At 55.0% G+C, this 254,690-nt stretch overlaps 15 protein-coding genes and 1 non-coding gene across 29 annotated transcripts; 4 read left to right on the forward strand and 12 right to left on the reverse strand.

The window, feature by feature from the left end:
- Nucleotides 1-13,434: 13,434 nt before the first annotated feature.
- Nucleotides 13,435-19,070, forward strand: FCER2 (Fc epsilon receptor II). Its single transcript, XM_058538039.1, has 10 exons — nucleotides 13,435-13,487; nucleotides 14,502-14,621; nucleotides 14,901-14,954; nucleotides 15,506-15,568; nucleotides 15,778-15,840; nucleotides 15,972-16,034; nucleotides 16,120-16,209; nucleotides 18,207-18,358; nucleotides 18,489-18,595; nucleotides 18,792-19,070. The coding sequence occupies exons 1-10, from the start codon at nucleotides 13,466-13,468 to the stop codon at nucleotides 18,928-18,930; spliced, it is 873 nt and encodes a 290-aa protein (XP_058394022.1). The 5' UTR covers nucleotides 13,435-13,465; the 3' UTR covers nucleotides 18,931-19,070.
- Nucleotides 19,071-22,893: 3,823 nt separating this feature from the next.
- TRAPPC5 (trafficking protein particle complex subunit 5) lies at nucleotides 22,894-25,004 on the reverse strand. Of its 2 annotated transcripts, none has more exons than XM_058537997.1 (2): nucleotides 24,989-25,004; nucleotides 22,894-23,584 (listed from the first exon to the last, which is right to left on the reverse strand). In XM_058537997.1, exon 2 carries the CDS (start codon nucleotides 23,573-23,575, stop codon nucleotides 23,009-23,011), a length of 567 nt encoding a protein of 188 aa, XP_058393980.1. In that variant the 5' UTR covers nucleotides 23,576-23,584; nucleotides 24,989-25,004; the 3' UTR covers nucleotides 22,894-23,008. The 2 variants fall into 2 exon arrangements, with proteins under 2 accessions (XP_058393980.1, XP_058393979.1); XM_058537996.1 differs by lacking the exon at nucleotides 24,989-25,004 and adding an exon at nucleotides 23,861-23,980.
- Nucleotides 25,005-26,500: 1,496 nt separating this feature from the next.
- Nucleotides 26,501-28,673, reverse strand: MCEMP1 (mast cell expressed membrane protein 1). 2 transcript variants are annotated; one of them, XM_058538014.1, is made up of 7 exons: nucleotides 28,568-28,673; nucleotides 28,215-28,304; nucleotides 27,524-27,652; nucleotides 27,280-27,330; nucleotides 27,043-27,189; nucleotides 26,694-26,756; nucleotides 26,501-26,588 (listed from the first exon to the last, which is right to left on the reverse strand). In XM_058538014.1, exons 1-7 carry the CDS (start codon nucleotides 28,635-28,637, stop codon nucleotides 26,569-26,571), a joined length of 570 nt encoding a protein of 189 aa, XP_058393997.1. In that variant the 5' UTR covers nucleotides 28,638-28,673; the 3' UTR covers nucleotides 26,501-26,568. The 2 variants fall into 2 exon arrangements, with proteins under 2 accessions (XP_058393997.1, XP_058393998.1); XM_058538015.1 differs by lacking the exon at nucleotides 27,524-27,652.
- Nucleotides 28,674-33,592: 4,919 nt separating this feature from the next.
- RETN (resistin) lies at nucleotides 33,593-34,928 on the reverse strand. The gene is made up of 4 exons (XM_058537947.1): nucleotides 34,872-34,928; nucleotides 34,615-34,742; nucleotides 34,070-34,147; nucleotides 33,593-33,742 (listed from the first exon to the last, which is right to left on the reverse strand). The coding sequence occupies exons 2-4, from the start codon at nucleotides 34,730-34,732 to the stop codon at nucleotides 33,606-33,608; spliced, it is 333 nt and encodes a 110-aa protein (XP_058393930.1). The 5' UTR covers nucleotides 34,733-34,742; nucleotides 34,872-34,928; the 3' UTR covers nucleotides 33,593-33,605.
- Nucleotides 34,929-45,048: 10,120 nt separating this feature from the next.
- STXBP2 (syntaxin binding protein 2) lies at nucleotides 45,049-55,077 on the reverse strand. Its single transcript, XM_058537990.1, has 19 exons — nucleotides 53,193-55,077; nucleotides 51,902-51,951; nucleotides 51,559-51,640; nucleotides 50,972-51,048; nucleotides 50,747-50,825; nucleotides 50,565-50,668; nucleotides 50,085-50,233; nucleotides 49,801-49,885; nucleotides 49,577-49,707; nucleotides 49,371-49,478; nucleotides 49,041-49,098; nucleotides 48,830-48,895; nucleotides 48,645-48,725; nucleotides 47,986-48,124; nucleotides 47,385-47,494; nucleotides 46,578-46,673; nucleotides 45,778-45,863; nucleotides 45,508-45,665; nucleotides 45,049-45,203 (listed from the first exon to the last, which is right to left on the reverse strand). The coding sequence occupies exons 1-19, from the start codon at nucleotides 53,227-53,229 to the stop codon at nucleotides 45,118-45,120; spliced, it is 1,782 nt and encodes a 593-aa protein (XP_058393973.1). The 5' UTR covers nucleotides 53,230-55,077; the 3' UTR covers nucleotides 45,049-45,117.
- Nucleotides 55,078-56,506: 1,429 nt separating this feature from the next.
- Nucleotides 56,507-58,452, forward strand: PCP2 (Purkinje cell protein 2). Its single transcript, XM_058537992.1, has 4 exons — nucleotides 56,507-56,557; nucleotides 57,128-57,242; nucleotides 57,548-57,672; nucleotides 58,274-58,452. The coding sequence occupies exons 1-4, from the start codon at nucleotides 56,507-56,509 to the stop codon at nucleotides 58,391-58,393; spliced, it is 411 nt and encodes a 136-aa protein (XP_058393975.1). The 3' UTR covers nucleotides 58,394-58,452.
- A 5-nt stretch (nucleotides 58,453-58,457) lies between these two features.
- On the reverse strand, nucleotides 58,458-59,999 carry LOC131403576 (protein PET100 homolog, mitochondrial). The gene is made up of 4 exons (XM_058537991.1): nucleotides 59,932-59,999; nucleotides 59,127-59,213; nucleotides 58,932-58,964; nucleotides 58,458-58,604 (listed from the first exon to the last, which is right to left on the reverse strand). The coding sequence occupies exons 1-4, from the start codon at nucleotides 59,956-59,958 to the stop codon at nucleotides 58,521-58,523; spliced, it is 231 nt and encodes a 76-aa protein (XP_058393974.1). The 5' UTR covers nucleotides 59,959-59,999; the 3' UTR covers nucleotides 58,458-58,520.
- Nucleotides 60,000-60,218: 219 nt separating this feature from the next.
- XAB2 (XPA binding protein 2) lies at nucleotides 60,219-69,380 on the forward strand. Of its 2 annotated transcripts, none has more exons than XM_058537953.1 (19): nucleotides 60,219-60,315; nucleotides 61,398-61,546; nucleotides 61,838-61,961; nucleotides 62,219-62,416; nucleotides 63,236-63,370; nucleotides 63,462-63,626; nucleotides 64,857-65,001; nucleotides 65,477-65,628; nucleotides 65,702-65,821; nucleotides 65,982-66,113; nucleotides 66,215-66,346; nucleotides 66,432-66,545; nucleotides 67,495-67,657; nucleotides 67,750-67,940; nucleotides 68,157-68,279; nucleotides 68,359-68,530; nucleotides 68,819-68,948; nucleotides 69,063-69,172; nucleotides 69,266-69,380. In XM_058537953.1, the coding sequence occupies exons 1-19, from the start codon at nucleotides 60,265-60,267 to the stop codon at nucleotides 69,325-69,327; spliced, it is 2,568 nt and encodes an 855-aa protein (XP_058393936.1). In that variant the 5' UTR covers nucleotides 60,219-60,264; the 3' UTR covers nucleotides 69,328-69,380. The 2 variants fall into 2 exon arrangements, with proteins under 2 accessions (XP_058393936.1, XP_058393937.1); XM_058537954.1 differs by having other exon boundaries at nucleotides 65,982-66,011.
- A 1,480-nt stretch (nucleotides 69,381-70,860) lies between these two features.
- On the reverse strand, nucleotides 70,861-85,833 carry CAMSAP3 (calmodulin regulated spectrin associated protein family member 3). Of its 3 annotated transcripts, none has more exons than XM_058537957.1 (18): nucleotides 85,653-85,833; nucleotides 80,436-80,689; nucleotides 79,072-79,194; nucleotides 78,897-78,992; nucleotides 77,782-77,829; nucleotides 77,387-77,525; nucleotides 76,637-76,776; nucleotides 76,456-76,549; nucleotides 76,330-76,384; nucleotides 76,115-76,188; nucleotides 75,733-75,802; nucleotides 74,188-75,586; nucleotides 72,890-73,029; nucleotides 72,497-72,804; nucleotides 71,937-72,036; nucleotides 71,481-71,593; nucleotides 71,282-71,400; nucleotides 70,861-71,201 (listed from the first exon to the last, which is right to left on the reverse strand). In XM_058537957.1, the coding sequence occupies exons 1-18, from the start codon at nucleotides 85,798-85,800 to the stop codon at nucleotides 70,896-70,898; spliced, it is 3,726 nt and encodes a 1,241-aa protein (XP_058393940.1). In that variant the 5' UTR covers nucleotides 85,801-85,833; the 3' UTR covers nucleotides 70,861-70,895. The 3 variants fall into 3 exon arrangements, with proteins under 3 accessions (XP_058393940.1, XP_058393938.1, XP_058393939.1); XM_058537955.1 differs by having other exon boundaries at nucleotides 74,188-75,637; XM_058537956.1 differs by lacking the exon at nucleotides 77,782-77,829 and having other exon boundaries at nucleotides 74,188-75,637.
- A 26,690-nt stretch (nucleotides 85,834-112,523) lies between these two features.
- PNPLA6 (patatin like phospholipase domain containing 6) lies at nucleotides 112,524-132,991 on the reverse strand. 2 transcript variants are annotated; one of them, XM_058537891.1, is made up of 34 exons: nucleotides 132,662-132,991; nucleotides 132,165-132,233; nucleotides 131,743-131,830; nucleotides 131,489-131,571; nucleotides 131,218-131,315; nucleotides 129,694-129,834; nucleotides 129,432-129,591; nucleotides 129,029-129,109; nucleotides 128,797-128,925; nucleotides 128,295-128,375; nucleotides 128,047-128,209; nucleotides 127,625-127,708; nucleotides 127,223-127,332; nucleotides 126,917-127,084; nucleotides 126,754-126,831; nucleotides 122,649-122,854; nucleotides 122,407-122,538; nucleotides 122,208-122,331; nucleotides 121,693-121,806; nucleotides 121,420-121,495; nucleotides 119,501-119,641; nucleotides 119,218-119,281; nucleotides 118,761-118,929; nucleotides 118,393-118,575; nucleotides 118,112-118,230; nucleotides 117,735-117,891; nucleotides 117,248-117,364; nucleotides 117,094-117,163; nucleotides 116,527-116,643; nucleotides 114,390-114,691; nucleotides 113,443-113,559; nucleotides 113,125-113,221; nucleotides 112,910-113,019; nucleotides 112,524-112,808 (listed from the first exon to the last, which is right to left on the reverse strand). In XM_058537891.1, exons 2-34 carry the CDS (start codon nucleotides 132,189-132,191, stop codon nucleotides 112,734-112,736), a joined length of 3,981 nt encoding a protein of 1,326 aa, XP_058393874.1. In that variant the 5' UTR covers nucleotides 132,192-132,233; nucleotides 132,662-132,991; the 3' UTR covers nucleotides 112,524-112,733. The 2 variants fall into 2 exon arrangements, with proteins under 2 accessions (XP_058393874.1, XP_058393873.1); XM_058537890.1 differs by lacking the exons at nucleotides 132,165-132,233; nucleotides 132,662-132,991 and having other exon boundaries at nucleotides 131,743-132,148.
- A 666-nt stretch (nucleotides 132,992-133,657) lies between these two features.
- On the reverse strand, nucleotides 133,658-142,207 carry MCOLN1 (mucolipin TRP cation channel 1). Of its 5 annotated transcripts, none has more exons than XM_058537895.1 (14): nucleotides 142,127-142,207; nucleotides 139,808-140,013; nucleotides 138,924-139,091; nucleotides 138,677-138,842; nucleotides 138,174-138,288; nucleotides 137,843-137,939; nucleotides 137,531-137,630; nucleotides 137,134-137,240; nucleotides 136,883-137,032; nucleotides 136,621-136,722; nucleotides 136,126-136,248; nucleotides 135,673-135,888; nucleotides 133,982-134,112; nucleotides 133,658-133,880 (listed from the first exon to the last, which is right to left on the reverse strand). In XM_058537895.1, exons 1-14 carry the CDS (start codon nucleotides 142,155-142,157, stop codon nucleotides 133,844-133,846), a joined length of 1,749 nt encoding a protein of 582 aa, XP_058393878.1. In that variant the 5' UTR covers nucleotides 142,158-142,207; the 3' UTR covers nucleotides 133,658-133,843. The 5 variants fall into 5 exon arrangements, with proteins under 5 accessions (XP_058393878.1, XP_058393877.1, XP_058393880.1 ...); XM_058537894.1 differs by lacking the exon at nucleotides 142,127-142,207 and adding an exon at nucleotides 140,881-142,041; XM_058537897.1 differs by lacking the exon at nucleotides 142,127-142,207 and having other exon boundaries at nucleotides 138,174-138,218; nucleotides 138,811-138,842; nucleotides 139,808-140,420.
- Nucleotides 142,208-143,936: 1,729 nt separating this feature from the next.
- ZNF358 (zinc finger protein 358) lies at nucleotides 143,937-147,743 on the reverse strand. Of its 2 annotated transcripts, none has more exons than XM_058538008.1 (3): nucleotides 147,687-147,743; nucleotides 145,958-146,060; nucleotides 143,937-145,719 (listed from the first exon to the last, which is right to left on the reverse strand). In XM_058538008.1, exons 2-3 carry the CDS (start codon nucleotides 146,028-146,030, stop codon nucleotides 144,008-144,010), a joined length of 1,785 nt encoding a protein of 594 aa, XP_058393991.1. In that variant the 5' UTR covers nucleotides 146,031-146,060; nucleotides 147,687-147,743; the 3' UTR covers nucleotides 143,937-144,007. The 2 variants fall into 2 exon arrangements, with proteins under 2 accessions (XP_058393991.1, XP_058393992.1); XM_058538009.1 differs by lacking the exon at nucleotides 147,687-147,743 and adding an exon at nucleotides 147,338-147,390.
- A 5,800-nt stretch (nucleotides 147,744-153,543) lies between these two features.
- On the reverse strand, nucleotides 153,544-161,628 carry SAXO5 (stabilizer of axonemal microtubules 5). Its single transcript, XM_058537973.1, has 9 exons — nucleotides 161,566-161,628; nucleotides 157,365-157,950; nucleotides 156,257-156,363; nucleotides 156,071-156,171; nucleotides 155,741-155,853; nucleotides 155,551-155,660; nucleotides 155,008-155,209; nucleotides 154,385-154,470; nucleotides 153,544-153,888 (listed from the first exon to the last, which is right to left on the reverse strand). Exons 1-9 carry the CDS (start codon nucleotides 161,626-161,628, stop codon nucleotides 153,661-153,663), a joined length of 1,596 nt encoding a protein of 531 aa, XP_058393956.1. The 3' UTR covers nucleotides 153,544-153,660.
- LOC131403626 (U6 spliceosomal RNA) lies at nucleotides 160,506-160,610 on the reverse strand. Its single transcript, XR_009219421.1, has one exon. It is a non-coding gene; the product is annotated as a U6 spliceosomal RNA (small nuclear RNA).
- A 3,271-nt stretch (nucleotides 161,629-164,899) lies between the features above and the next one.
- Nucleotides 164,900-173,131, forward strand: PEX11G (peroxisomal biogenesis factor 11 gamma). Its single transcript, XM_058538058.1, has 5 exons — nucleotides 164,900-164,959; nucleotides 165,981-166,169; nucleotides 168,581-168,759; nucleotides 171,542-171,604; nucleotides 172,176-173,131. Exons 1-5 carry the CDS (start codon nucleotides 164,900-164,902, stop codon nucleotides 172,405-172,407), a joined length of 723 nt encoding a protein of 240 aa, XP_058394041.1. The 3' UTR covers nucleotides 172,408-173,131.
- Nucleotides 173,132-175,053: 1,922 nt separating this feature from the next.
- On the reverse strand, nucleotides 175,054-239,216 carry ARHGEF18 (Rho/Rac guanine nucleotide exchange factor 18). 3 transcript variants are annotated; one of them, XM_058538055.1, is made up of 25 exons: nucleotides 239,150-239,216; nucleotides 238,332-238,446; nucleotides 237,573-237,630; nucleotides 237,236-237,280; nucleotides 236,260-236,337; nucleotides 235,207-235,309; nucleotides 234,944-235,085; nucleotides 196,882-197,020; nucleotides 195,682-195,794; nucleotides 195,382-195,522; nucleotides 193,666-193,916; nucleotides 192,834-192,959; nucleotides 191,165-191,282; nucleotides 190,007-190,255; nucleotides 187,987-188,063; nucleotides 186,616-186,794; nucleotides 185,687-185,778; nucleotides 181,455-181,592; nucleotides 180,966-181,078; nucleotides 180,357-180,413; nucleotides 180,218-180,265; nucleotides 179,634-180,104; nucleotides 178,386-178,704; nucleotides 177,346-177,471; nucleotides 175,054-177,267 (listed from the first exon to the last, which is right to left on the reverse strand). In XM_058538055.1, the coding sequence occupies exons 2-25, from the start codon at nucleotides 238,399-238,401 to the stop codon at nucleotides 177,119-177,121; spliced, it is 3,402 nt and encodes a 1,133-aa protein (XP_058394038.1). In that variant the 5' UTR covers nucleotides 238,402-238,446; nucleotides 239,150-239,216; the 3' UTR covers nucleotides 175,054-177,118. The 3 variants fall into 3 exon arrangements, with proteins under 3 accessions (XP_058394038.1, XP_058394040.1, XP_058394039.1); XM_058538057.1 differs by lacking the exons at nucleotides 234,944-235,085; nucleotides 235,207-235,309; nucleotides 236,260-236,337; ... (2 more) ...; nucleotides 238,332-238,446; nucleotides 239,150-239,216 and adding exons at nucleotides 182,911-183,093; nucleotides 228,291-228,354; XM_058538056.1 differs by lacking the exons at nucleotides 234,944-235,085; nucleotides 235,207-235,309; nucleotides 236,260-236,337; ... (2 more) ...; nucleotides 238,332-238,446; nucleotides 239,150-239,216 and adding an exon at nucleotides 182,911-183,093 and having other exon boundaries at nucleotides 196,882-197,279.
- Between the last annotated feature and the right edge of the window lie 15,474 nt (nucleotides 239,217-254,690).

Consider the following 254,690-nt stretch of genomic DNA (forward strand, 5'->3'; position numbering starts at 1 on the left):
CCTATAACACTGCAGCCATCTGTGATGATCCCGCGACACACCTTAACACGTCTGTGAGTAAATGTACTCCCCATAGAAGTGACTCAACTCAACAAAAAAACACTGGAAACACACGGGATAAACTTTTAACACCCCTAACATGGCAGCCACCTGCCTGTCACTTCCCTCTCACCTGACAATACACACATGCGACTTACCTTAACTGGGGTGGCCATTTGTCTCAAACAGTCCTGGTTTGCACTTGTCCCAGGTATAATTCTTGTTTTCAAATGGTTTTTAAAATCAACTTTAATGAGGTTTAATTTATATACAATAAAGTGCACCAATTTATCACACCCATTAGGATGGTGTCTATGAAAAGAAAAATAGAAAATAACAACGGTTGACAAGGATGTGGAGAAATTGGAACCGGCAGTGCACAATTCCTGGTAGGAATGTAAAATGGTGAATCTGCTATGGAAAACAGTATGGCGGTTCCTCAAAAAATTTGAAAATAGTATTACCATGTGATCCAGCAATTTCCTTTCTGGATATATACCTGAAAGAATTGAAAGCAGGGTCTTGAAAAGATATTTTTACATCCATGTTCATAGAAGTATTGTTCAGAATAGCCAACAGGTGGAAGCAACCCAAGTGTCCATCGATGGATGAATGGATAAACATAAGGCGGTCCATCCATGCAGTGGAATATTATTCAGCCTTAAAAAGGAACGAAAGTCTGACACACATTACAACATGGATGAGCCTTGAGGATATTATGTTGTGTCAAATAAACCAGCCACAGAAGGACAAATACCGTGTCCCATCACTTACATAAGGTATCTAGAGTAGTTTTACTATAGAAACAAAGTAGAATCTTGATTGCCAAGACCTGGGGGAGGGAGAAATGCAGAGTTGGTGTTTAATGAGTATAGAGATTCAGTTTTGTAATATGAAACAATTGTAGAGATTGGTTGCACAACCTGGTGAATCCACTTAACACCACTGGACTGTACACTTCAAAATGGTTAAGGTAGGGACCGGCCCAGTGGCATAGCAGTGAAGTTCGCGTGCTCCACTTCACTGGCCCGGGGTTCTCAGGTTTGGATCCCGGGCACGGACTGACACACCGCTTGTCAAGCCATGCTGTGGTGGCATCCCATAAAAAGTGGAGGAAGATGGCCACAGATGTTAGCCCAGGGCCAGTCTTCCTCAGCAAAAAGAGGAGGATTGGCAACGATGTTAGCTCAGGGCTAATCTTCCTCACACAAAAAAATGGTTAAGATGTAAATATTCTGTTACGTGTGTTATATACCACAATTAAAAATAATTTTTTAAAAGCACTCATTTCAAGCTTACAATTCAATGAGTTTTGAGAAATGTATACTGCAGTGTAGCCACCACCACACTGCAGCTATAGAACATTTCCATCCTCCCCTGAAACTCCTTCCTGCCCCTTCTCAGTCAGTCCTCACCCCACCCCTGCCCCAGGCCACCACTCATCTCTCCATCACTAGTGACTGCACTTGTCTGTTCTCCAATGTCGTATAGATGGAATCACACAGTGTGTACTCTTTTGTGCCTGGATTCTTCCTCTAGGCGTGATGTTTCTGAGATTCCCCCATGCTTTTGTGTGTATCCGTAGTCTGTTCCTCTTCATTGTTGAATCTTCTTCCATTGTGTGGCTGGACCACAATCCGTGTCTCCATTCCTCTGCTGATGGATGTTGGCATTGTCTCCAATATGAGTTCCTATGAATAAAGCTGCTGTGAACACTCTTGCACAGATCTTTTTACGGATTTCAGTTTTCTCATCTCTTGGGTAAATACCTAGGAGCGGGTCAGATAGTAGGTGAGTGTTTAACTTTATAAGAATCTGCCAAATCGTTTTCCAAAGTGGTTGCACCATTTTGCACCCCTATCAACAGTGTCTGGGGGCCCTCGTGGCTGGGAAGGGTATTTTTGACCCAAGAGAGATGTCAGCAGATCTAGAGCAGGTGGAGGGCTTTCTCTAGACAAGAGCAGGAGGGGAGGAAATGCAGCTGGAAGTTGAAGCAGATAATGAGAGGAGGCAGGAAGCCGGAGGGAATATGTGCTGATAACACGTGTTTTCATGGGAAGATAAGACTGGGGGTTGGGAAGCAGGAGGTGGGGGGACTCTGCTATCGGGAATTACAGCCTCTGAACCAGATTAAGGAGGAGGTTGGGGAGAGAAGCTGGAGAGAAGAAGTGAGATCAAGTCTCCCGTGAACAAGGAGCAATTTCATTCATTCCTTCATTCAATTCAATCATGTTCTCACCCACAAATGCTTATTATACGCTGGGCACTGGCATTCCAGTGGAGAACAAGAGGTCAGGGTCTCTGGACACGGAGAATCCTGAAAACCCTTAGGCTTAGCAGAAGCAGCCATCCACAAAATAATATAGACTCTATGAGCCCATTTTTATGAAGTTCAGAACAGGCGAAATTACTCTTGGTGGAAAAAACATGGGGACAATGGTTGCCTGGGAGCTGAGGCAGGGATTGCTCGAGAAGGGCCATGAAACAACTTTCTGTAGTGATGGAAATGTTCTATATCTTGATCGGGATTTGGATTACACAGGTGAGTGCATTTGTCAAAACTCAAAGAAAACACTCTTGGGATCTGTGCATTTCGTCCTCTGTCATTTTCCTCAAAAGGAAAAAAGGTGAGAAGAGTGGTCAAAAAATATTGGAATCCAGTTCACGTTCTGTAGGCAGGAGTTTTTAGGGGGAAGTGGAGCACTGTTGGCATTTTACTTGGAAATGCATAATATATAAGATTGATTGAGGGGTGGATGAGTAAACAAGCTTGTAATAAAGAAAGTACAGAAAATATTGATTGTAGAATCTAGGAATGTGTTTTTCATCCTAAAACAACTTTTCTGGTTGCTTGAAAATAGTCATAATGAAATGTTGGGGTTAAGGTCGTGATTGCTGCCTTCTGGGGCTCACAGCTGGCATGGAGAGGAGGAGGTGATGAGGAGGAATAGAAGGTGGTGTGCTCACGTGGTGAGGTTGGAGGTGGAACATTCTGGAAAAGCAATCCTCGCTTCCCCACACTTCTAGCCTGAGGGATGAGGTGTGGGAGGGAAGGAGGATCTGCCTTGGAGAGGCCAAGGGGGGTTGTGCTAGGAAGCACTGGGTGGGGGCAGGAGAGACCCCTTCAGTCCTCTCTCTGACCCTTTCCCACTGGCCGTCCCTACCAAGAGCCTCCTGAGTGACCACAGGACCATACTCTCTGGAGCTGAGTCAGCAAGTAAATTGTGACCCTGAAGCCCAGCCAGGGTTTCCTGGACGGACCGGCCCCCCTGTCACCCCACTTTCCAAGGAATTGGCCTTGAGACAGAGTAGCCTGTCCTTTCCAATCTCTTACCTCCCTCCTTCAATCCCAGGAAACCCCCTGGGATCCCAAGGCTTCTTCCCAGGTTGGCTGAGGTGTCTGGAAGCCCCCAGGGTGAACAGGACACACTCTCCTCCAGCCGTTGGCAGCCCCTTTGCCATCCGCCTCGACCCCGCTGGACTGTCACCTCTCCAGTCACAGATGTCCCCAGATCCAGTCACAGATGGGTCGAATGGGTGAATTTGGCAGATGCCGATAGAAAGCACAGAGTCTGAAACTCGGGCGTGCCCCTTACTCGTTGGGCGAGCCTGGGCACGTGACTTTGGCTCCCTGTGCCTCAGTGTTTGCATCTGTCAAGTGGGAATAAGAACAGCAACAGCATCTACCTCCTGGGATGCTGTGATCAGCTGAATAACGGTCCCAAAAGAGGTCCCTGTCCTAATCCCCAGAACGTGCGAGCATGTGACCTTCCGTGGTAAGAGGGATTTTGCATTTGGGAGTAAGTTACGGATCTGGAGATGCGGAGGTGATCCTGGATTACCTGGGGGGCCCAAGATCATCACCAGGGTCCTTATAAGAGGGAGGGAGGAGGGTCAGAGTCAGAGAGAAGAAGAGGTGACAACAGAAGCAGAGTCAGAGAGAGACTGGAAGATGCTACACTGCTAACTTTGAAGGTGGCGGAAGGATCCACAGGCTAAGGAACGTGGGCACCTCTGGAAGCTGGAAAAAAGCAAGGAAACAGATCCTCTCTAGAACTTCCAGAAGGAGACAGCCCTGTCGACACCTTAACTTGCGCCCAGTGACTTCTGACGTCCAGACTGAAGACAATAAATTGATGTTAGTTAAAGCCACCAAGTCTGGGTCATGCCTTACAGCAGTCATGGGAAACAAACAGATATGATGCTTGTAAAGCACCTACTGTGTGCCAGCCTGCACTGGGGACTGGGCGGTGACAACGGGCACTGCCCCTGCCCACCTGGAGCTCATGTTCCGGTGGGGTCCGGGCAATGAATGAGCAAACCAGACAGGTTCACACATAAAGGGGGGCCATAGAGACCACTATAGGGGTGACTGAGGGGCTAGGGGCCACTTTAGCTGGTCCTGTCCCTCAGAGAGCACAGACTCGGAGGATGAGGAAGGACCCACGAGAGGGATCAGAAACCAGAAAAGCAAGCGGATGTGGCTGATGGGAGCGAAGGAGGAACAATGCAGGCGGGGAAGGGGGCAGCCACACGGGCCGCAGCCCGATGGGTTTGGGGAAGTAGGGCTAAGATGCTCCCATTTACTGAGTGCTTCTCTGCATCCAGCTTTGTGCAGAGGGCTTTACACATACGACAACCCATGTAGGAGAACTGTGCACATCCCCACTTTACAGATGAGGAAACTGAGGTCCGGAGAGGATGAAGTCATCAGGCAGGGAATAGGGTGGTGCTGGGACTCGGAGGCCTTCTCCTTACCACCCAGTTGGGGGGTCACCCGTGGTGGGGAGGCAGTGACCAGGTGTGTCCTGCAGGGGCCAGCACTCCTACTGTCCTGGCTGCTCTAGGGAACCAGCATGCAGAACAGCTGGATGGAGGAGAAGAAATGTATGATCCTAGACCAAAGTCCCTAAGGGGCTGAGGGCCTGGGTCCTTGAGGGCAGGGCCTGGGGACCTGGATTCCTAGGTCCCTGAGGGTCAAGACTGCGGTCCTGGCTTCCTGGGTCCCTAAGGGGCTGGGAGCCCGGGTTTCTGAGGGGCTGAGGTCCTGGAGTTTTGGGTCCCTGAGGTTCAGGATGAGGGTCTTGGAACCCTGGATCCCCAAGGGGTAGGGGCCTGGTCCCTAAAGGTGGGGCGTGGAGTCCTGGCTTCCTGGGTCCCTAGTGGGCTGGGCCTGGGTCTCTGAGGGCTGGGGGTTTAGGGGGCTGGATTCCTGGGTCTCCAGGAAGGTGAGAGCATGGGTCCCTGAAGGTAGAGCCTGGGGTCTGGGATTTCTGGATCTCTTGAGGGATGGGACCCATCCTCCAACCTGGTCTCCACGCAATATCCCGTCCTCTCATTGAACTGCGAGCATTCTCAGAGAGAAATCCCCGAACCTCCCAGTGCAGGCCTGGAATCTTCTCAGGATTCCCGGGATGGACTGGCCCAGCCCCCTGGTCCCTGGGGGTGTGCTGGGGTCTGAGGGCTGGAGTGGGCAGTGGGCCTGGGAGGCCCTCCAGAAGGAAGGCTGTGGACAAGCCCACCTCTGTGTCCCCCTCATCACGAGCCGCCCTCCAACCTCTCCCCGCCCACAAAAACACACAAAAACAAAACCAGCCAAGTTCAGACCTCGAGGCTCCAGGAAGGTGAAAATACAGAGCCAGCCTCTTCTCATTCCACACGCAAATTCCCTCTTCCTGTTGACCTGCTCTCTGCACGGGGGAGGGTCCAGAAGGGGAGTGAGAAGGGGTACATGTGGCTCTAAACTCAGGGCCCTCCCAGGAAGGGGGCCCAGTCCTGCCCTCGGGGAGTCCCCAGGCCCAGGAGAGTGCAGGAGCTCAGGGTTGGGGTAACGGGTGTACAGAGGACTGTGGGGGCTCAGAGGAGCCCCCCGGCCCAGCCTCTGCAGTCAGAGAGGCCTCCATGCAAACTGGTGCTGCAGGCCAACTCGGCACTCCAGGCGTGGGGACCCGCCAGTGCAAAGGCCCAGAGGTGGAGAGAGCATGGGTTTGTGGAGTGCTGCGATGAGCGTGGTTTTGCAGAGTTCTGTGAGCTTGGCTGCTTGGGGAATCTTGTAGGAAGTCAGGGGAGGTGTGGCTGGATAGGCCGGCAGCCAGGACCTTGAACTGCAGGCAAAGGAAGCAGGAATTTGGGCCCACAGCAGAAAGGAGCCACAGAAGGTTGTAAACAGGGTGAAGACATGGTCAGGTGGCTGCTGTGCAGGGAAGGGACTGAGGAGGGAGTGGCAGGGAGACCAGACAGGGGGCTGCTGCCATTATCCACAAGAGAGGAGGGTGACTGGGGTTGGGGTCATGGAAGAAGAGAGACAGGACCGATCAAAAGATGAGGAATGTGGAAAGTGGGGGCCAAGGAGGAGGCAGGGGGATGCCCGGGGCTCTAGCCTGTGGCCAAGTGGTGGTGGCCAATGCTGTGCCCAGTTTGGGGCAGGGGCACCACCTGGGCTCACTCTGCTGCAGTCACACTGGCCTCTTCGATGTTCCTCCAACACACCGCGCGTGGTCCAGCCCCAGGAATCCCCAGCATGCCACTATGGAGGGGGGAGGGGGCAGCTGCTGGGAGCCCTGGGGGCTGTTGCCCTTTGCACTTTGCGCCTGCTGTTCCCTCTGATGGGACACCCTTCCCCTGATCTCTGAGGCTGGCTCTTCCTATCCCTTCAGGGGCCCCAGTTCAAGCATCACCCACTCAGAGAGCCTTCCCTGACCCTCTATTGAAACAGCCCATGCGTCACTGTCCTCCCACCTGCTTTATGTGTCCTCAAGGCACTTGTCACCATCTGATGTTTGTCTGTCTCCCCAGATAGAACGTCAGATCCAAAGGCAGAGACTTGCGTCCTGTCCGGCTCATTCACTTCTGCAGCCCCAAATGCCCATTACAGTGTCCAGTGTCTCACTGAATGAATGAATGAATGAATGAATGAGTGAGTGAGTGAATGAATGCATGAACAAATGAAGTTCAGGAGGTGGGCTGGGCTGAAGACAGAGATGTGGGAGTCAGCAAGGATTGGGGGTGATTGAAGGTGAAGGCTGGTGGAGAGGCAGCGAGAGAGGTCCTGAGGGGAAACTGAGGCCTGCAGAGGGGGGAGGAGTGCAGAGTGCAGCAGGAGGAGGGCTGCTGGAGGAGCCCTGCTCTGTCCATCAACCCCTGCTGTGAGACAGCTCTGCAGAGACCAGCAGGGGGCACATGCTGGTCTGTGTGTGTGTGTGACCGTGTACGTCTCTGTGTGTGTGTGTGTGTGTGTCTGTGCATGTGCTGCAAATCTGTGTTGTCTCTCTCTGTATGTCTGTGCATTTTGTTTGTGTGTGTTTCTGTGCCTTTATTTGTGTGTTATTTATGTGTTTGTGTATGTGATTCTGTTGTGTGTGTAGCTCTGTGAGCACGTTGGGTGTGTCTATCTTCTATCTGCAGTTAGATTGTGTGGTGTCTAATCTGTGTGTTTATGTTGTGTGTGTGTATTGTCTGTGTGTCTTGTGTGTACTTGTGTGTGTTTCTATGTATTTGTTAGTGTCTTTGTGTGTGTGTGTTGTGTGTGTCTGTGGTTTTTTTGTGTCGTCTGTGTGTGTGTGAATGTTTATCTGTGGTTTGGTTGTGTCGTGTGGTCTTTATCTTTGTGTGTACGTTGTGTAGATGTCCATGGGTTGTATCTGTGGTTTTCTTGTATTGTGCGTTGGTGTGTGTTTGTTGTCGGTTGTGTTGTGTCTATGTTTCTGTGTATTTGTCTATCTCTGTGTGTATGAATTGTGTATGTCTATTGTGTGTGTGTGTGGTTTTATTGTGTTGTGGTGTCTGTGGTTTGGTTGTGTCCTGCGGTCTGTATCATTCTGTATGTGTTGTATAGATGTCTCTGAGTTGTGTTTGTCTGTGCTTTTATTGTGTTGTGTGTGCGTGTGTGTTGGGTGTGTGTCTGTGGTTTGGTAGTGGGGTGTCAGTCTGTGTGTGTGTGTGTCTCTGTGTATTTGTGTGACTCTATGAGTGATGGTATTGCATCGCTTCATGTGTGTGTGTGTGTGTCTCTGTGTGTATGCATGTTGGGGGCCCCCACACCCCACATCCCTCACCCCACTGAGTCACAGCAGCTGCCAATTGGGCTCAACTCCAGTTCTTTAGAATTCTCACTTCCCCACGGTGGTGGGGTGCAACGAGAGTTGTGAGACTTCCGGGCCTGCCAGGGAGTTGCTGACCCGGACCCCCGGGCTTCCAAGGCCGGGAGTCTATGCCCTCCTCTGTGGGGGAAACTGAGGCCTGAGAAGGGCGGACACTGCTTAAGCCACACGGCCACGGTTGGGGGAGGCCACAGAGCCACTGGTCCCTCTCCGGGACCTGGGGCCTCTGGGAGAGGAAGATGTGGATTTCCCCTGGTCGGGAAGGGGCAGGGCACCAGCTGAAGACTTTGAGGTTACAAAATCCCCAGGGGGGACCTATGGCAGCCTGAATATTTAGGACAAAGATCCAGCAGCCGTCTCTGCTTCTCCCAGAGCAGTCTGCTCAGGTGTCACCTCACATCCCCCAAGTTCTGAATCATCCAGGCTAAAGTGGCTCTTCCCGTGCGTACCCCTAACCCTGCTTCCTGCCACCGACAATCGCCCTGCAGATTTGTGGGTTTGAAACTTTTTTATGCTGCCACATGGCGAACCTTGAAGACATCATGCTGAGTGAAATAAGCCAGGCACAGAAGGACAAATACTGTCTGATTCCTCTCACAGGAGGTCCCTAGAGACAGAGAGAGACACATCCACAGAGACAGAAAGTAGATGGTGGGGGCCAGGGGTGGGGGAGGGGAGGGGGAGTCAGTGTTTAGTGGGGACAGAGTTTCAGTTTGGGAAGATGAGAAAGTTCTGGAGATGGATGGTGGGGACAGTTGCACAACAAAATGTGAGTGTACTTAATGCCACTGAAAATGATTAATATGGTAAATTCGATGGTATGTGTATTTTGCCACTATTAGAAACAAAAACCATTGTCTTCCTCCCTCATGAGAGCTGGGACTGTCTTGTTCCCAGAGGCCGGCACACAGCAGACGCTCAATAAATGGTTGTTGAATGAGCGATGGAGGAAGGAGGTGATTTGTTCACAGCAGATGGAGACACAGATGGGGACAGAGAGAAACAGCGAAAGTGTGTTGAAGCCTAAGCCAGCACCTTCTCCTGGTCTTTAAATCATGCTTTGAAGCCCTGGTTCTCACCTGGGGATGACTCTGCCCCCAGGCAACATTTGGTGATGTCTGGAGGCATTTTTGGTTATCACAATTAGGTGGAAATGGGAGGGGGTGCTACTGGCATCTAGTGGGTAGAGACCAAGGATGCTGCCAAGGCACAGGAAGGCCCCCACAACAGGAATCATCTGTCCTTAATGTCAACAGTGTGGAGAAAGAGAAACACAGCTTTAGGGGCACCTCCTCTTGGAAGCCCTCCTGGATTTGACACACCTACTGCCTTCCACACACACACACACCCTTCCCTTCTCCCCCTTGCCACACCAGGAGTGGTTGAACAGGCGAGGTGAGCTCGGAGCTGTGCTGGGATCGGGTTGGGGCCAGGATCGCGACGTTCCTTCATCAGTTTGCTGCGGGCGCCGGGCCCTGTCCCAGGTGCTGAGGTTCTGCGTTTAGCGGGGCGGATGCTGCTCCGCGCCGCACGGGGCGCAGGTTAGGGTTTCGAATCGGAACATCGTTAGGGGACGAGCTGGGGTCTAGTAGGGTCAGGGCTGGGGCTGCGGTGGGATCCTGCCTGGGGATCGTTTATGGTCGTTGCGAGACCCCTGACTGTCTCCTATTGAGTCAGGCTTCAGGACTGGCGTTGAGCAAGGTGCAGCCTCAGGCTCAAGGATCCCAAACCTGAAAGGAGAACCGACACCCTCAGATCGAGGCCCACATCCGCACCCTCAGATCGGGGCCCACATCAGCACGGTTTCCTGTTTTTCCCCTAAACTGAGCAAGAGAAACGTAGGTTGACACCGCAGGGGGGAAGAGGGAGGAGGCCATCGCGTGACAGGGTCTCCACAGCCCCCACAGTCAGGGGTTGAGATTTGACCCCCAAAGCATCCTCTTGTCTAAACCGAATCTTGGCAGGGCCCCAGCACCGCTGGAGCTGTGGAGCCTGGAAGGACACGGTAGGGCTAGTTGGCCAGAGTGTGGACAGGGGCTGGGCCACTTTGGTCTCAGAACTCTCAGAAACTCAGAACACTAAAAGTCATCCAGCCCCATCCTCTTTCCCGACCCCTGTCCTGTGTCCTCATTGCTAGGACAGCCCCACTGTCCACCTAGAGCTCTGGCTGACACCCGGCCATTTTGCACAGCATCTCCTGAGTATCCCACCCCCCGCAACACACACACATCCCACCCATCACCAAAGCCTGCCTCTTCTCAAACCAACCTGCTTCTCTCCATCTCCATAGCTGCTGCCCCAGGCCACCTCTTCTGGCCCCTGGACCATGTGACAGCACCCCCCCAGTGTCCCCATCCCCACTTGGCCCCCACGATAGCCCACCAGGGTCCCCACTCCACCCCAGGCCTCCTGCTGTCTTTTGTCCACTCAGCAGCCTCCAATGACCTTTCTCTGATCCCCACCTGACAACTCTCTTTCCTACTTAAAATGGTCATCCTCTGTCACTTCGCAAACCACGCAGTGGTTTCAAGCCCCCACAACCAGCCCAGATCAAGGCTGAGAGAAAAATATGGGGGCCCAGAACGAGCAGCCTTAGCCCACCAGAGTCATTCATTCAATAGACATGACTGATGGCTGCCTGTCCCCATGCTGGGGATACAGTGCGATAGACAAGGCAGTACGGTCCTTGCCGTTCTGGAGTTCAGGGTCCAGGGGACATTCCATCCAGACCCCTCCCCATCTGGTGGCTTGCCCGGCTCAGTCCTGTTTGGGAGGTGGGACACAGGGGCACAGGAGAGCATCTTCCAGAGTGAGAGGCGGGGCACCGAGCCTGAGGTGGGGAGGCGGCCCATACAGAAATGGGGATTCGGCATGGCCGTCCCCCAGCTGAGGGTGGGGAGGGCTTAAGGACCAGGGGACATATTTTAGGGAGGAGAAGCACTGTACCTGAAGTGTCAAGGGGTCCAAGTTTAGGTGGCATAGTGGTTAGGGCTGCAGACTCAGGACACACACTGCCTGGGTTCAAATCCCTGCTCTGCCATTTATGAGCTGTGTGACCGTGAGCAAGTACTTAACATCCTCTGTACTTCAAATCCTTCATCCATAGGCAGCATGGATCCCAAAAGCACCCACCTCATAGGATGATGGTGAATATTAAGTGTGTTAATGCATCTAAGACACAAGGACTGTGCCCAGCACATATTGCTACTTAATTAAACTATATAACAAATTGTTGATATCTAACCCACGTTATCTCGTGATCTTGCTGTTTCTTCCCTCTCTTCCTCCCTCCTTCCTTCTTTTTTCTCTCTCTCCTTCTTCCCTCCCTCCCTCCCTCCCTTTCTTTTCTTCCCTCTTCCCTGACCTGGTGGAATAACGATTTAGCACAAAGTCACTTTGGTTCAAATCCTGACTCTGCCACTTACATCCTAAAGCACTTTGGGAACATGGCTTAGCGTCACTGGACCTCGATTTGCTCACCTGAAAACTGGAGATAATAATAGTAGGGACTTTACCAAGTTGTGGGGGGCATCAGAGGAAACCATGCGTGTCTAGGCAAGCCCATAATTAGGTCTGTGAAAATAGAAGCTGTGGGTGTTTCAGAAGAAACTGTCTCTCCAGATTAAACTCCCCATCACAGCCTGTGGCCCCTGTCAGCGTCTCCCATCGGCCCCAACAGACCAGGAGGACGGCAACACACTCAAAACTCACGTGAGTGTATGTGAGTGTGCAGTGCGTGTGACTGTAGGAGTGTGCAACTGTGTGTCTGTGTGGGTGTGCCTCTGAGTGTGTGGCTGTGAGTATGAGCGAATGTGTGTGCACATATGTGACTCGTGTGTGTGTGTGTGTGTGTGTGTGTGTGTGTGTGTGTGTGTCGGAGCTGGCAGTGGGAACTGGACATCGACTTCCTGGAAGGAATGACCTCTGTGCTGAGGCTCGAGGGATGCCGGGAAGAGGTCTGAATGACAGAAGGGCAGGGGCAGGGGGCAGGGGGCAGTGGGCAGGCACCGACAGACTCACCAGGCGGGCAGTGACCCAGTTTGGGGAAGTGAAAGCCAGTCGACTGGCTTGACTGAACAGAAAGTTGAGCTCACTTGGCAGGTGAGCTGGGGGCTGATCACGATCATGTCCACCCCTGTGTGACGTGGACAAATTGCTTACCCTCTCGGTCCCTCGGTTCCCCCAGCACTCTGCCTTGAGGTTGACAGAGCGTCCAATGGAGCCAGTGCTGTCCCTCATCCCCAGTTTACAGATGAGCAAACTGAGTCACTCATCCAGGGAGACGCCAGGTCTCAGCCCCTTGGGCTCAGGCATGTCCAGCTGTCTCTGCTGCCGCAGCATGGTGACACCTCTGGCTCCCTCCAGGATGGCGAAAGACTCTGTTTGAGGTGCTGTTAATCAGAGCCTGGCAGCCCACATCTCCGCTTCCCTGAGGCTCAGAGAGGGGAACTTGCCCATAGTCACACAACAAGCAGGCCAGCTGATGACCCCCAGACTCGCCTGACCCCAAAGCCTACGCTCTTTGGCATGTCATCAGTGCTTTCAAGTCAAAAGACTGGAAAGACGCCTTGGGCACATTGGTGGAGGAGGACGCTGCGGCCTGGGTGACAGTCTCCTGCATTTTCCAGCAGCACCTGACACAGAGTAGATGCTTGACAAATGTTGAGGACCTGGAGACCCACTGTGTGCGGCAGCGTGCCCAAAGCCTCATATACATTATTATCTCAGTTGATCCTACCCCGGCCTCACGAATTGGGTACCGCCATCACTCCCATTTTACAGAGGGGAAAACTGAGGCTCAGTCCTGGGCTGAGGTTGCACAGGCAGCAACAGTAACAAGAACCGACGATATTTTTGGTGCTTGCCACATGCCAGGCCTTGTTCAAAGCACTCTACATGTTCACGTAGACTGGACCACCACCCTACAGTGTAGGTAGTGTTAATACTGTCATTTTATGGATGAGGAAATCGGTTTCGAGGTTCAGTTCACTTGCTAAGATCACACAGGTGCAGGTTTATGGACCACCTGCTGTATACCTTGCCTGTGATGGGCTCTGGGGCGCCCCACCTCTGGTCTCAGGCCTGTGACCCTCCACACCAGCAGCAGGAGAAACACTGACTCCCGGTCGTGGGCTAAACAAAACCAGCCAGTGGTCACTGGGCTCCTCAAGTCCAGCTGCTGTCCTGTGCCAGGAACCACAGCCTGACATCTCCCCCTACCCCTCGTCAGAGCCCAGATCCCGGCCAGAGCTGCGACCGTGCCCCAGCTGGACTGCCTTGGTAGGTGGTGAGTGCCCCGTCCCTGGGAGAACCCAAGCAGGGCTGCCATGGAGGAAAGTTCATACTCAGGTGAGAGGGCTCTCTGGGGCTGATACTGGCAAAAGCGAGCGCGCTGACCTCCTGCCTTCCACCCGGGAGAGGAGAGGGGCTCCTGGGTCCCTCTCAGGGAAGAAAAGTGAATTTCTAGGAAAGGACCAGCATGGGGGGAGGTGAGCCCTGACTGGCCTCCCTGGCGCAGAGCCAGGCAGGAGAGGGAAGCCAGGGCCACCTCCCTTCTGTGACTCAACACCCTCCCAACAAAACTACAGCGCCAGCTGGGGCGCTGGGAGCCCGATAGAGTTGGAAGCCAGCGGAAATCAGCATGATGGATCCTCAAGGCCAGGGTGAGGGGAGGGGCTCAGGGCCCACTGTGGGCCTCAAAGCAGGGTTTCAGTGGCCCAGGAGTTGGGTTGAGGCCTGGGGGTGTCTGACATCTGGGGAAAGGGCTGGGGAAGAGCTTGGATATGGGGGAAGAACTGAGATCTGGTGTCCTGTGTTTAGGGGAGGGGCTCAGAGTGGGGGACAGGCATGAGGGCGAGGGCTGGGGGTCGGCAGGGAAAGGGGACCCAGCATTAGTGTGGGGGGGTAACTGAACCCATAAGAGGGAGGAGGGTCTCAGGTGAGAGCTGGGTGGGGGTTGGCCATCTGACGAGGGGGCCCATGGAGGAGGCGGTCTCAGCTCCTGGCCCTGGGTCTGTCTCTCTGGACAGTGACCTGGCCCGCAGTTAGGCTCCCTGACCGCTGGAGTGTGGACAGAAGGAGCAGCAGACATTGGGCTGGACAGGTGGAGGGACAGACTCAGAGATGCACAGATGCACAGATGGACAGACAAAGGTCGGGGGGTGGGCTGATGGATGTGAAAGATGTGAAAGATGTGTGTGGGGAAGGTGTGCAGAGGAGGCTGGGGGTCCACTGAGACCCTTTGCTTCAGTGCGGGCTCTGGACAGGCTCCCGGGACTTTGGGGCTCTGGGTGATGCAGAGACAGGCAGAGCTGGAGCCCAGCCTCACCCTGAGCCCCTCGGTGTTCCCGCTCCTCCCAACAGAGTTCTCAAAGCTTTCCAGGAGGCGGCGGCAGTGCTGTGGGCGGGGGACGCTGCTCGGGCTGTTGGGGCTGGTGACCACCGCGCTGTGGGCCGGGCTGCTGACTCTGCTTCTCTTGTGGCGTGAGGACACCCCCAGCCCCATGTGGCCTCCCTCTCGTGTTCCCTCCCAGACCCCCAGTCTCAGATCCCGGGGAGCCCAACACGCTCCTTGGAACCCAATGCTCCCATCGTGTCCCCCACCCTGACTCTGCTGGCCCCTTCCATGCCCCTCCCACCCACCCCGGGGAGCCCCCAGCCCACACCTCCCCAAGGCCTCCATCTCCAGCTGGCAGGTGGGGTGTGGGCGGGTGGAGGCACCTGAAAAACCCTTCCTCACTCCTCTCCTCTTCTCCTCCCCAGACTGGGAAACTGTGCAGAAACTGAAACAGCTGGAAGAGGCCGCTGCCCGGAACGGTATGGAGGAGGAGCCGGGGGGGGGGGGCGGAGGCTGGGACCCCAGGCTCTTGTCCTGCTTCCGCCACCGATCGCTGTGGGACGTGGGAGACACGAGGCCTGGGCTCGTGTCCCCCCTAGGAACTGAGGGTCAGCCTGTGTTCCCCCCCCTCCCCCGGGGGGAACGCCCAGCGACTCTTGGAGGGGAGGGCTCTGACAAGTGCCTGACGGAACATTACACAAAGGCTCCCTGTCCCAGCTTCCTCACCTGTAAAATGGGCGTAATCTTAGCGCTTTGAGGCAGAAACAAGCTAAGACCCTCAGAGCACTTAGAACCGTGTCCATTGAGCTTTTACTAAACGCCTGCTGCTTTTATATTTAATCCTGGGTGGGGGAAGTTCATTCGATTCTTGCCTGAATTCTCCTGAGTACATTTTCCCCCCAAATTCAAAACAAAAGCCGTGGCCATTGTGACTATGTGAGGGGGACCCCTGCACTTGCGGCTGGTGGGGGGGATTCAAGGACCTGCCTTCCTGGCTCCTGAGGACACGTCTTCCCTCCTGCCATCCCAGTCTCTCAGGTCTCCAAGGACTTGGAAAGGCACAAGGGTGACGAGATGACCCAGAAAGCCCAGGGTGAGCGACCTGGGCTCTGGGGGTCCAGGGGGAGGGGAGCAGGGGGAACCTGGATTAACATGTGGATAGAGTGCTCAGGACCACCTGTGGATTGCAAAATGAGCAGGTGACCCTAAAGGCCCAGGCTAAGTGGCTGAGGGGGCCGGTGGGGGAAAGGGGGGCATGCGCCGACGATGCACGTGCCCACTGAGCCCCTCCCCCACAAACAGCTGCCAAGATGTCGCAGAACATGGAGAAGATCCAAGCTGAGCAGAAGACAATGAAATCTCAGGGTGAGAGATGGGGATTGAGGGCAGGGTCTGGGGGCCACGGGGACAGTGGGGCTGGGGACCAGGCTCGGGGACCCTCACCCTGCAGGCAACATCCCTGACACCAGTCCTGCCCCCATCGCCACCCCCATCAGACTCTGAGCTCTCCCAGAACCTGAAGGGACTTCGCGAGGACCTGAGCAACCTCCACTCCCAGGGTGAGCCTTGGGAGGGATGGGGGAGGGACAAGGAAGGGGGCTTCCAAGTGCATCTCTGACCCCCAACCCCATCCAACCGCCCCAGGCTTCAACGAGAGACACACAGCCTTGCGTGCACTGGGAAGGCTCCAGGAGGAGGTGGCGAAGCTGTGGATAGAGCTACGCACGTCCAACGGTGAGTGTGTGTGTCTGCACCCACGGGTGCGTTGGTATACGCGTGTGACAGCACAGAGGTGTGGCGGTGTGTGTTCAAATGCACGGTGGAGGTGTGTGTGACAACGTGGGTGGTATGTGGTTATGTGTGTGGCAGGGCCGATGGGGGCACACAAGAAGGCCGAGTCCAGCTGCTCCCTCCACTGATTTCAGGGTGTCCCACACTTTCTCCTCCTCCAGGTAAAGGGTGTCCCGCATTTACCATTGCTGGGTTCTCTTTCCTGACCGGCTCGGCTTAGCGGAGGGTCACCATTAGGATGCCCTTGGCCACAGCCCTCCTGGAAGATTGTCAGACCCAGCCGGGTGGCCAGAGGGGGGGTCACCTCTGCAGCGATGGGGACAACAGGGACGGTGGCATCTTCCCCAGGGGTGGCAGTGATGGAGGCGATGCTGGCAGTTTTGGGGGTCATCGGGGTAGCCCCAGAAGGCTGCAGAAGGGGCAGACATTCAATCCCTGTGCCTTTATCCTGGGGAGGAAACCGGGTGTTACGGCCCTGAAGTCCCCCCACCCCACCCCACCCTGCCCTGGATATCTGATCTTCCACCTCTGGGAAGCCCCAGCTGCCCCAACTTGGCAGAAGAAGAGGAAGGATCTGTGCTTGGTGTGGAGGAGAGCTGTCCCCTGGGACATGGCGTGGCTATGGGAATTCCAGCAAGAAATCCCGCTGTAGTCCCTCTGGGGAGGGGGAGGAAGAATCTGGATCTGGCTCACGGGGACAGACCACCTCGCAATTCTTAGCCGGTCCCTGAGGTCCCCCCCTAAGTCTAGCCCTGTGTCTTGGGGTCTGAGCCCAGCTCTGGGCTGTCTCTTGATGACCGTGTGACACACGGCCAGGGCACCTTCCCCAGAGTTTTCTTGAAGGACCCGGAGATAGTCTCTTCCTGTTTTCACGTGGCACCCTCCGAGGGCCGCGTGCTGGTTCCCCATTCACGTGTGGGCAGCACCTCCAGCTCTGTTCTCCCGGGGGTTCCTCAAGCTCTGTGGACCCCAGGCCCCTTAGAACAATTCCACCAAAGCTGCAGAGCCCTCCCTCCTCTTAGCCACTCTAAGAAAATCTATTGTCAATCATGAGTGAGTTGACCCAGCAACAGTGCATTTAAACTCCCACCTGCGAACGCAGTGGTGGTGACAGTGCCTGAGGGTCTCCTGGGGGTGGGGGCAAGGGTAGACAGACCAAGCTGGCCCCGGGTCGAGGCCACGGGGACCCAGCCCTCCAGTCCCCCCCCAGCTCTCCTGACCAATCCCTCCAACTAGAAGAAAATCATCTCAGTTTCCAAGAGAGTGGCCACGAGAGTGGTTTTGGGGGTGTTGGCAGGGGTGGCGGCCAGGGCTGTGATTGGGGCAGTTGGTGAGGACAGGACACAGGGCAGGTAATGCTGGCGATCGTGGCTCAGCATCGCCGTCGGCCCTGGTGATTCAGTCGTGGCTGGTGTGGTGCTGGTAAAGACAGTGTCGGCCACGGTGTTGGTGGAGAGGCGTGGCTGGCGATTGCGGGTCCCTGCGGGGAGGATGTTGGTGATAAAGGTGTTCCTGACGGGGTGGTGTTCGTGGTCGTGGTGTTGCGGTTGAGGTGCTGCTGACTACGGAGGCGTCTGTGGTCACGGTGTTGGTGGCTAGGGGCCCCTGCGGTCAGCTGGTCTTGCATGTCAGCATCAGAGCTCCAGGGAAGAAGGCAAACGGCGAGACTCTGCTAGGCTCTGGGGTGGGTCTGCTTTCAGCCCGGACCCCGGGAGTGACTCCAGGAGAGAAGCTGCCACCCACTCTGCCTATTGTGCCCACCACGGTTCCCACCACAGTACCCGCCACGGTTCCCGCCGCAGGGCCCGCCACGGTTCCCACCACGGTACCCGCCACGGTTCCCACCACGGTACCCGCCACGGTTCCCGCCGCAGGGCCCGCCACGGGGCCCACCACGGGGCCCACCACCGCTGCCCCCCTGAGCCTCTCCTCCACCCCAGGCTCCACGTGTAACACGTGCCCCGAGCAGTGGGTCAGTTTCCAAAAGAAGTGCTACTACTTCGGCGAGGGCCCCAAGAAGTGGATCGAGGCGCGCTTTGCTTGCAGCAAGCTGCAAGGGCGACTCGTCAGCATCCACAGCCAGGAGGAGCAGGTGGGCCCGGGCTCCGCAGAAGGGCGGCCAGCGCGGGCGTGGGGGAGGCGGATGCCCAGCCCGACCTCTCGTGTGGCGGGGGGGACCCCGGCACGGCCCCCTGGCCCTCCAGCCCTGTCCTGCTCCCCAGGACTTCCTGACCAAACGCGCCAACAAGAAGGGCTCCTGGATCGGCCTCCGGGACCTGAACATAGAAGGCGAGTTTGTCTGGATGGATGAGAACCCCCTGGACTACAGGTGAGGAGGGGGCAGAGGACAGAAGGGGGCCTCAGGCTCACACTTGGGGGAGCTTCTGGACTGCCACCGAGGGAGACGGTCAGGGCCGGGTGCAGGCCCAGACTGGGCGGCAGGGAGCTGGGGCGGAACCCAGGGGTGTCCGGGCTGAGGGCAGGGGCTCCTCCCCCCATCCTCTGACCCGAAGCCGTCTCGGCAGCAACTGGCAGCCGGGGGAGCCCAACAACGAGGGCGAGGGCGAGGACTGCGTGATGATGCAGGGCTCCGGCCGGTGGAACGACGCCTTCTGCCTCAGCCGCCTGGACGGCTGGGTGTGTGACCGGCTGGCCACGTGCTGACTGCCCACCAGGCACCTCGGCCTCCCCAGAGCCACGGGGCTGTGCCCAGAGTCGTGGACCCCGACAGCCCAGCCCACCCACCAGGTGCACCCCTCTGTGTCACTCCCCCACCTCAAACATGGGGACAGCCAGGCCCACGGCGGGACCCTGAGGACCCCCACCCGAGGCCTGGAAGCCTCCTTCATGGCTGAAGGGTCCTGAGGATATTTTCTCCCCGCAAAATGAAGCAGCTGACCCATCCCCAGCTCCTGCCAACGCCCCAGTGGGCTCGCCCCTTGTTCCTCAGCCCAGCTGGCCGTCACCACCTCCCTGCCTTTAAGTGCTCGGGGTTCCCACTCGAGGACCCCTGCCCATAAGCCTGAACGCCAGAAGCCCCCTCCCCACTGGCGCACGGCGCCTGGCAGCCCAGCCTTCCAGGGAGCAGCACAGGACACCTCAGGCCGCCCCCACCACGTGTGCTTCCTCCGTCACTGCCACCTGGCCGTCTGCTGGAGTCAGGAGCGGACACCCCCTGCCCTCCCCAGAGGCTGCCCCTGTGTCCCAGCCTCACAGGACAGAGACCCCCAGCTCAGGCAGCCAGCCCTCCCCGGGGCCTGCATCAAGACAGCGGGCGACGGGGCCCCTCACCCTGGCCCCCTCCTCAGGGGCCTCCCGGTGTGGAACGTGGGAGCCGGGAGCTCCAGGGCCTGGTGCCTGAGGCCACCTCAGTATTGGGGACTCAAGTGGCATTTGTACTTCACCAACGTTTCTTTTTTCCTACTGGGCCTGGAGATGAAGACCCCGGGGTCCAACGCAGCAGAGAACCCCCGAGAGCCCCAGGAATGCTACAGGGCAGGGCAGTGGGCCAGCCCACAAAAGGTGCTAAGCACCAGCTGGCTGGAGAGGCCCATGGGGAGGTGGCCTGGTCACCCGGCGGCCAGTTCATGGAGGTGCCGGCCCCACTCCCATTCAGGGTCTGGGGGGCCGAGGTCAACCGTGCCCCTGAGTCTGCGGGAGGGAGGGCAGCCCAGGATCACAGGACACCCCTTGTTAGACTCCTGTGCACCCCACCTCCAATTCCTGGCCTAGAAAAGCTCACATGACTCTGGGGCCACTCGAGGAGCAGGAACCCGCGAGGAGAGGCCCACGCTGGACCGCTTGGAGTCCCGGGGCCGAGGGCTGGGCAGGGACAGAGCTGGGAGGGAGGGAGGGAGACGGGGGCTGGAACTCCAGGGCACCTGTTCTCTCTACCCGCTGCCCACCCCCAGATGTCCGACTCCCCCAGACCCCTCCTCGGAACCCCGGGCCAGTTCCTAACTCCCTACCAGATCTCTCCACACAGGGATTCACGGCTCCACTCTACCAGTCACTCAGGCCAACACTGGGGTCATCCTGGCCACCTCTTTCCCTTACCGCCCCCTCCAAATTCATAAGGAAAGGCCATGGGCTCTGCCTTCCAGACACATTCAGAATCTGCCCACTTCTCACCCCCTCCAGCCACTGCCTTGGTGTAGCCCCCATCCTCGATCGCCCAGGTCTCCCTCTTCACTGCCCCCAAACCTTCCAGAAGTTTCCTTCCCATTCAGAGGAAAAGTCAAAGTCTTAGAGGGTCCTTTGCCATTGCAGAACCCCTCCCACGCACTTTACCTCCCCGACTTCACTTCCTTTGTCCACCCCTCAACCCGGCACCCACACCAGCCTCCTCCCGTACCTGAAACATTTAGGCTCGCTCCTACCCCAGGGCATTTGCACATGCTGCCTCCCCTGCTAGCTCCTCGGTGAGGCCTGTCCTGAGCTCCCCCGCCCCCGATTTAAAATGACACGCCCGACTCTCGATCCCATTACCCCTCTGTACTTTCCCACCACGGTACTCTTTTCCTTTCAACAAGATACATAATTTACTGATCTGTTCGCTGCCCGTCTCTACTGGTTAGAACGTGAGCTTCAGGAGGGAAGGCGCCTTTGTTTTGTTCTCAGCTGTCCCCAGCCCCTGGCACACAGTAGGCGCACAATAAATATTTGTCGAATTAACGTGTGACCATGGGAAAATGACCTCTTCTCCTGGAACCTGCTCTGTGGCCTGTGAAGAGAGGGATACTGCCTGCCTTGGTCACTAAGGGCTGATCCTGGGTTCCTCCTCCTGCCCCCGCACCCCAGCCCACCCGCCCTCCCATCTGGGAGCTTCAGTGGAGACCTTGCAGCCCAAAGCATCCTAGGTCAGAGCTGCTATGCTGGGACCCTGCAGGACCACAGTGGCCAGTTCCTTCTCCCCATCCTCCCCCACCCCAAACCAGGGCCTGGCCCCACAATCCCGCAGCTTTCCCAAACCCTCTCCCTTCTCCGCAAGTCCCTACTCGGCCTCGGCAGGCAGAAACAGATCCTGTGCCCTCCTCTCCCAGCTCATAAGCCCTCCCTTGGGGACCAGCCTCGCCTCCTCTGCTCTGGCCCGCTGCTGGGCCTCCGGACAGAGCCGGCCTGTCTTCTGCCTGTCACTCCTACAACCTGCCCCCGCTCTCCAGCAGGCCCTGGAAGCCACTCTCACCACGGTCTCTGAGGACCTTGAGCTGCTAAGATGACTCCTGCAGCCTCCTCTGAAACCCAGCTTCTCCGGCTCTCCCTCCTCCAGGCCTGTGGCTTCTGTCTCTGCACTGACCCCCAGACCTCCCTCCTAGATGCTGCCCCCTCACCCCAATTCAGGCTGCCAGCCTGATCACCGGCCTCCCAGCTCCCGTGGACCCCCTCCCTCCCCCAGCCAAGAGCTATTTCCTGACCATCCCATGCCACACGTGGCGGGCGCACAGTGGTTTTATTCACTCTGTTGGCGCTCTCTACCTTCTTCGCAATGTGCTGAAGGCCACCCAGCACGCCACGTCTTGCTGGGATCACTGAACCTGCCCCCCGTCTCCCCACCTGTGCCACCCTCCATGACAAGGCTAGATGGAGCACCTCAAACAGCAAATCAAAAAGCTATCCCCACTTCCCCCTTAAACTCTTCTCATAAGCAGTGAGGGGGACCCAGCCGAAAGCACCTGAGGGGTCTTCTCAAAAGAGACTTGTTCAGGTCCTCGGGGGGTGGGGGTGGGGCTGGCGAAAATTTGAACAATTCCCCCCCAAAAAGCCTGGCAGGATTGAAGCGGAGTGATCAGGGACCAGGGTGGTAGGCACAAGGAACAGGAAGTGTCGCCTGAAGCGTCATATTTTCCTTTTTTAACAGGGAAGGTGTTCATGTGCTGACCGTGGCTTTAGAGACTCACTTCAGCATATTTTAAGCATCCAGATGATTCTAAAGTGAGCCCACCCATTTCCCCTCTGAGAACCAGGTCTCTAGGGTCATAGCTCTCAAAGTGGGGCCCCTGCAGCACCCACAGTTCTTAGGAACTTGTCAGAGTGCAAATCCTCGGGGCCCACCCCAGATCTGCAGAAATCGGAAACTCGGGGGGTGGGGTCCAGCCACTGGGAGTTTTAACTCTGTGCTGAGAGCCCTGCTTCTCACCAAGGTCACAGGAAGTCCTGGGGATCTTGCTACAAGGCAGACCCTGCTGGCAGATCCGGGGGAGGCCTGAGGGGCTGCATCTCTAACAAGCACCGGGTCGGAGCACAGTTTGAACAACAAAGGTCTAAAGCAGAAGGCGGCGGCAAGCGGCCACCCTCCACCTGTGTTCTGGGGACACAGCCACACCCACTGCTTGACTTACCGCTGTCAACAGACTGCTGGGCATAAACTATCGACTAGCTGGTCCTTTACAAAGTGTGCCACCCCCTGGTCTAAAGGAGGTCCTCTTAGCCTGATCCCTCCACCCCTCTCCAGCTTGGTCTCCAACTGTGATTCCAGAAAGTGCCAGCATTTTCCCCACTCCAGCGGCACCGGCAGCTCCTTCTGCCTGGTTTAGTCTCACACAGTCCCTGGCCTCCCCCCACCCCTCTCTGAAAGCCCAGCTGGGTCAGACCTGGCCCTCCCCCCCCCCCCACTGTATTATAAACGTGCCTGAGCCTCCCCACCAGCCTGGGTCATGGTGTGGACTGGATCTCTGAGGCCCCTACACAAGACACAAGACACACTTGGGAAGGGGGCTCTCTGCATCCTTTATCTCCGGCGGGGTCAGCGGCCCTCCAGGGCCCGGTCTCGAGCGATGACCGCCTCCTCGAACTTGATCATGAGCGTGGTGCCCTTGTGCCAGTGCGCCGTGACCTTGGCGGGGAAGCCGCTGTGTGTGAGCACGGCCTCCACGATGCCCGCCGTGAAGCTGGCGCAGTTCAGCGTGCTGTTCTCCTTGGGCACGGAGATGTAGGTGTTGATGAGCGGCTCGCGCTCGATGATGTAGAAGGTGCGAGCGTCGTCGTTGGCCTGTTCCAGCTTGTCGGCCTCCTTGCCAAAGAGCGCCTTCCACACGGCGCCCTTCACGAAGAGCAGCGCGCCCAGCACCTTGGTCTCGCGCCGGGCGCCCTTTTCGCGAGCCACCAGCGCATCCAGGACGCGCGCGCCCACCTGGCGGCCCAGAGCGGCCAGGCGCGCCTGCAGCTCGGCCACGGAGAAGACGCGGCTCTGGCAGTGCTGCACCAGCTCGGAGAACAGCAGCGCGAAGGCGCTCAGGCTCACCTCGGTGCGCGGCCGCGCCAGCGCGCGCTCCAGCAGCGCCGACTTTCCGCGCGTGAAGCGCGCCTCCATGCCGCCGCCCTGCGGGGAGACGAGGAAACGCGGAGGTCAGGGGCGGGAAGGAGAACCCTGGGGCCTCCCGCCCACCTCCCTCGTGTGCTCCATCGCACGTGGGGAGAGGTTAGTGGAAGGAAAGGGGCATCCACCTGCGCGTAAAGCCCGCCCCCATTACACCTGGTCAGGGAAGGACAGTAGGGGGAAGGGGTGGGCTTATACCCTTGCCCAGAGGGCTTATGGGGGGAAGGTGGGAGGAGAGACAAGAGGAGGACCAGAAGGGGCGCTGGAAACCACCCCAACCTTCGACTTCCAGGTGATTCCTCGCATGTGTAAAGCACCTAGGTGCCCCCTCCGCCACCTGTGGGAGTAACTAGAAAACTAGCGCATGGGGGAGGGGGGCGTCAGACCTAGGGCAGGAAGGGGACACGGGCAACTGTCCCACCCCCGCCGTGCGCTCTGACTTCCCCGGGTGAAGAGAACCTCCCCGCCTCTCCCCTGCAGAAAGCCAGAGAAACGGGAGGGGGGAGTAGGGGTGTGGCAAGACCTACGGCCAGGAGGGTTGGGGGCACAAACGAGGCACAAGGGGCCAACCAGAGGGGATGCTGGGAACCCTTCCAACCCCGCGCCTCACGCAGGAAGCGCGCCCCCTTGAGCCGCGGACGGGCTGCATTCGGAAGCAAGACTGGAAGCGGGGCAGAGAGGGCGCTGGGAGCCGCCCGCCCCCGTGCTCTCCAGAAAGGTAGCTGGACCGTGGGAAACAAGAGGGAGGGGGCGGAGTGTCAGACCCGGGGTTTGGGGGAGCCAGAAGGGGGGGTGGTGGTTGCCCCATCCCAGCGAGTGAAGCCACCGCGGTCGGTGGGGGAAGGGACCGGAAGGGGGCTGTTGGAGGAAACCCCGAGGGGGCGCCGAGACCTCCACATGTGGCTCTGTGGTGGGAGTGGCAGCGGAGGGGGGATCCCAGGGGCGCTGAGACTCCCTCGCCCCCCCACCTCGCCCACTCAGGTGTGAAGCAGCCGCCAAGGGTGGGGTCGGGAGGGGGAGCTGAGAAGCCCGCCCCCACCGTGCAGGGCCGGGGCCGGAGGGGTCCCAGAGACGGCCCCAACGAGGTCCGCGTGGGGGATGGCAACAGCGGACCCGCAGGGGCGCGGTCCCAGGGGCTCCCGGCCCCCCCGCCTCCATGGGAGGGCCCAGCGCGCGGGACGGGAGGGGGCTGCGAGGGGGGTTGGCGAGCCGAGCGGCGGAAAGGCCGGGACCCCGAGCCCCCCGCCCCGGCGTGCACCCGCCACAGGGACCCAGGAGGAGCCCACCCTCCTCGCAGTCCCCCTGCGTGGACCGAAGCGGGCGGACCGGGGCTCACGGACGCCGAGACCCCGACACAGGACGCACAGGCCCGCGGGGAGGGGACCGGGAAGGGGGTCGGGGTCTCACCGGGAACTGCGGCCGTCGGTTCGGCCGAGCTGCTTTACGGCGCCGTAAAAGGCCCCGCGTGCGCAGGCGCGGCGGCGGGGCGGGCGTGTGGGCGGGGCTTGCACGCTCGGTGATTCCCGAGAGCGGCCTCGTGGGGGCGCGCGCGTCCGTGGTCTTGGTTCACCACCTCAGGAGGACAGGAGGACCGGTGGTCCCTTGCTCGGGGGCACACGCCTGACGATGGGTACACATCTCTGTCTCAGGGGCACACATTCTGATGTCTTGGGGACACACGTATGTCCTTAGGCACACGTTCTCTTTTTTTTTTTTTAATTTTTGTTTATTTATTTATTTCCCCCAAAGCCCCAGTAGATAGTTGTATGTCGTAGTTGCACATCTTTCTAGTTGCTGTATGTGGGACGCGGCCTCAGCAGGGCCGGAGAAGCGGTGCCTCAGTGCATGCCCGGCATCTGAACCCAGGCCGCCAGCAGCGGAGTGCGCACACTTAACTGCTAAACCACGGGGCCAGCTCGGCACACGTTCTCTTAGGGGGACTTTCATCCATGAGCCATGGGTGTAGTACATTTAGGGGCATGTGAACCACTCACTCTCAGCGGGCACATACATGAGCACAGTTCCACCGTGGATACTTGCCTGGGGCTCATATACATCCATGGACTCATTCATGCACACTTAGGGAGACATTGCACATCTCAGGCCGCAAACCCGTGTGGGCACACCCTCCAGGGCACAGGGACCCACAGCGGCATTCATTCTCACCCTCATGCGCCCAGGATTCCTGGCATCACGTGCACACATTCACTGTGTTACTTTCCACTTTCCCCAAGTTCCAACACTTGCAGACCCTCCCCCACCAGGTCCCAAAGCCCCTGCAGTCGCCCCAATAACAGATCCGAAAGCCAAATTGTCTTCCCTTGGCCTTTATCTTCTTGAATCGCAAAATGTGAGTGCAGAAACATAGACACACGCGTGTACATGCTCTGAACACCCTCAGTGACATAATCAGGCACACTCACATTGACATGCACCCATTCGTGCCGGCACAAGTAGTGACAACACCACAACACTCACAATTGCAGTGATACATTCTCACGGTGTGCCCCCCACACACCTCCGCCATGACACGTTTATACACACAACATACGACAAGACACTGGTGTATTTACACCGACAGTGCAACACGTGTTGCCAGCACCCACACTCACAGTGACTCATCTTTGTGGTCCCTGTGGAGACAGCCACCCACCATGACATGCATGACACTCACAACACGCCACGATACACACGTGTGTCACATATCCAGTGACACAGGCGTGCACACCACACTCGTTGTGACACCTAAATTTAACATTCACCCATATAGCCTTCCTGTGGGACACACTGAAATGGCCATCCTCCATGAAATGCTTAACCCCCCGACACACACACGCACGCAACTCCACGACACTCATTCACCATGACACATGGTTTTTTTATATATGGGGATGAAGGACCGGTTCAGACCAGGCAGGGCCCCCATTTTCCATCTTCACTGGGAGGTGCCACCCCGTCCTCCGTGCTGCAGCCAGGGTTTTGATGTCTTATTCACTAGGTGTGGGCTCTGGGGGGAAGCGGGTAGAGACCGAGGTCAGACAGACCCCACCCCTGGGAGAGAAGCTGGAGCCAGATCTGGGGCTGCCATCCACCTCCCTCAGCCCCAACTTACGTTGCTTTGGCGGCTTCAGCTCATTAGAGATTTTCTGTACTGCATGCTGGATGTTTTTCATGTCTGGGGGTGGGGGAGGGAAAGCTAAAGTGCGGCCTCAGACAAGACCCCCATCTTTATCGGAAGCCCCCTCTGTGTGACCCCCAGCCTGGGGTGCTGCAGAGCCTGTGTACTTGGGGTTGCCAGCAGCATTTAAATACCTGAGTGACAGGGAGGATGACATCCATCACCCCTCCCAACCCTGCACTCTGGGAGGGCGGGGCCCCTGCTGTCCCCTCCCCAGTCCCCAGCACCCAGCCTGATGTTGGGCACGGAGACAGATTCGCCCGGCGAAGGTCTGTAAGGGCACCTGCTGACAGCTTCTGCAGTATCTCATTCCACTTCTGGACGCTGCTCTTCATCTGGTCAACGTGCCCCTTGGTCTCCTTGACGTGCTTCAGGACTTCTGTGCAGCCCAGCTTCTGCTCCTCTTGGCACTGTTGCACCAAGATGGAGACTGAGGGCGTGGAGCAGAGATGTCTGTGTCACCGCTGCTCCCCCTATCCCCACCCCGTCCCCTCGGGCCTCGCCCAAGGCCTCCCCTCACCGTTCTGGAGCTCTGTTTTCAAGTCCAGCAGCTTCTGGGACATCTCGGAATCTGTTCAGGACGGGGGGGCGGAGAGGGGCAGGAAAGACCTTGAAGGGCCCCAGCTCTGCAGTCCTGGGAGCAGGAGCGGGGGAAGGGAGAGTGGAAGCCCCCGGGCCTCCCCAGCTCCTGAGGGCCCCTCTGCACCACCCCAACCCCTGCCCCTGCCAGCAAAGCAACAAAAACAAAAAATCAACCCACTCACTCTTCACCAGGGTCAAGGCCAAGAGAGTGATGCAGACCAGGGCGAGGAGAATGTACAGGCTCATCATGGCTCTGTGTAACCAATGGGGGACCTGGGCAGACTCCGAGGGTGGCCTGGACCAGGCTGGGACTGGGGCAGAGGCAGGACAGGTGACCTCCAGGGCCCAACACTGCCACTCGGACCATCAGCACTGACTCAAACACCATCAACAGCTCTGTCACCTACGCCCTCTCTTCCCAGTACCATAAGCAGCTGTGACCATCAACAACACGGCACTAACATGTACCCTGACCAATGCCACCAGCAGTTGTCACCATCAAGCCCCCCTGACCATCCCCATCACCAACACCCAGCAACCTCAGTGCCCATCGTTGCCAGCATTGTCCCCATCGACAGGGTTCATCAGCACCCTCATCCGCTCTAAGTGACTCCTCCCTGATCCACTTCATGGACACTTACTGCCCATCCCCATCACCCAAACCTTCACCAACACTTCCCTCAGCACAATCACCACCCCCATCGCCATCAGCATCTGCACAGCTACCCTCCACCACTGTCACACACGAGCCTTGCCGCCACCACACCCCACACCATTGACCCCGACCTCCACACGCTGCCCGTTGTCCCTACAGTGCCCTCCCATGGGCCCTTCCCAAGGCTGTGGGATGTGGGCTGGCGGGTGGCTGCTTACCCTGAGTCTTGGGTGGTGAACGACTACCCTTTGGCTGGTCCCGGTTTCTGAAGGTCAAGGTGATATTTTCATAGTTGGGGTCACTTGCACCTGTGGATGGGTCCGTGGGAGGGGTTGTGGAAAGCTGCGTGGAGCTCTGGGGTGAGGGTGAGGGCCTCAGAGATCTCGGTTCACCAAACCCCCGCACGTAACCAGTTTCTGGGGGTGAAAGATAAGAAGTGGGGAGCTAAGGTCTACACACACACATTTTGGCTAGGGGAGGGAGCTCTCTGGTCACGACATTCAGCATCTTACCTCTCCCATCTCAACTTCTTCGTCTTGATCTCTCCCCTCCCCACCCCCAAGTGCCTAACCTTCTTTACTGGCCGAGGACCCCCGTTTCTCTTTGAAGGCTGCCACCTGCATCTTGACCTCCTGGTTCATGCAGATTTCCTCAGCCTCCACGGCGCTCAGTCTGCCAGTTTGTCCACACACATCCCCACCCACCGGAAGGTGTCGCGACAGATGAGGAAATCTCTGGGTTGGGGTGTGGGTGGGGAGGAGGGGGAGGCCAGCCTCCTCTTTTCAGGGATCCAGGACCTTTCCACTCTGGAGCATCCTCACCCCCGCCAGATCGAGAAGGTTCTTGGGAGACCAGAGGTCTTGGGAAAGACCAAGAAGAGAAGCCCATAGACCCGGAGATAGACTAGAATAGTCAGGAACTTGTGACAGAGGTGTTAGCTAACACGACGGTCGGTAGTCATCATATTGCAATATATAAATGTATCATCACATCAACATGTTTTACACCTTAAACTTACACAATGTTATATGTCAATTATATTCAATAAAAATATTTTTTTTTTTAAAAAAAAGGATGATCAGGAACTTTACTGGAAGCTCTGTGTGTGTGTGTGTGTGTCTGTCTACCTGGATGAATTTCATCCTCCCATGTCCTCTCTCAAGAGACGAGGTGTGGCACTTCAGGGTCCCACCTTCTGGGTAGAGGCAGCCAGCCTCGGAGATAAGATGCCTGGGTCCCCCACACCTTCCTCCCTCCCGCCCCAGTCCTACCCCTCAGCTCCACCCCAAGAATTTCTACTTCTTCAAGATCCCCTGGAGGAAAGGAACGGATGTGAGGCAACAGGGCTAACCACTGGAACTCCACACCCACATCTGGGACTAAGGCCAGACCCACGCCCCCCATCCCCGGCTTTGACCCAACCCTGGAAGTATGGTTTCCCCTCAACCAGGAGACCCCAGATGGAGAAATGCTCAGAAACACACCCATGCTCATCCACACATCTGCTCACTTACCCAAACTCACACATACACACACACACACGCTTGCACACACTCACCCCCGAATACCCCCAGTCACACATCTGCTCGTGTACACACATCACATGCTCGTTTGCATACATCTGCATGGCTTACCTAGAGAAATATACATATTCATGAGTTCACACTGTCTAGAGGGTGGTATAAAGCTTTCTTTGTGTCTCTCTAACCTTGAAACCTAGGGATAAAAATAACACAAGGTGTGTAGGGAATTTTCTCTAAGTCTAGAGCAGTGCCTTCTAAAAGAAATATAATGTGAACCACATGTTTAAAATTTTTCCAGAGGCCACATTAAAAAAGTAAGAGACACAGGAGCCAGCCTGGTGGCACAAGTGGTTAAGTGCGTGCGCTCCACTGCAGCCGCCTGGGGTTTGCCGGTTCGGATCCTGGGCGCGCACCGATGCACCGCTTGTCAGGCCACGTCGAGACTATTACTTCAGGAGCCCTCTCAGGCCACAGCAACATGGCTGCCTGTGTGCCTCCAGTTTCATGGCTGCCTTTTTCTCGAAGTCAAGGGGGCTGGAACCTGGTCTGAGCCTCATCTGAGCCAGAGAAATGTGCAATGCTGAGGCCCCGCCCCCTGAGCCTGTCCATCAGAGCAGAGCCAGCTCCCCATTGGTCCGTTTCCTCTGTGGCTGTTACATCAGAACCGGGTCAAATCTCATTGAGGAGGTAGCATCGAATTACTATTACATCGATCTTTCTTGAACAGAGTAGGTTGGCAATAATTTAGGAAACAAACTACTGTTTTCACCAGATCTTAGGGCTCATTTCCAAAGTTATCTCGAATTTAATCACATCTTTGTGTGTGTGTGTGTGTGTGTGTGTGTGAGGAAGATCAGCCCTGAGCTAACATCCTTGCTAATCCTCCTCTTTTGCTGAGGAAAACCGGCTCTGAGCTAACATCTATTGCCAATCTTCCTCCTTTTTTTTTTTTTTTCCCCAAAGCCCCAGTAGATAGTTGTATGTCATAGCTGCACATCCTTCTAGTTGCTGTATGTGGGACGCGGCCTCAGCATGGCCGGAGAAGCAGTGCGTCGGTGCCTGCCGGATGGAACCCTGGGCTGCCAGTAGTGGAGCGCGTGCACTTAACCGCTAGGCCCCGGGGCTGGCCCTAATCACATATCTTGAACCTAAAATATACTCAGTTCCCGCACATAGGAGGTCTTTTACTTATTTTTTCCAAAGCGAGAAAACGATAATTCTCTCAACAAGCGCTGTCCAACGCGGCAGCCACCAAGCACTTGAAATGGGGCCAAATTGAAATGCACCTTAACGGTAAACACACATTTGATTTCGAAGACCTAATATAAAACAATGGTTAACTATCTCAATAATTTTTAAGTCTCGTCTACGTCCTAAAATGATAATATTTAGGGTATATTTTGTTAAATAAAATACATTATTAAAGTGAATTTAGCCTGTCTCTTATTTTTTTTTTTTTGTGAGGAAGATCGGCCCTGAGCTAACATCTGCCAATCCTCCTCTTTTTGCTTAAGAAGATTGGCCCTGGGGCCGGCCCCGTGGCTTAGTGGTTAAGTGCTCGCGCTCCGCTGCTGGCAGCCCGGGTTCGGATCCCAGGCGCGCACCTACGCACCGCTTGTCAGGACATGCTGAGGCCGAGTCCCACATACAGCAACTAGAAGAATGTGCAACTATGACATACAACTATCTACTGGGGCTTTGGGGGGAAAAATAAATAAATAAAGTTTTAAAAAAAAGAAGACTGGCCCTGGGCTAACTCTAAACCAGGAGAGTGGGCATGTGATCCAGGCCCAGCCAATCAGAGTCTAAGATTTGGCACTGGGGTGGGCAAATGGGCCAGACTCAGCCAATGAAACTCAGGCCTGGCACTTTTATTGGGTTAACCAAGAAAAAAAGGCATTCTTCCTTTTTTCTCCTCCACTGAGGCTGTCACACTGGAAGGATGTAAGCCTTGAGCTGTGATAGGGGAGAACGCGCTTGAGAGTGAAGCAGACCCAAGGAGTCGTCATTTGAGACCCTGGATCCAGCCATACCTGAATCTGTTATTCTAACCCTGGGTCTCTCGGTTACATAATCCAGAAGCTTCCTTTTACTTTTGCTCAAGCTAGCTTGAAGTGGAGTCTGTGGTACTTGCAACTAGAAGAATCTTGGCTACCACAGGGGGCTGGGCAGTTGGCAAATGAGGAAACGGAGGCTTGAGAAGGGGGCTTGCCTGTCCAAGGTCACATAGGCAGTAAGATGTGATCTCCAAGTCTGCACCCTGGAACAGGAGAATGACTTTGTTGGAATTGAGGGCTCTGAGAAGACCCTTCTTGGGGACCAGATACAGGGGACAATTGAGTGCAACTTGGAGGTAAAGGCATTCACATCAGCATCTGGGGACAAGGGAGGACTCCCTGCTGCACATCAGTGAGAGAGACAGGTCCTGGACACACTTCTGACTCAGTGGCCCCCCCCGAACCCCATGGCCGCAGTGGGGTTAGGACGGAGGATCTGGGAGAGAAATCCCTGGGTTGGGATCTGAGTGGGCCCCACAGGCACCAGGAATGTTCATGATCTCAGCTCATGGCCACCAGGATCAGGCAAGGGGCTGTGCCACCATAGGGAGTAAGTGGCAGTGGGGGGAGAGTGCAAAACATCCCCAAAACCAGGACCCCACCCTATCACCCGTTCATCAGCCCCTGGAGTCTGCTGCTGGGGACTGTGACATTTAAGTCTGGGCTCCCTTTTAAGACTGGGCACCACGTGTTCTGAAGTCTGTGTCTGTGTCTCACAGGGGCTGGCTTTTAAGACTCCTGGGTTAGGATTCCCAGGGAACTGAACCTTAAATCACCTGGAATTGTGCCCCCAGGGAGCTGGGGCAGGGGATACTGGAGGTTTGCCTTCTAGGGTGTGCGTCCAGATTGGGACCAGTGTCATCCGGGGGGGGGGGAGGTGACTTGATGTGGGGAGCATGAGAGGCTGTCTGAAGCATATATGTGTCTATGTATCCCTGTGTCCCCCCACACAAAGGGCACGTCTGTGTGCTTCAAGCGTGCCTTCCTGCGTCCACGTGTGTGTCTGTGGGCGGAATGTCTTTGTGTGACCATGGTAACTGGATTGTGTATTGTGTGTTCACGTGGCCATGTGTAACTGTATGTGTACATGTAGTGTGTGCACCTGGGTGGTGTATCCACGTGTGTATTGGGTATTTATTCAACAGGCATTTCCTGACCGCCTACTGTGTGCCATGTTCTCTTCTAAGCGACGAGGACACACCAACGAGCAAACAAGTCCCCTGCCCTCAGCTTCCGTATTCGAGTGTTCCTTAGGGCGTCTGTGCCCCTGGGTCCCACGGGTTGTAACTGCTCGAAACTGGGCCTGCGCGAGTGAAACCGTCAACTTGCGTGCGTGGCCACAGGTAGGAATTCTCAGCAGGCCCCTGTGAAGATTCCTTCCTGTCGTCGACCTGGCTTTGCTTGCACCTTGGGGGTCCGTCGATGCAGGTTGGGAGGGAGGGCTGGGGGCTCAGGGTTCTGGGCTGAGAGATGATTCGGGGGTGCACCCTGACTCTGGGGCTGCTGGGGGCTTGGGGTCCTGGGGTGTATGTGGAGTGTGGCAGGCGGTGGTCCCTGTTCCGTGGGGACCCAGATCCTGGATGAAGCCTCATTCGGGAAGTGGGAAGTGGGGGAGCATGACCCAGCAACTTCCCGGGAGGCCTGCGACCCGAGAGGGGCCGTCAAGGTGACCTCAAAGGTAACACCCACTTCCCCTCCTGAAGGATGCCAGGAGCCTTGGGTGTGGGTAGCATTAGAGGAAGTTGAGGCCCCATTCTCGGAGGCAGAGGTAAGGGACATGGGAGGAGGGGGGAATGGGGCAGAAGAAAATCGCAGGCGACCCTCTCCCCGCCTCCCTCCGGCGTCCAGGCGCCGCGTTCTTTTTGGAGACGCCAGCTCGGCCCCCTACACCCCACAAAAGACATAGCACACCGCCCGGATCTCTTCTATCATCTTCTCAGTTTATTTCCAGCCCTGCCCCTCTGAGGCCTGCCCCCGCCCCCCGCCTCACTCCACCCCCAGGCTTAGGCCGCGCTGCGCACGCGCGACCTCAGGCGGCGAGCTGCATGCGACAGCAGCGCGCGGCGGTCCAGTCCATGCCCTTGCACTGGCAGTGGCATGTAGTGTCGGCGCGCACGTCCCATGAGCCACAGGCGGAGCCACACGCGCAGCCAGTGACAGCGAAGCCTGCGGGGGGCGGGAGTGGGGGAGCTTGAACCCCGAGCAGGAGGCTGGGGGGCTAGGGGTCCAGGGGGCTGCAGGCTCCCACACCAGAGAAAGGGAGCCGGATGCGTGGGCGGCGGAGGGACTGGGGGCCTGAACACGAGTGTCCTGAGGAAACGGGGTCCCAGAACTGCGGGGGAGGGAGAAGGCTGGGGGTGCGGAGCAGGACTCTTGGGAAGTAGAGGCTGGGACTCCAGGGTCCTAGAGAAATAGAGGCTGGACATGAGGGGAGGGGGTTCGGGGGTACTGGGAACAGAGGTAAGAGCCTGGAAATTACACTTCTCTACTCACCTCTGGGGCAAGTGGCCAGGTCCCCGCTGTTGCTGATGGTTCGGCAGTCCAGACCAATGTTCCTTATTACCTGAAGAACTGTGGGAGGGAGGGGCGGGCTGTGAGACCAAGCTGCCCCTCTCCCATTCTCAGGGCGCCCAAGCCCGGGTAGTTTGGAGATAGGCAGGGGGTCAAGAAAACCCTGGGGGAGGCACAGGTGGTCCTGGCCCTGGTGGAAAGCCCAGGTGGTGGGCAGGTCACTACCTCCCAAGATTCGGTCTTGATTTGAGTGTTTTGGAGGAAGGAGGGTTTGGAGCTGTGGTTTAAGGTGGAGCTGGATTGGGGCTGGGAGTGGGTTGGGTTTGACATAGAGGTTTGCTTAGGGTTGGGTTGGAACTTGAGGTTTAGTTGGGGTTGGGCTCAAGGTTGAGGTTTGGTTGGGGTTGGGGTTGGGGTTGAGATTGGGTTCGGGCTGGGCTTGGGGCTGGCTTGATGTTCTTTGCTTCATGTCAGGACTCACAGGGGCCTCTGAGGCCCCTGCTCAGGTTGAATGTGAGGGTCCTCACTTAGGGCTCTGGTAGCATCCTGGATCTTCTCATTGATGGCTTCATCCACGGGACACAGCATCCTGCCACACACCAGCAGTCCCAGGGCGGGAAGGAGGAGGAGGGAGAGAGCCTTCATCCTGCAGGAGCTGCGAGAGGGAACCCACAGCGGGGTTGGCCCCTTCCCATCCCGGGGAGGGTCAGGTCCGCAGAGCACATGGGATGTGGAACCCTGGGTCCCTGTGGAGGACGGGGCTGGAGGCCCAGCTGTCACTTACCCTCTCGGTGAACTCGGCAGGGCAAATCTTGGACTCGAACTCCACACCCTTGCCACATCTCACTCTTTAAGTCCTCAGGGTGTGGGGCTTCCTGTCTTGGCTAATAAGTCCACTGCCCCCTGGTTCTTCCTTCCGACATCAGACATCCGGGGCCAAGAGGACGCTCTTGGGACAGACTCCAGGGGCCCAGGGGTAGGGGCTCTGCCCCCCTACCCCCACATCTGTTGCAGCCACTTCTTTCAAGAGCTCTCCTTTCCCGCATCCAGGCTGGGGCAGGTCCAGGAGGTAGTGCCTGGGGGATGATTCCAGAAGCCATAGTCTGAGGGACAAGTAGAGAAACAGGAATTTGTGTGCAGGGGTGGAGAATGCAAACATGACCAAAATGTCCCCGTGTGAGAATTGCGCACCATGTTCATACCCAGATGCCTATCAGCAACAGAATGGATAAATAAAATCGTGGTTTATTCCTTCAAGGAACAATCTACAACAGAAGGTGGCAAACTACAGCCCGTGAGCCAGATCCAGTCCACCATCTGTTTTTGTATAACCCACAAGCTAAGAATGGCTTTTACATTTTGGTTTCCAATACAAATGGATTTTTGAAATTGTAGTAAAGTACATATAACATAAAACTTACCATTTTTGGGGCCGGCCCCATGGCTTAGCGGTTAAGTGCACACGCTCCGCTACTGGCAGCCCGGGTTCGGATCCCGGGCGTGCACTGACGCACTGCTTGGCAAGCCATGCTCAGGTGGCGTCCCACATATGGCAACTAGAAGGATGTGCAGCTGTGACATACAACTATCTACTGAGGCTTTAGGGAGAAAAAGGGGGAAAAAAAGGAGGAGGATTGGCAATAGATGTTAGCTCAGGGCCAGTCTCCCTCAGCAAAAAGAGGAGGATTAGCATGGATGTTAGCTCAGGGCTAATCTTCCTCAAAAAAAAAAAAAATACCATTTTTAAGCATCCTGTCAGTGGCATTAAGTACACTCACATTGTTGTGCAACCGTTCCCACCACACATCTCCAGAACTTGCTTATCAGCTTAAATGGAAACTCTGTCCCCATTAAATACTAACTCCCCATTCCCCCTCCCCCAGCCCCTGGCACCCACCGCTCGACTTTCTGTTTCTATGAATTTGGCTATTCATACCTCAAATAAGTGAAATCATACAATATTTACCCTTTTGTGTCTGGCTTCTTTCACTGAGCACACTGTCCTCAAGGTTCACCCATGTTGTAGCAGGTATCAGAATTTCCTACCTTTTTAAGGCTGAATAACGTTCCATTGTATGGATAGACCACACTGTGTTTATCCATTCATCTGTTGATGGACAGTTGGATTGTTTCCACCTCACGGCTGTTGTGAATGATGCTGTTATGAACATGGGTATACAAATATCTCTTTGAGACCCTGCTTTCAATTCTCTTGGGTATATACCCACGAGTGGAATTGCTGGATCATATGGCAATTCTATGTTTAGCTCTTGAGGAACTGCCAAAAAGTTTTTACATTTTTCAATCACTGAAAAACATTTTAATATTTAGCGACATATAAACAGCATATGAGGGGCCGGCCCAGTGGTGTAGTGGTTAAGTTCGGTGTGCTCTGCTTTGATGGTGTGGGGTTCGTGGGTTCAGATCCCGGGCGTGGACCTACACACTGCTCATCAAGCCACGCTGTGGTGGTGTCTTACATACAAAATAGAGGAAGATTGGCACGGATGTCAGGTCAGGGCCAATCTTCTTCACCGAAAAACAGTTTTCTTGGAACACAACCACACCCACTTTGTAATACTTCAGCTGTGGCTGCCTTTGCACGTTCTTGGCAGATGTGAGTGGTTGTGGCAGAGGCCATATGGCCCATAAAGCTGAACATGTTGGGGCCAGCCCGGTGGCGCAAGTGGTTGGGTGTGCGCGCTCCGCTGCGGCGGCCCGGGGTTCGCCGGTTCGGAACCCGGGCGCGCACCAACGCACTGCTTGTCAAGCCGTGCTGTGGCGGTGTCCCATATAAAGTGGAGGAAGATGGGCACGGATGTTAGCCCAGGGCCAGTCTTCCTCAGCAAAAAAGAGGAGGATTGGCATTGGACGTTAGCTCAGGGCTGGTCCTCCTCACAAAAAAAAAAAAAAAAAAAGCTGAACATGTTTACCATCTGGCCTTTTACAGAAAAAATTTTTACCCACCATTGATCAATAGCAACGAGTTAATCAATGTATCCGTTACAGTTCCCTGCAACAATCTGGATGATTCTCACCAACATGATGGCAAGCAGAAGAGAACATACCACACAAATCTGTTTATTAAACAGGACAGGTAAAAAAAAAGCCAGCACAGCTAATTTATGCTGTTGGAAATGAGGACGGAATTTTCCTGGAGAGTGGAGGATACTGATGGGAAAAAGGGCAGAAGGAGGGCTTCTGGGGGGCTAGTGAAAATTTTGAACTGTACACTTAGCTTTGCACACTTTATGTATATTTCAACAAAAGTGATGTGTGTGTGTGAAATCCCCGTGTCAATACAACAGTGTGCACAGGCCCAAAGTGTAGACAAGAGTTCTCGAGCATGTATGTGCCAGTTGCTGTGCTAAGCAGTACGCGTCCAGTGGAGAGCAAGGGGACACTCCTCCTGCCCTCGCGTAGCTTGCCCCATCTGTCGGGGGAAGACAGACACCGAGAGAAGCCTCAAATTCCACCTACCATTTGTGCCCTGAAGGGGAGAAACCCAGTTCTGGGAGAAATTCCGACGTAAGAATCTGGCCCCCACCGGAGGAATCCAGGAAGGATTTTGTGGAGGAAGGGAAGGCTGAGTGGAAGTTAAAGGATGAACAAGAGTTAACCATGAGGACAAGCCAGAGAAGGCATTCTGGACGGAGGGACGCTGCATGTCCCAAGGCCCTGGGGTAGGACAGAGTGCATCAGTTTTGAGGAACTGAAAGAAAACTTGTGGGGCAGAAAGGCAGAGAGCCTGGTTGGAATAAACAGATTCCACAGGTTCCTTTCCTTGAAGACCCCCAGACACAGCTTGGGCACAAGGTAGCTTGGGAGACGGCAAAAAAACTTTTTTGAGAGCTCATATTTTTCACTTTAATCTCAGAACTTTTCAGATAAGAGCTTTTGAGGGGTGCAGAGGAAGTGGGCAGCTCTGACTACAGGTTGGGTGAAATACAGAGGGCGTGTGTGGAACCCCTAGGGTTCCCCAGGGACTGAGTTTGAAAACCCTTAGTTCAGTAGCAGGAAAGGGCCATAGCCCCTTAATTCTCCTTAAAAAAAAAAAAATCCTTTCATTCCTCCTATTTCTACTAGTAAAACTGAGCTCCAGTGGCCTCACTTTTGCATCTAATGCTAGCTAATAAAATTTCAGTAGTACGATAGGACAATCACATACTTAAAATTTTTTAAACCAACTTTATTGAGGTATAATTTCCATACAAGAAAATGCATCCATCTTAAGTGTTCCGTTGGGTGCATTTAGACAAATGGATATACCTGCATGCTGCATGAATGTTAGGTGTTTCCCAAGTATTTTTTTTTTAAGTGGAATTTACATACAGTAAAATTCACCCTTTTGGGTGAGTTCTGTGAGTTTCAACAAATGCATCCAGTTGTGTAACCACCACCAAATGCTTATAATTTAAATTACAATTGGAAAAAAAGGGGTTTCCCAAAGATCCGAAGGAAGTTGGTCTCTTGAAGCCACAGAGGGAATTTTTCTGCCCCGTACAACGGGCTTTCCTATGCTCTGCAGACCTTGTGAATATTCATAACTGTTACCAGCTTGTTCTCGTCCCTGTTAATATACATCTGCCCTTGAAGGGTTATTTTGAACAAAGGGGGCTTGTATCATTTGGAAGACTAGAAAGTGTGGCCACTTCCTGTGAAACTGACCTCCGGAGGCAACGTGCGCTTCTGATTGGTTGCCTGGCTAGATGATAATTTGTTGCCCTGGCGACAATGTTACAACGACAGGTGGCTCTGCCAAATCAGAGAAGAATCATTGACACTTGCTTCCCTCGGTTGGAACACTGCTGGATTTCTTTACCAAGGAGCTGGAAAGCCCAGTCTCCTTTATGCGAACATTTCCGACCTGGGGTGGGGTGGGGGGAATCTACCTCTGCAGAACTGGAGTCTGAGCAGCTGCCCCAGCACCGGTTGGGCGAGGACAGGCGGTGGCTCTGGCAGGACCCCCCGGGGCCACGCTGTGTCTTGGGGCAAGGAGCATCTAGGGTCTTGCGCTTGGCTGGTAAAAATCATGGCGATTTCCAGCGTTAACTCCCGGAGATTCTCCTTTGCAGAGACCCACTCCTGCCTTCCGTGTTCCCCTGGCTCCTTGAGCCTCTCGCCTCCTCACAGAATAGGATCAATCTTCCCCTTCAGGGCTCCCTGGCGAGTTCTGAGATGATCATATCTGCTCTTTGTTGAACGCTTAACCCTGTGTTGAGCGATTTACACATATGACCACATTTAATCACCACCACCCAGTCAGGTGGATATGATTATTGTCTCCACTTTACAAAAGAAGAGACTGAGGCCCAGAGAGGCTAAGTGACTTGCCTGGGGTCACACAGCCGGTTGGTAGAGGACCTGGGATTTAAACCTGGGCGGTCTGGCTCCAGGACCTGCACATTTCAGCCCCAAGAAGTGTGTGTGTGTGTGTGTGTGTGTGTGTGTGTGTGTGTGGTGGGAGGGCTCTGTAGATGGCCATAGCTGCTGTCTCAACTTTTCTTTAAAAAAAAAAAAAAAAAGCAACGTTCTTTTGAGAATATTTGTACAGCTTTCTTTTTCTTTTAAAGAAATGACAGAAATAAAATGTCCTCATTTAGACAGGAATTCAGGGGCCAGGCCAGTGGCTCAAGCAATTAAGTGTGTGCGCTCCACTTCGGCAGCCTGGGGTTCGCCTGTTCAGATCCCGGGCGCACACCGACACACTGATTGTCAAGCCATGCTGTGGTGGCGGCGTCCCATATAAAGTGGAGGAAGATGGGCACGGATGTTAGCCCAGGGCTGATCTTCCTCACCAAAAAAAATAATAATAATCAATTTAAAAAATAAAATAAAAAGGAATTCAAAGAATATGGAAGTTTATGAAAGAAAAGTTCCCCTGTATTGGCACACACCTGGAGGAATCAAGAAATGAGGGGGGGTTATGATGTAACCCTCACCTCCCCCCACTTGAGGAACTGTGAATAGAACGGGCTGGAGAAGGGGGAGCATCTGGCCACAGCTTCCTGGCAGCGTCCCCCACCCTCCCAGCACTCCCCAATCACCACCTCCCAGAATTCTTGAAACAGCCGTGTGCAGTTGTACAGATGGGAAGACGGATGCTGGGTGAGGGTGACACTGTCAAAAGGGAGACTTCAGATCCCAAGTCCCTACTTCTAACCAAGGTTTGCCCCCATCTATACCACGGGGTGAGGGGGTACATGGACCAGGGGGGACATATGAAAGACATAATAAGGGGAGGCAGGAACAGTTTTGCGGACCCCTCTCTGCCTAGCGCGACTCTGGGGCCCTGCCCACCTAGGATGAGCTGTCTCCCCTGCCCCTTCCTGCCGCACCTGCCCTCTCTCCTGCCCAGCACACCCAAGCAACAAAAGCAGATGCTCAAAGAAGTTCAAGGATGCTGCGGTGGTTATGCTTGAAGAGGCTGCAGCCCGCTTCCCGGGATTGAGTCCCAGCTTAGCCACTTACTAGCTGTGCGGCCTTGAGCAAGTGGCTAAGCTCCTCTGGGCCTCAGTTTCCCCATCTGTAAAATGGGAGCCTTCTTAGTGACTACCTCACAGGGCCATGGTGAGGATTAAGTGAGGACTTTTTTTTTTTCCAGCTTTCTTGAGATGTAATTGACATATAACATTGTGTTCATTTAAAGTGTACAATGCTTTTTTAGATTTCACGTATAAATCTTTAAAAAACCAAACTCATAGAAACAGAGAACAGATTGGTAGTTGCCAGGAGCTCGGGGGTGGGGGGAAATGGGGAGATGCTGGTCAAAAGGTACAAACTTCCAGTTATAAGATGAATAAATTCTGGGGATCTCACGTACGGCATGCAGATGATAGTTAAGAATACTGTATTGTATATTTGTAACTTGCTAAGAGAATAGATTTTAAAAGTTCTCAGCACACAACACAAAAAAAGTAACTATGTGAAGGGATGGAGGTGTTAACTAACTTTATGAGAATCGTTTTGCAATATATACATATATCAAATCATTACGTTGTACACCTTAAACTTAGTGTTTTATGTCATTTATATCTCAATAAAGCTGGGGGGAAAACAGATTCCACATATAAGTGAGATCATATGGTATTGTCTTTCTCTGTCTCCTTATTTCATTAAGCGAGTCCTTCACGGGAATCTGCGTAGACTATACAGAATGGGGCATTGCATACAGAAAGTACTTCATCAATGTCGCCTTTGTTTACCATTTTCTCAGAATTTCCCCAGCTGACGACAGGGATTGAGACTCTGAGTGGTCTCAAAAGGAACTGTGGTCACTCAAGGTGGGGGGGCCTGGCGAGGACTTCCTCTTTCTGTCCCATCCCCCCAATGCCCCAGCCCTGGGGACCCCATCTCCCGCCCCACCGGAGCGGAACCTTCCCACTCGTGGGTAATTTCTTCACTCCAGGCGCCTTTTCACAATGTTTTTGGCAGCAGCTGTTGGTTAATTTGTGTTTTAAGATTTTGAGCAACTTTACAAAAAAAAAAAAGGAAGCTTGCCTTGCTTCCTGGATGTCTGGGTTCCTGGGACGCTGACCTCTCTCCTTCCACGAGCTTTCCTTGGCTTCCCTGAGTCACAGTCACCTCCCTTTCCTGCCCAGGGGCCACTAAGCCCCATCCCCCAGAGGCCCCCTTCTTCCTCTGCCCCTTCCTCCACCAGAGTGCCGGGGTTCTCCATCCCGCCACCCCTCCTGGCCCGGCTGGCAGCTCCAGCATGCCCTGGACCCTCACATTTTTTTTTAAGTCGAGCAAGTTCAAGACCGCAAGCCTTTCCCTCCCATTAGTTGGATGAGATATTCTTCTCAGAGAGGCCCCTTGCACAGCACTGGTGGAGAGTCCCACCCTGTAATGCGTTCCCGACCTCGAGGACATCAGTGCTCACTTCTCCCAGGGGTGGCCTCAGACCTTCCAAAGCACTGATGTTAGTCTGAGGAACCCTTTTTTCTCACTTTGTGGGGCCATTCTTCTTAAGTACACACTGGAGACCATCCCCCAGCCCAGGGCCGGACCACGTTACAGTGTTAAATAATAATAATATTATATTAATAATACACGATTATAATATATATTAATATATTATTATCATTGTGGCAGCCAGTGGTTCCTGGGTGTTTCCTATATGCTTATAATGTGACCACTGGTCACCCTGAGGTCTGTCCCCACCCCAGGCCTCCCTGATGAGCTCATGTGTCCAGCTCCTAGGGATCCTGCAAATAATACATAAGAAAATGTATCCGGTTGTTACATTCCCTACAAACCGACTGGTTGCTGAGGGCCAGTTCTTCCGAGAAGGACCCTAGCTAATTTCAGCAGAAGGAATGATAAGGGTGGAAATAATTCTCAAGACATAATGAGTCCAGGTGGCCGGAATCGATGACTGCTAACCTGTCGGTGGAGGGTTGGTGGAGACCAGAGGGGGACACCCCTCCCTGCTCCGCCAACCCGCTGATCAATCATAGCCACGTGACATTATGAGCCCCTAAGGCAGTCCCACAGGGGCCCGTGGGGAATGGAGCTGGGGAGGCGACCTCCAGGACGCAGAGGAAGGGAGGGGGGTTAGATCTTCTTCTCATGGGAGGACTTTGAGGATTCTGTGTCATGCGTGCGGAGGGCTTGGCAGGAAGCCTGGGACACTGTGAAGGCCCGATACCGCCGGCTGCTGTGGGCCACAGGGGCCCACGAATATTTGTAGAGTCAAATGTCCTTAAGTCGGAGACATTACAGCATCGTCTAGGTATCAATAAGAGGCAGAGGCCGCGGCGGTTTAAGCAAGTGTTGTTGCCGCTGAGATCCACTGAGCAACCCCTGACCCATTTCCCCGCCGTCTCTAATTAGGGCACGGGCGCTCAGGTTACAGACGCGCAAGATCAAAGGAACCGGAAAATCGAGCCACAGCGCCCCCTGGCGCTCACAGCGCTCACCCACCCAAGCGGTCCCGGAGGAAAACGGCCGCCTTCCAGGCAGGCGAGTTTAAATGTGAACTTGAAAACCCTCTCTCTCCCACTCCGTCTCCCGCCAGATAAAGGCCTTCCCAGCGGAAGCCGGGCGGGGAGCCCTGCGTGCAGGGCTGGCGTCTCAGGGGTCTGCGCCGACCCACCTTCTCCCTCGCACCCCATCCACTAGACAACTTTGCACACCCATCTTTCTGCCCTGGTAAAAGTCACACGTTAATCCTAGAATTGCTGAATCACAGGGTCTAGTGCCTCCCTCACCTGCAAAACTGTGTAGAATCACAGGGTCTAGTGCCTCCCTCACCTGCAAAACTGTGTACGCGATTTTTCTGGGAAGAGTGCCCTTAAGATTTTCCTGAATTCTCAGAAGGATAGGTGACCTCAAAATTAGGGCCAAGTCCTCAGTGGGAGGGAAAAAAGGGTCCCCGGTGTCCTGGGTCGGCCGACGCCCTCCTGGTCCCAGCCTTGGATGGGCCACATCCCCAGAGGTGGCAGAATGGAAATAAATAGTGCTCCACTGGGGGGGGGGGACGACACACGACTATGCCCAGCTTGCCTGCCCACACACCCAGGGCAGCCTCCCCAGGTACCCCTCCCAGCAGAGCCTCATCTCCATTAGAGTTGGGCCCCGGCCTGCCCCTGCTCAGATCCCTTCTGCAGTTTCCCACGACCCCAGGAGGGGCCAAATCCTCACCAAGGCTTTCGAGGCCCTATGTGGCTCTCAGATCTTGTTGCCCCTCAATACCCTTTCCCTCCTGCTACAGTCCACTCTCGTCTATGCCTCCACTGCACCCTCCCCTCTCTTCCCTGACTCTTCGTTTTCATATTCAGCTCGGACTTCACCTCCTCCAGGAAGCCCTTCCTGCCTGCCCCCAGACTAGGTGGATCAGGGTGTCCTCTGGGCTCCCAGAGCCCCCTCTGCGGAGGACTGTCTGCCTGGCTGTGCATCTGTGTCCCAGAGAGCAGGGTCCTCATCTGTCTTCTTCATGCTGTGAGAGTCACCTCTCATTTTAGCTGAGTGTTACGGGTGAACTGTGTCCCCCCAAATTCATGCTGATGCCCTAACCCCCAGTTCCTCAGAATGTGACCGCATTCAGAGACAGTCTTTTAAAAGATAAGTTAAAATGAGGTCATTAGGGTGGGCCCTGATCCAATATGACTGATGTCCTTATAAGAAGAGTCAGGACACAGACACGGACAGAAGGAAGACCACGTGAGGACATGGGGAGAAGACGGCGGTCTATAAGCCAAGGAGAGAGGGCTCAGAAGGAACCAACCCTGCCAACACCTCGATCTTGAACTTTCAGCCTCCAGAACTGTGAGGAAATAAATTTCTGTTGTTTAAGTTACCCAGAATGTGGTACTTTGCTATGAGAGCCCTAGCAGACTAATACACCCAGTAAAGGCTCTGATAAGTCCTGCAGTTAGGAGCCCCTGTCAACACCCTGGGGAGAGGAGGATGAACAGGGAGAGTTTTAACTCTCGGGTGGCAACCGGACATGGTTTGCTGTGTGCCCGTCCTCACACAAATGCAGACTCAGATCCCAGGAGCTGGAGAAGACCCCTGGCCTTGTGTGGCTCCGGCCCCAAAGGGACAGATCCTTGGGCACTAGGGAGGGCCAGAATACAGGGCTCACTCTGCTTGTTAATAGTAACACTAACTAACAGTCCCATCGGAGCAGCCAAGATAACTCTAGTGACAATGAAGGAGCAGCAACTGTCACGCTCCCATGCCATCAGCTTTCCAGCACCTTCTCTCATCTCTTCTGCAAAGCGGCTGCCATTACTGGCCCCCATTTTTTGGATGGGGAACCCAGCAAGTTGGCCAAGGCCTCACAGCTCATCCATCTTAGAGCCAATATTCAAATTCTTAATCTCCACGCAGGCTTCAGATGCCCTCTGGCAGGACAACAGGGTGTGGTGGGGCCTGAGGCCCAGACCAGGGAATGGGACCCACGGGAGGCTGGCCCACTACAGCTCTCTGGGAAAGAAAGTGAGGTGGCCGCTGGCTGGCAGAGAGAAGGGGGCAGTTTATTTCTCTGGAAAGGGAGAGGGCAGGTCACGGCGGGGGCGCGAGGGTCAGGGCAGGGCAATATCCTCCAGTTTCTGGTCCAGTGTCTTGAGGTCGTCCAGGAAGCGGGTCGGGGTGAGGATGTGTGAGGATCCTGGGCAGGAGGACAGGGTGAGGGAGGTGGGGTCGCTGCCCTGGGACCTCCCCCCGCCAGGGTCCTCAGGAAACTGGGCCCTGACTCTGCAGACACAGGAGTCTAGACCCTTAGAAATACAAGGGTCCAGCCCCCAGGTGAGAAGAGGTGTCCAGCCACGTCCTCTCCCCCAGGGCGGCCTGACATGAGCCCTGCAGAGGCTCCAGGCTTTGGGGACCACGAATCCAGCTGTCAGCCCCCACCCTTCTGAAGCACCTAGGAGTCCAGCCCCAGCCCCCCAGGAACCCCAGTCCTGGCCGCTCACCAATGAGCACCTCCCACTTGCCGTCGGTGGCCCTGGTCACCTCGTAGGCAGCCCTCATCTCTGACATCGTCACGCCGCCCACGATGTAGATGATGAGCCGGGGCCCCGCCCGTGCCTCCACACCTGCCTTGTTCTTGTGCCAGTGGCCAAAACGGGCACTGTGCGGGTGAGGCGGGCAGAGGTCAGTGCGGGAAGGAGACCCCCACCCCGCCACCTGACACGGGCCTGGGTGCACAGGGTGGGGGGCAGGGCGCGTCCCCCCACCCTCACCTGACAGCAGCCTGGGAGGTGGCCGTGGGGGCAGGGTCGGACACGAATGGCCACAGCTTGCGGTCCAGCCGGTCCTCCACGGCATCCTGGGGGCCAGAGAGGGAGGCTTAGGAGAGGAGCCCTGGGCGATGGGGCCCAGCTCTGGAACCCCCTCCACTGGCTGGGTTCAGGGGCCAAAATCTTGGCAGATAGGAGCCACCACGTGCATCTCTAGCCCCTTGGGGACTCAGGAATCTGGGCCTCCAGCCCCTTGGAGACCCAAGAGTTGGACCCCTAGCCCCTTGGGGACCCAGGAGCCCGAGCCTCCAGCCCCTCGGGGACCCAGGAGTCTGGGCATTCAGGGTCCATGGGGATGGGGTGCCAAGGTCGCTGGGCCTCCAGCAGGTGGAGGTGCCAGGACCCCAGAGGGACTGTAGGTGGGAAGCCAGGCCCCCAGCCTGATCCTTTTTGCTGTGCTGCTGCTTTGGGCTCCCAGGAAGGGCACTGGAGGGCGAAGGAGGAACAAGGGGGCTCTCTGGTGGGCAGAACAGGAGAAGAGAGGGGGACAGAGGAGGGGCCCAGTGGGTGGAGAGGAAAGGAGGCTCTCCCTTATATGTGGACCTGGGGCACCTCCCTGGCAGAGCAGATCGGATACCAGGGGATGCCCATAATGAGGGATTTTCCGTTAAGCCCCACGGCTTAGCACTAGGAGCATGACGGGGCTGAGCCGCTGCCTGGATCAGGGCAGGACGTGGCGGGGGCAGGCAGAGGTCAGGCCCCAGCCCCCCACCCTCCCCGTGCCCACCCCCCACCAGCAGTACCTCCATCACATCCTTGACGACCGGGGTCCAGCGGGACAGCTGGTAGGTGGGCTCCAAGCGCTCCCTCCGGCCCAGCCGGCTTGAGGTCCCAGAGCCCTGCAGGCCGGGTACAGCGGGGCCGGTGGGAGAATTAGGGGAAGGCGGCGGGTCACAGGTGGGGCTGGGGGCTCCTCTGGCTTGGAGGGGGCGGGGTTCAGACAAAGATGGAGAAATGGAACAGAATCAGAGAGAGAGAGAGAGAGAAACGAAAGACAGGCAGGGAAGGGAGAAAGAAATACAGAAGCAGCGAGACAAAGAGATGAAAGGACAGAGATACAGGGAAGCGAGAAGTGGGGGACACGCAAGGGGCACCTGAGAGGGGCGCCCCCAGTGGTGGAAGCAGAATCAGGGGAGGTGGCACTAGAGAGGCTAAACGGAGCCCAAGAAGCTGCTGTGTGTGTGGGGGGTGGGTGGGGGGTCCTCAGAGACCCCCAGGAGCCCAGTGGCTGTGTGCCCCAATGCTGGTGACCCTGCGATCCGCCCTCGAGACTCGGATCACACGACCCACACCGCACCACCACCGGGACCCGGGATCTGACTACGGCTCACTCCCCTGCTCGGCGTGTGACCCACCGTCCCCAGACCAGACCCCACTCAATGCTCTCTGTCCCCCAAGAACCATCCCACACCGTGCACCCCAGCCCTGTGACATGCCTTCTGCCCCCAGGACCAGGCTCTGACTCAACGCCCTCTCCACCCCAGCAATTCCCCCACACCCACACTCGCCTTCCACCCAGTCTCCGCCCCTCTAGCCCGCTCCCAGCGTACCCCGGTATGGGTGATGGTGCCCCCCAGCTGCTCCAGGTTCCGGATGAGGCTGCTGTGCGCCTGCACGTTGGCGTGCTGGATCAGCTTGACCAGGTTCTCCTCGCTCACACCTGCAGGGTGTGTGGAGGGCAGGCCTGGTGGGTTGAGGGGTGGGAGGTGGCCATGTGGGTTCCTAGGTTCAGGGGATTGGGGGTGGCGTGAGGAGGTCCTAGGACCGCGATGGGGTATCCTGCAGTTGGGGGGTCCTCAGGACCAAGGGAGCCACCGGGGCTAGTGTGGGGGGAGTCCTGGAGTTGCGATTCTGGATTGGGAGACCAAAGGGAGTAGATTTGAGGATCCTCTGGAGTTAGTTGAAGAGGCCAAGTTTGAAACAATCATAGATAAGGCGGTCTCTTTGTCAGTGGAGCCCTCATATCAATGAGAAGTCCCCCAGGTCAATGGAGAGGGGGTCCCAGGGTCCAGAGCAGCATCTGTGGGGCTTGGTGTGCCGAGGGAGTGGGGGCATCCCAAGGACAGGGGAACTGTGGGGCTGAGATTCCCAGGATCACTGGAGACCCTGGTGAATGGGGGTACCCCGAGGCCCCCCCATGCCCCCACCCACCATTCCGTAGAAGGATGTAGAGCAACAGGACCCGGATCTTGTCATAAGCTGGCACCGCCGTGTCCAGCAGCACGGGCACGATCAGCTTCATGGCGTCCTTGATCTTCTCGCCCTCTGCGTCCGAACCCATGGCCAAGTCCTGTGGGGCATGGGGGTCAGCCACTACATGGGAGGAGGGGGAAGGGAGGAACACCCCCAGGGTCCTTGGCAAGACCTTTGAGTCCTGCTTCATCCTAGTACCAGGTCTCTGAAGGTTCCAGCCCTGCCCACCAACAGGCCCCACCCCTCACAAGGCCCCGCCCCTCACAACGCCACACCTCTCCACAGGCCCCGCCCCTCACGAGGCTCCACCTCTCCACAGGCCCTGTCCCTCACAAGGCTCCACCTCTCCACAGGACCCGCCTCTCCACAGGCCCCACCCCTCACAAGGCCACACCTCTCCACAGGCCCCGCCCCTCACAAGGCTCCACCTCTCCACAGGCCCTGCCCCTCACAAGGCTCCACCTCTCCACAGGCCCCGCCCCTCACAAGGCCACACCTCTCCACAGGCCCTGCCCCTCACAAGGCTCCACCTCTCTACAGGCCCCGCCCCCACAGGCCCCTCCTCTCCACAGGCCCCACCCCTCACAAGGCCTAACCTGCGTCCAGGCAGCCCTCACCTGCTCCACGCTGCACAGCCTCTCCACGGAACCCTTGAAGTGCTTCATGCAGTCATCGGCTAAATGCAGGTGTGTAGAATACTGCAGGGTGGGGGGTGGGATTTGAAGGTGACAGAAACTGAGGCAAGGGCAAGAGCAGGGTGGCAGCTGGAGTCGGGGGGCCCAGGTTCCCGGCCTGCGCTCACCTTGTTCAGCTCCTTCTGGTACTGCGGCATCTTTTTCAGGATGTGGGATAGGTCTTTGATGTTGGCCTGGGGATAGGGTGGGCGTGAGGCCAGGCCCTGCCCACCCGAGGTCCCACTCCAGGCTGGAGACGCAGGCTGAGGCCCGGCCCCGCTCTGGGGGGACGGGGGCTTTCCTCCAGGCTGCCCATCCTGATGCAGGCCCGCCCCCTACCTTGTCGGTGGTCAGCCTCTTGCTCTCACAGAACGTCTTCAGAAGCTCCGTGACCTTCCTGGGTGGGGAGGATGGGCAGGCATGAGGTTGGGGGGCTGGTGTCAAAACTGTAGTTTGAGGGCAGTGTGGGGGGTCGCACGGCTGGAGGATGGGAGCCGGGGGGACACACGTCCCTGTACTAGGACATGTGCAAGCCCACACTGGGGACACACCCGGGAGTCCAGCTGAAGGGCGTGGCTTGTAGAGGGGTGGCTCCCCAGAACCAAAGGCCACAATGGGGGAGGGGATGGAGGTGGGGACCGGTGCACCCAGCTCCCCATGTGCACACACTTGGACACGTCTGCGATGTGCATGTGCCGCAGCTCTATCCACAGGTCATCGTCCTCATCCAGCAGCACGGCCTTCTCTCGGGCCTCACTCAGCCCCGTGGTCTCGTACCTGTGGGAGGGGTAGACATGAGGGTCGGGAGCACTAGCTGAGGACCAGGGACCCAGGTCCGTGGTGATGGTGGGGGGCGGGTTCCGGAGTGCGCCCACCTGTACGTGTCCTGCTCGATGTCCAGCAGGTCATAGGCCATGGCCTGGAACGTGAGCTCATGCAGCAGCGGGGACACGGGGTCAGCCGCCCGGTCCATGATTAGTAGCTGTGAGCGGGTTTTTTCAGGGCCCTGGGAGGTGGGATGGGGGGTGGGCAGGGATGAGGACATTGACCCTGACTCTGGCTGGGGCCTCAGCCCTACCCCGCCAGCGCGCCCCCTCACCTCGCCCAGACTGGGAGTGTCTGCCTTGAAGGCGTTCAGCTTGGCCAGGACAGCGTGGGCCAGCTGGGCCGTGTCCTCTGGGCCCCTGGGGGTGGGATGGGCAGACAGAAGGGCCTCAGGGCGTGGGGCTGGGGAGGCCAGGCACAGACGGGGGGTCGGGGATGGGGTTAGAGATGGGAGTCAGGGTCCAGGGTGAGGACTGGGGCTGGGATCAGAAGAGAGCTTAAAGGTTGCATGCAGGAGGGGGTCAAAGCCAGAGGACGGCATGGGGGTGGGGTCCCCACTTGCGGTAGCGGATGGACGGGTACTCCTGCAGCGTGGCGCACAGAGTGGCGATCTGCTGGGCCAGCGCCTCGAGCTGCCGTGCCCGCTCCCCCGCCCGGAAGGGGCAGTAGAGGTTGTAGGTGCTGTGGGGGGCATCCAGCGAGAAAACCTGGGAGGACACAAGTGCCAGAGCCACCGCTGGAGGTACACACCTCCGCTGATCTCTGGAGCCTGCTTCACCCACTGGGCAGCCCCCAACCAATGCCTGGAGAGGAGGTGGAGAAAACCCCAGCCCCGCCCCCTTGGGCGGGACAGTGCTAGGGGGCTCTACGCTGCCCCCTGCAGGTGCCCAGGGAGAGAACTCCGGGTGCCCACAGTGCTCCCTGCTGACTCCTTTCTTTTCTGACTCAGTTCTCCTTTACTTGTCTCAGTGTCTGTTTCTGATCCGGGATGCTTGGCTATGGACTCCCACCCCTTGCCCAGGACTAGGCTGGCTGTACCTGGGCCTCATACGGGAGGAAGGCAAGGTGGATCTCTTTCAGTGTCTTCACCACCTTCGCCAAGCGGGAGCGGCCCAGCTCATTGAACAGGGGCTCCGGGCAGGCTGGGGTAGGCAAAAGGGGACATCAGGCCAGAGCAGCCCCCACGCCCCGACCCCCTGCCCTCGGCTCTCCTCACTCACTGTCGGTGAAGAAGACATGTGCTGCTTTGTAGGTGAAGGTCGGGGTCCCCCGGAAGTCTGCGATCAGGGCCTGCACGGACTGGGGAATGCGGGTCACTCTCCAGGTCTGGTCCTGCACCCCCACACCTGTCCATCCTCTGCCCTCGCCTCCCAGTCACTGCCTGTCCCCCCATACACGTGCAGACAGGCACCCACGCATGCACACACACTCGCTCCCAGAGGCACCTTCTCCGTGGGACTCAGCAAATAAATGGCCTCCAGGCTGGGGATGGGTTCTCGCCGTTTGTTGATGTCTTCAACAACTAGTAGGGACAGAAGAAGGGACCCACGTGGGTGGCACTGGGGCCAGGGCACATGGGGAGTCTCAGATCTGGGAAGTCAACACTTGGGGAGGAGGGTTGGATGCTGGGGGGCTGCACTCCATGGGCCACACAGCTAAGAGCTACGTGGGCAGGGTTCTGCACATTCAGGGTCACAGTCATACCTCCAGGGCCTCCCATAGAAAGCTCTGCATTCTGGGGCCCCACACTGAGTTCATTCTGGGGGTCCTACACGGGGTTCCACACACAGAGGTTGCACAGTCGGGGAGGCTGACCCCTTAGGGATCAGGGCCAAGGAGTCCTGCATGGGAGGTCTGCCCATTGCAGGCTCCCACGCTCAGGTTGTCCGTTTGGGGGACATATGTGGGAGGGGGACAGTCACACACTCGGGGCTGTCTATGCAGGGAGCTGAGACTTGGAAGTTCTGGACAATATGAGGGGACCCTGCATTCAGGTCCCATCTGGGGAGCACGGGGTGGGGCGTCCACTCACTGGTGATGCCCTCAGCCAGGATGTCTGACATCTTGCAGCAGGAAGACAAGATGCGCATGCTCGGATGGTCCATGATGAGCACCTGTCCAGATGGATAGACAGATGGACCAATGGACCGACAAGTGGGCAGGAGAGGCCGCAGCTGCCCCGGAGGAGGGCCTGGGGCACTGGGAAGGACTGACAGCTTCAAGAGCTAGCTGGACCAGAGGAACCAGGACCCCACCATCGCAGACCCGCCTACCCATCCACCCCATGGGCCTGCAACTTCCTCAGGGAGTTTGAGGGGGTCCCACCTTCAGGGCCCCCACGTGGGTTTGGACAGGGCGTTCTGCTTCACCCCTACCTTCCACTCCCCATCCCTTTTGACGCTCCGAATGACTCCGCTCAGAATTTCTGCAGGGAAGGGAGAGGTGGGCTCAGTATGTGGGGTCCTCTGACCCCATCACCTCAAACCATCTGGGTCTTCAACTGGACCTCTATCTTAACCCCTGTTTACTCCGCCCCCTAGTCCTGCGAGGTGGCTCCTCGTGTCACCTCCAACTTACGTACAGGGAAACTGAGGTTCAGAGAGGACAGGTGACTAGCCTAAGCACCCTCGGCCCCTAAGTGGCCGAGTGCCTGGGGCATAAGTAGCCACTGGATCAATACGTTTTAGATGAATAACTGGAAAGCCAGGACTTGCATACAGGTCCATCTGCCTCCAGAGCTGGGCTCCCTGCTTCCCCATCGGCTACCTCGAGTTCTCCTAGCGTGGAGGTTTCAGCCAGACCCCCCAATCCACCTCCATCAGTTTCCCCTAGACTGGAATGCAGGACCCCTGGTTCCCTGCTCAGACGTGTGCCTGGCTGTGGTCCTCCCATCAACCAACCTCCAGCCTCAGTTTCCTCATCTGTAAAATGGAATCAGTGGCTTTCCCGTCTCCCCCGTTACCCGCTGCGTAGGAGGCTCCTTCTTTAGTTGGGGTGCTGGGGTTTTGAGCCACACTGCTTTGAGCCCTGCCCAGTGGAGGGAAGGGGTGGAGAAGGGTCGGGTGGCCCCGCCTAGCCAGTGTCCTGTCCACTGTAATCAAGACGGGCAGGGCGGAAGGAGCAGCTGAAGGCGGAACTACCCGAGGCGGGGGAGGGGGCGACCTCCAACCTTTCCCCAAGAACCCGAGCCCTCACGTTGCATGGGGCTCTTGGGGGCCCGGCAAGGGTCGCACCCCTGGACCTGGAAGGGGGCCCTGGACACGCCCTCTGGGCACTCACACCACCTGGGGGCGTTGAGCAGCGCCCCCAACCCGACCCCAGTCCGCAGCATGGCGCCCCAATAGTCCAGCCCCCGGACTTTGCTGGGGTGAGACCCGGGAGTTTGGGCGTCCACCCTACGGGGCCCCGAAGTCCGAGCCCCCGCGCTCGCCACCCCGAACGTGATGCCCTTGGGTCCCCGGAGTCCAGTCTCTCCACTTTGTTCCGCTCCGGCCGGTGCCGGGACGTCCAACTGGGACCAAGTCCCCGCCCGCCCCCTCGAGCGTCAGGTGCTCGACGGAAGCCCCGCCTAGCCCCCAGCTGGCCGCCGCCGGGGCCCCAGAGTCCCTGCGCCCCCGGCCCTCGCCCCCCAGGGGACGCCAGAGCCCGGCGCGCGGCGGCACTCACTTTCCCCTACCACCGCCTTCAGCCCCGAGGGCGCCATCTTCCCCCAGGGGTGCCGCCGCCGCCGCTTCCGGGTCTGTCCCAAGGTATGGGCGTGGCCCCGCACGTCATCCGCGCGGGCCCCGCCCCCTGTGCACCTGGCCCCGCCCCGCCGTCGGTTCTCGGGGAAGAAGACCGGTCCCTCGCAGAGCGGACGGGCGGACGTGTCCCCGCAGACGGGCACGGAGTCGCTGGAGGGGCGCACCCCGACGACACGCGCACAGACGTGAGCTCAGACACACTTCCCCTGCTTGTGTGCAGCGAGAAACTGGGATCGCAGGGCAATGGTGACCGCTTCATCTTCCCCAGGCACAGCCACCACCCTGCCAGAATTCTCTCTGTGGCTGAGGGATGCTGTGTGCCCACCTGGAGCACCGTGGCCACAAACCTGTGACCCACTTACCTTCTGTCTCCCAGACTTGAGCAGCAGCAGCAGGCTTGGGCAACATTTGATAAAGTCAAGAGCGGCCTGGAGGCCGGGTTGGAGCTAAGCCAGCACCTAGTGTGTGCGGGGGACCTGTGCCAGATTCTCACTCCTTCCTCCCAGAGACCCTAACACGGAGTGCGGTATAGGAGTGAGGAGTCGCGCCTCAGCGGGACTCTCGTCCAAGGCCACAGGATGAGTAGGCCTATTGGGATTTGAACCAGGAGTCATCCCAGGAGTGCTTGTCACAGCCTTGTGCTCACCCGGTGCACCCCGCCCCCCAACACCCGCAACAATCACATTCATAGGGTGATTCACACTGGGTTTAGTGGCAGGCTCAACCGCTTGCACATTCACACACACACTTTGATTCACACTCGACTGGAAATTTCAGGGCCTGCTCCCGTTGTGCACCAGCAAAGGGCTGACACTTTGTCACACACAGGGCACACTCCAGCACCACCCATACAAGTGAGGGCCCGGATTTAAAGTGTGATGCATGTGTGTGAATGCACAGCCCTGACCTGGTTCAGTCCTGAGCTGGGTCCTCATTTGGTCATGTTTATTACAAGGTGGCCAGGTGCCAGGCCCTCTGCCACTTACATGGGACAGACAGCACTGAATAAGACCAGAAGGCCTGCATGTGGTAGCGTTGAAGGTGGAAGGAGGGGAGAGAAAATGATCAGTTCTGCCCTAAAGGAAATAAACGGTGATGTGATAGCAAGCATCACGTGGTGTGGGGGGGGGCGAGGGGGGGCTGCCCTATTGGGGGTGGTCCCAGAGGGCCTCCCTGAGGGAGTGGCCTTTAGACTTAACCCTGAATGACGTCAAGGAGCAGCCAGGCAGTGATCCAGGCTGAGAAGACCAGGGACAAGCCTGAATGAGTGGCAGGAGTGAGATGAGGCCCGGGAAGGGGGGTTGGGCAGGAGGTGAGGTTGGAGGGGCTGCAGAGGCCAGACTTCTTCAGAGAGACAAGGTAGGACTATCCCAATCTGGTATGCCTGGGATTGAGAGGTTCCCAGGACGCAGGACGCGCAGGGCTAAAACGTCCCCAGGAAAATCTCTTTCTTTCACAGCTTTACTGAGATATAATTCACATCCCATACAACTCACTCACTGAGAGTGTCCAATTCAATGGCTTCTTGCATATTCCGAGTTGTGCATCCACCATCAGTCAATTTTAGAACATTCCTATTACCCCACGATGTTTGGGTTTTCTTCTGAGAACAATGGGGGCCAAGGGAGAGTTCTGAGCAGAGGAAGGAGGGGACCCCTGCAGCCCCTGGGGGGAAGAATGGATTGCAGGGGCAGAGGGAGGAGCTGGGAGACACCATGAGGAAGCCAGGACCACATCTAGCTTCTCACCCTGGGGGTGAGAGTCTGTAGGGCCTGCCACCCCCTACTACACTCAGTGAGGGTGACCAGGGGCTTCCGCTGTTAAAGGCTGAATGGTGTCCTGCCCACCCCCCCACACACAAAAAAGTACGTTGCAGTCCTAACCCCCAGTACCTCAGAATGTGACCTTATTTGGAAATAGGGACGTTGCAAATGTAATTTGTTAAGATGAGGTCATACTGCAGTACGGTGGGTCCCTAATGCAATAGGACTGGTGTCCACATCCTATGATAGCCATGTGAAGACAAGGACACAGGGGGAACGTCTTGTGATGACAGAGGCAGAGACTGAAGTATTGTAGCTACAAGCCAGGGAACACCCAGGACTGCTGGCAACCATGGAAAGCCAAGGAGAGGCAAGGAAGGAACCTCTCCTACAGGTTTCAGAAGCGTGGCCCTGCCGACACCGGGATTTCAGACTTCTGGCCTCCAGAACTGTGTGACAAATGTCTGTTGCTCTAAGCTACTCAGTTTGCGATGCTTTGTTAAGGCAGCCCCGGGAAACTAATACATCTGTGGAGGAGCAGGACATCCCGTCAGCATCGAGGACTTGGGGCTGTGGAGAGGGAGTGAACGTGGGCCCTGAAGTGGGGAAGGGCTGCCTGGAGAGGGGGGCTGAACTTTGTGCATGGGCAGGGGTGGTGACAGCACAGCCGGTTTATTCTGAGAAGAAACTTCAATTGGTTTCCAAAAAGGCATCTTGGGGAGGGGACGGGGTGCAGCCGGGGTCCTGCTAGCGGCATCCTCTCCCAGGGCACCGAGGGGAAGCCACAGCTGTTCAGAGGAGGGAGCGGGGCTCTCCTCCTGGGTGACGGATCAAGGCACAATTTAGCATTGGTGTCAGGGAGACAGGAGCCCCCAGACCTTCTTGCCTTGGGGCCCGTGGGGAGCGACCAGAGCCAGGGACAGTGAGTAGAGGGAGGAGTGTGGCCAGGAGACAGAGATGGAGCTAGGTTGGCTGGTGGTGCCTTGGGGGTCCTCGGGTCCAGCTTCCTCTTCCCCCCACCCCACGTGCAGATAGCAACTGCCTTTCCAACAGGGTGAGGCCACAGGTACTGGTGGGCCAGCGGGGCGGCTGCACCACTTTCCACGGGTGGGCTGAAGACCCCAGCCCAGCTGCCCTGTTTGCCTGTCGACTCCCAGTGAGGCCCAGCCAGCCCCTGCACTCCACCCTAGTTCTTGGAGCCCAGTGAGCCCTGCTGGGCCAGCAAGGTCCAAACCCAAGTCACCTTGCCTCCCACCCCCACGGCAGCCCCGGTGTCGTGATGCAAAAACAATTATCTGGATCATCTTTATGGGGCTTAAGCTTGGGTGGGAACAGATGGGGCGTGAGCTGGGGATTTGGGGCCGGGTATCCACTCCCCCCACAGCCCAGTCTTTTAAAAAGCCTTCTCTGGCACGGGGCCGGGGCAGAGGCCAGCGGAGAAGTGGACGAGGCCCAGGGGAGGGGAGCGGGGACAATGATGGACCAGGAAGAGAAAGAGGATGGGGGCTCGGCCACCTGCGTCAAGGTAAGCCAGCCCCGCTCCCACACACCCCCAATTCAAGGGCCCGTGAATGACAAGACTAATTAGTTTGTAGAGCACCTAATTAGCGAGGGAGTCTCCTGGGACCCCTGACCCAGTTGCTGCCCAGGGAGGTGCTGGTGGGCAGGAGGGTCTGAGGGCCTGGGCCAACCCCAGGACAGAGATCAGGGCTCTCAGTGCTGACCCCCATGAGGTGGGGGACGCTGGGATTTGGGGGCGGCCCCTGGGCCATTTCCCTGGCTTGTGTCCCAGCCCCCAGGCCACCCTCCAGTCAGGCCCCAATCTAGGACGGCGGGATGCTGGCACCGGCAGCCTCTCCCTTGAGGCAGCACCACGTGAAATGGCTGGCCGGGCCCCTGGGGTGGGGGCCGGGATTGAGGAGACTCAGGTCTCATTCGGAGCAGCTCTGCAGAGCAGCACTGCCGCGCGGACTATGGTGAGAGCCGAGGAGGGGCGGCCAGGCTCCAGGGTCGGAGCAGGTGCTGGCCGGCCAGGAGGGGAGATGCTGGGTTCCTGAACTGAGGGGCCGGCTAGACCGAGTGTGTCTGTCCCCAGGCGGGCTCCCCAGACCAGGAGGGCTTCTTCAATCTTCTGAGCCACGTGCAGGGAGACCGGATGGAGCAGCAACGCTGCTCGCTGCAGGCAGGGCCGGACCAGCCCGCCGAGAGCCGTGAGAGTGGGCAGCGGGGGTGCCTGGGAGTGGGTGTGCTGTCTGTCTGGGGGACGTGAACGGGGCAGGGTGCACGGCGAGTGCCCATCTGGGGGGACTGTGGGCAAGAGGCTGTGTGAGAAAGTGAGCAGACAACTGGGGACACAGATGCCTGTGGGTCTCGGGGCACAGGGGGTCAGGGGAGAGACAGGCGTGCATCCTGGGGGATGTGAGTGGGGGTGAAGAGGTGGGTTGGGGGCTCTAGCTGGGCTGTATCCCCTGGAGTCTGTTATGTGTCTATCCCCACGTGCCTCTGCTCCACGCAGAGTGCGGCCCCGCACCCGAGATGGACAGTCTCATGGACATGCTGGCAAGTACCCAGGGCCGCCGCATGGATGACCAGCGCGTGACAGTCAGCACCCTGCCTGGCTTCCAGCCTGTGGGCCCCAAGGTAGGTGATATTCTGCTGGGGCTGAGGAGAGACCAGCCAGGCCGAGCCTGCCTCCCACCCCAAGCCAGGAGCGAATGGGGCCCCACCCCCCTCCCCGTCCATTATCTGCCCTAAGGATGAGTGCCTGGTAGGAGTGTCCCCTGTGTCCCTGCCTGTCACAGGGCCGTCGCCAGTCCCATATCCGACTTTAGACGGGAGGACAGAGGCCCAAACAGGGCCGAGAGGGGCGCAAGGTCGTGCAGGAGGCATGTTAATGTTAGAGCCGTCACTGGAAGTCATGGCTCCTGCTCCCAAGTCTGAGGGTTTAGAGGAGGCCAGAGAAAACAGACTTCCTGTCTGGGAAGGGGGGCACATGAGCTCATACAAAGGACACACACATCCACACACTCACGTGTGTCCACATCACACGTACTCACTCCTAACTTGGGTTCTGATCAAGACCCCAGTGAAATCCCCAAATACCACCCTAAATGTTGAATAACCAAGGTACACAGAAGTTTGGGGATGGTGAGGAAGACGGCAGGAGGGAGGACACAGGTTGCCACCTATACCCTGCCTCCAGTGTCTGTGTCACCTCTGGCTGACCCCTCTTCATCCACAGGACGGAGTGCAGAAACGAGCCGGGACCCTCAGCCCCCAACCCCTCCTCACCCCCCAGGACCCGTCTGCTCTCAGCTTCCGTCGGAACAGCAGCCCCCAGCCCCAGACACAAGCCCCCTGAGGGCCTGAACCGTCCTGGGCCCCCCTTGGCCCCCAAAAACAGACAATAAAACATTTCCACGGGCAACAAAGAACCATATGTGTGTTATTTTCTGGGTGGAGGGCCTACGACTCAGGCACTTGGAGGCTCAGGAGCTCTGCCGGGCAGCTCGAAGGAGCTTCTCCTCCCGCTGCTTCCGTATCCTCTCTTTGAATTCTTCTAGCTCTTGGCGCTGGGGGTGGGGAAGGGGGTGGGACGGGAAGGAAGGAGGGGGGCACACACCTCAGGGCCTGAACCCCTCTCCCACCACCTTGCCCTGTACCCCCGAGGCCATGGCTTGAGAGTTCAGTGTCTACACTGGAAGCCCTGTGCCAATTATAACCGAAGTCCAATTGGGATCAGTTTCATCTTTCAGGGAGAGGGCAAAAGAACACCACATGCCCCTCTGCTCTCAGTTCTCTGACCATGACTGAGGGTAACATTTTCATTCAAATCCACCATGGCCACAGGGGTCCAGGCTCCTCTGTCCCTCTGGTTGGAGGAAGAGTATGTCACTTACCTGGTCCTCCTTCTCAGGTGGCCACAGCTCTCTCTGTGGGGACAAAATCAGAGATGGAGGCACAAGCCAGGAGCCTCCAGAGCCCCACAACCAGAGCAAGGTTGGCTCACGGGAGGCAGACATTGGTTCCCAGCAGGTTGGCGCCTCATATCCTCCCCCTGGACTGAACCCATGAAACACTCTCCCTGTGCCCACCTTGCGCTGTACAACATAGTCCTCAAACCACTCGGCCTGATTGGCAATCCAGAACATAGCCACAGGGAAGGTGAGGTAGAGCGTCATCTGGAAGGGAAGGGCAAGGGAAATGAGCAGAAGCAGGGATTACCTCATCTCCTTCAGTGTGCAGAGGCTACTCAAAGCCTAGAGGACCATCCTTCAGCAGAACCTAAGAGCGCCTCCTCAGGGCGCCCCCTCCAAGAACCCCAGAACTCCCACCAAGGGTGCAGAAGCCACACACCTTAAAGTCTAGCCCCCATAAGCCAAAACATCTTATTCCTGAAAGACCCCTCCGAGTCTGGGAGACTCCTTCTCAAAGACAGACAGACTCACACTCACACACACATACACCGGCCCCAGGAGCACACGAGCTCTTACTACAACCAAAGCCGTCTCCTTGAGACCTCATTATCCCCCCCAGTCAGACCCTAAGAGCACCCCCAAATCCAGGAGGCCTCATTCTTCAGAATCTACTCCTCTAAGTCTAGGAGTCTCCCTATCAGAGACAGACACCCACCGACCATGAGCCCGAGAGCTCCCCCAGGGTCTGAAGCCTTCCTTCTCGGAGACCCCACCCCAGATCACTCCTCTCAGAGGCCCTTCCTCACCCCAGCCCTTCCAGATTCCCCCCTAACCCAGAGCCCCCTTCTCTGGGTTTCCAACCGTAAAGATCCCTCTCAACTCTCAGGAGCCTTTTTTTGGAGGTCCCCCTTTTCAGAGGCTGCTCCTCAGATCCAGAAAGACCCCTCTGCCCAGGTGCCCACGCACTCCAGGCCTCACTGACCCGAAACACCTCCAGCTTCACCCCCATCTCGCTGCTCCGAGGCTACAAAGTCGCTTCCGCCCAAAGCCAACTCTCCACCAAGACAGCAGTTCATTGGGAGTTCGCGGGCTCCACCGCTGAAGCTGATTGGTCGAGGAACTCCGGGGAAACGTCATCTTCGAGCGCCTCCTCTCTGCTTCCGGTCGCTGGCGTTGTGTAAGCGAAAGTCAACAACGCGCCCGCGCGTAGAGAAGGGTTCAGCCAATAGAAAATGGGTTTGGCTCGGGAGGGCGGGCCTTCAGCGGGAGACATCATTATAACGCGACGCCTGCCCGTACCTGGAGAGCCAGGAAGATGGTGGTGATGGCGAGGCCTTCGCGGTCCGAGCGGCCGGACCTTGTTTTCGTGAGTCCTTGGCGGGCTCAGGGGTGGCCGGCGTGGAGGCATCGGGGCCTGAGTGCCGCAGGGGATCGGGGCCTGGCCGCAGGGGGGATCTAGGCCAAAGCTATGTTGGCCCGAGGGGTGGGGGATCCTAACGGGCCAGAGGCCGTATGGTGATGTCCGGACCAAGCTGACCAGGAGTAAGAGTCTGGTGCCGGGGCCTTCGTGGCTTGAGGAAAGAGCTGCTGTCGAGGTTAGGGGCCTGTCGTCCCGGACCTGGAGCGGAAATGGGAGCGCGCGGGGAGTGAGAGGGGAGGGAGATTCACATAGTTAAATCTTGAGAGGACTGATGTCTGAAGTAAAGGCATGGGTGACCCGGCCAGGCGTCCGGTTTCTGTGGTAAAGGCTTAGTGTTCTGGGTAACGGCCTAGGTCTGGTCCTGAGCGTTATTGTTTCTGGGATAAAGGCTTGGTGTCTGGCCTAGGAGAACCCTGGAGTCGGAAGTAAAGGCCTGGTGTGGAGCTGGTCGGGTGATTGCCAGTGGGATCCTGAAGAGTCAAAGACTTGGTGTTTGGAGTATAGGCCTGACATCTTCGCTAAATGCTTGGTGTTTAGAGTTAAAAGCTTGGCGTATGGTGCATATCTCTCTTGAGATAAGGGTTTAGCTTCCAAGTTTTGGGGCAGAGTTGAGCTAGGCTCTGGCTAGTGGGAGCCTGAGGTCCCTGGTGTCTGGGAAGAGGCGTGTTGTGAGGAGGTAAGGCTTGGTGTCCAGGGCAGAGGCCTGGCATCAGGGCAGGGCCCTACTGTCTAAGGAGTTGGGGCCAGAAAGTGGGTAGCTTGATTAGGAAGGCCAAAAGAATGATGTCAGGGTGGTAGTCTCATATCTGGCCTAGCACCTATGACTGAGGAGTCTGATGATCCGGAACAGAACGTGGGTAGTAGAATTCTGGGGTGTGAAAGTCTGAGTCCTGGTATCTGGGCATCTGGTGACCTGGCTCTGATGGTGGGCAGTGGGGTCTGGGTAAAGCTCTGGAGTTTGGAGTGGAGTGGTGCTGTGCTCAGGCTCTGAGGGCAGGTCTCTCTGTTCCCCATTCCCTGGCCGGCAGGAGGAAGAAGACCTCCCCTATGAGGAGGAAATCATGCGGAACCAGTTCTCTGTCAAATGCTGGCTCCGCTACATCGAGTTCAAACAGGGTGCCCCGAAACCCAGGCTCAATCAGCTGTATGAGCGGGCGCTGAAGCTGCTGCCCTGCAGGTGGGAATGGCTATCCCTGCCCTGCCCGTCCCAGCCCCCACCCCACCTTGTTCAGTCATAACAAAACTGGGCAGTAGGTCCCAGGTGGTGGCTATTGTGTTCCATCACTAGTGTACATCCCCCGATTGGTCAGCACAGCTTCCCTAGTGTCCCAGTCCATCCCCCCATTGCTGAGACTAGTCACCCCTCCCTGGGCCCCTTTTCCCAGCAGTTGCCTCCTGGGGCAGAGTGGAGGGTTCTGGGGGTTCATAAAGCTGACCGATACTGTCTGCCCCTTCCCCCCTTCCCCAGCTACAAACTCTGGTACCGATATCTCAAGGCTCGCCGGGCACAAGTGAAGCATCGCTGTGTGACCGATCCTGCCTATGAAGATGTCAACAACTGCCATGAGAGGGCTTTCGTGTTCATGCACAAGGTGGGGGTTAGGCCAGGGGATGGGTGGGAGACGGGCTCAGAGTCCATGGAGGTGGGCTCAGAGTCCATGGAGGTGGACAAGGCAGAGGGGATTGGAGTCTGTTGCCTCTGTGCACTTGAAGTTGAGCTGGACTTAGTCCCACAGGGATGGGGGTTCTGGGTCCTGCTGCGTTCTTGGCTGTAGGACATCCATGTGTCTGTGTGGCCAGGCCGTGATGCTGGTGGCTCAGACCTGCCTGCCTCTCCCCACGCCTCCAGATGCCCCGTCTGTGGCTAGATTATTGCCAGTTCCTGATGGACCAGGGCCGCGTCACACACACCCGCCGCACTTTCGATCGTGCCCTCCGGGCGCTGCCCATCACCCAGCACTCTCGGGTTTGGCCCCTGTACCTGCGCTTCCTGCGCTCACACCCGCTGCCGGAGACGGCCGTGCGGGGCTACCGGCGCTTCCTCAAGGTGAGCCCATCGGGTGGGTGGGCCAGTTCCCCCGGTCAAGAATTCCCGAAACTCTCACTGGGACACTTGCCCCATGTGGCATGTCACCTAACAGGCAGGATGTGGGAAAAAGGTTCCTTGAGACAGACAGTCTTTTGTTTGTGATTCATTTGTTTATTCTCCAAATCGTTTGTTAGCACCTGCTTACCATCAGGCAGAGACAGGTGTTGGGGACAGTGTGACTGAGACAGCCCCTGCCTGCAGGGAGCTTTCAGTCTAACTGGATAGACAGATGTGCATCAGCTGATCACGTAAGCCTGAGTAAAACCACAGCCGTGGGAGGGCAAGGGATGGGAGATAAATGGCTATGAGAATGTATAGCAGGCGGGTGGAGAGTCGAGGTGGAAACTGGGTGGGAGTGTGCAGTTTTCTCAAACTTATGACATCTGTTATATATCAGGAAGCCCTTAGCACAGTGCTGTTTGGGTAAGGGCTGGTGGTGAATGCAAGGCCTTGGCCTGTGCAGGCTGGACCATTGGTCTCTAAGGCAGACCAGTCAGGGCTGGGGTTGGACCAGTGGGGCCCAGGCTGGACCACTATAGTCAAGGCTGGACCAATCAGGATTTAGGCCGGACCAGTGGGGCCCAGGCTGGACCACTAGTCAAGGCTGGACCAGTGAGGTCCAGGCTGGACAGGTGTGGCCAAGGCTGGGTCAGCAGGGATGGCTCTTGGCCGGGACAAGGTGGGTGACTGACAGGAGGCCTGGAGCCCCTAAGTGGGTGGGGGATATGGTGGGGTGGCCCTGCAGCCCCGCTGACTGCCGGGGCGGGTCGGTGCCAGCTGAGCCCCGAGAGCGCAGAGGAGTACATCGAGTACCTCAAGTCGAGCGACCGGCTGGACGAGGCCGCACAGCGCCTGGCCACGGTGGTGAACGACGAGCGCTTCGTGTCCAAGGCCGGCAAGTCCAACTACCAGGTGGGCTGGTGGGGAGCCGGGAATCGGGCCGGGAGAGAGAGGGCTCGCCCCCTCGGGGGCCGCGGCTGAGACTCTCTCCCGGGCCCCGCAGCTGTGGCACGAGCTGTGCGACCTCATCTCTCAGAACCCGGACAAGGTGCAGTCGCTCAACGTGGACGCCATCATCCGCGGGGGCCTCACCCGCTTCACCGACCAGCTGGGCAAGCTCTGGTGCTCGCTGGCCGACTACTACATCCGCAGCGGCCACTTCGAGAAGGTGCGTGGGCACACGAGCCCCGAGGTGTGGGCCGGGTCTCCCTCCAATGCACATGGACCCATGTCTGAGCAGTAAATGTGCAGACATGCCTCTGTGCACACATGTGCGTGCCCCCACGCCTCTGCCTTCCTGAAGGTGAGGAGAGGCAGTTCAGCCCTGCGGACCAGTGCACTCACCCTGGGGTCAGCCACACCTGGTTCTCCCTGGCTGTGTGGCCTGGGGCCCGGTAAGCCTGGGTGTCCTCATTTGCAGAGTGGGAGTGACAGTCACTCTCGAGGTGTTGGTGTTGCTGTCTGCCACCATGTTTGCTTGCTCTTCTTATTGGGCAATGGAGTGGCAGGCTCAGGGGATAGGGGAGCATGTGGGGCTCTGAGAGGTCCCCAGCGGGGCTGGCTGGGGCTGTTGGGGCCTCGGGGAAGGTGGGAGCAGAGAGGAGGGGGACTGGAGTGGAGAGGGGGTGGTGAAGGATTAGGGAAGTGGGGAGCTGCAGACCGAGGAGGGGTTGGCTGTGTCCTGCTTTGGGGAGCCACCAGCCCGGCATGGGCAGGCCAGAGGCATGACCAGGTATGCGTATTACAAAGACTCTTCAGGTTGCCACTTTGGGCAGAATGCATGGGCCAAGGCCAGTGGCGGGAGACCAGCCAGGAGGCTGCAGGAGGCAGCAGCCAGCTGGAGGCAGTGGGGCAGGACCAGCCAGGGACGGGGCAGAGAAATGGGGCCTGAGCTTGGGGGCGGGGATGACGGGGAGAGCGTGAGCTGGAGAAGCGGGGTCGGGCAGGCTGAGGGGGGCTTCATAACAGCAATTTAGCCCTCCATGGCGGAGCTGAGGTTAGGGTTCCTACAGGGCGGACCTATGGGGATAGGGGCTTGGTTACCTATTGAGTCTTACTGGGTGCCAGGCGTCTTACACGTGTCCGCCTCGAGCCTTGTGGTGACTTTGTATGCGAGGTTGTCACTCAGTTTACTAAGCAGGAGCTGAAGCCCCCAGATCACTCCAGCAGGGCAGGGGAGGGCTCCAGCCGTGGCTCTGTGCTGAGCACTACTGCTCACAGCCTGCCGTAGCTGGGCAGGCCTGGGAGAGGACAGGGCCCAAGGGAAGGCCCCATGGGGGTTCCGACTTGGGCCTGGCGCCAAAGTCGGTACTGCCGATTGTCCGTCTCCATGCATGGGCACCCGCGCCTCTCCCCTGCCGGGACTCTCCTTCACCCCTCCCCGTCCCCATCCCGGCAGGCTCGGGACGTGTACGAGGAGGCCATCCGGACCGTGATGACCGTGCGGGACTTCACCCAGGTGTTCGACAGCTACGCCCAGTTCGAGGAGAGCATGATTGCAGCCAAGATGGAGACGGCCTCGGAGCTGGGGCGGGAGGAGGAGGGTGAGCAGAAGAGGGTGGGCAGAGAGGCCGGGGGTGGGCTGCCAGGGGTGGAGGGAGTCCCAAGCAGCTGGGGCAAGGGAGGGGGCGTCTCAGGGTCAGTGCGGGGCCAGCAGGGAGGGAGGCTGAGTGGACAGTGTAGGTGGGATCTTGGTGGGTAGCCAGGCCTGGGGATACATCTCATCCTTGGGCTGGACACTGGTGGAAGGCAAGGACTGCATGGGCAGTGAGGTGGCTCAGGAGGGCCTGGGCCAGAGCTTGGCAGGGAAGGAGGGCTGTGGGGAATGGTGGCAGTCAGGGTGGTCCTGGGGCAGCTCAGGCCGGGGCCAGTGGGGAGAGAGTGCCAGGGGGGACAGTGGGGTGAGTCGGTAAGGCCCAGAGCACTTGGCTGGGGCTGGAAGGAGAGAGGGCTGGGGCTGGAGGTGGCTGTGTGCTGAGGCCCTCACCCCTGCTCCCCGGCCCCTGTCTCCGGTCCCAGACGACGTGGATCTGGAGCTGCGCCTGGCTCGCTTCGAGCAGCTCATCGCCCGGCGGCCCCTGCTCCTCAACAGCGTCTTGCTGCGCCAGAACCCACACCACGTGCACGAGTGGCACAAGCGCGTGGCCCTGCACCAGGGCCGCCCTCGGGAGGTATGTGATGGCCCCGCCCTCACCTGCCTGGCCCCACCCACACCTGGTACCTGACCCAGCTCCTCCCACCCAGATCATCAACACGTACACGGAGGCCGTGCAGACCGTGGACCCCTTCAAGGCTACAGGCAAGCCCCACACCCTGTGGGTCGCATTTGCCAAATTTTACGAGGACAACGGACAGCTGGATGATGTGAGTGCCATACCTCTTGTGCATGCTGTGTGCGTGAGTACAGACGCGTCCTCGGCCAGAGGACCCAGGGACACGGATGTGTTCGGGTGAGCACGCAGGCTCAGGGAGAGGGCGGCGGCTGGGTGGTCAGGGTCTCAGCCTGGCTTCTGCCCGCCCACAGGCCCGTGTCATTCTGGAGAAGGCCACCAAGGTGAGCTTCAAGCAGGTGGACGACCTGGCAAGCGTGTGGTGTGAGTGTGGCGAGCTGGAACTCCGCCACGAGAACTACGACCAGGCCTTGCGGCTGCTTCGGGTCAGCACCAGCCCGGGGCTTGGGGAGGGGGCTGCGGGGTGTGCAGCCAGGGCCCGGGACACCACCTGAGCTCCGTACTCGGTGCCACCGGCTCCCTATAGAAGGCGACCGCGCTGCCCGCCCGCCGGGCCGAATACTTCGATGCCTCGGAGCCTGTGCAGAACCGCGTGTACAAGTCGCTGAAGGTGTGGTCGATGCTCGCTGACCTAGAGGAGAGCCTTGGCACCTTCCAGGTGAGCTGCCGGGATGGGACGGGCCGCAGGCCTGGCGCGGAGGAGGGGCAGGGTCACTTCACTCAGCCCCCACCCGCCCCCGCAGTCCACCAAGGCCGTGTATGACCGCATCCTGGACCTGCGCATCGCCACACCCCAGATTGTCATCAACTACGCCATGTTCCTGGAGGAGCACAAGTACTTCGAGGAGAGCTTCAAGGTGGGGGCCCCAGGTGGCAGTGTCCCCTACCCAGGTGTCCTGGGCACTGTGTCAGTGCGCTTGGTTCTCCCTAACCCAGTACCACAGACTGGGTGGCTTAAACAACAGAGATGTATTTCCTCCCAGTGCTGGAGGCTGGAAGTCTGAGATCGAGGGGTCGGCAGGGCTGGTTTCTCCTGAGGCCTCTCTCCTTGGCTTGTAGACAGCCGTCTTCTCCCTGTGTCCCCACACGAGCATCTCTGTCTGTGCATGTTTCTGGTGTCTCTCCATGTATCCCACATTTCTTCTTATAAGGACACTAGTTGCATTGGAGTAGAGTCCACTCTAGTGACCTCATTTTAACTGAGTGACCTGTGTAAAGACCTTATTTCAAAATACAGTCACATACTGAGGTCCTGGGTGTTAGGGCTTCAGTGTGAATTTCGGGGGACATAGTTCAGCCCGTGACAGGCACCGAGTCCTGCCTCTGTGTGTGTATGGGGTGAAGGGAGGGTGTTGGTGTGAGTGTGTGGGGTGTCTTACGTGTGCATGTATGCACGTGGTGAGGCCCTGCCCCGCCCCTTGAGGGTTTTGGTCGTGTATGTGTGGAGATGATGCACATACACAAACAGGGAGGTCGTACACATGCACATGTGCCACCCCTGCCTGAGTGACAGGCCCTGCCCCTCGGCCTGGGCTCCGTATCTGCGGAGCTGAGGTCCACCCCCCTCTTCACCCATAATGTTACCTACCAGTGACTTAGTGAGTCCTGGTCCAGCCCTGACCCTTGGGTCTTGCAGTCTGTTGAGGCCGACAGGCAGCACAGACCCTCCTGACAGCGCCAGGATCACAGGGAGGGGTGGACGGGAAGGGGCCCACTTGCTGAGCCCGAAGGAGACCCGGGTAGGTTGGGTGCCCGGGGGTCTCACCCTGAGCCTCATACACTGAGACTCTCCCCGTCTCGGGGCAGGCCTATGAGCGCGGCATCTCGCTGTTCAAGTGGCCCAACGTGTCGGACATTTGGAGCACCTACCTGACCAAGTTCATCGCCCGCTACGGGGGCCGCAAGCTGGAGCGGGCGCGGGACCTCTTTGAACAGGCGCTGGATGGCTGCCCTCCCAAATACGCCAAGAGTGAGGAGGGCCAGGGGCCTCAGCAGAGGGCGCGGGCAGGGGCGTCATGGGCCGGGCCTCTGTCCTCTGACCACCCCCCCGTCCTGCCGCAGCGCTGTACCTGCTGTACGCGCAGCTGGAGGAGGAGTGGGGCCTGGCCCGGCACGCCATGGCTGTGTACGAGCGTGCCACCCGGGCCGTGGAGCCCGCCCAGCAGTATGACATGTTCAACATCTACATCAAGCGGGCGGCCGAGATCTACGGTGTCACCCACACTCGCGGCATCTACCAGAAGGCCATCGAGGTGCCCGCCGCAGGGGCCGGGGCGGGGCTGGCTGTCCTGCCAGGGATGGGCGGGTCCTGCAGGCTGGAGGATCTGAGCCTGCCTGCGTGTGGGGGCTGGGGGGCCTTCTAGAAGGGCCCGGCCTGGTGTGTTGGGAACCACCTGAGCTCCCCTAAGAGGGGTGCCCCTCCCGCCCCCTGCCCTGCCCTCCCTGACTGCGCCCCCCCGCCCTATCAGGTGCTCTCGGACGAGCATGCGCGGGAGATGTGCCTGCGCTTTGCGGACATGGAGTGCAAGCTTGGAGAGATCGACCGCGCCCGGGCCATCTACAGCTTCTGCTCCCAGATCTGCGACCCCCGGGTAGGGCTGGACCCGCAGGCGGGCGGGCTCTGGGAGGCTGCGGCCAGCCAGTGGCTTATGCGCAGACCCCTCTCCACAGACGACTGGGGCCTTCTGGCAAACGTGGAAGGACTTTGAGGTCCGACACGGCAATGAGGATACCATCCGGGAGATGCTGCGGATCCGCCGCAGCGTGCAGGCCACCTACAACACGCAGGTCAATTTCATGGCCTCACAGATGCTCAAGGTGTCGGGCAGCGCCACGGGCACCGGTGAGCTGCTGAGGGCCAGCCCTCGCCCCGGCCGGGCTCGCCCTGGGGCGACACAGTCCCCGGTCTCAGGCCTGTCGGCCAGGCTTGACTTGCTGGGTCTGGGAGCATCTGGGTCCAACTCTGCCTCCCCCGCCTCAGACTAGGAACTCCCAGAGGGCTGGGGACTCAGGGACAGGTGGGGGCGCCCAGCAGCACCCAGAGTGAGGCGGGCACATGGGGAGCAGCGGGGTCTGGTGTGGCTGTGGGGAGGGCCCGCCCGTGGCGTCTGACCCTGCCCTGCCCCGCCAGTGTCCGACCTCGCCCCCGGCCAGAGTGGCCTGGACGACATGAAGCTGCTGGAGCAGCGGGCAGAGCAGCTGGCAGCCGAGGCAGAGCGGGACCAGCCCCCGAGGGCTCAGAGCAAGATCCTGTTCGTGAGGTGAGAGCGAGGGGCTGGGGGCTGGGGCTGGGAGCCAGCCAGCTCTTCTTCAGGCTGGGAGGGGGAGCTGGGCCCAGCTGAGCGGTGTGCCCCCGCATCCCCGCCCACCCACAGGAGTGATGCCTCCCGGGAGGAGCTGGCCGAGCTGGCACAGCAAGCCAACCCGGAGGAGATTGAGCTGGGCGAGGACGAGGACGAAGACGAGATGGACCTGGAGCCCAACGGTGAGGGGCCAGCCTGCCAGGCAGGGCGGTGGGGCAGAAGCCAGGGAGGAGCCCTCCTGGAACGTGACCGTGTCCTCCCTGCCTCCCCCGCAGAGGTTCGGCTGGAGCAGCAGAGTGTGCCGGCCGCCGTGTTCGGGAGCCTGAAGGAAGACTGACCCGCCCCCCATCACCCCCACCGCCCCCTCCCACAATGAAGCCTTCATTTGTACGTCATGGTCTGAGCCTCCTTCCTGCCCTCCCCTCCTGCTGCCCAGGTGCCTGTAGGGACTGCCAGCTCAGTGGCGCCCTGGCCCCGGGCCCGGCTCCCCCCACCCCCAGATTGGCTGGTGCGGGAGGTGGGGCAGCTGGGCTCGAGGCCAGGGCACACGCCCCACCCTCACCCTGCAGAGCCAGTTCTGGACTCCAAGAGGCCAGTCTCTCTGTCGCCTGTGGCTGCCTTGAGCCCCAAGCCTGGGGCCTTGCCCTTAATTGCCCGGCTCTCGCCAGCCTGTGCCTCCTAGAGCTTCTCCGCCCTCTCCCCGCCCCCACAATCAGCAGGTCACGATTCCCAGCCTCCCCTCTGCAAGCCCTTTGTCGCTGGGGGAGGGCTCCCACGTCCCCTTGGGTCAGCGAGCTCTGGAGGCAGGCAGCTCCTGGTCCAGCTGTGAGCTTAGCAAGGTCCTTCTCTTCTGGACAGCAGCCAGGAGCCAGACCTCGGCCATGAGCCCCGGCCAGGGTGTGGTCCTTACTCTGAAGCTCTGGGAAGCCATTAGCAGGCTCTAAGCTATTAAGGGATTTTAAGCATTCAGGGACATAATCAGATTTGTGCCCCAAACAGGCCACGCAGGCTGCGGTATGGGATCGGCTTGTGGCAGGAGGCGGCTGGGGACGTGGGAGGCCCAGGCTGTGGGCTTGGACTGGGGGCGGTCATGGGGACGGAGAGAGTGGCGTGAAACACAAGAGGCCTTGGGGAGGTGAACCTGGTCCCACACCTGAGCTGCAGGGACACCGGGAGCTCAACCTGGCCCGAGTTTGGGGCTTAGCTCCTACACCTGAGATGCCCAGTGGCCGAGCCAAGGAGGCAACTGGACCCTCAGACGTGGAGCCTGGAGGAGAGAAACACAGGAATCCCCAGCTCGGAGGTGGCAACCGAACCTAGGAACATAGGCCGGCGGCTGGAGGAGAGAAGAGCGAGTTTAGCAGTTGGCCAAATGCCAGGCGAGGCCGATAACAACAGGCCGATGGAGGAGGAAGATGAAGCAAGGTGGGGCGGGGAGGCCACGGGCGAGGAGGGCCAGTCAGAGCCTCATGTGCCAGGAGGTCATTGAAGGGGCGTTGGCAGGGAAGGATGACAGACCTTGGCAGGAGCTGCGTCAGGGCCGTCGAGGGGGCGGAGGAGAGGCCGGAGTAGGTTCCAGAGCAAACAGGAGACAGGAAACGGCCAGCGAGCATGGAAAACCCGCCGGCAGAGATGTCACCGAGCGCCCCAGCCAGCCTCGGGGCGGTGCCAACCAGCATTCAAGCTCTCTTTAAATTATTTTATTCAAGGTGGGGAGGACGGACAGGGGACCGAGCTGAGCCCTGAGTCCCTGAACCTCCCAGCTCAGCCCCCACAGCAGGACGGGACGGAAGTTAGAGGGTGGAGACGCCAGCCCCACCCAGACAAGGTCGGGGACAGACAGGCCCCAGGAATGCCTACTGGCTGTCCTCCGGGAGGGTGGCGGCCAGCCCGCCCGGGACAGGGCTATTTGGGGGTGCTGCCGCCCTTCTTGGGAGTAGTGGGCTTCTTGCTCTGCCAGAGGTGTCCCTGGATGGTGAAGGCATCCACGCTCATGGACATGGTCTTGGCGGGGATCTGGGTGAAGCGCTTGCGGTCCGAGTTGTACTTGTAGATGCCCTCGACCATGGCGGGCGTGACTGTCCGGGGACCGTAGCCCGCCAGCCGCGACAGCTCCTCCGTCTCCCCTGACAGTGTGTAGAGGGCCCGGAACTGGCAGCTTGAGTCGCGGAAGAGGATCAGGAAGTGGTTGGCCTTGCTCTTCTCGATTTCCTGGTGGGCGGCAGGAGTTAGCCGGCCCCGCAGGGGCCCCCGCCCCGCCCGCCGGCCCGCACACCCCGGCGCGGGCTCACCTCGAGAATGCGGTTCTTCTGTGGCTCGTTCACCTTGCCCGCCAAGCAGCAGTGCGACAGCGCGTTGTGGATGATGAACTTGTTGGACTTGGCGCTGGGCTCCTTGTACAGCCGCGGACCTGGGGGGCGGGGCGGTCAGCGGGGATGACCAGGGGACAGGGAGGGGGCGGTGCTCGCCACCCCTTGCTCACCCACCTACCTGTGTACTCGGGCACCGACGCCGGGGAGGAGGCGTTGCTGCCGTTCTCCCAGTCGCGATCTCGGCTCCCAGGCAGGCGGCTCGGGGACATGAGGCCCGATGGGGACGGAGCCCTGCAGCGGGGAGGGGAGGGGATGGGGAGGCGGTCAGTGGCGGGTGAAGCCTCCCAGCATGCAGCGGGACCAGGGAAGGGGCAAGCCCAGAACATTCTGCAGATGGGGAGATGTACACATGTGTCGCATATCCTCACAAGTGCCCCCTCGCGCTCTCCCAGCCTCGGGCACGCTCCACACTCCCCCAGGTGCACAGAGGCTTGTTCCTCGGCCCTGTGTCAGGTGCAGATGATCCCACTTGCACACGAATGTGGTCTTTCATCCCTCCGGTGACACAGACACACACTCGTGCCACACCACACTCGTCACACACACACACACCAGCTGCCCAGGCTGAACTCACCGAGACGTGGGCCTCCTCACGCCTAGGTTACTGGGGGCCTCGTTGGCCACGGTTGACAGTGACAGGGTGGACTGGGAGTAGACCTTGCTGAGCCGAGAGCCTGGGAGTAGAGGACACTGGCTCAGGCCCCACCCGCGGCCCCCCTACCTCCACAAATGCCCCGGGGGCCTTACCTGGCAGGCTGGGCGGGGAACATGGGGTCAGCCCTGCCCAAGACCCTCACCCCGTGCACCCCACTTGAGACTCACTCCCTTCCTCCCACGCCTATGGGGGAAGGGGCTTTGCCCAGCAGGCTGTGGGGAAGCAGCACAGGGTCAGTTCCCACGGGAAATCCCTCGCCCCCAAACATCCTCGGGGGGTCTCATCATTAAGCCGAGGAGAGAACTCTGGGCCAGCTCTGCCCAACACCTCTGCCCCCACACTGCGGCCCTCCACATCCCTCTCACCAGCCCCCCCGCCCCCCTGCGGATGTCTCCTCCCCCTCCCCACATACCCACGGGGGCCTCACTCAGCAAGCCCTGGAAGGGGTGCTGGGCAGGCCCCGGCCCCAGGGTCCTCACCCAGCAGGCCGCGGGCTGGGCTTCTCGCCAGGGCCGAGTCATCACAGCAACCAGAGCGTGGCCGGGGGGCCCTCCGCCCGCCCCGGCCTGGCCCCCCTGTCCCCGCTGCCCGGGGCCGCAGCACCTTATCCAGGTCATCCATCAGCTTCAGCTGGGCCCGGCGTTCATACTCGAGCCGCGTGAACTCCCCCCGCCGGGGGCCCACCTCCTCTTCGGCCGGGGCCCGGGCAGCAGGGGCCGGAGTGGCTGCAGGGGCCACGGGAGCTGTGGGGGCCGGGGGACTGGGGGCCGCCTCCTCCTGGGCCAGCCTGCAGATGGAGGGAAGGAAGCAGAGAGGTCACAGGGTGGCAGGGTGGCTGGTGGCAGGGGTCCCCGCGCCGGGCCCAGCCTCACCGCGCAGCCTCCTCCCTCCGCTGCTCCTTCTCGGCCTCCTGCCACTGCTTCCGCCGCCGCGCCTCCTCTGCCCGCCGCTGCTGCCGCTCCAGCAGACTGGCCCGCTTCTGGGCCATCTCGTCCTCGGGCTTGTCTTCATCCTGGGGGCGGGCACGAGTCCAGCTGGCCGTCCCTCCCAGCACAGCTGGAGTCTGATCTTTGTCCACCCAGCCTGCCAGCCACTCACATGTCCTTTGGATTTTGTAATTGTTCTGAAGGCATTTAGTCGGCGCCTACTTGATGCACAGCCCCATGCTGGGTACTGGGGTACAACAGGGACCAGGGCAGACCTAGTGCTGCTCACATGAAGCACTTAACCAGTGGGGAAGATGATCTAGGGTCACACCAACAGTGGTGAACACTCGCAGAAACAGCTACCCATCTGCACTGCAGGGAGGAACCTATCCTGGCCTGGGGGCACCAAGCGAGACTTCCTGGAGGAAGCAACCCCAGAGAATGACAGGAGGACTTAACTGGGTGGGGGTGAGGGGTGAGGAGAGCTGTCCAGGCACAGGGAACAGCAAGTGCAAAGGCCCTGGGGCCAGAACAAGCCTGGCTGGGGGGTGGAACAGCACAGAGGTCACTGTGGCTGGAACACAGAGCTGAGGAGAATGGCACAGGCCAGCCCAGAGGTGAACAGAGCCTAAGGCCATGGGAAGGATTTTTATTCTAACAGCAAGGGGGCTACAGAAGCGTTTCAAATAGAGACGAGACAATTTGCGTCAAAAAAAAATCCCTCTGGTTCTCAGTTGAAAAAGGCTAGGGATTGGCGTCTGGTGAGGGGGTGGGCAGTAGAGACCCGTCAGGACGTGACTGCAGGTGTCCAGGTGAGAGACGGCGGCCCAGGCTGGGGGTGCCATGAGGATGGAGAAGAGTGACCCGTCATGGAAGAGGGTCTGGAGGGGGAACTGGAGGGGCCATGCCGGGAGTCGGGGGCAGGGGTGTGAAGTCAGGGAGAGAGCAAGAGGGAGATGCCATGGGAGACCCTAGTCCTGTTTGTCCATCACCCACTCCATCTATCTGTCCATCTGGCCACCCACACCTTGTCTGTCTGTCTGCCGACTCCCACCTGGCTACCCACCCATCCATCCACACACCTTCTGTCCATCCACTTGTCCATCCATCGGGAAGGCCCTATCCATCCGACCACCTGTCCACCCACCTGCCTATCCACCCCCCGACCCATCTCCCCACTCCCTGGCTGTCCGTCTCCCCCCCCATGCCCCCAGCCTCTCCCCCCATCTGCTCAGGTGACTCACCTTATAGAAGAAGCCCAGCCCAGCCCGGGGCTCTCCCTCTGAAGAGGCCTCCTCCTCTAAGGAGTCCTCAGCACCAGGGGGGCTCCCGTCTCCCTCGTCCTCAGCCGGGGGCTCTTCTAGGCTGCCCAGGGGGATCTCGATGAGGCCGGGCCGGGCCACAGGCTCCTCGGGAGGTGGCCCCTCCGCCAGGAGGATGGAGGAACGCGTCTGCACGGGCACCTGGCTCGGCGAGAACTTGCGCAGGTGGGGGAGGCTGTCGACGTCGTGGGGAGGCGTGAGCACCCTGGTCAGGGGCGCCAGCCGCAGCTCCGCTGGCCGCGCGTGCTTCGGGCTGCGGGGCGTCGGGCTGGGGCCGGGCCCGGGGCTGCGCCGGGCGGCCGGGGCGCGCCGGGCAGGGCTGGGGGATGCGGCTTTGGGACCCGTTGTGGGGCCAGGGATGACCCACGCGGCAGGTGGCGGGGCAGGCGCGGGGGCCTCGGGCGGGGCCAGGAGCCGCTGCTGCTGGTCCGTGAGCCTCTGCATGTCCCGCTGTAGCGAGCTCAGGGCGGCGCTCAGCTTGCTGACGGCCCGATTGTAGTCCCCCAGCCCCTCGGGGGGCACCGGGCCCAGTTCTGGGGAGAAGGTCACTGCCTTGGGCCGTGGAGACGGCTCGCCCTGGCCCTCGCCTGCCGGCCGCTCCCCACCGGAGGCCGGGCCCTCCTCCGCCTCCCCTCCGGCCTCCCGGGGCTGCACCTGCAGGAAGGCGCTCTTGCCCAGCCGCTGGCGGTGCTTGGCAAAGATGGCCTCGATCCGCCGCTTCTGCGCTTCTATGGCTCGGCGTTTCTCCTCCAGCCGGGCTCCAAGCTCACTCATCTCTGAGCTCAGGGCCTCCGGGGCCACTGAGGGGGCCACTGGGGACCCGGCCTCGGTCTCTGCCTTCACCAGCTGCTTCTTGCGCTCAGCAAAGCTGGTCATCTTCACTTCTGAGTTGCTGGCTGCTGGGGACGAAGCTGCCGCCTTCGGGGAGCCCTCAGACAGGGCCGGCAGTTTCGATACCTCCCCGGCTGGGCAGGGGGACGGTTTCAAGGGGCCCTCCGGGTGGGGCAAGTAGGCAGGTGCTTTGGTGGGCCCGTCGGGCAGTGGTTTGGAGGCCCCCTCAGGTGGGTAGGGGGAGGCCAGTGGCGGTTTGGAGGGCCCCTCGGGGGAGTGGAGGTAGAAGCTGCCGTCGGCAGCCCCATCCGGGAGCAGCCGGGGCTCTGCACTGTGGATGATCTGCAGAGCCTCCTCGATGGTTGGCAGGTCACCAGGCTCCGGGGCTGGCTGGGCGGGGGTCCGGGCCGGCACAGAGCGCGGAGGGCCCAGGCTGTCCGAGCTGGCAGAGCGGAGCAGGACCGGGTCTCCCATGACGACGTCCACGTCGCTGTCCAGGCCAAAGGGGGTGCTGAACGACACAGCCTGGGAAAGGGGACGGCTGGGCGGCCGGAGGGAGGGGTCAGCCCCTGGGACGAGCCCGGCCCCACCCTGGCCCAGCCCACTCCACCACTGGGGCCCCTGAGATGCGCTCACCTGAGCTGACGGTTCCAGGCCTTGCCGAGGGCCTCCATGTGGGACATGGACGGGGAGGACTTCAGCGAGCCTGCGGAGGGGCAGTGAGTGTCACTCAGCGGTCACTATGGACTCACTGGGGACCCTGGGTGAGGTCAGCCAGAGGTGTCACTGGGTGAGTCACTGATGGGTCATTATGTGGGTGGATAGCTGGGGGCCATTTGGTGTCACCAGGGGTTCCTGCCAAGTCACTGGGGAGGTCACTGTGGGGGTCAATGAATGTCACCACGGGGTCATTCAGGTGCCAGAGGGACCCAATGGATGTGTCAGAGAGACAACATGAGGCCAGCTGGGGCAGTCTTTGGGTGAGGATCTCCACTGACGAGCCACCCCCCGCCCTCACCTGTGGATCCGCGGAGTGGGGACTGTGGGCCGCCAGGTGACAGGAGTGGGTGGCGGAAGTTGAAGACAGGAGACCTGCCAAGAGATGCACGTCAGCCTCGGGACTCCCTCCCTCGCCTCTCCCAGGGTGGAAACCAGAGCAGCCCAGCCACGTCCCAGCGCCCAGCCCGGTGGAGGAGCCCGTCATGGTGGTTCCACCCACCGGGGGAACAGTACCTGCTGCCACTGCTGTTCTGAGGGGTGGAGGCCTCCGCAGCCTGGGGGGAGGCGGCTGCAGCACAGAGAGAGGGTCAGGCAGGGCTTGGCCTCCCCACCCCCGCCCGGACCCAGGGCCGGGCTCACCGTGACCGTCAGGCAGGTCTTTGGCCTGGACGAAGTCGGGTTTCAGCACCTCAAAGCACATGAACATCTCGGCTAGCAGCACCACCAGGTTGATCTGGGCAGGGAAGGCAGGGTCAGCAACCTGTGGGTCCAGGGACCCACAGCCCTGGACACCCGCCTTGAGGCCCCGAGACGGCCTTACCTTAAGGGGCGGTGGGACATACAGCAGGTCTTCGAGGGACAGCGGGCAGCCGCGAGGAAGACGGGAGGCGCAGAAATCCTGCACCAGCTGGAGGTTGTACAGGCTGTCCGCCACAGACATGGGGTCTTTGAGGCACACCTCTGTAGGGACAGGACGCTTGGGTCCCCGACTATTCTAGGGGAAGGAGAACAGGGCCCCGGGGAAGCGAGGGCACGGCAGCCAGAATACATGGAGGACCTCCTGTGGGCCGGGCCCCCTACCAGGTGCCCTTCACAAGGTGTTAGGTGATAGGCTGTTCCTCGGGCCTTTGCTTCTGCTATTCCCACTGCCCAGAGCATTAGTACCCCAAGAACTCAACTCAAAAAGCTCTTCCTGATCACCCAGCGCCTTCAGGGCAAGTAACATCCAGAATGTTCTTCTGGATGAACTTATTGCCTTTCTCTCCCAACTAGGAGTTGAACCCCCTTAGGTCAGGAACGGGTCTGTACAGTTCTCGCTAGATCCCCAGAGCCTAAAATGGGGTCTGGCACACAGTTCACACTCTATAAATATTTGCTGCAGGAATGAATTATATGAAGTGCAGAGAGGTTTAGACACTTGTGTAAGGTCACACAGCTAATTAGAGGGAGAGGTTCAAACCCAGATCTGCCGATTCTGGAGGCTGTGCTCGTAATCACTGTGACGCTCTGGGGACAGAGGCCTGGGTGCTGGGTCTTAGGACGCCAGGCTCCCAAGGGCCCATTCACTCACCCTCAAGTCGCAACAGCTGGGGACAATAGCAATGGATTGTGGCGGCCAGTGCGGCCCCACTCGCCAGGTCCTGGAGGCCAGTCACCGTTGGAAAGCAGGGGGAGCGTCGAGCCACAGCACGGTCCTTGCGATATCGGATCTGTGGATGGGAGCAGGGTCAGGTCAGAGGTCTGGCCGGCCCCCAGGTCAGCGGTCATGCAGGCTGGGTGGGGAGGCCTGGGGTTTCCGCCACGAGGGGGCGTGAAGCCGGGGGCCCCAGAGCCAGAGTGGGGGGCCAGCCTGGAGCAGGGGAAGGGCAGCAGCGAGAGGCAGAGGAGGTGTCTGCGAGCAGCCAGGCCAGCAGCGGGGGGCTGGGGGCAGGGACTCCTGGGACCCCGGGGTGGGGGATACGTTACCATGGGGGGTTTGCTCCCCGACTCCTTCAAACAGAAGGCAATTGCGTGCTGGGGGGAGAGGAGCAGCCGTCAGCGGGGCGGGAGGGGTGCTGACTTGCTGGCCCCCAAGCACACCTCCGGGGGGAGAGGGGAGCCCTGACCCTTGTCGTGAGCCCTGGCCGTCCAGCTCCCTGACTGCACTCTGGCCGGCTTTGGGACCCCAGCTCCTCCCAGCCCGGAGGGACCCCACAGAGCAGCCTCCCATGCAGGAAATCTGGCCCCCCAAAGACCCAGGCCCCAGCTCAGGGATGGGATGCAGAAGCAGGTAGGCAGGAGAGGAACCCCCAACCCAGGCCCCAGGGTGGGGGGAAGGAGGCCCTGGAGTGAGCAAAGGCAGGAACCCCATCCAGCCCCAACCCTCTCCCCCATCGCAGCGGTCACTTTTCCCTTGTGCTTAATGGATGGACACATCCCCACCGCAAAGCTGGGATCTGTCCTTGGGAAGCTGGAATATTCTGCCCTCTTGTGGGTTTGAAGGTCTTCCTCTTGGCTAGAGGGATCTCCATGTGCCCTGCCCATTGAGGGCCTGGATCCACATGTCTGATGGGCTAGGGTCCTCCCTTCAGTAGCGCCGGAGGTCTCCCGACCTCGGCTAAGGGGGACAAGCGGCAGGAGCTCCGCCCTGCTGACTAACGGCAAGGGAGACCTATCCCCGCTGTCAGGAAACTAGAGAAGGGTCTGCCCTCTCAGTTAACAGCGGGGACACTCCCTGCTCTTGGTTCACAGGGGGCTGGGGTCCCACCTCCTTTGCTCACAGCTGGGGGATGTAGGAGAGGGAGCAGACAGGCAGGCAGAAACAGACACACAGACAAAGCGACAAGCGGGGCAGGCAGACGGGGCGAAGAGACAGCCCCACTTACAGGAACCAGCTTCCAGTACCAGCGTGTGGGGCACTGATGCCAGAGAGGCAGAGAAGAGAACAGCAGGAGCGGGCACAGAGGAGAGGGGAGAGGGCAGAGAGAGAGAGAGTCACCTCCAGCCCCCCCAATGCAGGATGGCCTCGAGGCGCAGCCCCGCCCTGCCCACTCAGCCCTCTGATCATCTGGTCTTCCCTCCATCCATCGCCCTAGCCTCACCGAGGGCTGTGCCGGGGCCACCCCATCTGCAGGGGCCGAGGGAGATGCCCTCTGGGCGGCTTCCTGTTCCGTCTTCTCCTGCAGCCGCCGGATGGTCTGGGGACCAGGGAGAGGTCAGTGTTCCGGTCACTGGGCGATCCTGGCCCCGGGCCCATCCCAGCCCAACCCCACCTACCGTGTCCACCCAGAAAAGGAGCTTGTGCTCCAAGCTGGCCAGGGCCAAGGGACCAGGCACCGTCTTTGTCCACTCCAAGGCGAAGGCAACCATGAGAGCGTCAATGACAGCTAGGTGGGCTCCCTGTGGGGGCAAAGGCTGAAGGGTGACACCAGGGCGAGGGATGGAGGCTCTCCTCCGCCTCCCATGCAGAAGTAAGAGGAAGAACCTGGAGGTGAGAGGGGCTCCAAATGGGAGGGGCTTGAGGGGCGTGGCCAAGGTTAGTGGGTGGGGCCTCAAGGAAGACACCAGGATGGATGTCCAGGAAGAGCACTCCAGGTGGGCCGGCCTTTGAGGTCACAAACTAGGCCTTAGGATCAGGTGGGCCATGTAGGCAGGTCTTCAAGGGCTAGGGGAGTGCCTATCGGGAGGAGCCAAGCCTGGTAGGAGGAGCCTTGAGGGGAGGAGCCATGCCTGGTGGGTGGAGCACTAGGGGAGGAGCCATGCCTGGTGGGAGGAGCCCCGAGGGGAGAAGCCATGCCTGGTGGGTGGAGCAGTGGGGGAGGATCCATGCCTGGTGGGAGGAGCCCTGAGGGGAGGCTCCATGCCTGGTGGGAGGAGCCCTGAGGGGAGGATCCATGCCTGGTGGCAGAGCCTTGAGGGGAGGAGCCATGCCTGGTGGGAGGAGCCCTGAGGGGAGGATCCATGCCTGGTGGCAGAGCCTTGAGGGGAGGAGCCATGCCTGGTGGGTGGAGCACTAGGGGAGGAGCCATGCCTGGTGGGAGGAGCCCCGAGGGGAGAAGCCATGCCTGGTGGGTGGAGCAGTGGGGGAGGATCCATGCCTGGTGGGAGGAGCCCTGAGGGGAGGATCCATGCCTGGTGGCAGAGCCTTGAGGGGAGGAGCCATGCCTGGTGGGTGGAGCACTAGGGGAGGAGCCATGCCTGGTGGGAGGAGCCCCGAGGGGAGAAGCCATGCCTGGTGGGTGGAGCAGTGGGGGAGGATCCATGCCTGGTGGGAGGAGCCCTGAGGGGAGGATCCATGCCTGGTGGGAGGAGCCCCGAGGGGAGAAGCCATGCCTGGTGGGTGGAGCAGTGGGGGAGGATCCATGCCTGGTGGGAGGAGCCCTGAGGGGAGGATCCATGCCTGGTGGCAGAGCCTTGAGGGGAGGAGCCATGCCTGGTGGGAGGAGCCCTGAGGGGAGGATCCATGCCTGGTGGGAGGAGCCCTGAGGGGAGGAGCCATGCCTGGTGGGAGGAGCCCTGAGGGGAGGATCCATGCCTGGTAGGAGGAGCCTTGAGGGGAGGAGCCATGCCTGGCGGGAGGAGCAGTGAGGGGAGGAGCCAGGCCTGCTGGGCGGGGCCTGATGGGCAGGGACGGGGCCTACCATGAGCATGGGCTGGTGCCTCAGGTCGGCCTCCTGCACTGGGCGCTCGGGCAGTGCGGGCACTGTGCCCCTCCGCGCCAGCAGGGCCAGTAACGCAGAGGGGCTGGGGGGTGTTTCGAGCTGCGGCAGCGCCTGGCGCCAGGCCCGGCAGTAGAGCTCTGCAGACAGCAGCAGGCGCGTCACGGGGGGCTTCACGTGCTCCTGCGCATACTGGTCCGTGTAGAAGGGCTCCCACAGCTCCGAGGGCACATGCTCTGGGGGGGCGAGGGGGGTGGGGGGTGGTGAGGCAGGTCAAGTCCACTGGGCACCCCCCCTACAATCATATGGCTCCAATTAAGGGGCAGGGGTCTGAACTAGGGAGGATGGCACCAGCAAGGGAGAGTGGGGCCCAGGCTGAGACGTAACTCCCAGGTGTGTAGGAATTTGCCAGAGGAGGGCTGATGGTGTTCCAGGCAGAGGGGCCTGCACATTCAAAGGCCAGGAGGTGGGAGACTGCACAGGACCTCAGGGAGCTGGCAGGCTCTTGGACCCGGAGGGTACGTTGTGCAGACCGGCTAGGCAGGGTCTGGGGGAAAATGGTCTAGTAGGCTCCCCACCTCCCAAGAATAATAATGACAATATCCTTCAATCCATCTCCTTGGGTGCCCCCATGACCTGTGTGGACTCCTTTACACCTTACAGCCACCTTAGGAAGAAGTGGCTAGGGCACAGTTAGTAACTCGGCTGGGAATCAAACCCAGGCCTGAAGCAGACCCTACACCCTCTCAGCTTAGAGATCGGGGTGGGATGAGCTGTGGAGTGGGGGGCCGGCTGGAAGGGCACAGAATGGGGGAAGTGGATGCACTGCAGACACCTTGAGAGGCGTGAGTGGTCTGAACCTGGTGACTGAAGGGATGAGGTGGGGGAGGGAGAGGGAGATGCCCAGGGCCGCATGGGGTGTGAGGGGAAGGTGGGGGGAAGAAGGTGGTGGCTGACATGGGGGTACAGGCAGGGCAGCAGGGAGGGTAACTGGGTGGGAGGGCCTGCAGCTTAGGAGAGCGGTGAGATCATATCCCGAGAACACTGAATGAGACAGGCAGGGTGGGAAGAGGCCTGAGGAAGCCCCACGTGGAGGGGGAGGTGGGTGGCACAGCCCCAAGTAGGACCCAAGGGTGCGGAGAAGAAAGATCAGAATAAGCCACCAAGAAAATCCGAGGAGGTCGAGAAGGAGGTGACTGAGGCCAACACGGGGGGACCTGCCCTCATGGGGGTCTTCCGGGGAGGCCTCGACTCTTATTCTAATCAGAGCAGCTATTTTGTATATTGGGGTTCTGTGTGTTTGAAAGAATGGGGCCAGGATTCTAGTGCTTAGAAGCATTTGAACGTGACATACCAGACCTTCCTCAGCAATGCTCCCAGAGACCCGCCTGCCCTCACCCACAAGGACTCAGGCAGCCTCGCCTTCAGTCCCTCTCTGCCCCAGCTCCTTCCCCACTTAACGCCCCACTTCTGTGGAGAGTGGTGCCCGCTCTGCCACTCCAGTTCAGCTCCTTGAAAGAGTCCTCTAGCTTCCTTCTGCCCTGCCCCCGCCCCAACCTCCCGGATCCGGCTCCTGCTCGCCTCGCTCCCAGCCTCCCCAAGGCCACCCGTGGCCATCCAACGCACAGCCGTGGGCCCACATCTCGCCTGGGCTCTCTGCCCGACACCTCCTTCTTCCGAAAACCTTTCCCCCCTGGCATCTCCCAGCTTCCCATCTTTTTCTCTCTCCCACCCTTCAAGCCTGGCCTCCTCCCCCATGCCACTTCAGTGTGGGGCTCCTGACTCTGAGCAGCTTAGTACATGGACATGCTCCCCCGCCCCCCGCCACTATGATGGCTTCCACGGCCATCTGAGTACTGCCACCTGCAGCAGCCCAGGCGTGCGTCCCACTGCCCTCTGGGCATCTCTCATAATCCTCAGCAACTTACTTGGAACCGTTCCTTCTCTGTCCTTGTCGCAGTGAGTAATCACCATCCCTCCTCCTTCATTCTCCCCTCCAACATCCAATTGTCGTCTGGTTTCAACCTCCCAGTGTCTCGCGAAGCCAAACCCTCCTCCCTATCTCCCCAGCAGCTGGTCATTTCCTGCTCCCATCAGCAAAATTAAACAAGTTTCTTTCCTGCAGGACTTGTCAGAGCCTTCAAGAAGAGGAAAAACGTGAGTAAGAGCCTACTGATAGCCGATGCTTATCAAGCACTAACTCCATGCCAGTGTTTCTTCACCTTGGCACTATTTGCATTTGAGGCAGGCTGATTCTTTGTGTTGGGTGGTGGGTGGGGTGGGCTGTCTGGTGCGTTATATAGACATTTAGCTGAATCTCTAGTCTCTACTCACTAGATGCCAGTAGCACGCTCCTCCCTAGTAGTGACAACCAAAAATGTCTCCAGACACCGCCAAACGACTCCTAAGAGGCAAAATCGTCCCCAGTTGACAACTGCCACTCTATACTACAAAATCTTTATTGAGCATTTACCATAGAGCCGGGCTGTCCAACAGAAATATAATGTAATCCACATATGTAGGTTTCAACTTTCTAGTCGCCTCATTAAAAAAGAAACAAGTAACATTCATTTAGCAATATATTTAACCCAATATACATCCAAAATGTTATCATTGCAATATGTCATCAATATAAAAACATATTTCCCATTCTCTTTTTTGTAGCAAGTCTTCAGAAGCCACCGCATACTTTACATTGACAGCACGTCACGATTTGGACCAGCCACATGTCGCTCGTGGCTACGCTATGGGACAGCACAGCTCTACAGCCCAGCGGCATTTACTCACACCACGATCACCTTAAACGCATTTCTCCTTGAATGCTTACGATGTTTATTCTTATCCCCACTGTACAGGTGAGAAAATTAAGGACCAGAGAGCTCACATGACTTGCCCAGGATCACGCAGCTAGTAAAAGGCTGAGCCGACGTGTACCCACTTTCTCACACATCACACTGATGTTCTCAAGGCATAAAGGACTGCACGCGGTGTTTCCCAAACGTGCTTAAAGATGGCACCCTTCCTTATCTCTAAGCTTGAATTCTGCTGAGCCCACCTGCCTGCATTCCTATCTAGCCTCCTCATACCTGTGCCTTGGGGCCACCAGAACTACCCCTTCCCCCAGCCACTATTCCCCCTGGGCAACTGCATATCTCATCTTGTCAAGTCCCCTAACACCTTCCATGGCTCCCTAGGGCCTTCAGATCCCCACCTACAGCTTGAGAGGCCTCCCTTATCTCCCACCTCCCCTGGCCACCACTGGGATGCACATTCTTCTCAGAGAACTAACTCCCTGTTGGTCCACACCTTAGGCCTTTGCAGAGGTGGTCTTCTCCCCCTGGCAAACTCCTACACATCCCTCAAGATTCAAACCCTCCCTCCTCTGGGGAGCCTTCCCTTCTCCTCCCCACCCCAGATTTCAGGGACTTCCTCCTCCAGGCCCCGCTGCACACCTCTATATCACAGACCTCATCACTTTAAGCATGGGTGATCTGGTTTCATGTCCCATCCCCCTCTCTCCCGCGTCCATCCCTGCCCTCTCTCTCCATCCTGAGTGCCCAGCACAGGCCTGGCACCCAACAGTCCCAGAGTTCCTGAATCGAGCAGAGCTCTGCTCCTCTCTCAGGGCTGGCGTCCCACCTTCCTCAGCCCCGGCTCTGTTTAGAGAAGGCGGGTGGGGGACAGGTTGAACTTGACCCTCAGGGAGGGTGTCACACAGCACAGGGAGCTGGGTCAGCTGGGGGCATCTCTGCAGGGGACCTCACTTTCCTTTCTGCAAAATGGGACAGTAATTTCTGCTCTGTCCCCTGGCCAGGGGACGATGAATAATATTTATATTATTAATAAAAACACTACCACCGATCACGGCGACAGCGAGCATCCGTGTAGCGTATACATGTGCCAGACACAGCACGAAGAATCCTGTGGTCAGTTTCTCCCTTCCGCCTCCTGGCAGCCTTGTACCATAGCCCAAGCTCTGCCCCAGCACTTAGTGGGTGCCCCGCTGACATTTGCAAAATGGATAAATACATGAGTGGACGCCTTCCTTTACAGAGCGGGAAGCAGACGCTTAAGAGAATTGCGATAATCCCTCCACATTCTGGTGGAGCTGGACGCAAATCCAACTCTGATTCCCAAAGTCAGTGGAGCCCTCTGTGGCCTCATAAGCTGGGATGTGGGGGGCTGGGGCCCACCTGGGTCCCTCCTCCCACCCTCTTTCTTCCTCAAGCAGATCCTGGGGGGTAGGCAGGCCCCAGAGTGGGCCCTGCATGAGAGAGAGAGCCAGGCAGAAGCGGAACCAGGAGATGGACAGCTGTCACCGAGACCCACACCCAGAACAGGTTGATCTGGGAAGGCCACTGAGGGGGGATGGGCTGTGCCCAGCTGGTGCCAAGACCAGTGGGGCAGGACCAGGCGGAGAGCAGGGCATCCCCCTAGGAGGGCCCAGACCTTAATTAACCCGGTCTTCTCCACCGCCAGGCCCTGGCTCCCAGCTCTGGCCTGGGGCCCTGACTGAGCCTGCCCAGGGCCTCAGATCCTGGGGACCCACCCGACTCCTCCCTCTTGGGGTGGCCTGAGTTTTTCACACATGTGGGCCTGGGGGAGGGACTGGAGGGTCTGCCCCAGTGAGAGAAGGCCCTGCACCTGGGCCCCCACCCCGGGCGATCTTGGATAAGCCATTTCCCTTCTCCCGGGCTCGCCCGCCTGCTAGGCAAAATGAGGCAATAAGTCACAGCTGCCAGCCGCTGGCCGGAGCCATGGAGGCGCAAGAGGGGGTGCCCGGAGCTCCCCTGGCCGCCGGCAGCGCAGGCAGGCCCGACGCGGGGTGTGTGTCCGGGCTGTGGGGTGGTGTGTGTGGGGGGGTCCTGGCGGGCGCGTGATGTGAGTGTGCAAAGGGGGGCGGGCGTGCCAGGCTAGGCCCGCACTGGGAGAGCCCAGCCGGCCCGCAGACGGCGCCGCGCTCACCTGGAGGCCCGGACGCCGGGGTCCCCACGCGGAGCTGGGCCGCCGGCCCCACCCCCACTGCGCTCCCGCAGCCCGGCGGGCAAAGTCCACCGGCCGGGCCGAGCAGGAAGCTCGGAGGCCCGGCGGGGCGGGCCCGGCCCAGGGACCCCCGGCGATCGGCGCTATTGTTCCCACGGCCCCGGCCTCCCCGGCTCGGCGCTCCGCCCCCCGCACCTGCCGCCCCCGACCCGGTACCTGCGCCCCCGAAGGCGGCCCGCAGCACCCACGCCAGGCTGGCCGCCGCCTTGGCCCGCGAGAAATCGTACTGGTCCAGCGACTTGATCTCGGGCACCAGAAAGGTCCTCCGCAGCGGCCCGGGCCCGGGGGGCGCCGCCTCCACCATGGCGGCGCCGGGGCTGCGGGCGCCCGCTCCGCGCTCGCTCGGGCTGGGCTGCGCCGCGCTCGCACCCGGGCCGCCGCCGCCGCCGCCGCCGCCGCCGCCGCGCCGAGCCAGGTGCGGCCGCTCGCGCTCGCGACGCTGCGTCGCCCCGCCCCGGGGCGGAGCCCAGGTGCGCCCCGCCCCCGGCCCCGGCCCCCGATCGAGTCCCCCCGCCTCGCCGCGCCCCCCGCCGCAGAGCGGGGCGGGCCGGACTGCGGTGGTGGCCGGGGGGCTGCGGAGGAGTGTGTGTGTGTCTGTGTGTGCGCGCGCGCGAGCGCGTGCACTGGAGAGGATGAGGGACCCTCTGTCTGCGGATGTGTGCGCTGGCCCAAGTGTGTCTCCCGAGATGCGAGTGTGAGCATCTGTGCGGGCTTGTCCTTCTGGCCAGTAGACAGCGTGTGCGTGGGTGCACCTGCTTCTGATTGTGTATTGTGAGCATCAAGAATGTGTATCTGTGTGTGCGTCCCTGAATGTATTGGGGTGGTGAATGAGTGTATTCGAGGGTGTCTGCTTGTGCATATCTGGGTGTGTGTGACAGCGCGTGTACGTGTGTGTGTCCGTGTTTTGCATGTATGTTGTGTGTACAAGGATTTGTATTATGTAGGTGTCTGTATCCTGAGGATGTAGGAGTGGTGAGCGCGCGTGTATCTGTGTTTTGTCAGTGGGTTTGTGAGTGTGTGTATTTGTGAGCATCTAAATGGACTTGTGTTTTGTATAAGGGTGTGATTAATGTCAACGAGGGAGTATGTGAGAGAAACTGAGAATGTGTGCAACTACACAGGAGGGTGACTGCTTGTATCTATGAGTGTGGTCGTATGGCCGTTACTGGGGGTATTTGCAAACGTCTGCGGGTGTGTTCCTGGTATCTGCAGTATTTGTCGGGGGGGGAGGGGGGTTCCAATTGTGTGTAGATGGGGATATGTTTGTGTGCAAGTGCACTGGTATACGAGTATATGAGTGAGGTTGTGTGCACATGGGTGTGTGTATGTGAGGAACAGTTTTGGAATGTATTTTTGTGCATATATGTGTATAAACATATGAGTGTATTTGTGGGTGACTACGTTTGAGGATATAGTGTCAGCATAGTGTAACATGGTGTGTAAACCATGGCAGTAGGTATATGTGTGTAAAAATGTCCATTTCTGGATGTTTTTGTGAGAGTGTGAGTGTGCATATTTATCTCGGAACTGCGTGTGTGTGTGGTGTGAGTCTTGTGTCAGTATGGAGGTGTGTGTGAAGCTATTGGTGTGTGTATGATAGCTGGTATTTGTGTACCTGAGTGCAATTGTGTGGGCGTTCCTGGGCATATTTGTAAATGTCCAAGCCCTATTTGTAAATATTTATTTAATGTGTTTGTGCGTTCCATTGTGGTTTTGTGTGAAAACATTTGCCCATTGCCTCTTAGCTGTGTGTAATTTGAACAAATGAGTGTTTGTCAGTGTCAGGTCTTTGCGGGCCTGTGTGTCAAGGTGTGTATATCTGGGTGTAGTTTTGTGTGTATAAGTGTATATATGTGTTTGGGTTTGCGTGTTGTCCGAGTGTTGACATGTATCACTAAGTGTGTTTGTGTGTGTGAGGCTGGTGTTTACATCTGTGTGAATTTGTGGATATTTGCACGGATCTGTGTGTGAGCATGAGTGTGACAAGGTGCGTGTGTGTGTATCCATTATCTGTATGTAAATTGAGTCTCTGAACGTATTTCTTTACGTGCGAGTGTATTTGCAGTGTCTGGGTGTGCCTGGTTGTGAATATATGACGGTGGTTGTGTGTGTAGGTGTGTGTGTGTGTAGTTGTGTTTTGAATGGCTTCATGGGTGTGGAAGGATAAGTGTGTGCACTTAGAGGATTTGTGTGTCATATATAAGTGAGGCTGGGTGAGTGCATTCCATGTAGGGGCATGTAAGTGTGAATTTGTGCATTCACTACCACAGAGGGGGTTTTAATACACACACACTCACACAGTGAACACTATTTTCTTGACTATATAAAATTCTATGAGATGAAAAAGCACTACAGCAATCAGCTTCTTGAGACATAAGGCCAGCACCCCCACCCCCTCCCCTCCTCCACCACCCCAGATGGTGATCCTCGAGCCCACCCCTCGTAGAAATTCCCGGGTCCCCTTAACATACATTGCACAGGTGTGTTTGAGGTGTGGGTCTCATGGTCCAGAGCGTGTGACTAGGCAGGGGGTGGGTGTGCCCGAGGGAGGGGAGCTGGGGCGTGGGCCCTCCTCTCTGGATGTGCCCGTGCAGGAGAGGGTGTGGGCGCACAGAGGGACCGGTGTGGATGTGTTTGAGCACACGTGTGGGTGTGCGGGGTGCACGTGCCCCAGCTTCTCTTCCAGGCGCCCTGAAAGACTGGACAAGGTCCTTTCCCCACTGGGCCTCGGTTTCCCCATCTGTGGCACTATCGGGGGGATCCGGGGCTCCCCGCATGGGGAGGCGCCCCTGGCAGGAAAAGACATGCCATCACGCCCTGGCCCTTCTGTGAGCGTGGCCTGTCCTAACGGCTCACACGCGCGTTTGCTTTTCCTGGGAAGGTTCTCATGACCTCTGTGGACCCCAAGGACGAACAGTGGTGAAGGCAGTGCCTGGCACACACTCCCGGGTGCGCACGGTGGACGCGCAAGCACGTGCTTCCCGCTCCGGGAAGGAGCCCGCAGGCCCTCACCCGTCCTGGGCCCGGAGAGCCTGGGGGCGTCTGGCGGTGTCGGAGGAGGAGCTGGGCGCAGTGCCCCGGTCCTGGGCGCCAGAGGCCTCCTCAGGCCCAGCCCCCACACCCGGCCAACTGGAACGCCTGGCTGGGCTGGACCGCCCCACCCACACCCGGCCGGCTGGAATTGCGGTCCCACCTGCCCCCGGGGGCCTGTTCCTGGGGCCCATGCAGCTCCAGACACACTGGGTCCCCTGTGCGTAGGGGGCTGCCCCCTCCCGCAGCCCCCCTCCGGCCCTCCCAAGTCCTCGCCTCCCTCCTCCTACCTCACCTGGGGCCTCCTTCCGCTCTCACGCCTCCTAACTCATTGGACAGGCCCTGGTTATTAAACTGTGAGTGGGTAGGGATGACTTAGAGGATTTGTAGGTCAAGGATTCAGGACTAGGTTTGGGGGAGTGTATGAATCCCCCCAAAATCATCTACAAAATTCTGCATGTGCGTGCACTGTGGGGATCATACCCACAGGTAACAATTTTTGAGGTATTAGGTGTCCAGCACAATCTCCCTTAATCCTCACAACAACTGTAGCATAATGAGCATTATACCCATTTTACAGATGGAAGAGTTGAGGCCGAGAGCCTCGAAGTCACACGGCAAGGAGAATGGAAGAAGGCCTGGAGCCCAAGTCACCCAGATCCGGGGTCCACCCCCTGAACCACTCTGTCGCCCTTCCATTCTGAGGCTGACCCACCTTCTCTAAACATCCGTGACCCTCACATGGGGTTGGGTGAAGCCTGTAGTTGTGGGGATCTCAGAGCAGAAGAAGGTTGGGGTCCCCTCTCTGTACCTCCAGCCCACTGAGGGCTATAGTGATGGTATTCCGGTGGGGCCACTGTTTTTGCCCTCCCCACCTCCCCACACAGCATCCCACGTGGCCGCTCTGAAGTTTGGCATCGGTGAAAGATTATTATCAGACCCCCAGGGACCTCAGCGAGACATTTCTGAAATACTTAAACAGAAAAAAAAAACAATATTGTGCATGCCAAGGGCTGTCCCTTGTTCTCATGACATTTACATTTAGAGGCAATAAACAAATACATCAAAGAGATCATTTCAGCAAGGGACAAAGTATTGGGATGATGATAAATCAAAACGAGAGTGCTGGAGACAGCTGGGTGGCGGCTGCTTTAGCTGGGGCGGGGGAGGCTTCTTTGTGGAGGGGGAGATGGGGCAGAGACAGGAATGATGAAAAGGAACAGTTAGAGGAAAAGCATTCCAGGCGGAGTGACCCACAGGGCAAAGGCCCTGGGGCAGGTACAAGCTTGGTGTGCTCAGGGAACATCACTGTAGCGAGAGCGTAGTGAGGCATGTAGAGGAAGATGCTGTAAGGTCTTTGGGGTGCTTCTTAAATTCTCTCCAGTGAAGGACCACTTTTTTCCCCACTCCATAAATGCTATAAAAAGGAATTTCTGGGAAAGTAAAATTGAAAAAGATATGCCTGGTGCCAGAAAGCAAAGAACAATCGAGAATGATGGGGGTATGTCAGAGGTCCATGGCTGCCAGTTGAAAGAGCTCCAGATGGCCAAAGCTGGAGTATTTGGAGCAACAAAATTAATATAGTGTTGGATTAAAACCCCAAGAATAAAATGAATATCCGTGCATCCTTGCTGATATAAATAGGTGATTGAATACATTAACAAATGAAGGATGAGACGATCCTGATGTGCAGAAGAATTCCAAATATTTTGGGTCAATGCTCTCCCTCCTTCAGCACAAGGTTCAGTATGTGACTTACTTGCAAAAGGTACATTATGGAAAACGTGGAAAAAAGTAACTTTTCAGTGGAGAAATCTGATAAACCCACCACGTTACCTGGCTATGTGATCAAGGGCCACATCAACAGTCATAAATTAGGTTGATGGTATGTACTCCTGATATGATGTGGTGGAAATGACACTTTGCCTCTGTGACCTTCCTCCCCCCAAACCCATAACCAAGTCTGATCATGCGGAAAAGACCAGAAAAGTTCCAATAGAGAGGCATCCTCCCTCCGGTAGACCTGCCCAATAATCCTCAAAACTGTCAAGGTCCTCAAAGACTAGGAAACCTGGAGAGACTGCCCCAGCCGAGAGGAGCTTAAGGAGACTTGACAACTAAATGTCACATGCAGTCCTAGACCAGAAATAGGACATTAGGGGGAAACTGAAACAATCTGAATAAAGGATGAGTTTTAGTTAATAATTATGTATCAATATTGGGTCATTAATTGTAACAAGTGTCCCGTACTACAGTAAGATGTTACTAATAGGGGAAACTCTGTGTGTGTGTGTGTGTGTGTGTGTGTGTGTGTGTTTTGAGGGGAGGGGGTATATGGAAACTGTCTGTACTATCTGCTCAATTTTTCTGTAAATTTAAAACTGTTCTCAAAACGTCTATTAATAAAAAAAGAATTTAAAAGACTTCCAAAACACGACTCCAACAGGCATAAAATTACTATAATTTAAAAGTTTAAAGTTACTATAAAGTTTGGGTTTTTTTTTTTTTTTGGTGAGGAAGATTGGCCCTGAGCTAACATCTGTTGCCAATCTTCCTCTTTTTGCTTGAGAAAGATTGTCCCTGAGCTAGCATCTGTGCCAATCTTCCTCTACTTTGTCTATGTGGTGGCACCACAACATGGCTTGATGAGTGGTGTGTAGGTCCATGCCCGGGATCCGAACCTGTGAACCCCAGGCCACCAAAGCAGAGCACGTGAACTTAACCACTACGCCACCGGGCTGGCCCCACCGTAAAGTTTCTAAGCACTTATTATTTTCTATACTTTCTCATCTGGACAGGCAATCAGCAGTTTGGGAACAGTGCAGGTCACTTTGAGTAGTTTTAGAGCAGAATTTCTCACCCTCAGCTCTATTGACATTTGGGGACAGATCATTCTTGGTGGTGGGGGCTGTCCTGTGCATTGTAGGGTGTTTAGCAGCATCCCTGACCTCCACCCACTAGGTGCCAGTAGCAGCCCCCTTCCAATTGTGACAACCAAAACTGTCTCCAGGCATTGCCAAATGTCCCCCGGGAGGCTGAATCACTCTCCTGTTGAAAACCATGCACATGTGCAAGTGACAAAGTCACATCTGGAAACTTGGTCTGGAAAAACCCATGCATGTCTGTGAGCTTCAGGGCTGCCTTGAGGGCTTTGGTATCTCCAAGACAATCCTACTGGTGCCAGGTGGACCACGGAAACTTCGCTCAAGAGGCCAGTCCTAGGGCGTGGCTTTGGGGCTAGAGAGAATGCAAGGATTGAGGACGTGTTTGGGAGAGAGAATTGGCAGAACTTGCTGATTGATGAAGGTAGGAGGTGAGAAGAGGAAGGGAGGAGTTTTGGAAGATGCTCAAATCTCTTCCTTTCGTAACTGGGTAGATGATGGTGTCATGTGCCGAGATGAGGACATGAGATGAGGGGCTGGGTTGGGTGAGGGAGGGGAGGATGATGAGTTTCGTCTTGGACAGGTTGAGTTTCAGGTCCCAGAGGGACATGAAGAGAGCAGAGGTTCATAATCTTTTACATATCACGATGAGTGATGCCCCATGTGCAGCTATGAAGGTACAATATTCCCAAAGGGGCAACTTGGCCCCTTTCTTCTCTCACACAAAAACACAACGGGACTTGGAAGCCCCCAAGATGTCCTTCAGCAGGTGAATGGAAAAATAAACGGTGAGACATCCAGACAAGGGAATATTATTCAGTGCTAAAAAGAAATGAGCTCTCAAGCCATGAACAGATGGAGGAACCCTAAATGCATATCGCTAAGTGAAAGAAGCCGATCTGAAAAGGCTACGTAATGGATGATTCCAACTCTGTGACATTCTGGAAAAGGCAAAACTATGGAGACAATAAAAAGATCAGTGGTTGCCAGGGGTAAGAGAGGACGGGGGATGAATAGGAGAAGCATAGAGGATTTTTAAGCAGTGAAAATACTCTATATGATACTATAATGATGGATATATTTGTCCACACCTGTAGAATGTACAACACCAAGAGTGAACCCTAAAGCCAGCTGTGGACTCTGGTGATGATAATGTGTCAATGCAGGCTCATCAACTGTAACAAATGTACCACTCTGGTGCAGGACGTTGATAACGGGGGAGGCTGTGCCAGTGTGCGGGCAGGGGGTTTATGGGAAATCTATATTCTCTGCTCAACTTTTTCATCAACCTAAAACTGCTCTAAAAAATAGTCTCTAATAAACACACACACACAGTGGGACACACAAATAAATACGAACTAAATATCCACAAATACACACTTGGACGTTTACAAATATATCCAATAATACCCACACAATCGCACCCATGAGCACAAGTATCTGTACATACACGCACACACACGTTCATGCACCTCCTCCGCATTGATGTAGGTCAAGGCAGAGAGATTATCTCTGTCCTTTGCACGTCCTTGATGGGAAGACATTTTCTATCCACTTCATCCCTTTCTTCCCTTCCCTCCCTCTGGTAGGAGAAGGTCTTTGGGCAGACAGAAGTGAGGCAGGGACTTTGCAGGCATGAAAAACTAAGACCAAGGTGATTGTAGGGGAAGGAAGATGGAGGACGAAGTGCACAGAGAAGGGGGCTCTGGCTGCTCTTCTGACATTGGTGAAGCCCGTGGGGACCCAACCCAGATGAAGGTTCTGTGTCATCCTCTGAACTTACTGCTGTGCCCACTGGTCTTTACCAACAGCCGAGGGATACACCGGAAAAAGCAAGTCACATACAAACCTTGGCGTCTCATGATGCCGCAGTCTGCAAGACTCCACAGTACGAGAGCCCCTCAGGAGTCGTGGTCAGGGCTGGGGATGCCCCTGTGGGAGGCAGAGAAATTGAAGCTCCGTGGAAAATGAGACACAGGCTGAGGACAGAGCCCAGAGAGGAAAAACAAAGGGAGTGAGAGCTTCTGGAAGGTGGGAGTGATCCCCAGTGTTCCGGGAGGGTCTGTGTGATAAGGAGCGAGCATTCACGTAGATACAGGAACATAGTGTTCAATAGTGACCTTGGGGAAAGCAGCTTCAAGGGTGTGTGAATGCAGAGGCACAAGGGAGGGAGTCAGATTAAGAAGTGAGACAAGAGAGAATGGAAACTTCACCTAAAATCTCCCCACTGGGGAATGTCTTTCTGTTTGCTAGGTGGGCTGCTGCCCAATTCATGGCTCACTTAATAAAGCCAATCAGATCTTCAAATTTAAAATAAAATAAAATAAAATCTACCCTCTGAAACCTCTCTGCATCTTCAGCTACCCTCCACCCAGAGCTCAAGCAAGCCCTCTCCACAGCTTCTCCATCTCCTTATTTTTTTTTCGAGATTTTTTCTTTTTTTCTTTTTCTTTTTTTTTTTTTTTAGTGAGGGAGATCAGCCCTGAGCTAACATCCCCTGCTAGTTTTTTTTTTTTTTTTGGCTGAGGAAGATTGGCCCTGGGCTAACATCCATGCCCATCCTCCTCTACTTTCTATGGGACGCCGCCACAGCATGGCTTGACAAGCGGTGTGTCGGTGCATGCCCTGGATCTGAACCCTCGAACCCCGGGCCACCGCAGCGGAGCGCGCGCACTTAACTGCTTGCGCCACCAGGCCGGCCCCCTCCATCTCCTTATTCTTGATTCTTTCCGTGAACAGGGAGCTCACAGCCGAAAGAAGCAGCCCCTTCTAAGTCTGCAGTCCATGGAGTTATTTCTTTAGCAGAATTAGGCATCCAGTAGATGCTCAATTCATATTTGTGGAATCTGTTTCACTGCCTCTTCTCTGCATTTCTCAACTCCCCTGTTAAATTATGTATCCTAGACATGAAGATAATTGTCAAGGTGTGGAGTAACTTGTAGCAATGAAGGTTTTCATTTAGAATACATTAATTAAGAGAGCACCCATTGCTAGGAGCTGGGGATTTGACGCGAACAAAGACAGATACAGTCTCTGTCCTCACAGAGCTAATGTTATACTGAGAACACAGACATTGAACAGCTAAAGACAGAATTATTTAATTACAATTGTGATGAGTGCTCTGGGAGGTAGAGATGTAGGTGAAGTGTCGACAGATAAACCATACAGCAAGGTGGTCTTGATGTGTGTTCAATACTCTGGTTAAACCCATATAAATAAAATTCGTCACACAAAATCACTAAGCAAGTAGTGTGAACAAATTTGTCCCTTAGGGGCAGAAATTTACCACAGGGAGGGACTGCGTGCGGGAGATTGTTGAAGTAATGGCTCCCAATTTGTTCACACCTGCCTGTCTCCACCTGCTCGAGGAGTCCCTTTCCATATTGATTCAGGGCTTGGCCTGACAGAAACAGAGGATTGAAAAGTGTTTGCACATTGGAACAAAAAAGAGATCATAAGGCCCTTCAGACATTAAAAGGATAATGAGAGAATTTTGTAAATAATTTTATGTCGGTAAATTTGACAATTTACGTGGCATAGAGAAATTCCTTGAAGTGCAAAACTTCCAAAGCTTACTGAAGAAGAAATAGATAACCTAAATAGTCCTGTGTCTGTTAAAAAATAGAATTTGTGATTAAAAACCTTCCCATAAAGATTAAACTCTATGCCCAGATGGCTTCTCGGGTGAATCCTACAAAAATATAAGAAAGAAATAATACTGATCCTACAGAAACTCTTCTAGAAAATAGAAGAGGAGAGCACACTTCCTGATTCATTCTATGAGAGTGGCATTATCCAGATACCATAACCAGAAAAGGACATAACAAGAAAAGAAAACCGTAGACCAATGTCTTTCATGATCATGGACACAAACAATCCTTAACAAAATATTAGTAAATAGAATCCAGTACTATATAAAAGGAAAACACATCATGATCAAGTGGGGTTTATCTCAGGAATGCAAAGCTGGTTCAACATTAGAAAATCAATCAATGTAATTTGCTATATCAAGAGATTAAAAAAGAAAAATCAGATGAGAATCATTAACTCAACAGATGTAGAAAAACCATTTGACAAAAATCAACACTCATTCATGATGTTGAAAAAAACCTCTCAGCAAACTAGGAATAAAGGGGAATTTCCTCCACACAATGAAAAGCATCTATGAAAAACTTACAGCTAACACAATGTACTTAATAGTGAAAGACGGAATGTTTTACCCTAAGATTGGGAACAAGGCAAGAATATCTGCTCTTACTGTCTGGATTCAACGTTGTATTGGCGATCCTAGCCAGTGCAATAAGGCAAGAAAAGAAATAAAAAGCACACAGATTGGAAAAGAAGAAGTCAAACATGATAATTTACATAAGCAAAAGAAATAAAATAAGTCAAATATGATCATTTACATAGAAAATCATAAAGAACGTACAAGAAGTCTCCTAGACCTAATGCAAGTTTAGCAAAGTTGTAGGATACAAAGTCGAAACATAAAAATGAATTCTATCTCTGCATACTAACAAGAGACAATTGAAAATTTAAACAATGAAAACCATTTCAATTGCACTAAAAAACATGAAATACTTAGAGATAAATTTAACAAAATGTGTCTAAGACCTCTACACTGAAAACTAGGAAACATTGTTGAGAGAAATCAAAGAAAGGCAGAATAAACAGAGACATGCCGTGTGCATGGATTAGAATATTCAATATTGTTAATATGTCAATTCTCCCTAAAGTTGTCTATAGATTTGATGCAATCTCCATCAAAATTCCAGTAGGCTTTTTTTGCAGAAGTTGATGAGCTGATTCTAAAATTTGTACAGAAATGCAAAGGACCTAGAATAGCCAAAGCAATTTCAGAAAGAACAATGAAATTGGAAGATTTGAACTACCTGACCTCAAGACATATTATAAATTTACAGTGAGCAAAACAATATTATGTTGGTATAAGGATAGACACATATATAAATGGAATAGATTAGAGAGTCCATAAATACAGACCCCCACACACACATGATCAGTAGATATTAACAGGGATTTCAAGGTAACTCGATGAGAAAAGGATAGTCTTTTTGATAAATGATTTGGACACGATTATATATCTATATGCAAAAAATGAACCTCGACCCTTACCTCACACTATCTATAAAAAATAGCTCCAAATGGATCAAGACCTAAACCTAGAAGTAAAAACTAGAAAACTTGTAAATGAGACATAAGAGAAAATCTCTGTGCCCTCAGTGTAGGCCAATATTTCTTAGGTAGGACACAAAAAAATGGATCATTCGAAAACGACAAATTGAACTTAATCAAAATGTAAAACTTTTGGTTTTTCAATGATACTGTTAGGAAAATGAAACTATGAGCTACAGACTGGGAGAAAATATTCTCAAAACACGTATCTGATAAAAGACTTGTATCCAGAATATATTAAAAACTCCTACAAATTAATAATGACAATCCATTTTTTTCCGTGGGTAAAAGATTTAAGCAAGCACTTTATCAAAAAAGTTATGCAATCGGCAAATAGGTATATGAAAAGATGTTCAACATCATTAGTCATCAGAGAAATTAAAATTAAAACTACAATGACAGCGTCAGGGAGGCGATGGAGAGAAACCCACCGGGCAGCAACTACTGAACTCTAGCAACTTCCACATGGGAATTCAGGCCCATGCCACCAGATCTTTACAAAAAATTTCAAAAACTAGTTTCTCATGGAGTGAAATTTCCTAATTTTTAAACGTTGCCTCAAAGATGTTAAAACCTGGTGAGAGCTAAACAGAGTTGGTGCCTCTGTGCCAGATGGACCCTATGTCTTCTTCTCTGGCCCTTCACCCCACCACCACAGTCCCCCACGCTCGCCAGCTAACCGTGCGTTGGGTCCAGGTGGGTTCAAGCCTCCCCTCACCCCTTCTGCCCGGGGCCGGAGACCCCAGACCGCAGGGCACTTAGGCACAGACTGGGGCACAGGCAGCTCCTTCTTAGACGGTGTGCCCCACCAGCCACCCCGGCGCAGATGCCTAAACCCCCTCACCCCGGGCGCGTTTGTGAGGTAGACAGAAAGACCTCGTGCAGGGCGCGCCTGGGGCGCGAGTGGGCGCACAGGGGGGCCGGCCGCTTCTCCTCCCGGTCCCCGGCACCGCCAGCCGGTCCGGCGAGTGACGGGCGAGGTCCAGCCTGTGTTTCCCTAACTGCAAGAATTGGTGTCCCCTGGGTCCCCCACTGTCGCGATCGCGGACAAGCCAGAGCCCAGAAAATGAGTAACTCCGAGGGAGAGAGCCTGTCCCCCCACGCCCACCCCGGGGACCTCGCTGGAGCGGTCGGTCTGCAGGTTTTATGTCACGACGCCCCAATTCTGAGTCAAATCTGCACAAAGCATATGCGGGCTGTGCGACCAGTAAACGCTTGGGCCCGGTCCCCCCACCTCTACCCCGGGGCCGCGAGCCAGGGAGCGCTGACCAATGGCTGCAGGAGAGAAGGGGGAGCCCGAATCGCAGGCAAACCTGCCTCGTCTGCACCCCACCCGGGCCTGCGTTAAAGTCAGGAGCTGGACTCACGCAAAAGTGGCGGTGAGGCGCTTGGGCCCTGGCCTGGAGACGCTGAAACTGAGGATTGTTGACCTAAGAGAGATGGAATTGGAGTTGGAAGGTTTTCAAGTCAGGAGCTTTGGCTTTCTTGCTCACAGGGACTTTATCAGGATCACTATGAAGAATGAGCACCAAAAAAAGATTGTTCTCACTAGGTTTTAAAGTGAAGAAAAAGAATAAAAAGGCTTCAAGGCAGAAAGCGGTCGGACAAAGTGAAACTTCCAGGACATCATTCAGAGAAACCAAACAATACACTGGCCATGATGGTGGGCAAGGCTGTGAAAGTTCAGGCGGGAGAGAGAGGCAGTGTGGAGATGCTCAGAGACGCCTGCGAAAATTACCCCAGACACAAGTTTTTGGTGAAAGTACCATCCTTGCTGTCTTCTTAAAACACACAAGGGAGAATGGAAAAGGCTCTGGGCAGAGCTCTAACGTGGTGTGATACCAGAAGACACGTGCCACAGAGAAGCCCTACCAGTGTAAGGAATGTGGGGAAAGGTCCAGCCAGAGCAGGGCCGGGAGTCCACACCCAGGAGAGGCTCTGGGTGTGCGGTGATGACAAGAAAAGCTTTAGTTCTGGCTCCCACCTCACCATGCCCCACCAGGGAAAGGCCATATTGTTGCCTTGACTATGAGAAAACCTTATGTGCACCACTCAGATGATGCGTCAGAGAATCCACGCTGAAACAAAACCAGAAGATGTAGTGAGAGTGGCAAAAGCTTCAGGCAGAGCTCAGCGCCCCTGTCAGCACCAGGTGCCCACAGTGAGGAGAAACCCCATCCTTGTGGAGAGTGTGGGAAAAGCTTGAGGTGAAGCTCGTGCCTCACCGTGCTGCAGAGAATCCAACTGGGGAGAGACTACAGTGCAACGGTGGGACAAGGCTTCCAGCCTCAGCATGACCTTTGTGATGCACAGGAGAGAAGCCCTGCAAATCCTGGATGTGGGAAAGCGTTGGTCGTGAGACCAGCTTAATTTTACATTATAGAACCTACCTGGAGAGAACACTTACCAGTGTCGTGCGTGGGAGAAAAGATGGGGTGGCAGCTCTCGTCTTTTAAGAGACAGGAAAACCCACAGCTCAGGAATGGTTTGACAGGGAAAAGTTCTATAAGATTGGGTTTCCTTGGTCATAAGCAACTACGCTGGGCAAAGGAGAGAATCTACTACCCCAAAGGTGACTTGTCTTGTGAGTAAAATACCACAGGAGCAAAGCTATCTGCTGTTTCCCTTTACCCCAGGATTAACTGCATGGTGTTGAATAGATATTCCAGGCACAGGGGAGAGAGAGAGCGTCTTCTCACTTCCCACGTCCTATATTTACATTGCAGCCAATGAAAAAAGTACTGAGCAAGGGTCAGAGATGTTGAGATCAAGACAAGATTGCCTTGATATGAAGGTTCATGACCCTTGAAATTTGTACTAGGGTTATCTCAGCCATAAACTCTGATTTTAGGATGAACTCTGGGAGTTCCTCTCTTCTCCGCCTGTCCAGTTTTGGCTTTATTTTCTGCCTCTGGCTAAGCATGTTGGATCCCGCAGGCGAATATTATTCAGGTTAGCAACCACTCTCATGTGTTTGAGAAATACAAATATTTTGTGAACTATTATTGAAAGACTGTTATGTACAGGATATATACCATCAAAGACGAAAAAGAGAAACTCCAATTTCATTCCGTCTTTTTCTTTACTCTTTTGGGCTGCCAAAATACACTTTCTGCCTGCTTCCTCACACGTAATGCAGTCCGCATAAACCGGCTTTTTCCCCAGTCTCTAACTGCAAATCTGGTGAGCATCCCATCTTACACCTGGCAGTTTGGTGTTTTCTTACTTTAAGTATTCTTGGGCCCCCACCCCAACCTGCCCCTCATGCGATTCCTCTGAGTTAGCTTTTCCCCTGTGCCCTTTCTTTTGGAATTGCATTTGGTCCACAGATACTCTAACATAAACTCTGCATTAAACTCTGAAAGAAAGACTACAATGAGATACCACTACAAGCCCAATAGAGTGGCAAAAAAAAAAAAAAGATTAAATATGACAATACCAAAAGGTGGCAAGTATGTGGAACCATTAGAATGCTCGTGCATTGCTGCTGGGAATGTGAAATTGTTTGGCCTCTTTTGAAAATAATTTGGCAGCTTCTCATAAAGTTAAACATACACTTATCGTATGATGCAACAATTTTACTTTCCCACAAGAATGTAAGGGCAGGGACTGTTTTTTAAATTTTTCATCACTGTAGCCACAGATTCCAAGATGGTGTTTGCACATAATTGGCACAAATGTTTGTTGAATGAATAAGGAAGCCTGCTTTAATTCTTTGATTAAGCTCCAGTTGTATACACTTTCTGGTCTGCAGACCCTCTTTACCTAACTCCTAGGAAGAACTTATGGAATTCAATTTGGGAAATGCTGGTCCAAGTCCATTCTGTGAGACTATCCCAAATTGGTCGCAGAGAGATGGGGCCTCTATCAGAATCCATGAGAGGTGGGGGGATCCCTGGTTGATGGAGACCACCTTCAAATGGACCTTTAACAGATAGTCCAGCTCACCTACCACACCTGTCAATACACATTAGAAACGGTCAGTCAGTGTAACACTCCTTCCTAATAAAAACTCTTACATCAAAGCCAACATCATGCTTGAGATGAATTCTCACAAAAATCAAACAGAAATTAGGATGATCAATGTCACCTGTAGTGTTCAGCTTTCTTTCTAGAAGTGCTAGCCAAGTAAGGCAGTAATCCTTCCAGTAAGGCAGGAAATCAGAAATGGCATGCAATAGTTGAGGAACAGAAGACAATTCATCATTGACATGATTGTCTACTTAGAAAACCAACTGAAAGTTATTACCGCTAATAAGTGTGTCTGGTGACAAAATAAAAATAGAAAATTCAATGGCTTTTCTAAATGCCAGAGATGATAAATTATTTTATACCTGCTCATTCACAATAATAACAAAAATTAAGATAAAATTAACAAGCAGCAAGGCAGGATATTATGAAAGACATAGAAGAAGGCTTGAATTAAATGGAGAACTAAAACTCGCTGCTGGATGGGGGACTTTATATTATAAGGTAGCTAATAGTCTCTGACTTGTTTTATAGGTTTAAAATACTTTCAAATAAAAATTCCAATGGGCTTGTGGGAAGTTACTTGGGGAAAGACTTAGAATATATCGGGAAGGATAAACAGGCAAGAATATCACAATAAAATTTTGGAAAAGATGAGTGAAGCTTACCGTAAAAGGACAATACTGTAAATAACATGGTACTATTATAAGAATAAACAAACATTAATAGGAAAGAATAAACTCTAGTGTTAATCTATCTACATATCTTCTTATCTACAAAATGTAGCATAATGAATTTTAATAATATTTGATAATAATTCACAATGAAGATTACATTTCATTAAATTACCCTTTGGGAAAATAATTAGTTCAAACCCTACCACACATCACGGAGCAGAATAAATTCAAGATGAACAAAAGAATTAAGAGTAAAAGAAATACAGCCATGAAATGAGCTGGTATAAAAATATTTGCAGGGGCCGGCCCCGGGGCTTAATGATTAAGTGCGCGCGCTCTGCTGCTGGCGGCCCGGGTTCGGATCCCGGGCGCGCACCGACACACCGCTTCTCCGGCCATGCTGAGGCCGCGTCCCACATACAGCAACTAGAAGGATGTGCAGCTATGACATACAACTATCTACTGGGGCTTTGGGGAGAAAAAGGGAAAAAAAGGAGGAGGATTGGCAATAGATGTTAGCTCAGGGCCCGTCATCCTCAGCAAAAAGAGAGGATTGGCATGGATGTTAGCTCAGGGCTGATCTTCCTCACACACACACACAAAATTTGCAACATAAATTACAATGGGTTAATAGCTTTGATATACGGCTGGCCTTATGGCCTGCAAGCTAAGAATGGGTTTGACATTTTTAAATGATTTTTCAAAAATCAAATGAAGACGAAGATTTGACAGTACCTGAAAGTTATATGAAATTCATGCTTCATGTGTCCACGAAAAAGTTCTGTTGGAGCACAGCCGTGCCCACTCATTTATATATTGTCTGACTGCTTTTGAGTTACAAGGGCAGAAGTGAGCAGTCATGACACAAACTGGATGGTCGGCAAAGCTGAAAATATTTACCAACTGACCTAAAAAGTTTGAGAATGCATTGATGTTAGAGAGGTCATGAACTCAGAGCCTCAAGCCATTCTGCCTAGAGGTTCAACTCTGGGCTTCTTTTTTAAAAAGTCAGACCATTGACCCAGTCACTTCATCATCCCATGCCTCAGTTTACTTATAAAGTGAAGACTTGATACATAGGATTGTTGCTAGGAATACATTTAAAAGTAAATGTGAAATGCTTGGAGTGGAACCTGGCACATAATATCATTGTATGGACATGAGCTATTCTGTTTCCAATGACGTCAGTAGATATTTTTAAATTGTGATTCTGTCTGGTGTTTTCAAGTGTTCCATGAAGCAAGACTTTGCGTCCACTGCTGTGGGTATGGACCACTTTTTCCAGGGCAACTTGGCAAAATGCATGAAACTATAACAAAACCACTTATTTTTAATCCAGTGTTTCCACATCTGGGATTTTTCCTAAGAATATAAGCAGAGAAACAATAAATACAGGTTTGTCCATTTATTTCTTCACTAATAAATTGTAGGTAGCATAAAGAAATCAACAGAGGCATGCAAAGATTAACATACAAGGATATTCGTCCCAATGTCGTTTATAACAGTGAAAGTTGGAAATGACGTAAATACCCAGCAGGGAAGAACTGGTTAAATAATTATGCAACCACAGGGGCGGGGGAGATGGGGAAGAGTCACGTTTTAAAGGAATATTTAACAAGATATCTTCTGAGGCTTTAAAAATTATCAAAATAACACAATCTCATTGTATGAGGGTCCAACTACACGAAAAGTGAAAATACACAAGTTTCCCCTTAAATTCTCATCCTGCCTTTTCTCCCCAAGAGGGAACCTCTGTTGCTGCCTGGAACAGACTTCCAGGGCGTCTGATGCCTGTACTTACTTGCGCATCGTTCATGTTCTCTGCCATAAATGCAGTCATCCTGTGCAACGTTATGTGACTTTTTTTCCCAGGGGGCAATATACCGAGGGATTTCTCCACGTCAATGAATGTAGGTCTGTCTCATTCTTTTTAATGGTTGCAGAGCGTTCCCATAGCATGACATGTCCTAATTTGTCTAACTATACCCCTATTGTCAGTTACTGAGACCGCTTTCCATGTTCCACTTTTACGAGCAATGACATCATTGCAAGCAAGGCTGTGATGAGCACCATATATTTACGGGATCAATTGTTGGATGTAGAGTGGCCAGGTCCAAGCTTACGTGCTTTAAATATTTTGTTCAACCACAGCGACATTCTCCTCCCCAAAAGTTTCAGTGATTTACACTACCTCCGCCCGACAGTGTGGCGATGCCTGTTCTTCACCCAATTCTCTATAAGACTTGATCTTTTCAATATTTTTAACGTTTGCCAAATTAAAGAATGAAAACTGATTAATAGTGAAGCCCAGCATGTGGTCTTCATTGTCATTTGTTTTTTGCTATTTATATTTCTAGCCTGTTTACATAGTCCAGGTGTCAATCTAGATTATATAAAAAGGCATAATGATGTAGGGGTTGGGAGTGTGGACGCCAGGGCCAAGGTATTTCTATTCAAGCCCTCCTGTTTACTGGCTGTGTGACTTTGAGCAAGTCACTTAACCTCTCTGTGTCTCTGTTTCTCATCTGTGAAATAGAGATAATAATAGTATCTATCTCATGAGGTTGAGGATTAAATTACTTTGTATACAGCAAGCACCTAGAACAGTGCCCTGGACGCATTCAATAAACATAGCAATTATCAACCACTTGCGTGTAATTTATGCTGCAAATATTTCCTTCTAGGCTGTTGCTTTGTTGGTCTTTTGTCTTTGTTCAATGGGTTTTCATGCCATCAAATATGTCTGTCTTTTCTTTCGTGGCTCTGAGTTTCAATAAAAGCAAAACTTGAACATTTAAACTGAACATAAAGTAAGAAACTGGGAAAAAAGAACAAAATATTAGCAGTGTTCATGTGTGGGCGGTTAAATTTGGATGACTTATTTTCGTCTTTTATACTCTGTGTTTTCCAAATGTTCTAATGAACATTTATCATGAATATATATTTCCAAATGAACACATATTACCTTTATTTGTATGCTTTAATTGCTTTTGTAAAATTTATTTTAAGCATGCAGGTAATCATTTTATAGTGAGAAAAAGCACCCTCCCTCCCCAATAAATGTTGTTTACTCTAAAGCACAAAAAAAGCAAGGAGTTAGCCAGCTAGTACTTCACGCTTAACCCTTCCATAGCCAGCGGAGGGAGGCTCTCCCCTTGGAAGCACCACTCCTGGGACGGGCTGCCGACACATCACAGCAGCATCGCCCCCTGGTGGCAGAGAAATAAGAAGCTGATCCAGGAAGGGGGGTGTGTGTGTGCGTGCATGGGTGTGTATGCACATGTGTGTCCTCCTGTAAGGAGCTTGATTTCAGTTTACTTAAATCACAAAGCAATGCTTTGAGTGAGAAATAAAATTATGTAAAAGACACAGGTGAGAAATCTGAGTCACCAGCTGGCCAGGAGCAGAGTGCTCCTGGCTCTGAGAAAATCCAGGTTCCTCTGCTCCCAAAGGTTCCCCGTGTGTCTGTGGATCAAACTCACATACCATACAATTCACCCACGGAAAGTGTGCAGTTCAGTGGGTTTTAGCATGGTCACAGAGTTGTGCAACCATCACCACTATCAATTTGTGGACATTTCCATCGCAGGATGTGGAGAAAAGGGAACCCTCGTGCACTCTGGTGGGAATGTAAATTGGTGCAGTCACTATGGGAAACAGTATGGAGGTTGCTCAAAAAATTAAAAATAGATCCGTCATATGACCCAGTGACCTCACTTCTGGGTATATGTCCAAAGGAGACAAAATCACTCTCTCGACGAGATATCTGCACCCCCATGTTCATTGCAGCGTTGTTCACAATATCCAAGGTATGGAAACAACCTAAGTGTCCACTGATGCATGAAGGGATAAAGAGGATGTGGTATACATATACAATGGAATATTATTCAGCCATAAAAAAGAAGGACATCCTGTCATTTGCGACAACATAGATGAACCTGGAGGGCATTACGCTAAGTGAAATAAGCCAAAGAAAGACAAATTCTGCATGGTATCGCTTACACGTTGAATCTAAAAAATAAAGTTGAGCTCATAGAAACAGAGAGTAGAAAACTGGTTGCCAGAGGCTGGAGGGTGGGGGAAATACGGAGATGTTGGTAAAAGGGTACAAACTTTCAGTTATAAGATGAATAAGGTCTGAGGATCTGATGTATAACATGATGACTAAAGTTGATAACACTGTATTGTATAATTGAAAGTTGCTAAGAAAGTAGAACTTGAATGTACCCCCCCAAAAAAAAGGTAAATATGTGAAATGATGGATGTGTTAACTCAATGGGGGAATCCTTTCACAATTATATGCATATCAAATCATTACATTGTACACTTTAAATTTCTTACAATTTTATTTGTCAATTATACCTCAACAAAGCTGGAAAAAAAAGAACATTTCCGTCACCCCAAAAAGAAACCCTAGACTCATTAGCAGTGATTCCACCTTTCTCCCTCCCCCATCCCCTGACAACCACTCATCTATTGTCTATCTCTAGGGATTTACCTATTCTCGATATTTCATGCTAATAGAATCATTCATGTAAATGCTATCATACAATATGTGGCCTTTCATGTCTGGCTTCTTTCACTGAGTATCATGTTTTCAAGTTTCATCCATGTTGTAGCACGCATCAGTACCTCACTCCTTTTTATGGCAAAATAATATTCCATTGTATGGATATGCCATAATTTGTTCATCCATTCATCAGTTGATGGGGATTTGATTGGCTATTACGAATAACACTGCTCTGAACTCTCATGTACAAGAATTTGCTGGACATGTGTTTTCATTTTTCTTGGGTAGATACCTAGAGACCACTCTCTAGAAGCCTTTTAACTTGGCTTCCCAGGTGTCCTGGGGTCCCATCTGGTTGGTGCTTCCCATGGCCATTTCCAGAGACCTGGCCAGAAACATGCAGAGCAAATCCTCTTGTGAGCTTGGCTCCATCAGTCTCCTCTGATCCCACTCCTCTTGATCAGCTCCTGCGAGCTGCAAGGGAGGCCCCTTTTCCCAGAACCCAGGCTCTCACTGGAACCCCAAGATTTCTTGGCATTAGCTGAGCCTCGAGCTCTAGAACCAGAGAGAAGAAGCCTGAACAGCCCAAGAAGCTCCAGAAAAAGCCCACCTATTTCTGTTAGCCATGAATGATGTTCACCAAATATTCCCAATGTGCTCTCTTCTGAGCACGTGATATGGCTGTTCTTTCCCGCCCCCTGGTGGTTGAGGAGGGCCGTGTGACTTGCTCTGGCCAATGAGCAGTGAGCAGAAACATTGTGTTACTTCCAGGCCAGAGTATTTAACTGCTGGTGCAAGGCCCCCCCAGAGATTCCTTTCTTCTGCTACAGCAACCTGAAACATTCCAGATAGTGGCTCCTTCCCTCACCTGGGTCGCGGAGTGAGGCACATGGGAAAGAATCCCCAGATGATCTGCAATGGATGCGTCCTCAGAGTGAGAAATTATTTTTGTATTGTTTTAGGCCCCCAAGCCTTTGGGGGCGTTTGTTACAGCAGCATAATCTAATTTATCCTGACCGATACACCAACCCATCCACACCACAGCTCCTGGGTCCAGCCAAGGGCTCCATATTGGATTGCTAGGGCTGCCATAACAAAGGACCACAGACTGGGGGACTTAAACAACAGGAATATGTTGTCTCACAGTTCTGGAGCCTAGAAGCCTGAGATCAAGGTGTTAACAGGGTTGGTACCTTCTGAGGGCTGTGAGGGAGAATCTGTTCCATGACTCTCTCTTAGCTTCTGATGGCCTCAGGGATTCCCTGGTTTTGTAGATGGTGTTCTTCCTATGTCTTCACATTGTCTTTCCTCTGTGTATCTGCCTCTGTGTCCAAATTTCTCTGTTTTATAAGGACATCAGTCATAGTGGATTAGGACCCACCCTAATGAGTCCTAATTTTAATTTAATTACCTCTTTAAAGACCCTATCTCTAAATAGAGTCACAGTCCGAAGTACTGGGGTTAGGACTTCAACATATGAATTTGGGAGGGGCACAGTTCAGCCCATAACAGGCTCCAGTCAACTCCAAGGTGCCAGGGGTCCCAGCCTGCCCAAGATAAGTGAAGAAAGTAGGCGAGGTTGATGCCAGCCTTAGTAGGTGAGCAGACTTGGGACACCTTAGGGGTAGGTTCTCGTGGACAGGGGGGCTCCTTTTAGGTCCATGGGGGACTTCTTTCTTGAAGATCAAGTGTTGCCCCCAGGACTGCATCCTAGAATGGAAACCCCCACAAATCAACTTCCTGGGGAAATAGCATAAGGTGGTGGGTAAGCTTACGAACATGAATCCTGGCTCCATCTCTTAACAATTGTGTAACTTAACCCCTTCTCTGAGCTTCAGTTTTCTCTTCCATAAAATGGGATAATACTAACATTTTCTCCATAGAGCTATTGTGAGAATTCAAAGAGGAAATATGCATGCATCAGCACAAAGCTTGATATATGGCAATCTCTCCATAAATTAATTATTACTGTTATTGCTGGTGGTGGTGTTCTTAATGTGCTTAAGGGAAAGGGGAAATTATGTGGTTTCAGGGTGGGGTTTCAAGATTCCTAGAGAGTGGGAGACATCTCAGGCATCTTTGCTTTATCTTCAGAGCTTGATCTCAATCAACAAACTCTCGTTGATCACCTGCTATGAGCCAGGGGCTCTTCTATGCAAGGTTTCTCGAGTGATGGAACTTATATCCGGGCGTGTCTCGTAGAGACAGGTAATAAACAAGTAAAGCAATTGTGGATGGTGAAAGTGATTTAAAGGCAAGGAAAGAGGGGGCAGGTTGGGACAGGAAGCTACCTGAGACGGTAGCTTCAGACAGTCTGAAGAGGCGCTATTTGAGAACAGACTTATTCAACTACACAGAGTGAAGAGGAAAGAGCTTCAAGGCAGGAATCAACGGAGAGTTTGAGGAACAGAAAGAATGCTGGCGCAGTCGAAACAGCGAGTGAGGGTGCAGCGGAAGGCAATTAGGATGGAGACGTCGACACGGGGCAAACCGGGGTTGAATTTTCAGCTTTCAGTGCCCCTCAAAACCTAGAGATCTGGAGGGGCAGGGGTGTGGGGGGCTCACAGGGGAAGGCAGTGAGGGGGCCTCAGAAGCACTTCGGACAGCGCCTTCGCTGTCCGTGGTGCTGACATCCTGAGACCCGGTTCCCCAGAAGGGAAACGTTAATTCGACAATGGAGATATGGGAGGTTAAGTTCACTATCCTCGAGGTGCTGACGTTCCGGGTATGAATAATCAGAACGTCAGTAATGAATAATTAATCATCTCAGTAACAACCATTATTTATTGAGGGTCTCCTATTGGCTCAGTCCATGTACCTAGGAGAGAGCTGTGGTGGGCAAAATAATGTCCACCCCCCCCAAATACACCCATGTCCTGATCCCTGGAACCTGCGAATATGTCACTTTACATGGTCAAAGGGACTTTGCAGATGTGATTACATTGAGGATCTTGAGATGGGGAGATGATCCTGGATTATCCAGGTGGGCTCAATCTCATCACAAAGATCCTCATAAGAGGGAGGCAAGACGGTCAGAGTCAGAGGAGGAGATGGATGATGGGAGTAGAGGTCAGAGTGATGCAGTGTGAGAAAGATAAGCTGGACATGGCTGGCTTTGAAGATGGAGGAAGGGGCCATGAGCCAAGGAATGCGGGCACCTCTAGAAACTGGAAAAGGCATGGAACAGATTCTCCCCTAGAGCCTCCAGAAAGGACTGCAGTCCTGCCAACATCTTGATTTTAGCCCAGTGGTATCCACTTCAGACGTCTGGCCTTCAGAATGGTAAGATAATAAATGCGTGTTGTTTTAAGCCACCAAGTTTGTGGTAGTTAGTCACAGAAGCCGTAGGAAACTCATACAGGAGCCAAAGCTCAGAAGTGCCGAGTCTCTTGCTCATGAATCCAGGAATCGGAAGAAACTGGAATTTGAATCAAGTGGTCTGACGCTAGGCCTGTGCTCTTTACTGCCTTATCGTGCTGGAAATATGTTTTCTGGTGTTAGGGGATGAACTGTATCCACCTCCCACCAAATTCATATGTTGAAGTTCTAATCCCCATGCAATGGACTGAAGATTTGTGTCGTCCCCGCCCCCCCCCCCCCGGATTCATACGTTGAAATCCTAACCTTCAATGTGACGGCATCAGATGGGGTGGGAAGTAATTAAGTTATGAGGGTCGAGCCCTCAAGAATGGGATTAGTGCCCTTATAAGAGAGACCCCAGAGAGCTCCCTCACCCTTTTTCTGCCAAGTGAGGATACAACGAGAAGTCAGCAGTCTGTAATCCGGAAAAGAGCCTTCTCCAGAGCCCAGCTACACTGGCACCCTGGTCTCAGACTTCCGGCCTGCAGAAGTGTGACAAACAAATATCTGTTGTTTATAAGCCACCCGTTCTAGGGTATTTTGTTATAGCAGCCCGAATGGACTAAGACACCCCAGTACCTCAGAATGTGACTGTCTTTGGAGACGGGTCTTTAAAGAGGTAATTAAGTTAAAATGAGGTCATTGGGGTAGGTCCTAATCCAATATGACTGATGTCCTTATAAGAAGTGATTGGGACACAGACACACACAGAGGGAAGACCATGTGGGGACACAGGGAGAAGATGGCCATCTTCAAGCCAAGGAGAGAGGCCCCAGAAGGAATGAACCCTGCCGACACCGTGATCTGTGATTTCTAAGCCTCCAGAACTGTGAGAAATAAATATCTGTTGTTTAAGGCGCTCAAATGTGCTACTTTGTCACGGCTGCCCCAGAAAACCAATATACTTGGGGTCTCTGGGAAGTTTCAGCCCCTCTCCATCTTAACCTGAGCCGCCTTGCAGAGTAGGGCTCCCAATCCCACAGAGTCACCTGAATTAGGGTGCTCGGCCCACCACTAGCTGGTTCAAGTCGTGGGGCTATTTCAAGGTGAGGAGAGGAGCTTCAGAGGAGCATCTAGGGACAGGACGCACACGGCCCCCAGGGCTGTTCTTGCCCATCGTGTCCTGTCTGGACAACTTCATCCATCCCAGTGGCATCAACCTCCACTGCTGTCCTGATGCCTCCAGACTTGTTCCCGGCACAAATTTCTCTCCTAAGCTCCCAGCTCAAATGTCCAGAGCCCCTGCTGTCTTCCCCCGGATGGTCCCTTGGTCTCCTCAAACTCAACGAGGTCAAAATGGAGCCCAGCATCTTCCCTGCTCCTGCTCCTTTCTCCTCATCCCTTCTGGGTAAAGATGTCCCTCCCTATGCTAAAGTCCCTTGTCCTCCTCAGCGTCCCCTCCCCTGCATCCTCCACTGCGCATCAATCTCTGTGTTCTGCCAAATTTTCCTGTAAACGTGTCTTGGGCATTGTCCCCCCCGCCACCATCGCTGTGTCCGCTGCCCTGATTCAGGCCTCCTCCTCTCTCCCTGGTCTCTCGTCTCGTGCTTTGCCCCCTCCAATCCATCCCCTTCTGGAAACACAAATCTATTCTCTTCTCCGCTCAAAAACCTTCCCAGGCTGCCTGCATACATTGCTGCTGGGCATGTAAAGTGGGGCAGCTGCTGTAGAAAGCAGTATGGCGTTTCCTTGAAAAAGTTAAACCTAGAATTACCATGTGACCAAGCAATCCCTTTTCTGGGTACAAACCCAAAGGAATTGAAAGCAGGAACTTGAACAAGTACATGCACAGCATGTTCATAGAGGCATTATTCACAACAGCCAAAAGGTAGAAGCAACCCAAGTGTCCATCAATGGATGAATGGATAAGCAAAATGTGGTCCATCCATACAATGGAATATTATTCAGCCTTAAAAATGAATAGAGGGGCTGGCCCCATGGCGTAGTGGTTAAGTGCTCATGTTCCGCTGCTGGCGGCCCAGATTCGGATCCTGGGAGCACACCGACGCACCGCTTGTCAGGCCATGCTGTGGCGGCATCCCACATAAAGTGGAGGAAGATGGGCACAGATGTTAGCTCAGGCCCAGTCTTCCACAGCAAAAAGAGGAAGATTGGCAACGGATGTTAGCTCAGGGCTAATCTTCCCCACAAAAAAAAAAAAATGAAGGGAATTCTGACACAGGCTACAAGTGCATGACCCTTGAGGACATTATGCTCAGTGAAATAAGTCAGTCAATCACAAAAGGACAAATCCTGTATGATTCCACTTACAGGAAGTCCCTAGAGTCACCAAATTCACAGAGACAGAAAGTAGGATGGTGGGTGCCAGGGGCTGGGGGAGGGGATGGGGAGTCAGTGTTTAATGGGGACAGAGTTTCAGTTTGGGAAGATGAGAAAGTTCTGGAGATGGATGGTGGGGATTGTTGCATAACAATGCGAATGTATTTAGCGCCACTGAAATGTGCACTTAAAAGTGGTTAAAATGGTCAATTTTATGCTGTGTATATTTGATAATAACACTAAAAAAGAATCTTCAGGGCTCCCCGTTGCCCTCAGGCTAGTCTTGTGCATGAGCTCACCCGTTGCCATGTCCCCTCTCCGGGCACAGTGTGTGGTGGGGGTGGTGAGCGGGAGCCCCACCAGGCCTGCACACAGAGTAGGGGCTCCGGCTGGGCGCCTCCAGGGGCCCAGGCCCAGGCCCAGCTGGAGCCCAGTGACAGTAACCCCCGATGAGGCACGAACTATCTGCACCCCCACTTCACAGGTGAAGCAACCGAGGCTCAGAGAGGTCCAGTCATGAACCCGAGGCCACCGGTAAGAGGCCAGACTGGGGGTTCACCCCGGGCAGTCTGGCTCCACAGTCTAAGCTCCTAACTGACATGCCAGGACAGTGAGTGAGGGACAGGTCTCAGCGCACAGTGGGGACTGGCTCATGCTGCATGATCTCAGCTGAGCACACGATAGGGCCAATGCCTGGGAGCCTCTGAGAGTAACATTCTTGGCCCCGTGCGTGCGTGCACGTGTGCATGTGTGGACAGGGTGTCCTTCAGGAACCGGGCTCAGTACTGCATGTAGTAGGGACACAAAGGAAACAGAGCAGCTGCGCACAGTAGGACCAGCTGAAGGGCAAAGGCTGTGGGAACCCGGTGGGGAAAATGAGAGGTGCCAGGACGGGCATCCGGGAGCATCTGTGGTCCCCATGGGGTGCACACGGCATGCAGAGGCCCTGTGGTTGGAATCAGCACTGAGTAGGTCTACAGGTGGATTCCAGGATGGCACTCACAGTGGGGGAAGCGTGGCCTGAAGCTGGGCTCACAGGTCATTGTGACAAGCTCAAGTCCCAGCCATCCTGAGTGCAGAAGGTCAGGCGAGGTGCACCCTGAACCCAAAGACGACACGAGGCCACTTCCAACGGGGAAGTTTATTGGAGTGACTGATCAAGGCGTATCAGTGCATTGCTGCCCCTCCCTCGGGGGCTGGGCAGTCCAGTGTGTGGGCCCTGGGGCTGGGGGTCAAAGGGACCCAGGGGAGTGGCAGGCATAGCAGCAGGCAGAGGGGGAGTGAACCACCCCACAGGGTCACCCCAGCCCAGCCCCAGGGGCCGCCTCTGAGGTCCTCAGGTGTCCACAGCTGAGCTGGGTGAGTCCTGGGGCAGACAGCGCCGGTGCCTGAGAAGCGACTTCTCGTCCTCCTGCGGGGACAGGAGTGCCACACACATGCGTGTCACACCACACGGGACACCGGTACACGTCACTCAACACCTCGTCCGGGCCCCGGGTTGCCCGCCCTCACCAGCTCGGAGGCGGTGCTGGGGCTCGCACCCTCGGGAGAGCCCCCTTCGTCCCGCGAGCATTCAGGTCCCGCGTCCTCCTCGTATTCTGTCAGGCAATCCGACTCCTCCCCTGGAATGGGGGGGCGGGTGAAGGTGAGGCTGGGCCACCGTCTCCAGCCGTGTCCCACCCACCCCAGGCCCAGCCCCACCCTCCTGGGGTGCCCTCAGCCCTCACCATCGGCACAGCCGTCGGAAACGTAGCTCGTGGGGGGTTCGATCCGGGACACGATCTCGGCCAAGTCGGTGAAGCCAGAGCTGGGGAAGGCCAGTACCTGAGCGTGGAAGGGGTGAGGCTCTCAGGGGTCTGTGGGGTCCTGGAGACCCGGGGACCTGGGGTGTCTTGGGGGTTCAGAGACCCTGGGGGTGCTCTCTGGTCTGAAGGGTTCAGCAAAACCCAGGGGACTCTGGGGTCATCTGAGATTTGGGGGAGACCCAGGGGGGTTGGGGGTAATCTGTTCTCTGAGTGGCCCCGTTGGGAAGGTCACAGGCTTACGTCTGCACGGCGGCTCTCATTGAGGTCGGCAGACCGCCGGTCCGTGAGCATCTTTTCAATGATGTCGCCCCGGCTCCAGCCCCCAAACACGGTCTTCCCATATTGGTACCCCACGTCCTACAGGAAATGAGGGGGCTGCGGCCATGCCTGCAACCCCCCTGGATGGTCTTCTCTGCCTTATCCTCTCTGCCTAGCCCTACTCTGCCTGCCCCTCCCCTGGCCCCTCAAAAGCCTGATGCTCTGGGGGAGCTGGCATTTGAGACTAAACTTATTTCAGAGTCAGCCACAAGTAGCACACTTGCCCCACGTCCCCCTTCCTGTGCCCCTGCCAGACATTACCAATCAATCTTCCCACATTCTTTCCCACTCAGCCCCATGCTGTGTGCCAAATACTGAATCATACGAGATGGTGGTGTGCAAGCTTACTGCAAGGTCTGCAAACATGACGGAAAGCTGTGGATATCGCCACCTCCCACGCCCTTAACAGACAGCACTAATCCATCATGGTGCGCTTTCCCAGTGAGCCTGGAAAGGGCACCAGATATTTTTACTCAGGGCTCTGGGCAGCAGCTACTGACTAATTTCAGTTGACATGGGCTATGACACATTTTTCAGGGCCAGTGGCACCTGGCATACACATTGCTACCTCCCACTCCCCGACCTGTGGTAGACGTTACTAACTGATCACTGTTCTCATTCCACTAATGCAGAAACAGTACTGGAAACCTCTACACAGTGTTTCAGGCAGTGTGGCTGGCACATCATAAGAAACTTAGTTCATATACAGCACATGTGCAGCCACTTCTCCTAGCTGCACCCACTGCAGACATGACTAATCGATTACCCATCTACTCCCCACATATCCCATTTGAGAATGCAGCCCGGGGTTTCAGGAGTAAAGCTCTGCGGGCTCACCACACTGGCACCAGGTGGCTCCCACCACTCACATAGATCTGGTCGAACTTCCCGAAGTCCATGGTCTTGAAGCAGTCGATGGGGGGGCGCAGGTACTCGCAGTAGGAGCTGGACTTGACGACCTCCAGCTGCCGCACGCACGACACGTAGGCCAGGCGAGACTGGATCTCGGCCATGTCCGGAACCTTGATCTTGTCTGCCCAGGGGTTCAGCCGCTTCCACAGCAGCCACCAGCCAGACAGGCTGTCCCCGTAGGTGCTGAGGTCCGTCTCGTCCTGGCTGCCCACGTCGATGGCGATGACCGTCTTGGCGCCCATGCTGCGGGCGATGTCCGCTGTGGGGCCGGGGGGGGTCAGCAGGCGGCTCCCCACCAGGGCACGGGGCAGGGACGTTCAACCCAGTTCCACAAACACCATCATGCAAACGGTCACGCAAAAAACCCATGCAAACAACGTGCCAGCCCACAAGAGTATGGAAATCGATGCCAGCGACGTTGAGGAGATGGCGTCAGATGTTGGAGGTTTAGGTCTGGGGAAGCAAGGCCAGAGGGATGGAGCAGAGGGACAAAGCCGCTGGGAGGTCAGACACGGAGGGGGGACAGAGACGTGGAAGGAAGGCAACATGGAGACACAAAGAGCGTAAGGATGCCAGAAAACAGGGGTGAGGGGATCAGAGACACAGGGAGACAGAGAGGCAGAAATGCAGGGAGATAAGAACAGAGAGAGATCTGGGGGTAAAGACACCACAGACAGCGAGTCCGGGTGGAAAGAGGGACCTCGGGGCTGAGACAGGGACAGAGAGCAATGAACAGGGACAAGCAGATTCAGGGAGCAGGACACAGGGGGTGAAGGACGGGGTGACAGCCCAGTGAGGAGGGTCGTCTGTTTGTGGGTCTGTGTTTGCACATTCATGTGCCCCACTGAGGGTCCCTGAGTGGGTCTGGGGGAGCCTGGGAGAAGGGGACAGGGTCCTAAAGCCAGGCCCAGCCCCAAAAGACACCTGAGTCCCTGTCAGACTTTGCCTGTGTCCCTCATGAGCTTGTGTGCTGCACGCATGCCTGTCGTCTGTGTATGTCTCCTGTCTGTGTGTCTATACACACCTCTGGGTGTGCCTATCTCTCTGTACGCAAGCCTGGGCCTGCCCGGATTCATTTCAGTCCACGTGTGCCTAGATCAGCATCTGTGTATGTGTTTCTTTGTGTGTCCAAGTGTGACTGTCCACCTGTGGGTCTGCACCCACCTGCTCACGCGTGTGTGGTAGTTTTAGTGCATGTGTCTGTACGGGGCAGCTATGGCAGGAGTCGGCAAGCTTTTTCTGCAAAGGACCAGAGAGGAGGTAATTTTGGCTTTGCAGGCCATATGGTCTCTGTTGCAACTACTCAACTCTGCCATGCAAGAGCAGCCACAGACAATGTGTAAACGATTGAGCGTGGCTGTGTGCCAATAAAACTTTATTTACAAAATCAAGCAGTGGGCCGGATTCAGGCTGCGGGGCGTAGTGTGCCAAGCCCTGGCCTCTGGGACCTCGAGTGTGTATGTAGCTAGTACAGGTGTCTAATTGTGTACACGTCCTCCTGGGTGTGTGGAATTTTAAGTTGCAAAGCCACCCACTTCATCAGGTCAGTGGATGTGAAACGAACCGTAACTTGGTCACGTAGGTGCCTCACCCGTCTGTGTGTACACTCGGGCACGTCTGAGGGAGCTTGCAGGGCAAGTGTGGATAGACTGGGGTGCAAAGATGTATGCCCTATTTTGTCAACGCATGTGTACACCTGTGCACGTGTCTGGCCATGTGCACACGTGTGAGTACCCTACCTGCCACGTGAGCATCTGCAAGAACGTGTGTGAGAGCACACGTGTAGCTGCTGTGCACACATAAAGATGACCCACTTTATCCCCATCTTCCTTGCCACGCGTATATGCATGTCTGTATGCGTCCGTTTGTGTCTTAATACAGCACATGGGTGCACATTTCAATTGCACACATTCCTGTTCTCGGGCACACCCACGTATCTGCCTCTGCATGTGAGTGTGTGCACGTGTGCGTCCGTTCCCCTGCACAGCTGTGCTTGCGCGCACGTCCTCCCATGTGCGTGTCCGCGTGTGTGCCTGCTCGCGTGTTCACGCGTGTGTGTGCACGCGTGAGCGAGCATGAGAGGCAGCCACTTGCCTGGCAGGTTGTTGATGTAGCCGCCATCCATGAGGAGGTGCCCATCCTTCGGGTCGCACAACGGCGGCAGGTAGCCCGAGAGCGTCATGCTGGCACGCACATATCGCCACAGGGAGCCTGCCCGGCAGGACACACGGACACAGACACAGACACAGACACGCACAGACACGCTCAGACACGCGCAGAGGCCCGGCCAGCCCGGTGGGCTCGCTGACCTGGCACGTTGTTGACGTAGCACCCGTCCACCAGCAGGTGCCCGTCCTTGGGGTCGCAGAGTGGGGGCAGGTAGGGGCAGTAGGAGGCACTGGCCCGGATGTAGCGCCACACGCAGCCTGCGGGGACGGCGTGAGGGCATGAGGCGCCCCACTAGCTTCCCGGCCCCCTACCCCTGGGGACAGACATACCTGGGGCCTCTGGGGCATTAGTGGGTGGTGGTTAGTGGTCAGCAATCAGTCCAGGGCGGACGGTCACTCATGTTAAGAACGTCCCAGACGCTCCGCTGCCCTCCCTGTACCCCCTCCCCACGCAGCCACGGTGCTTGTTGTGGGGCCAGCCAGGGGCACCCACCATCTTTGTGGACACGCATGGCTGAGGCGGTGATGTCCGTGGTCACGTTAAAGTACGGGAGCCACAGGTCCTGTGGGGACAGGGACCAAAGTAGGGGAGGAGAGGACTCCTGTGGGAAGGGGCGGGGGCGGGCACCGGGGGAGGGAGGGCGCACCTCGATCTGCTTGTCCTGAAAGACACGGTGGATGCTGCGGTTGAAGGCCGAGCCCGTGAACATGGAGGTCACAGGGTACGTGAGGTCCAGCATGGGCTCCAGCACCGAAGTCATGCTCTAGGGGCAAGGGGGCCGGCTGGGGTCAAACAGGAGTCACTTGGGGTCACAGAGGGGTGACAACTGGGAGTGAGCAAAGAGCGTTCAGGGATGACGATGTGGTCGCCGAGCGTCAAACAGGAGTAACCCAGGGCCACCAGCTACATGGTCACTAAAGCTGCTGACTGCTCCAGCTGGGAGCTGGGGACTCAGATCAGTAGCCAGCAAGTCACATGGGACCACCCAAGGTCCCGGAGATCTCTCTATAAGGGTCCGGGGGGGGGGGTTCACAGATTAAGTTAGGAAGGGTCAGGAGAAGGCCCGAAGCCCCTCTGGGATGAGGTTTCAGGGTGCTCCCGGGGTGGGGGGGCCCCCTCCCCCCAACACACACCTTGGCCCACTCCCGGGCTCGCTGCTTAGTGCGGCTGGCGCTTCGCTCCTCGGCGTACAGGGCCCCGATGAAGGAGCCGATGGACGTGCCGCCCACCAGGTCCACAGGGACCCCCGCCTCCTCTAATGCCTTCAGCACCCCGATGTGCGAGCAGCCCCTGCAAGGACGAGGAGACCCAGTGACCTGCAGGGGATCCCCTACTCCCCGCCCCCCAGGAGCTGCCCTTCTCCCCCACTGGCAAGTAAGGAGGTGCCAGCCCCGCCCCTATGGAGATTGCCTCCACGGGGTAAGCTCCACCCCTCAGACACCGTGGCCACGCCCACATGGTGCGCCCCAGGGAGCAAGCCCCGCCCCAGGCGCTGGCCCCACCCCCTCACCTGGCCCCGCCCCCGCCCAGCACTAGGGCGATGGTGTTGCCTGTGAGCACCCGCGCCAGGCGGGAGAAGTCGCTGTGCCGGTCCGCGCGCCTCGAGAAAACCTTCTCGTACAGCTCGTGCTGAAATGAGGGGAAGAGACGCAGCCCCTGAGGATGGGGGTGCAGGAGGCGGCATCTGGACCTCCACTGCGCTGCCCTAGCCCCACAGGTCTCTAAGTCACGCCCCCAGTAGCCACGCCCCTGGAAGATCCGGAGGGTCCCTCTCCAAGCCCCGCCCCTCACCAGCTTGGCTGGGCTGCGGCGCGAGAAGAGGCGGCGCGGACAGCGCAGGTGCAGGTGCCCCGAGCACCAGCTGCGCATGTTGAGCCACTCCACCGTGCGCGCGGGGCCCGGGCTCTCCTCACGGTGCAGCAGGACTAGCTGCTTGAGGGCGCGCACCGCCGTGTTCTCCAGCATCTGCTCCAGCTGCGGGGGAGCGGAGGGCGGAAGTCACCAATCACAGAGCGTTTCCTACCCACCTCCGCGCGCCTGGCCGACCTTGGGTCCCTGCTCGGTGAGCCCCACGGGGAGGGCGCATGTGGCTCGGCGCAGGCATGGGAGGGCAGGGGATGGGGTCCCGGGAGTGGGGTCCCTGTGCATGGTCTCCAGACCTGGCCGAGAGTGGGCTCCTGGTCACCCAGGCCCACGATGAGAATGCAGTCGGCCTGGCGCAGGCAGCGCACGGTCCAGGGCGTCAGCGACGCGTCCGTCTGGTAGAGCACGATGCGGTGCGCGTCCTCCTGCTGGGCCAGCCACCCTGACAGCCGGAACTCTTGGATGCTGGGGTTGGGGTGGGTCAGCGTCATCTTGGGGTTGGTCAGGTGTCCCATGCCCCCCAGAGACTATGTAGCTCCATTGCTAGGGGTAGGGGGACTTAGACACCCAAGCCACAACAACATGTCTGAGCTCTCCAGGGGCGCATTGACCCACTGTCTCCCCGTTAACCAGATGGGTAGGGTGCATTCTCCTTGTTTTTCACAGCCTGGAACTCGAACCAGATCTGAAAGAATCCTAGGCTTCAAGCTCATCCCTCACACCCCCCCAGCCCCCTGCATCCCCAATACACACCTATCCAACGCAGAGGCCCCTAGGCGTGCCCGGATAATGTCACTGTTGAGGAGGAGCGTGGGGCCTGGGGATGGGTGAGGAAGGGGGGTTAGGAACCCAGGTCAATAGGGCTGGGGGCCTCTGCCATAAGAGAATACCCCCCACCCTACTCCCCGCTGAACCACTCAGGCATCTCCACTCATTGGCTAATGCCCTGCCCACATATGCCTTGCCCCACACAGACCAACAGCCAGCCCCAGTGACCAACGGCCTGCCCTCACCCACGCCCCTTCCCCTGACTGACCAATGGCTTGCAGAGCATGCTGCAGCTCCAGAGTGAAGGCCACCATGGGCACCTCAGCACACACGGGCAGGATCGCCACAGTTGCCAGGTTGCTGGCTGGGTTGGTAAGCTCCGAGTGAGGTGGGACGCCCAGCCCCGAGCCTGCAGAGACCCCAATGGATGAGATTTGCTGTGCAGTCCTGTGTCTGCCTCCTCCTTCTCAGAAATCCCTGCCTTTCATCCCCCAGCTGAGGCTTGACCAAGCCATAGCGAAGTCCGGACCCACAGCCTCACCTACTGTCCCGTCTTGTTAAGACCTGGCCATCTGACCTTCAATTTGAGCCCTAATCTCCTCAGTGGGATTCATTACACAACTCCAGAACAACTCCGATTCTCCACTCTGCCTGTGTGGACCTATCTGGGCCCCCACCCCATTCTGGACTTGGTGCCTCTGTCCACTGAAGGATCTTGAACACAAAACTAGGCAGAAATAAGTACATTTTTGACCCATCTATTGCTTCACAGCTTCTCCACTAACACCCTAGACCAGGCCAGCGACCCCCTATCTCTTGCCTGGATCTCTCACTGCCTCCTCTTCTCCAGGCGCTGCAGATAAGTCTGAATAAGCTCAAACGCCCCTCCTCGGCTCCCAAGGTAACCTGCCCCTGTCCCCATTGCTACCCCCACCCCCATTCACTTTCCTCCTTGAAGTGTTTCAAAACCACCAGATGCTGTGTGCAGCTCCTCCATAGTTCTCCCCAATGTCCGGCCTCATCTCATTTATCAAGTCTCAGCTCATCTTCAGAAAACCTTTCCTCTCTCCATCAAGACCCTCTTTTGTTCTCTTGACAGTACCTATCTGACATTGTACTCTTTCTTTGTATTTTTAGAATTATGTCTTGTCTGCCAAGCTGTACACCCGTCTCGGGGCCTTGTCTGTCCTGTGCGCTCTACCCACCCCATGCCCAGCACGGTGCCTCTAGCATGTACTAGAGCCTCACTGGAAACTTCCTTTCCTGAAGAGCATGAACAGAGAGGCTTTCAGAGGTCCGAGATCGCAACGTTTCTGCCCCCACGGCTGCCCTAGAATCATCACGGGTGGCCCGGGCAGCCGGGTGGGAGAGAACGTGCATCTGGGTGCATGGTGCCGGACTGCGGGAGAAATCTACCAGGAAAGACCCTGGGCATGGGGTGATTCTCGGCCACAGCTCACCCCCGCCCTCCCCCGCCCCCCAGGGGGATCCAAGCATCAGGGCTGATAAGGAAGAAGCCCGTGGGGAAAAGGGGACATAGAGGTTGTCAGGCTGGTCCAGGGTCGGGTCGGCAGAATGTGTAATCTCAAACCCACATTTCTGTAGGCCTCCAATCCGACTCTATTTTCCCGAGAAGCCACATTTCTCAGCATGCGCCGGGTCAGGGAACCACACCTTCCAGCATGCACCAGGTCAGAGAACCACATCTCCCAGCATGCCCTGGGCGACGGAACCACACCTTCCAGCTTGCCGGTAACTTCAGAAGCCACTTCCCAACATGCCCCGGGCCCACCCCCAAACGCCGCTCTTATGGACTCCATTTCCCAGCATATTCTGGTATAGGACTCTTTTTCCCCGTATGTTCAGGATATGGACTCCATCACCCCGCAGGCCCTGACGCCCAGAACCAAGCTCGCCGATAAAAACTCCGCCCCTCAGCACAACTGATACTTCAGATTCCATAAACAAGCATGTTCTGGGTCTAGGACTCCGTTTCCCGGCATGCCCCAAAATCCGAACTCCATCTCCCAGCATGCACCGGAACTCGGGTCCCGCTTCCTGCTTCAAGCCCCGCCCAGAGCTGGACTCCGTTTCCCAGCCTGCCCTGGGTCTAGGGCTCCCTCGCCCAGCATGTCCTAGGCGTCGGACTACATCCCCCAGCATTCCCGGGGGCCGGCGGGCTCTCACCTGGGAATGGTCCTTGCAGCTGCTGCAAATTCCCCAGAATTTTCTGGCTTAGCAGGTGGATGAGGCGGGTCACCACCTGGGGCGTTGCAGGCCGGCGGTCCAGTGAGACCGGAGGGGCAGCTGTGCGAGTCCCACTCTTTCCTCCTCTACCGGGGCGCCTGGGTCCCCGTTACCTGGGCCCCACCCCCGAGAGCCCCTCCCTCACTCGGGGGCTCCACCCCCACCCAGGCCACGCCCCCACCAGGAGACCAGCCCACGTCCCGTCGGCCGCACCTGCGGGTACCGACGTTTGATGTGGCCCAGGGTGCCCTCGGGGAGTTTGGCCAGCTCCGTGTCGCGCACCGCGTGCACCGTCGTGGCGCGCGGCTGCCGTGTCAGCGCCTCCACCTGAGGGACCGCGTGCATGATCGGGGCTGCCGCGGCCGGGACGCCCGGGATAGGTAAGGGGGAGGCCGACCGCGGGTGCAGAGAGGAGGCGGTACCGCCCCACCCAGAGAGTCCCCCGAGATGGGGGTGGAGGGCACCAAGCCTCGCTATGCATTAGGGCTACGGGAAGAGGGAGAGGACAGAGATCTGCTCCGGGCGGAGGTCTTCTCTTCTGACGGAGAGATGTCTGGGGACGGAGTCAGATCAGATTTACCCTCCCCCCCTCTGCCCCACGGAAAGGAGCTGGAAAAGTGGACTGGGCGAGGTCAGAGGTCGGGGCCGCGTTCCCCGCCCCAGCAGGTCACCCGGCATGACGTGTTTGCATGACGAGATCAGAGGTCGGTGGGCGGGGCCGCGCTCACCACGCCGATGAGGTCCCCGCGGCCGTACTCGCCCACCAGCTCCTTCTTGCCGCTGCCGCGCTGGATGACGCTGCGCAGCCGTCCATTGAGCACGATGTAGGTGCAGTCGGAGCGGTCACCCTGCCTGCGGTGGGGGGCGGGTCAGAGGCGGGGCGTCGTAGGCAGGGCCTGAGAGGCGAGGTGCGGGCGGGAGCTGCACCTGTACAGCGCGCGTCCCGCCTCCACCGCCGTCCAGTCGATGGCGAAGTCCATTTGGCGCACGAAGGGCGACATCCTCGCGGCCACGGTGTGCGCGGCGCTCAGGACCACGCTGGGCTGGGCGCGCATGATCCTGTAGGTAAAGGGCGTGGATGCATGGGCCCTGGGCGCCCTGGAACAGCCCTCAGGGAGTGGAAAGGCTCAGGGCACCACTCCCATCCCAACCATCGGGCCCAGCCATACTCGTAGAAGTCGGACTTGGAGATCCGAAGGAAAGTGCAATCGCGTTGGGCTCGCAGCGTGAAGATGAGGGGCTCGCCTGTGAGCACCGCTAGCTGCCCCACCAGCTCCCCAGGCTGGGCCACGAACAGGCACACGTCCTCGGCCTTGTCGATCATGCGCTGGTAGACGTGCAGGCAGCCCCAGAGCACGAAGTGCAGGCTCACGTCCTGTGGGGGCAGAGGCCAGGAGATGGACACTGGGGTGACACTCCCACCCCCAGCTCAGGTCTAAGCACTCCACAGGAAAGGTTAAGGAAGGAGAAGTTGAAGGACGGAGTGAAGGCTTTGGATAGCTCTGAGCTGAGCAGCATATATACCCATATTCCTATTTAGCACTCTGGGCAGACATTGCTAATGGATCGCCAAACTGAACCCAGATTTAATCAGGCCCGTGATTTCTCAACACAGCCAGCAAGAGGCTGTGAAGACTGGCTACACAGGGGCCTGGCTGAGCTTAAATCCTCTTTCCATGTGCTGGATAGCCACATGGAAAAGAACAAAGTTGGATCCTCATCTTATACCATATCAAAATGGATCAAAGACATGAACCTAAGAACTAAAACTATAAAACTCTTAGAAGATATAGGGGTCAATCTTCATGCCCTTGAGTTTGGCAATGGATTCTTGGAACACAAGCAACAAAATAAAAAATAAACTGGACTTCATCAAAATTAAAAACTTCTGAGCTTCAAAAAACAACAAAAATAAACTGAATGGACAAGCCACAAACTGGGAGAAAATATTTGCAAATTATATATCTGCTAAGGGTTTTGAGTCCAGAATATATAAAGAACTCTTATGACTCAAAATAAAAAGAGAAATAAGCCAATTTAAAAACGGGCAAAGGCTCCGAATAGACGCTTCTCCATGGAAGAAGATAGACAAATGGCCGTTAAGCACATGAAAAGATGCTCAAAACCATGAATCACTAGGGAAATGCAAATCAAAACCACAGTGAGGTACCACTTCACACCCACTAGGATGGCTGGACCCAAAAAGTGTTAGACAGGGTGTGGAGAAAGCAGAATCCTCATACACCGCTGGTGGGAAGGTAAAATGGTGCAGACACTATGGAAAAGTCTGCCAAAAAATTAAAAACAGTCTTCAAAGAGTTAAAAATAGAGTTGCCATATGACACAGCAATTCAACTCCTAGATAGCTACCCAACAGAAACGAAAACATACGTCCAGACAGACATTTGTATGTAAATGTTCATAGCAGCAGTATGTGTAATACCCAAATGGTGGAAATAAGCCAGTTGTTGTCAACGGATGAATGGATACACAAAATGTGGTCCATCCACACACTGGAATATTATTCAGCCATAAAGGAATGAAGCACTACGACGTGGATGAACCTTGAAAACATGATATTCAGTGAGAGAAGCCAGACACAAAAGGCCACGTAGTGTATGATTTCATTGATAGGAAATGTCCAGAAGAGGCAAATCTACAGAAACCTATGATTAGTAGCTGCTTAGGGCTGGGGTGGGTTAAGAAGTAGGAGACCTACAGCTAAAGGGTGTGTGGTTTCTTTTCAAGGTGATGAAAATGTTCTAAAACTGACAGTGGTAACAGTTGCACAACTCAGTGAATTGTACTGGATTTTGTGTGTGTGTGTGTGTGTGAGGAAGATCAGCCCTGAGCTAACATCCCTGCCAATCCTCCTCTTTTTGCTGAGGAAGACTGGCTATGGGCTAACATCTGTGCCCGTCTTCCTCCACTTTATATGGGACGCCGCCGCAGCACGGCCTGACAAGCAGTGCGTTGGTGCGCGCTCAGGATCTGAACCCGGGCCGCCAGCAGCGGAGCACGCACACCTAACCACTATGCCACGGGGCCAGCCCGGAGTTATACTCTTTAAATGGGTGAATTGCATAGTATGTAGATTACATCTCAATAAAACTATCACCAAAGGAAAAAAAATCCCCTTTGTTCCCATTCCTGTTTTATTCCATCCCCTTTGACTTCCTTTTGTTTCCTAGAGATCAGCGTTTCCTCCCACCACAGGATATTTGCACAAGCTGTTCCCTCTGCCTAGAAAGCTTTTTCTTCTCCTTTGCACCTAGTTAATTCCTCCCCATCCTTCCTCCTCAGCTGGAGGTCACTTCCTCAGACGCTGCCCTGCCTAAGCCAGACTTTGCAGAGCTGATAACATCTCCTTACATCTATGCACAAGCACAGACGATTTCACAAGAATTTGTGTAATCCTTTAAACATAGCGTCTGTCAAAACTATGGGCTCCCCATGGGCAGGGAGCCCACTGGTGTTTCTTGCCTCTGCGAGGGGCAGCACAGGGCCTGGGACATCTGTTCAGCAGGGCCTGGGGCACAGCAATTCACTGTCACTCAGTGAACAGCTGGCCCTCTCCTCTCTGGGTCGCCTGCCCAGCCAGAGGCCTCTCTGTTCCACCCTTTTATAAATAAGGAAACAAAACTGCCTGGAGGAAGGAACACTCCTTCCTCATCCACCCCACAAACCTGTCTGGCACCTCACAAGGCCCCCGTGGGCACCAAAGCACCGCAGGGACCCCTGGGAGGGGCACAGCCCTAGTAGACAGACACACGTGCTGGAACCTTCTAAGGCAGAATTTCCAGGCTGTGTTTGCGCTAGGAACGGGAGTTACTAATCTTAGGCTGCCATTTGGCATCAGATTGGGAAACATGTTTCTTCGCTGCAGGACTTCTCAGAGCCTTGAATATGCTAATGATGTTCCCTGACATCTTCCACTAAGGGGAAAAAACAGCCAGCACCTCCCAAACCTGTCTGACCATGGATCCTTGTTTGTGACACAGGTGTTCCATGAAACACACTTTGAGAAATATCTGTGTAAAGCAGCGTTTTTCAGCCTTGACTCTACTGCATTTTGGGCTGAATAATCTGCTGTAGGGGGCTGTCCTGTGCATTCTTGCGACTCTCGCCTCTACCCACTAGATGCCAGGGGCACTCTGCCAGGTCAATCAAAACTGTCTCGACATTGCTAAATGTCCCCTGGGGGGGCAAAATTGTCCCCGGTCGGAAACCACTGGTGTAAAGTTTCAGAAGGAGGCAGAGAGCAGAGTAACATCCCTAACAAGGTCTTGAAGACCCTGAGAAGCCTCCGCAGACCAGCCTCGTCTGGAGCGGGCTGGGGCTGGGGTGAGCCCAAGTCTCTCAGATAAGCAGAGGGCCCAGGGGCCCCCGCCCACAAGAGCCACGGAACAACCACACTTCCTCATCTGGTCCCCCAGTACCACGAAAGCTGGCAAAATCCTCACCCGGCTTCCTCTGCAGAAAGGAGCCCACCCTGCAGTGGCGACAGCCGGATCACGTGACAAAGTGGTGTGACAATATCCCAGCCAGCTAACAGGTGGGCCACCCCCCCTCTGGCCTGTCACCCTTGCAAACCTTAGACAGCTCAGACCTGCCTAGTTCCTCTTTGCTCCTCACAACAATGCTAGCGGGTTTTACTGTTATTACCCCATTCCCCAGATAAGGAAGCGGAGAACTTTCTAGATGATGTGCCCAAGGTCACACAGGAAGTCAGAGCAGAGTGGGGATTTCAAGTCTGGCCCTCTCCCTCCAGAACTCTTCTCCTCCGGGCTTCCTGACTGTGAGGTCGTGGCCAGGTCGCCTCCCCTTGGCAGGTCTCAGTTTCCCCATTTGGAGGATGGAGGAGTGGGTAGGGCACTTCTATACGTCCTGGGTGCTGCCAGGAGGAACTGAGATCCGGAATCGGCTCGTGGGGCTGGTCCACAGCCTCCAGGTCGCAATCCCGATTTGTACTATTAACTGAGGGTCCATCCCGCAGGGGCCCAGGGTTGTGAGGTCAGAAGCACAGAGACCGTCCGAGTATGTTGCAGAAGAGGTTGCAGGGAGGACTAGGGCAGGTAAGAGAGATCTAGGGGTTGGGGTCCTAGGGTAAAAGGTTCAGGGGTGGGAGGTGAAAGGTTGATAGGCCTTGAGGACATGGGGCGGAAGTGCTGGGGATCAGTCATAGGATCTCAGGGTCAGGGGTTGGAAATCATACATGTAGGGTCAGAGAGCAAGGATCAGAGGTCAGAGAAAAAGGTCAGGCGTCACTCTCACCTGGTCCCCCTGGCGGGCAATGATGGTACCGGCTTTGGCGTGATGCAGCAAGACTCGGCTGTTCAGGAGAGAGGGGTCCTGGGGAGGGAAGGGGGTTGAGAGTGGCCCAGCCAGGTGTCCCCGCCCCCCACCTGTCCCCCAGCCCCTCTCGGCCGCCGCCCACCTCAATCCGCATCAGCTTGGCCAGCTCCCGCTTCGCCGCCTCAAAGATGCTGCTTGTCTGGCGGCCCTGGTAGGGCCCGAAGGGGCAGCCGCCGGTGGCCGACTCATCCTCGCAGTAGCTGTATTCACAGGCACCAGCCGGCTGCTCCCGGGGCTCCTGAGTGGGGGTCTGCGTGGGGCAGGGCCTGTGTGACCTCCCTGCTCCCACCCAACTCCTCCTCAGGGGACTCCCCCATTGGCCAGGCCTGATCCAGGCCCGGGTCCTGGGAGGGGATCGGAAAAGGGGGAGGGAGAGGGAGGGCCTTACCCGAGCGGGGGCTGCCTGGGGCCCCCCTGAGGCCTCTTCTTGGAGGGACATGGAGATCCGGCCACGTTCATACGCCATGTCGAAGTCTGAGCGGGGGCCGCCCTGCAAGCCTGTGGTGGACAGGCAGCAATAAATGCAACCAAGATGAGCATGACCACGGCTGCAGTCTAACAATCGTTACCGATGTGCCACATGCCACATCTGTGCAGGCATGACTAATCGATGACTGCACTCTCTTGAAATCCTTCTCACGGCAGCTGGGAGGACACCATCAAAGTGAATACCCACAAAATAGTGCTGCCACTGTTGCCATTTTGCAGATAAAAAAGATCCAGACTGACAGGCTCGCATTTAAACCCAGAACCTTGATGGCCTCCCCCCGCCCCACCCGGTGCCCCAGACCTGAGATGTCCACGGGCATGGAGATGCAGCGACTCAGCAGCGGGGCCGAGGGGGCTTCCAGGGATGTGGGCTTCACCAAGTCCCCTGGGGGAGACGCATGTTCAGGCTCCTGCCCCTCAGAGCCACCAGGTCTAGAGCTAGGGTTAAGGGCTGGGGATCTGGAGGGGGGGCCATCTGGGGAGGGGTCCGCTCAGATGCCTGGGGACTGGGGGACTGGGAAAAGCGATTCCAGTGGGTCCATGGGGCTGAGGCCAGGGGTCCCTGGGGGACCAGACAGGAGTCAGACCTGGGTACCTAGTCAAAGTGTTCCTGGGAGAATGGAACTGAGAAAGGGAATGGGGGGCAGAGGCCGGCCTTCCTGTGAGATGGGGCTGGGCCCGCCTCAGGTCCCTGGGGGCCCAGGCAGGGGTCATCTCGGGTACCTGCAGGTCCAGGCAGTGGGGCCCCAGTGGGGTCGGGCGGCCGACCAGGGGTCTCCCTCGGCTCCTCAGTAGCTGCGGTATTGACCGCCCGCTTGGAGCCCCGCACAGGGCTGGTGCGGGCTGGGAGGCCGGGGCTGGGGAAGAGGCGCAGGGGCTGGATCTCCTGGGGGCAGAGAACACCCTTGTGGCATGTCCTGGGGGGGCATGCGCCCCACCTCCCTCTAGCCTCTGCTGTCCATGCAACTCACATGGCTGAAGAGCTCGTTGGTCAGACCCAGGTAGTTGTGAAGCGCCAGGAAGGTAACCCGCTGCAGCCTCACCATGATGATCTGCAGGGGCGTGGTCAGATGGGGGCGTGGTCTAAAGAGGGCGGGGCCAGAAGAGGGCGGGGCCTGGGAGCAAGGAGTGAGGCACCGCCCCCCACCCCCCAACCTAATCGGAGACAGTAGGGACCAAGCATCAAGGGGGTGGGGCCCTGGATGGGGACAAGGAGATGGGGTGGAGAGAAGGTCAAGGTCGAGAGCTGTAAGGGCTTGGGTAGGGGCAGAGGGGCCGCCAGGGAGAGACCCACAATCAGGCAGCAGAAGCCTGGAGAGATGGGGCCCAAAAGCTAGGGGGAGGAGGCAGGGGCTGCCCCAGTCTGGCTGCTCAGGACCCCTAAGCACAGCTTGAGCGCCTGCTGGCTGCTGGGTCCCAGCTCACAGGTGCCTGCGATGGCGGGCGGTGGAGGGAGGCCAAAGGCCCGCTGACCTGCACCACCCGCACCAAGCTCTCGGGGTACTTGGTGAAGACGTCAGAGAAGGCCTCCACCGGCAGCCGCAGGACCGTGGAGTCTCGGGCGGCCCGGGCGGACACTGTGCGCTGAGGGTGCTGGTGACCCTACGGGTGCGGGGGGGATGAGGAGAATCAAGGTCGGGGGCTCACACTTGGGTGTGTCCTCCTCTCCAGCCTCCCCGCCCTCACTGGCATACTGGTCACTCACGGTGATGACATCCAAGATGCTCAGGAGACTGTTGACGCTGTCCCCGGGGACCACTTCCTTCACAACACACTCCTTCCCGTCCTGAGACACAGGGGGCCGCTGACCAGGGCTGTCCCAGCCCTGCCAACTGGCACTTCACCCCCTGACCACGCCACTGGCCCTCACCCTCACCCAGCCCAGGGACCACTGACGGCCGGATTCCTGATTGCACCAAATCTTCCAACCAGCACTCATTTCCCGGCCATCACTGTCACTGCTGACCATGTAGATGACCCAAGCACCCTTGGGCATCTGTTCCCGACTCCTGCACGCACATGGCAAAAGACCACCCACCCTACTGACCATCCACTGCGCATGCCCACTGCCCATCTCGCTGCGGTGCCCGCACAGGCGGGCTACTCACAGGCCCCGGCAGACAGAGCTCCAGCAGCCCGTCCTGCACCACGTAGATGCTGGCGTCCGGCTGGCCCGGCCGGAAGACGTAGTCACCCTGGCTGAGCCGCTGGAAGACCATGTGGCGGCAGAGCTCCAGGAAGAGTGGCTTCTCGAAGTGGCCCAGCACCCTGCGGTGTAGGGAGGGGGAAGGCGGGAAGCAGGCGGTCAGGTCAGGCCCAAGCTCTGCAGCCCCCAGCTCTGCAGCCCCCCACCTGAACCCCGACACTGACCGGACGTTCTTGAGCATGTAGAGCACCTCGGAGGGCAGGTGCGAGTTGGCCAGGTCGCCCTCCGTCAGGTCGGCCTCCAGCACCGCGGGCGGGGGCTCCTTCCGCTGGAGTATTGGTGCCTCTTTCTGGATGCGCAAGATCCTGGCGGGAAGAGAGGGGTGCAGGGGAGGCTGGGAGAGGGCTCAGGCAGCCCTGAGACCCCCACACAACCCTTCTCTGGGGCACATACAACAAGGTCAACAAACTGGTCTGCTGGCCAAATCAGGCCCGCCACTTCTTTTTGTAAATGAAGTTTTATTGGCACACAGCCAAGTTCATTCATTTACTTATTGTCCGTGGCTGCATTAATGCTACAACAGCAGAGTCAAGTAGCTACAGCAGAGTTGCATGCGGCCTGACAAGCCTAAGATGTTTACTCTCTGGCCCTATACAGAAAAAATTTGCTGACTCCTGATGTAAAACCCTGAGATGGTCCCTCCATTGGTCACAGGCTCCTGAGATGGATCCTCTTACATGAGCAGACCCCTGAGTTAAACTCCACTATACAGAGAAATTCAAGTATAGTTCCTCTTTTGATCGGGGAGATCCTTGGGCTAGCCCTTCCCCAGGTCACAGATTGCTGAGATAACCCTCTGACGGTCATGAAGACATTCAGGAGCTCCTCAAGGGTGTGCAGACACTGAGACAGCCACCATGACACGAGAGACATGAGATACAGACCCTCCCTCTACTGATTGTGGAAAATCTAGAGATTGCCCTTCTCCTGAAGTCCTAGCGTGTGACACTACATCTCTTGATCACAGAGAGCCCGGGGGGTGTCCCCTTCGTGCAAACACATCCTTGAGGCAGACCTTCAAGGAGACCCCAGGATGTCAGGAGACCCCAGAGCCACCTCCCGACTTAGAAAGATCCCTGGAACAGCCTTTCTCAGAGACCCTGCTTTGCTGATGACAGGGGCCCTTGAGATGTCCTTCTTATGTTTCTAGTGCAACAAGATTCTTGAAATAATGCCTGGAGAGTAGAAACCCCTGAGATAGCTTCTTAGTGTGGGAAGAATTCCAAGGTAGATAACGTCAAGAGATGCTTTCTGATATAGAGATTGCTGAGATAACCCCTAAGAACAAAAGCTAGAGCTAGCCCCTCCAGCAGGCCACAAAAACACCTGAGATCACCCCACTGGGGCACCTCTTGGGTGGGGAGATCCATGAAACAGCCTACAAGGAAAGCCCAGAGGTAGACCCCTACATGTATGACAAGGTGTCTGAGATACCCACTGGAGGTGAGATGCCTCACAGAGCCCCCTGGGATGGGGACCATCACTAAGATAGCCCTCAGGGGACGGAGAGCCCAGAGAGAGTCTGTCTGGTGTGCGAGAGCTCTGAGATAGTCCCTCTCTTGTGGGAAGACTCCCAAACCAGTTCGTGGGGTTCAAAGAACCCTGAGATACACCTTTCGGTGTGAGATGATCACTCAAAAGACCCCTGAAATAGCCCCCCGCGCCAGGTACACCCAGCACAGCCTTACTTCTTGGCAATGTTGAGCATCTTAAGCTTCTTCTTCATGCGTGGCCGGGAAGTGGTGGAGACGGAGGTGTCCACCAGGGAAGAAGTGGATTGTGACACCTGGAAGGATTAAGGGGCGGGAGGAGTGGCTCAATCGCCAGTTCAGACCTCAGGGAAGAGGCGGGCAGATTCAGAGGTCCTTAGCAACGAGGGCGGGCTTACCAAGAAGCATAACTGGGGGAAACGCAGGGTATTTATAGGTCAGCGGGGGCCCCAGGAGGTCCTGGACTCACCTTCCGCATAATCTTCCGGCCATAGAAAAGCACTTTGTCCCTCTTCCGGAATCGATACCGCGGGCCATCCGGGGCTGGCGTTTCTGGGGATAAGTGGGGAGAGGGGCGCTCTGAGGTCTACGCAGACCCCAAGCAGCCAGGGATGGGGACGCAGCGCGCAGACTCCAGCAAATCCCATCTCTACTGCCGCAGGGCCCCGGGCATCTCAGCTCCCCACCCCCCAGCCTTCCCGGAGGGGCCCTCCGGGTCCTCACTCGGCACTCGAAGCCTCCGCACCAGCAGGAGGATGAGCACGGCCGTGACCAGCACCGCGACTCCGGCCCCGATCATCACGCCCAGCACCTGCGGGACGAACGGCACTGGCTGCGCATCACATACCCGCCCCACCGAATCCTCCCCGGGGGCCGGGACGCCCTGAAGCCCATCCCGCTCCGTCCCCGAGGAGGTCGCGGTCGGCCCGGGGCTCTGCGTCCCCATCTGCAGAATGGCCCGGCGCGGCTCCCTCCCCGGGGGCTCCACTCTTCCCTGCGGCTCGGCGGCCCGCGGGGCACGCCGGGAAACGTAGTCCCCCCCCCCCCAACAGACGCAGCCTGGTCTCGCCGGGCCGCGATGATGCGCGCTGAGCATGTCGGGAGTTGTAGTCCCCTCGGCGCTGCACAACCCCCCCGACCCTTACCATTCCTGTTTGCAGCGGAGCCTCCATCACTTCTTTCGGGGTGGACCGCCCGTCTGGTAGGCCGGAGTCCTGGGGAATAAGAAGCAGGAGGAAGCTGTGCAAGTTGTCACTCTGGGCCCGCCCCTCCCCTGCCGCAAGCCCTGCCCCTTAGTACCCGCCGCCTGGGCGGTTTCTCCGCCGGCCAGTGGACGGCTAAAGGGGCCCTGCGGCGCAGCGGGGTGGGGCATTTGACCTCGGGGCCCCGGCTCCTGACCTGGGTTCCTTCACCTACACACTGGACTGCCCAGACACCCTACCTGTCCAACCCCACCTTGGAGCCGAAGGGCAGCCGGCCGGGCACCCACTGTCAGCAGCCAGCGCACGGGTCCCCGAAGGGCACAGCTCCCTCTCGCAAGTGGCCCCCTTCCCGGCATCTGCCCCGCGGGACTGATCAGTCCTGACTCACCGATCCGTAGGCCGGACCCCTGTACCCCCCCCTGCGAAGACTGGATGCTCACCCGCGGAAAACGGGGGCCCGCAAGGCACGGGGTCCGGGAGACGCCTGACTCCCGGTCCAAGCCTGCCTCCGGGGAGAGCAGGGGCTGGGGCGCACGGGAGTGCCGGCGGGACCACCCACACAAGGGGTCCCGGGGCGGTGCCGAGGTCTCTTCTAGGAAGGGTCCTGGGACGCTCGGAGTGGGGTGGGCTCGCAAGGTATTCCTGGTTGATGCTGGAGATTTACCGTCACGTAACAGTCACAGGAGCTCTGATGGTGCGGAGCATCACAGGGGACGATGCTGCCGCCATTGCTGGGAGACGTAACCAGGGACGCTGGAATTCCTGGCCGTCACTGGAAGTTACTGAGAGATTCTGAGGAATACAGGACTATTACTGGGAAAACCGAGAGCCGGGAGGGCAAGTCCCTGGGGTCGTTAGAGCATGAGAGCGGGCCTGGGGTGGTGGGGGGCGGGCTCCTTGGAAGATACTGAGTAATGCTAGAATATTCCTGGGACTTTTCTGGGACGCTGAGGATGTTTCTGGCGCCACTAAGAGTATTAATGGAAATTTGGAGGACTCACTGGGCCCTTGAGACATTATCTGGAAAACTCATGGGGGACTAACCGCCTTCCACTCTAGAGCGCACCTGACTACCGGTGCAGACACACCTGCCGGGAACTGGGGGATGGGAGCGTCGGCAAGTCGGGGCTACCGGGAATCGGCGGAGGACAGAGCTTGGGAAAGCCGAGGGCTCGCTAACGACCCCAGAATGGGCGCCCCTCTGGGGGCGACGGAAACCCGGACTCACCGAGGGGCCGCAGCCGGGGTCCACCCTGCGCCACCACGGCTAGCGTTCTGCCCATCGCTGCAGGCGCGGCCCCTTTAATTTATTCCCCGCAGTGCGCGCCGCAGCCACGCCCCCCGCCATGTTTCGAAGGTCGCGCGGGGCCTCCCACGCTGTGTCCCCGCCTTAAAGGGGCAGGACACCGGTTGGCGCAGGGAATGCCCCTCCCACTCGAAATGAAAACAACAAGTTTCTTTTCCCGTTTATTTAACACCCGCCCACCTAATGTCCGACCCGACTGGTCCAGGCCCTCACAGGGCTTTGCAGGGAGCCGGTCCTTAAAAGCAAACCCTAAAAATAAATAAGCATGGGTCTCCGAAGTCCAGGGGCTAATGTCCTGTGGCAGTTGTGGTCCGGGTCAATTCACCAGCAGCGAATGCTCCTCCGAGGCCTCCCTGAAGGAGGGGCCGAGTCAGACAGGGTGGCAGGCATCAGTTCCCTCTGGCCCGCTCCGCTGCCCCCAGCCCCCAATCCCCGAACCCACGGGGACTCGAACCTGCCACAGCAGCACAAGAGGCTGCAGGCTGAGCCGCTCCCTCGGCGGAACTTGCCAGAGGTGGGGCTGTCCTGGCACTGCGCGATGTAGGCCTGGAGCTCGCTCACCTCTGTGCCCGCACCACCTGGGTGCTGGGGAGAGATGCCGGTGGCCCAGCGTGAAAGGGGCCCCTCCAGGCCCGTCCTCCCCTCCACCTCCTCTCTGGCCACCTGGGGCTCCTTGCTGCTCCTCATAGACCAACCAGACTCCCACCTCTGGGCCTTTGCACTCGCTGTGCCCTCCACCTGTTGTTCCTCATGGATCACTTCACAGAGAGACTCTCTGACCCCTGCATGTGTGCACCGCACACATCTTAGTCAGCTGGCGCCCTCTGCTGCAGCTCCCACAGCCAGAGCTGTGCCTGACACCATCTGGGTGCCTGATAACCCTCTATTAAGTGAGCTGGGTGCACACAGAGGGAGCAAGACCCGGGCTTGTCCACCCCAGGCTGATTCACAGGAGTGATGTGTAAGTGTAGAGCAAGACCGTGGGGGCTCCTCGGCCTGAGCGACAGGCGTGTGTCTGCGGCATGGCTGGATCCCTGCATGGGGAGCGGGGCTGTACACATCCTCATCCCCAGCTGGAGACAATGTTCTGGATTTCAGCCAAGCCTTCCCTCCTCCCCCCTCAACCTTGTGGAGGAACCATCATCTCTTCAAGTCCTCTCTGGCTACTAAGTCTGTGCTTTCGCTGATCCGTCCCCTCCTGTGCTCTGGCCCTTGGACTCCCATCTCTTCTAGAACTTTCTGAGATGATGGGACTGTTTGATATCTATGCTGTGCAATCTGGTAGCCACTAGCCACGTTGGCTTTGGGGCACTTGATACATGGATGGTGTCAGTGAGGAACTGAATTTGGAATTGTATTTCCTTTCAATTACAGTTAAAATGTAAACAGTCACATGTGGCTTGAGACTAGGATTGGATGGCACATTCTAGAAACCTTCCTGGACTCACCCCAGTACTGGTCAAAAGCAGGGGGGGGGGCCCCCTGTGACCTTCCACACTTCCTTTGCACCTCTCACTGGTTGGTCATCCTATTTCCGTTCAGGCATCCGCCACCTTGCCCATTGGCCGTGAACAGACCGTGAACGTCTTATTTCCTAGCGGCCTGGCGCCCAGCACAGGGCTTGGCCCACAACAGGCCCTCAGACGTGTTTGCTCAAAGGATCCTGGCTACCTGCCACGCCCACATTCTGCTCTGACCCCCGTCTCTCCTCTGACCCCCGCAGGCTGCAGAGACAACCACCGTTCCCCAGACCCAAACAGCCCCCACCCAGGCCACCCCACAGGACAGAGGGCTTCTGGAATCAGACAGTCCTGGGTTGAGCCTGCCTCCGTCACTTAGTTTCTGACCTCGGGCAAGTCACTGAAACCGTATGGCTCGGGTTCCCTGTTGGAAAAAGCAGACGCAAGAATCCTACCTGGCCAGGCCCGTCCTTGATAAAACAGAGAACGTGGCAGCTGTGACCGGGATGATACAGTGCCCCCTGTGCCCCCCGATTGTGAGCCACCTCTCCTTTGGCTTCGCGGAGTCTCCCCCATCTCCCTGGTCCTTCTCTCCTCACCCTGCCGGGTCCCCCCGGGGCCCTGCTGTGGCCGAGCCCGAGCCTGAGCCTGAGCTGGGGGCTGCGTGCGCGGGCGGGCGGCTGACCTTGATGGTGTCGTAGGCGCCGGTGATGAGCGCGATGAAGAGGCTCAGCACCATGTAGATGAAGAGGCTGATGAAGGAGTAGAGGTAGAGCTGGGAGAAGAGCCAGACGAGGCTGCTGCGGCCCTGCTGCGCCTGCATGGCCGCGAAGGTCACGAACATGTCGTCCCCGTTGATGAGCGAGAACAGGCACTCCGACACCATGGACAGCGAGCGGAACTGCGCCGGGAGCGGGGTTGTGGGGTCAGAGGGAGCCGGGGGCGCGGCAGGGGCACCGGGCTCAGAGGGGATGCTGGGCAGACCTGCTGGTCAGGTAGCAGGGCTCACGGTGGGTCATTCTGTGTTGCCAGGTCAATGATGCACAGACCAGGGGTTGGAGGGCTTAGGAAGTGGGCTCGGGGGACGGGAGCCAGGGCCCCTGGACGGTGGGTCACGAGCACCCCCTCCAGCTCCTACCTTCACGTGGTAAGGCCCCAACACGATCCAGCCGCAGAAGCAATAGCCCAGGTAGATGACAGCCACACAGCAGCAGAAGCGCATGACGCTGGGCAGGGCCACCCGCAGCGTGGCGATGAGGATCTGTGGGGGCAGGTGGGAGCGGAGGTGATGGCATGACCACAACCCAGCTCGGCCGTGCAGATGGAGGTGAGGCAGGCAGGACCCGGCCGATGGCACGCTAGGGAGGGGGCCGTGGAAGCCGGGGGGAGCTTAGAAGGGGCACCCCGTGGCTGGCCTCAGCTGGGGTAGGGATGAAGGGGCGAGCTCACGTGGCCCCTGCCCGGGGGTAGTGACAAACCACATCTGGGGTGGGCAGGTATAAGAACACACTTGAGACAGGCCATCCACAGGGGCTGGTGATTGCTGTATGTGGATGAATTTATTTGGGGGAGTAGGAACCTGGGGGTATGTGGATGCCACCCGCAGGGCCCCGCCTGTGTGTCCGAGGCTTACGTTGTACTTATGGAAGAAGGTCAGATAGCGGATCACCCCAACCCAGACGAGCAGCGTCGAGGTGCCCAGGAGGATGCTGCAAACGTCGTAGCTCGCCAGGTTCTGAGCAGGGAAGAAGTGTCAACCACATCTGGCCTGGCCCTTCTGGGGGATGTCGCCCCAGGCGGGCACCGGCAGGGACAGGACCTGGGGACGAGGTGGGACAGGGGCCAGGGTCTGGAAGGAGACGACGGGGCCCCGGGCAGGCGTGGGCAGGACCTACCTTGGCTTCGATGCCGATCTTCATGATGGTGCCCGAGATGGTGAGCACGTCACTGGTGACCAGCAGGATGTACCAGCCGTTGACAAATTCCAGCCGTTCCCACAGGCTGATGACCCGTCCCCGCCGCCGCCACATGAACCCGACAAATTCCTGCAGCAGGCAGGCGGGGTGAGGGCCTGCCCAGGCATGGGACCCTCGCGCCCCCCGCCTCGATCGCCCTAGAGCCGGGCGCGGCTGGGGGCGGCTCTCACATTCTGCAGCAGGAAGCCTCGGAGCAGCGAGCGGGCACACAGCAGGAAGGAGAGGGCGCAGATGAGGATCACGACCACGTCAAACAGGAGCCGGAAGCTGTTGTCTCCTGCGGGGAGGGGGCTGCGGGTCGGGCCGGGGCTGGGGCTGGGCCAGGCCTGGGGGCTGCAGGGCTGCACTGGGCTGGTCAGCGGGCTCATGGGTTACTCTGAGTGAGTCAGGAGCTTGGTCAGTGCTGGTCTGGGGCTTGGAGATCCCCAGGAAGGTCAGGGCCTCTAGTCAGCACTGGTCTGGGGCTCAGGGATCCCCAGGCAGGTTGGGGCCCGTGGTCTGTGCTGGTCTGGGGTTTGAAGGACCCTGGGCAGGTCCGAGCCCCTGGTCTGGTACTTGGGGGCTCACCGTGTCTGAAGACACTGGGGTGCTTACACTCCTGGATGTCGGCCTGGGTCTCCAGGCTGATGGGGACACGCCCACTGTGCGCCTTATTATCAAACGTGATCTACAGGGGTGCGGCGGGACAGGAGGAGGCAGACTAAACCGGGGCCCGCATGACAGATGGTCTGTCCGGCCCCAGCCTCCCCATCACCCCATTGCCCCCACGCTGCCCTTGCCCAGAGCCCCCAGCCCCGAAGCTCAGGAGCCCTATGCCCCACCCCCCCACCCCAGATCACCAGAGTGTCCGCCGCCTGGGCCCAAGGCCCTTGGGCTCACCAAGACTGTGAAGGTATAGCAGTCTGGGATCTCATTGTTGATCAGGCTCTGCAGGTTGATGGTCTTCAGCTGGAAGTGGATGGTGACGTTGATCAGCCTGTGGGGGAGGCTCGGGTGAGGGGCGGGGGCTCTGTGGGTCCCTCCCGCCCGGGGAGCAGTGTGTGCCCCACGCTGACTCTGCAGCTGGCAGAGGAGGTGCTCACGTGGCAGGAGTCAGCAGGGCCGGCCCCTGCCCATGCCCATGCCCAAGTGGCCCCAGGGGGCATGGCCTCCTGCCTCCCCCACCCTCGGCACGGCCCTGGGGTGGCCCTCTCCATCCATCGAGCAGTACTTGTGGAATTTGAGCGTGAGGTTCTTGTAACTGGCACTGCTGCTGCTGTCAGAGAGGACGAGATCATCGCTGGGGGGCGGTGGGGGTCTCTCCGGGGGGTCCACCCAGATGCAGTCTGAGGACAGGGAGGCAGGGAAGGGACACTGGGGGTGGGGAAGGCATGAGCTGGTCTCCTCAGAGTCCCTGACAGCACCTTTCCCTGGCTCACCTCCCACCCTGCACCTCAACAGTTGTGTGTTCCCCGCTGTCTCCCCCGACCCCGTCTCATTCCCTATGCAGACCCTAGGGCCTGGCACAATGTGGCCCCCCAAATGTTTAGTGAATTAATGCTACTAAAAGATAACACCGGCTCTTTCTGCATGCCCTCGTTCCTACGCACGTTGCATACATCAAATGACTGATGATGGCGACAACCCTGTCCCCCGACGAGCAGGGGGCAGCACTGTGATTGGAACCCCAGCAGCCCAGGCTCCCGACAGCCACGCCCTGCCCTGCGCACTTACCAGTGACGACCATCGGGTCGATGTCAAAGGTGTCGTTGGCTGGGTCCACGTGGCCCCGGTGATAGTACCGCTGGCAGAGAGCCAGGGCTGAGCCGTTGGCCCCGGGGCCGCCCCCACCCCTCACGTAGGCATACCGGCCCAGGGACACATCAGGGAGCAACAGGTACTGTGGGCAGAGACAGGGACAGCCCATCAGCCCCACCCGCTCTCCGCTGCCCCCCCGCCCACCAGCCCCCACCACCTGCACCTGGTCCACGGCGTAGAAGATGGCCTGGTAGAGCTGCTCCCGCGTGTAGGCTGCGAAGGTGTCATCCGCCCCGTCGGAGTAGCCCAGCAGGAAGAGGTGTCGGAAGGCGACTGTGTTCTCCTCCCGGAAGGTCACTGCCAGCTGGTTGCTGAGCCCGAACAGGATGAGCTGGGGGGACGGACAGAGGAGCTGGCACTGCCCGCATGGGGCCTCCCTCAGGGTAGGAGGGGAGGAGTAAAGACGGCCCCCCCTCACCCCGTCCCCATCTGCCACGCCCACCATATGTCCCTGATGCGCAGCACACGGTGGGCGCTCCTACATCTCACCACAGCGACTGATGTTAATTAAACGTTTGCCGGACGGCGGCTTCTGTGCTAAACCCCAACCAACATGGTAAGTACCACGAGTGGTACTTATACCGAGTACCCTTTTACCGAGGGGAAATCAGACGCCTGGTAATGTGCCTGCATCCCAGCACTAGACAAGCTCCTCAGGGCAGGGGCTGGGTCTGATTCATCTTGGGGTCCCCAGCGCCCAGCACAGAGCCTGGCATGGAAGGGCGGACAACTATGTGTTCAGCCATTGGGTCGGTTCTCTTTGAGGGTCAACATGGCATCAGACTGCTTGGACTCAAGTGCCAGCTCCCAATGCTCAGTTGCTGTGTGACTTTCAACAAGTTGCTTAAACTCTCTGAGCCTCAGTTGCCTCAGCTATAAAATAGGGCGATAGCCGTTGCCAGGACCTCAGAGGGCCTCCTGGCTGATCACTGCCATTATCACTATCATGCTCCTGCGGCGTTAGGACTAGGCTCCGACTCCAAGACTCTCCCTTGAGGAATACCGCGGCCACAGGTGGCGTTCTGCCGGGGCCCCTGCTGCTCTCACCTGCACAGTGACTACCAGGATCTTCACCACTTGCAGCATCAACTTGAAGGGCTTGCGACCCTTGGCCCGAAATTTATCACAGGGACTCATGAAGAAGTACTTGAGCCGGCGGCGGAGGTCTTCCTCCTCCGGAGGGGTCAGAGGGGCCGGCGAGGCCCCCGCCTGGGTCCCATACCCAGGGCCGGGGGTCAGGAGGCGCTCGGTCTCTGTGGGAATGGGAGACGCTGGTGGGGACCAAGCCCAGGCAGGACCACTGCCAACAGGAGGCAGCATACGGCCTCTCCTCGGAGCGCCATGCTCCAGCCAAGAAAGAACTTAGGGATCTAAGAAAACCCAGAAACGGCAACATTCTATGTGCAGTCATGCGTGCATCACTTAACGACGGGGACACCTTCCGAGAAAGGCGTCGTTAGACAATTTTGTCGTCGCGCAAACATTACAGAGTGTGCTTACACAGACCTAGATGGTACAGCCTACTATACACCTGGGCTGTATGGTATTAATCTTACAGGACCACTGCTGTATATGGGGTCCATCGTTGACCGAAACGTCGTTATGCGGCACGTGACTGCATATATGCAGCGGTGCTGCTCAGCAATTACACGTTTGGGTGTGGGACTCAACAGGGCCTGAGTTGATTCCTGACTCTGCTGTTCACTGGCTGGGCTAGGGCACAGCCTCTCTGAGCCTCAGCTTTCTGTCTGCAAAACGAGGCACAACCATCTCTCACTGGGAAGTTGAAGATTTGCTTACAAAGCGTTTCTCACAGGGGCGGGAACATGGGAAGAATGTCGGAACATTCCTTCATTGTTCCTGTGGTTGATTTGTGGGGGGACAAGGAACGGCTTCCGCTAGCCTCTCACACGGCACTGGAGGCTCCCGGGCCCATCCCAACTCTAGCCTCCAAACGTGAGCATGGAGCTCGGCGCATTCTGCTTTTTTCTGGAAAAACACTCAAAGGATGACCTTCTCACTCATCATGATCTGACTGATACTCTCACAAGCCACAGGCCTGGAGAAGGACAGATGGATAATAACAGTCATAATAAGGGAACACATTCCTGAAGACTCACTGTGCGTCAGGAGATTACGATGGCACTGCGTGTGTGTTAGTTTATGATCTAACATGGCATCTCCTTAACAGCACCAGCTCCCGGAAACCACACAGCCCTAGGAGCAAATCCCAGACCTGTCACTTCCCTGTCAGGTGACCCCGGGCACCTCTAAGCCTCAGTCTCCCCCTCTGAAAAGTGGAAATTAAAAGAGTCTATGCCTGGGGCCGAAACTCTTGACAGTGCTCTGAGAATGAAGTCACACAAAGCAGTTCGGCCGGAGTCTCAATAATTCTTCAGCGAACAGAGGCTGTTCTCAGCACCGCTCATTCCCTTCCATCCTGACCCGCCTAAGAGGAAGGTCCAAAGTTTCGGCGATGCTGGGGTCACAGCTGGTCACTGCGGCCCAGAACCGTCCCTGACACACCCCCACGGCTCCCACTGGGAGAACCTTGTTCCTTTCCAGCGCCTGGCTGGCCCCCTGCCTGGCGTGGCCTTCAGGGTGACCGTGGAACCGTCACAACCTGTCCTGCAGGGAGAGCCAGTCGCTTTGGAGCCCAGATGCTATCGTGGTTGTTTACAAGACAGCTGGATCGGAAGCCAGAGGGCGGGCCGCCTCCTCAGCTGGGATCACAGCTCACTCACTCCAGACCCCACCACCTTTCAGGTGCCTCCAGCAAGCTCAGAGGGGGAAACTAACACAAGGGTCTTCCTCCAGGCTCCCACCTGAGAGGCGGAGGCTGAAGAGGCTGGGCCCCCGCCGCCTGAGTTCAGGCAAGCTAAGCTTCCACGGTTTAGAGAGCTGAAATTGGCTTAGGCTCCTGGGTTCAAGGAGGCAATTCCTCCAGCCCGCCACCTGAGTTTAGAGAGAATCTGGACATGTGCCCCCTGGATTGCAGAAAGAAACCCTGGTAGCCTCACGCGCGGGCTGAAGGAGCTGGTGCCCGCCGCCTGAGTTCCAGCAAAGCCGAGCAATCGGAACCAAGGCTCAGAATGCAAATCCTGGTCTCCTGGCTGACCAAGTTGAGGAACTCTGAGCAGAGCGTGGGGTCAAGAAGGGCAGTGGGGAGTCTCAGCACCCCCAGGTCGGAGAGGCGGGTGCCCACCCGCCGCCCAGGTTCTAGGAGCCGCCTGCCCATGTCTCCCCGCCGGGAAGGCTGAGAGCTCGGCCCCGGAGGAGAGGAAGGGGAAACTGGGAGCTCCGCCGCCCCAGGTCGGGGAGCTGGCCGGCCGCCCGCCGCCCGCGATCGGGGGCCCGCGCCCTCACCTGAGCCGCGCCGGCCCACGGGGGCTGCCATGGCGCCGGCGGGCGCCGCGGGGCAGCCGGGGTCCGAGCCCGCCGCCGTCCCTGCGGCCTCCCTCCCTCGCGGCGCCGCTTCAAACCCTCCCGCATCAGCTGACTCGCGCCGCGCTCACGTGACCAGGGCGCCCCCTGGAGCCACGTGACCGCACCCGGCCCGCCCCCTGCGCCACGGCGGCCACTGCCGGAGCAGCACGCATGCGCGCCTCAGCCGGCGGCCCGCGCGCCGAGGGCGGTCGCCAGGTCCTAGCGCCGACCGGCTGCCATGTGCTGGGGGATGGGCTGGCTCTGAGCGCGCCAACAGAGGACTGGCTGCGTCCTGGCTCTCTGCCACGCCCGCGTCTAGTGCCAGCCTCTTGACTTCCATGTCCGATCCTTGACCACTTACCATCTGCGGTGTCCGGTGGTGACCCTGCTCCTAGCTCAGGGCTGCGCCCCTCCATCCTCCCAGAAACCCCGGGGATTACTCTCAACTCCTCCTTCTGCCCCTTTCATATCAACTATTAGCAAATCCTATTTCATTTCCTAATTATATCCCCAATAGGACCACTTATCCCCACTCCTATGGCCCTCAGCCCAGAGTCCCCTAACATTCCTGGCCTGAACCACTGCAGCAAATTCCTCCATGATCTGAGGCACCCACTCCTGACTCCTCCATTCCACTCTCCACCCAGCAGCCAGAAGCATCTTCAAAGAATAATTCATGTCAGTCCTCTGCTGGTGCAAGTGGCTTCCCATTTCTCTGGGATGACAAGCAAAGTCCCCACTTCAGTCTACCAGGGCCTGCTGGTAGACTGGCCCCCACCTTCTCCCCTAGCTCGTTTTTTTTTCAATGGCCCCAGGGCCTTTGCACAATCCTGCCCTGGAGCATAATGGTTAAGAATGCTGGCTCTGGAGGGCAGATAATTCAGGTTTAAATCTAGGCACTGCCAACCGCCACTTCTATGTCTTCCAAAGAGTCCCATAAACTCCATGTGCCTCAGTTTCCTCATTTGCAAAATAGGGCTACTCCATCATAGTTACCTGCCTCATGGAACTGTTGAGAAAATTAAATGAGAAAATGCAAGCGCTTAGCACGAGGCTGGGCAAACAGTACTGAGGATTAAAGGAATGGTTATTGAGATTATAAAGTCCTCCCTCGGGAAAACTGTCCCTCATCTCAATCAGAAGTCTTGTGATGCTTCTTCTAGAATGTACAATACCCTGTAATTACTTTTTAAGCGTTTCTGAATTTGGTATCTGTGAGCTCGGTGAGGGCCAAGGCCATGCTTATCTTGCTCCCTGCTGAGATCTGAGCAATCAACAGGGGTTTGTTGAACGCATAAATGAGTGACCTCCTTGTCCAGTGGTGTACCTGTAATGTGGGCTTTGAAGGGCAAGGGGTAAATTAAGGAAGCGAATGGGGCGGGGCTGCCCACATGGTTTCATAGCAGCCTCCATTATCAGCCCACTAGACTGTCAACATGCCAGAAATTCCTCCATTCCTGGAAAAGCCAAAGGGAGAGGATGCTGCTCAGATTACCCGCAGGGCAAGTCTGTTCCTGACTAGGGTGGCCAGGTCTGGGGGAGCAGAGTATGGCATCTACTGGAATGGACCAGTGTGAGACCTTGTGGGGGAAGCTGGGAAGCCTGGAGGTTGTGTGTGTGGGGGGGGAAGCCAGGACATTGGGGTTCCAGATGTGTGGCTGGTCCAGGCCACACCCTCCCATCTCCCGGGGAAGGGGCTGTGCATTAGGGGACAATGAGAATCAAGAGAACCACGAGGCAGAGCCAGGAGGCAGTGAGAGGATTTTACTAACTGCACGACACACAACTTTCCTCGGCCCCCAGTGGCTGCCAGCGTCCCCTTCAGCCATCAGGCCCCAGCAGTGCCCCTTGCTCCTGCACCCACCCGGGACTCTCGCCAGCAGGGAGGGGGTGCCTGACAGTGTCATGGGTAGGAGAGCAGGGGTCAGGATGGGACTCGGGGCTGGGCTCTGGGCTGGGCACAGGATCCGAGTCGGGGCTGAGACCGGATCCGTGATCAGGGCTGGCCACAAGGTCAGGATTGGCGTCGCGACCAGACTTTGGGTCAGAAGATTCGCTAGGATCAGGGGTGGGGGTAGATCGGGAGCCAGGGATGGCTTTGGGGCTGGGATTGGGGAGGGAGCCCAGCGCAGAGCCAGGGTCAGGGCCCGCGCCGGAGCCGGAGCCAAGCACAGAGACAGCCTCGGGACCCAGGAGGGAGACCTGCCCGGGCCTCAACACGGAAGCAGGGCTGAGGCCCAGGCCGGCGGCGGCGGCGGCGGCGGCGGCGGCTGCGCCCTCGTGCACCCTCTTGTGTTTGGTGAGGCTGGAGGCCTGGCCGAACGCCTTGCCGCAGAGCTGGCAGCGGTAGGGGCGCTCCCCGGAATGCACGTGCAGGTGCTGGAGCAGCGCCGAGCTCTGCCCGAAGGCCTTGGAGCAGTGGGGGCAGGCGTAGGGCCGCTCGCCCGTGTGGATGCGCAAGTGGTGCTGCAAGTTGGAGCTCTGGCCGAACGCCTTGCCGCAGTGGGGGCAGCGGTAGGGGCGCTCGGCCGTGTGCGTGCGCTGGTGCTGGAGCAGCGCCGAGCTCTGGCCGAAGGCCTTGCCGCACTGCGGGCACGGGTAGGGCCGCTCGCCCGTGTGCGTGCGCAGGTGCTTGAGAAGCGCCGAGCCCTGCCCGAAGCCCTTGGCGCACACCGGGCACTTGTGCGGCCGCGGGCCGCCGTGCGTGCGCAGGTGCTGGGCCAGCAGCGAGCCGTGGCCGAAGGCCTTGCCGCACACGGGGCAGTGGTGCGGCTTCTCGCCGCTGTGGCTGCTGCGGTGTTTCAGCAGCGTGGAGCGCCAGCCGAAGGCCTTGCCGCACGCGGCGCACTGGTAGGGCCGCGCGCCCGTGTGGATGCCGCGGTGCTGGGCCAGCGTGGCGCCGTGGCTGAACGACTTGCCGCAGTCGGGGCAGCGGTAGGGCTTCTCGCCGCTGTGGGTGCGGCGGTGCTGGCTCAGCCCCGAGCTGCGGCGGAAGGCTCGCCCGCAATCGGGGCAGGAGAAGGGCCGGGGCGGGCTGGCGGGTGCAGGCAGCACCGCGGGGCTGGCGGCCAGGACCTCGGGGGCGGCAGTGAGGCCGGAGGAGAGGGGGTCCAGGTCTGGGGCGGCAGCGGGGCTGAGGGTGTCGCTGTTAGGGTCGAGAACTAGGGGGACGGGGCCGATGACGTCTGGATCGAGGTCGAAACTCGAAGACACGGCGTCCAGATCTTGGGGATCCGAGTCTCGCGGCCCCGAGAGGGAGCTCGGAGCTCCGGCGTCGGGGTCCAGATCCTCGGAGACGGGCTCCAGGACTTCATAGCTGGGGTCCACGTCTTCGGAGACAGTGTTGAGGTCTTCCTGGTCAGGCTCTGCGTCTTCAGAAACTGGATCCAGCTCCTCCGGGTTGGGGTCCAGGTCTTCGGAGCCGGAGTCAAGCTCTTCGTAAGTTGGTTTCGGGCCTTTGTGGCCCGGGTTTCTGACCAGGACCGAGCGCCGCATCCCACGTGTGGAAGCGCCGGCTGCCTCCGCGGCAGGATCTGCAGGGTGGGGACAGAGTGTGGGTGGGCGTAGGTTCTGGGGGACACGGGGTGTCTTTTGGAGTGTGTGCAGTGAGGGGAGAGGGGACCAAACCACGCCCCAGAACCCGTTCTCGAACACACGCATGGATCCTCCTCTTGTCTCAGACTGCAGGAAGACTTATGACTCGCCCTAGCCAGGGCAGGAAGAAGAGGGACCCTGGTGGGACATGGGGGCCCTCCCTTCTCAGCCCCACACCTGGAAGGAAGTCAGGGGACCCGGCACTAGAGGTCTCCAGTCCCCAACTCCATGGCTCTGCCCCTCTCTCCATCCTGGGTTCCTCTGGTGGGAAGCTTGGATCCTGTGGAGGAGAGACAGTCCTAGGTTCTCACCCCCTTAACTGGGGTCCCCCTTGTGGGGAAAAGGGTGGGCGGTCAGGTTTCTGTGCTTGCTCCTAAGTACATGGCCTGAATTCTGGTTGCACAGTTGGGGGTGGCATATTTGGGGGTTCCTGGTAGGGAGGGCGACCTGTGGCTTGCCTCCTAGAGAGGAAGCATCCTGTGCTCTGCAGCCTACATCTGGGGGATGAGAGTAGGGGGCAAACCACATCTGGTATTCCTCTTAGGTCACTGGGGTAGGGCAGGGGCACCCCTGGCTTGCTTCCTGAGGACTCGACAATGTGAAGGCCAGACCTCACAGTTCCAGGGTGGGAGTAAATGTCAAAACACCTGTGCTCCCGAAGACAGGGAGGTGGGAAAATAATATGTGCGACCCCTGGAGGGGCAGGGAGACCCATGGACCCCAGAGCCAGGAGGGTAGGGACAGGTGTCCAAACACCTGTTTGTGCAATTGGATAGAAGATCCTGAATTCCAACCCCTAGCTGGGGGTGGGCATAAATAATACCTGGGAACCCTCTTGGGTTACAGGGGGTTTCCTGAATGACTGACCCCATGGCTGGGGTATGGGGACGAGGGTCAAGACACTTTTGTCCCTTCCTAGAGGAAAGATCCTGAATTCCAGCCCCACAACTGGAGGTAGGGAGGCGAGTGGAGAAACAATGGCTGGGACCCTTTCTGGGGAGCAGGGGAGCTCAGGATGACTGATAGGGAGGCGCTGCCTTGTGCTACTCATCCCACAGCTGGGTGTTGGGGGGTAAACAACAAATAGACCCGTTCCTGGGGGATGGGGGGGATCTCTGGCTCTCTTTCTGGGGAGGGGGTCATCTGGGAGCCATAACTCCGTAGCAGGGACTGGGTAGGCAAACGGAGAGGGCTGATTTCACAGATCGCATCCTCAAGCCAGTCCCCACTGTTGGAGGGTGGGGGGGACAATGCCTGGGTTCCCTCCTGGGTCCCTGGGGGCAGAGGGACCTTTAGATTGCCTTCTGAGGAAGAGGCCTCCTGAATTCCCATCTCTTCACTGGAAGGAAGGGAGGAGAAATAACCAGAATCCTCTCTGAGTTCCTGGGGGGCAGGTAGACCCTTGGTGGAAGGGGCTTCCAGAACTCTGGACCCTCAAGATTGGAGAGTGAAGGGAACAATACGTGGGGTCCTGGGAGGCAGAGGGAACCCCTGGATCCGCCTTGAAAGGGCCTCCTGAACTCCCGACCCCAGGCTGGAGGCTGGGGAGAACAATACCTGGGTCCCCTCCTGGGTTCCTGGGGGGGAGGGTCTGGATCGCCTCCAGGGGAGGGGGCGTCCTGAGCTCCCCACCCACCGCTGAGGGGTGCCCCCCACACCCCCCGATCTCAGGTGCGCAGCTCGGGCCGGGCCTCCCCCGGGGACGCAGCGGCGGATGGGCGCGCTAGGCCCGCGGGGCGCGCGGCCCCCTCCCATCGTGCCCGCGACCCCGCTCTCCCGGGCCGGGCCGGCGGCGCGCGGGGCGGGGGGCGATCGGAGGTCGCCCGGGGCCGCGCCCCGCGCCGGGGCCCCCCGCCCGCCCGCACCCGGCCCCCGCCCGCCCGGCCCCGCTCGCGGGGACACTCACCCGGCGCCCCTCGCCCCTGCCCGGCCGCCGGCGCCCCCAGGGCCCGCAGGAAGCCCCCCGCCCGCCAGCCCCGCCGGCGGCCCCCTCGGCCCAGCGGCCCCGCCAGGCGCTCCCGGGGAGCGAGAGGGGCCGGCCGAGGGCCGCAGCGGGAGCTGCTGGGACTTGTAGTTCGCCCGCGCCCGCCGCGGCCGTCGCCATCGCCGCCCCCGCCCCCCGGGCCAGCCTTTGTCCCGGCCCCGCCGCCCCGGCCGCGCCGCCGCGCCTTTGTCTGCGCCGCGCCCCCCGCCCCGGGTCTCCCGCAGCCCCTCGCCGCCCCTCTCCGGCCCTCTCTGCCCCTGCCTGGCCCTGTCCACTCCTCTGGCCCTGTCTCTCTCTGCATCTCTGTCCCTCTCTGCCCCTGTCTCTCCATCTCTGTCCGTCTCTATCCCTGTCCCTTTATTTCTGTGTCTCTCTCCATATCGATCTCTTTGCCTCTGTTCCTGTCACTCTTTCTGCCTCTGTCTCTCTGTCTCTCTCTCTCTTTCTGTTCTCATCTGTCTCTCTCTCTGCCTCCTGCCCATGTCTCTGACTCCACCTTGGTTCAAAAACACTGAACATTTGTCTCTCTCTCTCTCGCAGCCTGGCAATGCACCTAAGCAGAGGCAAGGCTCTGAGAAGTCCTGCAATTTACAAATTTGTTTCCCTTAAAGGCCCCCCAGGGAAAAGAGTTGGGGAGACCGGTCCCTGAGTGATTTTCTCCTCCTGCCCTGCTGACCGGTGACTCACTGCTGTCGCCGGGAGACCCCTGTGCCCGACACTCAGGGGAGTGATGATCTCTGGAGAAGCCTGGGCCAAGACTGGGAAGGGCTCCAGGCAGACTTTACCTGGAGACAGCTCCCAGTGAGGAGGGAGTGAGCACAGCCCCGGCAGCTGGCAGCTGGGCCGTGATGTTCTTCACTGCACATAAACAGCCCTCTCAGAATGTAAACAGTGATCAGACAAGGCCGCTCTGTGACCACGTCTGAACCAAGATACAGACAAGGACACTTTGCAACCGCAAAAATGAATACACACCCCGCTCTCCCGACCAACACGAACGACAGCCACTTCTTTCCAATGACAGCTCTCCTTCATCCTTCCCTCTCTGAGATAAAAATCGCCAAAATACCCAGTCCCCCATCTGCTCCCTGCTTCCCGACAGCACCAACTTCAAATCTCCTTAAAAGTACCCAGTACATGCCTGAATCCTATAAGATGCCCTCCCGCCCCCCAGCTCCCTCTTACGGAGGTGCCCCTTGGTTTCCTGGTATGTGGTCTTCCTTGTTGGAGCAAGCAAAAAAAAAAACACCTCTTTTTTTTGTTTTTGTTTTTGTTTGTTTTTGCTGAAGAAGATTGGCCCTGGGCTGACATCTGTGCCCATCTTCCTCTACTTTATATGTAGGACGCCTGCTACAGAGTGGGTTGATGAGTGGTGTGTAGGTCCACACCCCGGGATCTGAACCTGTGAACCCCAGGCCACCAAAGCGGAACATGCAAACTTGTTTTTTTTGTGTGTGTGTGAAGGAGATCAGCCCTGAGCTAACATCTGATGCCAATCCTCCTCTTTTTTGCCGAGGAAGATTGGCCCTGGGCTGACATCTGTGCCCATCTTCCTCTACTTTATATGGGACACCGCCACAGCATGGCGAGACAAGCGGTGCATCGGTGCATGCTCAGGATCTTAACCCGCGAACCCTGGGCCACTGAAGCGGAGCGCGTGCACCTAACCACTTGTGCCACCGGGCCGGCCCCCAGAACACACAAACTTAACCACTGCTCCACCAGGCTGGCCTCCAAAAAACCCTTTTTGACTACAGGTGTGTTTCTGATGGTCTTTGGCTGGTGAATTTTGACACCATCTACCCTTGCATACAGCCTTGAGCAAATCAGGCCTCCAGGAGTCTTATCTCTTCTTTCCTGAAACTTCTAGATCTGTACTGAATTTGTGGCCTGAGACCTGCCTTCCACATTTCTGTGGAAAAGCCCACAGCAGATCTGAGAGTTTTGAGACTGCAATTGGATTATGTCGCTGGTTCCTCATCCTGCCACTTCCTGGATGATCCCATTGCTGATAATTCTCGTAATGACAGCTGTTGTTTCTGTCTGCCCACTATCTCCATCAGCGACTTGCTTTCCATTTCTGGATCCCCCTTCACTATTCCAGAAGGACCCGTGTCTAACGCAGCCCCCAGGACCATGCAATCTAAACTTACCAATCAGAGAACCCCATCCCCTGGCCACAGTAATTAGGTCTGGGATGAGGACATGATGGTGGAGGGTCTCATTCTTCCTCTGGGATCAGGAGCTCTATATAGGGCCTCATTCTACCTGCAGCCACCTTCCCCAGTTGTCTGGAAGAACAGTCTGCAGCCTGAAGTCAGTCTACCCCAGGATGTACATGTGAGAGTCAGAGAGACAGCTCTGGCTATATTGGTTGAGCTCCTGGATATAGCCATACCTGAAGCCAGAAGCCCTCATTCTTTCCGGTACTATGAGCCAACAAAATTTCCTGGACATTTGAGCTAGTTTTAGTGGATTTCTATCCTTGGAATCCATGATAGTCTTGACTAATTTAGAAATTTGTACCTGGAAAGGGAAGGGTATTGAGGGAAATAACTTAAAATGTGGATTTGCTGAGCAAAGGTGATGTAGAGAGCCAGGACAACCACAGACATATATATTCACTATAAAGCAAATAGGGCTCCCTAGATTTGTCCAGTGCACAACCTGCCCAGATGTATGAGGCAGCCCTGTAGAAGAACCCTCCTCAGGAAACTAGAAATCTCTGTTATGTGCAGGAAAAATAGCTGATTAAATTGTTGCCTATTTTATCTTGGGACTCTAACCATGTGTCTCCTGAGACTGTGGGTTGAGGGGTTTTGCAGAAAAATATCAGGATGTTGGAATATGTGGGAGCTTTCATGAAGCCTTCAGCAAGGTCTTGCAAGACAGACACAAACTCCCTCCATGTGCTCCTTCCTGAGCATCTGCTCGATTTTGTGAGATTGCCAGAGCTGAATTCTCTGCCCCAAGCAAAAGAGGAAGTTAGCGATGAGGTGGAAGATAAGATTGGGATTATCAGAGAACTGGGGGGCACCTGATGCCCCAGGCTACTGTGGAACACTCTCCCTGTCTGGAACAGTACAATTACCTTCATCGGGAAGAGCCTATTAGCTGAGTCTTTCCACCCTCCAGATTGTAACCTGGGGCAACAGGTGATGGACAGGCACGGGTCTGTTGCTAGGAGACAGGGTCCAGCAAGGTCAGGCTCCAGATTCAAAGATCCGGTGAGATTTGGGAAACCAAATCACCCGGGGTGGGCTAGTGAACTGGGCCATCCAATCACAGCATTCTATCCTTCTGATTGGTTGACGGCTGAGCACGTGACTCAAATGGGCCAATCAGAGGGTTCCTTAAATTCCAATATGAGGAATTGGGAAGACCTCTCTCCCCTTCCTTTGGGTCTTTAATCATAAGAATTTGGGCTACCAGCATCCTTTTTTGCACTGCTTAGAGGGACACAGGACAGACAGACCGTGAGGGAGAAAGTCCTGATGCAGAACCCACATGCCTGGTGTTAGACCTAGCTCCAAATTTTCTTGTTATGTAAATCAAGAAAATCCCTTTCTGCGTGAGCTGGGTTTCATACAGCAAAATGACCTGAGACATTAACAAAATTTTGGGACCATTCATTGAGCTGCACCCAAATGCTAAGCCTGGTCTAGGAATGGTACATACACATTTTATTTAATCCTTGTCACCACTCTGTGAAGGAACTCTTGCCATCCCCATTTTACGGATGAAAGTCAGAGCATGACATCATGTGCCCCAGGACAGAAAGACAGGTGCGTGGCAGGTCTGAATTCTGCTGTTCGGTGATGCTTACTCTTGACAAAGTTGTTTTCCTTTAACAATTAATCTGTTTTCCCATGCTCAGTCCTATTTTATTCATCTTAATTTCATAAGCCTTTTTCGTTTTCATAGTTCACATGAAATGCCTTTTTTTGGGAGGTGAGTGGGATATAGGAGGGATAGACATAAATCCATAAAATATATCCAGAATCATCATGATCTAAAGTCTTTCTGCACTGAAAATATTTCTGGTAAAGTCTGTGTTCTTTCCTGGCAACCTATCCTGGGGCTGGTCACTTCCATTGTTAGAAAATGCTTTAAGTAGAGCTGAAATCTGCCTCCTTGTAACTTCTACCCATTATTTCTCATCTAGTGTCTGGGTTGCTTTAAACCATTCCTAGAACCAGGCAAGAGCGCAAATAATCCTGCAAGTGGAGCTACATGGAGCTGACCACCAAAGTAAGTTTTCTAAGCTTCCTGGCAGGCAAGGCAAAAAGGGAAAGCCTTTTTGTTCACGTAGTCTGGTCAACAATCAGACCAGCTTCATCAGCAGAGCCTGGAAATTATTGTAGAATGGGTTTATTGCAGTGGTTCTCAAGCAGGGGCAACTCTTCCCCTTATGGGACATTTGGCAATTTCTGGAGACATTTTTGGTTGGAGGAGGGAGAGGGAGTGTGCTACTGGCATGTAGTAGGTTGAGGTCAGGGATGATGCTAAACCTCCTCCAGTGAACAGGACAGCCTCTGACAACAAAGAATGATCCTCTCCAAAATGTCAACGGTGCTGAGATTGAGAAATTCTGGTTTATCATGAAGTAATTCAGAAGAGTGTCATGTCTGCCTTTAGTAGAAGCAAGCAGAGAGGTGTTCTAAAACTAGCAGACCCTCTCACGGTCAACATGGATACCATGAGTGCATCCAAAAGGGCCATCTTGTCCCCATAGGGTCCAAAGCTGGACTCCTGTCCTTCCTGTGGAAATGACAACGCGGCCTCACAGAATTGCTGCCCATGAGGAGAGGGCTCCCGGCCAGGCTTGAGGTTGGCTCTTAGTAGCCCATTGGATTGGGGGCCTTGGTCTTTGAAGGTCTGACTACAGGGTCAGGGAGCTGTGTTCATTCCATGAAATCAGATTCTCAACAGCCTAGAGAGGCTGGTCCTGGGCGCCGCCACCGAGGCCCATATTATCCCAGACAGAGCTGGCCTCTTGATACTGACCTCACCAAACCCCAGACCTTCAAGGTGGGGGCGCTGTCCAAGGTACTGGGCCTTGACATGCTTGCTCAGCCTTGTCACCCATGGGCTCCAGGGCCCCACCCAATCCTCCTTTTGTTCCACTCTTTTTATTTCGTCCCCAGCTGGCCACCTACCCCCTTGGATCTGATCATATCCCGGTGGCTTTTGTTGACTTGCCCCTGGACCCAGCTCTGACCTGGGGGCCCGTCACCCAGCCAGCCAGCACACCATTCAGCTTCTAGTCTCTGCCCACACTCAGCGTGTCCACCCCTCCACGCCCCCTCCGAGCCCCACCCGGCCTCTCAGCGACTGAAAGCTCCTTCCCACGCCCTCATCTTTCTCTCCCCTCCTCACTTTCACCCTCAGAAGGGAAGCTCTCCCCCCTTGACCTTCAGCCACACACGCTGACAAGCATGTACATTTCTCATTTATAACATTCTAATGAGAAAGCTGCCCTTTATCCCCATTTTACAGATGAGCAAACTGAGGCTCAGAGAGGCTAAATGACTTGCCCAAGACGACTATCCAGGACACGGAGGAGTGAGGATTTGGACTCTGTCCAGTCAGCCCCAGGAGCCTGTCTTCTTAACCCCTCACCACACTGCCTCTGTTCAAGACGGTGACTCCATCGTCTCTACGTCATTCAGAACTTGTCACTGCCCCTGAATGCCTTACACTGAGTCCACCCAGCAAGGCTTTGCACAAGCTAGGACGGCATACCTGCCCAGAGAAGGGCGACCCGCAGGCTCCACGGAAGTGTCTGTTCAGAGTCTTCTCGATGGAGTCATCCTCTCCTGTACAGCCCCACCCCTCCGAGCATCCTCTTTTATGGCGGTTGATGGAGAAGAGTGGAATGTTGCCAAAGCGCTCTTTATTGCTGGCTAGGGCACGGGTAGGTAGGAGTCTGGGGTGCCTGAGGGTCTACCTTCCCACCCCCACAGCCCCACTGGCTAGGGGAGCCCAGCGGCACGTGGCTCTCCTGGAAGTTGTTCAGTCTCAGCCCCGCCGGGCGCTGATACTTGAAGGTAAACTCGTCTTCATATTGGGTCGAGAAGAAGCGCTGTCTGCCCAGCGGGGGCTCCATGTGGCTGTGTTTGCACTGTGGAGTCAGGGTGGGCAGCCTGGCAGGGCAGCCTGCAGGGTGGCTGTCCCACCCGTGGTCCCCACCATCACCCTGGGAGCATCAAAGGCTGGTGATTGGGCCCTGGGGAGGTGGACAAAATGGGGGGGGCTCTGTGTAGGATGACCCAGAAGCCGGAGAGAAACTTGGTGGGGGGGCCTGGAATGACCCCAGGGCTGGGGTGACCCTAGGTGACTCTGAGCTAACCCTTTGGCTTGGGGTATAACTGTGGCTGGTGATAGGAAGATGCCCCTGAGCTGCCCCTGACATGACCCTGGGGGTGAGGTAGGGATGACCTTGACACTCAGATGACATTAAGACGACCCTGAGCCTAGGGTGACCCTAGAGCGACCCCGAGCGGACTTGACACTAATTCTGAGTCTGAGGTGACAGTATCATCATCCTGAGATAAGTCTACACTGATCTGGGGGGTTCCCTGGTCAGGGAGGTGCCCCCTCCCCTGCCCCTTCCTCACCCGCTGTAGCATCTCCTCAGTCGCGGAGGCCGGGGCTACCCTGTGCGGCTTCAGCATCTTCTGGTTCATGGTTAAGAAATCTGGTTCTGAAGAATTGGGTGGGGGTGGCCGAGCTGAGGGGCCGAGGGAGGAGAGGCAGGGCCAGGGGGCAGGGACGTGCAAGGCTAAGGATGGGGTAAGGGTTCAGGGCGAAGCTCGGGCCAACGCTGAAGTTGCAGCGAAGGATGCAGTAGGAGGCGGGGAGAGGGGAGGAGCCGGGGTGGGCCTGAGGCTGTAGGGGCGGGGCAAGTGCGCACGAGTCTGGGGGGCAGGGAGGGTAGGCTAGCAGGTCAGGGGGCGGAGCCAGAGTCTGGCAGAGGAGTGGGGGTTAGAGTCAGGTGAGGGCGGATATGGAAAGGGGCGGGGCTATGGTCATGCAGGGGGCAGTGCCAAGGCGGAGGTGGCGCCATGCCCACGAGGGGGCGAGGTCGTCCAGGGGTGGAGTTGGGATCTTGGTCCATGGGGTGGGATGTAGTCCTTCAGGAGGCGGAGCCAGAGTCGGGCAGTGGGCGGGGCGGGACGGACAGGGGCGGGGCCAGAGCAGTGGGGGCGGGGCTTCCCGGGGTGGGCGGGGCCGCGCTCACCGCCGGTGCCCTGGGGCAGGTTGCTCTGCAGCAAGTGGAGGTTGGGGGCTTTCTGCAGCCTTGGCGTCCCAGGCGGGTAATAGTCCGTGCCCATGGAGGTCCGGAAGAACTGTCCCAGCAGCGAAGGCTCCCCTAGGGTCACGTGACTCTGCAATTTCTCCTGAGACACGTGGCGGCAGGGTGGCTTGGTGGCAGGAGGTGGCTGTAGGACCACAGGGCATCTGGGAAGCTCCCGCGTGTCCAGAATGTCCCCAGGCCCGGTTGGAGGGAAGAGATGGGCGCTGTATGACCTTGGACAGCTCACTCTCTCTGGGCCCCACATGATGGCGCTAGGAGTTGGTACTGTTATCTCCTTTTACAGACAGAGCCGCTTGGCTCAGAGTGGTTAAGCTACTTACCCAAGGTCACGCAAATAGATCCAGGAGATCCCCGCACACATGTCAAGCTCACTCCCACCTCAGGGCCTTTGCACTTGCTATTCGCTCTGCCTGGGAAACCCTTTTCCCTAATGAGCCCTGCCGCCTTCTCCCCCTGCCCGCTGACCTGGCCATGGAAGAAGTGCATGGAGGTGGTGAGGCTGCCCGGGCCGGGGCACCAATTTCCTTCCAGGATGTGCGACTCTGGAGTCTTGTCATGGTGAAGAACAAAAGGCTCTGCCAGCGGCAGAGTAGGTGCTGAGCAGCCCTGGGAGGCTGCTGTGGGAACCAGGGGCGGGTAGACAGCAGGCTCTCACCTGGCTCCCGGGCGTAGAAGTGCTCAGCCTTGGTGGTCCTGTCCCGGAAGAGGCCGTCTCCGGGACGAATGTTCACATAGTGGATGTGGGCCAAGGCCCGGGCCTTGTCATACCTGCAGGTAGGGGGGGATCTATCTGATCTGGGCCCTTGCAACTGCCAGGAAAAGGGAGATGGGCAGGCTTCCCAGGGGCCAAGCTGTGGAGTGCTAATGGCGGGAGATCTGGCCTGGCCTGCGGGTGATGGAGACCCTAGAGCCTCAGGTGGCACACCCCACATGTCGCTGAGAGGCCTTTGCCCCGTCTTGGTGGAAGGCCACTGTCCCTTTGTACCTGTCTGAGGGCAGACCCTGGGGCCTGTAGGCTTGTTTCTGCTCTGAACACATGGGACCATAGCCAATCTTGAAGTCTCCCAGTTCCACGCTGCTGGAGGCCTGTGGGTGGAGAGGGGTGGGAAGGGCAAGACCACCCGGCCCCATCGCTGCCCTCCCCAGCAGCACCAGCCCGGCCTCGATTTACCCTCTTAGACATCAAGGCAGGTGGGCCCGGCAGGGCCTGGAACTCTCTCTGGTAGGAGGTCCCATCGTCCTGTCTCCTGTGGTCCCACCTGAGGGGGTTGGGGCCCTCTGAGGATGGGCGAGAGGAGAGAGAGAGAATGGGATTAATGGGATAACTCCTGGAAGCCTCAGGGCCTCTGGGATTCAATTCCTTCCCTGGGAAGGGGAGCTGGGCAGTCCCGACTAGCCTAGCTTGAGAGCTGTCTGGAAAACACCAAAAATAATAAAAATCATGATAAAACAAGAATAACTACCAAATAGTGACCAGGCAGCTAGGTTAAGCTTTGCATCTCATTTTGGGGGGCTGGTATTATTCCCCCCACCTTACAGCCTCCCTGAGGCTCAGAGAGGCTACGTGACTTGCCAGAAATCACAGAAATTCAGAGCCAGAGCTGAGCCGAGTCCGGGTCTGACAATCCCTGAGCCCAGCTTGGAGGGACTCTGACTAGTGAGGTCCCTGGGAAAGTTTCCTTGAAAATCACACTAGTGACAGCTGCTCTTGGTCGAGCGCTCACTGTATGCCAGGCAAATCATGCGCTCCGGGCTATCTCGGTGTCACCGGCTCCTATGAAGTGGGGCCCTGTTATGGCACCCATTTTGCAGACGAGGAAACAGGCTTGGAGAGGTCCACTTGCTCAGAGTCACCCAACTACTAAGGTGGCAGGGCTGGGGTGGTGCGGAGGACTTAGCAGATTTGTCTGACCCCAAACCAGCATTCACGACTTCTGCCCACCACACAGCCCCCTGGGGAGATTCAGGAACTGTGCCCATTCTACGGATGCAGAAACGGAGGCTCAAGGAAGATCCAGGCTTTCTCAGCCTCGGTGCTATTCACATTGCGGGCTAGATAATTCTCTACTGTGGGGGCTGTCCTGTGTGTGGGAGGATGTTTAGCAGCATCCCTGACCTCCATCCTCTCCCTGCCAGTAGCATCCCCTCCCTCCATCGTGACAACCAGAATGATCTCCAGACGTTGCCAAACGTTCCCCGGGGCAGGGCGCAGAATCCCCGCCCACTTTGGGAACCAGTGGGTTAAGCAATCCGCCCGGGGCGCCCAGGCACGCGCTCACCGAGGTGGCTGCAGGGCGCGCGGGGCTGCAGGCACGCGTCGTAGGGCGGGAAGAGCGCCTGGTGAGTGGTGGGCGGGATGCGCAGCTGGGCGCGGTCGCCGGTCGGCACCGAGCCGCGGTCGAAAATGGGGCGCGCGCTGCGGATCTGCTCGAGGGCGCGCGGCGGCAGCTCGGGCCAGCGGAAGTCGGCGCGCGTGGTGGCGAGGCTGGTGCGGGCGCGCGCGTCCGCGTGCACGTGTAGGTGGCTGGCCTGCATGGCGAGCGCGCGCTCCCGCGCCCGCTCGTGCTCCCCCAACAGCGAGCACCGTGGCGGTGGCGCGAAGGCGCAGTGCGCCTCGGACACGCGCTCCTCGCCCGCCCAGCGCGCGTCCCGTTGGAAGAGGGGCGCGCGGGGCGGCTGCTGGCTCCGCAGCGTGCGGGGGGCGCCCGGGTAGGCCGGGAAGTCCCGCTGCGACGAGGAGCGCATGGTGCCCATGTGCAGCCGCGGGTCGGGCCCCACCGCGAAGTGCGAGGCCCTGAGGAAGTCCCGCCGGGACATCGGGCAGGGCAGCAGGGCGCCCGCGGCCACTGCGGGACGTGGAGCCACCTGCGAGGGGACGAGATACAGGACTGAACAAGTGCCCGCCGAGAACAATGCTGCCGTTTACTCCTCCCTCTGTGCCAGGCGCTGGGCTCGGCGCTGGGAACATGGGAAGAAACAGGCGCAGCCCCTGTGCCTGCCGCCAGGGAAAGCAGAGAGAAACACTCATTCATTTGGGCTTACTGTGTGCCAGGCACTTTGTAGGCCCTCGGAGGGGTACATCAGTTAACAAGACAGACCAAGAGCCCTGCCCTTGTGGAGATGATAATGGGGCCAGGAGGTGAAAGACAGTAAGGACTAAATATAACATAAATTGTAGAGTAAATGACAAGGTGATAAATGCCGTGGGAAGTCATACAAGGTAGAAGGATGGGGTTTTAGGGTGGGACGGTGGCAGTTTTAATAGGGTCGTCAGGGAAGGCTTCACTGAGATGGCAGTTGTGCAAAGACCTGAAAAAGATGGGAGGGGGCATCTGGGTATTTGAAGGAATGGCGTTCCAGGCAGAAGGACCAGCAGGTGCAAAGGCCCTGAGGCCACTGCAGAGTGAGCAACAGGGAGAGCTGCAGAATTAAGCACTGCATTCTGGTTTGTCTGATGCAGGAACCCCCTCTCTTCGCCCTCAGTCGGTTGTCAGGGCCATGGCTCTCCCCTCCTTCATGTCTGGGAACTCACTTCGGTCTCTGCCCAACCCTGGCCACTGTCCCATCTCTGCCACACGCCTCCTCACTGGTTTTCCCGCCCTCTGCAGTTGTCCTGGGCCCTGACTCTTCTCCTAGATCCCTTCCTGTCCTCAAACTGAGGACGGTTTACACACCCCCACTCACTTCTCTGACCTTCCGCTCCAGGCTCCCAGCACCCCACTTAGCCCACTGGGACTTTCTGGCCTTTGCTCAGAGCAGAGGTGTCTCCCCCACCGCACCCCCCTTCCTGCCCCTCAGAGACCAGCCATCGGGTGCCACCAGCACCCCTGACTGAGGCTCACCTCCTGCAGGAAGCCCTCCCAGACCACTTCAGCCCACAACTACTTTCTCATGTCGACCTCTTTAGAAGACATGCTTCAAGGGTTTTAATGAAACCACAGTTTTTCAGTGTTGAAGCGTGCTTTTTTGATCATTTTGCCTCCTAAAATAGTTGCGTTGAGAAGACCTCAGATAGTTTATGGGAGAATCTGACAACTGAAATTACTAGCCGGGTCACCTTGGAACAAGTCATGGGGCTTCTGTGAGCTTCATGCGTCATCAAGGATGAGGACAGGGCACCTACCTCGAGGGGTGACAAGGGGGCTAATGGGTCTTAGAAAATGCACTTGGCGACCAGCCTCGAGACTCCCTCTGTCCCCTGTCTCCCAGAGGATGCTCACATGTTCCTTCCAAAGCTGCGTTCACGTGTGGTGCGGCCCTGCCTATTGTGACCCATACGGCTTCCTGGACAATGCTGTCACAATGGTCCCCAGCAACTCTGGGCGTGGCCGGAAGGAAAATCAGGAGCGAGGCCAGAGGATCCTGCCTCCTGGGAGCTCGAGGGAGCCTGGCAAATGACTTGGCTTCTCTCATCTGGAAAAATGGGGCTGGTAACCGCTTCAGAAAGTAGCGATTGATGCAATAGGCTGCTGGTGTCTGTTATCATTTTCCCGAGTTTTCTTGCTTGTCTGCTTCCTCAGTACGCCCCACACAGGATAGGCTAACCTCTCTGAGTCACTGCACTACTTAATGTCACGCCAGGGCTCCCAGACCTCCAAGGTACCCTTTAATGACATCGTGGTCCCCCAGCCCAAAGACCAAGAGGAACACACCTGTGGTTGAACAAACTGGGGCTTATTACTCATTGCAGTGAGAGAGAGCACAGTCCACGGGGAGCTGTGGGAAATCTCGTCTCAGGAGGGCTTGAGAAAGGGCTTCTCAGGGGGCCAGCCCTGTGGCAGAGTGGTTAAGTCCAGCGCGCTCTGCTTTGGCGGCCTTGGTTCAAGAGTTCAGATCCCAGGTGCAGACCTACACCACTCGTCAGCCATGCTGTGGCAGCGACCCACATATAAAGTAGAGGAAGATGGGCACAGATGTTAGCTCAGGGCTAATCTTCCTCAGCAAAAAAATTTTTTTTTAAAAGAGAGGGCTTCTCAGAACTGGACTTGTCTTAGGTGGCTCTTGGGAGGTTTAAGGACATGGGGTTTTGCTCTGTGGTGGATCCTTTTACTGGTTGGAAATTTGAATTTCTTTTTTTTCCCTTTAAATTTTTTTTTTTTTTTTTGCTGAGGAAGATTGGCCCTGGGCTAACATCTGTGCCTATCTTCCTCTACTTTATATGGGACGCCGCCGCAGCACAGCTTGATGAGCGGTGCATAGGTCTGTGTCTGGGATCCGAACCGGCAAACCTCAGGCCGCCAAAGCGGAGTGTGCTAACTTAACTGATATGCCACCAGGTCGGCCCCTCTTTTTAAATTTTTTTATTGAGGTCATATTGGTTTATAACATTGTGTAAATTTCAGGCGTACATTGCTGTATTTCAGCTTCTTTATAGATTGTGTCGTGTTCACCGCCAATAGTCTAGTTTTTATCTGTCATCCAAAATTATGGAATGCGTTGTGAATTTGCATGTCATCCTTTCACAGGGGCCATGCTGATCTTCTCTGTATCATTCCAATTTTAGTAGGTGTGCTGCCGAAGTGAACATTTAACTTTCTTTCTTGAGATGCTCCAACAAATAAAAATAATATATAAAACATCAGGACGGGGGAACGGGGAGTTAGCCTCTAATAGGGCCAGAGTTTCAGTTTGGGAAGACGAGAAAGTTCTGGAGATGGTGGGGATGGTTGCACAACCATGTGAATGTAGTTAATGGCACTGAACTGGACACTTAGAAATAGTTACAGTGGTAAATGTTATTTTATGTATATTTTACTGCAATAAAAAAATTTTTAAAGCAATTTCTTAAAAAAAAAAAACAGATGAAATACAGATATAAGGATGGTAAAGCTGTCCTAGTTCATAGTGCCCCAAATTGTTTACTGAATGGGTTCCTTCCTTCTTTCTTTTTTTTCTTCTATTGAGGTATCCTTGACATACAGCATTGTTAAGTTGAAGATATACAACATATTGATTCGATACATTTATATATTGCAATATAATTGCCATTGTGGTGTTCGCTGACACCTCAGTGTGTCCCATAATTGTTGGGAACAATTAAGATCTAGTCTCTGAGCAGGTTTAATGTTTATAGTACAGTTTTTTTTTTTTTTTTTTTTTTAGTGTATATATATATTTTGTGTGTGTGAGGAAGATCAGCCCTGAGCTAACATCTGCCAATCCTCCTCTTTTTGCTGAGGAAGACTGGCCCTGGGCTAACATCCGTGCCCATCTTCCTCCACTTTGTATGGGACGCCGCCACAGCGTGGCCTGACAGGCGGTGCATCAGTGCGCGCCGGGGATCCGAACCCTGGCCACCAGCATCAGAGCACGCGCACTTAACCGCTAGGCCATGGGGCCGGCCCTATAGTACAGTTTTGTTGGCTGTAATCCCTGTACTGTGGATTAGATCTCCAGGACTTATTTACTGAGTGGGTTCCTTTTCACTGACTTACCAAATTCAAGGAAATTGTTTTGCCCACTGGGTTGAGGTCCCATCACCTGCTCCTCAGCCCCGAGCCCAGCAGAGGACTTTGGTCCAGCCAGGTGCATGCAAATATCCATTTCGGCCTGGTCCTGCCTGCTGGGAAAAGAGGATGGATCATGGATCGTGGATGCTACCAGGAGGCAAGGGGGAGAGGTAATTCTGTTACTGAGGCTTTGAATAATTTTTATCGAGAAGTCTAAGGAATGAAGCGAGAATAAAGCCGTGATTGGTAAAGAAACAGCAGTGACTCAAATGATCCAGGAAAAGCGAATATCTGGTTGCTGCTATGGTTCGGACCATGCTCATGTTTTGCCTGTGTTCAGACACGATTACGAAGTGGGCTTGTTTTGTCTCGTTCCACCACGGTCACAGAGTGGCCTTGTCTGATGTTGGCGTCCCGCGGAATTATTTATGTCCCGAGGGAGAACACCAGGGCCTCGCTGTGCCTGCCAGGCCAGCTCCTAGCAACAGCAAGGCCAGCTGTGGACACCAGGCCAGCGCCTGTCTCTTTCTCAAAGGTCAAGTTTAGCCCTAAGCAGATGACGGGGGATGCTGGGAGGGCTGGGCGGTGCCCACAAGGCTCACTGCTGTCTCCTTGGTGCCTGGAACAGAGCCTGGCACACAACAGGCGCTCAGAGAAATGCGTTGTGCTGTTACAAGGCCCTTGGGCACAGCACAGGCTCAAGAGAAGGGACCCAGCTCCTCAGGCAGCGGCAGGAGGCCCCCATCCCTCTGCAGGCTTTCGTCTTGGCTCGGATTTTTTTCTGCTACAGGAACAGTGTCCCCATTTGGGAGGCGGGGGCACACAGACCCCTGCACCCAAGTCTTAAGCAAGGAGGGCTGTGGTTGGATGTGGGGGTTAACGAACCTCTCGGGATGCTGTGGGGGAGGCAGGGGCTCGGGGTCCTGATGAGAGAGAATGGGGGCTGCCTGTGGAGGGGGCTGTGGGCTGGGAAGAAGTGGATGGACTCAAGGGATATTTTGGGGACTGTTGGGACATGGAGGGGGGTGTGCACGTGTGTGGAGGGAAAGAGGTGAGCGTGATGTCCAGGTGTGTGGCTGGGTGGCTCGGTGATCGGCGGGGCAGCTCTGAGATGGAGACATGGGAGAGCAAAATGTCCGCGAAAGATGCCGAGGTCAGTCTGGGACCTGCCGAGCGCAAGGGTGCTCCTGGGATGCACAGGGGGAATGTTCAGGGGGCAGGTGGGAGCCGGAGACTGCTCAGGATTGGAGAGGGATGAGGGAGAGGCCAGCGAAGAGGTGGCTAGGGAAGTCGTGGGAGTGGACTGTGTGGACAGAGCACGAGCAGAGAGCTTGGGACAGGGAGCTGAGCCCCACCGGCGACGACACTTAGGGAGAACCTGTTTTGTGTCAGGCTGTGGGGATAGAGCGGTGACCAAGACAGATCAAAATTTCTGCCCTGGTGTAGTTCACATTCTGTTGAGGAGAGACAAATAACTAGGTAACCAGACAAGAAACTAGATAGCTAAATAAAGAAGCCAACTATACAGTTATGTTAGATAGAGTTACGAGCTAAGGAGAAAAATAAGGCAGTAGGAAATGTGAGTCGGAAGTGCCCAGGAGGGTGTGACAGGGAGGTGCCATGACTAGATGATATTTGAGCAAGAGGGAACAGCCAGTGCAAAGGTCCTGAGGCAGAATGTGCTGCAACTTCAAGGAACAGGAGCAATGGGGCTGGAATGGAGTGAGTGAGGCAGGAAGAGAAACAGAAGTTGAAATCAAGAGGAAATATTTTGCAAAACACCATTGGTCAACATCATTAATCATTAGGGAAAGGCAAAACAGAACTACAGTAAATTCCCACCTCGCACCCAGTAGGGTGGCCACAATTAAAATAAAAGGAAAATAACAAGTGTCGGCAAGAATGTGGAGAAGGTGGAACTCTCGTGCATTGCTGGTGGGAATGTAAAATGATGCAGCCGTTGTGGAAAACAGTCTGGAGGTTCCTCAAAAAGTCAAACATAGTTACCATATGATCCAGCAATTCCTCTTCTGGGTGTTTACCCAAAAGAATTGAAAGTAGGGACGTGAACAAGTACACGTATAGCATGTTCATAGCAGAATTATTCACGATAGCCATAAAGTGGAAACAACCCAAATGTCCATCAACTGATGAATAAACTAAAAGTGTGGTATATCCATACCATGGAACATTCTTCAGCCAGGAGAGGAATGAAGCTCTGATACCTGCTACAATGTGGACAACTTAAAAAACATGCTTGATGAAAGAAGCCGGATTCAAATGGTCACATATTGTATGATTCCATTTGCATGAACTATCCAGAATAGGTAAATCCATAGAGACTGAAAGCAGATAGATGGTGGTTGACAGGGGCTGGGGGCCGGAGGAACAGGCTGACTGCTTAAAAGGGTGGCAGGTCTCCCTTGAGGGTGATGCAAATGTTCTGAAACTAGAAAGGGGTGATGTTTGTACATGTGAATGTACTAAATGCCACTGAATTGTCCATTTTAAAATGGTGAATTTCATGTTATGTGAATTTTACCTCGATTTTTTTTAAAAAAGGAAATGGGTCGTTCACTTTTTGAACAATGTTATTCGGCTTTTTGGCGAGATAATACACGCATATAGCACAAAATTCAAAAGCTACAAAATTATATGAGATGAGATGATGAAAGTTAACTAAACTTAGCGTGGTAATCATTTCACAATATATTAAGTCAAATCTTTATGCTGTACACCTGAAACTCATAGTGACGTATGTCAATTATATCTCAATATAACTGGGAAAAAAAAAAAGCTACAAGACGGTACAACGGGGAACAATTTAATCTCTTCTTCCCAGCCCATTGCCTCTTTCAAAAGCAACTCTGGTTGCCGGATTCTTGTCTATTCGTCTAGAACGAGTCTATGCATTTCCCTAACTTTCTAAAAATGCCTTATATGACATTACGACAGCCATACATGCTCATTAGAGTCAAGCAGACAATGCAGACAGGGTGAAGCAGAAAAATTTCTAGAAAAATCCCTCCTTGAATCCGACCTAAGAGGTCAGTGCTTTTTCCTTGGACTATTTTTGCGCGTGCGTGGGGAGCTGGCTAATTTTGAAAAGACGAGCCGCCGTGGGGCAGAAGCTCGGCGAGCTCCGAGGACCGTCCTGGGTGCAGAGGCTCCCAGGGAGCGCGCACGTGGCGGCCCCGCAGCTGCAAACCCCGTCGCTCCCTGCAACAGACAAAAGGCGGGTTCAGGGACAAAGGGTCGCGGCCGCGCCTGCGCAGAACGTTCCCAGGGGGGGGGCGTGGCCTCGCGCCCGGCCCCGCCCCCTAGGCGGTGCGCCGCTGTCGCAGTGACGTCATCGCGGAGTTGCCATGGCGGCGCTGAGCGGCCTGTCGTCGGCGCTGGAGTCGTATAGGGGCCGGGACCGCCTGGTGAGGCTGGGGCGGAGCGCGGCCGGAGGTCCCGGATTGGGCCTAGGCTCAGAGACGGGGAAACTGAGGCCAGAGAGGGGCGGGAACGCTCAGGAGCCCCCATCGCGGAGGCCCTGTCTGAGCTGGGCTCCAGCCCTGTCCCCTAGCGGTGGACATTCCGGTTGTTCCGGCCAACCCATCGGGGCTGGATATTTGCAGTACCAACCAGATCCTCACGTTTGCACATTCGGGATCCGACCAGACCTCTGCAGTTGGCTCCTGGGTTGTCCCAGACAATCTCATATGAGGCTTTAGGTGTTGCAAGGCTCCCCCTGTGGCTGGATGTTTAGGTTCCCACCAAATCCCCTCGGATTGGGCGCTCAGGTTTTAACAAATCCCCCCAAGTTGGACATTTAAATTGCAGCGTTTTGCCATTACAAAGGGGCTGAAAAGGAATCACAAGTAAAAATCATGTGTAAAGCAACAGGAAAAGGCAATTTCTGAAAAGCAGATGAAAGAAAAATGTCAAGGTAGTGACGCTGACCCAGTTCTCAGCGTCGCAAGTGACCCGCTGAGTGGGTTCCTTCTCACTAAAGCAATTCAAGCACATTATCCTTTGTCCGCTGGGCTGAGGCCCCATCACCTCCCCACCCGCCAGCCCAGCCTCGGACTTTGGTCCAGCCAGGCGGACGCAAATATACATTTCCGCTTAGTCCTCCTGCCTGGCGGGGAAGAGGACTCAGGAGGTGTGAAATGGTGGTTTCATTTTCTGGTCCCCGTCACATTTGTCTCCAAAGACTGTGCCCCTCGGTGACATGAGCCAGCTCTCCATTAAACTCCTCACGGTGCCTTTTGGACAATGACCTCGTACTTCCCCAGTTGTCCCACCTCCAAGTGTCGTCTTAAACTTTCAGCTTTTATTGGAAGTTTGTTGATGGATAATCTTCCACCTGCTCGATCCCACGGGGCCCACGGCCAGGTCAGGGGTGACCCAGCTCAGTCCAGGAGCGGGGCCATGCTGACTGCTTCTGGTTTCCCACAGATCCGAACGCTGGGGTACTGCTGCCAGCTGGTCGGTGGGGTCCTGACGGAACAGTGTCCGGCCAGGTCAGAGGTGGGGACGCGCCTGCTGGCGCTGTCCTCCCAGCTCAGCCACTGCAGGACTGTCCTGCGACTCTTTGACGACCTGGCCATGTTCATCTACACTAAACAGTACGGCCTGGGGGCAGAGGTAATGGGGCGCGTGGGGCTGTAGGGAGGGGGTGCAGACCCCGGGAAGCTGGTGTTCTTATGGGCTTGTCTAAAGGCAACCGTGTGGGCAGTTTATTATTTTTTTCAATTTTACTTTCTTTTTTTTGAGATGATCAGATGTTCTTATTTTAATTTAAATTAAAAAAAAAAAAAAATAGCGGGGCTGGCCCGGTGGCGTAGTGGGTAAGTGCGTGTGCTCTGCTTTGGTGGCCCGGGGTTCTCAAGTTCAGATCCCAGGCGTGCACCGACGCACTGCTTGTCAAGTCATGCTGTGGCGGCGTCCCACATAAAGTAGAGGAAGATGGACACGGATGTTAGCCCAGGGCCAATCTTTCTCAGCAAAAAAGAGGAGGAGTGGCAACAGATGTTAGCTCAGGGCTAGTCTTCCTCACACGCACACACAAAAAGCTAATATGTTTGCACTTTCCAAAAGACTATATAATTAAAAGTCTTTCTCCCTCCTGATCCCCCAGCCCCCAGCTTTCCACCTCAGAGGCAGCCACTGTTGTCAGCGTCCATGAAAAACCTGCACAGGCAAATACACGTTGTTTATGTAAAAACTTGTGTGCTGTTTACACTGTTTGGCGTCTTGCTTTTTTCACTTATCAGTACAACTTGGAGCTCCTTCCTTCTTTATGGCCACATAGTTCTCTGCTATATAGCCAGACGCTGATTTATTTAACCGATCCCCTGTTGATGGACATGTAGATTGTTTATTACATTTTGCTGTTACAACAGCACTGCATCATTGCACACAAATGCCACTCAAACTAGAGCAGTGGTCCTCACCTGGGGGCGATCTTGGCCCTCCCCCAGAGAACATTTCCCCCCGGGCTGGTCTGAGAAGCTGCCCTGGGCCCTCCTGGCCGAGTCATGCCCCTCCCTGGGCTGCCCTGCCCATTCCCCCTGCCCGCTTCTCTCAGATGCTCCCCCGTTTGGTCCCAGCACCCATGGCCTGATCATCCCAAATCTTGAGTGTTTTTCCCTGGACCTTCCTCCAGTTTTGACACCCATCTCCTCATCCTCCTCTTTGATTAGGGCACGCTTCTCGTGCATCCCCAGAGGACCCCCACCACCAACTGTCCTCTGCAAAGACTCCTCTGAGTCTCCAGGCAAGAGGTGGGGGGCCCTCTGCACCTCGTATATCCCTTGGCCAAAAGAAGAGCCCCTTTTGTTGGGTCCCCCCCTGCCCCTGTGAGCATCTCCTCCCTAAATAGGGCGGGGACCTGCTGCGTCTCAGGAAACACGGTGGAATGAGCACATGGGTGGGGGGCGCGCAGGGGAGCCGCCATCCTCATGGAGGGGTGAAATGTGTCAGAATGCACCAGAAGGTCCCAGGCAGGATTGGGGAGCTGGAGTGGGGTTCAGAACCCAGAGGGAGGCAGATCACAGCCGGCCATTAGGAAGGAGAGGGCAGCGGCACCACCCATTGGTGGGGCCCAGGAGGGCGTTCCTAAGGAGATGGAGAGGAGTGGGAGGGTATGGCAGGCAGTGAGGATGACCAGGGTAAAGGCAGGGAAGTGAAGGACGTGGGTGGGGACCCTGCCAGCTTGGAGGCCTCGAGGGGGTGTGGCCTCGGGGGCGGGGCCCGGAGTGGGCGGGGCCTTGAGCGGGCGGGGTCGGGGAACGCAGCCCCAGGGCCGAGGCTCCTACAGCCTCGTCTGGCCAAACCGGCCGTGCATCGCAGGGTGCAGGCCATGGTTCAGCACTCAGGGTTGGAGAGCGTGGGTGCAGTTCGGGACCGGGAGCCCGCGTGGGTTCTGCAGTTTGCGCCTGAGGCCCGTCCCTGTATGAGACCCGGCAGGTGGCAACTTACCTAGCACCTCAGTTTCCCTGTTTGTGGGGATGGTGACCCCTCTCTGGTTTGGGGGAGCTGGTGGTTACTGCACCACCCCGCTCTGCCTTGGTCAGCGTTCTCCGCGGGGCTGCCTGCCCTGCTCTCCTCTTGGGGTCCTGCGCCCCAGAGCCTGGCCTGGAGACCCCTGTGCAGGAACTGGGAGCCTGCGGGGTGGGAAGGCTCTGATACAGGGCGTCCCACGTTGTCCTGCACGGGAATCATCTGGGAACTTAAAAAAAATTCCGGGTGCCGGGGCCCACCCCAGATCTAGTGAGGCAGACGCCCTGGGCCTGGGGGCTGGCTGTGGGGTTTTGAAGCTCCCCAGGGATTCCACCGTGCAGCTGAGCTGAGACCCCCTGCTCCACTGGGCAATGACACGCACACCGCTGAGAAGCAGAAATCAGCGCTTCTTCTCCGGGAGTGGCCAGCCGTGGGCCAGCCTGCTGGGCCTGGACATTGCCCCGTGACTGCCACCTGCGTGGCCTAGGCCCCTAAAATGGACAGTGGGTAGGTCCGACCCTAGGCCCATCCCCCTCTCTCTCCTGGTCCTGCAGGAGGAAGGCATCTTTGTCCGCTGCGTGTCTGTCCTGGGCAACCTGGCCGACCAGCTCTACTACCCCTGTGAGCATGTCGCCTGGGCCGCGGACGCCAAGATCCTCCACGTGGACTCTGCCCGGTGGTGGACACTGAGCACAGCCTGCTGGGGCCTCTCCCTGCTCCTGGGGATCGCCAGGTAAGCAGTGTCACCTCCCGCCAGCAGAAGGGAGCACCTGAGATCCCCAAGCAAATGGCCGACCGGCTGGAGGAGTATGGGTCTTTTTGTCTTCTGCTTTTCCTCATCTTGAGGCCACCCCCCTGTATCGTCCCCTATGGCTGCTGTGACAAATTACCACCCACCTGGTGGCTTTAAACAACACAAATTGATTATCTTACAGTTCTGGAGGCCAGAAGTCTAAAATGGGCCTCACTGGGCTAAAATCAAGGTGTCAGCAGGCCTGCGATCCTTCTGGAAGCTCTAAAGGAGAATCCATTTCCTGGCCTTTTCCAGCTTCTAGAGGCCCCCTGCATTCCTTGGCTCGTGGCCTCTTCCTTCATCCTCAGAGCCTATCACTCGAACCTCTGCTTCCATCGACACATCTTCTCTGACTCTGACCCTCCTGTCTCCCTCTTATGGGGACGCTTGCGATGACATTGGGTCACCTGGATCATCTCCCACCTCAAGATCCTTAACTTAATCCCATCTGCACAGTCCTTTTTGCCGCGTAAGGGAACATACAGGTCCTGGGGATTAGAACGTGGACATCTTTGGGGGGCCATATGGTACCCACCAGACCCAGGAAGAAGAAGAAACTCTGGGGCCTGGACCGAAGCGCCGGTGTGGCTGCCTTTAGCAGGGTCCCTGCTTGTGTTGTCGTCGGCAAACAGCTGTAGATGAAACAGCTAGGAGTTTCCTGACTGGCTCTGTGTTTCCGAAACCGTAAGGTTTCCAGAACTTTAAAATAATGGTTTCTTCCCAAACATTTCCCTCTCTGCCAATTTGCTGAGCGGGTTTGTTCAGAGTCCCTGCCCCAGAAAGCACGGGTGGAGCAGGGCCTCCCGTGCCCGTGTTTCATGGTGGCAAAGGTCTCTCGGATCCCTGAACCGATGGCAGGGCGGCCTCTGACCTGAGGGTGGCATGGTGTGGGCAGTGCCCACATCTGCTGTCACTTGTCCCTGGGCAAGGCACTGACATTCAGTAGTCCTTGTCCCCTCCCCGACCCCCATTACAGATGCCCTAATTATGCTTATGGTAGACAGTCTGGAAAATGAACAAACCCCAAAGTGGAAGATTCAGGTGACCCACAGTCCAACTCAGAGATCCCCACTCTCTAAATTTCTGATTTTTGCTCGTCTCTGAGCTTGTCTCACGGACATGGCTCCCTCTAGATCTAAGCTCCCTGGAGTCGCGGTCACAGTCTGTGGAGTCCCCGTGTGCTCAGGGACTCGGGCAGTGCCTGGCTGGCTGTGGCCGCTCTTGAGGCTGTGGCCTCTCCTCGGGGTGCCTTGTGACCTCCGGCCCCAAGAGACTTCCATTCCTGTTTTAGGGGCAGCCTTGGTTCCATTATTTTTTTTTAATAGACTTGATCTTTAGAGCAGTTTTAGGTTCGCAGCAAAATCGAGCTGAAAGTAGGGTTCCCATATACCCCCACAGGCACAGCCTCCCCCACGGTCAGCATGGCACCGGACTGGGACATGTTACGTTAATGAACCAACGTGGATGCGTCATCGTCACCCAGAGTCCACAGTTGACATGAGGGGTCACTCTTGGTGCCGTACATTCCATGGGTTTGGACAAATGTGTAATGACGTGGAGCCACCATCCCAGTATCATACAGGGTAGTGTCACCGCCCTAAAACTCCTCCATGCTCTATTATTCCATTCATTTTTAGAGCACGTGGCTTTTCCATCATCTCTCTGTATTTGGTGTGAACAGGGGTGTGAGGGTTGGGGAGCGTTTGGTGTGTGCTCGTCAAGACCAGTGTCCTTAAGACCCCAGGGCACCAGAGAACCACCTGGCAGGCTGCTGAAATGCACGTGCCTGGGCCACGCACCCCGAGGTTCCGATGCCCAGGGTCCGGGGGCCCAGGAATCATTCTGCCCTTGTCCCCCAGGTGGCTCTGAGGCAGGTGCATCTGCTTCACTGCAGATGCTGCCCCGTGTCCTGTACTCCCTGGGGACATGTCACTGGGATGGGTACATGGTGGCCGCAGAGATGTGACCAGGCTCTGGACCTCCCAGTCGGGAAGTATGGCCGAGGTCAGCCCTCCAACAGGCAGGACTCGGCCCGTTCAGGCACCACACGCCCACAGCAGGGCCAGGCAGAGCAGCCTGCGTGGGTCCCCGGGGAGCACGAGAGGCTGCCCGCCTGGTGGCCGCTTCCTCAGTCTGCAGATGCCAGCCCTTGGGGCCCAGAGGGTTGTCCAGGCTCACCTCAGGCAGGTCCAGCCAGTGTCTAGGGTGTGTGTGTGTTGGGGACAGGCATGGAGGGATCTGGACCACATTTACCTGGTGCGCTGGCCAAGGTGCGGGATGGGGAACAGCTTCCTCAGGCCAGTCCAGCTGTGGGCCAGCCTCAGTGTCCTCGTCTATGGAGGGGTGGCCTCCCAGCTGGGCTGTAAACACCCCACATGTTCCTTTGAGCCATGGCTCTGGGCCAGTGGTTCTCAGAGGCTGGGGGGGCCTGGCTGGCCAGGCCAGAAGTGCTGGGCGCTCCTGAATCGGGCGCAGATGGCCCGGGCAGGGGGGGGTCTGCATTAGGGATGAGGCCCCTGGAGCTTCAGGGCACAGCCAGCTCTGGAGCTCCGGGAGGGTGCAGGATGGTTGGAGCCACTTGTTGGGGAGCTCGGCACACTTCACAGGGAGCCTGTGGCCGTGTGGCCGCCCTTCGGCCGGCCTTGGGGAGCTAAGCCCTGTGCACCGTCCTGCTTCTCTTGCCCTCCGGCGGGGAGTCCTCCCATCCTCTGTGGTGTTGCAGGTCCCTGTGGATGGTCCTGACGCTGAGACAGAGGCTGAGGAGCCCCACGGCGCCCTTCCCCAGGTGCGACACTCCTCCCGCAGGCTCGGGCCCTGGCGGGTTTCCCCAGCCAGGAGGTGCTCAGAGCAGCCACCAGTTACCAGGCCTACCCCCGTGCTGGGGCCTCACTGCCGCCTCCAGCGGGGTGGTGCGGATGGGGAAACTGAGGCTGGCTTGAGGCCCTGTGGGAAGAGGCAGAGCCAGGCCTCCCGGGCTGAGCCTTCATGGCTGCGCCCCCAACAGGGAGGGTGATGGGAGATGGAGTCAGCTTCCTGAGGACCATGGTCGCTGTCACTGTCCCATCCTGGGAAAGAACGCGCCGTGGAGCTGTGCCCAGCACAGGCCCGGCCCCTGCCCTCAGCCCAGCCTGACTCCCGGGGTCCAGACAACAGAGGTGTGGGTGGCAGATTCTCCACGCTGGTCTGTGCCCTGTGCGCACTGTGGGCTCCCTCTGGGGGTGTGACGGGGACTCAGTCCCCGTGGGGTCCTACCGGTCCTCACTCACTAGCCAGGTCTGTGGTCACTCCTTTCCTGCGCGTGTGGGCGGTGTGGGCACACAGGGCCCCCCCTGAGCGTCTCCTCTTTGCCCCCACAGCCAGCTGCCCGCTAGCAAGCGGAGGGCCATGCAGGCCCAGGTCCAGTCGGAGGTGCTGACTGTCCTGAGCAACCTGGCCGACCTGGCCAATGCCGTGCACTGGCTGCCCCCGGGCGTCCTGTGGGCCGGCCGCTTCCCCCCGTGGCTGGTGGGCCTCCTGGGCACCGTCTCCTCCCTCCTCAGCGTCTATCAGGCAGTCCGGGCCGGCCAGGCCGATGCCGCCACCCCCTGACACGCTGCGGGGAGCTCGTGGATGCAGCCGAAGCCAGACAGAGGGCCCCTTCCTCCAAAGGAGAAATCACCCAGGCAGGGGCTGGGTCTCTAACTGAGCAAATCAAGGCCAGGTGTGGGGAGATGCAACCCAAAGATGGCACGGAGCAGCCGGGGGCGAGGTCCCCCAGGCGCTGGGGCCAGGACCTTTCCTCCCAGGCCTGGCTTCTCTCAGGGCCGGAGCAGGAGGGCCCGGGTCTCCCATGCAGAGAAGGACACCGCCGGCCTCAGCAGAGCCTGGCTCCTGGCTCTGCTGCCCGGTGTCCTGTATTCCAGTGAACGCAAGCAGGGAGACCAGGACCCTGTGCACCACGTGGGGCCTTAGGAAGCTGACACGAGAATCAATTAAATACTGTGGTGCTGGTGCCAGGCCCAGGTGTGAGTAGTTCTTCCGAAACTCACCTACTCCAGCCCCCTCCCGTCCGCAGGCCCGCTCACTCACAGGCTCTCTTTCCTGGAGGCGCGTCCCTGGGCCTTATTTTAGGGACGGTGTGCAGGCGCCACCTCTGGGCGTGACGGTGTCCTGGGTTCAGCTTCTCCCGGGACGGAAATGCAGTGGGAAACCGCACCTTCCCGGCCTGCCTTCTGGAATGTCCTTGGCTGGTGGGTCCTCTCCGACTCTGCAAGCACGGCCCACTTCAGCCACGGGGTGCCGCCCTCCCTCCCATCTCTGGCACAGGGGTCCCAGATGCTGACTCCTGCCAGGCCATGCCCCTGTCGTGCCCTCCTCCTGGGCATCTCGGGTGCTTGTCGTGGCTGAAGCATCTCACTCTCAGTCACAGCTTGGACCCAGGGCCGTCGTTGTGCATCTAGGGCCTGTCTGAGCATTTTGTGGGCTCTGAGCTGGGGCTGGTCCATGCACGCCGCTGTCTCTGAAGATGCCTGTGCCTCTATCTCCCGCATCATGGAGATCGTGGCGGGATGGGATGCGTTTGTTTTTCAGTCTGACGTTTGAGAGGACGTGTGTGGCCTCGGGCAGCCGTCAGTAGATGGTGGCGAGCCCACGCCTACCCCTTGCTCTTGACGTGTCCTTGGACCCCCCACCTCTGAGTCCCGGTGGGAAAGGGGAGGGAATCACGCTCTTCCTTACATCTCACAAGCGCTGGGAGGATGCAACACAATGGGTGTTTGCAGTGCCTGAAGCCTCCTGTGCTATCAGCCACATCTTGTTCTTTTCTTTTAAAAACAAGGAAGGTATGTGGCTGGAAGCAGCTGGGATGGAGGGCCGCTCAGGGCATCATGGGATGCAGAGGAGACCCCACCTGGCTCCCGGCCAGTCCCCCGTGGGGGCTCCTTCTGCCCAGGGCTCACGGGTGGGCCATCTGGACTAGGGGAGGGGCCAGGCTGGGTCAGTCTCCCCCTTCCCTCTTGCAAAGAGGGCGGCGAACTTGCCTCGGCCCTTCGCAGAGGCCCCCTTCCCAGCGCCCAGGGGCCCCAGTGCGATTAGAGTCGGGGTCAGAGCGGCACCCGCCTACCTGTCTGGAGACTCAGTGAGTTAATACCTGTAAAGCACTCGGAGCAGCGAGTTTGTGGGGCAGCCATGTGGACTCCTGCTGTTAACGTCAGGTCACTGGTACCCCAACAGGCCGGCGTCCCCGCGGGCCTGGGCAGAGCCAGACGCCAGGGCTTGGGCTGCAGCGTCAGGGCTGGCCGGGCGGCAGCGCTGGGGACACAGCTGCCCAGCCTCAGGCACACCGCTGGGTGGCTAAGGAGCTGGCCCTGCCCGCAGTGTGGCCACACCCCCTGCCCGGTGCCCTTCCCTGGGCCGGCAGCTCAGCCTCTTCAGGTTGGGGCGAAGCAAGCCAATTCCTGGGAACGGAGCCTAAAAGGATTTTCCAAGCATTAAGCAGGATGCGCATCTGTGGCAAACCGGCTGTCAGGAAGCAGGAGGCTGATGGGCCCTGGGGACCACCTAGAAGCTGGCAGGGCCTCACTGTGGGGCGATGGCTCCTTGTTAAGGAGGCTGGCATCTGGGACCCCAGGGCCCTAAATGAGAGAGGACCCAGCCAGGGCAGGGAGGACTTGGCGGCATTCCCAAACCTCGGCCTTGTTTGGGGGGGCTGCTTCTCCTGGGGGCCACCGCAGCCACCGCCTCTGACTTTAAACGTGATCATCCGGGGGCTTCCTCAGAAGGAACCAGAGCAGGTTCCTCGGCCCGGGCCCCTCTGTGTGGTCTCCTCAGACCGGATCACTCAGCGGCTGATCCAAGCTGGCGCCAAGTGGTGGGGAGCACCGTGTCACTTGCCCAGGAGGTGTCCCAGCCTCCTTGCTTCCCCACCCCAGCCGCAGGGCAGGGGGAGTGGTGTGGTCACTCTCCCACAGGCCTGATGCCTGCACCCAGCAGGAGAGGTGACAGCGGCTGAGGGGCCCAGGTCACCTGGGCCCAGCCGTGAGGGATGGGGCGTCACAGCCCAGTTGTCAGGCAGGCCCCAGAGCCCCTGTGGCTCTCCGGGCTCCAGGCAGGAGCCGTGGAGGGGAGTTGGTGGGGCCTCCCCGAGGTCTTGCCGCAGCAGAGGCTCTGAGGGGGGCCCCGCCAGCACTCACCACCACAGCACCGACGTGTGGGCGGATGGTCCTAAAACAAAACCCCATAGCATGGCCACTCCAATCAGCTCGTCTTAGACACTTTTATTGCTAGAATCGGGTCGTAAATTCTAGGGCGGTTCCGAAACGTCCCGCAGTGAGGAAACGCTGCATCATTGTAAAAATAGTTGTCGCGTGGACTCAGATCACGGTCACGATTAACGAAGACGTGCACAGGTCCCACGGAGACAAGGACATCTGCTGACCACCAACTTTACAAGTAGAATTGGGCTCTGCCTGGGGTGACTCGGGGTACCGGCGAGAGATGGACCGCCCCCGCTGCCCCGCTGCGTGGCACGGCTGAGACAGCCCCTGGGCTGCGTGGCAAGGAGCCCGATTCCCGCCACGTGGCCGAGTGGACTCCCTGAACTTTTTCTGGTCCGAGGAGTCATGGCGGCATGGAGGGTCAGCCCAGAGCACGTGGGCAGGGGCGCGGCCGTGAGATCACCCGGCATGAGGGCCAGGGAATGTCGTCGTCACAACAGGACGGGAACTGAAGGTCACCTCTTCTAAAGTGCTCGATACTCAGTACAAAACACGAAACACTGACCACAGATGCGGCACGGGGGAGCTCCGATGGGCGTCACAGGACCAGGAGGCGGCTTCTCCTTGCTCCCCAGAGGCTGCAGGCCCCGCGGGCAGAGGCAAGGGGTGGGCACGGGTTGAAGAGAGGTGCTGGGAGGGGCCGGGGACGCCGCGTCGTTTACTGTGCGCGGGAGAGGTTCGGGACGGCTGCCTTCAGCTCGTCACCGACTGGCTCTGTCACCTCGACCCTGCAGTGTCCCCGCTCCTGGTCAGCACAGGACCCAGTCCTCCCGCCAGCGCTTCAGGAGGTGCTGGGCTGCGGGCCCAGTGCAGGGAGCCTGGGGTGCAGCAAAAGGCTGCAAGGTCCCCCCTCCCCCACCCCAGCACCCCAGCTTGAGTTGAGCCAGAGCTGGAATGTGGATCTGAAGCAAGTGTCCCCTCTGGATGGTTCCTGGACATCCAACACCATTGCCAACATCTACAGCCACGCGGCTGGACCAGTGGCCTTCGCCCTCCTCCAGAAGTCGACAATAAGATATGACAGCTCACTGGACGTGAGGTGCCCGTGAGGTGGTGGCCACGTGTGGTCCCTCCAGCGTTTCACCCTCGTCTGCCCGGACATGTGGCCCCACGGCTCTGCTTCATGTCAGACCAGCACCTGCTCATCAGTGAAGGACACCTGCCCTGGGAAACCGGCCCAACTCACGGGGGCTGAGGACCCTCGGCCCAGGGCCGGGCCCCTCGGGGTGTGCTGGCCCTGGCTGAAGCTCTCAATTCGGTCTCTCGACAGGCCGAGTCCTGGAGAACGGCCGCTGCCCTCGCGGCCCACAGAACCACGCTGGCTTGGGAAAGCACTGAGGTTTTAAAATGGTGGATTAAAATGAGTTACAGTCAGCCCCCTTCAGGAGGCGCTTCTGAACCTACAGAAGCCGCCTAGAGTGCCATCGGCCAGCCTCTCTAGCCCCCTGCCCTTCTCTGTCCCCAGGCGGGCTGCGGGCCGCCCCTGGTCTGAGCTCACGCTCTGGCCTCAAGGTTCACATGCACCTGCTTAGTTTCTGCTTTGGAAGTTGATTCTGCCGACAGACAGAGCCGACACCACCGGCCCCTTCTGGTGCCTTAGTGACACGTTCCAGTGTCTCCTAGTGGCCGTGGGGCCAGCCAGCACCTCCTCAGACCAAGGCCTGGCCTGTCACCAGGCTTCTTGGGGAACCACCATGGGCTGTCACTACCTTGGGAAAACCTCTGGGAGTCCATCTCTCCCCTACCCCAATGCGGGGCTACGACTTAAAACAGCTCCTTGGGTTAGCTCTGGTTCAACCTTCGATTAAAAACTTTCGTTTTTTGTATTTAGGAAAACAGAGGTTTAGAGAAGTACCCAGGCACCAGTGCTAATCCTATGGAAAGAGCCTGGAGATGACAGGCTGGCGCTGGCCCTGCCCCGACCCCCGCTGGGTGGTCGGCGGCGGTGGTTCGCTCAGGAAGGGGCGAGGGACAGCTGGGCGGTTCCCCAGAGAGCGAGGGGGTGGGCAGGACAGGGAGGGGCCTGCACCTCGAGCCACAGCCCCCTAGAAGAAGATGACGTCTTCCTTGCTGGCTTCTTCCATGTTGTGTGGTGTGGTGGGCAGTGGCGAGGGGGACGGGGGCACGGATGCCCCCCCGGCCTTGAAGGAGAAGTAGTCAGCGGGGGCATCAGGTGGGGCCGGGCAGCCGGGGTCTGCAAGAGATGGGGCTGTGGTCGTCAGCAGCGGCCAGGCACGGGGCGCGGCCCTGCTTCCCCGGGGGGCTGGCTCACCTGGGGGGGGCGCGGGGCTGTAGCTGCTGGGCAGCACGGGACTCAGCGAGCGGCGGCTCCGGGAGGCGTTCTCGTCCTTGCCCATGAGCTTGTTGAGAAGCGGCTGCTGCTTCAGGTCGAACGAGGCTGAAGAGGGAGGAGGGCGCGGCCTGGGGTGCTTGGCCTCGCGCCAGGCACGTGAGCCGCCCCCCACGCCTCAGTACCTCCCACAGGCGGCTGGGCAGGGACCCCAGCGCCCGTTCCCGGGGGCAGACCCCACTCAGGTATTAAGCCGCAGATGCAGAAACAAGGAGGACAGCTCCCACCCAACCACACAGGGCCCTGTGTTATTCAGCCTCTGGACGAGGGCCGGGACCCGGGAGCCCCAGGGGTCCTGGGACACAGGCCCTGCTCTCAGGACGCCCCTGGGAGGGCTCCCCCCCGGGGCCTGCAGGCTTGCCGCAGCTGAGGGAGCCCCTGGGCTTTCTGTACTGGAGGACCACCCGCTGCAGGGTGCTCTGGGGCCAGGCCTCAGTGTCCCCTGCATGGAGCCAGGACCTGCACCTGGCAGGGCTCGGTGGCGAGCGTTAGCATCGGTCACCACACTGTCCCTAACTGACCAGGGCTCTCAGACTTCTTGCCCGTGGTGACCACCTCTGAAAAGGTCTCCAAGGCCCCTTCTTTCTGCGTCGCCAAGATGCTCCCTTGCCCGCAACCCAGTTTGAGGACTGAGCTGGGTCTGTCACATCAATTTTGCTTCATGAGATAAAAGACCTCCGTGTGTGTGCGTGTGTGTGCGTGTCTACGTGTGTGCATGTTGGGGGGGCGTAGGCGGCCTCAGCCACGCTGCCAGCTGTGCCTTCCGGTGTCCTGGCGCCCCTGCGGCAGGATGGCCCTGGGGTTCCGGTTTTCTGCGCCCACAAAGAGCAGCTTTGGTCTCACAATTGCCCATCACTGGAGCCCGGTCTGGGGGGAGGGGTGTGGCAGGCCCGGGAGACCCCCCTCCCGCCAGGCGCAGGGGCTGGGGAGGCCCGCCCCTCTTGGCCCACCCCGCGGCTCACCGGAGCTCTCGGAGCGCTGGGAGACCCTGCTCTTGCCGCCCTTGTCCTTGCTGCCCCTGGTGGAGGCCGCCAGCTTGGTGGGGATCTGCTGCTGCACGGCCGTCTGCCTCTGGATCTGGTTGGTGGCGCTGAGCAGCTGGATGGGCACGTCGCTCTTGGCCGGGCGGCTCTCAGTCGGGGCGCTGTCCCGGCGGGCCCCCTCGGGGCGCTCGGCGTACTCAGGCAGCACGCTCCCCCAGGGCCCCGGCGCCTTGGCCAGGCCTGCTGGCCCTTCCAGCCCTTCCCCGTTGAAGCTGGGGGCGTGGCTTAGGGGCTGGGCCTGCAAGAGTGACACAAGACACATGCCAACGCCCTTGTTCCTGCTGGGAGCCCCCTCCTCAGATCTGCACAGCGCCCAGGCCAGCCTCGCCGCCATTCATCGCGTGTCCCCAAAACACAGACACACGTGCTCGCACACCCCCCCCCACACAGTCATGGTTACACTCAGTCACACACATTCTCATGCACATTTGCACGAACAGGTCACATTCATTTGCATGCACAAGTCACTCTTACACTCGCACCCATGCATGTACACCCACACTCACTCTTACACTAGCATGCTCACATCCATGCACGTAACACACTAGCACGCTCACACCCACACATGTACACACGCATTCACTCTTATACTAGCCCGCTCGCACTCACATCCACGCACGTACAGTCACTCTTACACTAGCCCGCTCGCGCTCACATCCATGCACGTACACACACATTCCGTCACTCTTACACTAGCCCGCTCGTACTCACATGCACACACGTACACACGCATTCTGTCACTCTTATACTAGCCCGCTCGCACTCACATCGACACACATACACACCCAGTCACTCTTATGCTAGCCTGCTCGCGCTCACACCCACGCATGTACACACGCATTCAGTCTCTTACACGAGCCCGCTCACACATCCACGCACGTACACACTCAGTCACTCTTACGCTAGCCTGCTCGCGCTCACATCCATGCACGTACACACGCATTCAGTCTTGCTTACATTAGCCTGCTCACACCCACATCCACGCACGTACGTGTGCATTCAGTCACTCTTACGCTAGCCCGCTCGCACTCACATCGACACACATACACACCCAGTCACTCTTACGCTAGCCTGCTCGCGCTCACACCCACGCATGTACACACGCATTCAGTCTCGCTTACACTAGCTCGCTCACACCCACATCCACGCACGTACACAGGCGCTCACCTCCGGCAGCGCGTCGGGCGGCAGGGTCCCGGGCACCGTGTTCTGCTTCTTGAGCCTCCGCAGCTGCTCCAGCCGCTCGCGCTCGCGCTCCACGGCACGCTGGGCCTCGCGCAGCCGCTCCAGGTCCTGCTGGTAGGCCTGCCGCTGCCGCTCCAGCTCGGCGCGCTCCTGGCTCAGGCGCTCCTGCAGCCGCAGCGCCTCGCTCTCGCGCTGCTGCAGCCGGGCCGAGGCCAGGTCCAGCTCCTGCCGCTGGCGCTCCCGCTGGCGCTCCCAGCGCTGCTGCTCCAGCCGCAGCTGGCCCTGCAGCTTCTGCACGCCCGCCAGCTCCTCCCGCTGCTTCTCGAAGTTGCGCTGCCGCTCCTGCTCCAGCAGCAGGTTCCCGCGCGTCGACTGCAGCCGGAACTGCTTCTCGCGCTCCTGGATGGCCGCCCTCTGCGTCTCCACGTAGCTGTCCTGCTGCGCGATGACCGCCTGTGGGGAGGGACCGGTGAGGGCCGGGCTCCAGGCCGGTTTCAGGAGGAGCGTGCCCTTCCCCGGGAAAAGGGCAGGCGCAGAGTGTCACTCTCGCCCCGCAGCCCCTGTACCTGGAGGCTGAGCAGCAGCTGGGACAGCGTCTGGATCCGCTGGATGAGCTGTGGAGAGAGGGGGAGAGAGACGCTAGCTCTCTGCACGGAGCCCTTGGCGTGCATGCTGCCCTTGGGAGAGGGAAAGCCGGGCACCTACCTCTGACTCCAGGATGGTGGGCGGCCGGCGGCCAGACTCTGTGCCCAGGGCCTCCACCTGCAGAGACGGCAGCGCAAACAGCTTCTAAGGACCAATCCAGCTGAAGTCAGACCCGCTTATTATTGACAATAATGAGGCACAGGGTGGCCCGTGGGGAGGCGGGAGGGCAGCTGTCACGGGCCCACCATGTGGGAGGCCCGGAGGTTAGGCAAGCCTGGCCTTGACTCTGAGCCCACAGCCTGACCCTGCTCTGACCCCAGTGCTTGGCAAGGGTGGGCCTTCTTTAGCATCTATGGGCTTGAGGACACCTGTACAGTTTCTCACCTGTTGAGGGGGCCGTGGCTCCTGCCCTAAGCCCGCCCCCTTCCCCACCTCCCGCCGTTTCTGGGGCCTGCAGATGGAAATGCGGAGGCTCACCTGCCCGCAGGTTCATGTGGCCTGAGATATTACTATTATTCACTGTGCAGCAGAACACCTTGTCGCTGTTCGCCATTGAGACGGAAAAACCAGGCAACCCAAACACAGGCTGTTCGCACGCGTTAACAATAATACAAAGGACTTGGGCCGCCTGCCTACTGAGCTGAGGAATATCCCAAGGAAGCAACATACCACCTGCGGGGCTTCCTCAGAGGCCCCTGGGGTGAAGTCTGGGTTGCTTGCGGTGCCTTGCCAGTCTCGGGGGCTGGGGTCATTGCTGCCGACCTTCTTCTTAAAACTGCCACCTGAAAAGGCCAAGCAGGTGCGTGAGGATGCTGTGGGTCCCGTGGGAGTCTGGAACCCCCAGCCCAGCCTGGGTATGAAACTGTGCTCAGACCTGGGCCGAAATGGTGGCATTTGTGGCACAGGGACCAGCAGAAGTAGGAGGGGCTGGCCTGGGTGCTGCTGTCAGAACACGACTGGCAATACCCAGAAGGTTCCAGAACCCCCACCACGGAGAATTTATAGACAGTTGAGATGCCCAACAGCAAATGCCCGGGCTTAGCCAAGGATGCCGTGGGAAGGGAACGTTCCCAGAAATTGCACAACCTCCCGCTGCTAATGACCTTCCTTGGGGCCCCAAGAAGCCCCAGCCCCAGGGTTACGGGCGGCACCACTCACTCCTGCCGAGGCTGCTCGTGCTGTCGTAGCCCCCAAAGGTCTCTGCCCTCCGGGGCAGGGGTGTGGAGCCGCCCCCGTCTTCCGCCTGGCCGCTGGCACTGCCCAGCCGCCTGCAGATGAGGCTCTGGATGTCCTCGACTGTGGGAGGAGAAGACAGAAAGGGAGTCACCCTGTGGAACCACGCTGTGGGCGTCAGAGTACAGGACACGGGGCCCAGGAGCTCACGGGCCGTTGGTCAGCCCCTCCTAATCGCCTGATGTGGGACTTTAGCCCCACTGATTCTGTGCACCCCCTGACTTCAGAGATTACAGCCAGGACATGCCAATGGGTGTCTAAAGGAGAGGCCACGCATGGGCAGCCACATGGGAGGGGCGCGCCTGGGCCAGGGGCTGGGGGTACGCTGGGCCTAGTAGGGAACTCGTGGCCACTGCTTGTGTGACGACAGTCATACAGAAGGTCAGAGGCCACAGAAAGGTGGCCTTGGGGGGGGGCAGGGCTGTTACACAAATTCTAGAACAAACAGGCTTTGGCCAGGTAAGAAGGTGGGGAGAACATTCCAGGCTGAGGTACAGGCTATGAGAGGGTCCTCACGGGGCAGAGAACAATGGCCACTGGAGAAATGGGAGAAGGACAAGGCTGGCGTGGCTGCAGGGACCAAGACTGAATGGGAGGAGAGGCCACGCAGGACCCCCTCTGGTCTCTGTTCTCTTCACTCTGAAGGAAAGTTCTGGAGAGCGGGGGCTGTCCTGTCTGCTGTTGAAAGAGCGGTGCCGGCCATCTTGCTGGACTGAATAAGCACTGGCCACCTCGCCTGCCACATGCCCTGGCCAGCACGGGCTCAGCAGCCAGGTGGAAGCTGTCAGGGGCTCCGACAAGCACCCTGACTGCTCTGCGAAGCAGGCTGGCGGCCGGATGCACGTGGAAAGGGCAGGCCGCTTACCAGCCAGCGCCCTCCCATGGCTTCTGGTGCTCAGAAGCCTCTTCCCGCTGGATGTAGGGTTCCAGGCCCAGGGTAGCTGCTGGGTCCAGAAGCCCTCCGAAATGACCCACCAAACAGTATGTGTGCATTTTTCTGGGGATATCATCAGTGACCCACTTATCAGCAAGAAGGACCTCTTGAATGTGGAGACCCCATCTCAATCAACTTCAGACCCACAGGGCCCAGTGTGGTGCCTTGCACATAGCAGGCACCCAGGGGTGTTTGCTGAATGTGAGAGGTGTTTTAAGCCTGCACCCGATGGTGTCTAAGGACCTTCTGTCTCTAGCAGGCGCGGGTGGGGGTCAGTGCTGCTCCCAGGTGCATGTCTGCACAGCAGACACAAGTGTGCCCTGGACAGGGTGGCGAATCGGCCACACTGGGCCGTGGGCCCGGCCTGGGGTCCCCTGAGGAGGCCACGCAGGCAGAACTGTGGTGTGGGAGTGCGCCGGTGCTCAGTGAGACTCCGTGGCTACTTACTCGCACTCATGGCCGACCTGAGAATCAGCTCCCCCTGCAGGTTCTCGGAGGGGTCCCCTCCTCGGAAGAGGAGGCGTGACTGAGTGAAGTCCTCGAGTCCACTCATCTCGGCCATCTCCAGGTAGATCTGCTGCTTCTCACTGAGGCTCTGCGCAATCTGCTGGTCTTTCGAGTTCAATCGCTCTGTAAAGGGACGTGGAGGTGGTGGCCGGTCTTCTCTGGGTCAGTCTCTCCAGAAGCCGGTGGAAGGATGCCTCTGGGGACCCTCGCTGACCCACACCCCATCCCGAGGGCCTGGCCCTGTCCTCTGATCACTTCCCCAGTTGTAAAAATCAAAAACAATGGGGTAGGGGCTGGCCCGGTGGCGCAAGCAGTTAAGTGTGTGCGCTCCACTGGGACGGCCCGGGGTTCGCTGGTTCGGATCCCAGGTGCGCAACAACGCACCACTTGTCAGGCCATGCTATGGCAGCGTCCCACATAAAGTGGAGGAAGATGGGCATGGATGTTAGCCCAGGGCCAGTCTTCCTCAGCAAAAAAAAAAGGAGGATTGGCAGATGTTAGCTCAGGGCTGATCTCCTCACACACACACACAAAAAAAACCAAAAAAAAAAACAGTGGGGTATTGGTGAGGACCATAACAGGCCGATTTACTAGTTTGGGACAAACTGAGAGCCTTATAAAAAAGAAAGAAAGAAAGAACATCTCAAAAATCTTCCTCCAGGCATTTAGGTCCAAGTTTTCTTCCTTTAACTCCTTCTTACAAGTCTCCAGGCTTTACACCTTCTTTTTGCTGCTGTGACTGCGAGTTAATTTATTAGGCTTTCTCACTGGTGGTTGCTCGCATACACATATCATGCTCAGTGAAATTACTGAGCTCTCCGACCAGTTCCAATCATTTTCCAGTTGATTTTACTGGATTTTCTAGGCAAATAATCATGTCACACGTGAAAAATAATTCTGTTGCCTCCCTTCCAATCATGATATCTTACTTCTGTTTTCTTCTTCATTACCCTGGCTGGAACCTCCAGGATGAAGGTAGTTGTGGGGAGAGTGGGTGCTCCTGCTTTTGATGGGAGTGGCCTTGACCTCCAGCATTAAGGGTGAGATCGGCTTTTGATCCAAGATGGGAAACAATATCTCGACAAAGAAAATACCTCTGAATTTCTAACTCAGTAAGGATCTTGTTGGGAATGAGGGATGGACAGATATCATTGGATGGCTCTGTGGCGTCCATCGAGATGCGTCCACGCAGGGCATATATTTTATTACCATTCAGAGAAAATAGAGACTCAGAATAGGATGAAATGAAAACTATGTTAAGATTAGGCTTCCAAGGCCCAAAGGGATTTCCTACCCTTTCTTTTGGACATTTTTAATTAACACCCTCAAATGTACACTTCTCCCCACAAAGAGAAATAAAATATATATTACCTAATTTTATGTACTTATTGATTAAATGTTACCTAGTTTAAAAATAAATATTGCAGTTTGTGAGAGAGAAGAATGGAAGTTCTTGAGACCACAAAGCACTAGGAATTGTTCTTGGCAATGACCTCACTGAATTCTCACAGGAATCTGTTAAAACTGGGGAAGAGAATGGATAAGTACAATGTGGTCTATCCATACAATGGAACGGTATTCAGCCTTAAAAAGGAAGGAAATGCTGACACACACTACAATACGGATGGACCTTGAGAACATTATGCTCAGTGAAATAAGCCAGTCACAAAAGGACAAATATTGCATGACTCCATTTACACGAAGTATCTAGAACAGGCAAATTCATAGAGACAGACAGTAGATTAGATGTTACCAGGGGCTGTGGGGAGGAAGGAACGAGAACGACTGCTAAGGGGGACGGGGTTTCTTTTTGGAGGCCTAAAGTTGATTGTCGTGATGGCTGCACAACCTTGTGACATACTAAAAGCCACTGCGTGGTACACTTAAATGGGTGAACTGTATGGTATGTGAATTATATCTCAATAATGTGGTTAAAAAAAATTAAAACATGGGGCCGGCCCCGTGGCTTAGCGGTTAAGTGCGTGCGCTCCGCTGCTGGCGGCCCAGGTTCAGATCCTGGGCGCGCACCGAAGCACCGCTTGTCAGGCCATGCTGTGGCGGCATCCCATATAAAGTAGAGGAAGATGGGCACATAAAGTAGACGAAGATGGGCACAGATGTTAGCCCAGGGCCAGTCTTCCTCAGCAAAAAGAGGAGGATTAGCATGGATGTTAGCTCAGGGCTGATCTTCCTCACAAAAAAAAAAAAAAAAAAAATTAAAATGGAGGAGGAAGCCGATGTCCCTGGTCACCAAGCCAGAGCTGGTCTGGGTCTGCCTGGCTCTAGAAGGACGCTGCAGGAGTCCCGTGCTACCATAGTAGCAAACCCGTGGGGTTCTTTCGTACGTGACCTGGGACACCCACGGCAAGCTCCTTTCTGAACAAGGACCGAGGTGGGGGGCAGCGTGTGAGGCAAAAAATCGTGTCTAGGAGGGGCTCAGGGGCCATGAGCTCCACCTCTCGTTCCCACACGACCTCTGGAAGCTCACTACCTCCTGACAAGGCCCTGTCGCAAACGCCCCACGGGACACGAGACAGTCCAAGCAAAATGACTGCTCACTTGGGGGGCTGATTCGCTCCATGGCCAATCCCGATGGGACAGGACAGAAACGCCGCCGTGGGCTCAAGGCCTGCCACCTAAGGAGGGCTCTGTGGGGCCATGTCACCACACGGGGACATGCCTGTGGGCTCAGAGGTCCCGACTGACTCCCTCTTACCTTGGAAATCCCTCAGCCTCATGGCACGGGCCTCGACCACCCTCCTCTCCTCTTCGGCCTCGCTGAAGGGCCCCTCCTCCTCGTCCGGACAGCTGCAGGGAGAGGGGACGGATGGGCGAGTGTGCCTCGCTGGCTGCCTGGCCTCTGAAATGGGCACTGAGGCTCGTCTGCAGAACTGGCCGCTAAGAGCGTCTCGGAGTTTGTGAGTGATTTATCTTGTTAATGGTGTGAGAGAAAAAGAGGGGGAAGAAAACACAGCCACGGGCATTATCGAGTCTCAAAGTGTCCGGACGTAACCGGCCACAGGTTTTAAATGCCTGGCCACGACTTGGAGGAGGTGACTGGGGACAGCTCGTTTCCTGGGGACCTGCCAGGTATGGGAGGCTGCAAGCCCATCAGAGCTGAAGTTGAGTATCGAGGGAGCTCTGAGCAGGCTAAGGCTTCGGGAAGCTTCCAGGCACAAAGAGGGAGAACTGGCTGGCTGGTCGTGGGGACCAGGCCACTTCCCCTGTATGTTGGGTGGACTGGGAGCCAGGCATCACACAGAGCCACAAGGCTGGGGTCCTGAGGGGTCCCCAGGCCTGAGGAGGAAGGACAGGATGTCACGACCTGCTCCGACAGGTCTGGTCCCAGACTGGGGGTGGAGGACAGCCCACCACATCAGGTGGACATCCCAGCAATACAGAGGGTTAGAGCTGCCTGGCCCCACATCCTCCCCAGAGACATCTGGGCCTTTCTAGCTGCTGTTGGAAGGAACCGGAATGGTGCATCTGTCCCCTTTAGACGAGGAGGTGGAATGAGGAAGAGGAAAGCAGGGCTCTCCTGTCTGCGCACGACCTCTGACACTCTCTCGGGCACTTCAAGGTCACAGCTGATTTGCCAACCATTAAAGGCAAGGGCAGAGCAGTCAGCGGAGGGAACACACTCACCTCTCCACAGCCCTTCGGATGTGGGCCATCCAGGCGTTCCTCTCCTCTTTGGAGCTGGTGTACATCTCGTACATCTCCGGCCCTTGCAGTGAGGCGCTGATCAGAAACATGGCTTTCTCCTCATTGGCCACCTCCCTCACAATGAGCTTTTGTAACGAGATGACAGGGAGCTTCGAGTCCTGCAAGGCAGGAAGGCAGTGGGGAGGTCACCTTTTACCCTACCGATCCAAACGGCTGTGGAATCGCCAGTCTGAGGGGCGGGGGGCTAGGAGGGAAGCTGTGCATCCCACTTATTTCGAACAATTCAGAGCAGAAATATCTTGCCATCTGGGGAAAAAAGACACTATTGCAATGACATCCTTGTACCCTCTTAATGTGTCTGCTTAACATGCTTAAAAAAATGTGTTTTATAATCAGTAACTTGTACACTGTACGGAAACTCTAAGGATACAAGAGTAGGTAGTATACAAAGACAAACAAACCTTCCTCCTGACCCTGTGCCCCAAGCACCCAGAGCAAACCAGTATTCCCAGTCTGTTGTGTATCCCACAGGAGCTCATGCTCTGATAGACCAGTAAAATGCACATTTTTAACTGGTTGTTATGGGCTGAACTGTGTCCCCCCCAATCCGTATGTTGAAGCTCTAATTGCTCGCACCTCAGAATGTGAGTGTATTTGGAGATGGGCCTTTAAAGAGGTAATTAAGGTAAAATGAAGTCACTAGGGTGGGTCCTAATCCAGTACGACTGGTGTCCTTTTACGAGGAGATTAGGACACAGACAGACACAGAGGGGAGACCATGTGAGGACACGGGGAGATGACGGCCATCCCTACACCAAGAAGAGAGGCCTCAGGAGAAACTGATTCTGCCAATGGCCCGGCATGGCCCTCATGACACGGCTGTTCTGGGACCAGCGTGCTGTGGGGTCAGCATGGTCACAGCTCACAGGACAGTGGCTGCCTCAGCTCTGGTCCTAATGTTGAGCTAGTAAGGAAGGAGGGAGGGAGGGGTTCTCCTGGCAAGGATGCTGGGGCCCCAGAGAACCTGAGCGCTGTGAGAGGAAGAGCCATGGAAACGCAGACAGAGACAGAAACTGGAGAGGATGTTAGCACGATCTCCTGAGACCTCGTTAGGCAACCAGACAGGACCCCCGGTCTTGGAAAATTCTACCCCTGCCTTGCTGGAACCTTCTAGCCCCTGGTGGGGCCAGGGACAACGGGGTAACTTAGGGATGTGCTTTTCTAGCCACCTTGCTCTGTGCTCTTCTCCTGTCCTGTTGTCCAGGTAGCCCCCCGGCCGCCCCCTCCACTCAGCCGCCTTCTGCACAGGCAGCTGTGGAGCAATGCTTTGTGTGAAGAGAGGATACACACCACAGATGCAAAGACGTATTTCTGATCCTTCTCTTGTAGCAGCAGAAGCACATCAGTCAATAGGACGGCAAGGACATCTAAGGAGAGAGCACAGGAGGAAATGTCATACAGGGTGACACGGCTACGTGGTCCTGTCGGGTAGCCACGGAATCCCAGGGAAGCTTCAGCACCACGGGAAGGAGCCCCGGCCACTCTCAGCCCGGTGCCATGATGCTTCCTTCTACCTCACCCTTCCCATGGCCAGAGTCTCCCCTTAAAGGTCCCGTCAGCGCCTCCCGCTCCGCTGCCAGGCCACTGTGCCCCAACCTGCCCCTGCTGTAATGGCGCCTGCTGGGTCCGGTCTTTGAGATTCTCTCACTGTGATTCTCAAATGTGAACTCACGCCTCCGTTCTTCCCGCTCCCAGGTCACCAGGGACCTGAGCCGCTGGACGCTCACACCCTGCCTCCTACCTTAGCGACACACTCTCGTTGCCTTGTGCCCCTGAGCTTCCTGGTGGCAGCAGGCCCAGCGCCTTGTCCCTGGAGGAACGTCTCAAGGTGACCCGCATGGCAGAGCTTTTGCACACAGGCGCAGATCCTGCACTGCATTCCCAACAGGGGCACTCATGTCGCAAGAAGCATCAATGTTGCCTTCTCGGGAGCTCCTTCCGACAGCCCCGTCTCAACCGGACACCCCCCTTCCTGTAATTCCCCCCACGCCAGCCCGCTGCCTTCCTCTAAAGCGTTTACTGCACTTCTCACTATTTCTCTGTGTGCTTGTTTCTCTCCCTCTGCCTGCTGACTGCAGCCCCACGAGGGCCGGGGCCTCGTACCACCACCTCGGGGCCTGGCGCACAGGAGGCGCTAAACTGTATCTGCCGGATGCTCGCCCACTCTAATTACGAACAAACGCACTCTGTCATTTGGCCACCTCAAGCAGTCCCCTAAGGATCTTTAAAGACACTGATGCCACTGGACAGGTTAGGATGTTTCCAGAGCTCACGAGATGGAAGCTTGAGGATGAGTTCTGAGTGCCCTGTGGTCTGGAACCGCACCGCGGATTTGGGACGCAGGGCTCCAAGCACACCCGAACAGTGAGTGGGATGCTCGGGGACACAGAGGTCAGCAGTCCAGGTGGCGTTTTCTACCCACACTGGGGCCCTTCAGCGGTTGGGACCACTGCAGGAGGGCCTGTTACTGCCTGTTTGGAACTCTGGGGCTTCGGCCAAATCTGGGGTGTCATGATGCCTTGGGTTTCTGTTCAGAAGTCAATGACTCAGTGTGCCCTCTTCATCTAGTGGCCCTCCTGGTGTGTACCACCCCATCTCAAACACCGGAGAAAGAGGGTGCTGGTGCCACTACCTCATTCTTGCTACACTCTTGGCTGCCTGTGCTCATCCATCCTGACTCAGCATGTCACCTCCCTTCAGCCATGAAGCAGCCAGGCTGCAGTAGCTCTGTGTCAGCTGGCACCCACCAATCCAAGATGGTGCCCACTGATCCAAGAGGATACCCACTACTCCAAGATGGTACCACCAACCCAAGATGGCAGTGACCAACCCAAGATGGTGCCACTAATCCAAGATAGTGCCACTAATCTGAGATGGCATCCCACTCCAAGGTGGCCTCACCAATCCAAGATGGTGCCCATCACTCCAAGATGGTGCCACCAACCCAAGGTGGCACTGACCAACCCAAGATGGTGCCATTAATCCAAGAGGGCATCCCACTCCAAGGTGGCACCGACCAACCCAAGATGGTGCCACTAATCCAAGAGGGCATCCCACTCCAAGGCGGCACCACCAACCCAAGATACTGCCATCGCTCTAAGCCGGTGCCACTAATCCAAGATGGCATCCCACTCCAAGGTGATACCACCAATCCAAGATGGTGCCACCAATCCAAGATGGTGCCACCAACCCAAGATGGCGCATACCACTCTAAGATGGTGCCATAAACCCAAGATGACACCCACCATCCCAAAATGTCCTACCTATTCAAGATGGCACCCACCAGAGGTGGCCAGGGGCAGAGCTTTACCTTTCAAGCGCCCCGACGTGGTCTTCCAGCACAGCGTGCCCTCCAGATGGAGCTGCCGCCGCAGCATGTCCTCCTTGCGGAAGGTCAGCCCGTTCTTGAGCTTGCTGGAGGACTTCACGTCCATCTTCCCTGCGATCTCCTTGAGGCGCTGGCCTTTCTCGCACTCGCTGACCTTGGCGTCCACTTGTGAGATGATGTCTTTGATGAGGTTCAGGGCCTGAGTCAGGTCTTCATAGTCCTCGCTGCCAGCTGCCACACAGAGCAGAGTTAGCACTTTCCTTTGTCTGCGTTCACGAACACGACAGAAGGGGACATGCTACTGGGTCTGTGAGGCGCATTTCCTGAGGCCACTGCTCAGAGGACCCTCAAGAATCACCTTCCTAAGATGTAAATGCTTCTCCAAAATAAATGCGTCAGACCAGCGTTCAGTTTTACTAAGATAGAGCTTCTGTTGAAGGCAGACGCTAAGGTGCAATTCAAGTGACAAAATCTACCTGCATAGCTCCCCCGGCCACTCCTTAGCAAACAGACTCCCCCGTGCTCCCTAGCTCTTCATAAAAGACTCCCTCCACCTCCTGCCACTACCAAGAGCTGGCTCTAAGGACGTGGCTCTCATGGTGGGAGAACTCTCCTTATTCTCCCACGGCCCAAATGCCCTGGAGATGTGGGAGGTGTGGTCAGCATAGCCCTGGCCTCTGAGAACTCCTGGCCGGGCTGCGTGCCTTTTCTCCTCTGCCCTCCATGGTTCCAGGCATGCCCCTCTCATGGTCCTGGTCATGTGACATGGAGGTCACCTCTGTGCCTGTCTGGATCACCCAGGAATGACCTTAACAAGGGCACCATGTTCATCCATTCATCCACTCCCCAGATACAGACCAAAGGTGCGCTATGACCCAGCCTCTGGCAAGGGCTGGGGGTAAACGCAGGCAAATGAGACCCGGCACTCCATCTTTCTCGAGTTGGAAACCCCAGCACCCAGCACAGTGGATTCCACATGACGGAAGTTCAGTTAATGATCACCAATCCCAGCTGAATGCGTAGAACCAGGGACAGATCAGAGAGGGGCGTTTATCTAATCCCCTGCTAAAACGGGGGGCAGGGAGACAGAGCCCACCCCCAAAGCACCAATGGGCAAGGCGGTGAGGAGAGTTAGCGTACCTTCTGTGTTCTGAATGATGCGCTCCACCAGCACGGGGTACTTGGTGATGCGCTGAGTCACCAGAAGAATACACTCCTGCACGCCAAGCCGCCTCACGATGGCAAAGTTCCCAATTTTCTATGAAATGGAAAACAAAACCATACCGTATTGACACCTTATCTCCTGTGGAATCAGCTAATGGTTGGATACCGAGGCTGGGGGCTCTTTCCTTTTTCGGCTCACATGGACTTTTCCTTTGTCCCTCCGCTGGATACTTGACAGCAAGGATCACCTGCTGTAGATGGAAAGGCCACAAAAGCAAGGGCAGCCTCACCAATTGTAAACGAAGGCCTCTGTAAAACCCATTAAGAAGAAACCAGAACCAGCCAGTGGCGGTGGTTATGAGAACCACCTGGAGAGCTGTACAGCGCGCGTGCACACACACACACAGCCCAAACCCTGACTGATGACCACTAGAACCTTCTAGAGCTAGAGTGGGCCTGTGCCTTCTGAACTGGTTCCCTGGTGGCTTCTGATGCACACCTCTGGCTAAGCACCCAAAAAGCAGTCACCTGAAGCCATTTCTTGGTGGGAGCTGAGAGCAGCTTCCGGTGCTCTTTAGAGCATACCACACATTCTGCTTTTCTGCTCCCACCACTCTTGGACGAGTTTCAGGAATGCCAGTGATCGCGGCAAGCACTTCTTGAGAGGACCAGAAGAGTCACTGTGGGATGTGTGAGATTCCGGGGACAACACTCTGTCTCTGTTTCCTCCAATCTCATTGAAACCCTCCCACTTTCTAGGTGTTTCTGTCTCATGATGTCAAGTGGCCTGTCCCATTGCTTATCAGTAGATGAATTTAGGCCCCCAAATGACCCTCTCCCTTTCACGTCTATCCTCTGCAATTATAATGGAGTGAAATTAAAAAACACATCATTCTTGACTCTAGACCATTTGGCGTCAGATGTCACTTCAGAATAAAGTCGTCGGGGTGCGGGCGGCAGGTGATGGAGCAGTTTTGGAATCAAGTGTGCTGGGGCTACCTTAGAGCGTATGCAGATGGAGCCAAGCACTCTTAACCCAGGTGCACTTTCTAGAACTTGGGAGGTGGGGCCTTGCCGGAGCCAGCTGACTCAGGCTGAGTGAAGTGTTTTTGGCTCTGGGCTCTGAGTGTCTGCACACTGTAAGGCAGGGGACAGGTATGGACCATTCCACAGGCCACTGGGGACAAATGGGGACCAGAGAGGGGAGGAGGCGAGGCAGGGGACGAAGGTTTAGAGTGAGGCCTTGCACCAGCTGGAGCGTCTGAGGGCAGCATTGGTGACTCCGGCGGGGTGGTTCCCAGGGCAGGGGGCCCCTTGAGACGACACTCGTGTCACCTCAACAGACTGAGGAGTGATGGTCAGTGGGTTCCATGCTTGGGCCTGAGGGACACCTCAGGGGCCCGCCCTGGTGTGGCAAGAACAAAGCCATAGGTCTTAATTGCTTTGTTTTGTTTTACCTCTTGGAATTCTCCAGAAGATTTCACTGACCTGTCCTGAATGAGTTTGTAATTAAAAACAAAGCAAAAACTTGAAAATCACCTGTTTATAACAGGTGCCTTCATCTCAAGATCTCCAAACGGTTCTGTGAGGAAAAACCTACAGCACAGAGAATACGTTTTTAATTAAAAAATAATTTTGTTTTTACCTTGATCAAGTTTTGAAATTTCTTGTTTTGCTGCAGCAGCAACTTGTAATGACTGACTGCTTCATTGTGGCCGCTACAAAAGACACCATATTTTTCTTTCATTCTCTCCCCATTTTCACCTGAAAACTGAAGAGAACGGAGATGATACTGAATGAGACACAAAAATCGCCAAGGAATGTTCTCATCTGGTTCATTGGGCTTTGCTAGAATATGGCCTGAATTTACTTGAGTTTTTCTCTCTTCTCTAACACATACGCAGACAGAGAAATGCTTCAGCACTGGTGTCTCAAGGTACAATAAACGTAAAAGGAGAAAATTTTCTGTTAACGGGCTTTACTATGTCACAGGCGCTGGGACAACTTCCTGAAGTCTGAGAAGGAGAAATAAATTTAAGCTGAAGAATGTCAGAAAAGTTAAAATGCAAAAGGGGTATTCTAATTAATTCTAATTAGCCAACGCAGGATGCTTGGAGCATTCTGAGGTCAGCTGAAGGGTTACGGGTCCCCTCTGTCAATCCTGGCTCAGAAGCTGACTCAGTGACTTCCAGCAGCCAAAAACACAGCAGTCAAAACCAAAAAAATAAAACCCAGCGAAGCAACCAAATGGAAGCCCGGAACACAACACTGGACGGTGTTTGGACATGCACATTTGGGATCGAGGCCTCGGTGTTTCTGGACTGTTAGCTGCACACACGGCTGTAAGGGCCCAGGACCACTGTCCTCTGGGGCAGCAGGCCCTCGATAAACAGGGGCTACGTTCTTTTTATTATTGGGAGGAACAGAGATGGGGTGGGGGCTCGTCCAGGCCTGGTGCCCGTCTCGGCTCTGCCCACCTGCTGCACCAGGAGGTCCCCGATTTTCTGGATGATGTAATTCTGCTCGCTGCCCTCCTCCAGGGCCTCCCGGCGGCGCTCCTTGAGCCGACACAGGAAGTGGCCGTGCATCTCGAGCAGGTCATCGGCGCACGGGAAGAGGCGGCTGATGGCCTTGCTGCTGAACTGCAGCTCCTCCTGCAGGAACCTGGAGTAGACCCTGAGCATGATCTTGAGCGTCCGCACGTGGTGCACCTCCGTCTGCATCAGCTCTGTGGGCACACGGACCACAGGACTTACCCACCCGGGGAGGGCGCCATGGCTCGTTCTGCCCACATCCCACAGTGACACTCGTGTGTACTACCTGCCCACCACCGGGCCCCCTGCCCTCCCCAGCCCAGTGCTGCAAGGGTCTCAGCTTAAGGGAGCAGCGAGGAGTGGAGTGACATTAGAAAAGAAGAGGACCCAGGATGTGCACTGGGACCTCAAATTCACAGGAGGGTTTCGTGCTAAAGTCAACCGAAGATGTTTCCAGGCTGTTTTAAGCAAGAAGACTGTTCTGATGAATGCCACTCCTTGAGATGTGAAACTCACATATTTGCGCATGTCAGTGACCAGACCCAGACTATAACTGATAAAAAGGCAGAGTTCAAGGGAGGATTTTAATCCACTGTTAAAGTCAAAGAAAGATCAGATTTTTGTGCTGGAGTTTATCTGTTGCTCAAGTCAAGGCCTTGAAGCTGTTAGAGGGGGTGGACAATGTGGCAAAGGGCTCCCCAGATGGAAGCATCCGGAATGGTCCTCTCCGTCCCTCTCTGCAGGATCTCTGCCCGGCTCTGGGGCCCTGAGGGGAAGCGTTCATCGGGTTCTTCTCCCTGCCCACACCCCAACCTACTCTGGCCCGGGCAGGGAGCTCAGTGTGTGAAATATGGAAGGAAGTGGGTGCCACCAGGCAGTGGAGTGAAGACATTTCTACGCCAGAATCTCCTCACAGAATGCTGACGAGGGACGGGAAAACATCTCGGGCAACACAACGCTGGTGACACAACGCTGTCAGTCTTGGGGACACTTCCCATGGAGGGGGATCATAAGAACAAGTGAGGGCTTTGGGAAGAGAAAGGCCGCAGGTTCCAGGGCGGTTGTCTTGGGCCTTCGTTGCTCTGCTTGTGGGGGCCCAGGGGCCTGGAGGGACCTACGTGGGGCACCCAGCATGGCACCTGTCCCAGGGCTGGCTCTGTGTCTGGGAGCTATGGTTTTCACAGTGACCTGCAACATCCTGTCTCAGGACAGTGGGTCCCCTAACTAGGTTCTCCAATGGCCAGTGGGAAGGGCGCCCACCAGGGAGCTGGTGCTACAGTCACGTGTGAGAGAGGGACATACCTCCAACCTGCCCCCCGCCCCCATTCACAGCCACGCCTGGGCCTGTCTGGTGGTCACCAGGGACGGCTGGGAGGAGCTGGGGCGGTCTTCCCTCTCAGGGTCACCAACATGGTAAGGATGAGTCAGGCCTGGGCATTCGGCCATAACTGTCCCTGGGGACGGGTTCTCACAATGCCCTCCCCAGCCACCTCTTCCCTGGCCAGGAAGGCAGGGCTGCCCTGGGGGAGCAGGTGGAGCAGGCGGAGCAGGCGACAGGATCTGAGCGGGGGTTGGCAGTGGAGCCCAGACTCCCAGATGGAATTAATCAGAAGGAAAAGAAGCGAATGGAGGGCTGGTGGGTGGCGCAGGACATCTTACCGTAAAGCACATCCTGCCTTTTCACCACCTCCTTCTTTTGTTTCTTTGCGTACGCCGGGTCCACGGCGAGGCTCCAGGACTCCGCCTCAAACTCGTGGGCGTCTGACTCAATCTCATTCCTCAGTGAGGCAGTGTAGGGGTCTGAGGGAAGACCAAGAGGCCGCTGCCTGGGGGCCCGCAGCCTGGCTGGCTCTGGGCCACCCCAGCCTGCGTCCCGTGGACACACTGATGGGGGTCCCAGCACTTCCCAGGGAGGAGGGAGACCACATGACATCTGTGCAAGAATCAGGATGACTGTACCTTCTATAAAAACGGACTCGGCATTCGAAGATGCAAGTGAGAGAGAGTCATCAGCTGCCTGCTTGAATTTCAAATATCCAGAGTCAGCTTCATCCATCTCTCCTGTGACTGGTCTAAATAAAAACCATTATTTCAAAAATTGAATTAAACACACACACACACACACACACACACACACACACACCATTCTACGAAGGCAAATCAGATTGTTACTCAATCTGATTAGATACTATTTGAGAACTTTCCAGATTTCAATATAAGCCTTAACTTTGTCACAGATCATTTTTAAAAATTAGGAGACTATCTATCAACGTAACATCAGGACTTCTTCTGTCATAACTCATTTTAATTTAATGTTCAGGTACATTCTAAGGGTGGTTAATCGTATGCTTCCTTTACTGGCCACTGGAGCCCACTGGAGGCCCTGGAATTCTTTTAAGCAAGAGTTAGGTGGACACAGCCTCACTCACAGTTGAGGGTGGAGGGAGACTCCTTAGAGGAAAAAGTTAATCAGCTCCTTTCCCCACTAATTCATGTAACAATCATCACAACGACATTTTTTTTAGCGTAAGATTTTCTCCCTCAATACCGCTGAATGCAATATTTAGAGAACCACTTCAAAGTTCTTGGAAAACGGGGTTAAGGCATAAATAACGAGACGCAACCTCCATGGCAACCTCAGCAGGCTTCTAGCATCGTCTTGAGTACAGAAAGGAGCGCTGTCTGAGGTCCTTTAAGAGCATGAAGCCAGCTGGCTCCAAACGGCCGAGGACACCCAGAACACGCCTTTGAAAAAGAACAAGGAATGAATCTCCAAAGCAAGAGTTAATGCGAGGGGCCAGCCCCGTGGCTTAGCGGTTAAGTGTGTGCGCTCCGCTACTGGCGGCCCAGGTTTGGATCCCAGGCGCGCACCGACGCGCCGCTTGTCCGGCCATGCTGAGGCCGCCTCCCACATACAGCAACTAGAAGAAGGATGTGCAACTATGACATACAACTACCTACTGGGGCTTTGGGGGAAAAAAGGGGAAAAAAAAAGAGATAATGGGAATTTCACTGCTTGGTGGGGGGCCGACGAGCAGATCCTCGTGGCCCTGGGTGTCTCCTTTCAGAGAGGTTGTCTGCAGGGTCCTCATAGCACACCACACACCCGGCTCCCTCCCTTCATCTGCACCTGAGGGCAGAGCGAGGACCCTGGCTTACCCAAGTCGTGTCCCCGTTCCCGCCAGGCTGGGTGCTGGCTGTGGACTCCCCTTCTGCGAGACCGTCATGCCGACATTCCTGGACGGGGCCGGGCTGCCATCAGACAAGAGGGTGGCCCTCGGGTGCTCTTTCAGGGACGCTGCGACAGAGGCAAAGACAGAGTTGGTGCTGAGAAAGTGGGCAGGGTAGTGCAGGTGGCCGGGCCGGAAGCCCCGCTCCGACTGTGGCCGCAGCACGGACAGGATCTTGGAGGTCAGCAGCTCGTTATCCAGAAAGACATGGTCGCTCCATTTCCTAGGGAAGGAGCTACCGTAGAAAGACAGCTCAGGGCGGCCGTGGAGCGCGCTGTCTCTGTCGCTGCCTTTGGAATTTGCATGCCCCATGTTCACAGTCGTGCCTCCCAGACCCGGCGTGCTGCGAGGCCGGGCTGCACCGTTTTTATACCTCCGAATGATCCTTCTAGAAATGTAAAGCTGCGTCTTCTCTTACTGTATTGGCTGGAGCAGCGAGTCTGGAGGGCAGGAAATTGGTCCCCACTGTGACCACTTAGTGTGGAAATTGCACACTGTTTTCTTCTTTGATAAAATAACAACAAAAAAAATCCCGACACTCCTGTCTTCGCAGCGGGTACAAAGCAGAGAGCCGTTTACATTTGCTGTAAAGAATCTAAGATCATGAAACAGGGAGCTCTGCGCTTGGCGTGGCTTCTGCCGACATCACCCATGATTGTAATTAATCTGGGATGGATGTCGGGATGATTCTAAGACCCGGAGACCACAGGGCACGCATGATGTTCAGCCGCAGGCGCCACTCTCTGTAAGCGCTCTGATAGAATTCGATCACCCAAGTGGATGAGAGGCTCTGATCCTATTTTATAGGCAATTGTAAACCAACCTAAAACACAACAAGAGCTCCGAAGGGTTGTTCACACTCATCTGCTTGTTAATTTAAGAGCTGAGATATTAAGATGCATTGTTCTCACCCATTACTTTCCCCATTGACAGGAAGATGCAACACTTAGAAAGCCAGGCTATCGTTAATTAGGTTGATCTTCCCCCTCCTACTAGACAAGCCAATCATTCACGCCAAGCCTAGTTGAGACTGGCTGCTTGGCTAATTGATGCTCAGCGTGAAAGCCACATCTGAAAGCTTTGCTCCAAGACAAACCGCAGCATTAAAAAGAAATCTGGCGGCAGCCCTGGTGGCCTAGTGGTTAAGTTCAGTGTGCTCTGCTTTGGTGGCCTGGGTTCGGTTCCCGGGCGTGGACCTACACCACTTGTCTGTTAGTGGCCGTGCTGTGGTGGTGGCTGACACACAAAAAAAGAAGATTGGCACAGATGTTAACTCAGGGCGAATCTTCCTCAGCAAAAAAAAAAAAAAAAAAAAAGAGAGAGATCTGTCTGGTGACCTTCCAACCTGGCTCCTGGGGCCCCAGTGCACCCATCCACTGGTTTCTCTACGTTATATGATGAAAGTAGTTGGGATGCTGGTTCTCAGTAGCATGGAGGCAGTGACTCTTAGGGTGGGCATAGGGCCAGCCCTACAGTAAAATATACTTCTCTCAGGGCTTTTCTGGACAGGGGGACTCAGCAGACTGAGTGAGTTTTAATTTAGGTGGAAATTTCGGGTGGCTGCAAACATGCAGGTGGGTACATGTGAGAGAGAAAACTTCGGGTAGAGGAGTAATGAAGAAAGCTTAGAAATTGAGACTTAACCGCTAAGCGGTGCAATGACATATTACACATAAAACACGCGTTATCCACGGCCATTCATTCTTTACCACAGCTTAGCATGGTGAGGATGCCACGTGGTCAGTGACCTCAACCATCCCGATGTCACGATCATAAATGGCTAACGATTACTATTATTACAGTAGACAAAGGTGACAAGGATGTTACTCATGCACAAACCATTGACAAAGGTGACACTCAGAAATCGAGGCCTCCACGGTCCAGGGCACGGGTCCCTGCCATTCCTTCACCATGTTAAACCCCACCAGGCAATTATGACTGAACGTGCAAATATGGGACAAATCCTGAAATGCATCCTTTGCCCAGCATCCTGGCATGGCTGACAGACTGTTCCTGTGAGCCGAGGTCTTGCCTAAAGTCGGATGGATTCTGCTTTAACCAAACAGTCCACAGAAGAAAAAGTCACCATAAACACCTTCTAAGAATCACTGGCTCCAAAGAATTCTAATAAATCATCAGTAATGCTAAATCCATGATAAACGGACTTACATCTTCCTTTGATAATTAAGAAGATACTTTGAGGTTTTCATGTCTAAGGGTCATGATTAGGGATACCAGGTACCAATGGACTCAAAAAGGGTACAAGGGAGAGAATTTCAGCTGAAAGAAAGATGAGCTGGCCCCTCTAACATACAATATAATTTACTTATTTATTCTGATCATCGTCTGTTTTCCCAATAGAATAATGGACAGTGCCTTGCACAAAACAGGTGTCAGGAAATGATGGTTTCACGGAATTTTATTCAGCCATAAAAAGGAAAGAAATTCTAACACCTGCTACAACATGGATGAACCTTGAGGACATCATGCTGAGTAAAATAAGCCAGACACAAATGGATAAATACTGTGTGATTCCACTTCTAGGAGGTCCCTAGAGGAGTCAGATTCATAGAGCCAGAAAGCAGAATGGGAGTTCCCTGGAGTTTTGTTTAATGGGGAAAGAGTTTCAGTTTTGGAAGATGAAAGAGTTCTGGAAATGGATGGTTGCACAACAATGTGAGTGTACTTAATGCCACTGGACTGTACTCTTAAAAATGGTTAAAATGGCCCAATTTCATGTTATGGATATTTTACCACAATGTTTTAAAAAAGAAATCATTGTTTCTTTGGGGTGATGGAACAGTTCTGCATCTTGACTGCGGTGTTGGATACTCAAATCTATACACAGGATAAAATTTCATAGAACCATACACTCCCCTTTCCGCCACAAGAGTGCACGTAACAACTAGCAAAATCCTAATAGGGCCTGTCCCCGAGTTAATAATATCGTATCATTGGGACCAGCCCGGTGGTGCAAGCGGTTAAGTGCGCACGCTCCGCTGAGGAGACCCGGGGTTCGCCGGTTCAGATCCTGGGCGCGTACTGACGCAAGCCATGCTGTGGCGGCGTCCCATATAAAGTGGAGGAAGATAGGCACGGATGTTAGCCCAGGGCCAGTCTTCCTCAGCAAAAAAAGAGGAGGATTGGCAGATGTTAGCACAGGGCTGATCTCACAAAAATAAAAAATAATAATATCATATCATTGTCAGTGTCCAGGTTTCGACCGTGGACTGTGGTTATGTTAGATATCACGAGTGGGGGATGCTCGGTGAAGGGTACCCAGGAACTCCATACTATTTTTGCAAGCTCTTGTGAGTCTTTATTTCAAAATAAAAAGTTACAGCCGATTCTCATTATTCCTGGTGTGATGTCCTATAAAGTCACAGTGAACACTGAATTAGTGAATACTGAGCCACCGTTGCCAGGGGAAATACAGGGCTAGGTTCCTGTAAGCTTCTGGCTACCTTTTTGTCAACCAGTCAATCCATAACCCTGTGTGATGTGTGTTTCTACTGAATGACACCTTATGTAATATACATTGTCAATCCAGTAACACGGAATTCACAGCCACCAGGGCTGTAACTCACGCCTGAAGGAAGCGTACCTATCACACGTATTTTCTCTGTAAGGCACATAATAGCCTTCTTGTGCTTAGGAACACTAGACAGCCCTTCAGCACTATGCTCGGGGGCCATTTTAAACAGCCAAATCACCAACAAAGAGTACAAAAATGTGAAAAAAGGGCATTAAATACCCCGCAGAAAAGGGCACTTGTTTACAGAATGAGCTGAAACAAGAAGGCAGTGTCACTTTATTCAATCTTAGCTGGGAAGGTGTACACTGAACAACTCCAATTTTCTGCCATTCTACACATATCTGTGACTTGCCACGAAAGCCCCACGAGTATCGATTTGGGGGTTACAAATATATTTAGGGAATAGGTGCATTTGCAAATACAGAATCCATAAATAATGGGGATCGACTGTATATAAAAAAGCTGTTGAAGAAGAAGTCATTATATTTTAGAAGAACACCCTGTTTGCTCAAATACATGCCGTAATTCCTCAGAGCACTGATATTCTTCGTATTTCTTTACAACTTATTACACATACACTTCCAAAAAGTATCTGAGATGGCCTCCTATTTTGGGAGGGGGACTTTCTACAGAAAAGTTGAATGATGTGCATTTGGCGTCAATGTGACTGAGAGAAATTATTCTTTTTCCTCTCTGGAACAATCTAACCACCACTCCCCATCAGGCTACTTATGATTTTTAAAATAATAAGAGGTGGACAGTCACCAGTCAAGTCTTTCTGTAACATGTGCAGCCATGGAAACAACTGATCAATCAAGACCTGAGTCAGTGGCTCTGCCACAGGGCAGCTGTATTAATCGTGTCCTTCTACTCTGTATTTTTGATGCTCTGACAGCTGGGGCCTGGCTGACCCTGGAAAGCCTGCCACTCCCAGGGCTAGCAGATTCCTAGAGGTACTAAAGGACTCACCTACAAGTGTGCCTTTAACACGCAAACCAGCCAATTCATCCAGAGCCCACACCCCACACCTCCTTTATGGGGCCCTCACACCCAGGGTCACTCTCCCCAGCCCCAGTCACCACAGGGCCAGCTGCCAGACAGCTAGGGACAGAGCCTACGCCCCAGAGCCTGCTGGAATTATTCAGACTAGCCCATCCTAAGCCTGCTTACTCTGCCTCGCCCCTTCCTTCCCTGGAAACCACAACAAAGGTTCTTGCCCATGTTTCCCTCCCGCCCTCTGCCTCCCACTGACCTGGTACTTCCTCGTGTGGCCCTGCATGGCGTGCCCTGCCTCCTGCTTCTAGGCGACCGTGACTATAAACTTCTTCCTTCATGGCAGTCATTTCTGTGACTGCATGTCTTACCATCCCCGGTTAAAACAAATTCCAGGTACCCTTAAAAAACCGGCCACCCAGGAGCCGAGAGGTCTGCCTGCCCGGGCAGGGATAGCCTTGGACCACCTCTTGCAGTTTTCTTACATCTAGATGGAGGGCATCACACCATGCAAAGGCGTGAGGCTGCTGGTGGGCACGCAAATTGGTGTAGTGCTTTGGAAAACAGTCTGGCAGTTCCTCAAAACATAACATAGAGTTACCATAGGATCCAGCGATTCCACTCCTGGGTATACGCCCAAGAGAAGTGATAATACACGTCCACACAATACCTGTACGTGAGTGTTCGTAGCAGCATTATTCATAACAGCCAGCCAAAAGGTGGAAACGACTCCAAATGGCCATCAGCTGATGAGTGGATAAACCCAAGTGGTTCATCCATACAATGGGATATTATTCAGCCATAAAAGGAATAAAGTACTGATACATGCTACATTGGAGATGAACCTGGAAAACATGCCAAGTGAAAGAGGTCAGACACAAAAGACCACAGATTGCAGGATTCCATCTACAGGAAAAGTGCAGATTAGGCAAATCCATAGAGACAGAAAGTAGATTAATAGGTGCCTAGGACTAGGGGAGATTGGAGGTTGACAACGAATGGGTACGGGGTTCTTAAATTGATTGAGGTGACTCTGTGACTATACTACAAGCCACTGAAGTGTACACTAAATGGGTGAATTGTACAGTATGTGAATTATATCTCAGGAAAGCTGTTAAACAAATAAATCAACTCCCGAGAGGGAGAGCCATCTTTCTGCAGGAGAACACACAGTTAGCCATCCTGCCCTCGGCTGAGACAGGAATACGTATTCATCCAGCTGTCGTGTTTTCCTAAACCAGACAGCCACAGTGGCTCAGACGGGAAGTGTGTGGCGCTGGGATCCGCACCATGGAGCACACTTCAGCAGAGCACTGCCTAGCACTGTCTGCACGGCCATGAGAGCCGTTTCGGAGCCTAATTAGCACTGTCTGCCCACCGCTGAGAGGTGCCATCGACCGGCGTGCACCTGGCCCGCTGCGGTGACCGTGTATCACCGAGCTGTCTCTCCAAGGGGACGCAGAGAAGAGGCAGGGATGAAAATAAGAAGTGAACAGGGAAAATGGAAACAGTGCTTGGCCTGCAGGAAAAAACATACCCTGTTCTCAGCAGCAAACACAGACAGCAGCCTGATCTCAGGGTCATTTTTTTAAAACCTGTTTTGTCTTGGTTTCTTGAAGAACGGTCTCTGTGAGCACATTTGACAGCTAAGCTTGTGTGACAATTACGATCCTACCTCCATTACTTTACTTGGACAAAAGATACCACTCTAGAAAGTTCAGGTTCACATGGGCTATTTTCTAGTGTGGTTATGCTCCCAAGTTCTTTTTCCTCCGATGCACGAGCACAATCCCATTCTAGTAGGAAGGAAATTCTATTAACAAGCCTTAACAGTTATGAACCTGTTGAAAGTCATTTTTCGAGGAAGCCCAATACAACATTTCAAGTGACTATCTTAATAGGTTTTAAATTATCCTTTATAATCTACAAGCACACTGGCTTCTAGAAATATCAACTTTCAAGCAAGAATTTTATATTCTAAATGGCAGATTCCTCCTGCTGCTCAATGGAAAGTAACTAGACCCAGCTTCTGAAGGCAGCTGGGCCCTGACACAGAAGTCGCTCAGTTTTCTGCAAGAGGCCACTCAAACCGACGAGCCAAGGCGGCTGTTTAGGGGGGAACAGCCTTCCCCAGCTGCACAGCAGTCTCAAAGGCTCGAAACAACTGCTCCTTTTCTCATATTGAGTGAGGTTCAGTGTTCTCCTCCCTGCCCCTATTCTTTGTCTCAGCAAAGACTTTTCTTTCAGGCTGAGAGTGCCGCCTGTCTCTGGAGAGTTCTAGCAAGTGCGAGCTGCGGGCAAGTGTTGGAGAGACAATTAAGAAAATCTGATACAAAATGAAGCTTTCAGTTCACAGTTCCGGGCTTTTCGGCCACCTGAGAATAGACTAAATCGATGACAAGACAACTCATTGATTTTTCCACCCTACTTCATTTTGATGTTACACTAGCATGATGGCATAAAAAAAAGTAAAAATACAGGAGAAAAAAAACCCCTAAAACCTTAACCCCATACCTCAGAAGACAAAAGAAAAAAAAGACATCTTGCGGGCTTAAAAGATAGTGTGAGTCAGAAAGAATACTCTTCTTAGACCTGATATTACCCAATAAAAAAAATACATGAGCCCCCTACTCCCAAATTACGTTAAAAACAACGAACACCATTAAAAAAAATTGTGGTATTGTCTTCACTATGTGTTTAGAAAACTTAAAAAATCTCAAAAAGGGATAAAAGTAGAAATAATCCATAAACCGCAATCCAGAGTTAACTGCTGCTGGTATAAACAGTTTTATAAATTGAGAAATAATGTTTAATAATGAGTGATCCTGAGATCTGTGTTGGAAAATCCCTCACCTGCAGCAAAAGGATAATATTAACAGCAAAATAGGTATTTTTTGCATAAATATCACTCAGGACATGTGGGTTATGCCTTTGGGCGACAGACATGTGAATAATGATACTACAAAATAATGATAACACAAAATTTGTGTTACTCTATGGATAATTCTAGAAGTTAAAACAGAAAGAACGACGACGCCCATGTCCATAGGCCTAAAAATGAACCTCAAAATGGACTACAGAGTCAAATGGAAAATGTAAAACTATAAAACTTTTCACAGATAATATAGGAGAAAATCTTCAGGACCCAGGACTTGGGGTGTGAAGGGTTCTTGGATATGACACCAAAAGCTTCATCCACAAAAGAAAAAATCATCTCTAGATTGCCTTCACCGTAATTAAAAACTTTGGCTCGTGGAAGACCCTGTTAAGAGGATGAAAAGAGAAGCTACAGGGCAAGAGAAAACATTTGTAAACCGCCTATCTCACAAAGGACTGGTATTTAGAAAATTAACGAGCTCTCAAAACTCAACAGTAAAAAGACCAACGAGCCATTTAAAAAATGAGCAAGAGGGGGCCGGCCCGGTGGCGCAAGCGGTTGGGTGCGCGCGCTCCGCTGCGGCGGCCCGGGGTTCGCTGGTTCGGATCCCGGGCGCGCACCGACGCACTGCTTGGTAAGCCATGCTGTGGCGGCGTCCCATATAGAGTGGAGGAAGATGGGCACCGATGTTAGCCCAGGGCCGTCTTCCTCAGCAAAAAAAAAAAGAGGAGGATTGGCGGATGTTAGCTCAGGGCTGATCTCCTCACAAAAAAAAAAAAAAAAAAAAAAAAAAATGAGCAAGAGAGAGGAAGATACATTTCACCGAAGACACACAGGTGGTAAAAGAGCACGTGAAGATGTTCCACATCATTAGCCATTAGAGATATGCAAATTAAAACTACCATGAGCTATCACAACTAAAATGGTTAAAATAAAAAATAGTGATGACTCTCCCAGTGCGGAGAGATATGAAGAAATGGGATCACTCATCTGTTGCTGGTGGGAACGTCAATGGTACAGCCTCTCTGGAAAAGAGCTGGGCAATTTGTAAAGAAAACTATCTTCATCTCAGAGAAATGCATGATTACACCTAGACAAAAACCTGTACACGACCGTTTGCAGCAGCTTTATAGCCCCAAACTGGAAACCACCTGGGTGTCCTTCAGTGGGTAAGAGGTTAGAGAAACTGTGGTCAATCCATACAATGGAGGCTCAAAATCAAGGGCCTTGGGTCCCAGCTGTGCCCTCCTGTCCCCTACCATGTAGGAGAATTTGCCCTTAATACCATGTGGGAGAATTTGCCCTTAATGAGTAACTCCCCCACATCGCCGCAAGGCATAGAAAAATTTACTACGTTATTAGCCCAAATATTAAATGACTTGTTTGCTTATCTAAAGAACTGTGCCCAGTTAATTGTTTGCCTGTGTCTAGAGAAAAGGAAATGATATGATTTTTCACCTGTATCTGGCTCCAAAATAATCAGGGTAAAAGATTTATTTGAAAGCCCAGGACGAAATTACATTTTGCCGGATATGGCTGACACTTTGCTAATGTCATGTTATTGAATGGGGCTGGCAACTTCGGAAGCATCGTGCCTTAAAATGCAAACCAAAAACCTAACAATAACAAAAATTGACAGCCAAGGATCTTTCTATTCCTGAAATGGGTTGGTTGGCAGATATCTCCGAGGTTCACCACCTAAAAGGCATTTTCCTTTTCTCCAATGATATCCATTGATATGTTGGTACCTAAATGCAGTGATATTTTATAATGAGTAGATGCTTGCCTGTTGATATTAGAGATAATCATTTCTTTGTTTTCTTTCAATTAAACGTGCTTTCTCTTTTAAAAAAAATGTACTTTGGAGAGGAAGAGGAAAGGCTCAGAGAAAAGGTTTGTTTCAAAGACCTGATATCGAGAGTAAAGGGGGAAGGGAGAGTTTTAAAAATTTGGAAAATGGGGCCGGCCCCGTGGCTTAGTGGTTAAGTGCGCGCGCTCCGGTGCTGGCGGCCCGGGTTCGGATCCCGGGCGCGCACCGACGCACCGCTTCTCCGGCCATGCTGAGGCCGCGTCCCACATACAGCAACTGGAAGGATGTGCAGCTATGACAGACAACTATCTACTGGGGCGTTGGGGGAAAAATAAATAAAAATAAAAAAAAATAAAATCTTTAAAAATTTGGAAAATGGTTTCGTAAAGAATCATGAGGAATGAGGAAAGGGGCAGGATCTAAACCATGAGGGAGAGCGGCTGCCATAGAAAGACCACTAAATTCAGATCTTCAAAGGCTGCTTATTAGAACCCAACAATGACACACTTGAAAATAATGATAATGGTAGGAAAATATCTCAAAACTTAAATCTGCACTTCAATAAAATAATAAAAAAAAAAGTGAACCACATGCATTTTTTTTTTTCAGGATACAACATATTGAATATTAAAATGATTAAAAAAAAAAAGTTAGATTCCCTAAGTGCACTGCAGGATCCTGGGCTGGATCCTAGAACAGAAATTGGTGAAACTCGAATAAAGTACAGAGTTTAGTCAACAGTCATGTGAACATCAGGGGAAATTGCATGTGGGCTATCCAGAAGCTCAGACTCTCTTTGTAACTTTTCTGTAAACGGAAAATTATTCCCAAATGAAAGTTCACTTTTTAAAAAATGTTCAGGATGAATGGAGGCTTGCGAAAGACAAAAGCATAATTTTTAAAAAGGTTCCATGTGTGGGTGCTCTGGGTTATGTGGGAAAAGAACAGGAAGGGGCCAGGCCCCCGTGAGGGCAGAGGGAGCGGGTGACAGGTAATTGAAAGCACTTGGGGACACTGACGTCCACGGCAGCAGGATTCACAACAGCCAGAGGTGGAAGCAGCCCACGTGTCCATGGATGGAAGAATGGAGAAACACAATGTGGTCCATCTAGACACTGTAATGTTATTCAGCTACGAAAAGGAAGGAAATTCTGACACCTGCTACAACATGGATGAACCTGAATGATGTTATGCCCAGTGAAATAAGCCAGACACGAAAAGACATATATTATATGATTCCATTTATAGGAGGGACCTAGAGGAGTCAAACTCATAGAGATAGGAAGTAGGATGGTGGGTGCCTGGGGCTGGGGGAGGGGGATGGGAGAAGTGTTTAATGGGGACAGTTTCAGTTTGGGAAGATGAGAAAGTTCTGGAGATGGATGGTGGGGATGATTGCACAACCACGTGAGTGTACTTCATGCCACTGAACTGGACACTTAACAATGGTTAAGATGACAGATTTTATGTATACTTTACCACAATTAAAAAAAAACAAAGATTAACCATTTAGGGACCCAGGGTCTATCCACATAATACCAACTGATGGAGAAGAAACGAGACTCCTTAACTGTGGTTTACTTCTGTCTCCTCTGTTGGGGAGATGGCACTTCAGTTGGGAAGGGCAAAGAAAATGTGCTTAGAAGGGCGTCGAACCTCCAGGCAGGAAGAGTGACAGGCAGCTAACCTGCTTCTCAATACCTGGCCTATGGCAGCCGCTCAACACAGACTGTACAAACTAATGATGCCAGATCGGATGAAATTCACCTCAGACACGAAGACAATTCGCAGGGAGACTGGCTGAGCCTCTGAGTGGCCCCTTTGGGGAGCTGGGGACGACAGGAGTGACAGAAGACGGCAGGAAGGCAAAGCAATCCTGATTCACAAAAGGAGAAAGGAAGTTAATCTCATAAACTTGATGTTAATCTGGGGCCAAAAAGGGCTTATGGGCCCTAAGCATGAGAAACAGGCTGCAAATCCTCAGTTTCCCTTTTCTTTGAACAAATAAAGACTAAACTCGGAGAGGAGACTTGCTCTGCAGCCCTGGAGTGGAGCAGACAGAGAGAAGGCATTTACAGCCGCTACAGCGAATGGGGGGCTGGTCCTGGGTGGCTCTGGGCATAGTGGGCAGATGGAGTAGATACTCGCCCCTGGGATGCCAGCAAGGTGCTGGCTGAATCCCATATGCCATCCTTGTAAATTAGAGGGAGAAGTAAGGACCAATGAGTGCAGGTCGGGTGACTTTAACACTTACTGACCATTCAGGGCCGCGCTCAGTAACGGACCCATCTCAAGCAGAAAGAGGGTCTCTAGTGGAATGCCAGAGGGCTCTGTCCTCAGTCTCGCCTTGGATGACATTCTGGATGAGAACACAAGAGATTGCTTATGAAATTTACAGAAGACATGAAGCAGAGGAGCTGCTTCAAGTTATGTTTGGAAATAAAGACAGGGAGATGAGTTAACACAAAACTATCCTGACAGGTTACAGTGAAGGAAATGTCAAGAGATACAGCAAAGATGGGTGGGGTGGGGGGCCCCCACCTGGAGCCGGAGCACAGTGGGAAAAACCAAGGGGGTGGGTAGGGGTCTGACGGCAGGCCCAGTGAATTACCAGTGCGGTACACGCAGGGCTGGGTCACCTTAGGTTGCATCAATATCAGTGCGATGACAAGAGTCAGGAGGGCCAAGTGGCGGCAGGCCACGCTCGCCCTGGAGTTTATCTCAGGCTCGTGCCAAGTTCAGTGAGTAGATGCGTCAGTGTGACGCTGGCCAGGAGTGGCATCCTGAAAGCAGTGTTCTGACAAGGACCACGGAGGGTGGGACGCAGGTGGGCCGGGGACCCCCTAGGGCCAAATTCGGACCAACCAGAGCACATCCAGAGCGGACAGAACCACCGACAAATCCTAGCCATGACTTGAGAGGAAGGGTGGGAGAAAGGGGATGCTGTTCGAGAAAGGGAAGCCAAGGATGGTCCTCGTGAAGGTCGCGGGTGTGGAAGCAGGCTCTCTAGCTGGGCTCCTCGGGGCAAGGGGTGAGGTTAGCAGAGTGAGGAATTTCTGGTTTTAAGCAATTATTAAACAGCAACCACCCAGTATCTCACAAACCAGAAAGAACCACTACCGCTCCTGTTTTAGCACATTCTTTCCATTCTTATTTCTATTAATTTCCATTTCAATTAGGTCCAACCATTGTTGATAGCAAACCATTTCTGACCTACAATAACGACCCTTTCACCCAGTTCGACCTAACACACGGGTGAGGTTCCGCTGAATACACAATTTTGCATCCTGCCTTTCTGCTTAAGATTATGTCATGAACATTTTGCCTTACTATAAAATATATTTCAGAAATCTTTTACAATTTCTTTCTTACAGAAGTCTTTTGCAACAGCTGTGAAACCATCTATTAAACAGGAACATTCCTCTAACGTCATGTTTCTGGGTGTTTCCAACGTTTCACGTAGTCATAAGTAAAACTGTGATGGACAGCTGTGTGAAACACTTCATCGGCACTGGATACTCTTGGGATAAATCCTTGTTAGGAGCTAGGTCTCCCTGCCCCATGTTTACACAGCTCAAGGTTCCCACATCACAGCACACACCATCCCTGCTCCCTACCGGCTGGAAGCTTCCTGAGAGCAGGTCTGCGCCTGTTTGGTCAAGCGCTGTACCCCCAGCTGCGTACTGGGTTGCACTGCGCAAATAGGGTTGAGAGCCCAGATTCTCAGATCCTTTAGCATACATTCAACAGATCTCTACTGAGCACTAGATTCTCTCCCCGTTTTCACCATGGCCCCTCTCTGTGCTCTTCTGGAACCTTCTCCCATCCGTGTAGGGCCCTCCCTCCATGCCAGTGGCACAAGTCCCAGATGGGGCTGCCTGCAGGACGCTGCCTTCTTCTGCACCCCCAGGTCCACTCAGCACCAGCCTTGCCTTCTGCCTACCTACCTACCGGGCCTGTTCCCTGGTCATTCAGCCCAGGAAGCAACCTCCTTGGGGCCGCCCACCCAGGCTCGCCACTCCCATCCCTCCCCGCCTGCTGCCTGAGTGCCACACCACACACCTGATTAGTGCCCCCGTGGCTCTGGTATAAAGTCCTGACTCCCTGGCCAGGTCATGTGAGACTCTCTGGGATACAGGCCCCTCCCAGGCCTCACCTCTTGCCACCACCAGCCCCCCAACGATGCCAACATGCAGCAGTGGGGAACCTCAGAGCCCCTGGGTGCCTCAGCCCAGGCGGCCTTTTGCCTGGCCAGCTTTGGGGCCAGGCCAGAGTCCCTCTGGGCCACCCTCCCCTGTGCCCCGCCCCCACAGCCTAGGCTTTCCCTCAAGATGGCTTTTATCACACCGCCTCATCGAACCTTGACCTCCTCGAGGACAAGGGTCAGGTGTCACTCATCTCTGCGTGCCCACATTGCTTTCGATCTATGTGCTTGGTCAGCCGCTCACAGCATGGGCACACAGACCTGGCCCCTGCCAGGAAGGACGCAGACAGGAAGGGCGGTGGGCAGACGGAGGAGAGGGATCAGGGACAGCACCCAGAGGCGAGGTGGGTGCAGGCCGATTCTTCGCTATTTCACTTTGACGACACCTTGTCATCTCTCCACTTAAAAAACAAAAGTCTCCACATAAGAGACCGGGCCCTGTTGGAAGGTGGGGGAAGGACGTGATCAGGAAGTGAGTGACTCTGTCAACTGTCACGGCTCATGTCTTCGTGAACTCCGCCCCCCCGAACTTCAGCCACTTCGTCACCCCCAGATATGCTGATCCAGCTCCCGCCCCGACAGAACCTGTCTCTGTCCCTGTCCTGGGCACCCCGAGAGCTGACCTCTCCCAGCCCACTCTTCTCCTTGGGTCTCTGTGGGACTTGCGACCCCGGCTGACTTCACAAGGACAGCCCTCCTCCATATGGTGCCCACGGACAACCCCATCCTCAGGACCTGGGCAGACACGCCTGCACCCGGCCTCAGCGGGTGGGCTCTCCTGGCAGGTTTTAATGTTCTGTGTCCACAAGAAGGCCAGATGGAACCACACTACTTGCCTGGACTCAGAGTTATGGGCCTTGCCGCCTGTGGCTTGTCAGGGGAAAAATGAGGGCGGGCCAGTGGTGTTCCCACTAACCCCAAAGAGCAGGACCTGATCTCCCCTCAGGCTCCTCCAGCTGCAGAATTCTCTGGGTCACCTGTCTTTGAGATCCAGAAGTTTCTTTAGAACACTGCTTCTACACTTTCAACGCTGCTAGGTGACCCATGATAAAAAAAAGTTTTGAGAGCATACTAAGAAAAAATTGGGGATCTGTGGTGAGAAACAAGTCTCCATGAAATCCATTTGAACCTACTTTTCCTTCTGGACAAGTCTAAGAGTCAGGGATGCTTCGTGGTACAAAACATAGGTGTTGCTAACCGGAAACATTAATGTAAGAATTTGTCCTGGCAGAAGCAGTCCATTCTGTCCCAGTGTTCCCTCAAGCATTCCTGTGACATGACGTGTAGAAAAATATTACTCTGATTTTACGTAAGGGGAAAACTGAGGTTGAGACGGGAGAGTCAGGCAGAGAGCTAGATTTTAGTGCCCAAGTCACTAGATGTCAAGTATCTGGTATACTGCCTAGAAGTGAATTCTCATTGTTATTAACATGTTATTAATAAACTTTCACTTCAACAGGTTTTTTTGGAGGCGGGGTCTGCTGGCTTAATCGTTCCATTGAATTAAAGCATTTTTCTCAATTAATGTCTAACGCTAAGATGGCATTTCTCTAAATTACTCTTGTTTAATAAAGATAACAACTAACTAAGGCAAACTGCTATAGGTGAGTCATCTCAGGGAGAAAAAGAAAAAACAACAAAAAACAAAGCAGAACATTCTTGGGCATAAATCCAGCCAGCTGCATATTACAGTCCTGAAGCACAAATGTGGTATAAACTCTTCACCTGCAAAGATTCCTGGCTGATAAGAAATGGTCCTCGTGAAACACTGATAAGAGCACACAGAAAAATGTCACCTATGTCACTGTTACCTGAATTCAATCCCTTTGAATTAAGAGTACAATAGTGAACTTGAAATTTTTAAAAAGGAAAAATTAAAATGAAATGAAAATTAACCAATATTCTTCCCACCACTTACAAATGTCTCTGTGCCCATCTTTGTTTGCATGGGTGTATATTTTTACGTTATAATCACAGTGAACATTTCACATTTTTCACAAACATTTCACATTTTTCGAGTTGGTATGGTCTCTGTAAGTATCACTTTAATACGAGTCTCAAAGAGACAGAATTACGGAGGCAAAGGTTAGAAATGCTTTATGGTTTTAGAGATGCACCCCTAAACTGCGATTATACCAATGAGTACAACCTTGCAGGAAAATACATATAAAGAAAGAAAATTCTGGAAGGTGATACCACAAAGTGACAACGAACTGTAGTGCATGGGATTATGGGTGTTTTCCCTCATTCTTCTATTTTCCAAATTTCCTGCAATGGTCGTAGGACTTTTATAATTAAAAAAAAAAAAAAGTTAACATTAGGGGAAGCTGAGGGAGGGCTTATGGGAACTCTCTGCACAATCTTTTTTTAACTCTTCCGTAAGTCTAAAATTATTTCAAAATAAAAGTTTAAGAAAAAGCTCAAAGCAGATGGCAACAATTTTTGATGCCACCTAAATCACGTCAGTTTCCACGTGGCCTGCTGCTACTAGGTTACGTAAGATGTACTTCTTCAGTTTCTCTTCCCAAATGTGGGGTTGCAGAATTAGGAACGTTTGGTACATGAGAGTTCTCTTCCAAGACCTAGGTTTTGGAGTCAGGTGGAACTTGACTCCAGGGGGTTTGAATTTAACTCTGTCACCTGCTATTACTACCTCTGTGATCCTGGCCAATTAGTCCCGTTGAGATTGGTTAGCCGTCTGTGCAAAACAATAACTGGCATCTACCCCATGGGGCATGGGAGGATTAAATGAGAAAATAAATCTAAAGAGCCTAGGAACAGAGCAAAAGCATCAACTGTTGGCTCCCTCAAGCCTGCCCCTACTACTCAAGCCCCTTACGAAAGAAAGACAACATCCTCCTGAAACCAGACACGACCAGAATACACGAGACCCTAAAACACTGGGAAGTGGCGGAATGGCGCTTAGCTCCTCCCACTGACCCCTGCGCTGTTCAGACAGTCCCAGCTTATGAAAGGGCCACGTTTCCCCCCAAAGCACAATGATTAAAAAAAGTTTACAAATCTGTTTAGAAAACTTAAAACACATCTCTCTGTGGGAATAATGGTGTCTGAGTGAGACCTATGCCTAGCCTGGAGGAGCCCAGGTGATCAAGGAGGTGGCGTGTTAGCAAACAATTACGGGACTTCCAGCAGTGGGAGTTGGGAGCGTTTCCTTCAAGGAGGAAGGCAAGTCATCTGGCCATGGGGGGAGGTCATGGGTCATCTGCACTGGGTTTTGAAGGATGAGTAGGAGGTTGTCCTTGGCTAAAAAGAGGCTCCAATTAAGGGCAGGGACACACGTGGGTCAGAGAGAAGACAGACCTGCAACTCGGAAGTGAAGGGGAAGGTGTGCCAGGAGGCCCAATCTGGGAGGTCCCTCCACTCACTAGCACAGGGAAAGACCCCCAGGAAACAAGTATTTGTGGGAACTCAAAAGAACTATCAACGTTCCCCCTCCTCCCTTTCTCTCCCTCAAATCCAAAGGATCAGATGGTCCCTCCCTCTTCTCCACGTTTCTAAATCCATCTCAGTCCTTGTACTGACAGTTCAGGGCAGTGTTAGGAACACAGACACTGGAGCCAGACCCCTCTGGTTCCAACCCCAGCCTATGAGATCCTGAGCCAGTGACCTAACCGCTCCCTGCCTCCATTTTCCCATCTGTAGAATGGGGATCATAGTAGCACCCTCTTCACACAGTGGCTGTGATGGATGGAGAACATTCTAGAATGGTGTCTGGTATGTGGTAAACATTAGTGGTGGCTATTTGTACTACTGCTCACTCTCTCCCCAGCTGCCAGAATGATCCCATTAATACCCCAGCCAGGTAGACCACCCCCTGCTCAAGGCCCCCTGGGGCTCCCATTTCTCCCAGGAGCCCCTGCTTTCCTGCGGCCTACAACAGGGGTCGGCAAAGTCCAGCCCCCAGGCCAAATCCAGCACCTGTTTTTGTACAGCCCACGAGCCAAGAACAGGTTTTAGATTTTTAAAAGGTTGTAGGGAAAAAAAAAAAAAAAGGAAGGAAGAAAATGAATATGCGACAGAGACTGTAAATGACCCACAAAGCCTAACGTGTTTACTACGAGGCCTTTATAGACAGTCAGCTGGCCTCTGGCCTGCAAGGCCCTCCGCCATCTCTCCCCACTCTGGGCTCCAGCCACCCCGGCCTCCTCTATGTCCCTCAATCATGCAACTGCCCCTCTAGGACCCCTGTAGTCGCTGCTCCTTCTGCCTGTCCCCCACCTCCTTCAGGCCCCCTTCTCAGGGAGGCCCTGGGAACACCCTGTTGAAAATATCACCCAGCCCAACACACACACACACACACACACACACACACACACACACACACACTCTTCCTCATTCCCCTCCTGGTTTTATTTGTCCCCTAGCACTCATTGCCACCTCGCACACTACGTACAATCGGTGCTCATTATTTGCAATAGTTACGTCTACAAAGATGCCTCAAACACTGAATTAGCGAATTACTTCGAGAGGAAATCTGGGGTTGGGTTCCACAGGCCTCTGGTCATATTTTCATCAGCCCATCAATACATAGCCTTGTGTTACGTGTGCATCTGTTGAGATGCCTTATTTAATACACATCTTCGATTCATGAACATTGAACTCACGGCCGACAGTGCTTAACTCATCCTGAACGAAGCTGGTCTAACGTGCATGTTCTCCGCCAGGCGCGTCTCAGCCTCCTTGTGCTCGGCAACGCTGGAGAGAGCTTCAGCACCACGCTCGGGGACCATTTTCAACAGTGGCGTCACCAACAAAAAGCACAAAAATGCAAAAAATGTGGCACTAAATATGCGCAGAAAGGACACTTGTTTACAGTTCGAGCTAAAACAAGAAGGCTGAGTGTCGCCTTGTTTGACCTCAGCTGGGAGCGTGCGCGTCGGCGAATGACCGAGAAAGCACCGCAAGTGCTGATTTGGGGGTTACAGATAAATTCTATCCAGTAGGTGAATCCGTAAATGGGAGTCCACAGACAATGAGGATCGACTGTGTTGATGTTTATATAGAGCGGGGACTCCGTGGGGGTGGGGATCTCTGTGTTGTCATTGCTGGCACAGGGCCTGGTGCAGGGCGGACGCTCAACAAATATTTGCTGGAGGAAAGGAGAGAGGGAGGAGGGATGTCTGGAGGTACCTGGTCTGGGGTACGTCAGAGAAGAAACGAGGAGAAATGAAGCGGGCCAAGGGGCAGGAGGAGGGAACCCTTTGTGCATGAAGGCTCTGTCGTGGGCCTTAGGGGCCCTTGGAATTTATACTTCATCCTTGAAACTGAAGCCACAGACTTATGCACGAGGGTATTAGATCAGATTTGCCCCTGGAAACAGTGGCTGCACTGGGGGAGCAGACTGGAAGGGGCCGCAGGGGGATGTGGGGAGACAGCCGGGGAGGCCCTGGGGGTGGAAGGTGGGGGAACCGACACAGATGACCCAGGAAGGGCAGACTGGGGGCCAGGAGAGGGGAGAGGCAGCGAGTTCAACTTCGGATGGGAGTTGCCTAAGCTGCCCGTGAGGACTCGAGGTGACGGCAGGCGGCAGCTGGACACAGGAGTGTGGCACTCAGGAGAGAGGTCCAGACAAGGGATGGAGATCTGGGCATCAGGTGGTATCTTAAGTTAAGGAGGAGATCCCTCCCAGGGGCAGGGAGCCGGCTGTGCAGAGCTGGCTGGGAATGAACGGGATAAGACATGGAACCATCTGCCCTTGGGGTCTTGCTTGATTGTAAGTGATCCCAGAACAGCCTAATTGCATTCATTTTTTGGGGGGGTGGGGGAGGATGGGAGAAGTGGGGAGGACTCCTATGTCACAACCACTGGCTCTAACTATTATTATTATTATCAACTGAAATCTCTAAGCGGTTTTCTCACAGGCTGTCACTCGGTCCTAATTCCCCATCCCATATTTACGTGGTTGCTTATTTAGACCGGTGGTTCTCATCTGGAGGTGATTCTGTCCCCCGGGGGACATGTGGCAATGTCTGGAAACATTTTTGATCATTACTACGGGGTGGGTGCTCCTGGTATCGAGTGGGTCACTGCCGGGGCTGCTGCTCAATATCCTACAACTACAGGGTGGCCCCACCACAGAGAATGACCTGGCCCCAAACGTCCACAGGGCCGAGGCCAGGAAAGGACTTAGATCCAGGCATGGGAATCGAAATGTGCATCGTGCTGAAGCCCCCGTTGCTGGCTTCAGCCAACTGTTCCAGTCATGGAGATTTCTGGGCCCTGGCTCTACGACACTGAGGTGAAGGCCAGCCCTCCGTGTCACCTTCTGCTTTGATAAGCAAACCTTCCACATCTTTGTCTTTCTAAATTACATGGTAAACGACCAGTCAGGAAGGCGCAGAGGATGGGAGCTGGGGCCGTCTCCCTCTAGGTTGACATTGGTGCACTAATTAACGCCCTCTGAGAACTTTTTCATCCAACTAGTTGTGAGCTGGCTAAAGGAAGATCAGCTCAGAATTATCTTAACATCTCTGCGTGCTTCTTATCCTGCTCCCAAGAATATAGTGTGGGACCGATTTGATGCTTCCCATTTCCTCACGTTCCACTTCCTTCTCCTGGTCTACTGGACTAGATATTCGTCTGCCAGAAGAGGAAATGAGGTTGATGTGACACGATTTCTTCCTAGTGATTCATGCTGGCTTTAGGGCTCGTGACTGCAGCTATCTCTTTAATAATCCCACTCTTCAGGGTGACAGGCAGATGACAGCAAGTTGGCAGGTCTCCAGTTGGGGAATTCTCCAGAAGCCAATTCTTCTGCTTCCTTCCTAGGCCTGGAACCAGACTTACCAGATGCCAGCCTTCTGGTGGTATGCCTGGAGATGTCAGAGGTTGTGCAGATCTGAGACCTGCCTAAAAGTCTTTCTTGCAAGACTTTATAGTATCAGATGCAACTAGTGTAGAGACCTCTTATGACTCAACGATTAAAAAACAATCTGATTAAAAAAATGGGCAAAGGACTTGTATAAGACATTTCTCCAAAGAAGATATACAAATGACCAGTAAGCATGTGAAAAGATGCTCAACATCGCTAATCATTAGGAAAATACACATCAAAACCACAATGAGATGCCACTTCACACCCACTAGGATGGCTATTACCAGCAAAATGGAAAATAACAGGTATTGATGAGTATGTAGAGAAACTGGAATCCTCCTGTATTGCTGGTGGGAATGTAAAATTCCCACCGCCGGTGCTGTGGAAAAGTCTGGCAGTTCCTCAAACAGCCAAACACAGAATTATCATATGATCCAGCAATTCCACTTCTGGGTGTAGACCCAAAAGAACGGAAAGCAAGGACTCAGAGAGTTGTATACTCATGTTCATGCAGCAGGATTCACAACAGCCAAAAGGTGGAAACAACCTTGGCGTCCATCAATGGATAAATGGATAAATAAAACATGATATAGCCACACACTGGAATATTCTTCAGCATTAAAAAGGAAGGAAATTCTGACACCTGCTACAACATGGATGAACCTTGAGGACATGATGCTGAGTGAAATGAGCCAGACACAAAAAGACAAATACTGTGTGATGCCCTCACAGGAGGTCCCTAGAGGAGTCACATCCATAGAGACAGAAAGTAGATGGTGGGGGCCCGGGGCTGGGGGAGGGGGATGGGAAGTCAGTGTTTCAGGGGGACAGAGTTACTATCTGGGATGACGAACAAGTTCTGGAGATGGATGGTGGGCATGGGTGCACAACAATGTGAATGTACTTAATGCACTGAATTGTGCACTGAGAAGTAGTTAAAATGTCTTTTTTTTAAAGGTGTAACTAGTGCTGTAGCAGACTTGAACTTCAGAGCGGCTGCTCCTCAATCATTGTGGATTTAGACTTTCTCCCTCGAACCTGACTTTCCCCATGACAGAAGGGAAACACAAACAGCACTTAAGAACTTCTTTCTGCTTTCTCTACTGACAGCTGTCCTGCGTGGCAGGACCCAGTAGCTTCATCAAGAGACTGGTTCCCACAGACCCCTCTGCAGGGCTCTGCAAGTGGCCTGGAAGGTCCCTGCCTCTGCCTCGTAGCTCCCACTCCTCAAACCTCCCTTAGCAATTAACCAGGATGGTTAATGGAAATACGGGAACAAAATCCGCCCCATTTGTTGTTTTGAGTCATTCTGACAAACGAGTTTAACCATGACACAAGGCGCCAGGCGGAGGTGTCCCTGGAACTTTTTACCAAATCGTAAAAATCATTCCTAAAGGATGATGATAACCACCCGTGGAAATGGCCTTTCGACATGAGGCTGAAAAGAGGCAAATCCGGTCAGGAGGACAGAGGTGTGACCTCAAGACTGGAAGGTGGCCGCTGAAAAAGAGAAGCATGGTGGTCCGCTTCATTATTAACGTAGCTGAGAGAGACCAAGGATGGGGCCGAGACGGCCCTGCACCGCCCAGGCTGGTCCTAGACATTACCAGCTCCCCTTGGCTCGATTTCACACTATTTTCTGGTGTCAGGAAGGAGGCACCTTCAACATCATCCACAGGTAGTTCAAGACCCTGAAAAAGCACATGTCTTGTGAATAAGTATTTCTTGTGATTCGGGGTACAAGGCCAGATGCTGAACTGTAGGGGCCCCAGGGAAACACTTCCACCCTGAGGCCTTGCCAGGCAGGGCAGCCGGCTTTCCTCTTTGGCATGTTTTAAACAGTTATGTTAATTCAATTGACTGTACAGAAATCAAAATGATGTGGCTGAAAAACATTTTAATGAAAACAAATGATTTTGAAAAGATGAATTCAGGTGTAGCTACTACACATCTGAAATCTTCTAGAAAAACCCAACTGTCCTTGTTATTATTATTATTATAATTTTTGAGGAAGATTGGCCCTGAGCTAACATCCGTTCCCATCTTCCTCTACTTTATATGTGGGACGCCGCCATAGCATGGCTTGATAAGCTGTGTGCAGGTCCGTGCCTGGGATCTGAACCAGCGAACCCCGGGCCGCTGAAGCGGAACGTGCAAACTTAACCCCTACACCACCCGGCTGGCCCCTATCCTTATTATTAGTATTTTTAAAAAAACCTTTGAGGGAAATAAAGAGCAAATGTTATCAGAAGTGGCTGAAGGAGGGCAGAGGAAATCAAACACTTGCTCGAGGGTTTCTCCGTCAGCAGCTAGAAAGCATTCTGTTAAAGGTGGAAGGCAGGAAAGAAAAACAGGCTTGTACAATGCTAGAAAAAACCTGTTCGCTTTCAATGGCCTGGGAAATTATTCAAGGGCATTGCAGTTCTGTAAAAAGACAACCAAAATGGTGTCAGGGCTCATGAGGTCACAGAAAGACTCCCCACGGAGAGTTTCCAGTGCAAACTCACACCTGAGAGGAACTCCTGTCCCCTTCACCTGTGCCCCTCACCAAATTTACAAGATCAGAGAGGTGGCCCCAGAAAAAGAATGGTAAAAATCACCAGCCTACTACAGAGGTTGGCAAACTATGGCCTGTGGGCCGGCCACCCGTGTTTGTAAATAAAGTTTTATTGGAACGAAGCCACGCCCACTTGTTTCCGGGTTGTCTTGCTTCTGAGTGCAGAGTAGCTGCGACAGAGGCTGCGGGGTCTGCAAAGTCTCAAATATTTCCTGTCTGGCTCTTTACAGAAATGATCCCTCGGCTACCGTATCTAATTGGTTTGTTCTAGAAAGGTGGGGGGCTACTCCCAACAATTAAAATGCACCCAGCAGGGCTCCTGTGGCCCGGGAAGCTCCCATTTTTAATCCCTGACACAAAGAAAGGAATGGAAGCAGCGAAGTGGATTAACTGTGTGAAGTAATTACCGAATTCCAGAGCCCTGAAATAGCCTAGGCCGGTAGCAAACAGGTACAAGGTTGGTTTCTGAGCATCTTAAGATCCCCACAATCCTAACTAAGAATGCCTGCTATAACTATTAATGCAAGCCAGCAACCAGTTCCTACATTAGGAAAATTCCAGAACCTTGCAAAGACCTTCATTAGTATTCCTTTTAGAACTGCAATGGTGTGAGCTTGAATATATTTTAATATATCTCATGTCTCAAGGTCAGGAAGAAAACAATTTCATGTATTATGCAAGCTAGGTGCAGGTGCAGACAGAACGTTTTTTTTCCTCTCTAAATCTACAAAACTTGTATTTGGTGAAAGTGGTATTTTAATGCGTGAGGAAGAACAGATTATATAATATGAGTACAGGTGAATAGCCAAACATTTGACAGATTGCAATATCAGGCATCTATTTATACTTTATAGCAAATTATATTCACAGAGGATTCAGATTTAGAAGCTTTTCAAGCAAGAAACTAGTGCTCCTTAAGATCTCTCTTTCCTTTCTTCACTTCTCAGGTTGCCAAGAGCGAGACCAAGTTCAACACTTACTTTAACTTTAAAATATTTGAAAATAACTATATGTTGTAAAGAATTTAGGAAATGAACACTAATAACTTGTAAACTTGTTCTCATTTAGGAGTCACTAAATTGACTAATTGGTCCCCCCAATTCATGTCCATCCAGAACCTCAGAATGCGGCCTTATTTAGAAAGAGGGTCTTTGCAGATGTAATTAAGGATTTCAAGATGAGATCACTCTGGATTTAGGGTGAGCCCTAGATCCAAAGACTGGTGTGTTTATAAGAGAAAGGAGAGGGAGATTTAGACACAGAGAGAGACAAACATATATAGAGGAGACAAACACACACACACAAAGAGGAGAAGGCCAAATGAATACAGAGGCAGAGACTGGAGTGATGTAGCCACAAGCTAAGGAACGCCTAGGGCCACCTTCTAGAAGCTGGAAGAGGCAAGGAAGGATTCTCCCCTAGAGCCTTCTGAAGGAGCAGACACCTTGATTTCAGACCTCTAGCCTCCAGAACTGTGAGAGAATACGTTTCTGTTATTTTAAGCCACCCAGTTTGTAGTATTTTTGGCATAGCAAGTTACTATACGGTCACGATCAAAATGAAACACACCATCTAAGGGTGCGTGCTACAGGAGAGTCCCAGAAGCCCCACCTTTGGGCCCATCTAAAAGGTGAACATTCCAGACCAAAGGAAACCTACGTCAGTTTTTAAAATCTCCAGAGACAGAGATGCTCAGTATGTGGTTAGTTTTACCATCTGGAAGGAACTTCAGATTTCAACTCTGTCTCTGCTAATTTTACTGTACAATTCACTACGTATTCATGGGAGAGCATAGGTAGGACCCAGATGCGGAGGCAGCGGCGGAGAAGCCCCCCAAACAAGGAGCCAACCGTCTCACCAGAGACAGGACCGGAAACCAGTCAACACCCAGCAGAGGACACTCAGTCAGGTCAACTGAGTGAAACAGGACACTGCCCCCGGGGCAGCCCTCGCACACCTGTGGCGTGGCTCACGTCACTATTCCTTTAATGCTCGTGTTGTTACAGATTAAAAATAGCTAGATTCAGGCTACAGCGCGGATGAACCTTGAAAACATTATGCTAAGCGAAAGAAGCCAGATGCAAAAGGCCACATATTGTAGGATTCCATTTGTGTGAAATGCCCAGAATAGGCAAATCTAGACAGACAGGAAGTAGATTTGTGTTTGCCAGAGTCTTGGGGATGGCGAAATGGGGAGTGACTGCTAATGGGTACATGATTTCCTTTTGGGGTGATGAGAATGTTCTGGAATTAGACAGTGGTGATGGTTACACAACCCTGTGAATATATTAAAAAATCACTGAATCGTACACTTTAAAATAGCGAATGTCATGATATGTGAATTATACTATCCAAATTTTAAAAAGCAGCAGAATGGGAGTCAGCCCGGGGGTGTAGTGGCTAAGTTTGGCGCACTCGGCTTTGGTGGCCTGGGTTCGTGGGTTTGGATCCCAGGCACGGACCTACACCACTCATCAGCCACGCTGTGGCAGCGATCCACACACAAAATAGAGGAAGATTGGCACAGATGTTAGCTCAGGGCAAATCTTCCTCAGGAAAAAAATAAAGAAATAAAAAATAAATTAAAAAAGAGCTAAGTTGTGTTCACTGTTGCAACCCTAGTACCTGGTACACAGCAGGCGCCTGGTAATAGTCTGTTGAATGAATGAATGAATGAACACACCCAGAAATGCTGAGCACTCCACAAGCAGAACAACCCTATGAAATAGGAGGGTTGTTATGCTTCTAATTCTATAGACAGGAAACTGAGGATTAGGGGGCTTAAGCAGCATCTCCAATACCACAAAAGCAGACCTGAGGTCCCTGCTACCTGTTCACAGGGTTCACATGTGTACGTGTGTGTGTGTGTAGACGGCCACGGATTAGGTTTGAGAAGAGGGAATGATGGCCTGCTGGAGGCAGGTGGAATCCTGAGTAAAGCCTGGAGTGTTAGAAGCTTCCACGGTGGAAGGAAGGGCTGGACTGGGAGGTCAGGCGGGGCAGATGGGGGTGGGGGGGGCGCTCCCAAGTCAAATGAGAAGTTTGAGCTGTCAAGCAGGGGAGATGAAAACTGCATGGTGGATGAGCTTCCTATAGCAGCTGTGATGAATGACCACAACACACACTTATTCTCCTACAGTGCTGGAGGTCAGGAGTCTAAAATGGGCTGGCAGGGCTGTGATCCTGCTGGAGTCTCTAGGGGAGAATGCATTTCTTCGCCTTTTCCAGCAACTAGAGGCCGCCTGCATTCTTTGGCTCATGGCCCCTTCCTCCGTCTTCAAAGCCAGCAGCGTAGCATCTTCTGACCTCTCTCTTTGACTCTGCTTCCCTCATCATATCTCCTTCTCTGACCCGGACCCTCCTGCCTCCCTCTCATAAGGGCTCTTCTGATGACACTGGGTCCACCCGGATAATCCAGGATCATCTCCTCATCTCCACATCCTTAACTTAATCACACCTGCAAAGTCCCCTTTGCCATGTAAGGTCATATTTGCAGTTCTCAGGGATTAGGATGTGGGCATATCTGGCGGTGCTGGGGAGAGGGGGCATTATTCTACCTACCACTCCACTTATGACGTTTTCACAAGACCACTGTGGTGGGAGAAGCCGGCTATAAATTACAAACAGAGGAGAGACGCAGTTGTCCCTTGGATCTCCGAAGCCACGACCCTCCACGCATACCTTGCTTGGGGGGCGTGGGCGGGGAGACAAGGGTGGCTGATACCTGCTGGAAACGGACAGAAAAGCCCCAGAACTTAATGCGGACATGGAAACAGCTGGGCTTACAGGAGACAGAACCCTGAGGCATCGCCTCTGGTTACATAAGCGCATTAACCAGATCACCACTCTACTGTCAGATTTACTTGGTTTTCATTTCTGATGGGTTTCGCGTCACTCGGCTGCCAGGTTCTCTGCCTCTCTTCCTTCCTCCACCACCAACCTGACTGCCTTCTAAACATTATCCCCTATCCTTCTGCTCCGCCCCCACTCCATCCCCAAGTGCTACAAGCTCAGGGTCCCTGAGAGTCTCTGAAGGGCCACTCTTCTCTGTTCTTGAACCCTGAAGGGCCTTGGGAAGCGGTGGAGGTGGGAGGGAAGAGACGTCTGATCCGAGGACAGGGAACACAGCGCTCCCCTTTCCAGCGCAGGATAAACTTGAGAGGGGTCCAAACCGGTCACGCCAACGAACGTCGGCATCTGCTAGTTGCAGGGTGCCCACGCTGCGTAACGAAGAGCTCCACTAGCTGATGACCTCGGGTGCGATCATCTACCCGATCACCCCCCTCACACTCTCTCCCACACTGTCAACCGAGCCCTGACACATCCACCTTTGAATAGATCTGAAGTCTATCCTCTTTCTACACTGTCCTTGTTAAGATCCAGTTCATCACCCTACGGGCCTCCCTGTCTCCAGCCTCCGCCCCTTCTCGGCCACCCTCCACCCACTGATGGAAACAGCCAGAAAGTCCTCTGTGGTAACACCCCGGCCTATAAAATACCCATTTCAGCTCTACCTGATGAACAGTATGTTGTTCCCTGACTCTGAGCCTTCGCAGATGCTATTCCCCCTCTGCCAACAGCTGCTGAGGCTTGACCCAACCAACACCCCTCGGGAGAGAGAGCACTCTCCTGCCTGTGCCTGGGCTACATCCACGGGGCAATTCTGACCCCACATCTCTGCCTCAACCCCTGTCACAACGGATGGCACAGAGGACTTTGTGACCATCTCCCGTGTGGCAGGACTCAGGTCTATAAATGACTTTAGGAAAATAGGAATCTATTGGTGTCAATAATTCAGCCCTGTGCCCTTTATGTTGGTGAGCCGTTCCCTTTTTCTTTAGGGTTCTGTTATCTTTACCCGTCGGCCTTCTGGCTTCCCAGTCTCAAGTCATTTCTTACAATTCTGCCCCATGCCCGTAACCATTTCCACTGTGCTTCCAGTTTTCGTCCCGTCTCTCTCTCATTTAACAGCTTTATTGAGATGGAATTCACATACAATTCACCCTTTTAAAGTGTACAATTTGATGGCTTTTAGTATATTCAGAGTCACGCATCTATCACCACAAGCAATTTGAGAAGTTTTCATTACCCCAAAAAGAAACCCTGCACCCCTTAGCTGTCACTCCCCATCTCCCCCTTCTTCCAGCCCCAGGCCACCACTAATCCACTTTATGTCTCTATGGATTGGCCTGTTCTGGATATTTCACACAAACGGAATCAGACGATATGTGGTCTTTTGGGACTGGCTTCTTTCACTCAGCATAACGTTTTCAAGGCTCATCCATACTGTAGTGTGTGTCAGTGCTCTATTCCTTTTTGTGGATGAATTATATTCCATTGTTTGCATGGACCACATTTTATTTTTCCATTCATCAGCATGGCCATTTGGGTTGTTTTCACATTTTGGCTATTACGAATAATGCTGCTTTGAACACGGGTGTACCAGTTTTTGTGCAGACCTATGTTTTCATTTCTCTTGGGCACATACCTAGGAGCGGAATTGCTGGATCCTATGGCACTCGCATGTCTGATTTTTTGAGGACCTGCTGGACTGTTTCCACAGCGGCTGCACCATTCTACATTCCCATCAGCAGTGTACAAGGGTCTCAATTTTTCCATCTTCCCATCTCTCTTTAAATTCTTTGATTAGGAGCCTCCAGGTGAACAGTGCAAAGGGTCACGAGGACCCTCCATCAATCACCACATCCTGACATTTTATGAGCACCACAGAGCTGACTCCCTTACTGCTTTGGATGCTCAAGGATGCTCAAGGATGTGCAGATTTTTGCTCTGCATTGAGTCTAGTCCATCGCTATCCATTTCACTCTTGCGAGGGGACTACCGAGTATGCTAACCCCTACTGTGGATGACTTGGCGATTTATTATTCTTTTTAAATTCAATTTCACCCTGCAAATTAATCTCAGCAAATCAGTTATCCATAAACAGTGCATTAACCGTCCTTGTGTGCAGGATCACGCTGGATTCCCGCCACATAATCTGCTGTGGTCCTTCCCCGCCTCTACCCCACATGGCGATGGAGGGGGCACCGCTTACAGCACCTCCCTCTTTTGCCTTTCTCTCCTCCTGAAACCCATCATTAAGAACAACCAGCTGATGATATGTTCTGGAATAAGATAGTGGTGACAGTTGCGTAACTCTGTGAATGTGCTAAATACCAGTGAATGGTACATTTTAAAAGAGTGAATTTTATGGTATGTGAATTATATCTCAATAAAGTTGCTATATTTAAAAAAAAGAGTGGCATAAGTTTAGAATGTAACCACTCACACTGTGTTAAATGTATGCTTAAACTTTTAGAATATTTTGTTTCAAGATATGATTGTAAATCAGTGTGCGCAGTCATGCCTCGCTTAATGACCGGGGACAGGTTCCGAGAAATGTCGCTAGGCGATTTCGTCGTTGTGTGAACATCACAGAACGTACTTACAAACCTAGACAGTACAGCCTACTACACACCTAGGCTATACGGTACTAATTTTATAGGACCACCCTCGGATATGCCCTCACTGACAAAATTTGCTACTTTGAACATCACCAATTGTTAACTTTATACTCAGTTGAAACTTGAATCTATCTAGGAACAAACACAGAGAAGCAAGCCGGGGGAATTCGGTTTACACCCAACAGCGACTTGAACAAAAATGAGCACACTGCAGGGGGCTTTGCACTGAGGCGTCCCAGAGGATATTATTTTAATCAGTTTGCCCTCTCCCCCATCAGCCACATTCCTCCTCCAAAAAATGCCTACTGGTAGCCCCAGAGCTGTGATTGGAATTGTTTTGCACCCGGAGAGAGGGTTTTCAAAACACAGCAGCGCTTCACCAATTTCAGGGGAAAAGCAAAGTTTATCTAACAAATAAAGAAACAAAGACTGGTTGGACTTCATAAAGGTCTCTGGGCTCTAAATTATTTAAGAGAGCTGAGATGAAAATATTTTAAAAGTCATAGATGGAATCTCAAAAAAAATGGAAACAGGACTCAGAATGAATGAGGAAGAATGAAGGAGCACTTGACATAAGGAGCAGAAATATGCTAAACATGTGGTAGGTAAACACCCAGGGAGGCACAGCTGGTCACCACAGCCCGAGTCCCAGCGGCTGGTGACAAGGACAACGGCCTGCAGCCAGGTGTAATTGCTACTGTGTGACAAGAACGAAACTTACACCAGAGCTTATGCCAGAAACAATGTATGCGCGGCTTCAACTTTCAAAGCAGGGGCATTCTCAGTCAACTTAAGAAAAAAAAGAATCACAGAATCGCTTTTCCATTTCTCTAATGTATGCCATTTAAAAGTGAAATTAGCTATACAAAAGCAAAACAAATTACGTTTACAAGAATGACATTTATGATGCCTTCTGGCTGTATGCTCTTCCTCGCTTTAGAACAACTTTTTCCCCAAAAGGGCTTGACCCATAGAAATAGCAAGTTATTGATACAATGTAAACTCTGACTCAGTCCACACAACGACTGAGATGCTCAGATTTTCCAGACTCATCGAATCCCCAACCAATCCTTATTCCCAGTTTAAAGATGGGGAGACTGAGGCTTAGCGAGGTTGCATGGCTAATGTATGGTGGAAACTGGGACCAGAACCTAGATCCGACTTGTCACTCAAGCCTGTGCTTCTGACACGTCTCCATACAGCTCCAGGATTAATCATTCACTCAGATACCTGCAAAATCATCCCAAATCATCCTCGGTCATTGGCTGTTCACGCTGCCCTGAACTCTCTCTAGTCAACAAGAAGAGAAGAGCCTTTTAAAGCTCCTGGCTGGAGTTCCACGCTCCCTGAAGGAGGCAAAGCGGGGAACGCTGTGCCCTTCACTTCCATGGTAAAACTTCAAGAAACTTTTGACCCTCTGGGCCAGCCATCGCTTCTACGGCTTCCATCTCAACAGAGCAACAGGTTAAAAAGACGGGGAAGACGGCAAAGGAACCGTGCAAGGACCACGGGCCCCTCATTCCTGCCTGCAGTGCACCACGTAAATTCTTCCACAAGAAGGAAACTGGAGGGAGGGGTCAGGAAGACCCAAAGCGCACACACTTCGTAGGATTTTGTCGCCCGAACATCCATCAAGTGGCAGGAAGGACAGTCTGCCCCAGGGAGGGAGAGCTCCTCGGGGGTCTGATGGACGCCGGTGCTGGTTATTGTTATGGTTATAAGTGCATCCCTGGTCCTGCCCCAGGCGCGACCTGGAGCCAGGGGACCTTTCTCACCTGAACCGGGGGAGGCTGCACCGCCCAAAGGCTGGGGCTCGCATGGGGCGGGCGGGCATCGTCTGCACCCCTGCATTCGCCAAACGGAGCCCACCCGCACCGAAGCGGCCGTCTGAGCTGCACGACCCGCCGCCAGCCTGGAGGAGGCCACAGGGTCCGGCCTGAGGCTGACGCCGCGCCGGGGGTCGCGCGCCCGAGGCCGCCCCGGGGGCCCGACGGCGCCTTCCCGGGGCCCGAGGCCTCCCTCCCGAGCCCCGTGCTCCTCGGGCCCTCCCTGCCGCCCTCACCTCGGCCCGGTCCGCCGCAGACCGCTCGCCGCCTCCACCACCGCTGCTGCCCGGCCTCCCCAGATCCACCGCCGCCCCCAGCGCGGAGCCGGAAGCGGGAAGCCGAGCCGCTGAGCTGCGCATGTGCAGCCCCGCCCCGAGGGCGGGTCAGAGGGTGTGGCCCCGGAAGGGGCGGGGCCTCGCGGGCCGGTCTGTCCCAGGAACCGCGGACTTTGCTTCAGGCTGAGTCTGGAGCCGCGGGGAGGGGGCGTCCGCTCGTCCTTGTAGGAGTGCGCGGACGGAAGTGGGAGGGTACTTGCGATGAGGGTGAGGGCGATCCTTGAGGGGCGGGCCAGCGGGGCTGGGGGCGCCTAGTGGGGGAATCCTGAGGGGAGATGAGCGGGGCTGGGGGGCGTTTTGTTGGGTCAGCGGGGGCCTGGGTGATTAGCGGGGCTGGAGGCGGCTTCAGGGAGGATCCTGAGGGGAGATCGGCAGGGCTGGGGGGCGCCTAGAGGTGTTCCCGAGGAGAGATCAACGGGGTTGGGGGGCGTTTTGTGGGGTCAATGTGATTGGGGGGCCTACGTAATTAGTGGGACTACTGGGGGAGAACAGAGGGTCTGGGGGGTGTCAGGGGTGCCTGGAGGGGGAGTCAGCGGGCACCTGGGGACGTCCAAGGGGGGCAAGTCCGGGGGCGAGAAGTCTGAGAGGGGATGCAAGAGATGGAGAGAACAGGTCTGTCACCTGTGAAGAAGGGGCAGCGTAGTTCACAGGAAGCATAGATCGTAAGGAGGTAGACTACAAGTCTGGAAATAATAGGTCATATACTTCTCAGGTGGTCCCAGACACCCCAACATAGGTACCACGATATACCCCATACACATACCAGATATCCAGGCAGGTGCCATCAGATACTCAAAACATGCTTTCAGGCACCCAAATATAAGTCAGACACCCTACCTAGGTCTATTAGATACCTTGTAACTATTCAGAATCTGAAAAACATGCCAAATATCCCGAAAGTACCAGACACCTTCACTCAGGAGCCATCAGATACCCCCAAATAGGCTTTCAGACACCCAGAAACATATCAGAGACCCTACACAGGAACTTGTAGACACTTCCCCAAAACACATACCAGATATCCCCAATACAGGTGCTATCAGATACCCCCAAACAGGTGTTCAGAGTCTGAAACACATGCCAGACACCTACACGCAGGTGTTCTCAGACACCTGTAGACAATACCAGATACCTTCCCCAGTGCCAGCCCCCGCTCAGGTTCTATCAGACATCCCAGCCCTGAGGCTGCTTGCTCAATCCAGGTCCCCTACAGGTGGGGCAGTTGGGCAGTAACCAGGTAACCAAGAGAGGAGCCAAGCACCTCTCACTCAAGGTTCAAGATGCTCTACCAGGCCAAGATCTCTCCAAACCCACCTCACTTCAAAACACCCACAATCTGTGGTCGAGAGCCCTTAGTTCAGAAACTGGGTGGCGCAGTCCCCAAGGGATCTATCTTCAGTCTAAGTCCAGTTCATGGTCAAGAGAGGAAGCATGTCCAGGGAACTGGAGGTTCCGGAAGTACAAAGACATGCTTCATCAGACACCCCATCCTAACTGAGGTCAGAAGCTCTGACACAGGGCCTTTTGAGGTCTCAATGGATCGGTAAATGTTCACTCTCTGAACTGCTATGACTTTTGGACTCTATTCCAAAGGCAATGGGGAAGCATTCAAGATTTTAAGCAGGAAAAGTGGCATGATCCTTATTTCTATAGCCACCTTGGTTATAGAAACCTTCAGGTTGACACAGTTCTCCCCTAAATGTAGAAACCAACTTTCTCAAGGAGCCTGGCAGGAAGGAGAGGTATCTCTTGTCTTTCTTTTATCCATCCAACCATTCTGCATTTATTGAGTCCTTATTATGGGCCAGGGATTCTGCTAAGAGCTAAGGAGACACAGGGGGCTTAAGCCTATGGCAGAGTTTCTCAGTTTCAGCACTATTGACAATTGGTGCTGGATAATTCTCTGTCTTGTGCATTGGAGATTGTTGAAGAGCATCCCTGGCCTCTACCCACTAGATGTCAGTGTACCCCCAGTCCTGACAACCAAAAATGTCTCCAGACATTGCCAAATGTCCCTTGTGGGGCAAAATGGCCCTGAGCTGACAGCAGTTGGCCTAAGAGACACTCAGACACTTCCTGACACAGTCACCTAATGCAGGCTTCCTGTGGGAGGTGGACCTGCTCTTTGTCTTGATGGATGAGTAAGAGTTAGGTGGCAGAGGGAGTTCCAGGAACAGCTCTGAATGAGCAAGGAGCAGCTGATGTGCATGGGCAGCCACGAGACTTCAGGGTGGCTGGGCCGTGGAGTCTGGGTGGTGTAGTCGTGGGAGAGAAGGGTGGAGGAGTAGGCGGGGTCAGACCACGAAGGGCAAGGCTGGGAACAGGATTGTCTGGAATGGTGTTCCATCGGTGGGGCTGGTCTCTGGGAAAGCATCGCAGTCTTACCCTGGAGACCCACCTTCCATAATTACCTGGAGAGTGACTCATTCCTTGCTCCGTTGAACTTACTGTGGGAGGCACTTTCCTCTAGGGGACAGACAGTAACCTCTGGCTCTGAATACCTCCAATGGTAGGTAGGCTTGTGGTGCCTGCTCTCAGGCTATTGGGAGTGAGACGCAGCTGTTCTGGTCCCACCTGCCTCCTTAGACGGGTGTGGGGGCTGCGGTCAAAGCCCAGGGTTAAGGTTTGTGATTTAGATGCTAGCTTTGCTCAACAACAAAGACAAATAATGGTGATGATAGACGCTACCATTGCCCATAGGTACCAGGCACCATGCTGAGCGCTACCATATCATTTCTTTTATGCAAACTCAAATCTTCCTTGATCTCCAAGGATGGTCCTGAAAATCCAATGAAGTCTCCAGGAGGAGGAGCTTGATTCCCACCATCCTGAGAGTAGGCTGGATCGAGTGACTCCCTTCCAAAGGATAGAGCAGAGAAAGGGAAAAACAGTAACCTGGCAGATGTTACCTTAACCAGGTGATGAAGGTTAACATCCCCAGGGATATCATGTGAATGGCACTTACCCCCTGATGTGATGAGGCAAGAAGGTTCTCCCAACCCATAACCCCTGTCTAATTATGAGAAAACACCAGACAAACCCGGACTGGGAGACATCGTACAAGACACTTGGCTAATACTTCTCAAAACCGTCAAGGTCATGAACAATAAGAAGAGACTAAAACCATCACAGACCAGAGAGACTGAGGTGACTGTGTGATTAAAGATAATGGAGCATCCTGAATTGGATCCTGGAACAGAAAGAGAATCCTAATTTTAAAAAACCCCAAAACTGGTGAAATCTGAATAAAATCTGTAGCTTGGTTAATAATACTGTACCAATGTTGGTTCCTGAGTTGTGACAAATGTACTGTGGTCATATAAGATGTTAACATGAGGGGAAAGCAGGTGAAAAATATAAAGGAATTCTCTCTGCTTTCTTTGGACTTTTCTGTAAATCTAAAATTAGAAGTTTAGGGAAGAAAAGGGGTTCCCCAGCCCCCAGAGGGGTAGGAGGACTTAGTCTCTTGTGCCAAGATGGCACAAAGACTCCTTAGATAGTTATCTACTCTAGATTTAGGTATAATGCCAAATTGTAGCAAAATATTCCAGCTACAAGTTACAAGTGTGGTCTTTTTGAAGTTTGACGTTTTGGTCTGCTATAATGTTAAAATCTCTAAGTAGGTGTTAGTTTCTCTAGAGTATATTTTTAGCGTTGATTTTTCCTGTAACAAAACAGGATGTTAAGTTATCTTTCCTGCCTGTCTTGCATTGCATTCTAGACTTGGTTACTCACTGGTTTATGCCACCCACGGAAAGCAATCAATAACAGTTTCATGCTTATACCAAAGAATCCAATCTGATCCTTAATATCTGGTATTTTGCCAGTAAGTCCACTGATAAGAGATTATTGGAAGCCAGTCACAGAATTTGAAAATAAACTCTAGTCTCTCAGTAGCTATTTTAGGCTTTTCATAGAAGCCAAGGACACATTGCAAAGCATTTTTGCAAATACGAATGCTTATATTCGATCCAAGAACAATACATTTTCGCTTGTTTTAGAATTACCGGTAGCTTATTTTAAACCAAAGGAAAAACAACTGAGCATGAGTTTGCTGTCTTTAGAGCAGGTTGTGAAAATAGGGCAGAAAGGTGTTTTCATTTCCCCGTTATTTTAAATATTATTGTGCAGAGCTATTATTAATGCCATTTTTGGGGAAAACCTTACACACTGCCCCAAATACTGACAATAAGCGCATCAAACAACAAAGCATCTTTGATATATTAAACTTTTGCTCTTCGTGTATCTGTCATTTAGTTTTCTTTTGAAATAGAAAATTTTGCCTTTGGTACAACTAAAAAAAAAAGTTTATTTTCTTAAAAAAGCAAGTGGCATGATGTGGTAGTGGGTTGGTGATCAGGGGCTCAGGCTCTGAGTTCGAATTCTGACTGTGTGACGTTGGGCAAGAACTTAACTCCTTTGGGCCTCAGTTTCCTCATCTGTAAGAGGGTTGAGTACCAGCACCTATCTTATAGAGTTGTTCTGAGACTTAATGAGGAAATCCGTTTAAAGTACATGGGTGTTTGTGCTCAGTACAGTAATGTTACCCATTCTTCTTATTATTTGTGCAAAGTCTTATATGATTGCAGAGTGATGTCCAGGAAATTAGTCCCTGTTGGAACTCTGGTCTTTTAAGGTTATATTTGTAAGGGGTTTATTGATCCTCTGGCTATGGTAAGTCACTTTCCTGGGTTTTCCTTGCTGCTAGGTAAGCTAGCTCAGAGATCGACAAACTTTTTCTGTAAAGGGTCATGCAGTAAATATTTTGAGCTTCGCAGATTATGTTGCAAAGTACTCAACTCTGTCGTGGTAGTGTGAAAGCAGCCATTCATTTGTGTACTGTCTGTGGCTCGGTTCTGGATCCTTCCTTCTGCCAACATCCCACCTGCCCCTTGAACCTGGTGCCTGAGATGGGGCTCCAGGGGTTTGATCCTGGCCCTCCAGGAAGGCCCCTCGTATCCAGCAGACCTCAGCCCCCCAAGAGGAGGACAAGAAGTCAGCAGAAACAGGAAGTCACCTGCTGCTTAAAACGACTTCAAGACGCCGAAGTCAGCAGTGCACTGAAGACTTTCCCAAGCCCAGACCAGCTTGGCTGAAGACAGCTTATGTGTCAGAAAGCGGGCTGGAGATTGATAGAGAGAAAGCTCAAAACGGGACAGCCCTGACAACAGCAGCCACCAGCAGGACCCCCACAGCCAGCAAGACGGTGCTCCGGAAAGAGGGAAGAATGAAGCAGAAGGAAAAAGGCTCACGTGTGGAACCAGTAAAGCCAAGAAACGCAAAACCTGAGGCTCAGGTCACCTGGAGTCACCTGCCCTGTGGGTGGAGGTGTGATTCTTACTGCACGGCCCACCCTAGGGCCTGTTCTCCTTCTCACCAGCCCATCGATTCTCACCCAGGACAAGCCTGCCCTCCAGGGGACATGTGGCCACGTCTGGAGACATTTTTGGTTGTCACGACTCATGGGAGGGATGCTACTGGCATCTAGCAGGTGGAGGCCAGGGAGGCTGCTCAGCATCCTCCAATGCACGGAACAGCCCCCACAACAGAGAATCACTGGGCCCCTAATATCAATAGTGCCACGGTCTCGAGGAACCCCGCACGAGCCCGATTCCTGACTGCCGCAGTCTACAGTCTGAATTCTCGCTGTGAACTGCACACACAACTTTTCTAACATGCAGTTGCTGATGCCTCCTCTCCGTCCCCTACGAAGTGGGGCTCTGTTTTCAAAAAGGCAAAATTCTAAATCCCAGAAAAGGCCGGAGCCGTCTCCCTCTAGGGCCTCTGGAACCCAATACTCCTTCCTGAGCAGACACCCTTGCTATTATTCCCTGGAGAGCCCTAGGATGCAGGAAGCTGCCTAGTATGGGGTGAATTGTGTCCCTTCCACCCAAATTCATATGTTGCAGTCCTAGCGCCCCCAGTCCCTTGGAAGGTGGCCTTATTTGGGAACAGAGTCATTGCAGATGTAATTAGCTCAGATGAGGTGATACTGTGGTGGTAGGGAGCCAATGCCATATGCCTGGTGTCTTTATAAAAAGGGGGAATTGGGGCATAGACACGCGCACACACAGGGACAATGTCACGTGAGGACTGGAGTTCTGCTGCCACAAACCAAGGAACCACAAGAAGCCAGGGGAGAGGCCTGGCATGGACCCTCCCTGGTGCCTTCAGTGGGAGCCTGGCCCTACAGACACCTTGATCTTGGACTTCTCCAACATTTAGAGACAATGCATTTCTGTTGTTTAAGGCACCCAGATTGTGGTACTTTGTTACGCAGCCTTAGCTAACGAATACACTGCCTGAGTCTGGATTTTTGCAAGGACAAAAGCCGAGAGTTAGAGGTATTTTTTCGGGCCCGGAGCTAATTAAATGGGCCCTGCCCTTAGAGAGCAATCCCTCGTGCTCTCCGAAGCTGAAGTGAGCCCTCACTTGGCAAGGGTGAAATGGGACAAGGATGCAAAGAGCGAAGGAGGCTGTGAGAGTGATTTCAAGGAAGTAAAGGAGAGAAGGTGGCCACCATCCTGGGTGACGGACTGGGCCACCAGACTTACCAGAGCTCAGAAAGGGCTTGCCGCACAGGGGGCAGCTGGATTGGCCAGAGAAGGTTCCATGTGCCAGCTGGTGCCCATTGACACATTCCTTCCTCTCTCGAGCATCCTGGCCCTTGTCCTTTGGAGGCACTGGGCTCTTCCCCTGTGTGGGATGGAGGTGGGCCTTAGAATGCTCTGTGCATCCAGACCCACCTCGAATCACTGGGCTTCGGGGCCAAGGGCACCCTGACAAGCTGAGGAAGGCAGAGGGGGTCTTCCCTGACCTTCTCCTTCTGCCTGGTGACTCGACTGCGGAGGGAGCTCAGTCTGCGCTTCACCTGCGTGCTCCTCTTACTTCTCTCGATCTTGCAGGCTCCATCTTCACTCCTAAGGGGTGGGAAGATCGATGAGGAGGGGACAGCAGGCCCAGAGGGCCATTCTGAGCCAGTCCTGCGGGTCGCTCCTGCAATCCACCTGGACTCTGTCTCCCAGTTTCATCCCTGCCATGGTCCCTAAATCTCTCCCTCACTTATTCACTCAACAAACATTTACAGAGGTTTGTAAAGTTCCAGGAACCTCGGGGACCGGGTTTGCAGAGGAGAATTCGACATGGTCTCAAGCTTGAGGTCCCTTGACGGGCTCAGGCTGGAAATCTTGGCTCTATCCATCTCTGCCTCCTCCCTCTGATTCACTGCCCCCAGTCTAATCAGCCTATAAATCTTGCCTATTCTTCCTGTGGGATATCTCTCAAATCCTGCTCCCTTCTCCCCTACAACACTCCAGCCTCAGATCACTGTCATGCCTCTCCTGGATTACATACTGGCATACTCTCGCTTAATAAATACTTATTCAGTCAGTCAAAATACAAACCCTGCAAAATCTATTCCCCATAGGGAGATTCTACACCTCCAGTCTGCGCCCCGTGCCCACCCCCCAGCCCTGTCTGTGCTCACCATCATCAGTCACCAGAAAGCTGGGCCTCTGCTGACTTCCCTCCTTCCAGCCCCACCCTGACACCATTACTAGGCTTTGCAGTTCCCCTGCAGGGCATTTTTCTTTCCTCCATCCTCATCTCTGCATATTGGTGAACTCCTACTCTTCCATAGGAACCCAGCTCAAGCTGTCACCTCCTCCAGGAAGTCTTCCTCTGTCCTCCTAGGGTGTATGAGAAGACCCTGCCACCCCTACCCTTCCCCTGGTGGTTCCACTGAAAGGATGGGGGCCCCAGCTCCTGCCCGCAGCACAGGGCCAGGTACAGAGGTCCACTGGGAAACACTTGTGCAAATCCAGGGCCACCCCGCCCACAACTCCCCCCTGCGGCAGCTCTGTGCACTTACTCGGACAGGAACTCAAACCAGGTGAGGCTCGACGGGGCTCCTCCTGGGCTGACAGACAGGCGAGCCCTCTGCCGGGCCCTGCAGGATCGGAAGGGACAGACACCTGGGTCAGCAGCTCCTCCTCTCTCAGCTGCTCCCTCTCCTGACTCTCTCTCTCAGGATTTTTGTGGACAGGTGTGCACCCGGTGCCATGTCCGAGAGCCCACCGTTTCTGCATGTGGACTTGTAGACGTGGTCACTGTGGCAGGCTGCCCAGCAGAGGGCGCTAACACGTCTTGATTGAACCAAGTCAGCACGTCAGGAAGATTTTCTAACAGAGGGAGTGTCTTGGGAAACAGGTACCTTTTCTCATTTGTACAGAGGTACTCCACGGGCTAGTGGCAACTCGATCCCCAGCTCGTGTCTCCTGTCCTTCCCACACCAGTTCCTCCTCCCACCTTTCCTACCTCTGTTTTTCTCTTATTTCTTCCTGTCTTCCCCACACCTGTCCCCCATACCTGACCAACTCCTATACCTGTCCACCCCCACACCTGTCCACCCCCACACCTGTCCGCCCCTACACCTGTCCACCCTCACATCTGTTCACTCCCACCCCTGTCCACCCCCATGCCTACCCACTCCCACACCTGTCCACCCCTACACCTGTCCATCCCACACCTGTCCACCCCCACACCTGTCCACCCCCACACGTGTCCACTCCCACACCTGTCCACCCCCACACCTGTCCACACCTACACCTGTCCACCCCCACACCTGTCCACCCCCACATCTGTCTACCCCTACACCTGTCCACCCCCACATCTGTCCACTCCCACACCTGTCCACTTCCATAACTGTCTCTCATATTTGTTCCTCTACAACTGTCCCTCCACACTTGTTCCCCCAAACTTGTGTTCCCCACACTTCTTCACAACCTGTCTCCCACATCTGTCCTCTCCCACACCTGTCCCCGCACACCTGTCCCCCTCCCACTTACCCATGATACTGTCGAAGTTCTTGAAGCACCTGCTGGACGATCAGCCTGGATGGGAGATAGAAAGAGCCCACGGTTGCCCCTGATTGCAGAAATATTCCCAAGGACGAGCCGCAATTGCCCCACCAGGCCCCGGGTCCTGATGCAGACCCCAACCCGGAGCCCCAGCCCCTCTCCCGGTGCTGTGTCCGGAACCTTTCTGAGGGACCTGGGTCTCCCCCCTGGGAGAAGGATGGTGGAGGAGAGAAGACGGAGGTTATGGGGGGACTGAGAGGGACCCCAGCCGTGACCCCCTGGCTGTCCACTGGGGTCCCTTCCCCTCCACGGGGCGGACACTCACACATGATCCGGCTCCACGTGGTCCTTTTCCACGCACTCCAGCACAGGCGGCTCCAGGCCTGGAAGCAGCCCCGCCCCAGCAGGCACAGGTGTGAGGGGCCTCTGGGGCGGGACCAGCCCTGCTCGGGTCCCCCCCGACCCACCCCTGCAGAACTAGAGATGGTCCAGATGGGGCCTGCCACTATCTGGGAGGAAAGGTGCCAAGAGGGCAGAGACCCAGGGACAGAGGTGTCCTCAGCATCTTACGAGCACTTACGATGCACTAAACACTTTGCACGCATGCGCTCAGGGAACCCTCCAAGTGGCCCTAGGGAGACACACTTATTGTCCCATTTTATAGAGAAAGCCGCGGAGGCTCTGAGGCTTGCTAGAAAGTGCTAGATGTGGGTTTAGACTGCAGGTCTGTCTGACACCAGAGACATGAGATCTTGGGATGGAGATTCAGAGACAAAGAGGGAGATAAAGAAAGAGACAGAGTCAGAGAGAGAAGAGAGAGCCCTAGGGGGGCGAAGTCATTGCAATGGTGCAATACACCCAGCTTGAGGCCCCCCAGGAGAGGGAGGGCAGATGCTGGAAGCGCCTCCCCTTCTCTGCCTACCCTTCCCCAGGACCCCAGCATTCTGCCCAGGGGACCCTAAGCCCCCTCCACCAGCTCCTTTCTTTTCTCTGGGGTGCAGCTGGGGCCCCATCCAAGACACTCTCCAGCAGAAACCCCCTCCGCTACCTGTTTTGAATGAGGGAACCCCCCAGGCCTGGCTACCTTGGACAGCTGGAGTGGGCACATCCAACGCTGGAGAGATTTCCAGGAAGCTGATCTCATCGAAGGACATGGGAACTGACTGTGACCTCACTCTTTTCTCGGGGCTGTCACATTCCTGCGGGGAATAAGCATCTCGCTAAGCCGGGAAGGCAGTCCCAGGCCGCAGGCAGGATCCCCAGATCGAGGGTCCCCAGCCACAGCCTCCAGCTGCAGCTAGGGGCTCCCCTCAGCCACAAGGCTCAAGCAGAGGGCTGGCTCTCCATAGCAACCAAGGGCTGGAGCCACCCCCTCCCCAGCCATGGATGGCAGTCCTGGCCGAGGACCTTCCCCCCAGCTGTGGGCAGGAGCCCTGAAATTCTGAGCCACAGATTCCAGCTGAGGTCAGGAATTTCCCCCACGTCATGGTCATGAGCAAAGATGCCCCAGGCACAGGCCACAGCCCAGAGCATGCACTCCCCAGCTACGGGCTGGAATCCCAGACCCGAGACAAGCCCTGGCCAGTTGCAGACTCCACTCACAGACCGGGCTTCCTTCCAGCTGCAGAGCTGCAGAGATGCCCCCTAGCCCCCCAGCCCATGGGTTGCACTTGTGGCCGAAGATCCACTGCCGTGGACCCCACCCCAGTGAAGACCCTCAGGCCTGGGCTGCCATCTCAGGGCTCAGCGACTCACCAGTCATGGGCTACCCCACAGACAACCCCGCCATGACAGGTAAATCCCACTAACTATGGGTAAGGTTCTCCTTCCCGCCCCCGCAGCACTGGCGCCTGGGCCCAGAGGTGTGTTATTGTCGGGGGGGGGGTTGCAGGTTGCACCCACCTTGCCAGAGTGTTCTGCTGGGGTCCCGCCCCCAGGCAGACCCTCTTGGGTCCAGGCCTGCAGGCCCTCTCCCGGCAGGTTCAGAGCAAGGCTGGCCAGCGTCCGAGGGAGAGAGGGCCCCTCATTCGCAGCCGAGGACTCGAGGCTGAGCATGGTGGAAGAAGGGAGAGAGTCAGGGCTTCAGCGGGTCCCTTCCCTCTGGCTGCTGCCCCATCCCTAGCCTGCCAGGCATCCAGGGGCTTGGGGGAACCTGCAGGTGACCCTTCTGGGGCAGGGCACAGAGAGGTGTCCAGATCTCCCCATATCAGAGGGGAACCTGGTGGGGGATCTGCTGATGCTGCATTTGCATCGCAGGCCCACCCTGTCTACACAGACTACATTTATTTGGGGTGACTTGGGAAGGGTGGAGGGAGACAGGTGGGTGTGGCTAAAGACCCCCCTCCACTGTTTGGGGCCGCTACCATGGCATGTGTGGAGTCGAGCACACAGCTGTGTTTTGATCACAAGTGCATCTGTGGCTTTGTGCATATGTGTGCAATCGGTGTGCAAGAAGTCACACATTTAGGCTTCTATGTACGGGTTGGAGCAAGGTGAGTGTGCAAGCTTGCAGGTTGAGCGTGAGTGTGGACACCTGGTGTGTGTGGGCACGTGTGCACACTTGCGTTTGCGGGCGCCTGCAGAATGCCGGCGCAGTCTTCAGTCGGGGCTTGTGCGTGCTCCTTTGGCGTGCGCGTACTTGTCTGTGCAAGTGGATTTGTGTGCCCACACAGGCTCTGGTGTGGGCGTGCATTTGTGTCACGGGAGAGGGCCTTTTGGGGCTGCCTCTGACAGTACAGACACCCACAGTGGCCCTGGAGCTAGAGGCAAGGGGCAGCATGTCCTGGCCACCCCTGGGGGGGCTGACCTCTGCCAGCTCTCCGAGCAGCTCCGGGACCTCTCCCAGCTGCGTCTCCGCGGTGGGCTCTGGGCTTCTGCTGCGCTGGAGAAGGGCGAATCTCCTCCCGCTTCTGTGGCAGGTGGGCCGCTGCCCCTGGCCTCCCCAGACTCGCTGTGGGAAGGGGCCCCAAAGCCCAGATCCTGGAAGTACTCGCTGCCCTGGAGGGCCCTCAAGTCCAGGCTGAGGTCCTCCGCGCTCTCGCTGAGCCGCCCTGGAATAGCATCCTCCTGTAGGCCAGTGGGGAGAAGAAGACATTGACTGAGGGCAGCAGAGGCCCCAGCACCCGATCCTGCCTATCCCCTCCCATCCAGCCTGGGCTCAGCGCCCTTCCCATGGCAGGTGGGGTGGAATGGGGGTTCGACTGTCCGGCCTTATCCCAAAAAAGGGACTGGAAGTCTGGGCTCCCACACCTGAGTCCACCTCTCTCGCTGAGTTCCATCTGATTGTGAAATGGACATCATAACCTCTGCCCTGCCCGCTCCCCCGATGTAAGATCATGCCCTCAAAAGCAATTTGTAAAAGCGCTGCACAGAGGTAAGTTATCCTTGATGCTCAGGGTGGCATTCAGGTGTCGGGGCTCCTAGGCTGGTCCCTGGGCTGCTTGGGGCGCCCCCTCACCGCTCTCCTGGACCCTAAGTCTCCCTCTCAAGTAGGGACTACAAGCAGGTGAGGCACGAGCCTGGGGCACAAAATTGCAGGGGGTGCCACAAGTCTCCAGAATCAAGATAAACCCCATCTGAAGGCCGTATTTTAAAACAGCCTCAAAAGTAATGCAAGGAGATCCACAGTGAGCAAAATGATCAAAACGTGAAAAGAAATGACAGTGTCGGACCCCGCACCCCATTTCCGGCCCTGCTCCCTCCTACCAGAGGGGAGGCTGGAACATCTGAGCCCCCTCCCCAAGACGTAGAAGGCCAGGCTTCTCAGCACAGTACAAAAGGCTCCGGGGTCAGCCGCCTCCCGCTTCTGGCCCCTCTGCAGCCTCCTGTCGCCAGCCGCCCATGAGGTGCTGACACGGAAGACACACAGATGCGGACAATGATGCTACCACATCCACCAGAGCACCAGGAGCTAAGCGTGCATTATCCCTAATCCCATCGTAGATCCACCAGGGGGCGTTGTCCCTCCACTTCCAGATCGGAGACTCAGGCTCTGGGAGCAAAAAGGACTCGCCCTGGGCCACACAGTCAATAAATGGCAGAGCCAGACTCAAACTCAGATCTGTCTGGATCCAAGGTCTGTGCTCTTTCTTACTCTCCTGACTCCTCTCTCTCTTTCTTTTCCATCTGCTTCCTTTGCCCTTCTCCTCTCTCTCCCTTCCAGTCATTCTATTTGCCACTTTTTCCAGCCAGGATACCTGCCTTTTCCTCTCTTTGGAGAACCTTTTCTCCCAGCCCACCTAGAATCAGCCTGGTGAACTCCTACTCATCCTTCAAAACCCAACTTGGGCATGCCCTCCGGGCTGTCTTCCTGACTCCTTGAGGCTAGGTAAGGTGTTCCTACTCTGGGCTGTTGGGATTTGCAGGACAGGGACTGTCCGTTTCCAGGCCTTTGTTAGGACTGTCCTCAGACAGGACTTGGGGGGTGGTGGGTGGGTGGGCCTCTCTCATTGTTCCATGCAAAGCCAACGCTGAGATGTGGCCTCAGGCCTCTATGTGATCTCAGGCAGCCCTTGATGGACTGTCCCAATTGGTGGCGGAAGGGGCCAGTCAGGGGCCTTGGCCCCCTTCATGAACTCTACAAGAGGACCCCCAGATACGAATGCCAGCTAAAACACAGAACACTCGGTTAAATTTGAATTTCAGATAAACAACAAATTTTTTTTTTAGTATAAGTATATCCCAAACATTGCAATATTTGACATTCAAATCTAACTGAGTGTCCTGCAATTTTATTTGCTCAGTCTTGCAACTCTACCCCTGGACCACTCGGTCACGCAGGGCCAGCCTTTACTAGGTGAAGGAAGACAGGGACACCCCTGGCAAAGCTTGATGTGGGGGATTTTCAGAGAAGCTTCCAATGTAAAGCAGAGATACCCTCCAGCTGAGAGCCAGGCCCTTGGTCAGCTGTGGATCTCAGCTGGCAGGAGGCAGGTGGCAGTGTCCATACCTGCCTCAGAATGAGGAAAGAATTGCTATGTGGGGTCTGGCTTTTTTTCCCCCGGCCTCACCCACTTGGAGCTCCCTACAGATTTGACCCTTCCCTTCTTCATTTTATTGTGGTAAAATATACATAACATAAACCTTACCCTTTAACCATTTTTGAGTGTACCATTCAGTGGCATTAAGTACATCCACATTGTTGTGCAACCCTCCCCACCATCCATCTCCAGAACTTTTTCATCACCCCAAGCAGAGACTCTGTCCCCATTAAATACAAACTCCCCATTCTCGCCTCCTCCAGCCACTGGTAATGTCTAATTTACTGTCTGTTTCCATGAATTTGCCTATTCTAGAGACCTCATCTAAGTGGAATCACGCAATATGTACCCTTTTGTGTCTGGTTTATTTCACTTAGCATAGCGTTTTCAGGGTCCATCCGTATTCTAGCGTGTCTCAGAATTTCATTCCTTTTTAAGGCTGAATAACATTCCATTGTATAGATGGACCACACTGTATAGATATAAACAAAACCACATTTTCTTTATCCATTTATCCATCGATGGACACTTGGGTTGCTTCCACCTTTTGGCTACTATGAATCATCCTGTTATGAAGGTGGGTGAACAGTATCTGTTTGAGTCTCTGCTTTGGGCAGATACCCAGAAGTGGGATTGTTGGATCATATCGTCATTCTGTGTGACTTTTTGAAGACTCGCCATACTGTCTTCCATGGCCCCCCCTTCTTCTGGAGTCTGTCCTTTGCACCCATTGATCTTGTTTCCTTCCCGCCTCCCTGGCTGCTCCTTCTCTGCCTCCTCTTCCCCTCTCTGTCCTTTGAACAGCAGGGTCCCTCTTCTTCAGTCTCTGTCTAAATACCCACACCCTTGGCCCCAGCTGGTTCGCCTGCGCCTCCTGTGACTTCGATGGCCTCTTTCCCCCAAGTCATTCCAATCTCGTCCCTGGTGCCTGGACAACCTGACTCCTGTCTCCTTTGCCACTGCCCGAAAAGTTTCCTTGTATCTCTGGTTTTCATCCTGCTGTAAATATAAACACGTCAGGACAAGCCTCTTGGCTTGGGCTGGGCCCCCCTCCCTCTCCTGCATCTGGCCTCCCTCATCAGAGGCAGGAGTGGGAGCCCGGCCAGGGCTGGGGGTGGCGGGGGTGGGGGCAGCTGTGGGACAGGCTGTCCTAGCTCCCTGCCAGCAGGTACACTCAGGGAGGGAGGGGGAGGAGGCCTCACCCTTTGCTGGGGACCTTGTACCTTTCCTCCAACATTTCCTGGGTGAGAAAAGATGGAAGCCAGCCAATGAGGGCCCTTCTGGGCATCTGACTAAACATTGTAGGCTGGCCCTGACGCCCCAGAGAGGATGCAATAAATTCAGGCTCCCTGGGCCCTGGGGAGCCTTGGGGGATGGGCTCCGCCACTCGGACCTGGAGATGTGCCAGGAATCCTCACTCTGCAGAAGGGCTTACCGCGTGCAGATTTAAGTAGTACATGGCTAAACGTTTTTTAAAAAACGTAAATAGTTATTTATCTTGTTGTATATTAAGAAAAAATAGCACACCAAAGCAACATCAAGCGTATTGTTTCCCTGCTTCCATTTCATCATGTAATTAAGAGAACTGATTTCAAATGAACTAGCAAGTGAATAACAGAGCAGAGGGTTCTTGAGTGACAGCCTGGTGGAAAGGCCTTCCTTAAGGTCTGCATTGCTGCTATGGCTTTTATTAGCTCAGCGCGACCTCAGGAAAGTTCCTAAACCTTTCTGGGCCTCCGTATTCTCATCTCTAAAATGAGTGGAATGCTGCCTTCTCGTAGGATTGCTGTGCAGGTAAAATAAGATAAGGTACGCAGGTTGCAATCCCTCAATTGATGGGAGCAGATATTATGGGGGTGGTTGTTTTCATGTTTTAAGTTTTTATATTTTGGGAGTCAGGGTCCTTCCTCTGAGCAAGTTGATGATCACCCCAGATGGATTCACAGTCAGTCCCCTGTCCTCCTGGAGCTGCCTGGAGAACACTGATGATTAAACCCAGCGATTATAATCAAGTATGGTAGAATGTTCCAGAGAGCAGACTGGAGAAAAATTGAGGGGGGCCAGCTGACTCTGTCCAGAGGGACAGGAATTCTGGATCGGAATATTGGAATTTTACTTAGAAATGTTACAAGTACAAAACCTAGAGTGATCATTGGTGTGAAAAAGCTACTAAGTACAACTCAATTAGAAAAGTTAGACCATCTTTAGACAGCTTCCATAGCCAAAACAAAACCCCAAAATTCTATTTCTGACCACATAAAATAGTCTCCGCATGATAGGTAAATGATTTCTTGAACTGGCCGTTTTGGTCAAGTTTCATACATTTTAAAAAGATCTTAGAAGTTAGTAGACTTGATAAAAAGTCCTACTAAATGTAAAAAAAAAAAAAAAAGAAAAAGAAAAGAAAGAAATCAGGGGGAGCTTCCTGGAGGAAGTGACAGCGAGTGAAGCCCTGAGGGATGAGTAGGAGTTGGCTGGGCTGAGGCTGCAGGTGAGGGCACTCAGGGCATTGGAAGAACAGGATGTTCAGATGCCTTCCAACAACTGGCAAGAGTTCCTTATGGCTGGAGGTGTGTAGGGTGGGGGAGTGAGGGCCGATCAGCAGGCCTGGTGGGTGGAGTAAGGATTTAATCTCTAAATTCCAAACAATGCCGGTAGGAAGGCTGGAGGGCTATGATGTGCCTTCAGAAAGATTACACAAGATGCAGAGCCCAAATGGGCTTGGAAGGGGGCAAGACGAGGGCTGGTGGAACAGGAGGACACCTGTGCAGATCGCCTGGGGGAGGGATTATGGTGGCCTCCGCCCACCGTTCCTATAGGTCCAGACCCTGGAAGGACCTATAACTGAACTTGAGTCCTAGTCTCTGTTTACCCTGAATCCTCTCTGACACTTGGGCCAATTCATTCTCTGCTTGGCCCCCAGTGTCCTCTTCTACAAAATGACACGGGTGGATACGCAGAATGCCCTGTATGGTTTAATCATAACAGACCCTCCTTCCGTAGCGTGGTGGGTGGAGTAAGATGTCACTCAGACCCCGCTTCAGTGAGGACATGTTGCCCCAGATGCTGGCGGGAGGTGGGTGGGGGTGCTGTCAGCAGAGGGCTGCCAGCTATGAGCGGGGAAGACACACCCCTTCCTGGGCAGTCCACAGGCCATGACTGATTCATGTGGGAGCACAATGGCTTGGCCATCCCAGCCCGCCTTTGGGCTGTTCTAGCTCAGAGCTCCCTGTGGGAGCTTTTTCCTCCCTTTTCATCCATCCATTTATCCACCCACTTACCCACCCACCCATCTAACTGCCCTTCCATTCCATTCATTCATGCCAGCCCTTCCTCCCTTCCTCCCTTTCCTCTTCCCTTTTCATCCACCCATCCATCCATCCATTCATCTCCTCCATCCATCTACCCAACCACCCACCCATCTAACCAATCTTCCATCCATGCCGTCCCTTCCTTCCTTCCTTCCTCCTTCCTTCCTTCCTCCTTCCTTCCTTCTTCCTCCCTTCCTTCTTCCTCCCTTCCTCCCTTCCTTCTTCCTCCCTTCCTCCCTTCCTTCCTCCTTTCTTCCTTCCTTCTTCCTTCCTTCTTCCTTCCTTCTTCCTTCCTTCTTCCTTCCTTCTTCCTTCCTTCCTCCCTTCCTTCCTCCTTCCTTCCTTCCTTCTTCCTCCCTTCCTCCCTTCTTCCTTCCTTCTTCCTCCCTTCCTCCCTTCCTTCCTCCTTCCTCCTTCCTTCCTTCCTTCCTTCCTTCCTTCCTTCCTTCCTTCCTTCCTTCCTTCCTTCTTCCTTCCTTCCTTCCATCCCTCTGTCCATCCTCTCTTCCTTCCATCCATTCATCCACCTACCCCTCCACTCATCCCTCTCTCTCTCTTCTTGTTCCAGAAAGGATTCCAGTTTCCTCTTCTATAAAACAGGATAATAGCTACTTTGCCAAGTTTTAATGAGATTTGCCTGAAATAATGCACACAAAGTGCCTGGTAAAATGCAGGCGCTAAAGCAAGTGTGCTTGCTGCCACTGTTATCATCAGCTGCTGCCCATCTCAGCCGTCAGACACCTGCCTGCTCATCTTCCATGGTGGAGAAGAAGTCCGGGTTCTCAGGCCTCCAGAGTCCACTGCTGCTCTTGGTGGCTGAGGCTGCGGCTCCAGAGTCAAAAGGCTGGACACATGGCTTGGTCTCAGGGCCTGTGGAGAAAGGAGGGTCAAGGTCTCAGGGCTAAGCTGGGAGGCCCAAGGAGCTCTGAGTTCTGCATCTGCCGCTGCTCTCCCTGGGCCTCAGTTTTCCCGTCTATGAAATGGGATGGCGGGGGAGGATGGTCCCAATGATCTTTAGGCCAACATACATGCCACCACTTCCCTATCCTGAGCCTATGGCAGACATTTCCAATCAGTCACGATCGATCCATTTGTCCCCTTGGAATTCTTCTCAGCACCCCATTGCTGGCAGCCGTCTCCAGCTGAGTTGGCTCATGAGGTGAAATTGACTTGTCATGCCTACTCTAGCAAAAGCTCTCATTTGATAGAATGGACCCCCAAGACCAAATGCAAGTGCCCACTGCCCACATTTGGAGGGTGTGCGCTGGTTGAACTTCAAGCTGCCTCTTGCCCCTTTATTGTACGTTGAGTTCCGCGGACCTCTGGGTGGCATGATATAGAGGAGAAAACAAGAGCTTTGGGGTCAACCAGACTGTGTCCTTTCCTGGACCTGCCATTAGTGGTTGCACACCTTTGGGGAAGGCACCTCTCTGAGCCTCTGTTTCCTCACCTGGATGGTGAGTGTGACAATGCCCACCTTTTAGGACTTGGTGAGGATATGGGGACTCAGCATGTGTCAAGCACTATCCCGGGGTCCTTGGTATGTCTTCGCCACCTTCCTTGCCCTCCAGGTCAGGAGAATGCCCTGGCTTGATCTCAGGTCTTGGACTGAGCCCCTTTCTGTGGGAGGAGTGGGCATCCCCTTCTCTTTCCGCCTGCCCCCTACGGTGTAGCTAGAGCACGTCACCCCTGCCTACTGGAATCCCCGTGGGGAAGGATACGTGGAGGGACTGATCAGCACGTTCGCAGTGAGAGCAGTAGCTGTTTCAGGCGGGGCAGAGGTGGAGGGGAGGAGGGGGATGGCGGATGCCTTCGGAAAGCACGGAGTTAGGTCCCTGTTCACTCCATATCTTGGGTCCCCTATGGCTGGGTGACCCCATGTCCTGGTTTGCTGGGGACAGTCCTAGTTAATGCTACTGAGTCAAGGTAGCTATTAGCAGTACCCTCTTTCTCTGTCCAAAGGGTTTGGTTTGGGTTATACATTTTTGTGGCCACTGTGCCTATAACCATAGGAAGGGGGTGATGATGTCTCTTTCTATCCCGAAGTGGGGTGAGCAGAGAGAGGGGGATAGGTGGGGCTATCTGTACCCACTCACGTCCCCTCTCCTCCCAGGGGCATACCTACAAACACTAACCCAAGTTTTGGAGGCCTGAAGCTTACACACTTTGGAAGCACCTTCTTTAAGAAAAAGAATACAATTTGTTGCTGGGGTCTCTGGGAGGTAGCGAGAACAGCAGAAAGCAGTCAAGACAGAAATAAACACACTTCATAAATAAGCGAATGAAAACGGGTTACATACACACGTGCATGTGTGCAAGAAACCAAAGAGGTTGGAAAACAGCTTGGCAGTTCCTCAAAAAACACAAAAAACCAAAAAAAACAGAGTTATGATATCACCCAGCCATTCCACTCCTAGGTCTATATCCAAGAGAAATGAAAACATACATCCACCTAAAAACTTGTACATGATTGCTCATGGTGGCATTATTCAGAATAGCCAAAAAGTGAGAACAACCCAAATGTCCCTCAACAGATGGATACACAAAATGTGGTGCATGCATGCAATGTAATAGTATTCATCCATGAAAAAGAATGAAATTCTGACACACACTACAACGTAGATGAACCTTGAAAACATTGTAAGCAAAGAAGCCCGTCAACAAGACCATAGGCTATGTGACTCCATTTATATGAAATGTCCAGAATAGGTGAATCTTCAGAGATGGAAAATAGACTAGTGATTGCCTAAGACTGGGATGTGTGAGTGTGTGTGGAAGTGGGAGATTATGAGGTGACAGCTAAAGGATATGGGTTTCTTTGGGGAGTGATGAAAATGTTCTAAAATTGATTGTGGTGATGGTTGCACAATGCTTTGAATACACTAAAACCCATTGAGCTGTATATGTTAAATGGGTAACTTGTATGCTGTGTGACTTATATCTCAATAAAGTTGTCACCAAAAAAAATTGCTGGGACTCCTTGGAAACTTTGATGGATTGGGTGCACGTGGGGCTCCAGCTCCATTCCCTTCAAGGTAAATGAGCCTTTGATGACCTTGGCCTGCTGCATTGCAGGACAATGCCATGGTTTCCTCCATCACTGCATTCCCAGCTACCCTCCCAGGCTGGTTGAGGGACTCTGTTCTGCTGCTCTCGTGAAGTCTTGCATTTCTTGCCTTCCTCACCCTGAAGCTGAGGCAGCATCTATGACTCAGGGAAACGTCAGAACAAAACAAGCAGCCTGTGAAGAGGAGAAAAGCCAAATGTGGGGTGGGTCCTGGAGGCTGATGGGAACGCGCGGGGGAGAAGCCAGCCAGAAGGGCAGTCTCATCCCTCCACCAAGTCCCCCGGGGGCCTCAGGAGAGGCTGCAGCGTCTTCCTGCTTCACTGGGCAGGGATCTCATGGAGTATTGAGGTTTCCCTCTTTACAGAAGGGAAACTGAGGCTCAGAGAGATGTACTGACTTGCTGAAGGCCACCCCAGGTTGGTAAGAGGCAGAATTGGGATGTGAACCCAGGTATTTATGACTCCAAAGCAAGGGCTTGTAACCACCAGGCTATCCTGTGGTGAGCTGATAAATGGATAGATGAGTGAATAGGTAGAGGGTTGGATGGATGAATGGATTGTTAGATAGATGGGTGGATGGTTAGATGGATGGATGGATGGTTGGATAGTTAACTAGCTGGCTGGCTGGCTAGATGAATGGATAGTTGGCTGGCTGGTTGGTTGGATTGATGAATGGGTGGATGACTGGATGGATGATTAGGTGGATGGGTGGATGGATGTTTAGATAGAGGAATGGTTGGATGGATGGTTAGATGGATGGATGGATGGATGGATGGATGGATGGATGGATGGATAGATAGTTGGGTGGATAGGCGATGTGGCAGTGCCCAGAGGCAATGATGCTTTACACTCAGAAGATGGCATTCTGAGGGGATGAGGTGGGGAGAGATGGAGACAGAAGTGGGGCAGAATTGTGGCAAAGAAACCAGGAAAGAAAGAAACCAAGGTGAGGCACAGAATGCATACATTACATACACACTTATATTTTGGGGAATGAATGAAAAAGAATAGACCGAACGGGTAATTGGAACAACTGAGAGGAAGGGGCAGTTGGGGGCTCTGCCCCAGGGAACCTCCCTGGAGGTCCCAACCTCCCTCCCTCAGCCTTGTCTGCCTCCCCAAATCCAACCCCACCACTTTCCCAGGAAGTCCCATCAGGGGCCCAGACAGCCAGTTACAGAGCTTAAGAGGGGCACAAAAAGGCCCTTCATCCTATGCTCCCCAGGGCTGAAGACAGGAAGGACGCTGTCAAGGAGTCACTCTCTGCCCCGCCCTCCCCCCCACCCCGCTTCTCTCTTCTCTCGAAAGAGCCTTCCGTCAGCCTGGATTCAGGTCCCAGGCAGCCTCTTCCACCAGTAGCCCCCACAGCACCAGCCATAAAAGGGTGTAAGAGTCACCACTGGTTCCCACAGCTCACTTCTCCTGCCTGGGCATGAAGATGGGTGGTCCAGGTGGCCAGGAGAGGGTAGGTCCCTTCATCAGGACCTAGCTCACAGATGGGCACCTCGGTGATCTGCGGCTGATGCACTAATTCTCTAGCATTGCCATCCACCGGTGGGTTTAAAATCCCTCCCCAGGCCCTCTGGCTGCCCACACTGGCAGCTTTGTTCACTGGGCAGAACCTTAGAACGGAACTGGTTTTAAATCTGGCTCCTCTAGTGTGTACTTGCTGTGTGACCTTGAGCAAGTCACTCAACCTCTCTGAGCCCAACTTCACGAGGGCTCAACACCCGGCAGCAACTTCCATCATTGTCACTGCTCTCCTATTGCATCCCAGCCTCCAGGCCACCCTCTTTCTCCCCAGCCCCAGCCACCACGTCCCCTGATGTTCCCGTCTCCTCCGGGATGGTGCCTGGAACATGACAGCCTCTCAAGGAGAGCCTGTGGAATGAATGAGTCTCCGGCGCAGACACTCACTGCCACCCGGAACTAGCACTTGGCTCATGCAAGCGATGGTGGCCAGGACTTGAGGCTGAGCAGAGGGGCCAGCCTGACAGGGAGGGGCTTATGTAAAGGCGGAGGGCACAGGTGGTCCAATCGCACTGTCCCCCAACCCCTGTCTGGTTATCTTCAAGGACTAAACTCCTCCTGAGATTTAAGGAGAAGTATCCTTTTGCAAAAGCAATTCACTGAGTCCTTAAGGGATATGAGACAAGGGCCTCTCCAGCCCCCACAGAGGTAAACTGAGGCCTCGGGACCCCGGGGGTCCCTCAGCCAATGTGTGTGTGTGTTTGAGGGAAATGTCTATCAGACCCCCTGGGATCTCAAACTCCTCTCTTTGCAGCCTCCCTGAGCCTCTGTCCTGTAGCCGTGCAGGAACAAAGAGCAGCCAGAACCCCCAGGAAGCCACCAGGCTGCCCCAAGGGAGTTCTGAGGGTGTTCTGCGGCAGATTCTCCTTCTGCAAATTTGCCTCCTGGGACAGTTCCTGGCCGAGCCTGGGGAGACGTTTCCTCTGAGACAAGAGGGACCCACAAGTCCCTGATGCACTGTGGGGCCCAGGGGAGCCAGGGGTCATGGAATTTGGAGCTGGCTCAGGCAGAGTCTGTGTCCCGGGCCAAGGAAAGGCTCGAGGCGGGACGGTGGGCAGGCCGTCCAGGGAGCCTTGCCTCCTTACCTCTCTTGAAGGCCCACCGCTTCAGCCACAGCTTGGAGAGGGCCGGCCAGGAGTGGTTGAGCCCTGAGTTAGCCATGGGGGCCGTGCGCCTCCCTCGGAGAATGTGAGTGAGCAGAAGGGGATGAAGCAGGAGCTGGGCTGGGACTCCCTGCCCGGATGGGGCTGCCAGCAGGAGAGGCGGAGACTGCCTCCTGGGGCTGCCAGAGGCATCTGCTCATGGGAGCTTTGGGCTGGGGTAGGGGGGCTGCGGTTTCCTGCCAGGGGTTCCCAGGGACTCCAGCTTGGGGGGAGCCCAAGCCCTTATCTCCATCCCCACCCCCCAGTCCTATAAGCCTCCACCCAGGCTGCGCAAGACATTCCTACGAGGAGCTGAGGGGTGCAGCGTGAGGGATGGTGACATTGGGGGTCCTCAAAAAACACAGCCTGGGTCCTGAGGTGCACCTGAGTGTGCGTGAATGTCTGAGTGTGTGTGTGTGTGTGCGTGTGCCATTGTCTCTATGTTTTTGACCGTGCATTTGTGCATCAGTGCCTGGAGTGTGTGTTTTCAGGTCTGTGAGTCTTGAGTGTCAACTTGTCTATGTGCGGTGTATATGACCATTTAACGGATTTTTTTCTAATTTTATGGAGCTATAATTGGCATACATCACTGTATACGTTTGAGGAGTGCAGCATAATGACTTGACTTCCCTATATGGTGAAATGATTACACAATAAGTTTAGTTAACAGCGGTATTCTCATACAGAGACAAAAAAGAAAAACAGTTTTTTTTTTGTCGTGAGGAGAGCAACTTTCAAATATACCATCCAGCAGTGTTAACTATAGTCACAGGCTGTACGTTACAGCCCCGGGACTTATTTATCTTGTAACGGGAAGTTTATATCACCTCTGGTCACCACGAATCTGATCTCATTTTCTGAGGTTTTGTTTTTTTTTCAGATTTCACATCTAAGTGAGATCGTACAGGATTTGTCTTTCTCTGTCTGACTTATTTCACTTAGCATAATGCCCTCAAAGTTCATCTGTGTTGTTGCAAGTGCAAGGATTTCCCTCTTTTTTATGGCTGAATGGTATTATCCAGTTGGTTTTTGGAATCTCTGCGTTCCTGTGTTGTGTGTCTGGATGCCCATCGCTATCTGTGAGGTTGGATCTGCAGGACTCATCCGGACTTGGGGAGATCTTCCGATATCTGTCAGGGGGTTTTGGTCTGCCTGGGTTTCTGTGTGCCCACGTATTTGTGTCTTTATCTCTGTGTGTATGGAGTGGGGTGTGTGTCTGCGTGGGTGTCAGCCAGCACCTGCCCGTGCAAGTGCTGCCCCCTGGTGGTGGACGCTTCCTTACTTGCATTGTCACTCGTGTCTGCAAAACTCCTGGCTGTCATTTCTCTCTTCAGTGAGCTCTCAGTCTCCTCCCTCCCTTCTCATAGAGTTATCCACACTCCTGTCTTCACCTACTCACACCTACTCGACTCCACAGCCCACTGCAGTCTTATTTCCATCCGCCCCAGTCTTCTAGCTCTCTCTGAGGCTAAATCCAATGGGTGCTTGTAAGTCTCGCCTTTACCGGACACCTCTGACCACTCCCTTCTTGAAATCAAATCCTCCCATGATGCCACACACCCTTCCTTCCTCTGCCTGCTCCTTCTCAGTCTCCCTTCTGACTTGGCTCATCTTCCTTTCTCTGCCTGACCTTGAAACTCTGTGTCCCCAGGGCTCTGTCACCAGCCACTTCGTGCTCTCCCCACTGGCCCTGGTGACCCCGCCTGCACCTTCCTCATGACTTCAGCTCTCATATTATGAGTAGGTGGCCCCCAAATCTTTCACTCACAGAAAGACATAAAAACACACACTCTATATGCCAACACCCACACACCCTCCAGCACCTGTAGACAATGGCAGACATACACACACAAATAATCAGACATATGTTTACACACACACACAATTATGCACAAACAGCCAGACACATTCTAGAAATCCAGAGAACAGCTTATGGGGATTTAAACCCCAGGGTTGGAGGGGCCAGGATTCGGGGAGGAAGAGAAACCAAGAGAGGTGAGATGGACATAGTGCAGTGCTTTTTTCTCACAAGCAAGTTATTGATATGAATGCAATTCTTAAGCGACTGCAGAGCAGACCAGAAAGAGGCTGAGAAGCTGAGTATAGCTTCTGGCAATCTTCTGGGGCTGGAGAAACAGACACTGGAATTCAGAGCCCACAAAGAGGAGAGAGTTGGGAACCCCAAAAGACTACACTCTACGAGCAAGGGGGGACCAGAAATAGACCAACCTTCACCAAAACCAAAAGCCAGCTTCAAGTCAGTTAATCTCTGATTAGACTAAAGTGATCTTCCCTTACTCTTCCTGCCTGCCAGAAGTGAAAGTAAGTCCTCTCTGGACGAAAATACCACCACGAAGAGCCACCAATGATATCTTCAGATTTTCATAAATGATATCTGGCATTCAACCGAAAAAAGTAGCACGCCAGGAGACAGAACCTTATCACCCAAAACCAGGAAGGAAAACAGACAATAGCAACAGAAGATACAGGTGCTGGAGTTAAAAGTACAAAATAATGAGACACAGGGATGTTTCCAGGTATCCCCTCCATGCCTGGGGTCAAGATACATATAGCAAGTGATAGATTTGAGAGGCAGCTTCTACTATGGTTCCACTGCCTAATATCTCTTATTTCACTAGGACCCGAATTGACCACAGTGTTGCTAGAGTAACTGGACTAGGAACATGTGGTTCCCACCTTGAGCTGTTGGGCTGACTGTGAAGCTGTGGAGAGGAGGAAGGATGGGTGGATTTGCATGGATGGGAGTAATTGCAGGCAGAGGACCAAGTGACCTTGAATGTCTCAAGTTAAAATGTTCTGGTTTTATTGTGTGTATGGACCAGAAGGGGACCCTGATGACATTTACCACTTGGATTGTCTCCCCTGAGCCTGATGCTAGTTATCATACATTATAAATAGTCCCTTGGTCTGCCAAAGGGTGGTCTCCTGGTCCTGGGTGTTAGTAGATGGTGGAAAGAGCAGATGGAGAGTCTGGATGATGGTGCAGGGTATGGAATATGCTCCATCTTGATAAAAGGAACCACCATCTTGGTGGAGATAGCCACCATGTTGGTGAGGGCATCCACCATCTTGGTGAGGTCATCTTCCATGTCACTCAGGGCATCACCATCTTAATGAAAGTCTCTGCCATCTTAGTGAGGTCTTTCACCATCTTGTTGATGGTGACTGCCATCTTCGTAAGGGTACCCTCTCTTGACGCAATGGTGTCCTGGTCCCTAGAAAGAGCAGATTCCTGAGAAGCCCTCATGACAGGATCCCATGAATCCATTAGTGAATCCGGTAGATATTGGCTGAGTTGGCTCAGGCCAGGAGAGCCACCCAGTTGACCCAAGAAATCATGAGCTAAATAAGTGGCCATTGTTTTCAGCTACTAAGTTTTGGGGTGCAATGCAGG

The sequence above is a fragment of the Diceros bicornis genome, unplaced genomic scaffold (genome assembly GCF_020826845.1).
Source record: "Diceros bicornis minor isolate mBicDic1 unplaced genomic scaffold, mDicBic1.mat.cur scaffold_73_ctg1, whole genome shotgun sequence".
Classification (NCBI taxonomy): Eukaryota; Metazoa; Chordata; class Mammalia; order Perissodactyla; family Rhinocerotidae; genus Diceros; species Diceros bicornis.

Excerpts from the sequence above, each read along its gene's own strand:
- SAXO5 (XM_058537973.1), bottom strand. The coding sequence starts at position 161,628 with ATGGATATTTGCATGCACCTGGCTGGACCAAAGTCCTCTGCTGGGCTC. Across the intron at positions 157,951-161,565 it reads GGCTCGGGGCTGAGGAGCAG|GTGGCTCCACGTCCCGCAGT; the intron begins GTGATGGGACCT and ends GTCCCCTCGCAG. Across the intron at positions 156,172-156,256 it reads CTGCCTTGATGTCTAAGAGG|GCCTCCAGCAGCGTGGAACT; the intron begins GTAAATCGAGGC and ends CTCCACCCACAG.
- MCOLN1 (XM_058537893.1), bottom strand. The coding sequence starts at position 140,080 with ATGCTGCCTCCTGTTGGCAGTGGTCCTGCCTGGGCTTGGTCCCCACCA. Across the intron at positions 137,940-138,173 it reads CTCACGCTCAAATTCCACAA|GCTGATCAACGTCACCATCC; the intron begins GTACTGCTCGAT and ends CCTCCCCCACAG. Across the intron at positions 137,241-137,530 it reads CCCCAGTGTCTTCAGACACG|GAGACAACAGCTTCCGGCTC; the intron begins GTGAGCCCCCAA and ends CCCTCCCCGCAG.
- XAB2 (XM_058537953.1), top strand. The coding sequence starts at position 60,265 with ATGGTGGTGATGGCGAGGCCTTCGCGGTCCGAGCGGCCGGACCTTGTT. Across the intron at positions 60,316-61,397 it reads AGCGGCCGGACCTTGTTTTC|GAGGAAGAAGACCTCCCCTA; the intron begins GTGAGTCCTTGG and ends CCTGGCCGGCAG. Across the intron at positions 69,173-69,265 it reads GATGGACCTGGAGCCCAACG|AGGTTCGGCTGGAGCAGCAG; the intron begins GTGAGGGGCCAG and ends CCTCCCCCGCAG.
- LOC131403576 (XM_058537991.1), bottom strand. The coding sequence starts at position 59,958 with ATGGGGGTGAAGCTGGAGGTGTTTCGG. Across the intron at positions 58,965-59,126 it reads ACTATGTTGTACAGCGCAAG|AGAGAGCTGTGGCCACCTGA; the intron begins GTGGGCACAGGG and ends TTGTCCCCACAG. Across the intron at positions 58,605-58,931 it reads CACCTGAGAAGGAGGACCAG|CGCCAAGAGCTAGAAGAATT; the intron begins GTAAGTGACATA and ends CCCCACCCCCAG.
- TRAPPC5 (XM_058537996.1), bottom strand. The coding sequence starts at position 23,887 with ATGCGAGGAATCACCTGGAAGTCGAAG. Across the intron at positions 23,585-23,860 it reads GAATCACCTGGAAGTCGAAG|GGCGGCGGCATGGAGGCGCG; the intron begins GTTGGGGTGGTT and ends GTCTCCCCGCAG.
- ZNF358 (XM_058538008.1), bottom strand. The coding sequence starts at position 146,030 with ATGGAGAGAGGGGCAGAGCCATGGAGTTGGGGACTGGAGACCTCTAGT. Across the intron at positions 145,720-145,957 it reads GTCCCCTGACTTCCTTCCAG|ATCCTGCCGCGGAGGCAGCC; the intron begins GTGTGGGGCTGA and ends CCCACCCTGCAG.
- STXBP2 (XM_058537990.1), bottom strand. The coding sequence starts at position 53,229 with ATGGCGCCCTCGGGGCTGAAGGCGGTGGTAGGGGAAA. Across the intron at positions 51,641-51,901 it reads AAAGGGATGGGGAGTGGAAG|GTGCTCATCATGGACCATCC; the intron begins GTAGGGGTGAAG and ends CCATCTGGACAG. Across the intron at positions 45,666-45,777 it reads ACCTCCCAGGCTGCTGTCAG|TGCCCGTTTTGGCCACTGGC; the intron begins GTGAGGGTGGGG and ends TCACCCGCACAG.
- CAMSAP3 (XM_058537955.1), bottom strand. The coding sequence starts at position 85,800 with ATGGTGGAGGCGGCGCCCCCCGGGCCCGGGCCGCTGCGGAGGACCTTT. Across the intron at positions 77,830-78,896 it reads TGGCCCCGGCACAGCCCTCG|CACGCAATTGCCTTCTGTTT; the intron begins GTGAGGCTAGGG and ends CTCTCCCCCCAG. Across the intron at positions 72,037-72,496 it reads CCCAGCCCGCGGCCTGCTGG|GCTCTCGGCTCAGCAAGGTC; the intron begins GTGAGGACCCTG and ends CTCTACTCCCAG.
- PEX11G (XM_058538058.1), top strand. The coding sequence starts at position 164,900 with ATGGCGGCGCTGAGCGGCCTGTCGTCGGCGCTGGAGTCGTATAGGGGC. Across the intron at positions 164,960-165,980 it reads ATAGGGGCCGGGACCGCCTG|ATCCGAACGCTGGGGTACTG; the intron begins GTGAGGCTGGGG and ends GGTTTCCCACAG. Across the intron at positions 168,760-171,541 it reads CTGCTCCTGGGGATCGCCAG|GTCCCTGTGGATGGTCCTGA; the intron begins GTAAGCAGTGTC and ends GTGGTGTTGCAG.
- RETN (XM_058537947.1), bottom strand. The coding sequence starts at position 34,732 with ATGAAGGCTCTCTCCCTCCTCCTCCTTCCCGCCCTGGGACTGCTGGTG. Across the intron at positions 34,148-34,614 it reads GGATGCTACCAGAGCCCTAA|TTCTTCAGGTAATAAGGAAC; the intron begins GTGAGGACCCTC and ends TCCCTCCCACAG. Across the intron at positions 33,743-34,069 it reads CCTGGCCACTTGCCCCAGAG|GCTTCGCTGTCACTGGCTGC; the intron begins GTGAGTAGAGAA and ends CGCCCCCCGCAG.
- PCP2 (XM_058537992.1), top strand. The coding sequence starts at position 56,507 with ATGATGGACCAGGAAGAGAAAGAGGATGGGGGCTCGGCCACCTGCGTC. Across the intron at positions 56,558-57,127 it reads GCTCGGCCACCTGCGTCAAG|GCGGGCTCCCCAGACCAGGA; the intron begins GTAAGCCAGCCC and ends GTCTGTCCCCAG. Across the intron at positions 57,673-58,273 it reads TCCAGCCTGTGGGCCCCAAG|GACGGAGTGCAGAAACGAGC; the intron begins GTAGGTGATATT and ends CTTCATCCACAG.
- MCEMP1 (XM_058538014.1), bottom strand. The coding sequence starts at position 28,637 with ATGAACCAGGAGGTCAAGATGCAGGTGGCAGCCTTCAAAGAGAAACGG. Across the intron at positions 27,653-28,214 it reads TTCACCACCCAAGACTCAGG|TCCCAGCCTGGTCCAGGCCA; the intron begins GTAAGCAGCCAC and ends CCTCTGCCCCAG. Across the intron at positions 27,190-27,279 it reads GAAAACAGAGCTCCAGAACG|TCTCCATCTTGGTGCAACAG; the intron begins GTGAGGGGAGGC and ends CCACGCCCTCAG.
- PNPLA6 (XM_058537890.1), bottom strand. The coding sequence starts at position 132,115 with ATGCTCAGCGCGCATCATCGCGGCCCGGCGAGACCAGGCTGCGTCTGT. Across the intron at positions 119,282-119,500 it reads GCATGCTCTGCAAGCCATTG|GCCCCACGCTCCTCCTCAAC; the intron begins GTCAGTCAGGGG and ends ACCCATCCCCAG. Across the intron at positions 113,222-113,442 it reads ATGAGAGCCGCCGTGCAGAC|GTACTGGCCTTCCCCAGCTC; the intron begins GTAAGCCTGTGA and ends TTCCACGCTCAG.
- ARHGEF18 (XM_058538055.1), bottom strand. The coding sequence starts at position 238,401 with ATGTCCTTCGATGAGATCAGCTTCCTGGAAATCTCTCCAGCGTTGGAT. Across the intron at positions 237,281-237,572 it reads CACGTGGAGCCGGATCATGT|GCTGATCGTCCAGCAGGTGC; the intron begins GTGAGTGTCCGC and ends TCTCCCATCCAG. Across the intron at positions 235,086-235,206 it reads TCACCAGGCAGAAGGAGAAG|GGGAAGAGCCCAGTGCCTCC; the intron begins GTCAGGGAAGAC and ends CATCCCACACAG.
- FCER2 (XM_058538039.1), top strand. The coding sequence starts at position 13,466 with ATGGAGGAAAGTTCATACTCAG. Across the intron at positions 14,622-14,900 it reads GACTCTGCTTCTCTTGTGGC|ACTGGGAAACTGTGCAGAAA; the intron begins GTGAGGACACCC and ends TCTCCTCCCCAG. Across the intron at positions 15,841-15,971 it reads GAAGACAATGAAATCTCAGG|ACTCTGAGCTCTCCCAGAAC; the intron begins GTGAGAGATGGG and ends CACCCCCATCAG.